Genomic DNA, 256513 nt, shown 5'->3' on the forward strand with positions numbered 1-256513 from the left:
TGTTGGGGGAAGTAGGTCATGTGGCCATGACATTTGGGTCTATATCTGGTTTCTGGTCCCTTCCTCTCTGTACTCTGCTTCCAAGATACTATAAAGTGAGCAGCATTGTTCTGTCATACCCTTCTTCCAGGTTATTTCTGCCTTGGAGCCTGCTAACCATGGACTAAAACCTCTGAAACTATGAACACAAATAAACTTCTCTTCCTTAAGTTGTGGTGTCAGATATTTTGTCCAGCAATAGAAAAGCTGACTAATGTATAAGCTTTAAAAATCATTTGTTTCCCAAGTATAACAGTCTTGTAACACATAATCTTCTAGTCCAATTCATTCTTTATACCACTGCCATAGCAATCTTGAAAGATAATACCCATCAGGCCATTTCCCCAATTAGCGATTTTCAACACTTCTTCATTTCTTTCAAAAACACTAAAGATTCTTAACTTAGCTGTTTAGACTATCTTTGAATTTTCATATTCTGCTATTCCTTCTCATACTCTATGCTCCAGAAAATCAGTTGCTCATTATTCTTTTGAAAAATGTTTTCTATTTCAATTTTTATTTTTGTTAATAAATGTTTATAATACATAAATATTACATTCCCCCAGAGGAGTTGGTACATGTACATAACTCATTTTAATTCTTTCTCATCCCCTGCCCCTGTCCTAGACCCTCCCTCCATCTCTTGGTCCCTTTCCATTTTGCAAAAGATCTATCTCCCTATTTCCTATTATCTGCCTTTTATTTAGTTCTTTATCTATATTTTGCACTTCTCATACAAGAGAAACCATGCAATATTTAAGCTTGAGTACCTGATTTATTTCACTTAACATTATGACCTTAAGGGTTAGGGTGCATCTAATATCCTATAAATGACTCAAATTTATCCTTCTTTATGGCAGATTAGCATACCATGTACTTTGAATATACTTAAAAATTAGTTAGGACTTTTGTAATGTAGACCATTAGGGAAAAAGGATGAGTAACTCATCAGTGGATATAACACATATTTTCTAAAGATCAATTACAAAATTTCTCTCCAAGATGTACCCCCTCCCCACATTTGTATTCACTTTCCACATTGTTTCATCATAATCCAAGTTAGAGAGTGAATGTTAAGGGTTGGTCTACTCTAGGCTACCATAATACAAGAAAAAAGATACAAAGAGCAATTTTTCTTGCTATCTTAAAATAAAACTGCCAAAAATTTCTTTATAATCCAAGCTTATTGACCAAAGATCCCTGGCATCTGACAGTTCCCAGCATTGTTTGGCAGCTTTGGCAGCCTGTAATTGATCATGTTTGGGTGTCTGCTCCATTCTGGATCCACTCTCCCTTTTCTGAGAATACCCTCATCTCTCTTGGCATGTGGAGTAGACTGCATATTTACACCATACCTCTCCCTTCTTGATTTTGAAGAACTGGATAGTGGTTGATTCCTGACTTGCCTTGGTCTATCACACATTTCTTTGGATAACTGGACTTGAAATAGGAAGATCAGGATACAGTCACAACAAGTAGCTGGAACTCTAAAATGTAAAGGCATGGCTGTAACAGGAATAAAGAAAGATATTCTGCAGTCAGAAAGAAGAACAAAGCTGATAAGCTGAAAACATGAAGGAAGAAAAAGGTAAACAAGTGAAAAAGGAGTAGAAATATCCTTAGGTCTTTTTAGTTCCTGATTTTAGACCTTCTAGGCATCTGATGTCTCCTTTTCTGGGATTCTCTTAGAGACATTCCTCCATGGTTATGGATCCATACCATTCCCACTTTTTTATGCTGAAACTAGAGTTAGTATCTCACACTGGCAACAAAAGAGTGCTAACTAGTGTTGTGATCTGATTCCAGACTGGTTGTTCTCTATTCCTCCCTCCCCCCCTTCCTCCCTCCCTCTTTCCCTCCTCTCTCCTACTTTCCTTCCTTTAACATACATCAGCGGATCATTATATGCTAATGCTCTTTTCTTAGCCTCCCTGCAAGAACTTATAAAAAGACTCAAAGGGGTAATCACAACATAAGGTGTCTTCTGTTGGACATGTGAACAAAAGAAATGGACATAGCACATAAATAAAGGGAGGGAACCCAGTCATTTTGAAAGTAAATGATGCCTTAACTAACTTGAGTCAAGGCTTTGTTAAGTGAAATAAGGAAGGATGCCCAGTCTGGAGGAAGAGCATATGCAAAAGTATGGAAAGGAGCAGGGCATGATATGTTCTGGGATCTACAACAGCTTCTTAAGGTGTAAGGATGTTAGATTTCTCATGAAGTGAAGGGTGGAATGAATTTAAAACCTGGGCCAGATGTAGAAAGTATGATCTGCCATTCTATAGACTCTCCCTTTAGGTGACTGAGAAAGTACTGAAAATTTAAGAAGCAGCTTTAAGACCTTATTGACAATAATTTAAACACACCAACTTTGGATAGCATGTTCCAATATTTTATAAATACAATCATATAATATAGTCTTATTATTAAAAACTTTAGCATTCAGGTGAAATTATCCCTATGTCTTTCTGGGGTGATCACTTTTGTTTCTGTTCTGTATTTTTCTAATTGCTTAGATTGTGATTGCCTCTCTCCCTGTCTCTTTGTTTCTCTGTCCTTTCATGCACATACATATCATTTTGGTCATCTTAAAAATAGTTCTGAATTTTAATATCTTTTATAACTTACTTATTAATATAAATCTTTTTCTAATTTATTTTACAGTAATTATTATAATGAAACTTTAATAGTAGCTACATAGAAACTAATCTCATTACAATTAAAATTAATATAGAGCTTGGAGGGATATAAAATATTTTATATGATATGGCAGGACCTGAAAGACATCCATAAAATTGAGTGACTACTGGCTGTCAGAAAAATCCTGACGACTGTGATAATATGTAGTTTCTCATGCCTGTGTCCTAAAAACAATATAGTGTATCCTACAATAATAAAAAACACAGCCCAAGCAGGGAACTTGTAGCTATCCATAAAGTCAATAGAAGTCAGAAGCGTACTGTAGTCTTTCCCCAAAGCAGCTGTGTTCTTGGAGTACAGTAGTGGACATATAACACTCTTAAATTAAGAGCCACTACCCCTACACACACACACACAAACACACACACACCCATTTTTCAGTACTGGCAATTGAACCCAGCTATTACACATTGAGGTACATCCCTGAAAATTTTTATATTTTATTTTGAGACAGGGTGGCACAAAGTCACTAAGTTGGGCAGGCTGGGCTTGAATTTGTGATTCTCCTATCTTAGCCTCCCAGAGCATTGTGGTTACAGGAATGGTCTGTCTTACTCACTAGTCCTACCATTCTTGCTTCTTCTCAGATGATATGAAAAATTTTAGCTCATTTTGATTCACCATACTCTAAGAAAGATATAGCAAAATCTTTACATATTCAGAGAGCTTTGACTAAGAAAAGTAAAAAGAAAGTGGGTATGCAGTATCCCTGTAATATGATTTTAGATACCTAGAAGGGAGATTGCCAGGTAATATATATGCTGATTGGTTTCATTTACACTACTAGCTTATCTTAGTTGGTTGGAAAGAAAAATTTGTGTTATTATCTGCTACTTCTTTGTAAGAATTTTGTTTATGTCTTGTGCTCTGAGTAACTACTTTGAAGATTATGATACACCATGTTATTCTCTACTTATTTGATTATGAAATTTTCTTTTTTTTTATAAAGTAAAAATATAATTTAAACTAAAAAAGTGGGGATTTAAAATATTTAAGTTAGGAAAGATTCAGTTGTTTTAAAATATTCAGAGAACTGTCATGTGGAAGAGCAAAAGGGATAATGCTTCTCCATTTTGGCCCTAAAGAGAAGCGGTATGACTAGTGGGGTGTTGGTGGGAGGATATATGTAGTTGGATTTTGGTTTAGAACACAGAACAATTTCTGAAGTTTCAAGCTGTCTGATGACATTATGAGTTTTCTCAGAGAGGGAATGGTTTCTCTTTTCCAGAAGTATTCAGAATGCATGGCTATCTGTGAGATTCCTAGAGGAAGGATCTGAGCTTTATATTTTGCTTCAATTCTGAAGTTTCTTTAGGGATACTATTTTCACTGAGAAGAATAATCTCTTACATCATCTCCATTTTTAGAAATAGTCTCTATCCTTTAAAATAAAGAAAAAATCCTCCAAGTAACCTTTCTCTCCATGAAATATAAAATCACCCTTTATGTGATTTTATTCATACTGTATTTATTATCCTTTTAACCATGTGAAGAAAAATTGCAAATAGTATTCCTTTTCACCTATAATTTCTCTAATTTATCAAAACCAGGAACAGTCTGGAAATAGTGACATCATACTTCTGTCTAAAACATAGGTTGTATTAAATTTTTCAAACTGTCCCAACAATATTTGGCATATTGTTTTTCTGGTCCAGGATACTATCCAGGAACGCACTGCATTAAATTCTCTTTTCTCTTTTGGCTCTTTCAATCAGGGAACATCTATGCTCTGCATATGACACTATGATATCCCAACAAAGAACAAAAATCATTTGTTGATATCAAATAATTTGTCAGCTGTGAAGCTGTATATAGAAGATACATAACTGTACAAATATATAAACCAAAGCTTTAGCTACAGAGAGATCCATATTAATTCCAATATTGCCATTTTATAAAAGAATGGCCCTGGTCAAATAGTGTGCATGCATCAGTTAGATACTCACAAGTAGGCCACTGCAAGATGTAAGTTTCTTAAAGGCAGAGACCATGACTTTCTTGGTGTCCTGTATAACACCTAAATTAGTTTGGCCATCCAGTAGCAGGGGATTGATATGACAGAAGAATCCATAAAACTGTGCTGATTCAAAGACTATACAAGATTAGCCATAAATGAAGTTTAAAAAGCTGTGTTATCAGCAATTAGATGAGATTAAAAAAATGAAAGGAATAAAGTTAAAAAAGAAGAAGTTAAACTGTCATTATTTGCTGATGATATGATACTTTACACAGAAGACCCCCAAAAATGCTCCAAAGTCTTCTAGACTTAGTTGACAGATTCAGTAGAGTAGCTGGATACAAAGTCAACACTCAAAAATCAATAGCCTTCTTGTACACAAGTAACAGACTCACTGAGAGAGAAATTAGGGAAACGATTCCTTTCACAATAGCATCCAAAAAAAATGAAATATCTAGGAATCAATCTAATGAAAGGAGCAAAAGACCTCTACATTGAAAAATACAGCACTCTGAAAAAAGAGATCAAAGAGGATGTAAGAAAATGGAAAGACATCCCCTGTTCCTGGGTAGGAATAACCAATATAGCAAAAATGACCATACTTCCAAAACTGCTATATAGATTTAATGCAACGCCAATTGAAATCCCAACAGTATGTTTCACAGAACTAGAGAAAACAATCCAAAAATTCATTTGGAACCAGAAGAGACCTAGAATAGCAAAAGCAATTCTAGGCAATAGAGACATGGCAGGGGTATCACAATCCCCAACTTGAAACTATAGTACAAAGCCACTATGATAAAAACAGCATGATATTCGCAAATAAACAGACCTGAAAATCAGTGGAATAGATTAGAAGATGCAGAAACAACTCTAGACATACTCAGCTGCCTCGTCTATGACAAAGGAGCCAACCATCCTCACTAGAGGAAAGATAGCCTCTTTAATAAATGGCATTTGAAAAACTGGATTTCAACCTGCCAAAGATTAAAACTAGACCCTTATCTTTCAACATGCACTAAAATAAAATTGAAATGGATTAAAGATTTAAATATTAAAACAGAAACACTAAACTTGCTGGAAGATAAGTTAGGTAGAACTCTCAAAGACCTTGGCATAGGAAAAGACTTTATGAACAAAAACCTCAGTAGCACGGGAACTACCACAAAGAATTAACAACTGGGATCTCATCTTATTAAAAAGCTTCTGCACTGCAAGAAAAACCACCAACAGAGCTCAGAGATAATCTACAATGTGGGAAACTTTTTTTACCAGTTATTCCTCAGACAAAAGTCTACTATTTAGAATATATAAAGAACTCAAAAAAACCAGATGCCCCAAATATAAAGACCCAATTCAAAAATGGGCATTTGAAATGAACAGACATTTCTGAGACAAAGAAGTAAAAGCAGCAAATAAACATATGAAAAAATGTTCAACAACACCAGTCATTTGAGAGATGCAGATGAAAACAACACTGAGATTCCACCTCACCCCAGAAAGAATGGCTGCTATCATGAAATCAACCAATAATAAATGCTGGCAGGGTTGTGGAGAGAAAGGAACCCTTTTTCATTGTTGGTGGGAGTGCAGACTGGTGCAACCACTGTGGAAATCATAAAATATGGAGATACCTCAAAAAACAAGGACTAGATGTACCATTTGACCCATCTATTCCTCTGCTGGGTATCTTCCCAAAAGAACTGAAAGAGTCACACCACAGGAATACATGGACACCCATGTTTATAGAAGTATAGTGTGTAATATCTAAAACTTGGAAACAGCCCAATTGTCCATCAACTGGAGGCTGGATAAAGAAGACATGGTTTTTGTATAAAATGGGGTACTACTCACCTAAAAAGAACAAGAAACTAGAGACATTTATATTATATATATATTCTTTCCTTCCCCTACCCCTCCCACTTCCCCTTCCCCTTTGCCCCTTTTCTTCCTATTTCACATTATCTACTATACCATTTAGTCCTTATTTACACTTTCAGTTTCTCACACTAGAGAAACTATTGGGTATTTACACATGTGTGTCCTATTTATTTCACTTAAGAGTATATCGCCTCAATGTGCATCCACTTAGCTATAAATGTCTCTAATTTCTCATTTTTTATGGCTGAGTAGTACTCCATTTTATTAAAAAACCACATTATCTTTAACCAGTCTCCAGTTGATGGGCATCTGGGCTGCTTCCAATTTTTAGCTATTACAAATTGTGCTGCTATGATCATGGGTGCACATATATCACTGTGGTATGATTCTTTTAATTCTTCGGGGAAGATACCCAGCAGAGGAATAGCTGGGTCAAATGGGACTTCCAGTCCTATTTCTTTGAGTTATGTCCATACTGATTTCCACAGTGGTTGCACCAGTCGACACTCCCACCAGCAGTGGAACAGGGTTCCTCTTTACTCACAGCCCCGCCAGCATTTGTTATTGGTTGATTTCATGATAGCAGCCATTCTTTCTGAAGTGAGGTGGAATCTCAACATTGTTTTCGTTTGGATCTTTCAAATTACCAGTGATATTGAACATTTTTTTCTCATGTTTATTTTCCATTTCTACTTCTTTGTCTGAGAAATATCTGTTCATTTCAGATGCCCATTTATGGATTGGGTCTTTAAATTTGGGAGGTCTGATTTTTTAAAAGTTATTTGTAAATTCTAGATAGTACACCTTTGTCTCAGGAACAGCAGGTAAAAATTATTTCCCAAATTGTGGGCTGTCTCTTCACATTGCTGGTGGTTTCTCTTGTTGTGGAGAAGCTTTTTAATAAGAAGAGATCCCACTTGTTGATCGTTTGTGCTGGTTCATGGGCAACTGAGGTTTTTTTCATAAAACCTTTTCCTATGCCAATATCTTCAAGAGTTCTACCTAACCTGTGTTCCAGCTGGTTCAACATTTCTATTTTAATATTTAGATCTTTTATCCATTTTGATTTTAGTTTAGTGTATGGTGAGAGAAATAGGTCTTTGGCAAGTTGAAGCCCAATTTTTCCTGCACCATTTATGAAAGAGGTTATCTTTCTTCCAGTGAGGGCATTTGACTCCTTTATTGAAGATGAAATGGCTGAGTGTGTCTGGAGTTTTTTCTGGATCTTCTAATCTGTTCCATTTGTCTTCAAGTCTGTTTCTTTGCCAGTACCATGCTGAGTTTTTTTTTTTTTTTATCACAGTAGCTTTGTAGTATAGTTTCGAGTCAGGGGTTGTGATATCCTCTGCCATGGCTCTGTTGCCTAGAATTGCTTTTGATAGTCTAGGTCTTTTCTAGTTCCAATTGAATTTTTGCATTGTTTTCTCAAGGTCCGTGAAGTATGCTGCTGGGATTTCAATTGGGATTGCATTGAATCTACATAGCATTTTTAGAAGTATGGCCATTTTCACTAGGTTGATCCTTCTTACCCAGGAACAGGGATGTCTTTCCATTTTCTGATATCATTTTCAATTTCCCTTTTCAGAGTGCTATAGCCTTCAGAAAAGAGGTTCTTGATTTCTTTTGTTAGTTTGATTCCTAGGTATTTCAGTTTTTGAATGCTATTGTGAAAGGAATTGTTTGCCCTATTTCTGTCTCAGTGAGTCTGTTGTTCATGTAGAGGAAAGGTAAAGATTTTGGTGTGTTGACCATGTATCCAGCTACTCTACTGAATTTGGTTATTAAATCTAGAAGATTTTTGGTGGGGGTCTTTTGGGGTCTTCTATATAGAGTATCATGTCATCTGCAAATAATGACAATTTCCCTTCTTCATTTCCTATCTTTATTCCTTTTATTTCTTTTTCTTGTCTAATTGCCTTGACTAATGTTTTCAAAACTATATTAAACAGGAGTGGTGATAGTGGACATCCTTGTCTTGTTCCTGATTTTAATGTGAAGGATTTCAGTTTTTGACCATTTAGTATGATATTGGCTGTTGGTTATTCATAGATGGCTTTTATCAGATTGAGGTAGAGACTGTCCATTCCAATTCTTTGTAGAGTTTCCATCATAAATGCATGTTGCATCTGTCAAATGTCCTTTCTGCATCCATTGAGATGATCATATGGCTTTTGTCCTTAGCTCTATTGATATAGTGTATTACATTGATTGATTTGCATCTGTTGAACCATCCCTGCATTCTTGGGATGAATCCCACTTGGTCAGGGTGTATAATTTTCTTGATGAGCCTCTGCATTCTATTTGACAATATCATTTTAAGAATTTTTTGCATCTATGTTCATTAGTGAGATTGGCCCATAGTTCTCTTTTTCAGGTGGGTCTTTCTCTGCTTTTGGGATCAAGATGATGCCTGCTTCCAGGAAAGAATTTGGGAGTATTGCTTTCCCTTCAATTTCATTGAAGAGTTTAAATAGTAGTGGCAGTAGTTCCTCTCTAAATGTCTCATAGAATTCAGCAGTGAAGCCATCAGGACCCAGGCTTTTCTTAGTTGGTAAGTTTTGAATTATGTTTTCAATTTTGTTGATTGATATTGGGTTGTTTAGAATTTTTAGGTCTTCTTTGTTCAACTTTGGTAATTCATAAGTATGTAGGAATCAGCCCATTTGTTCTGTGTTTTCCATCTTACTGGCATATAGGTTCTTGAAGTAGGTATTGATGATCCTCTGGATTTCTCCTGGGCCTGTTGTAATTTCCCCCTTTCATTCCAAATTGCATTAGTTTGGGCCTTTTGTTTCCTTTTTCTATAGGGTTGGCTAAGGATTTGTAAATTTTGTTTATTCTTTCGAAGAACCAACTCTTGGCTTAATTGAATTTTGTATCATTCTCTCAGTCTCCATTGCATTGACTTCTGCTCTGACCTTTATAATTTCCTCCTTTGTATAAGGTTTGAGTTTGTCCTGCTCTTCTTTTTCTAGAAGCTTGAGGTTCAGCATCAGGTTGTTTAATTGGGCTTGCTCTGTTTTCCTAATATGAGTATTAACTGCTATGAATTTCCCTCTTAAGACTGCTTTCATTGTGTCCCATAGATTCTGATACGCTGTTTTGTCATTGTCATTCAATTGTAGGAACTGTATGATTTCTTCTTTAATTTCCTCTGTGACCCATTCATTATTCAGAAGTGTGTTGTTCAATTTCCATGTGTTTATCAAATTTTTGTAGTTTCTTTTGCTATTGATGTACAATTTCATCACACTATGGTCTGATAATATCCAGGGGATAACTTCAATTCCTTTGCACTTACTTAAATACGTTCTACGAGTGAGTATGTACTCTATTTTGGAGAAAGATCTGTGTGAAGTTGAAAAGAATGTGTATTTTGATTTTGTGGGGTGGAACATTCTGTAAATATCTGTCAAGTTCATTTGTTCAAGAGTTTGATTGAGTTCTAGTACTTTGTTACTAATCTTTTGTCTAGTTGATCTATCTATTTGTGAGAATGGGGTATTGAGGTCTCCCATTATTATTGCATTAGTGCATACATGACTTTTCATGTCCATTAGTATTTGTTTTATATAGTTGGGCACACTAGTATTTGGTGCATATATATTAATGATTTTCATCTCTTCCTCTTGGATTGTTCTCTTTCTTTACAAGGATTTAGTGTCCTTCCTTGTCTCTCTTACTCAGTATTGGTTTGAAATCCATTTAATCTGAAAAAAAGGATAGCTACTTCTGCTTTTATTTGGGTTCATGTGTCATGGAGTATTGTTTTCCACCCTTTAACTTTCAGTCTACGAGTTTCTTTTTGAATTAAGTGTGTTTCTTTTATGCAGCATCTTGTTGTATCTTGCTTCTTGACCCATTCTGCCAGTGTATTTCTTTTGATTGGTGAAATTAGACCATAAACATTGACGGTTATAAGTGACACATATTGACTTATCATTGTCATGACTTTTTCTTTTTGTTGGATTCTCCCCCTTTCCATTTAATTTCTTGTCATGCTCGATGGATTCATTCTGCTGGGCTTCCTGGGATTGGGATCCTCATTGTCTTTTCCTAGGATATCATCTAAAATTTTTTGCAGTTCTGGTTTGGTATTCACAAAGTTCCTAAGGTGCTCTTTGGCATGAAAGCATCTTATTTCTCCATGAATTTTGAAAAATAGTTTTTCAGGGTACATCAATCTGGGTTGGAGGCTGTTTTCTTTTAGGGCTTGGAATTCATCACTCCAAGCTCTTCTTGCCTTAAATGTTTGCACTGAGAAGTCTGCTGTGATTCTGATGGGCTTTCCTTTGTATGTGTTTTGTTTCTTTTTTCTAACTGCTTGTAGAATTTTGTTTTTCTGTTGGGTTTCTGCAATCTGAACTATTATATGGCTATGTGTAGATTTTTTTTGATGAAGCCTAGTTGGAGTCCTATATGCCTCACTTATGTCCATGTCAAGTTCTTTTCCCCTGCTTGGGAAGTTTTCTGCCATTACTTCTGTGAAGAGTTTTTTTATGTCATCTGCACTCTCCTATTTCTTCGTTGACTCCAGTCAGTCATATGTTATTCTTCTTTGCATTGTCTAGCAGCTGCTGGATTGATTTCTCATGGTCCCTTTGTTATAAAGCAATTTTTCTTTTCCTGGTCACTAATTGTAATCTTATCTTCTATATCTGAAATTCTGTCCTCACACTGGCTCATTCTGCTGTGTAGACTTTCAATGGAGTTTTTAATCTCCTGCAAATCTGTTTGTATCTGTTTTATGGATTCAATTTTTTCCTATGTTGGGATTCCATCATGTTCCTGAGCTCCTCTCTAGATTTATTAATCATGCCTTGTCCCATGAGCACAATCCCCACTGTTATCTGAGAAATTATTTCTGATTTCATTTTTTCCAGATCCTGTTTTGTTGCCAGTTCAGGGAGTCCAGGTGATTGAGTATCAGAGTGTTCCATCTCATTTCCCTTTGGGGTTTGTGTAGGTGATCTGGAAGTCTGGTTTTGAGGCTTGTTTATGTGTCTTCTCATTTCAACTGTGTGTGTGTGTGTGTGTGTGTGTGTGTGTGTGTGTGCGCTGCTGGCACCCATGTGGCTCCCCTCCTCTCTGCTGGTAGTGGTGTTACAGTGGCCCGGAAGCCTCCTCTGTGCTGGGAGTTGTTTTACAGTGGCCTGGAAGCCTCCTCTGCACTGGGAGCATTGGTAAGGCGGCCTGGAAGCCTCCTTTGTGCTGGTAGAGGTGCTACCACACAATCATCTTTTTAAGACAGCAATTTTGTAGAATTCAAATCAGGATGTGTTTCAAATGCCTAAATCCATAGTCAAACTCACTCTGAACTTGCCCTAGTTTATCAAATCTCTTTATTCTACCATACACGATACAGGGATAGCAATAGTTTCTAAATCATAGGCTTATTGTGAGGGCTGCATTAAAAAATAAACGTCAGGGACTTGTAGGGGAGAGATAATGTTCCCTCTATCCTCTGAGGGTTTGATATTTAAGTTTATGAAGAAATAGGTAATACATAGATTAATAAGAGCAAAGGCATACAAATATACATAAGGCATCACATGAAAGACAAGCAAATAATCTCAAATGCAGCGATCTAGATGCTTACAAATGCTCCTCATAGAGTAGAGGGCCACAAGAGGAATAGAGGGAAGAGTCTGTCTGGGCATGGTGCTGACCTCCAGTCTCCTCTCCTGTGATGAGTTTCTTGGGAAGGAGATCATGACAATTGAGTTCCTTTTGGAATATTCATATTTAGATGAATAATAAAAATTCATAGAATATCCCCCCACACACATTTGCTGTTATCCAAGTGCCCTCCATTTGATGTCCTAAGCGACACATTGTTGAGTTGCATTTCCTGAACTCCTTCAGATCTTTCTTAGTATACTTCCAGGTATCTAGTAAGGGTTTAATACATACTTAATGTTAACTGATAGGCTGCATTTATTTTATGATCTATCATCACTCTGACTCTCTCCTCAATACTCATATTTACATAAATTCATAAAACTGTAGAACCAAGTGTTATTATAAGTCATCTAATTATGTCCTCCCCCTTATTTTTTCAAAGAGTAAGTAGAAATCTGGCTTATTGTTGCATGGGTTAGTTAAATCTGCTTTTCAGGGACAAGGCCAAGGACAGAATCACTTTCTATTACATTTTGCTAACTGAGAACAAAAGCTATATTCTTTGGTGCATGTATTTATCAAGTACTATTATATGCTTAGTACTAGATAAGCCCTGGGGATCAAAAGCAACAACATAAAATGATGTGATAGCTCCTTCTTTGGAAGCCCTCCCAAAGGAGTGAAAGGAAGCATAGTGTGAATCCATTGAAATGCAGGAAGACAAAGTGGCTAATGCAGAGTTATGCAAAGGAAGCAGTGAGACACCTTGACTCCTTTGGAAATTTGGGGTTTTCACAAATCTTCTTTCTCACAGATTGCAGGAATTCAGTCAATTTGCAACTGTATCAGCTAGGGTGTAATACTTCTAATACGATATCCCTGTTATCAGAACTGTTTGTGTTAGAGATCACCAACATGTGTCTGTACACTCTTCATTTTCGACATGGGTAGGGCTTACAATTTAAGAGAGGAAATACATAAATAATAGCTCACAGAACAGGCTGGTTTGCATTAAATCCAGTGGTCTCTTGACAGGTTGTATAATTTGGGATGAATCACTTGTTTTTGCTGCTTTTGCCTATGTTACTCTATCAAAATCTCCTAGCTTCCAGGGTAATTGAGGGAAAGATTTTGCTCAAGTGATAAATGATGCTTGTAATTATCAAAAATTTTGTACATAAAATATTAATTGTTTTTATCTGTCTATTCTGTTTGATACAGTTATGATATTTTCTAATGTGCAAATTTACCAGGAAGGAAAGTAATACAATACTATTTGAAGAAACTCTAGCATCTCTTTTGTGTCTCTGTGAATATGTTTAATCTGTCTAGATTAAGGGTTTCGAGTGTAGTACATTCACCATGCAAACAGCTTAACTATTAAAGCAAGAAAAGTTAGTATTTCTAGAAATTCATGGGAATATGAACAATACTGATTTAAAGGAGCTGTCATCCTGAGTCCTGTAATGAAGTGCTGAATTCATTTCATTCATTCATTCGTTCATCCATTCAAAACTGGTACATTGAATTTTTATATGTCAGTTGCTGGGCCAGTCACCAAACAAACATGGATGAATAAACACCTTTTCTAGCACTTAGTGAATGAAAGAATAAATAAATATATGAATATTTATTCTTGTCCTATAGAGGCCCTCACATTGTTTTAGGGGAAACAGAAATATAAATGGCTAACCACAATTTAATGTAATAAATGCTATAATAAAATGATGTTCAAAGTGCCATGGAAGGAGAGACATCAGTATTGCTTGATGGCTGTGTTTGACAATATGTGAAATAGTAAAAAATTAGCCAATTCAGCTCCAAAGGCAATTATGAAAAATGCATAATAGACATGTTTTATTTTAATATTTTAAAAAATTAGTTACTTATAACATTATGGTTCAAAATGAAAAAATCTAAGGGGGTGTACATGAAACTTCCTTATACCAAACTTGATAACCAGCAATTCACCAATTTATCTATTACCTTTGCTGGAGGATCCAACATTATCATGACCTAGAGTGTTCTCTCACTTCCTCCCTCGCTCCATTTTGGGTCTGGTATGATAAAATGAATGTAGACTTGTTTACCAAATGCTGACCTAGTTTAATTATATTACTAAAATTTTGACACTCAGAATCAGTATATCCTCTAGTAATAACATGGAATTTGTTAACATTTGAGCTGAAACTATTGATATGTGTGTTTTAATGATTTTACAAGTATGCATGTGATGTGCATAATGATTAAATCAGCTACAGAAGTACACTGACCTAAGTTACAGTTTAGTTCTACCTTTTTCTACCTACTTAAACTTTCTGAACAGGGTTCTACATCTGTAAAGTTAAGATGACTATGGTAGCTACTGTATTTAACTGTCATAGTTAAAAGAAAAAATGCACTTACAGAACATTGCACAATGTCTGGTATATAGTAGACACTCAATAAGCATTATATGCTGTTATTGATTGAATGAGTTATTAGGAGGAAACTGAAAATGTTCAGAATACTTTGCCCATTACAATTTGATTACATAGAGAGCTAGTATGTGTTTCTATAGATATCCTGCTCTGACTCTGTGAAACATGAACATTAAACAAAATGGGCCTTTTGTCTGACTTTAGAATAGCATTTCTCATATTCCATAAAACCCTTTTTGTTGCCATCATGGTGAAGAGTTTAAAAAGTTCTTTACCAAACTATGTGACTCAGTTATTCCAGCTAGATACTAATTTAACCTGAAAAAAAGGTAAATGCACAAATAAAGCAAGAAAGATGGACCCAAACAGAAAGAGGCAGTGATGATAGAGGAGGGAAAATAAAGAAAAAACCAAGACCAAGGGAAGTAAATTAGAAGGAATAGCCAGAAAGATCATTGGGTTGAAATGCTGTTTCAGTGAAAATGTGGCAAGTGTCCTTTCTTAGAATATTCTCAGAAACAGTGTCAGTATCTTTAGAGATAAAAATGAAAAAGCTGATATAGATGAAGATGACAAGGCCATTCATGGTGTAGGTAACCAAGCTGGTGATGCATAAACTACTATTAGATGGTAACTTCATGGTGTGTGAGGCAATAGTTTTCCCAGGAAGGCATATTGTTACTACCAAGAAATACTAGTTTTTATGCCTATGGAACATTCACTGTATATTGGCAGATTTTCAACCTTATACTTAAATATTTGTCTAAGATTCTATGGTCCTTGGTACTTTGACTGTCCAACTAGTTATGTGGTTTATTATGTTCTCTCTGAAATATTAACTGAAAGAAAGGGGAGACACAAACCATGGAATGACTTCTAAGTCTTGATTTTTTATGGTGTGTTGTTAACATGATCTTGTCTGATCATCCCTCAAGCCCCTAAAATACTTAGTTTCCACCAGGGTTTATGGGCAAAAGTGATAAACTGGAAATAGACAGAACTATTTTCTAGCCATGTTTTTACCAGCTGCCCTGAGGTTAGTCTCCTAACCTCTCCAAAACTCCACTTCCCATATCTGTAAAATTATTTTATTCATCTAGCTGGATGGTTCTTAGCCATTGGGTCAAATATTCCATAAGAATCTGATAAAAACCACACATTCTTTCCACAGAATTATACATGTTATAATATTATGGAATAGCAAGAAGTGACTAAACCCTCTGAAAAGTTAGATTGGATTTCTAATTTATTTATCCAAAAATACAAAATATTTGATAAGTAGTGTGGCCATGTGCAGAGAAGGTGTGTTCAATTTCAATGCAGTTTCTCTCAGATGTCTGAAAATGGGATGATGTCCCCTTTTGTGCAAATTAGGATCATACCTTATCCAAGAGCGAGAATACTTGCTGTGTCACTTTCCTTTATATTCATTGCTTGTATTAAGTAATGATGAGCTTACTAACAGTCTGTGAACTTCCCCTCAAGGAGATTTTTACAAAGAGTTGGTTCTTTATTCATGAAGTAGATGACATTAGCTCAGCTATGTTCTGATCTAGGGAAAGCAAAGTCAATCCTGATTTCCACTTTTCAGCTTTCTAGTATTTCATTAAGTTATTGATCTTCTTGGGCATATAATTTCATGGGGTTCACAGACATGCCCACCAAATTATCATATGCTCTCCAGTTAAAGCATTCGGGAACTAGATGAAATTTGTGATGTTTCTTACCTCTAATACTATTCTAGACAAAGCATTGCCTAGTCATTACCAGCATTCCCTCAGACCACAGTGGGAAGACTTGGGAGTGGGTGGGTACTATGAGTGATTTTCATCTTTGCAGCTTTCAGACCAGCAACATAACATTTTCTTTTTGATCTATTTTTCCCATTTTAATAGTAAAGTTAACAGAGTCTTGCTGCTATCATGAAAGGTTCAGAACAATTTCACCTCTCCCTCTTATTCACATTAAAGATTATTATGTTCCAGGATAATATTTCTAAAATCTAATGTGAAAGATCTGGGTGGGTGGTGGTTTGGTCATTATATACTAACTGCAATTAAGAGTAAAATAAATGTCTGTAATGTGGTTTATATCTATATCTAATTTTACCTACCACTCTGTCTTGGGAAAAGTGAGATATTCTACCCTTCTAATTTCACCTAAATTTTCATCTCTGCACATTCCTATTTAACCAGAAACTAGTTGCATTTATGGTCAACATCATTAATATTGGTTCCTTTAATACCATCCAACTAGGCATCCAGTCATACTCTTACTGACCTGTTTAGCCATTCATTTCAAAAATAATTTATGGGAAGGGCTAACATTCACTGAGCAACTGTGCACTGTGGTAAGACTTTGCAAATACTGTCTCCTTATAATCCAATTTTGATTGTTTTCTTTTCAAGGATCAGGAAGTCATATTCTATTTACCATGATGTTGAACCAGCAGGTTATAACTGTTTGTGAAAGGGAAAGGCATTTCCTTTCACAGAAGCCTTGTGATCCCTCTGGTTGCCACTGCTCTACTCCTCTGGTTGTAAGAAAGTGGAGCTAAGGATGAAGAGCAACGAGGCAGCAGGGTGTAGGAAGGAGTGTCACTGGTTCCTAAATGATGCCAGGAGGTGATTACTTTAACCTCTGTTTGAGGATCCTTGAAAACCTTAAAAGTAAGAAAAGATCAAGGAAATAACATTTATGAGTGCCTACTAAGTATAATGATGCATAATATGTACCTTATTACATTTCCTGCTCATTTCACCATGTGAAATGGGTGGTTTTATCTCTCTCTGCAGAGATGCAGGAGGCTCAGACAGGTCACATGAGTAGTGCATGTGCAGCTGGGATTCTAGGTAGCTTCTTTATCCTCAAAGCTAGCCTCTTTCCCACTATCTTCTAATGAAGAAGAAAGACGAGAGAAAAGAAAAAATGGAAAGGCAAATCAGGGCTTTATTAAAGCAACAGACATCAGAAGTTGAAAATAGTAGACAGAACACAAACTGTTACTCAGAAGTCCCAACTGCATTTGAGTCCTTTTTTTTTTTTTGTGGCCTTAGGAGACTAATCACATGTATACAAGGGATTATAAAACCCAAGTAAGCATATTTCTGAAAATTCCTTTGCCCTTTGCGAAGGAAGTCTTTTCAGGGAGGGAAACTCTTCCTGCTACAATTTAGAGTCTTTAAGTCAGAAAGATGAGAAATTATTTTAATTAAGGAAAACCCCTAAGTCTTCCCCAACAGCTGGTTTGCTTGCAAGTAGGAAACTAAAAATGAACCAGAGAAAAAGTGTTTGCACAATTTCTAAAATAACTTGATATTTTTAGAAGTGTGACTTTATGTGTTCTCTTGTGCAAATGTAGAAAACAAGAAATCCTGTGTGAGAGAGTTTTAACTCTGCTGCAATTTTCACAATTATCGAACATCAGGTGAAATACAAGACATAGTAGTATAGTTCTACATGTAATATTCTATTATGCCTATTGTGACTCCAAATTGGCATTGCAATGTGCAAAAATAAAGATTTGATATTTTTAAGTCAAGAAATACAACTGCTGTATGTACAGATAGTATAAGGATGTATATGACAGTCTATTAGTTATTTTAGGTACATGACAGTGTGTGGCTGCACTTCATGGAGAAATAATACATTAGGGAAGTACTATTTTAGATAGGTGTATGCTCTCTTTCTTTTCATAATCAGTGATGTTATTTAGAGGTTTGTCTACAGAACAACAGGTTTGCCTAATGTTAAAAGTTGAAAGGCAGTTACTATGGAGACTAGATGCAAATTTAGATCTCTGTGTCCACTCTGTGCTTCCTATAGAAAAAAATGTTATAATAGAAATGAAAGAACTGAATTATGATTCACATTCATGTCTCCTGAGTTTAAAATATCTACCAGTACTGTGAGATGTTGAATAAATGACTACTTCTCACCCTTAGTTTCTAGTAAAATTTACAAAGATGATAGAATTAGAAAATATTTCTAAGATTCTTTACATTTCTTCATTTTTCTAAATTCTCTTTTCCAAGTATATGTCTCAAGTAATGGCAAATCTATTTTTTGGGGGGGGGGAATGTAAAATTTTAAAAATGTATAGTGAAAAAATATTATAATACCGAGTGCTTATTATATATAATTTATGCAATACAGAAAAGTAAAAAGAAAAAATAGTCACTCATGTTCCAAGACACAGAGAAAGTAGCTGTTAATATCTTTGTGTATTTCCTTCCAGTTCCTTTTATCTAATATGAGATTATACTATGTGTACATATACTATAAATACATATCATAAGCTAATATATTAAAATACTTAATGGGAAGAATTTAATGACATAATATATGAATATATAGATAGGACTTAAAATATTTAATCTTTCCTATTTATTTTTCATAACAAAGTAAGGATTTGAGCTTTTTTTAGCATATATAACACTACAATGGCTATATTTGTTTATGAACTTCATTCATCTTTCAGATAAATGCCTGTTGGTACAATATCTAGGTCACAAATACAAATTCTAGGGTATAATTTCTTTTGAGATATTTTATATTTATATAAATAAAATACATACATATGCACTACATGCAGCACACAAAATCATGTATATATACATATATGCATATATATATATAAAGAGAGAGAGAGAGGACATAGAAAAAGAAACTTTCAGTTACAAATGGCAGAATACCAATTAAAATTGAGAGGAGGGATAGAACAATTTTGGCCTAGATAACTGGATAGAGCAAAGATAACCCCTCACTTTCCTCCCTCTCTCTCTCTCTCCTGCTATCCTCTTGTTTCATTCTCAGGAAAATTTTCTCTGTCTAGTTGCTCTAGATTCATTCTCTTAGGCCTAATCCCATAGGACAAATCTTGCTTTTTTTCTGGCTGCTCAGGCAAAGGTTCCAGAATTAATTGGCCTTGACTCCTGGGTTGGCTTTAGCCCCTTATCATTCATCTAACCTAAACTCACCTTCTGTCCACCCTTACCTGAGAATGTGGCAACTAGGTGGGTTCAGAGTGGTGATAGAATAATTCTCTTAAAGTTAAACCAGGTTCTGTTTTCAGTAGCGGAGGAAATAGAACACAGGTAGCCAATTCCACTATAACAGTAAGTTTCACTATGAGGCTAAGAAATTTTTGATTGCATGTAGTGAATGAAATAGTGAAAACAAGCTATGTGTAATAAAAATATATTCCTGGTTCAAGTTTCTGAGTGTTGATTGGTATTTTTTACATTTACAAAACACAGATCCAGCTCTAGTCAGAAAGAACTGTTCAGATGTGAGCCACACCTTCATAAATGTGGTCATTCTACAGGCAAGATTTAAATACACATGTAAAGAAAGAAATCTAAAGTAATTCTTTGGATTCACTGTTTCTAGCTTAAAACACGCACTATTGTTTTCCTAAACCTATGTGGTATGTATAGAAAACTGTTTATATAAAATAAAACGACAAAATATAAGGCTTTTTTGCTGTTCTGACAATGGTTGAGAGTGTGATACAGATTGTGATTATTGTACCATTAGAATAATAAGCCACAACAATGGCTGCAGTTCTACATTACGTTTACCAAGTATCTCTGTTTATAAATCTGATGTTCTGTGCTATGCAATAGGGCTAAGGCAGGATAGGAGAGGAAGGAAAAAATGTCTGAGCTGTACATAGATTGCTATGGAAACAGCAGCTGACCAATCAGTGGAGAATAATAAGAACTTATGGCCCTTCTCTTCTGCAGACTTGATGAATTCATGTCCTGATATTGCAGTCCTTTGGGCACTGATGCCACTTTTAGTGACAGTTTTCCAACAACTAAGTATATGATGCACATCTATTATTTTAAAAAATAAGATCTATAAATTCTTAGTCATTAAAATTTCAGCCTTCATGCACAGGCATTCACAGACTGTTTTTCTCCCTCCAGAATATTCTTTAAATTTTTCACACATCTTCTACTTCTAATTCTCTTACTTACCACTTGCTCCCACCATCCAACTTATTTGTACTCCTTCCCCCCTTACTATCCTAAACTACCTTAATCTAGCTGGCATGTTGTGATTTCTACCACATGAAGACATATATTAGCACAAGTTAATTTAAATCTCTACCCAATTTTATACATAATAAAAAAGGCCAGTTGAAAAATATGTTGTATTCAGAAGAACCAGAAACATGAAGGCAATTTTATATATCTCTATTGAGATATATGAAATATATATATATATATATATATATATATATTGAGTTCAGGGAATAAAAACAGCTCTGTTTCTCAGGAAAGTTTAAGAAAAACTAATGAGTAAAGAAGTTAAAGCCTTTGAAAGTAGTCTAAATTATAAAAATGAAAACATCATATTTTTGCAATAATCTTCTAATTGTCAGATTACTCCTATTGATTGACAAAGGTATAGATTTCTTTCTGGTGATGAAGCCTGGATCTGAAGAAAACTTCAGGCTGTCTTGGTTTGAAATGACCCTCATGGAGTGAATGTTCTCTACAATAAGTTCAGTGAGCAGGAAGGAGTCTGTGCCATGATTGTCTAGACAAAACTGGGCCCTCTGTTCTTCACTACTATTGTTGCATAAAAAAAAAATTAAAGGACTGGCTTTCACTGTATAGATTATACAATAAATAATGGTTACTGACTTTTAAACCTATCTCCATTTTCTTCAGATCACATGGTATATCTGAGAGGATGATGAACACAATATCCAGCTGATTCACTGGGAGAACAATGGGTTGATTTGATAATAAAGTGATGCTCTTATTGTCTTGGCTCACTAAACAATTAAGCACTCTAAAAGATAATTCTTTTGTGATAAACTGAGACTTTAAAAAATCTGATACTCATCTCCATGGCTTTTTCATGTATCATTCTGGGAGCCTGGGATAACAGCAGTGTACATAGAAAAATGACCTGACCTCATAAGGTGTCCATTCTAGCAAGGTAAGTAAATAATAAGAATCAACAGATTAAGCATACTAATTATGTAATATGTTAGGAATTAAATATTCCTGTTAAGATGGCCAGTAACATTTTAATTACAAAAAAACTTTATCTTTCCAGAGCATATAGTTTTCTCCTTATTCTTTCATCTTTCATTCCATATATGGGGACATTTTTTTGAGTATCCATTAAACATTGGACATTGTGCTGGGTACTGGGATCCAACAGAGCATGTGATGTATTTTACTTACCTTCTTGTCTTCTATCAATCTTCTCTCTTTACTAAAGCTACATAGGGCTTTTCTCTCCTTTCTCTTTAGCAGGCTTTTTTATTTTGTCTATACTGTAAACATTAAGGTTGTACATCTACAGTTTTGTCCACAGTCCTCTCCTGGGTCCTTATGCTTTTCTATGATCTCACTGATTTCTGAGGCTTCAACAATTGTTGATATATTAATGACTTGATATCTGCATCTTGTTTTAATAATTCACTCATTAAAAATACCTAGTGAGCATTTACTGTTTTCAAGCACTACATGAGGAGTTGGAATTCAGAAGTACATCCTCATGAAGATTACAGTTACATCAAAAAACATACACACAAAATGAACAAGTGAATAAAAATATACATTGTAGTGATTTCTATGTATGAATAAAGCAAGAGGGTTAGAATGAGTGTAGAGGAAATCTGTTATTGGATAGAATGATCTAGGTGAACTCCTGAGGAGGGGATATTTAGGCAGAAATTGAATGATGAAAATAGCCCCATACAAGTCTTCTAAAGAAAGCTGTTCCATGTGAAGGGCAGAGTATGAGCTAAGGCCCTTAAGTGGAAAAATATTGCTGACCATTGTGACTAGATAAAGGTAAACACAGGAGACAGTGCTATGAGATAAGTTTGGGGAGAAACATAGTAGAATGATGATGTAAGATCTTGAAGTCTTAGATTTTATTCTCAGTAGATTTCGAAGTCATTGAATTATTTTAAAAGATTGCTATAATCAGGTTCATTTTATGGTATTACTCTTGCTGATAAGATGAAAGTGGAATTAAATAACAGGCTGTTGAAGTTCAAATGAGAGATGTTTCTAACTGAGCTAGCTGAGGGAAGTAGATATGAATGCGAGTACATTGATTTGAACTAGATTATGGATGGAAGTGGGGCGAGAGAGAGAGAGAGAGCGAGACCTCACTATCCATGTGAGATTGTCTCCAGAACTCCCTGAAGGTACTAAAATCTGTGGATATTCAATTTCCTCTCAGAAATATTTGCTTAGAATCTATTTTTATCTTCCCATATACTTTAACTCACCTCTAGATTACTTATAATACTATATTATACTTGTACACTATCTTCCACTCCCAATTTTATGAGCTGTACATGAGTTGCTATAGCAACAGCAGCTGACCAATCAGTGGAGAATAGTCAGAACATATGTCTCTTCACCTCTGCAGACTTGATGAATTGATGTCCTGATATTGCAGTCCTTTTGGCACTGATGCAATGTATAGTGACAGTTTTTCAACATCCAAGTATGTGACACACATCCATTACTTTAAAAGATGTAAGTGCAATGTAAATAGTTGTTATACTGTATTCTTTAGGAAATAAAGTCAAGAAAGGTATACATACATTTTTAGTGCATTTGCAATTTTTCCCTGAGTTTTTCCCAGTTGACTGAATTCACAAATGTGAAACCTATAGAAACCAAGGGCTGACTGTATACATTTAAGTAATAGAACTTAATTTTTGATGATGTATAGTGGGTGGGAAAATGGAGGAATCAGAAATGATTTAGACATTTTTGGCTTGAGTAAGGGGTGGATGGGGTGCTATTTCAGGTTGGAAGCTAATACTGAGAAGTCAAGATCTAAGTAACAAATTAACTCCTGTCTGCTAGCATTTCCTCTTGATATCTGAAACTTAGCATATGAAAATGAAATTTATCATTCCTCTCAACTCACCTCATTTTCAATGCCATTATTCTAGACCCAGTAAGTGGTGACACTTGCTTTGCAGGACTAGAATGTTTTATGTCATCTGCAGTAATTCCTTCTCTCACAATTCTTCTCTTACTTTAACAAACTGTAGATTCTACGCTGGATGTCTCTGAAATCCCTAAAGTTCTTTCATCCACACAGCTCCCAGTGTAATCCACTTCATGGATTACTGTCACAGTTTTGTATCTTCTCCCAAATGCCAGATTCTTTTTTCTCCAGTCCATTTTTTACCAGTCAGATATATAAATTTGGCTCCAAAAGTTAATTTGATCATTTCAGACTCCTAATTACAATTCTCTTTTTCTTCCCAATGGATTCAGTTTTAAATATATAAACACTATTGATTGAAATCCAACCAATTTCCAGCTTCATATTGTTGCTGCCCTCTACACACTGAGTTATTCTTTCCATAATGAACTTCATGCTATTCTCTAGATACTACCATCATATTTACATTTTCTTTGCACAAAATCTGAACCGTCTTCCTCCTCTTCACCTGGCAAACTCTGATTCACCTTTTAGGACCCTGATCCAGTGTTTTCTCTTTAAGGAACCCTTCCTGACTTCTTCAGACAGAGAGAATTGATGGGTTTCTATTACCTTCTTTTGGTTACAGCATTTACCACATTTTTTAATTTGCTTGTTCATGTATTTATCTTCTTAGCCTTGAATTTGTCAAAGCTTAGTCACAGGACCAGAACTTTTCTTAGTGGAGCCTGAGAATATCTATTTTAGCTGACCTCCAAGTGATTCCTGTATATATATACTAGTATATATAATATATAGACTATTATATATATACTAGTATATATACTATATATACTAGTATATATATATAATATCTATATATTATATAATAGTATAGCATATATAATAGTATAGTGTGTATATATATGTATACTATAAGAATCTTTGCACAGAGCTATGAGCAACTCAGGGAATTATTTGAACTCAGGGCCTTACCACTGAATTTAGCCCTTTTATATTTTGAGACAGGATCTGGTTAAGTCACTAAGTTTCCGGGGTGGAGTTCAGATTTTCAGTCATCCTTACGTTCCTGGTTCAGCCTCCAAGAGTGCTGAGAACACTTTTGATGTTTCTCTTATCTCTATCACTTAATACAGGGCATGCTCAGCTTTTTGGGAGATGGATACTGATTTCAAACCAATAATTATTTATATAACTCACAATTATTTATTAACTATGATTAGCACTGAATTACTAACCAGTTCCTAAAATTTTGATTTTCATGCATACTGTGTGGAGATTTTTAAACACATGATATAGAAAAATTAGTGGTTTTTTTTCATTTCTTCAAATAATCTTAAAAACACAAAAGTCATCATGATAGTGAACACCTGTAATCCCAGCACTCTAGGAGGCTGGGAGGAGGATTACAAGTATGAGCCCAGCCTGGGAAACTTGGTGATTTAGCAAGATCTGCCTAAGAATAAAACAGTTAGGTCTGGGGATGAAGCTCACTTGTGAAGCCCTAAATGCAATCCATAGTACTGCAATTTAAAAAAACTCCACAAACCTCAAACTCTAGTTAGAAATGATGTTTGCAGTGTTTTCTATAGTGTTGGCTGAGAGGTACAAATAGTTAAAATGTTTGTAGCAAGTACACATGTCCAGAAAACTCACAAGAGGCTAGCCTTCTTTTAGAATCCAACCTTGTAGCGAATTATTATTACATACAAATGAAATTCAGTTTGTCTCTTCTCCCTTTGTTGGTGTTCATGCATGCATTTCTGTGACAATTTTCTCTAAGACCATATTTCCTTTATTCACTGTTTTCTACAAAAACTGATGACATTCTATGGGATTGCTTTCATTTGGTAATTGTGCAACAGGATTCTTGCCCTAGTCATGTCCAGCCCAGTCTCCCATGCATTCTCTACATCTTACCTCCTGCTAGAGGCTATCTTTAGCTAGTCAGTCTTCCACATCTAATTAGCTGAATTTCTGAATGGCACAGAAAGGCCAGTAAAGCTGGAGTTAGATAGAGACTCTAGGAAAAGTCTGAGCTACAGACACTATGGAATAAGAGACCCACATCTAAAGAGGCTTGGGAGGAGACAGCATATGCTCTACCTCAGAGCATTTTGGGACAAGAGTAAGGGAGAGATGGATATCACCTCACTGATGAAAATTTACTTTTAAGGCAGATTTACTGGAATCAGTCAAATCTATGTGAGGTAAGATATACAACAATCACTGAAAATACAAATATGTTCAGTCCTTCAGGTAAAGGTCACCTATGAGCTCATATTCTATTTGCAAAAGAAAATAAATAAGATGAATATACCAACAAAATCTTCAGGTTGACAAAATTGTCCTCCAAGACTCCAGCATACCCCTCATAATATACCCCACATGTTTCTTCATGAGTCCAGATCTTCCTGCTCTTTTCTAACAAGAAGCCTAAAAATAGGAAGAAAATTATCCATTTCCTTGGACAAATCAAGTAAGCAAGCTCTTCCAGGGCAAAACCATAATTCTCCAAGCCTAACATGAATGTAGAGACAAGAAAAAATTCTCACTGAAAACAACATCAACCAAAACTCTCTCCTACCTGATGTTACTGCCTGAAACTTTTAAAAAGAAACACAATTAATTTTGCTCCATTAATAGCATTGAAATAATTGCAAAAACTTAAAAATATTCAAGGAAGGAGGAAAAGTAATCTTCCAAATTTCTAGCAGTAAGTTAGATATGCTCTTAAATTGTCCTTATGTGTTTTTTTTCACAAAAATACAATGTGGAGAGCAGGGGATTTAGCTCAGTGGTTCCACCACCTGCCTTGCAAGCACAAGGTCCTGAGTTTGATCCCCGATACCAAAACAACAACAACAAAAACAAACAAACAAACAAAAAATCAATACAATGTGGGTATTTTATTCCCCAATTTATTTAGAATAAAGTAGTGCACAAATAGATGTTAGGCACATAGGTATTTCTTGTCTTGAAGGACTGAACACATTTGTGTTATTAGTAACCACTCTGAATATTGATTGATATAGAATTGATTGATTACAAATGATTTCAATTTACAGAAAGTGAATTTTCACATTGGATCTAATTTTCCAGGGCTCTGGTTCCTATTTTTTAATAAAAGATTTGTTCTAATGGGTTTTCAGCCTAACTAGTAGAATAATGACATAAATTTGGTCAGCTGGAATCCAGTTATCCAAAAAGCATTCTAGTTACTAAAGGAAGATATTAAAGATGGTAGATTATTTAGGTAGATGACTTTGGGCAATTAAAACATCTGGATACCTGGATGAATAGCTCTTATCTCATTATTATGTTTCAGTGTTGTGTTAGATTAATGATCTCAAAATTTTCTTGCAAAATCGCCTGCAGTTGAAATTTCTTTTATACTATATTCTATTCAAAAGAAAATATCAATACTGGATTTCACATACTCAATAAATACTGATCAGTGATCAAAAATTTTAGCCTTGGTATACAATAGTGAATAAAGGGGGGAATTGCCAGTTCTAACAGAATTTATATTGAAGTGGAGAGATAATAAACAAAAGAATAATAAATTACATCAAATGGTGAGAAATACCATTAAGGAGAAAAGATAGGAGCAGGAAATGGGGAGATCATTGTTTAAATCTGGGTCAGAGATGGCCTAAGAAGGAAATATAGGAAATTAAAACCTCAAAAAAGGTAAAGAAGTAAATCATATTGCTGTATAGAAAAAAGGCTATTCTATAGTCAAACAACCTCAATTGAGATTTGCCTGGAATACATACTAAAAGGAATAGTTGGGTGAAACAATATGGAAAAAAGTAAGAAAGAAATTCAACAAAAAACTAAGGAGCCTTGTAGCCATTGAAAGCTTTTTCTTTTATTTGGAATGAGATGAGAAGAAATTAAGGGTTATGGGCAAGGTGATATGATCTGACTTCCATTTTTAAATGATTACTTGGCTATTGAGAATAGAACATAGAGGGTAAAATGGTGAATCAGGGAGGGCAGAGTTAAGAGATTGTCAATCTGTTGAGGCAGCTATAACAAAATATCATAAACTGGGTGGGTTACAAGTGACAGATATTTATTTCTCCCAGTTCATGATACTGGGATGTCTAAAGGCACTGGCAGACTTGAGGTCTGGTGAGGGCCCACTCTGGCTCAGAGTTAGCCATCTTCTCTCTAAAACTTTACATTGTGGAAGGAACAAGGGAGCTCCCTGGAACTCTTATAGGAGAGCAAATTCTACCTGAAATTGTGAGAACAAAAGTGACTCCATTTTGCTAATGTGAGACCAGAATGACTCCATTTTGTCCAAAATGGAGCAGTCTCCTTGTTCTTTCAAATTAATGATTAAATGTGCTTAATATGGGACCAAAGACATGATCTGTAACTCAAGATTCCTAAGGTCATTACTCAGCCATCTGTTTGCCCTAGAAACAAGTGTCCTGGGCCCACTATCTATAGGACAATCTGTTAACGTGCTGACTATCCACACAAGGTGGTCATGACCATGAGTCAAGATGTCTGCTGACCATCAGTACGTGACAGTAGACCACTAACCTTTGTCCCCATTTTTCTTGTAAAAACCTATATGTAATCCCCTTCAACCCCCAATGAGCCTAGCCAATCAAAATTCTACACTTCATACTTGCTAAATGTTAACCAATCATATGGCTGCTAATGACTGAAGCTTGCTGTAATCTCAATAAAAACCCTGCTAATTTGGAACTCGGGGCTCTCAATCTTGATCTGCTGTGTCGGTGACAATTGAGAGTCCCTGCTTAAGCTTGAATAAATGACCCTCGTGTGCTTACATCAGAAACGGCCTCCTAGTGGTCTTTGGGACTTCGTAATCTGGGCACAACAAAATGAGTTTCAAGAAGGAAGGTAGCTGAAAAGGGAAGGAGGGCCAGAAAACTTTCAATGGCATGTAATAGATGAGTTCATTTTTTATGCTGGAGTTTACCTCAGTACTGATAGTGTCTTTTGATTTTTTGTTTTAAGAAAGGAAGACTAGCATTTTTGTAAAGTAGTTGGATTAACTTAATAGCAAGGATAAATTTGATCCTTCAATAAAGGGAAAAAATGCTTGTCTAGTGTACAAATAGAGAATCAAACAGAATCATAGACTACAGTAACAAAAAGAATGTGAGTTTACTGGTACACACTTTTCATTAGGCTGGTTAAAAAAGGTGGTGGAAACTAGAAATTTCCTTCTGATTACTTCTAAGTTTTATAAATTAAATGGGAAGCATAACCAGGAGATGAGACTGGGAATTTGTGAGGAGGTGGCAGAGATTTTAGTTGATTATTTATTTTTTTTTTGGTACCAAGTATTGAACTCAGGACCTTGTTCTTTCGAGGCAGGCATAGTGCAACTGAGCTAAATCCCCAGCCCCAGGATTTTAGAAATAATAAAGATATGAAATACAGATGGTCCTCAACTTACAATGGTTTGATTTATAGTTTTTTTTTTTGCAAGGGATGGAAGCAAAACATATTTGTAGAAACTGCACTTTGAATTCTAATCTTTTCCCCAAGATAGCAGTATAGATACTCTTCCAATGTAGGGCAGTGGCAGAGAGCCACAGCTTCCATCCAGTCATAAGATCTCTAAGAGAAATGACCAATAGTTCACAGCGTATTCTATGCTTAGTAGGTTAGATGTTTTAAATGCACCTATTTTACTTGCAATATTTTCAATTTATGATGGGTTTCCTGGTATGTAATCGCATTGTAAATTGAGAAATGTCTGTAACCATCTTGGAGAGGAAAGAGAGGGAGAGGAAGAGAGAGAGAGAGAGAGAGAGAGAGAGAGAGAGAGAGAGAGAGGAGAAATAAGGGCTGTTTGAAGAGATGTTGAAACATTCCAGGTGTTTCTCTCCAATTGTATCCAGCTGCAGAAGCACAGATAAGGAATAAATGGAGAGTTAGAATTAACAAAGGATGAAGTTTTGTTAAATTGCTACTATGACACAAAGAGGAAAAGAATTTGAGAATGTATGCAGGTGGATATATTGTAACAATGGAAAATGCCATTTAAGCAGTGTAAGGAGAGAACTAAAGACCCAAGAGAAGTGAAGAACAGATAAAAAGTGACTTGATCTGGTGATGTTCAAGGAATGTTGCAGTCATGATCCACAGGCAATGATCTGCAAAGATAAAGTGATGGTGACAGCAACCTGAGAATGAAATTCTTGAAACTGAAAAGAGGACAAGGGACTGGAGTGGACAAATAGGATTGTCTATGAGAATATTGAAATTATAAAGAATTATGATAGGAGTAAGATCAAAGACACTATTATCTAAGAACTGAAATCTCCAAGATATTTGTTTTGAAAGTTAAAGTAGAGGGAAGAGAGTGAAAGCTGCCATTGTATTTTTTGTTTTTGTCTTACTTATAAGCCTCATCTATTCTGTAATGTTTGAGGCACACTAAAATGTATTTAACGTATCTTCCTTATATGAATCCCTTTCTTTCCTTTTACCCAAAGTCAACACACTCTTTCTTGAATCATTGAATCTGTAGTTTTCTTATGTCTTGTCTCTTCTTGTTCTTTTTCCTTCCTTTCCTTTTGATACCACCTCTCTTAACACTCCAATGCTCTCTTTGTCTCTTTTTCCTGTAATTTTGTATCCATATCTTAACACTCGTTATCAGAAGAGTGAAGATTGGGATAATGAAGACCAGAAAGACAGGGCCAGAAAACAGGAAAATGAAGCTGACATATCTAATTTGTATCATCTTCTGAAATGTTTCTGTATTCAACTATCTCCTGAGCTCTCTTCTGATATAGTCATGGTGTATTTATATCTTGGACAGAGTGGAAAGCTGCATGCATGAGGCTAAATATCAAAGCATTACCTGAATAGATGCAAAATGCTCTGTGATGTGCAAATGGGTAAATTTGATTACACATTCTGAAAATGTACTCAGAGCTTCTAAAATGGACACCTTTCTACAGATTAGCAGCAATAATGATGATTACTATGGCATCTAGTGGAATAACAACAAATGAAAAATCAGTTTCTTTCATGACCAAATGGAGCCCTTAGACTTTTGACTAAAACATAGAACTGCTTGATAATTAGTAAAACCTATTATTATCTACCTTACCCATAGTTTGCAAAGCATGGCGCTTGCCAATTAGCATTTTAAAATATTTAGGGTATAGATAGTGACCCTAATTGCAAAACATTAGTTTGTGAGAAGAGACAGGAGATGATCAAAAGATAGCTAATAACACTTCTCTAAATGCTGGGTATGGTGAGCTGTAGTTCTGTTTTAGTACCTAAAATATCTGCAAAATAAGATATATTTTTAAATTGTTATCTATTCTATAGCATGATCACAGCTAAGCATTTATATTAGACTTTTCTTGGCCCAAGACGTTAACTAAACTTAGTTTGATGTTTTTTGGTATCAGCATTAAGGTATTTTGAGGAAGGAATCCTAAGCTGATCTCTCTCATGTCACTGACAGGGTTTATTTGTTTATCCATTTCTAACAGCTAGAAATCTTCATTCCCATTGACAATCTTCCTGTATAATTTTTCTGGCATTTTTATTTCCCCTTTGTCACACACACACACACACACACACACACACACACACACTTGTGGCAATGTGATTAGTTGGACATTAAATGTCAGCCTTTCTGGGTTCTGCCTTACATTTATGGCTATATTCTGATCAGAGCTAATACTGAGCAGGATTAGTTCTGGTCAATTTTTATTTGCCAGATCTGGATGACTGTATATTGGTGGTGGTGTTTCAATAACTACAAATTCTCATCTTTGTGCATGTAGATTTAGAGCCTAAGGAAATCTTGCCCTAGATCTTGGAAAATGAGGATCTTAAAATACATTTTATGAAAGATATGTGTTAATGTTCAGAAATAGGGTTAAGTTTAATACAGGAAGCTCTATATTTTTCATGCTACTGAAAATGTAATCTGCAGGCTACCTGTGTATCATCTAGGACCTAGTTAGAAATGTCTTGCCTACAATTATGGAAGCTGGCTCCATCCCCAGTGTACTGAAACAAAATCTGCGTATTAATAAGATATCCAGGTGATTTGTACGCACGTACATTATAATTTGAGAAACTTTGCTCTCTATTTATCTGATTTGCTCTACAGATGAGGTGAAATAAAAGGGGGATGCATAGGAACCAGAAAAAACATAACATCCATTCATAACATTCATAACATCCATTCATTTACTCAACATACAGTTATTAAGTACCTTTAATGGGCCATTCGCTGTGTTAGGAGCTAGGGACACAGCAAAGAATAATATGGGATAACCTGTATATATGGGATATATGGGGATCACCATAGGCAAGAACATGCTGACTAGGGCTGGCATTTTTGATTTTTAGTTTTCAAGGCTGATTATCCTCAGGTTAGGTCTTATTTTTGGAGAAGGAGGGTGGAAAAATACGTTCCTATATCTTACAAACCAAGCAAGTCAACAAGATTTATACTCAAAAAACAACCTGAAAGTAATATGAACACAATAGTATGATATGAATTAGAAATCACATTGCAATTAGAAGAGGGAAAAAATGGTACTTTGGGCCGGGGATCTAGCTCAGTGGTTTTGCCGCCTGCAGTGCAAGCACAAGGACCCGAGTTCAATGCCCCGTACCAATATATATATATATATATATATATATATATATATATATATATATATATATATATATATATGGTACTTGAACTTCTTGGGTTCATCTTTAGGATAAAATCTCAATACCTATTGAAAAATATAAGGGATATTGATGGTAGGCTTCAGGAAAGAAGCATTTCCTAATGGTTTGTTTGTTTATTTATTTATTTATCCTTAAATTCTTTTATTGGTACATTTTAGGTATACAATACATTTACATTTATCTTTGGGTGCTTGTACCTGTATATGATGTATCTTGGTTCTCATTTTTTCCCCATTACCTGTGCGCCCTTCATCCCTAAACCCTTCCCTATTTACATACTTCGCTTCCATTTGTTTTTTCTTTTCTCATAATTTTTTCTTTCCATTCTTTCCTTTCCCCTTCCCCTCCCACCACCCCTACTCGTTTGGACCTTTTCCTATTTCAAAGTATCAATTATTAGTTATTAATCCTTTTAGTCCTTATTTACACTCTCAGTTTCTCACACTAGAGAAACTATTCAGTATTTACACGTGTGTCTTATTTATTTCACTTAAGAGTATGGCTTCAATATGCATCCATTTATCTATAAATGACTCTAGTTTCTCATTCTTTATGGCTTAGTAGTACTCCATTTTATTAAAAAACCCCACATCTTCTTTATCCAGTTTCCAGTTGATGGGCACTTGGGCTGTTTCCAAGCTTTAGCTATTACAAACTGTGCCGCAATAAACATAGGTACACATATATCTCTGTGGTATGATACTTTTAATTCTTTTGGGAAAATACCCAGCAGGGAAATAGCTGGGTCAAATGGGACCTCCAGCCCTAGTTCTTTGAGGTATCTCCACACTGATTTCTATAGTGGTTACACCAGTCTGTACTCCCACCAACAATGGAGAAGGGTTCCTTTTCTCCACACCCCTGCCAGCATTTGTTATTGGTTGATTTCTTGATAGCAGCCATTCTTTCTGGGGTGAGGTGGAATCTCAGTGTTGTTTTCATCTGGATCTCTTGAATGACCAGTGATGTTGAACATTTTTTCACATGTTTATTTGCTGCTTTTACTTCTTTGTCTGAGAAATGTCTGTTCATTTCAGATGCCCATGTTTGAATTGGGTCTTTGAATTTGGAGGATCTGATGTTTTTTAGTTTTTTATGTATTCTAGATAGTAGCCCTTTGTCTGAGTTACAGATGCTAAAATTTTTTTCCCACATTGTAGGTTGTCTGTTAGCTTTGTTGGTGGTTTCTCTTTCAGTTCAAAAACTTTTCAATAAGATGAAATCCCAGTTGTTGATTCTTTCTGCTAGTTCCTGTGCTACTGAGGTTTTGTTCATAAAGTCTTTTCCTATGCCAATATCTTCAAGAGTTCTACCTAACTTATTTTTCAGCAAGTTTAGTGTTTCTGTCTTAATATTTAGATCTTTAATCCACGTTGATCTCAGTTTAGTGCATGGTGATAGATATGGGCCAAGTTTTAATCTCTGACATGTTGAAATCCAGTTTTTCCAACACCAATTATTAAAGAGGCTATCTTTCCGCCAATGAGGGTGGTTGGCTCCTTTGTCAAAGATGAGGTGGCTGAGTATGTCTGAAGTTGTTTTTGCATCTTCTAATCTATTCCACTGATCCTCATGTCTGTTTCTTTGCCAGTACCATGCTCTTTTTATCACAGTAGCTTTGTAGTATAGCTTCAAGTTGGGTATTGTGATACCAACAGCCATGTCTCTGTTGCCCAGAATTGCTTTTGCTATTCTAGGCCTCTTCTGGTTCCAAAAGAATTTTTGGATCATTTTCTCTAGCTCTGTGAAGTATATTGTTGGAATTTCAATCAGCATTGCATTAAATATATACAGCAGTTTTGGAAGTATGATAATTTTCACTATATTGATTCTTCCTACCCAGGAATAAAGGTTGTCTTTCCATTTTCTTATATCCTCCTAGAACTCCTTTTTCAGGGTGCTGTAGTTTTCAGTGTAGAGGTCTTTTGCATCCTTTGTTAGATTGATTCCTAGATATTTCATTTTTTGGATGCTATTGAAAAAGGAATTGTTTCCCTAATTTCTCTCTCAATGAGTCTGCTATTTGTGTATAAGAAGGCTATTGTCTTTTGAGTATTGACCTTATATCCTGCTACTCTACTGAATCTGTCAATTAAGTCCAGAAGTCTTTTGGTAGAGTTTTTTGGGTCTTCTATGTAAAGTATCATATCATCAGCAAATAATGACAGTTTAACTTCTTCCTTTCCTATCTTTATTCCTTTTATTTCTTTCTCTTTTCTAATTGCTATGGCTAATGTTTCCAGAACTATATTGAACAGGAGTGGTGATAGTGAGCATCCTTGTCTTGTTCCTGATTTTAGCATGAAAGTTTTCAGTTTTTGACCATTTAGTATGATGTTGGCTGTTGGTTTTTCATAGATAGCCTTAATCAGGTTGAGATAAAGACCTTGTATTCCAATTTTCTGTAGTGTTTTTATCATGAATGGGTGTTGTATTTTGTCAAATGCCTTTTCTGCATCTATTGAGATGATCATATGGTTTTTGTCCTTGAGTCTGTTAATACAGTGTATTACATTTATTGATTTATGGATGTTGAACCATCCTTGCATCCCTGGGATAAATCCGACTTGGTCAGGGTGTATGATCTTCTTGATGACCCTCTGTATTCAGTTTGCCAGTATCTTGTTGAGGATTTTTGCATCTATGTTCATTAGGGAGATTGGCCTGTAGTTCTCTTTTTGGGCTGGGTCTTTCCCTGGTTTTGGAATCAAAGTAACACTTGCTTCCAGGAATGAATTTGGAAGCCTTGCTTCCCTTTCAATTTCCTTGATGAGTTGAAAGAGTAATGACATTAGTTCTTCTTCAGATGTCTTGTAGAATTCAGCAGTGAAGCCGTCAGGACCTGGGCTTTTCTTTGTTGGTAAATTCGTTTTACATTTTCAATTTCACTCATTGTAATTGGGGTGTTTAGAATTTCTATATCTTCTTCATTTAACTTTGGCAATTCATATGTATCTAGGAATCTATCCATTTCTCCTGTGTTTTCCATTTTATTAGAGTACAGGTTCTCGAAGTAGGTATTGATGATCCTCTGGATTTCGGCTGGCTTTGTTGTGACTTCCCCTTTTTCATTCTTAATTGCATGGATTTGAGTCTTTTCTTTCCTTTTTTTGATAAGGTTGGCTAAAGGTTTATTGATTTTATTTATTCTTTCAAAAAACCAACTCTTTGATTCATTAATTTTTTGTATTGTTCTCCCTAATGGTTTATTTAGAAAATAAAATTTTAAAATAAAATAACCAATTTATTAATGGATTATTTAGGAAAATAAAAATTTCAAATTCAGAAAATAAAATCTTATTTACTTAGAAAATAAAATTTCCAGAGCTAAATTTGGAAATTTGGAAGCCATAAAGTTTTTTATAAGAATATTTAAAGTTAAATCTATTAGAAAACATGTTGATGTGCTTCTATTTAGATTATAGTTTCAATGATCAACACAAAATAATATAATAAGTTTAAAGGCATATATTGTAATAGTGCTGATGACTAACTTCTTAGCACAGCCATGAAAAAGTTTGACCTGTATCTGTATGTGCAGGAAGAGCTAGCAGTTCAGTGGAAAAGCAGAGGGTTAGAGGTCAAAGGACCCAAGGTTTTCATTCCTAATACTTTGTTCAATTTATAATGTGATAGTGGCCGTCATAGCCCTCACTTCCTTCCCTGGTAAGGGAATAAATGACTTCATTTCTGTCTGTGTTTCAGCAGGCATATGATGATTCTGAAGCAGTACCCCTTACTCTTTCATTCATCCCAAAAGAATTTCACATGTACAGTATAAAGGGTTTTGCTAGAGGGAGGGAATCACAGCAGTATGTTTCTCTGATATGGTTGCTTATGAAATCTCACAAAGTACCTATAGCAACAAATAGGAAATAGGGAGATAGTTCTTTTGTAAATAGGAAGGAACCAAGAGATTGAGGGAGTGGGGAGAGAGGGGAAAGGAAGAGGATGAGAAATGGAATCAAGATGTGTTATGTACATGTACCAACTTACATAATCAATATGTATTGCAAACATGTACTAATAAAAATTAAAATTGAAAAAATCAACAAGGCACCTACAAGTCCAGAATTTTCCAGGATAATTCTATTTTGAAACATTTTGTTACAATATATCCCTAAGCATATTATTTGCCCTATGTAATGCGGTGGGAACAAATTGAGCCTTGAAGTCAGAAACATGCGAGCTCAAATTATCAGATAATTCAAATATCCTCTCTAAGACTAATTTCTTCATGTTTACAGGAATTGTTGTAAAGATTGTGGATAACATAAAAAGTTCAACAGTACTAGACAAGGAGTAACCCTAACAAAAGATAAATTATATAGCCATATTTACAAACATATGTGTTTCATTTATATATTCATTTCATTTTCCCTTTAACCTCTTTATTTACATTGTAATTTTCCATTGTACTCAGTGCCTATTATTCACCTTCACAGAGCTCTTTACTCACTTTTCACACCTTTTTGTTTGCCCTTATTTTATCCTTTACAATCAAATTTTTCACAGGGATTAAATCTGTCATGAAAAGGTCACACAAACCATAGAAAGTAGGTAAAGGTGATTATGTAGCATGTCCTCCCTCCTCTCCTGCTTTTCACTGTCTGTGTCCTAAAGAAAGATGCTGAAGTCTAAATATAATTAATTCAGCTTTCTTTCTCTAGTTTTTTCTGTTTATTGCACAGGTGGGTAAAATTATATTTAAGGCAGGTGCTCTGTAAGTTAAACATAAAGATGATTAAATAATAGTAGTACTGTCTTTGTATACTAATTCATAAAGCAAACTAAATCTCCTATAGTAGGTAAGTCATTGAAATATACATGAGGTAACCAAATTTTCTTTTTGAATTGTTTGAACTACAATATAAGTTAAGATATGTTGAGTACATACATTCTACTAGTAATGATAGCAGACATTAATTAGAATCTGTTGCTGCCTTCAAGGAATTTATAGTCTAGCATCTTGGACCAGCAACTCTAATCCAATATGGAGGATTACTGCTGAACCAGACCTACTGAATCAGAATTTTCATGATTCATCTGTACATGAAAAATTGAGAAGCACTAATCCCTAGCATTTCACAGATGTTCCTATCAGAGAACATTGTTCTGAGGCCCATGAATTAAAGAGCTTTAAATTCCACAAGGAGGCAAGCCTGAAGGAAGGAGGTTAGAGTGCATCGGACATAAGTGCTAGAGAGATAGGAGCTAAACTGGAAGCCTGGGGTAGATCACTCATGTGACATAGCTTTTGTCCATGGTTCTTGGCTTGTAACTTATATATCCCTCCCCTAAGGCAGGCCATGCAAAACTTGAATTTTTCTTTCCTGAAGTAGACCATAGAAACTCTAACTTTTACCCATCTTTCTGGCTTAGACCTGGCCAAACAATATTCTCTGATTTATCCTTGTCTGATAGTAAGTCAATCCCTAGGGGTCCTACCTACACCCTGGCAGAAGGAATGCTGCACAGAGAGACTAAGAAAAGTTGAAGCAGACAGACCTTGCTGGTTTTCCCCATCTAACCTATTCGCCTTAGCTCACCAGGAAAACTCAAATGATAGGTTTTGGAGAAATTCTGAATAGCAAAACACTTGGAAATTTACAAGAAGTTGAACAAGAACTCACTCACATGCTAGAAGGGTAGCACACTCAACTCCATTAGGACAAAGCCCCCTGCCCTCGAGATGCTTCCAGACTTTCCTTGCCCCATGTATCTCTTCATTGAGCTGCATATTGTTAGGCAGGTTCTTATCTATTCCATCTCCAAAAATGACACATAAATATATATGCAACTGGTCTAAAGTAGGGGGCTATGTTGGGGACTGAGCTCTTAACCAGGTAGATAGTATCAGAACTGAGTTAAATAAGAGGGCACTCAACTGATGTTCATGGCAGAACTGTTTGCTTCCTGGTAGGGAGAAATCTCTGTATTGTTTGAGACCCCAGAAGTCTTCTGTGTGGATTGTGGTTTGAAGGTAGAGGGAGAAAAGCATTCTTCTTTTTCTGGAAGCACAAATTCAGTGGGGGTTTCTGGGCAGGGCATCAATATCTATCTACTAGTTTCCACACTGACAGACTCATCAACTTCCTTATGAACTTACATGTTATGGATCTCTACACTCTTCCACATGGCTACCAATATGTCCCCAGACATATTGGAATAGATAAACTGTTATACACTTGAAAGTTACAAACTAATGAAACTATTAAACATGCTATTTTCTATATACAGGGTTGGGACTCATAAAGCAGTTACTCAGAAGTCTGTCCTGTATATTTTGAATCTGAATTGAAATAAAACTACAAGTATTAGACCAAGTCTCATACTTTACTATATATGTGTGTAGAATTTTTCAATCTGCAACCACTAGCTAGCCCTTATTAGACTAGGAATTAGAACTTCACTTGTCTCAAAAATGTGTTATGCTTTTAAACCACTTTGCTACTATCCATTATCCCCCCAAGATTTCTCTTTCTTTTTTCCTTTCTTCCTCCCTTCTGTAAATCTCTCTTGCTATTCTGATGTCTGGAATATACACTTGGTAAACAGACTGACTGAAAGATTGAGAGCTATGCAGACAGAATACCTGGTCTAACAGGAGATGGCTTAGAATTTATAATTAGAAGCTTATTTCAGCTTCCCTCTTAGGACTGTTTAAATTCCTTTCAAGGGTGTCCTGACTGCCTTGAAATTGAATGTCATTGAGGATTTTTGCCCTCTCTTGTTTCCTTGGCAACAGGTTGGTGATGCAGTAGCATAAATCCACTGTCTCCCTGGAGATGCTGGTGTGGGCAGGTGGCAAACCACTGGTAATGGCTGTGATGGATACTGAACTTGACCAAGTCTTTTCATTTGAGTCCTGCTACATTCATTATACAAAGAGATCAATCCAATAGAAGAAGGACTTTACATAATTATCAGTGAAGGACATATTCATCCTGCTTTTTAAAATAACTTTCATTTGCACATCTAATTTAATAGTCTTAAAATGTTGAACTTTCAAGTAATTGTAAATATCAATTCTATGTCACAGTAGTACATTGAAAAAAATATTCTGTGTTAATATAGTCTGATAAAAGAAGACAAAGGATTTGGGGGTGGATCTCATCTATTAATGTACTCTCCTGTCAGACAAAGGAAAGTGAGCACCTAGAAAAGAAAAGTCAGCTGGGGTAGGAGCACCAGTTAGGGAAAACATATAAGATGGCTAGAGGAACAAACAGACATGGCTGTTGGAATTGCAGATGGACAAGTCTGCTGGGATACAGATGGACCTACTACAGAAGACAGGATGGTTTAGACACCCACAAATAGGTGAATGAAGGCTCTGCATGAACATGACAAATTGAAAGATTTCGGTAACAAAGCATAAGGCTGTCATTGCAACAGGTAAGCAGGAAAGTAAGAATTAGACAAGGTAAAAATGACAGGTGGATTCATTTTAAAAATATTTTTTAGATTGAATTAATTTCTCTTTAAAATAACAGAATCCAAACATTTGCTGAATTTATGTTGAGGACAGATTCAGAGAAAAAGCAATAAAATGAATGTGTTTAACCTGAAGGGTGCACAAGCAATTTTTTTTATAGCAAAACATTTATTGGTACATTTTAGGCATACATAATGATAACACTCTTCGTAGGTAATTTGCACCTGTGCATGATACATCTCATCTCTTTTTCCCCATTCCCTCCTCTCCTCATGCCCCAAACCATGTACAAAAGCTTTGTTTCCATTTTTACCTTCTATTTACTCTTTTTTTGTGCTTCCTTACTTTCTCCCTCCCTCCTCCCTTGTTCCTCTTTCCTTTCAAACATTTTCTTCCCATTTCCCAATATCTATTTTACATTTTGATCCTTATTTCCACTTTCAGTTTCTCACACCAGAGAAATAATGCGGTATTTAAACATGCAGCAATTTTTAAAAGCTTGCTGAGAAAACATAGTGAAAGTAGAGGCTAGGCAGTATCACAGAGATAGATGAGGAAGATTATGTTAAAAAGAAACAAGAAAGGGAAATGTTATATGGACAGGAGTGCTGATAATAAACCATGAAAGGAAAGAGTGCTTATTATGGGCAATTCAGCTGAAAAAAAAATTACACTGATTAGGTACACTACATAATAGGTATCATGAAGCATGCTATGAATCAAAAAAGTATGAATTCTTCATTGTCTTTATTATGGGTTGTAAATATTCTGGCTGTTGTACTCTTTATGGAATCAAAAAAATATTCAGGTAACTTCTTTTTGAGGAATAAACATACTGGGAAAAGACATTTTTGTACAGTATTTCTTTTTTTTCTTTTTCTTTTTTTTAAGAATGCACTCACTGGGCTCCCCAGCCTCCATCCCAGGCTCCTAGGGCAGTGAAGCTCAGCCAGTTCCAGCACCCAGAAGGAAGCTCCCTGCCTGCATCCCAGGTTCCTAGAGCAGTGAAGCTCAGCTGGTCCCAGCACCTGGAAGAAAGCTCCCCACCTCCATCCCAGGCTCCTAGGGCAGAGAAGCTCAGCTGGTCCCAGCACCAGGAAGGAAATTCCTCCGCTGCCATCCCAAGCTCCTAGGGCAGAGAAGGTGAGCCGCGTGGGTGCCAGAAGCACCCCCCACCCCCCCGTGGAAATGAGAAGACACATAAACAAGCCTCAAAAACAGACTTCTGGATCACCTACAGCAACCCCAAAGGGAAACGAGATGGAACAATCTGATACTCAACCACCTAGACTCTCTGAACTGGCAACAAAAGAGGATCTGGGAAAAATGAAATCAGAAACAATTACTCAGATAAAAGCAAAGATTTTGATCATGGTGCAAGACATGATTAATAAATCTAGAGAGGACACAGATAAAAAATATAGAGGATCTGAGGAACATGATGGAATCCCAACAAAGGAAACAAATGGAATCCATAAAACAGATACAAACAGACTTCCAAGAGATTAAAAACTCCACTGAAAGTCTGCGCAGCAGAATGAACCAATGTGAGGATAGAATTTCACATATAGAAGATAAGATTGCAATTAGTGAGGAGGAAAAAAAAATTGCTTTAAAATTGTAAGGGAACATGAGAAATCAATCCAGCAGCTGCTAGACGATACAAAGAAGAATAACATAAGACTGATTGGAGTCAATGAAGAAAGAGGAGAGAGTGCAGATGACATGAAAAAACTGTTCACAGAAGTGATGGCAGAAAGCTTCCCAAGCAGGGGAAAAGGACTTGACATACAGATAAGTGAGGCATATAGGACTCTAGCTAGCCTTAATCAAAAAAAATCTACACATAGTCATATAGTAGTTAGGGTTCCAGAAATCCAACAGAATAATAAAATTCTACAAGCAGTGAGAGAAAAGAAACATACAAAGGAAAGTCCATCAGAATCACAGCAGACTTCTCAATGCAAACCCTCAAGGCAAGAATAGCTTGGAGTGATGTATTTCAAGACCTAAAGGAAAACAGCCTCCAACCCAGATTGATGGACCTTGCAAAACTATCTTTCAAAATTGATGGAGAAATAAGATACTTTCATGATAAAGAGCACCTCAGGAACTTCATGAATACCAAACCGGCACTCCAAAAAATTTTAGACAAGACCCTAGGAAAAGACAATGAGGATCACAACCCCAGGAAACCCAGCAGAATGAATCCATTGGGCGTGACAAATTAAACTCAAAGGGGGAGAAACCAACAAAAAGAAAAAGTCATGACAAGGCTTTTAAAACTTTTAATTTCATCTCCCTAATGAGTGTATAATTCAATCTTATTATTGTACTGATTAGTATTTTTCTGATTCTACAATTGCACACCATTCCTTGTGCTATACTGGCTATTTATCATCTTCTTACATCTACATTTTAATTGGGTTGTCTATTAATGAGCTCTAAGAATTCTTTATATAGTCTGGTCATAGGTTATATGCATTGAAAATATGGTCTGTTTAAGGACTACTTTTCATTTTAATGATGTCATTTAAAGTTCTAAATTTTGATGGAATCTCATTTATCAATTTTTTTTCTTTTATACATCATGTTTTTTGTATCCTAGGTAGTTCTTGCCTACCCTGAATTCATAAATATTTTCCCTTATAATTTCTTCTTAAAGTTTTATAGTTTTAGGCTTTCTTATTTAGGTTCATAGATCCCTTCAAGTTATTTTCATGTATGGAAGAAAAGTGTTGAGGTTAATTTTTTATATACGGATACCAGGTGTTCTAGTGCCATTTGCTGAAGATACTATCTCTTCCTTGGCTCTTGAATCAAGTTTATATTCTATAAAATGCTAATGTTAAATAATCTTTCAAAACTCAGTGGACCACATATATGTGGTTCTATTTCTAGATTCTCTGTTTTATTCCTTTGATCTATATGTCTTTCCTTACACCAACACTGCCTTGATTACTGTAGCTTTAGAAGAAGTCTTAAAATTGGGTGCTAAACATCTTCCAACACTGTTTTTTTTTTTTTTTAACTTTTCTAGGTCCCTTGTACTTCTACATAACTTTTAAATTTCAATATCCAATTCTTCATTTATAGCAAGTATACACAGACCTGAATTTTTATATATACCTTGTGTTTTCTAATCCTGCTAAATTCAAATACAAGTTCTAGGGGCACCTAGAGATTTTTTAGTATTTTCTCTGTAGATGATCATTTCATCTACATATAAAGATTTTGCTTCTACCTTGCCAATCCTACCCTAATTGTGTCATTTTATTGCCAGACTATTTTGGTGGAGCCTATGTTTCAAAGTTTAATGGACAGATGAAGAGTAAGCATATCTGCCCTTCTACCCCACCTCAAGAGAAAGCATTGTATCTTCTCCATTCATATAAGGTGATCTCACTGGAAGTATGGAGTACATGTCTTTAATCTGTTGAGAAGGTTCTGTTCTACTTCTAGTCTCCTGATACCTTTTACCATGAACAGCTGTAGAATTTAGTCCAATACTCTTTCTCCAACTACTGACAGGATCATATGGCTTTTTCCTTTCCTCTGTTAAAATGATGACTTTTGGGGGTGGATCTTCCAATGCTGAACTAACACTGCCATCCCTATAACAAAACCAGTTTCTACATCCTGCCAGATCTGACTTCTAAGAGTTTGTTTTGTTAAACAAATTTCTATCTATGTTCATACATTTTTATTCTATTATCTTTATCCAGTTTTAGGATTAGCACAATGTTGATTTCCTAAAATGAGGGGAGAAGTGTCCCTTCTTTTTTCTGCTTTAAATGTTTGATATAATTTATCAGTTAAAATGTTTATGAGCCTGCTGTTGTCGTATAGGTAGGTTTTCAAGCTAGGAATATACTTTCTTTAATAGGTGCTATTCAAATTTTATATTTCCTCCAGAGTTAGTTTCATTAATTTGTCTTCTAAGTTACTTCTTAGAAGTTGTCAAATTTATTTCAAAAAGATTTTTGCAATATGCTTTCTATATCCTTTTAAATTCTGTAAAATCTGTGGTAATGTCTCCTAGATCCTAATACTGTAATTTAAAAACGTATAACTGATACTGTGTAACAGGAAGAAACGGTCTAAAAGAGCAAGGTAATTGGGAGGGGTAGGGGAAAGGAAAAAATATGAGAAGAGGAAAAAATGGAAACAAAGTCTTTTCAAATATGGAAGGTTGGAGGGGGTGAAGGGAGGGCAAAGGAAGGGGGAAAAAATAAGAAAAAAAAAAAAAGAATGCACTCACTGACCTAAACTTTTGATTCTTCAATCAACATAAGAAACATAGCTCAAATGAATCAAAATGGTAGTTCCCTTTCAAGTTAAGGTGACAAGACATAGTGTAGGAATGTAAAGAATATCAATACTGTCACAGGTGAACTCATTGACTAATTACACTAGATTTGGAGTCAGCCTATTTGGAATCAGTAATCTAGCTTTTACAGAGAGGTGACCCTGAGGGAGCTAATGTATTCAAGTATCAGCGTTTCTGTCTCTAAAATGGAATGACAGTAACTATCTAATTTAACTGAATAGTTTTAGGTTTAAATTGGGAAATACCTATAAAGCTTTCAACACAGTTCTTGGCACATAATGGAAACCTAGCTATTACATTTTATAACACACAACATATTTGACTAATCAATTTAATTTTGAAATCCAAATTTACTAGTTTGAGATCTGATTCAAGCAGCTGTGTTGAACAAAATGTAAGTATCTCATTTTCTATTATTTATCTGATAGTATATCTGATACCAGATAATATGTAAAACTGGATTGCTGATGTGTTCAAAATCACTCAATTTATTAATATTAAAATGTCAGGCAATGGTAGATTTAAATTATTTTTCTTCAATCCTCTCCTGAGTATTTCCTCCATAAAAAATAGTGTTTGAATTTACTTAATTCAGTGAATTTAAGTTATGCTAGATTTACAGCAGCTCTATCTTTTTAATCAAACGATGGTTTTTATACAGATTCACTAACAATTTTCATAGTCATTTTAAAATAATCTCTCTCTTTCTCTCTCTCTTTCTGTCCCAAAGTAACCTATATGAATTTTGCTGAAGTAAAATGGGAATAGAAAAGAGAATAGATTTGAACTCATCTTGTTCAGATATATTTTAATGGAGGGCAGAGGTCAGAAACTTGATATAATAGTAATAAATGTTCCAGTTCATGCTGGAGCTCTAAGCAGCGACAGGTCTGGGACGAAACAGGATTATAGCACCAGGAAAGCAAGGCAGCACCAACAGGATAGTAATGAGTAGTGATGATTCTATAAGGCTACAAAAATGAGTACAATAGCTGGAGGCTGGACTCTCAATTCCAGAAAAGGAAGGACAGACCATAATGTTAGCTTGTGAGTTAAATGGATCCTAAACAGGAACCGAGGCAGATACACAGGTCTGAGGAATCCAGGAAAGGGCAGCCTAAGAGGGCAAAGAGAAGCCAAGTGCACAAAGCAACAACAACCAGGGAACCATTGGTCTCTTCACCCTGCAGCAGTGTTCTGTACTACATAGGAATGTTTTAGTGATTTTGGTTGCAAAAGAAATCTATGGTGAAAAGATCAGAACTGGCAGGTTTGAGAAAGATCAGTCACCTGACTGATGCAACTAAAGCATGTTTGATGAGCTAAATGAGGTAAATCACCAATATCATATAGTATCCATCCAATGATGCATAAGAAATTTGAGGCTGTGTCTTTGGAACTCATATCTAAAATGTATAGTATGTCTCTACAAAACATCTTTGTGAGGAGAATTTTTGTTCATTTTTCTCCTTCAAGAATCTCTCTACCTCCAAGAAAAATGCCTTCAAGTTTCACTGGGCCATTTTCAAATATTTTTCAGTCCTAAGAGAACTCTTCAGGGAAAAAGAGGCTTGTTAGCTAGAATTGCAGGGAATCAATGTGGGCCATGTTTGAAGGTTTCTAGGGCAGCAGTACAAACCTCAGCTTTGTACTGAGGCACTGGGGGCGGAGTACTGGGGCCTCAGAGAAGAGGGGCCTGAGGAATGTGTAAGGACAAAGGGAAATTAAACAGGGCCAGGTGACCTGGGAAACTCACAAGTATAAAGCCAGTTAGGAGGAGGCTCCCAGGCCGTCATAGCACTGCAACCAGTGCAGAGGAGGTGAGCCAATCCCAGCGTCCAGGAGGAGGCTCCCGGGCCACCATAGCACCACTCCCAGTGCAGAGGAGGTGAGCCAGAAGGGTGCCAGCAGCACCCCCGGCCCCCATCGAAATGAGAAGACACATAAACAAGCCTCAAAACCAGATTTCCAGATAACCTACAGCAACCTCAAAGGGAAATGAGATGGAACAATCTGATTCTCAACCACCTGGACTCCCTGAACTGGCAACAAAAGAGGATCTGGAAAAAGTGAAATCAGAAATCATTTCTCAGATAACAACAGAGATTGTGCCCATAGTGCAAGACATAATTAATAAATCTAGAGAGGACACAGATAAAAAATAGAGAAGCTGAGGAACATGATGGAATTCCAACATAGGAAACAAATGGAATCCATAAAACAGATACAAACAGATTTCCAGGAGATTAAAAACTCCATTGAAAGTCTACATGGGAGAATGAGCCAATGTAAGGACAGAATTTCAGATATGGAAGATAAGATTGCATTTAGTGACCAGGAAAAGAAAAATTGCTTCAAAATTGTAAGGGACCACAAGAAATCAATCCAGCAGCTGCTACGCAATGCAAAGAAGAATAACATAAGACTGATTGGAGTCAATGAAGAAACAGGAGAGAGTGCAGATGACATAAAAAACACTGTTCACCAAAGTGATGGCAGAAAACTTCCCAAGCAGGGGAAAAGAACTTGACATACAGATAAGTGAGGCATATAGGAATCGAACTACCCTTGATCAAAAATATCTACACATGGCATATAATAGTTAAGATTCCAGAACACAACAGAAGAACAAAATTCCACAAGCAGTTAGAGAAAAGAAATAAATCACATACAAGGGAAAACCCATCAGAATCACAGCAGACTTCTCAACACAAACCCTCAAGGCAAGAAGAGCTTGGAGTGAGGTATTCTAAGCCCTAAAGGAAAACAGCCTCCAACCCAGACTGATGTACCCTACAAAACTATCTTTCAAAATTGATGGAGAAATAAGATACTTTCATGACAAGGTGTACCTTATGAACTTCATGAATTCCAAATTAGCACTCCAAAAAGTTTTAGACAATATCCTAGGAAAAGACAACAAGGGTCACAACCCCAGGAAACACAGAAGAATGAATCCATTGGGTACAACAAGAAATTAAATGCGAAGGGGGAGAATCCACCAAAAAGAAAGTCATGACAATGATAAGTCAATACATATCAGTTATAACAGTCAATATTAATGGTCTCAATTTACCATTCAAAAGAAATAGACTGGCAGAATGAGTCAACATGCAAGATCCAACAATGTGTTGCATATACAAGAAACACACTTAATTCAAAATGAAACTCATAGACTGAAAATTAAAGGGTGGAAAACAATACTCCATGTGATAGGAACCCCCCCAAAAGCAGGAGTAGCTATCCTCTTTGCAGATCAAAAAACCAAAAATTTCAAACCAAAAGATTTCAAACCAAAATCTGAAGCACTTCTGGTCCCAAGAATTTCAGATAAGGGATAGTCAACTTGTATGTACAAATCTATTGTGAACATGTGTTTTCACTCTTCTTAAGTGAAAACTTAAGAACAGAACTGTTGGTTCTTAACAGTAATACAAGTAATTTCTATATTGTTTTCCAAAATGGTTTTATCATTTTACATTCACATTAGCAATATTCGAAAATTCTAACTGGTTCACACCTAAGCTGACATCTGTTCTTTTAAAACTTTTAACTTCATCTCCTTAAAGAGTGTATAATATAATCTTGTTATTGTACTGATTAGTATTTTTCTGATTCTAGTGTTGCACACCTTTCCTTGTGCTGTACTGACTATCTATCATCTTCTTGTGTCTACTTCGTAATTGGGTTGTCTATTAATGAGCTATAAGAGTTCTTTATATATTCTGGCCATAGGTTATATGTGTTATAAATATGGTCTGTTTAAGGACTACTTTTCATTTTTTTTTTTTTTTTGGTACTGAGGATTGAACTTGGGACCTTGCGCTTGCAAGGCAGGCGCCAGAACCACTGAGCTAAATCCCCAGCCCTACTTTTCATTTTCTTAAAGATGTCATTTAGAGTTCTAAATTTTAATGGAATCTCATTTATCAATTTTTTTCTTTTATACATCATGCTTTTTGTATCCTAGGAAATTCTTGCCTACACTAAATTGATGAACATTTTCCCTTATAATTTCTTCTTAAAGTTTTATAGTTTTAGTCTTTCATATTTAGGTTCATAGATCCTTTCAGGTTACATTTATGTATGAAAATAAAGGGTTGAGATTAAGATACAGATAACAGGTGTTCTACTACCATTTGCTGAAAACACTATCTTTTCCTATGCTGTTGAGTTTATGTTCTATAAAATATTAATGTTAAATAATCTTTCAAAACTCAGTGAAACATACAAGTGGTTCTACTTCTAGATTTTCTGTTTTATTCCAATGATCTATAACTTTCCTTACACCAACACTTCCTTGATTACTCTAGCTTTAGAGGAAGTCTTAAAATTAGGTAATAAGGGCAGGAGATTTAGCTCAGTGGTTCCACTGTCTGCCTCACAAGCGCAAGGTCCTGAGGTAGATCCCCGGTACCAAAAATAAAAGGCTAATAAATGTCTTCCAGCACTGTTTTTTTCTTTTTCTTTTTCTTTTTCTCTTTTTACTTTTCTAGGTCCTTTTTACTCCTACATAACTTTTAAATTTTAATATCCAATTCTTCATTTATACATAGACCTGAATTTTTATATATATCTTGTGTTTTCTAATCCTGCTAAATTCAAATACAAGTTCTAGGGGCTCCTAGAGATTTCTTAGTATTTTCTCTGTAGATGATCATTTCATCTATATATAAAGATTTTACTACCTTGTCAATCCTATCCTAATTGTTTATTTTTATTGCCAGACTATTTTGGTTTGGGCCAATGTTTCAAAGTTTAATGGACAGATGAAGAGTAGGCATATCTGCACCTTGTTCCCCACCTTAGGGAGAAAGCATTGTATCTTTTCCATTCATATAAGGCACTTTTGCTGAAGTATGGAGTACATGTCTTATCCATTGAGAAGGTTCTATTCTACTTCTAGTCTCCTGATAGCTTTGACCATGAACAGCTGTAGAATTTAGCCCAATACTTTTTCTGCAACTACTGACAGGATCATATGGCTTTTTCCTTTCCTCTGTTAAAATGATGACTTATCTTCCAATGCTGAACCAACACTGCCTTCCCTATAATAAAACCACTTTCTACATACTGTCAGATCTGACTTCTAATAGTTTGTTTTGTTAAACAAATTTTTATCTACATTCATACTTTTTCCTCTATTATCTTTATCCAGTTTTAGGATTAGCACAATGTTGATTTCCTAAAATGAGGGGAGAAGTGTTCTTTCTTTTTTCTGCTTTAAATGTTTGATATAATTCATCAGTTAAAATGTATATGAGCCTGTTGTTGTCATATGGGTAGGTTTTCAAGCTAGGAATACACTTTCTTTAATAGGTGCTATTCAAATTTTATATTTCCTCCAGAGTCAGTTTCATTAATTTATCTTCCAAGGTACTTCCTAGAAGTTTTCAAATTTATTTCAAAAATGATTTTTGTAATATGCTTTCTATATTCTTTAAAATTCTATAAAATCTATGGTAATGTCCTATAAATTTTGATATTATAATTTTTTAAATGTATAATTGATATTGTGTAATAGAAAGAAAAGGTCTAAAGAAGTAGGGGAAGTGGGAGGGGTAGGGGAAAGGAAAGAAGGGAAAAGAAAATATATGAGAAAAGAGAAAAAAATGGAAACAAAGTCTTTGCAAATAGAGAAGGGTGGAGGGAGTGAAGGGAGGGCAGGGGAAGGGGAAAAAAATAAGAACCAAGATACATCATATAAAGGTAAAAGATCCCAGTGATGAATGTTAACTGTATTTTATATCTAAAATGTACCAATAATCTTAATGGAAAAAAATAAAGCCCATTAAACACACAACTAGGTAGTTAACCTTCTTCAAGGTCTAGTTATTAACACATACACTTTATACCTCTATTTCCCTTCTATTGAAGTAGAGTTGACTTTGCATTTTAAATAGATGGTTAAGCATGTCTCATGTGAAAGGAGCCAGGAGGAAGAGAAAAGAAGGATCATCTCAGAGGTAAAACCCTGAACCTTCACTTAGTGAGGAAATTGTTGGAGAATGCTCACTTTAGTGATGCCAGAAATGTGAGGTTTTTGTTGTTTTTATAGGCGTCGACTCTTTAATACTTTTAATGTGCTTTTGGTCCTTTGTGGTACTACATTTAACTTCAGCAAAATTTATTTGCTTTGGCATTTTACAATATGTTCAAGCTGAAAAATCAATTCAATTTTAAATTACCTAAGGAAATTGTCATCTTAATGTAAATGTAAATGTTCATCTGAAGAGGTACAGCTTTTTAGAAGCAAGAAACAACTTTATATAGATGATCAACTTTATATAGAGGGTCAAGAAATGATTTTTTTTTTCTGTGTCTTGAAAGAGCCAAAACAGTTTTAGGACAAATTTGCTTCTTGATCAACAAAAACCACCTAAATAATTCTACAGCTACAGAAATGCTAAGCAAATATCTACACATTGTTCTTTTAAAAAATAAATGCTGCAAAGGAAGCATTCATCTAAATGCAGATGCTTTTCAGTGAGAATCCAAGGGTGAATTGTAATGTGATTCTAAGCCAGATAAATATTGCTTCCAAGGGCTTCTCTGGGGCCAGCAGGAGAGGGGATGAGGAAGAGATATTGATTTTCCCCATAGGAATCTGGACTATGTCATGACTACACTGTATATTCTTGCATTATATTACTAGTAAATGTCTATGTGTATAATTGTATGTAACCGTGTGGGTTTGAATGTACATGTGTCCTTGCATTTCCAGGTCATGGAGCTGAGTCCTAGATTCTGGTAGGGACTTTAGGGTGGATTTTTCACTTCCTACACAAAAACCATTTCAAGGAAGTCACAAACTATAGAAAACTGGAAATTCCGTCAAGATCCTGTTATGTTTTAGATACTTTAACACCGATAAACATGGAGTTAACAGAAATTCTTCTATTGGGTATACATACACCATAGAGAAACACAACCCTATAGCTGTACAAAAATCTTGTACATGAATGTTCGTAGCAGTATTAACCATAATATTCAGAAAGGGAAATAATCCAAATATCTATTAGCTGATGAATGGATAAAGAAAATATGATATATCTACAAAGTGAAATATAATTTGACAATAAAAATGATCAAGTTCTGATACATTCTACAACACCAGTGAACCTTGCTAAATGCGTTAAGTTAGTCACAAAGGACAACTTATCATGTGTTTGCATTTATGTGAAAGGTCCAGAAAGGCAAATTTATGGATACAGAGTGGTGGTTGCCAGTGAGTACAAGAAGCAAGGGAAGAATGGGGAATGATTGCTAAAGGATATGAGGTTTTTTTTTTAATTTGGATGACTATGTTGAAAACCCTTGAGCTGTACATTTCAAATGGGTTACTCACAGGGAGTGTGAATGAAATCTTAACTTTAAAAAATGAATAACTGAAGGTTTGGGAGATGAAGTTCTCCTAGATGTGAGTCAGTATGATGTACTGGGTAGCCAGTGTGGACTCTGGAACCAGACTTCCTGGATTCAAAGATCAACTCTATTACTTAATAGCCATGGTATGACTTTGGGCAAGTTAATTCAGTACTTTGTGCCTCGATTTCCTCACTTAAATCTGGAGAAAATAATTGGTATAATTTAAAGATTAAATTAGTCAATAATGTAAGTGCTCAGAAACTACTTGACTGGTTGCCACAATAAAACACATTTGCTATTATCATCCGAAATGTTGCCTTGTTGGAATTCTTGTCACCAAAGAACTTCAGTAAAGTCCTATAAAACACACTTCCCAACTCTGCCATGGGGAATGAAGAGAAGAGTGCATTTTATGTTTCCCATGGAGTGTTCCACAGCAGGGTAGACTCTTCCCTATACCCTCCCTTCCCCAAGGATAGTGAAGTGGTTATAGAATTCACTAGAGAGGCCAGGGATTCTGGGAGCACAAGGGAGAAATCAGCAGAGGTGTAAGGGGTCATTTGATGGAGTTAAGATGGATAAATCTAGAGCAGTAATTACTGACAGAGTCTGATTGGACACTAGCATCCTGGACATTAGGTTGAGAAGGCAAGAGAATCATACCCCACTGCACTTGTAGGTATACTCAGAGCCAGAAAAATTGGGTGCTTGGGTTACTATAATCTCACTCATGCTCTCAGACTAATGAGGCTTAATATTTAAGATATGTGTGCCAAACTTTTAAAGTCCAAGTTTTACTGAGGTTAAAGCTTCCAAAATCAGCTGTAACTCATCTTCTATACAAATAAAATTTCCAGGATCCCTTAGGGTTCTATCTACCCTTACCATCTTACACTTTCCTTTATCCTTGTTTTATTTACTAGTAAGTCCCAAACACTGACTTATGGTCTCCTTGAGTACAAGGACTGTGACATTTTACATTTTTCTTTGCTTTTCTTTAATTTCATTGCTTTTCCTTGTTAATTTCTAGGTCACTTGTCACTGTTTCTTGATTGAACTCCTTATGCTTATGGTAAGCACTCAGAAAGACCTTGCCGAAAGAATGAGTCACCAGGTGGGGATACTTTATGTATGGGAATTTTATTAGTCTCATTGCAACCAGGGCTTTATGTTCTTCCTTTTCTATCTCTGGGAGCTTCTGAGCTTTCTGTTCCAAAACTTCCACTTCCTTTCAGTTCACCCTTTTTCCCTTTGTCTGACCCATTCCCCACTTGTTTTCTATTTCTTTGTATCCTCTGAGGCTCCTTTATGCTACTGTGAACATTTCAGCTGTACTCAGATCTTTCTACAAAGATCCTTCTGTATCATTGCTTAACTAATTCAGCACCTTTTACTTCTTAGGTTTTTCTATCTCAGTTCTGCTGGCTGAGTCCTTTTTTTGTTAACATTTAAATGTTGATGGTACTAGAATTAGCCTGTCTAGTTTCTTCTCATTCTACATCTTCTATCCTCTGATGAACTGGGAATTTTATATGAAGGTGGATGTTGGAGAGAATGAAAGCCTAAGACCAGCACACTTGAGTTGGGAACTGATTGGGGTAGGATGTTAATGCCATGATACACAGTCTTATTGGAGAGGTTGAAGGTAGTAGTGGGCATAGGTTAAAGAAGATTCAAAGATTTCAAAAATTTCTACATTTATCATGGCAGATTGGAGTGGCATAAAAATTGAGAAACTAAATGTCACTTAAAAAGAGGAGTCAATAGACGAGTGTCAGTAGATCTTGCATCAAGGAGATGAGATGATTTGAGCTGATCCTGGGAGCTGGCAGTGATGTAGGTAGGAAAGATGGATTTAAGATATTTCCAAGGGAGAATGTATAAGATTGAGTGACCTATTAGACATGGGAGATATGATCGGAAAAGTTAAAGATTTACTGGAGTTTTGACTTGGGTAATGCACCAGTGGTGCTGATGTGTTAACAAAGATGAGGAAAAGAGGACAAGAATAATTTCCCATGATCAGACTCAGTAGGATTATTGGAGTAATAGCTCTAGGTCTGTTTTGGTCAGTGATGGGTGGGAACTAATTAGTTCAATTAGAATAGATAGACATAGGGCTTCAAGTAAGAGGTGAAAAAGACATTTCAATTTATAGCCTTTTAAAACCAAGTATTAATATCTCTTTCCACATCAACCAGGATCACCACAATGATGTAGCATAAGAGAAGTGATGTGAAAATCAAAGTATTTGTCTGGGCCCTGGCTATGCCATTTATCAGGTGTGAAACACATTATATTATTTCATTTCCTTGAGCTCATTTTTCTAATCTGTAAAATGGAAAAATAATACCTCACAGGTCATAATAATAGTTAAATAAAACACTGTATGAGAAATTGATTTGTGAGCCACCAAACACAATAGCTGGCTGGAAGAAATATAATGTCAGTCTAAGAAATTGTTTAGACTTAGCTTTGATTATACAAGATCCAGAGTGAGAAGTGTATGCTCAACATTCCATAATAATTGCATGTCAATAATTTGGGTGAGATTTAAAAAGAAAATCCATCTAGTAATCCACACAACTCCAAGAGCTGAGATGTTACATTCTTTCATTTCATAAGTAGGTAGAGTGTCTAAGATGGAAGACATCTTTAAGATTTTGTTTTTTAACCAAATGATGAGTGAGAACAGAGGTTATGTAACTTACCCAGGGTCACAATGAACAACAGTAGCCTGGATGAGACCTTGGCTTCTCAAATAACTCCCAGAGCAGGACTTCTCCACTGTATTAGTTTCATTTCCTTTACTATTGAAAACACACTTCGTCTGGCTAAAGAATCATCTTCATTAAGGGCCTACTTTGTTTGTATCTTTTTGTTTGTTTGTTTAGGTTTCAGTTTAATGGAGCCAGCATAATATTTGGTTTAAAACTAATCTTTGCTGTCCTACATATTTTACTCAAAGTGTATTTCTTTTGACCTTCCTTGGAAATTAGTATTTTTTCTTTTATAAATAAAAGATAAAATAATGGAAAACTTCTACTCATACTTCAGTACCTCTAAGAAGCAGCTACTCACTGGGAAGGGAATATTCACCAGAGCTTTCCCCAGTCTTGTGGCAATAGAGAATTTGCATTGTAGGAAGTTTCAAATGAAAATGACAGGAAATTTACTTTCTCCTTTTTTATCATTCTTCTTCAACCTGCCAGGACAAATGTGAAAACTATATTTTAATATTCTGATGCAGAGCATCCTCATCCCTGTAATAACCATTTCCCTAGACAGAGGCCACCCTGACACCAGAGTGCACAAGAAAAGAGTGTGGGGTAGGAAAAGACTTCCGGGTCTTGTGCACAGATCTGCATCTTGCAGGTGAGTCAGACAGGGAGGCCTTGTGTACCTTCTCAGCGGTGACTCACTGGGGTACATTCTGAACCAACTTGAAGTGTGTTCAAGAAGTGTGTGAGATGGAGAGTCACACATGAACTAAGCTCTGATCAGCAGGGACTAGGCTTGATTTGTGGTAAGATCTCTAGTATTTATCTTACTGCCCTGCATGTAGAAGAGCACACAATACAGTTATTTATATGTTTGATTTATTGAAATGTAATTATTATAGTATGTGAAAAATATAAAGATGCAGAATGGAAAAATTTGAAAATAAAAACAAAACAAGAATTTCCTAAGATATCCAGAGGTCAGACTATCAAAAGCTAGCAATAGGGGTCGGGGATTTAGCTCAGTGGCTCTGCCACCTGCCTCCCAAGTGCAAGGACCCAAGTTCGATCCCCCGTACCAAAAGCAAAACAAAACAAAGCTAGCAGTATTCTTGTAGATGAGAACATTTATTGTGTGTCTCACAAATCCTCACTCAGTAGCTTCCTCATGTTCTTAATAGTTTTCTTTCGTTCCCTTAAGGTCCCTGTACTGATGAAAATACAAATGTTCCTAAGACTAATAAATGAGAATAATTGAACCTTTAATTTATGGCTATTATAGTCCCATGCCATGCTGTTCTTCTTTGAGCTTTTTCTCATCTGTTCGTTTGTTTAGAAGAGGAGTTATTAACTCCACTTTATAGCTGAAGAGGCTGAGGTTGAGAGAGGTCAGTCTATCAAAGTAACAAGTTTATAAAAGAAAGGGAAAGGACAGGAGCTGGGTAAAGGTCTATAGACTCCAGAGCCTTTACCTATTACTCTGCTTCAAGAACTTCCTAATTTTCCTAAAGGAAAAAAAATAAGCACCTACATTTTCTTCAGAGTTGAGAATACTGATGCTTGAGTTAGAGTAAATGAATTATTAACAAGAAAATGTCTGCAGTACTGAAAAGAAGAGGAGAAGCTAGAGCCCAGGAGAATACTGGCACTTTTCATCTTTCCTGTGAACCTGTCTTCAAGGTTGAGATTATGTAGACTAGGATACTTAGAGATTTTTTTTTTTACTGTCTCTTTCCAGAATTTTAGGGTTACTGATATGAGTTTGACATTCCCTGCAAGTTGAGTGTTGTGGCACATACCTGTAATCTCAGTTCTTGGGAGGCTGAGACAGGAGGATTCCCTGGAGCTTAAGGCCAGCCTGGGCTACATAGTGCATTCAAGGCCAGCTTGAATTACAGAGCAAGACTCTGTCTCAGAAACAAAACAAAACAAACAACAACAACAAAAACATTTCCCTCACATGGAAGAGAGCCCATAAATAATTTCTTACATTTTCCATGAGAAATTATTTTGATATAAGCATCATATAATAGTGGAAGTTCAAACTGGTGTTGAATGAAAAGATTAAATTGTAGATGTAATTTCCTTTAAAATTTTTGTCGTGTAATAAATATATAGTTATTCCATAAAGACATCTAAGATCATCACACAAGTATATATTACTTAAATATATATATCCTTAAAATTTTCTGTTCTTCCAAATAAACCACCCAACACCAGCATAATTCACATAACAACAGTGAATCCACAGCATAGATAGAAAAAAGGCTGCTCCAAGTAGACAGATAGCATTGTGCCCTGGATATTTTTCCAAGGGGAAATAGAAATAAGAAAAGTTTTGGTGGATAAGATTCCAGAGGAGAATAAGAATAGATATAACCATAGAGTTCAGTGGGTGAAGCCTGAACTGAGTGATGGGATTGGTGGAGGAGACTAGCTCCATCCTCTTCTGTACCATCTACATATTTCTCCCCACCACAGTGGTTCCTAGAAACATCACTATCTGAAAATCTTCGAGAAGTTGCAGATTACTAATCCATCCCATTGGGAAATCAGCTTATGCATCACTGATTAATCAATGTAATCAGTGCTCACAGGAATTTGAGGAAGTCATACTCTCTGACTTGCCTTACTATGTTGTGAAGATGGTGAGTTTTGCTAGAGACCCGAACTTACTACCAACGTGTTTAATGCATGGCAGATCAAGTGATAGATTTTAAGATTTTAATTTCATCTCTAAAATAGAGACACGTAAACCATGAAAAAGGACAGGAAGATGAAAGCATATAAAATAACTTGATTAGGTTGATAAAAATAAATAATACAGATAGTAGGGAACTCCACATTTTATTTGGGATAATATGTGGACCATGTTTTACCTATTGGTTTCCAGAACAGTGCGCTTGAGAAGGGATGATATCATTTGAAATATCATTCTTGCAAATAGTGTTTCTTGAACTATTCACAGAGTCTCTCACATCAATTTTCTTATCAAAAATACAGATTCCCTAGATCTATTCTACACCAATGAATTGTAACCTTTGAGTCACAGAACATTTGTATCTTGTTTTTAATAAGCTCCCTAGGTGATTCTTATGCATAATGAAGTTTAAGAACCATTGCTCTGTATCAGGCAGGAATGAAAATATATACATCACAGTAGTCCTTACAGTGTATTAAATATTATAAGTGGTCAAGTAGCATTGGTTGAGTAAACAAAGGCATGAAGAGAGAAATTATTTATCCTTGATTCTTCTAGTAGCATATTTTATAATCAGGAGCCTGTGAGCTGCATATAGAATGGGTAATGCAAGCTTTTGGCTGTACCTCCTGGAGGGGAAGGAGATTTATATACAGGAAATGCCCCTTTCAAAAAATGATCCAGAAGGATTTTCCAGGGGAACTCTCTTGGGAACTAATTAAGGAGCCAGAGGCAGACAGTCTGTTGAAGTAGATCTTTGGTAAGTCAGTGAACTCAAGGACGAAAACTGCAGACCAGGAGTAGCCATGAAAACCCCCAGGGCAGAGGGATATAAGCTGGTCAAAAGGTCAGATGGAGATCATAGTCAGTAAACTGATGGCTAGAAGGGATAAGGCAACTATATGTCCAGCTTCTAAAAAGTATTGAGCCTCTATTCATACAGAGAGAAAAGGAACTGGGGATATTTCTGAGTCTTCTGAACCTTGGGTGGTGGGACTGGGAGGAATTGGGGGTATTAATGGAGTAGTACTGCCTGAGCAGGAAAATGCAAAAACTCCACACAATTGTCTCCCTTGTTTGAAAAAGATTTTTACAATTTGTGGGTTTGTCTCCTTGGAACAAAAAACACCTGAGGCTTTTGCAGGGCGGGGTGGAAACAAGCCTCCCTGAAGAGTTAATTGTTAGAAATTACTTCTTGTGATGATTCTATAATTATATTTTTTGTTCTAATGTTATTTGTTTAAGCCGCATTGCAGTGTAACACCTAGCGAACTGTGTTCCATGCTGTTATCCCACATGTTCCCATATGCTTTAATATTTCCCAAATTTCTCCAATTTAGATAGGACCTTTGGACAAATCAATTTGGTGGAAGAACTTAAGAGATTCCCCCAAGAGTTAGTCACAGAGCCGTTAAAACTTTATAGGATGAGAGAGTTGTGCAACTGGCAGGGGACCTGGAACTGTCTGATCACACCTTTGCTTCATCCAACAGTGCACGTAACATTCTGGGAGGCGAACAACAGTGAGTGATGTAACTGCTCTGAAATAAATGATGGAGCCAGAATCCTTCTGTGCACTAATGGATCATCCCTGGCCGATCCCTAAACCCTTGAACAAAATGAAAGAAACCCTAGAAAGCAACGGGGAGTCCCCATAGTTTATTTAAGATTCAAACAGTCTGGCCCAGGCTCACAGATACCACAAGATCACAGCCAGCTATTGCCAAAGAAAACAGCAAATTCCTCTAACTAGAAAGGCCAATTAAAGAAAAGGGAAATAGTGAAGCCCTTTTTTGCAGAAGATGAGAGATGTGTTCTCTTTTTTCTTTAAAAATGTTAACTCTGTGTGGCATTGTCTCAGCATTAGTACCCTTAGGATTAGTGTTGCTATTACAGAGATGAGTCATCTGCAAGCAGATACAGAGAGACAGGGCAATCCAAAGCCACTGGGTCTTCTCTCTTTTTCTTTGCTTATGAAGGGATTCAAAATGTTTGCTCGGTCTTCTGAAACAACGGCACCCAGGAACAATGGTTTTCCTATAAATAGGAGGGCAGTCGCTGAGAAAACAGAGGATAGGTTTATCACATTATAATGTGCTTATGGGGAGCTTTGGAGCTATGTAATTCTGTCACTGTAGACGGGTGCATTACATCACTGTGGTGCTACTTCCTTGTTCATATTCCTTAGAGTTGGGAAGAGTCTTCCAGTTGGATCTATTTGAGTTCTTAAACAGGAAAAAAGTACTGAATTGTTTTATGTGGGATGTACAAAGGAAAAATACCCATTTGAGATACTGGCATGATGCTCATGTTTCCCTTTGAGTTACTTTTTATTAGCTAACATTTATTGAACAATTATCTGAGTACCTAGCAGAGTTCTATGCATTTTCACATTTCTCCCAATGACCCTTAGGAGTAGGTCTCCCTTTGGGATGTTATTTTTCTTTTGACAGATAAGAAGACAGGCCTAGAGAGGTTAAGTGATGTCTAAAGGTATGAATCTAGTAAGCAGCAGAGATTGCAGTTTGTTCAAGCATCCCTAGCAGGTGCTTCTTAGTAGGTAAAATATTATGTTACCTATGTGATAAAATTTCCTTTGCAAAGTGTTTAACTGCAAAGTCATAGCCATGCATAAAATATTCTTGTTAAAAATCATTTCATTTCATGAATCATAGAAATTATGATAAACCTATTGAAATTTAGACTTGGGAAAATATGGTAGAAGTGAATATGTTTCTAATAATAACATATTTTCCCTAAGCTCAATCACTTAGGAGTAGAAAACTTGGCTGTGATTTCTTCTCATCTTTATGTATGCAAAACATTTAAAAAGAAGCTAGGGGTGTAGCTCAGTGGTTGAGCACTTGCTCACCATTCAAAAAGCCCCAGGTTCAATCCCCAGCACTGAAAGGGAAATGAGAATAAAAACTGATTTGACTTGTCCCTTAAGGTTTTAATCCAATCTAATTAAAATAAAGGGACATATAGTTTAGGATAATGAGAAAGAATAAAAATAAATAAATCTGTTTATAATATTATTCAATGTTTTCCTTAAATCATTTGAATGATTCTTCATGAAGTTATAATGATATGATCTTCTTTGAGACAAAATTGCTTATTTTTTTTATTTTAAGATGAAAATTTTTTACATCTTGATTTTTTAAAATGAGTGGATGCCCTACAATCAATGTGAGCATTTAATATAGAATTCTTTAGTTTCTTACCATGATATGAGAAGCCATTATTAAAACTATGATATATCTCTTAGGACTCTAAAATATGAGAATGCTATTAAAATATATTACAATAAACCTGCCTGTATAGCTGGATTACTGTCAAAACTGTTAGATTTGCCGAAACTTTCCCTTAGCCATGACAGAAGAAATATTAAATATCTCTTAAAATGTACAGTTTAAATCATAATTTTATGGCTAGATTTGGGTTTCTAAGTACCATTTTTCCCTTTAAAAGAGACCAGAGCTGGTGGAGAAAAAAAATAAAAGATGAGCTTAAAACATATTTATGCTTCAAAGTAAGGAAGAAATAAAAAATAAGATGGGCCCTGTTGGAAGAACACAATGGCCAAATCGAAAGAGCTCTCTTAGATCAAATATGTGACAATTTGTGATTAAAATGTTACCACGATTTATTGTTATCCATTGAATAAAATAACCAATGAGTTCATATTGATAATAGTGAAATACAATAATAAATATTAGGGGAGGATGGAGGAAAGACTATTTCGTTGTCAATGTATAAATAATGATAAAATTTAAAAATCACCATTATGCACTCATCCATAGTAATCAGGTAAGAGTCATCATGGCAAACTATAATGATTGGCGAAAGCGTGATGAGAAAATTTCTCTCTACAGATTTCTCTGTAACACAAGTATTACCTTGTGGGAACATTACAGTAGAGAAATCTAACACATGGTGCTTCAACCAAGTGACCAAAGTTAACATCAGCCATCAATGGGACAGCCTGATACCTTGTGTTTCTTGATGTTATTCAAGTGAAATGATATAACATTTCTTGCATACTATACCTGCTGGGGATGCATAACCTGCCTGGGAACCTAAAGAAATATCAGACTCATTCCAAATACACGGCCTATGTTCTTCCAAAATGTCATTGTAATAAGAGACAATGCAAGAGTAAAAGAGATTAAAATCACATTCCAACTAAATGATGGGAAGAGGAAGGATTGCCACAATAGACAATATTGGGGTAATGGAAAAATTTGACAGTGAACTTTTAATAGGTAATAGTACTGAGTAATTCCATATTTCTCTAATTAAATAATTGCATTATATTTATGTAAGAGTATCTTTGTTCTTAGGAAATATTGAAACTGAAGGAAAAAAGGGTACAATATTTACAACTTAATTTCAAATATTTGGAAATATAATATGTAGTGCAGGGAAAAAGAGATAAAGCAGCTGTGGCAAAATATTAAATCTGTTAAATTTGTATTAAAAGAGTGAAAGAGTCATTTTATTATTCTTAAACATTTTCTATTTTATTATTGAAATTATTTCAAGATAATAATTAAAAATTTTACATTTACTAGTATTCTATTGAATATGCTTTAAAAGCAACCTTTAAGACATTTTGAATTTTTATTTGTTTGTTTGTTTGTTTGTTGTTTTTTTTTGGTACCGGGAATCAAACTCTGGTCTTTGTGCTTGTGCAGCAGGCGGCCAAACCACTGAGCTAAATCCCCGGCCCATGAATGGGTTTTTGATAAAGGATAAGTTGGAAATTTGTAGTAAAAAAGTAATTAATAGAAAAATCTTTATTTGACAATTGATGCATCCCCAGCTTTCAAAAGACATTTTTATGCTAGATGAAAATAAACCTATTTGGAAGTAAGTTGCTATGGCTTGTGTCTAGATATCCCCCCTAATCTTCATGTGGTCATAGAGGGGCTTTTCAGAGGTGGCAGGATCCAGAATGTGTGATACTGGGATTAAGTGTGTGTGATTACTAAATTAGTCCACTGATTGGTTTGGGATAGTTTTGGGTAGTACCAAGGGTGCCTCACCCTGAGTGTGAGTGCTACCTGTTTTAAGGGCAAGTAGCCTGGACACAATACAAAGGGACAGAAAGAATGTGTCACTTGTAGCTTTTCTGCCTTCTACTTGTCCAGCTTTGCCATAAACTGTTTCTTCTCTGCTATGCCACATTGCCTTGGAGCCAGCCTACTGTGAACTGAAACCTCCACAAACTATGTGCTACAATAAACCTTCGCTCCTTCAACTTTGGGTGTTGGGTATTTTGTCTCAGCAATAAGAAAAAATAAATAAGACAGAGGTTTTAGATAGGACTATGAAGCTTTATGTGCCTGTCTTATTACCTGTATTTGGGATTGGAAATGAAAAAAAAATAAACATTTTGAATTTTAAAGAGAAGGCAGAAAAATAAAATATTTGATGGTATGCAATGCTAAGAGAAATAGAGTAAAGTTCTTTGTGAGGGCATTTGTCACTGTAAAGCATGAATGGAGTGTAAATTTTGGAATGCTTTTGTCTCTAAGAAAACTTTCTGGATACTTTGCTTGACTATATTCCCAGACTAGAATCAGAACTACATTCAGCATATATTTATAACAGTTAAAATTTATATATTAATACCTTATTACAGCATATATTTATATTTCATTAACATGGTTTATATTCTTCCAAGTAGCCTATCAATTTGTATACTCCTTTCAGATTAGTTGAGTGTTCAGTGTTGCTTTGATGACAAAGTTCAATTTTAAAGGAAAGGCAAAGACTATAGCATGTGCAGTGATCTAGGGCCTCATTTAGATCAGTCTATGAAGCTACATGGAGACACTATCATTAACTAAGAGAAAGTTACCTGATTTATATGAAAGTTGCAAAATAGTTTTCTTTGGGATCCAAATCCATAAAACAGGAGAGGGGGAAGAATATCATGGTGCTCTAAAGGTGCATAAAGGTACTCTCTATGTCAAGTCCAGTTGATGTACCATGGTTTCTTAGGAATCCATGTCCCAAAGGAACCTGTGGCTATTTGGTGATTGTGCAATAGAGATGAAGGGTGACATGTGTTTCTTTTGAAATTCTTGCTCTCAAGTATACCAGATCACTGTCAGCTACTCACTGATTGAGGATCCTCCTTGGTCCATTCTGTACATCTTTTAGGGTCATATTCACTTTTTTTTTTTAAGCTCTTTTATTGGTACTTTTTAGGTATACAATTCTTTTACATTTATCATTGGGTGTTTGTACCTGTACATGATATATCTTGGTTCTTATTTTTCCCCATTACTTGTGTGGCCTTCACATCCTCCACACTTCCCTATTTATAGACATCATTTCCATTTTTTTTCTTTTCTCATAGTTTTTCCTTTCCCTTTTTCCTTTCCCCTTCCCCTCCCTTCACCCCTTCATCTTTGGACCTTTTTTCCTATTTCAAATTATCAATTATTCATTTTAATCATTTTAACCCTTGTTTACACTATCAGTTTCTCACACTAGAGAAACTATTCGGTATTTACACATGTGTGTCCTATTTATTTCATTTAAGAGTATGGCCTCAATATGCATCCATTTAGCTATAAATGACTCAAGTTTATCATTGTTTATGGCTGAGTAGTACTTTCAGAAAAAACCCCACATTTCTTCATCTAATTTCCAGTTGATGGGCACTTGGGCTGCTTCCAAACTTCAGCTATTACAAACTGTGCAGTTATGAACATGGGTGCATATATTATCACTGTGGTATGATTCTTTTAATTCTTTGGGGAAGAAATCCAACAGGGGAATAGCTGGGTCAAATGAGACTTCCAGTCCTAGTTCTTTGAGGTTTCTCCATACTGATTTCCACAGAGGTTGCATCAGTCTGCACTCCCACCAGCAATGGAGAAGGGTTCCTTTCTCCCCATACCCCTGTCAGCATTTGTTATTTGTTGATTTCTTGATAGCAGCCATTCTTTCTGGGGTGAGGTGGAATCTCAGTGTTGTTTTCATATGCATCTCTTGAATGACCAGTGATGGTGAACATTTTTTCATATATTTGTTTACTGCTTTTACTTCTTTGTCTGAGAAATTTCTGTTCATTTCAGATGCCCATTTTTGAACTGGGTCTTTGAATTTGGGGAGTCTAATTTTCTTCAATTCTTTATATATTCTAGATAGTAGTCCTTTGTCTGAGGTACAGCTGCTAAAAACATTTTCCCATATTGTAGGTTGTCTGTTAGCTCTGTTGGTGGTTTCTTTTGCAGTGCAGAAGCTTTTTAATAAGATGAGATCCCAGTTGTTGATTCTTTCTGCTAGTTCCTGTGCTGCTGAGGTTTTGTTCATGAAGTCTTTTCCCAAGCCAATGTCTTCAAGAGTTCTACCTAACTTATCTTCCAGCAAGTTTAGTGTTTCTGTCTTAATATTTAGATCTTTAATCCACTTTGATCTTAGTTTAGAGCATGGTGATAGGTATGGATCTAGTTTCAATCTTTGGCAGGTTGAAATCCAGTTTTTCCAACACCATTTATTAAAAAAGCTATCTTTCCTCCAATGATGGTGGTTGGCTCCTTTGTCAAAGATGAGGTAGCTGAGTATGTCTGGAGTTGTTTCTGCATCTTCTAATCTATTCCACTGATCCTCAGGTCTGTTCCTTCACCAGTACCATGCTGATTTTATCACAGTAGCTTTGTAGTATAGTTTCTACCTGGGAAATTCATAGCAGTGAATGCCCATATTAGGAAAACAGAGAAAACTCACATAAATAACCTAATGCAGAACGTCAAGCTGCTAGAAAAAGAAGAGCATAACAAATCCAAAGCTCGTACAAGAAAGGGAATTATAAAGATTAGAGAAGAAGCTGGGGATTTAGCTCAGTGGTTTTGCTGCCTGCTGCGCAAGCACAGGAACCCAAGTTCGATCCCCAATACCAAAAAAAAAAAAAGAAAGAAAGAAAGATTAGAGAAGAAATCAATGCAATGGAGACTAAGAGAACAATACAAAACATCAATGAATCAAAGAGTCAGGTTTCTGAAGAAATAAATAAATTCAATAAACCTTTAGCCAACTTTATCCAAAAAAGGAAAGAAGGCACATGCACTACAGAGCTCCTGAGTGCAGGCCAGCAGAAGTAGCCCAATCAGCCCACGACCCACCAAAAATCTACTGGATCCCCACCCCCGCTTCTCTGTACAGCCACCTGATTCCACACTACAAAGACACAGAGGACACCTGACCACCAGACCATGGTACTGAGTCCGCTGCTCCTGGCCCAGAGGTAGGGGCTTCTGAGCTGCCATCATACTGCCCTTGGTCCAGAGGAAGGGGCTTCCAGGCCACCATCCCTCCTGCTGCTCCCAGCCCAGAGGATAGGGCTTTTGGGCCACCTTCTGTCCTATTGCTCCTGGCGCAGAGGAAGGGGCTTCCAGGCCACCATCCCTCCCACCACTCCTGGCCCAGCAGTAGGGGCTGCTAAGCCACCATCCCACTGCTCCTGGACCAGAGGAAGGGGTTTCCCGGCCACCATCCCTCCTGCTGCTCCCAGCTCACAGGAAAGGGCTTGTGGGCCACCATCCCTACCGCAGCTCCTGGTCCCTGTTCCATCTCTCCCAGCTCAGAGGAGGTAATCCGTGCAGGCGCCAACAGCCTCCACCCCAGTTGAAATGAGAAAACATGTAAATAAGTTTCAAAACCAGACTTCCAGATCATCTACAGCAACCCCAAAGGGAAATGAGATGGAACACTCTGATACTCAACCACCTAGACCCACTGAACTGGCAACAAAAGGGGATCTGGAAAAAATGAACTCAGAAATAATTTCTTAGATAACAGGAGAAATTGTACCCCTAGTGCAAGACATGGTTAATCTAGAGAGGAGCTGAGGAACATGATGGCATCCCAATTAGAAAACAAATGGAATCCATAAAACAGATGCAAATAGATTCCCAGGAGATGAAAAACTCCATTGAAAGTCTACACAGCAGAATGAGCCAATGTGAGGACAGAATTTCAGATATAGAAGATAAGATTCAATTAATGACCAGGAAAAGAAAAATCGCTTCAAAATTATAAGGGAACATGAGAAATCAATCCAGCAGCTGCTAGATGAGGCAAAGAAGAATAACATAAGACTGATTTTGCTCAATGAAGAAACAGGGGAGAGAGTGCAGATGACATAAAAAAACCTCTTCACAGAAATAATGGCAGAAAACTTCCCAAGCAGGGGAAAAGAAATTGACATACAGATAAGTGAGGCATATAGGACTCCAAGTAACCTTCATCAAAAAAAATCTACACATAGGCATATAATTGTTAAGATTCCAGAAACTCAACAGAAGAACAAAGTTCTACAAGCAGTTAGAGAAAACAAACAAATCACATATAAAGGAAAGTCCACCAGAATCACAGCAGACTTCACAACACAAACCATCAAGGCAAGAAGAGCTTGGAGTGACATATTCCAAGCGTTAAAAGAAAACAGCCTCCAACCCAGATTGATGTACCCTGCTAAACTATCTTTCAAAATGGATGGAGAAATAAGATACTTTCATGACAAAGAGCACCTTAGGAACTTAGTGAATACCAAACCAGCACTCCAAAAAATTTTACACAATATCCTAGGAACAGACATTGAGGATCACAACCCCAGGAAGCAAAGCAGAATGAACCCATCTGGCATGACAAGAAATTAAATGGAAAGGGGGAGAACCCAACAAAAAGAAAAAACCATGGCAATGACAAGTCAATACGTTTCAGCTATAACCATCAATGTTAATGGTCTCAGTTCACCAATCAAAAGAAATAGACTGGCAGAATGGGTCAAGAAGCAAAATCCAACAATATCCTGCATACAAGAAACACACTTAATTCAAAAGGAAACTTACAGACTGAAAGTTAAAGGGTGGAAAACAATACTTCATGTGACAGGAACCTGAAAAAAAGCAGGAGTGGCTATCCTCTTGGCAGATCAAGTAGATTTCAAATCAACACTGATTAAGAGAGATGAAGAAGTATACTACATCGTTGTAAAGGGAAGAATCCAAGAGGAAGAGATGACAATCATAAATATCTATGCACCAAACACTAGTGCACCCAACTAAATAAAACAAATACTAACGGACATGAAAAGTCATATATGCACTAGTACAATTGAAGTGGGGGACCTCAACACCCTACTGTCACAAATAGATAGATTAACTAGACAAAAAATAAGTAATGAAATACTAGAACTCAATCCAACTCTTGAACAAATGAACTTAACAGATGTTTACAGAGTCTTCCACCCCACAAAATCAGAATACACGTTCTTCTCAGCTGCACATAGGTCATTCTCAAAAATAGACCACATACTCACACATAGAACATGTTTAAGTGCAAAGGAATTAAAGTTATCCCTTGTATATTATCAGACCATAGTGCGATGAAATTGGAGATCCATTGCAAAAGGAACTCAAAAAGTTTCATAAACATGTGGAAATTGAACAACACACTTCTGAATAACCAATAGGTCACAGAGGAAATTAAAGAAGAAATCAGACAGTTCCTTCAATTAAATGACAATGACAATACAACATATCAGAATCTATGGGACAAAACGAAAGCAGTCTTATGAGGGAAATTCATAGCAATGAATATGCATACTAGGAAAACAGAACAAGCCCAATTAAACAACCTGATGCTGAACCTCAAGCTTCTAGAAAAAGAAGAACAGGACAACCCCAGAGCTCATACAAGGGAGAAAATTATAAAGATCAGAGGAGAAATCAATGCAATGGAGACTAAGAGAATGATACAAAAAAAATCAATGAAGCCAAGAGTTGGTTCTTCAAAAGAATCAACAAAATTGACAAACCCTTAGCCAACCTTGTCAGAAAAAGGAAAGAAAAGGCCCAAATCCATGCAATTAGGAATGAAAAGGGTGAAATTACAACAGACCCAGCAGAAATCCAGAGGATCATCAATACCTGCTTCCAGAACCTATACACCAATAAGATGGACAACACAGAAGAAATGGACAGATTCCTAGATACATATGAATTACCAAAGTTGAATGAAGAAGACCTAAAAATTCTAAACAACCCAATATCAACCAATGAAGTTGAAAATGTAATTAAAAACTTATCAACTAAGAAAAGCCTGGGCCCTGATGGCTTCACTGCTGAATTCTACAAGACGTTTAGAGAGGAACTGCTGCCACTACTGTTTAAACTCTTCAATGAAATTGAAAGGGAAGCAATAACCCCAAATTCATTCCTGGAAGCAAGCATCACCTTCATCCCCAAAGCACAGAAAGACCCAACCAAAAAGGAGAACTATAGGCCAATCTCACCAATGAACATAGATGCAAAAATCCTTAATAAGATAATGGCAAACAGAATGCAGAAGATTATCAAGAAGATCATACACCCTGATCAAGTGGGATTCATCCCAGGGATGCAGGGATGGTTCAATATATGAAAATCAATCAATGTAATACACTATATCAATAGAACCAAGGACAAATACCATATGATTATTTTCATAGACACAGAAAAAGCATTTGACAAAATCCATAATGCATTTATGATAAAAACCCTACAAAAAATTGGAATAGATGGTCTGTACCTCAAACTGATAGACGCCATCTATGAAAATCCAACAGCCAGTATCATACTAAATGATTAAAAACTGAAATCCTTCACACTAAAATCAGGAACAAGACAAGGATATCCACTATCACCACTCTTGTTCAATATAGTTCTGGAAACATTAGCCATGGCAATTAGACAAGAGAAAGAAATAAAAAGAATAAAGATAGGAAATGAAGAAGTCAAATTGTCATTATTTGCAGATGACATGATACTGTATATAGAAGACCCCAAGAACTCCACCAAAAGTCTTCTAGACTTAATAACCAAATTCAGTCAAGTAGCTGGTTACAAGGTCAACACACAAAAATCAATAGCTTTCCTCTACACCAATGACAGACTCACTGAGAGAGAAATAGGGCAAATAACTCCTTTCACAATAGAATCCAAAAAACTGAAATACCTAGGAATCAACCTAACAAAAGAAATCAAACACCTCTTCTCTGAAAACTATGGCACTCTGAAACGAGAGATTGAAGATGATATCAGAAAATGGACAGACATCCCCAGCTCCTGGGTAGGAAGGATTAATATAGTGAAAATGGCCATACTTCCAAAACTGCTATATAGATTTAATGCAATTCCAACTGAGATCCCAGCAGCATACTTCATGGATATTGAGAAAACAATCCAAAAATTCATTTGGAACAAGAAGAGACTCAGAATAGCAAAAGCAATTCTAGGTAACAGAGACATGGCAGGGGTATCACAATCCCCAACCTGCAAATATACTACAAAGCTACTGTGATAAAACAGCATGGTACTGGCAAAGAAACAGACCTGAGGACCAGTGGAACAGATTAGAAGATGCAGAAACAACGTCAGCCACCCAGCCACCTCATCTTCGATTAAGGAGCCAAACACCCTCACTGGAGCAAAGATAGCCTCTTTAATAAATGGTGCTGGAAAAATTGGGCTTCAACTTGCCAAAGATTAAAACTAGACCTGGATCTCTCACCATGCACTAAACTAAAATCAAAATGGATTAAAGATCTAAATATTAAAATAGAAACTCTGAACCAGTTGGAACAGAGGTTAGGTAGAACCCTTGAAGACATCAGTGTAGGAAAAGATTTTATGAACAAAACCTCAGTTGCCCATGAACTAGCACAAACAATCAACAAGTGGGATCTCTTCTTATTAAAAGGCTTCTACACAGCAAGAGAAACCACCAGCACTGTGAAGAGACAACCCACAATGCAGGAAAAAATCTTCACCTGCTCTTACTCAGACAAAGGTCTACTATCTCAAATCTACAAAGAACTTAAAAAGATCAGACCTCCCAAATTTAAGACCCAATCCAAAAATGGGCATCTGAAATGAACAGACATGTCTCAGACAGGAAAGTAGAAATAGCAAATAAATACATGAAAAAATGTTCAACATCACTGTTCATTCAAGAGATGCAAATGAAAACAATGCTGAGATTCCACTTCACTCCAGAAAGAATGGTTGCTATCATGAAATCAACCAATAACAAATGCTGGTGGGGCTGTGGGGAAAGAGGAACCCTGGTTCACTGTTGGTGGGAGTGTCAACTTATGCAATCACTGTGGAAATCAGTATGGAGATACCTTAAAGAACTAGGACTGGAAGTCCCGTTTGACCCCACTATTCCACTGCTGGGGATCTTCCCCAAAGAATTAAAAGAATCATACCACAGTGATATATGTGTGCCCATGTTCATAACAGCACAGTTTGTAATAGCTAAAACTTGGAAACAGCCCAAATGCCCATCAACTGGAGACTGGATAAAGAAAATGTGGTTTTTTATAAAATGGAGTACTACTCAGCCATAAAAACTGAGAAATTAGAGACATTTATAGCTAAGTGGATGCACATTTAGGCGTTACTCTTAAGTGAAATAAATAGGACACACATGTGTAAATACCAAATAGTTTCTCTGGTGTGAGAAACTGAAAGTGTAAATAAGGACTAAATGTATAATAGGTAATGTGAAATAGGAAGAAAAGGGACAAAGAGGAAGGAAGTGGGAGGGCTAGGGGAAAGGATAGAAGGGAATGGGATTAATATGAGAAAATGGAAAAATAGGAACAAAATCTTTGTAAATGGGGAAGAATGGAGGGGTTGAAAGGAGGGCTGGGCAAGGGTGAAAAACAAGAACCAAGAGAGACTATGTAAAGGTGCAAATTTCCAATGATGAATGTCATTATATTGTATACCTAAAATGTACCAATGATTAGACTGAATAATGGATAATGTAAAATAGGAAGAAAAGGTCCAAAGGGGTCAGGGTAGTGGGAGGGGCAGGGGAAAGGAAAGAAGGGAAAGGAAAAATGATGAGAAATGGAAAAAATGGAAATAAAGTCTTTGTAAATAGGGAAGGGTGGAGGGCATGAAGGGAGGGCTAGGAATGGGGAAATAATAACAACCAAAATGCATCATGTAAAGGTACAATTCCCAATGAGAAATGTAAATGTGTTATATACCTACAATGTACCAATAAAATAATTTAATTTAAAAAAAAGGAAAGAAAAGGCACAAATACATGCAATTAAGAATGAAAAAGGTGAAGTCACAACAGATCCAACAGAAATCCAGAGGATCATCAATACCTACTTTGAGAACCTGTACTCCAATAAAATGGAAAACACAGAAGAAATGGGCTGATTCCTAGATACATATAAATTGCCAAAGTTAAATGAAGAAGATATAGAAATTCTTTTTTGTTTTGGTACTGGGCATTGAACTCAGGTCCCTGTACTTGTGCAAGGATATAGAAATTCTAAACATCCCAATTACAATGAGTGAAATTGAAAATGTAATAAAAAATTTACCAACAAAGAAAAGCCCAGGTCCTGATGGCTTCACTGCTGAATTCTACAAGACATTTAAAGAACTATTGCCATTACTCTTTAAGCTCATCAATGAAATTGAAAGGGAAGCAATTCTTCAAAATTCTTTCCTGGAAGCAAGTGTTACTTTGATTCCACATTCACTTTTAACCATGTTCTTAAAATATTCGTGCTGCAATTGGCAGGGAGACTTCTCTTTTGGTTCTTCTCACTAACCAGAGATTATGGTGGGTATCTTTGGGGCTTGTGAAGTAGCTTCTTTTTAAAAAATGTGATGTTATAAAAATGTGTTCCTCTTCTTCCCTCTTAGTAAAGCCATTGAAACTTGTAGTTTTATTACTTGACTATCTTGACAAAAGAATGCCAAAGTACTTGCTGTGATAATGAGGCTGTCCTCAATACAGGCGTTAGTTAAGGCCTGAGTTAGAGACCTCAAACAACAAACTCATCAGTCTGCAAGCAGTTATTGAATACAGTACTGATTGTATGAGAAGGATTGTTAGCTGCTCTAGGAGAAACATAACTGAGTAAAATAACTCCCCTGCTTTCCTGGCACAGAACTCTTACCTAGGAAGACAACATATTTACAGAAGCAGATAGCCTTAGTCTAGTTTACGGTTGTGGAAGAGGGAAGAGTGAGGACTAACAAAGAGTGTTAACCGTTTCTTCTTGCTGCATGTCTTTGGACCTAGCCCAAGTATTAAGGGAGAACAAAAGACCACAAATTAGCAGCACTAGAAGAAATTCTCCCACAGCATAAATGCAAAAGGAAGCCATCAGGCAGATGGGGTTTGGTGAAAAGCACAAGTTCTGTTAACTGAGGTCTCCTGTTTTTTCTGATGTAAGTAGGAATTTCTCCCAGTCTGGTTTCTTAAAGCAACTGTGGGGTAGTGGAAATGGTGTGGAACAAGCTTCCAGAATCATTAATTACAGATATGGCACTTAATCCTTTACTAATTCAATTTTCTAATTGTAAAATGAGGCTAATATTACATTCTTTGCATCTTATACCTGATGGGTTGCTTAGGAGAGTTGTGTGAACATTTTTGCAAGTACTATGGAAATACTGTAATTAAGTGCTATAAAAGTGTAGAGGATTATTAATAGCACCATACATTTATTAGACAGTTGTTATGTGCCAAACATTATGCTGGCCCTTTATATTCATTGGCTCAGTTGACCCTTTGGCAACCCATGCTGCTATTCATATTTTACAGAGGAAGAAACAAAGGTTTCCAGAGGTTATGTGCATAAAGGTAAGTGCTTTAGACTTTAGGCTTAAATAACCTGATTCTACACCCCAGCTCTCAGGGGTTACAGGAGATGCCAAGTGGATGAATGGCCATTGTCTAAAACAGGGTAGAAGCAAATCCTGCTCATCTGCCTAATGATGTCCAGGTTTAAGTTTGGGGTCATTATACGCTTTAAACCAGCATCTTGCTAGTGGAAGTGGAAATGCATGAAGAAGGCAAGTCTTGAAGAAAAAAAGCATTTCTTGCTAAATCCCTTTGCTTCACATATGTACATGCATGCACACTCCAGCCCTGAATATTTAACCAAACTAATTTCAAACTCATATTCAAGGCTTGCTACAGTGGCACTGATTAATCTATTATCTGCCCTTAGTAACAAGATGAAGAATTATTACTTCAACTGCTCTTTTCCTGCTTGCAAGCCCAATGAGGCAGTCCTACCTTCTCCTCATTTCCATGGCTTTAATGGAAGCTTCCAAGTCAATGAACCAAGCCTCTTGAGAACAAAAGCTTAAGAATGGAATAAGTAGAAGGTGGAGATGTGGCTGCTGATTCTGGGGAGTTGAGCTTCCATTTATAAAAGTGAGTTGGAATGCAACCCTCACTCCCCAATATTCCCTGGCAAAGGCCAGAGGCTGAGGACAAAAGGTAAAATTACAAATAGAACCCTGGAGGAAATGAGAACGTGCCTGCACATTGTGAAAAAGTCAGAAGGAGAGACTGCAGGCTGACTGTGAAGGAAGGGATCAGTTTGATGGAGTAGCAGTGGCAGCCTGTGCCACCTCTGAGGGAGCCTGGTGGTACCAAAAAAGCTTCTTTCAAAATCCTCTCCTGTTCTCACCTGTAACGTGTCCTCCCATGTAGGGCTCCAACAAGGGCTAGACATCTGCTGAATTGCATGCTGGGTGGAGAAGCAGTAGCTAGAGGTAAAAATCACTGTGCAATAAGATAAATGCCTCAGTATCATCTAGTTTGAAAGAGAAGTCTCTGCAGAATTCTCACTAGGGCAGTGTGAACAGCAAAGGGGTATCACCCATGTTACCATGGCTTTTAAATCCTAATCTTTCAGAGGGATAAGGCAACAGACATGATGAAAGGGATTTGAAATCTTCTGCCTGTTTCTCCACAAGTCTAGAGTCCTCCCAATCATATCCTGAAGCTCCTTTTCATTCATTTGATTAGTTATGGGCTAGACACTGAACCAATTAATCAACATCCATCATCATGTTTATCCTCAGTGTTATTTTCCTTTTTATACAGATAAGGAAATAAGGACTCAGAGGAATTCAAGAACTTGCAATGAATCATACAGATGTAGAGTGATGAAATGCAGTTAGACTCTATTTTGTCCAATTCTAGAGTTTGAGCACTGACCCCTGCAGCTCTTGCTTGAACTTCCAAATGTTGGACATGTTCCAAGCAAGAATAGTGAAAGGAGAGTTTGGCTTTCATGATCTTAGGCTTTGTACTCCTGTGTGTGATATGTGTGTGAACACACACTCATTTTCAGTCCCTTTCAGTTTATTTTTCCCAGTCCCCACCTTTCTGCAGCCTGTATATATATATATCTTTTGCCTACTGTAGCAGTTTTTAAATTCTCAGTTCTATTGTCACCTACTTGAGAAACTACTTTACATACATGTGTTAGGAACTTAGTAATTTAACTCTCCTTTGGACATTTGCATTTTAAAAGGAAATAAAGAGTGGGACACTGGCACAAATGGACCGCTCCTTCAAGCAAGAGTAGATCAATATGTTTCCTAGAATGAGATAAAAGGATATTTCAAGGACCATGAATGCTATTCCCTGTCACAGAATGGGTGAACATAGAAACTCACAGGCATTTAAACTAAGATCAAAGGCACATGTGTTAGGGGAGGGAGGAAAGCTCATGCTAATTCTGTATGAGATTGCCCAAAAGCATATTTGAGGTCTCAAAAAGGAGAATCCTCCTGAGCCCTGAGAAACAAGAAACTTTCTGTGTCACTGAGATCCTAGGGGGGCAGGGCTGGTCCCAGGAGAACAAGCAGGATTAAACACATGATCTTCCCAGGCAGTGTCACCTCTTGCTGCCCACCAGGCTACTTTAAGTATGCACAACCTCTGTCTGCACATGTCACCACCCATTCCATGGCAGCTCCCAATTCATAAGCTCAGGGTTTCTGACCTAAAGCAGCAGAACCTGTTCTCTAAGAGTGACAATAAATGGGAAACATCCTTTCTATCCTTGCATTTTTAGCTTAGAAATTCAGACTGCAAAGGAGTAGGGTATGGGCAGAGAGGAGGGGGTAAACTACATAATATCACTATGGTAACATCTTTCCTGACATCATTTTTCTTCAGACCAAGCCTATTGCTAAAGCAGCCCTTTCTATAGCTATAGTCCAGTGAAAAAAGGACCATTCACTTTGCAACTTCCTCATTTATCACATTCAAGTGATCTCTCCTCTCTCCTGTAACACACGCACCTGTGATATTAGTGTAAGCGTTTCCACTTGTCTCTTCTCTCCTGTTAACTAGACCTGGTCATGGTCTTTATACTACTGCTACCCCACTAAGTAGAATATAATAAACTCCATAACAGCTAAGATTTTTTATTATTCTTGCTATAATTGCTTAGAACTGTGTGTGGTACATAGTAGGTACTCAACAAATGTTTGTTTAATGAGGAAAAGAATGAATATATAAGTTTATTAGAAAGAAGTTAGTTTTAATATCTGTAGACACCCACCAGCATTTGGGCAAATATTCCTAGCAAAGTGAGAATTCCTGTTCCTTAGCCACAGATTGGATTACAACAACAATGGCAGCTCATTCCTAAAGTCAATGTAAAGGACAAAGTTGTCCTAAGAGATCAACTTTCCCTTCCCAGAACTTTTAACCCAGATATTAGCTATCCCATCTTCTTATTTTCTGAGAAAAACCATAAAGATAAAATGGAGCTTGCTCATTTATTTTTTCAACTGTTACTTGGTAGGTCCTGGTAAAGTAAGCAGTCTTATAAAACTGGAGTTCACGCTCTGTGGAGTCATGTATGATCTCTTGTGCTCATATTTTTCCTGGAAGATGTTTAGCTAGTTGTATAACCAAAGATGTTTAATTTTATGTAATAAGTAGCATTTCAAAGAGGGTTGAACTGGGGAGGATATTGGCCATCAGCTCCTAATTCTTTGATACAAAGAATTGAGATAAGTATATACACAAAGGAAACTGGAGAGTGACTTAGAAAGGCAAGAAATAGGTTCTTCTGAGAGATGCTGGCATCAGAAATGAGAGATGGATAAAGGGCAGATGGAGAGAGCAGTTAAGTATCAGAAAACTAACACCTCTAGCATTGCAGTCACAGTTTGTTTCTCATGCAGGTTGCCAGAGAGCATATATAAGTTCAAATACCAGCTCTGCCTTTACTTAGCTCCTGGTCCTGGGTAAATGTCATAACCTCAGTAATGATGACGCTATTAGTTATTCCATTGGATGTCAAAGGCCCAGTGTATAGCTTATAATGGGAGCTGGGCAGATAACAATTACTGTTGATCTTTTGAGAATAAGAGAAAACAGAGATGAAAGGGAGATGAGAAATTCCTCAAAGACAGACCTTAGCTCTGAATTTTACCCAAACTAGATCCTACCCTTTTTCTAAGATGCCAAACATAGCTATTGCTTAATTCTGGTTGGGTCTCATACCCTATTTTTGTCTCTCCCTTCAGGACAGTGTTTCTTGAATTTAGAGTATATGAAAGCAAACACAGACACTTGCTACAAATTCAGATTTCTGGATTCAAACCTGAGGGACTCTGATATAGTCAATCTCAGGTAAAACTCAGGGATCATATTTTACATGGCACTTCAAGTAATTTTTATGAATTGCATAGGTGGACCCTGCTTTGCAAATCTTGCAGATGGCTCCAAGACAGAGGTTAGAGAAATGAATGTGGGACACAGAAGGGGCAATGCATCATAAATAGAGGGAGTAGCAGAGGTTAATGTACATGATGTATGCTTGGAAGAGGCCTGCCTCGAAGCTATATCTGGAATGAGAATTCTGGTGGTTAGAGATCTTGATATTTTTTAACCTTTCAGTAAAGTACCTCCTAGTTTGGCTTGTTCTATGTGCTTTAAAAGCCCAAAGATATACCCAATATCTAAACATTTGATGGTCAGATAGTAGACTGCATATTCCTTTCTTCATTTCACTGATTCACACTTATGCTGATGACCTTAATTGTCTAAGTTTTTACCACAATTCTAAACTTAAGCAAGTTATTTCTGCAATCAAGTGACTATTCACAAATAACCAATTCCACAAAATTAGCAAGACAGGAAACAAGCAAAAGCAGACTGCCTTAAGTAGTACATGTTCCCATGTGGATAATTGCTAAGGACTATCTCTTCTCAGAATGTCAATGTAACCAGAGAAATATATGTAGGAAGAGGGGCCCAGAACAATGACAATGATAAAGAAATTTAAAGCAGAAGGAAAATCTTGTAATTTTAACCATAGTTAGCCACAAAAGTCCTGTTTAATAATGGTGGGGATATCAATTAAGGAAAAGCTTTCTGGCAGTACAATGCAATTTAATTTTAAATTAAGAAATGTTCCAGGAAATGAATGTTTGTATCTTCAGAATGCCAAAATGGCCAGTTGAGCAGTAAAACATCAAGCCTATCATGGCTGTTCTATCTATATTCTTGTTTCTTAGGCCTTTCTTCTCCATTACATCCTTACATGTATATCTTTCCTGTTGTATCCCGCTATTGCCCAACACAAAAAGAAACTTGGCATGGCATGATGCATAATGATATGATAGATTGTAGCAACACTAGTAGGCCCCAAAGACTCATGTTTTGATATTTAGCCCTTGAGAAGTACTCTCCCACGTGGAGTATGAGCTACCCAATGATTTTGTCAATGAGATGTCAGTAATCACCTGCTAGAAGCTTGATATTTGTACGTTGGACTCTTTTGGCACGCTTTTGGAAAGCACTTGCCATGTTATAAAGAAGCACAATTTTGACAATGAAATAATGGGAAGACAAGTAGGGAAAGACCCTTGAGGGCCATCTTGGACACTTCAGCCCCAGCTGACCTCCTAGCTGAATGCAGCCAGTTAAGTGACATTAGCTCTATAACATGGAGTAGAAGAATACTCAACTGAGCCTGTAAACTCAAAGAATAGTGAAGAATAACAATTGTTGATATTTTAAGACATTGGCTTTTGGAGTAACCATTATGTAACAACAAATAATTAACTTAGCGATTGGTACCTAGAAGTACATTGTTGCTGTGATAAACACGTAAAACATATGGCATTGAATTGTTTAAAAATATACCTAAGATTTTGTTTTTATTGAAGTATAATGAAGCAACAGATCAGGAGACAACTGGCATCGAAAAGATAATTTTTTTACCCATGGTTCTTAAAAGCATATGAAATGTCATGCAGTTCAGGGCCACATGGGAAGGCCCAGGGTCTGTCTGTAACAAGGAGGCAAAAAGAGTGAGAGGAAAGCATGGCAATAACCTTTATTGTGGAGGGAGGAATGAGTGAGGCAGGCTAAGCAGGTTTCACTCATTTAGGATTGGCTAGTTTGAATAATTTCAGTATGCTGCCAGAATATAGAGATTGCCTTAGTTAGCCTTCCTGTTGTTGGTACAAAATACTGACACCAACAATTAAAGGAGGAGAGATTTAATTTGCTCACAATTTCAGAGGGTTCAGTCCAGTGGTGCTGGCTTCAAGTTAGTCACATCATGCCAGAAGAACATGGGAGAGGGAAAGTGTTCACTTCATAATTTCAGGGAGCACAGGGGAAGAAAGGCAAAGAGAAACGGGCCGAGGACTAAATATAATACCCAAGATCCTGCCTCTGTGACACATCCAGAAATGTCCTTTATTAATCTCCTAGGAAACTCACAAGCCAACCAAGTTGATAATGCAGCTTAATTGCCACAAGGTCTGTCCTGAGTTGTCTGATGATTACAGTAAGGGGTGACAGGTAAAATCTTGATGGAGGAGGTAGTTAAAGAGTATGGGCTATAGTATAGACTGCTGTTTTAGATTGAATTCATATGTTAAAGCCTTAGTCCACAAGGTGATAATATTAGGAGTTTGGACCTTTGGGAGTTAATTAGATTTCAGTGAGGTCATAAGGATGAAGGCTCTAAGATAGGACAAGCCATTAGTTTTTGTACTAGCCACTCATTCATTGTTTTTCCTCAAAGAAGATGTCAGAGCTCTCTCCTTCTCTGTCATGACAGACATCTGCAACCCAGGAAGAGAGCGCTCACAAAGAACTGGACTAGACTGGCATCCTGATTTTGGACTTCCTAGCTTCCAGAAATATGTGAAATGATTATTGTTTAAGCTACTCAGTCTTGGTATTTTGTCATAGAAGTATGAGCAGCTTTTTTTTTTTTGAGGCAACATAAAATATTCTTTTTGTAAAATTTTACTTTATTGGTACATTTTAGGTATACAATATAATGACATTCATCACCTTTACATAATCTCACTTGGTTCTTATATTTTTTCCCCTTCTCCTACCCTTCCTTCAACCCCTCCATCCCTCCCTATTTACAAAGCTTTGTTTCCATTTTGTCATTTTCTCATATTTCCCATTCCCTTCTTTCCTTTCCCCTACCCCTCCCACTTCTCCTCCCCCTTTACCTCCTTTTCTTCCTATTTCACATTATCTATTATACCTTTTAGTCCTTGTTCACACTTTCGGTTTAAGACAGTTGGTTTTCATATGAAAATTGTGCCCCCAGGGGAGTTTCTTGCTATCTCTAGGAATTAGTTAGCTCTGTAAAGGAGAGTCTCTCCTAGGAAGGCAAGGCTCCAAAATATATAATCATCATAAGGTATAGTATATAGAAAAAAACCCTAATTAACACAGGATTAAGGACCAAATGGAATGTAGATTCTTGAAGAGTGAGGAAACTTTTAGTAGAGACTGGAAGAACAATAGAAGGATCTCAAAATCAAAAAGGGCTGAAGATTTTTCTCAATTCAAAGACTTTTTTTTTTTGGTACCAGGGATCGAACTCAGGTCCTTGCACTTGCCCAGCAGGCGGCAAAACCACTGAGCTAAATCCCTGCCCCTCAAAGGCTCTTAATACAATAACAACAATGAAAGATTCCTGAAAGCTGGAGAAAGCTGTTGTATTATAGAAAAAATATAGGAAATTGTCACTGGTAGTAATTTGGAAGTCAGAAAATATAACCAACAAGGTTATAATTTAGCTAAAGAGATTTCCAAACAGAATACTGAACATGCCAACTGGTGTCTTCAGTCATCTGTGATGAAATATTGCAAAAAAGAGAGAAGCTGAGGAAAGTATTATTTAGTTTTAAAGTAGAAGTTAGAGGAAATCTTTCCAACTCAGGATTTGCTGGGTTAAACAATATTCTCATTGCTAGCAGCTCCAGCTGGTAAAACATTTTAAAGTAAGGTGTGGTCTCATTACAGTATGTGGAAAAATTGCCCTGCTGAGTCAGTCAAATCACAGAATTGTGAGAAATGGTAAATTATTGTTCGAAATTAGAGATTTCAAACTACAGTCCTTGAGTCAAAAGTGGCCTGTGACTGTTTATAAGTAAAGTTTTATTGAAATGCTCCCCTGTTCATTTGTTTATGTATCTTCTGTGGCTTCTTTTGCAATACAAGTTAGAGAACATGTGACCCATAAAGCTGAAAATGTTTTCTATACAGTAAATTTTTTATAAAAATGAGTATGTGGTACAATAGAGAGAAGAGTGGAAGGAGAAAAGTAAGGATAGGAAAGAGAACAAATACTGAGAGGGAGATGGAATGTAGAGAGGAGATTTGATGAAAAGAATGGAAAGAGTAGAAGGCTGGGGAGAGTAGAGAGGCATGGGAAATGTCTCCTGTGGAGTAGGTACTGTAGATGAAGACTATCTGAACTGTGGAAGTTTTTGGTTAGTAGCTGTGACATCATGTATTTGTTTTTTTGTTTGTGTATTTATTTTGAAGTGCTGGGAATTGAACCCAAAGCCTCAGGCATGCTAGACAAGTGCTCTACTACTGAACTACATCCCTGGCTCTTTTTATTTTTTTATTTTGAGACAGGGTCCTGCTAAGTTGCTTAGGGTGGCCTTGAACTCCAGTCCTCCTGCCTCAGGCCCCCAATTAGCTGTAATTAAAAGACCTGTGCCACTGCACACAGCCAGTATTACTTCTTTGTATAGCATCCATTTTCCCTAAATCTGGGCCTCAGAACTATGTTGCAAGTGTGTAATATGCTCAACTAAATACTAATGACTGCAGACTACCTTCTCTTAGGAGTGATCAGGTGACTCAATTCTGACTAGAAATGACAACAGAAGTCATTGTTAGGGTTTTTATGGAAAGTCTTCATAATGAAGACATATAACTTCCCTTTCACTTTCTTTTGGTCTTTGCTTTTGTCATTTTATTTGTTCTCCTGTCTGGAACCTGGGTACAGTTTACATAATTAAGAATCATCTTGTAACCAGAGTGGTGGGAGCCCTATGGCAGGGATGATGAAGGATTAGCATACCTTTTGGTGGTCATGGTAGCCCTAAATTATCTACTTGTTTAATTTTATGTGAAAAAAAAAAAGAGTCATTTGACTGTTTATGTCCATTACTTTGTGATTTTCTGTTATTTATTGCATAACAGAAAATCTGTTATTTATAGCATAAATTTATTTATAGCATAAATTTTCTGTTATTTATAGCATAAATAAGTCATAATTAATATGGATAGGATCTTTACTGTTTCTGAATTTTTCAACCCAATCCTCAAAAAGTTGGCATATTGAAAAAGTGGAGTATAGGGCTAAAACCTGAGTGCTGCTCTCTTTTTATCTCCAGCTATAATTTAGAGTTGATCACTTTATCATTTAATAAATAATAAAGAATAAGCACATTCTACTGATAGTTTGGCTTTTGGGGGTGAGATAGAGAAATTAAACTTAATTACTGGACAATTATAATAGACTTCTTATACTAATGTATCATGAGTTGATTCTAAATTACACATAACTTACAATCCACTCCTAGGGTAGACCAAATATTTTTCAAATTTCTATAAGAAAACATGGATGGTACCATTAAATCAAGAACCCTGTGGCTAGTCTACATTTATTTATGTATTTACTTATTTCTTTGTCCTCTAAATGACTGATTGAATTCTGCAATGATTTTCAACCCAATCATTCCCCCTAGGAGGTTTTTCTCTAACACCAGCCAATTCCCATCTCTGTAACATCAATTGGCATCCAACACTTCAAGTCAATTCTAACACTATTACTTGGAGTTGGCCCAGACCCCACCAGTTAAAGGCTCAGTTCGTCAGTACCTCTCCCACTTCGGACACCAGTTACAATTCTCGAGGACTACCTATATTCCGACTGAGTAGCCTTAAATTGGAGGTATATATCACCTTTTTCTCATGCTTGACAAGTGACTCTCAGAACATGTTTTGCTTATGTTTATATATCATACAAAATACAGTTAAGGAATAGCCAGATGGAACACATGTATATTGCAAAGTTGGGAGCATGAGGATTGGGAGCCTCCATTCCCCTTTGATCAATAAGCAAGCTCACAATAAGTGGCAGTGTTCACAAACTTGGAAGCTGTCACAACCTCCAAGTGCAAGAGTTTTTGTAACAAAATCTTCATCCCTCTTTTTCTTCTCCAGAGTTTGGGATGTAGGGCTGAAGTTCTCATTCTATGATCAATCACAAGTTTGGCATCGCTGGTGAACAATCCTCATTCTGGCACTATCTAGGTTCCCCAACCTAAGTCACCTCATTCAAATAAACTCAGTTTGTGAACACAAGGGCTTGTTAGGCATATCAAAAGACATATCTATCAATCAAGAAATTTCATGGGTTTTAGGAGCTCTGTGCCAGGTGCAGGGGACAGAGACCAAATATATTTCTTATTATACCACATATCCACTCATTTCTCACTTTCTATCTAATCATAACAATGAAAGGTATACACAACCCCTATAGAGTATTTTCCATAGCAGTTAATGAAATGAGTATTAACATCATAAAATTTCCAATTCTAACATCTATAAAAGGAAGCAGTGATAGCCAATTTAAAATTCTGCAAATAATCCTTGAATATTAGCTGATAAAACTTCAGTCATCTGCCCTGACATTTCTACTACACATTCTCCATAAAACCAGGCTTTTCCCAGGAGGATGGGAAACAAAGTGAAAAGGCCTTTAACTGGTGTGGGTCTACCCTTAGAGAGATGGATTCATTGAGAGACAGATTTCTTGAAATATAGCTCATCTTTTTATGCAACTCTCATCTTATCAAATTTTCTAGTCTTATCTAATTCAGGCTAGCAAGACAGCTCTTCCATCTGATATAGAAGTTGACTGCCTATAGATCATAGAAATAATTCTGTAGTTCAATATAGACTAAGTTTCAGAGGAAATTTATACATAGCATGAAGGCTTGAGTCAACTAAGTTAACTGAATTTTTACTACCAAGATGAGACAATTCAGAAATCTGTGACTGAAAATAGAAGTCCACTCGTGGGAATAAAATTTGTAAAAGCTACTTCCAGAAAGCTGACAGATCATGGGTAGATTTTACCCAAAGTGCTCATTTGGGAATCCAGAGCTACCCACTCCTCCGACTGCCTTGCCTGGAACTCTGTCTCTCTGACTTCAAGAACCTCAACAGCTGCCTACCTCGACTCCATCACACCCTCACCTGTTCATTATTAATCTTTATAATCAAGCGGTTGACCATGAACTCATCTGGTCTCAGCTGCCATCAATTCCTGTAACATAGCAGGAAGCAAATTCACGTCTTGCCTCTATTTCACTTGTTAAAGTGAGTCCCGTACAACTGAAGTTCAAATGCCAAGAGGAAACAATGTGCAACCACATGCATGCACTCATACATGTGGATACACATAATATACACCCAAATAGTGTAACACTCAAATGTTATCAAGTTTTTGTAAAGCTAATTAATGGAAAACAAATATAATCCTGATTGTTTTCAGTTTTTAAAAGAAAGGTGCATTCAAATTTTTTTGATTGAACTCAATTATGCTCTACCACTAAGCTATACTACCCAGTTATTTTTAAATGATTAAGTTTATTGGTACATTTTAGGTATACATGGTGATCACATTCATGATAGGGAGGAAAGGAAAGGAAAAAACTAGAAAAGAAGGAAAAAAGGGAAACAAATACCCAATTATTTTTAGTTCTTTATTTTGAGAGAGGGTATCATTAAGTTACCCAGCTGACCTTGAACTTCTAAATGCCCTACCTTAGCCTCCTGAGTAGCTAGGATTGTAGACAGGTGCCTCAATGCCCAGAAAAAATTGCATTTTTAGTATAAAATATTCTCTTCCATCAGAAGTTTTCAGGAAACAAAAATTTAAAAACATTACTTTTGTTCTCACATGTACTAAAGCATTTAATCTATTCAGATCATTTTGTTAATCAGTAAAGAAAAAATTAGTCTTTTTCCAGATGCACACAGAAAACAGCTATTAGTTTGTCAAACACCAAACTGATGGCAGATAAGGTAAAGAATACAAAGCACTGGAATCAGACCACTATAAAAATATATGAAATATTAAAGTTGGACATAGAGATAAGTAGAATTCAAGAGAGAAAATAGATCAATCCATTTGCAAAATATGAACATGGCATATTTAGAATAACTAGTTTAAGTATTTGGCTATAAATTATAAAGAAACCCAAAATACATAAGCAGGTATATATCTAAGCTAAATATGTCTTTAGGTAAATGTAAATTTGCTTTTATGTAAAATATAAATTATACTTGTGCTTCACTAGAATTAATGCTTTCAAAGAGAAGGTGAAGTGAAAGACTCATGTACATGTAGCTGAGAAAACTGAAACAAAAACTAGGTTTTCTAATAAGATAAAATAAATTAAGAGTTAAAGAAATGATGACCAAACAAAAAAGACCAATTGGTTTAAAAATCTGTTGCTAGTCTGATGAATTAAGGAAAAGTAAAGTACATAGAAATTAATGGCAATAAGAAAAGTCAGAAATAAAAACAGAATTGAGCAATAAAAGCAATCAGAATGAAGGAAATGCATCTAAGTCACAAAAGGCATAAAAACTAGGCATGTGCTTGGCAATCTTGTCTGCTGTAGTTTTGCTGAACTGACCCAAACACTGCCCATTTGTTTTATTTCATTTTCTGCCATCATAATGGGCAGTTACTAAGCAATTGATTGTATCATTGAGCAGTTGGTTGGATTTGGCCATTAAGATGGATGAAATGGTTGGACCAAGTGTTTCATGGTCTGGTGAGCTTGGTCACCTCAATAATCCAATTATATTGACTGTGGACTGACTAATCACCATGGATTCCCTTCATCTGCAACTGACATAGTCTTACAATCTGTATGTTGTCCTTATAGCTATTTTCATTTTTTAAAAATCTCAGAGAAATAAGTTGCTGCTAAAAAAAAGATCCAAACTAAATACAAACCAACAACATACAAATTAAGACATACAAATCTGTAAACATATTATAATGAATTCATGAACACCACCTAAAACTGAGATCCCTTTTAAAAACAGCTGCAAAATAAACTTTTCCTATAGAATTATTAAATTAAGTTTTGTGGTTCCTGACATCCCTTCTTTCATTACCACTTCCAATATAATTTTAGGTCAAATTTTAAATGTAAATTGAATTCTAGTAATATGGGGCCTCTTCTGCTTGTATCTGATAGTGTTGCAAATCTACAGGGTTAGCCTGTCTCTTATCCTGAAATGTACTCAGTGAGAGAATAGGGAGGCCTTTAAATAAATCCAGATACTTAGGCCTGAGGCTGGAAAATTTAGCTATGGCTGCTGGGCTTCCTTCCTGTCCTGTCCTGTCCTCTGCTGCCATTCAGACCCAAGCACTAAAATTCCATGGTAAGCCTTAAAATCCTGTGTAGCCTATGTCATAGTACTACTGTGATACTGGCCATGTCCGTGTTAAATTACTTTTGCCCAACTTCCTTTTTCTTCATTAGTGGCCTGTCATCCTGAGAAAGGCATCCTCCCTATGCTCAGAGTTCCAGTCTGTATTGTAGGACATCTGGATAGGGCCTGGATCCCACTGGGAACCTGTCAGCTCTCCACACCAGGAGTCAAAGTCTTGCCCAAACTGAGCCTTCTGGCTGGGATTCTGCAACATATGGGCACATCTCTCAGAATCATGGATACCACCTGCCTGGCCCCCAAGGGCTTACCCACAGCTGTGCCTGGCCCTTCCACATTGAACTCAATGCTCAAGATTGCCTGGCCCATGACTGAGCTTACTCCATATTTTCCATCTTGGCTTTGTCTTTGCGCTTTTTGGGATTCACTCTGTAATCCCATCTCCTTGGCTCTTCCTGCTTGCCTAGTTTGATATTCCCATATCTAACATGAGCTCTAACATGTCTCTCATGTTAGAAATTGGAAGCACATCAATCTAGTGGGAGAAACATTAAACTGGGGGCTGGAAATCTAGTTTCTAATATTGTTTCAAACACCAACTATCATTTTGACTTGGTCCTTCTGTTATCTGAACTATAAAATGAAGGATGTCAGAACATGGCACACAAAACTCCTTTTAGTTTTTATCTTCTTTAACGCTACAAATACCTTAAGCTTTGGTGTAGATATATGAAGGAATTATAAACTAAGCATGTATAAAATTGGTTAGAAATGTTTGCATTAGGATGACTCAAAAGTCAATATTAAACACATTTACTTGGTTATATTTAGTATTATATTTATGATCTAGATGAAAGATTTTATACTAGTGTAATTCATAAGTATATTAAAAATTTGGTTATTTAAGATCAAGTAATATAAATGGACCTAAAGAATACAGAAAGATGAATTGAAAAGTTTAGAATTTTGGCAACAAGAATGTCAATGAATATATCAGGGGAGAGAATCTATTCAAAAACAGATGCTATACAGACAACAAACACAATAGAAGTCATGTCCAAACTAGCAAGCGACAAGATTTGTAAAATTTTCCAATTAAGAAAGCAATGGAATAATATGTCAGTAGCCTATACTAATGAAAAATATAGAGCAGTGATTAAGGAGACCTCTACGGCAAACAGGATTGGTTTTTAACACCCCTTTACTTTTCTCTGCTTCAACTATAGAGAAAAAAGAAAGAAGGAAGGAAAGAAAGAAAGAAAAAGAAAGAAAGAAAGAAAGAAAGAAAGAAAGAAAGAAAGAAAGAAATAATTTTTTCCAATCTCTATGGGATCTATATGTGAAAGCTATCTTTGTTCAACTCTGAATTATCACTGATGTGACACAGGGAAACATCTTCAGGAGAATTCTGGAAAAGTTGTTGCCTTCTTCTAGAAGGAACAGATATTGGCACTGTCCCTCCCCCTCAGACCCTCCTAGAAAGCATCCAGAATACTTGGAGCTGCAGCAGCCATTTTAGCACCACAGGTAGCACTCATAGGATTGGAGTGGGTGGGACAACAGCAACCACAAAATCCAAAAAGCAAAACCACACAGAGAAGACAAAAGAAGAGTCCATATCTCTAATGATGCCATACATGAGATGATGAATGTGAAAAATATCACCTATTACCACACTTATTATTACAGAATGAAGTTAAGTCTCATTTTTTAAATCATCAGGTTTAGTCATTTTTATAACTCTAAAGCCTTCCAGATACATCCCTTTTGTCCCTGGTTTTGTCCACCCATACATATACTCAAAAATTTTTATGTAACAATGATGAGTCTTATATAAATGACAAAATATCAGGGCACAGGAGAGCTAGATTTGGATAAATTTATGTCTCTTTTCAGAAATTAAAATAAGGAGAAAAACTGTTTCTCTCAAACTAATGAGTTTCATATTGGTTCATAATTTTGAGCTGAGTATTGAAATCCTTTTTGAAAAACAGATAGATGAAGATTACTAATCCATCCCACAGATCCCGGATCAAGAATAAATCATGCTGGTTTCTACATTTCATGTTTTGATTTATGCATATAATAATATTAAACAAGGGAAAGGCATTCATTTAGTGAAGATTTGTTGTTTTCCTGTGTGTTCTTGCACCATTAGTGAACTTCTGTTTTCTCTGTCCTGAATGTGTGCTAAACTTTGTCCATATCTTTATCCCCCCAACCACTAGTTTCTGCACAACTTCTCTAGTTCCCAACCATGCATACATCACTAGCTTGATTTACTGATTTGGACTTTGCTCATTAGAGGGCATTGCCAGCAGACTAGATTGAGTTGGTTGGAAGACGAAATTTCAGTGTACACAGCATACAGCTGCCAGTAGTTGGATCTATAAGTTATACTCTATTTAACATTTTAATTTTAACTTTAAGTACATTCAGAAGGATAAGAGAAATGCCCAGACTCTCCCAGCTAATTGAGCTACTTACTAATTAGGTCTGGAGGTTAAGTTATATGTGTATTGTCTTTCCTTTACCAAGGGTTGTTTTGGAGATACTAGTTCAATCAGTTTAAGTTGGAAAAGGATGCCAAATGGAATCTGTGTGGTATTTAACCTAAAGACTTCCTTAATCCACTGCCCTGATTCACCCCCCCCATACTTACAGAAAGAACAAAAATCAGCATTAGATGTCAGAAGGAAGCCTATTTTTACAAAATGAACCTATTCAAGTGGGTTTTTAAAGATATCAGAATAATTGACTTCATGCATTGACTGTGCAGATGCAGATACATTATAGAAATTGTCTTTAAAGCTCCACTTAACACAAAAATAAAACTATATCAAAGAATGTATGATAATTTTAAGACTGTGATAGTAAAGTAATGAAAAGAAAACTTTGAATGCTAAAACATGACTTCTTCAATTTAACCTTAGAATAGTGTGGTAGAATTGTGAGGAGATATAACAGGACACTGTTGGATTGCTTAAGCAATATTTCTTACAATTGTCTGGATTTTACTTATTGTTATGAAAACTAAAGCTGAAATTTTCGTTGTACTACCTGATTGATATTGTTTGGTAGAAAATTCTCATAGTCTATATTCAAAAAGTGCCTGAAATTGATTTGTGTTGGTTTTTAAGTTCATCTAATAAATTATATGTTTTCTAAAAAAATAGAATTGGAGATACAAAGATGTATAAAGTTCAGTTTCTTCTTTTAAGAAATGTGTTAGTGTCTTAATTTCTATCCCTTGGTAGCAATAGGCAGATAATGAAAGAATCTCAATGAGGTGATCTGAGCCAGACAGGGGCCCACACAAGAAAGAACAGTAGCATATAGAACAGAGTGGCATGAGAAGAGTGGCTGTGTTTCATAGTAGAGCGTCTATTCCTGCTGCTACTTGGAAGGAGGAGAATTTGATGATCAAACAATGGGGAAAAGGACAGTATTTGTGAACTGAGGTGAGGGTGTATAAAGAAATAGAGATAATTGAGGCATAGATCACTTTGGAAAATGCAGCCAATGAGATGCCCTGGGATGACACCTGAGACATAGGCAGGCAGGCAGGCAGGCTGTGTTTGATGAGGCACTTGGACATTTTCCTATAGTAAGTGGGAGTCATTGTGGGATATTAAGTTGGGAGGTCCATGATCTACTAGGTTTGTTGTAGAAAAATCATTCAGTTTGGAAATAGAAAAAGATTAAAGAAGTGAAAGGTTTTAGACAGGGAAAATAAATAGGAAATCATCATTTAAAAATCTCATAAGAAACGAGAACTTAAAATAATACATCTAGAAGGCTTTGTGACTTATTTGAAGGTGGGTGAAGAAGAAGAAAAATATTTTCAAGATATTTCTGGCCTAAGCAAGTGGGTGAATAGTGGTCCTAGAAACTAGAACAGGAATAACAGGAAGAAGAGCATATTTTGGTGAGAGGATGCAGGGGGAAGCTAAGTTGTTCATTTTGGGAGAATGAATCATGCATATGGGGATCTGCATTTGAAGGAGGATTCCAATAAGGTCTAAGCTGGAAATAGAGCTGAAAATAGAGAATTGAGAATCACACAAAGATGTGGTGGCGCTGGAAGCTGAGGGCATTGCCCAGGCGAGTGGTGACTGAGAAAGAGAAACTTGACAAGAAAAAGGAGAAGGCATTCAGAGGTGGAGAAGGAAAATTAAGAGATGAGATGTCATTGAGACAAAGACAAAAATAAACTAAAGGAAAATGAAAGCAAACAAGGTTAGTCTAAAAGCTGCAAAGAAACCTTGCAAGGTAAGAAATAAAAAGTGCCTCTGTGTGTGTGTGTGTGTGTGTGTGTGTGTGTGTGTGTGTACGAGTGCATGTGTTAGGAACTACTGTAAAGTTCCTAATGACCTAATTAACCCAAAGAAGTAGTGAATGCAAAAGGTAAATTACTGTGAACTGAACACTGAAAGAGGAGAAGAAGTGAAGACGATAGAAAGAAGGTACAATAAGATAGGGAAGTTGGTTTGAAGGAGAATATTTTGTTAATGAAAAAGTGAAGGAGCTACAATCTTTTAAAGGATAAAGTTAAAGATTTAGCTGAGAGGAAGTGGGTGGTGATATAAAAGAGGGAATAGGAGAATCCAGGTTTCTGAAGAATTAGAATAAGATATGCCAACTATGGAGAAGCTTTCATCTCCACTTGGTCAGATTTTGGTGCTGTGAAGTCTGAAGGTAGCAAATCAGCAAATGGGTGGAGTCTCTGCCTGAATATATCTATTTTGCATGTTGTAGCAAGGTCGTGGCATTAGTAATCTGCTGAGTAAAAAGGAGGCCAGATGGAATAGTAATCCCAAGAAGAAGGGGAAAAGTTAAAATATGAAATAATCAAAGTGGGAGTTTAAGCATAGTGGCCAAACAAAATTTTTCAGGCGCTGCATTTATGTTATATTTATATTGTACTGAGACAGAGGTAGACGAGGCAAGTTGAAAAAGGAAAAAGACAGCAGGCATAACTAATAAATTCTTCAGAAAGTGATCAGGTTTGCAAAGGGGGAAGGTAAACATTTTCCCTGACATGAGAAGGCAGTAGTGAGGGCTTCTGGACTACTCAGAATTTCATTAATAATAGCTCCAGAGTACTATGGACAAAGGTAGAGGAATGGACTGAATGCAAAGACAATACAGTAGACAGTTTCTTCAATCAGTACTGATTAATGGCTTGGTGCTTGTGTGGAGAAAGTACTATTTGCATGACCAAGGATTCTGTTCTTAGGTCCTTCCTGTCAGGCATTTAAAAAATATTCAGTGCCTCAAATAGAGAAAAAGAAGACTTCTTCACCAAATGTGTGGATGACATAAAGCCACTTATATAGAAGGCACTTAGTTTGGCAGTGTCACAGTTGTTTAAAATCCTACTTGGGGTAAGTTAGCATTACTGTAGACATGACTGATAAACTTCTGTAAACCAATTGCTGAGTTTTCAGGAATTTGCAAGTCAGTTGTTAAATACAGCCATTATTAAAAATTGAATTATATAGTCTCAGATATTAAATAATTATATTAAAAACAAATGTAATAAGTACCCAAAATATAACCCTTTCTAATTATTTTTTTGCATTTTACTAGTATCAATGCTGTTGAGATTATGTATATCTGTAGTATCTATATAGTGGGAATATTATATAACGTTTTCCTGTGTATCTCTATCTCTGCATTTGGAGACACAAATTTTTATCTTAAAATGCACTATGGTGGGAGTATGTACATCTTCGAAATAGGAAAATCACATTTCCCTATCCCCTAAGAGTCAGTTGTTAAACATTTACCAGGACATTACTGGATAATTTCACAATTAACTGGTATGAAGATGGGTAGGTGCATGCATATATACACACACACATACACATATAAACACACACACACATACATACACACGGAGCTCTTGCAGTGCTGTATTAACTGATACCTGATATCTATAATTATTGTAGTAGTTTACTCTTCCCCTCAAATCATTTCTCACCTCAAATGCAAGTATTAGTTTGGATGATATATTTTCCAAGATATAGATAAATGGCAGTGTATTGAAAGGAGATAGGGTATTCAAAATTAAGGAACTAAAAATCTTTTATGAACTCAAAAATTGCTTAGCATGCCAAAGACTCAGGGAAGATCATGAATTGTATTGAACCACTTGCTGATATAAGAGGTAAAAGAGTTTATTTTTGATAGCCCCAAGGCATGCAAACAGGATTAACAGGTGAACCAAATAAGGAAATAAATAATTTCTATAGAAAAGAATATGTGTACAACAGTTGTCTGAAGTAAAAAATGAAAAACTTGAGAAATAATACCCTTTCCTTCAGCACAAGATGTTTTAACACTTGGTAACATCAAATGGGAAGCTGCACCCAGGATCTTGTAAGTATTGTCTAACCTGGCATCTTTGAAGTTCAGCAGCTTGCAGGGCAAATCACTGGAGGCATGCAGGAACCAATTTCTGTGAGGCTAATTATTTCTAGGCTTATTAAGAGAAAGCCCACATCCTCATTGTCATTCAGACCCTTAAACACATCCATTTTGATGGAACCCCAGAAGATGAAATTTACTAACTTGAGGGAAAGATTCCTAATATTGCAGATATCAGAAACAAGATAAACAAAACTTTAATGAGACTCCCTAAATTTTAAAATGTTATAAATAAACAAAAGGCAGGACAATAAACAATGATATATTTGAACTCCATCTAACATCTAACCTTCCAGCGCTGTATATTCCAGAGAAATGAAAAAACATAAAGTAATATAAACAATGTCTTCCAATGATTCAATATTTATATATGGATTAGGAAGACTATGTTGTGGATTGAAGAGTACTGGTAGATTACTTGGGAGAACTACTGAATTTCAACTTTGTCTTGGAAGTACAGAGAGTAGTATTTTAATCAATAAAGCATTTTTGAAAAGCTTGAAATGGTTGCATTTTTGTTTGAATTTTAGAGAAGTTTGAAAGGAGATAGGATATTTAGGATTTTGAGATAAAGGAAAAAATAAAGAACCTGGGTAGAGAAGTTGGAAGTAAAGAACTAAAAACCAGCAGAGAAATTTTGAAGGAACTAACAGGTACTAGACACAATTTGAAGAAAAATCAAATAAAAATGATAGGAAATATTTAACCCAAGATTTTAAGTAAAGAGATCTGTCTGCGCTTCAAACTAAGGTAAGCAAATTAATATGAAGATACATATCCAAAATTTCTGTAAAACAGCTAAAAATTATATAGTAAATGAAGCTTCACAACACTGCTCCATTCTATGGAAAACAGTACATTGTAGAAGGAAGTATCAAAGTAAAAGGATACATAAGACTTGAGAGATGATAAAAGGTAACAAGCTTAAGAATACAGTCTTTGGGCAAGAACACTGTCCTGACTCCACTTGTGTGATGACAGCATCTAATGGAACCCAATGGGAAACTTTATATCTGGAGCCCACCAGGAAGGCTGAATTTTATTATTTCTTCAAGACCTGTGCACAAAAGGAAGTTTAAAATGAGATAAGTTCAGAATACAAAAGAAAATGATGAGAAAGATAACCATGGCTGTGTGGAACAAAACAACTATCACTGATTGAAACAGCAGGTAGCTTGAAAATAAATATTTGAAATTTAGTTTAAACATATTGAAATTTTGTTCTACCCCTTCCCCCTTATTTCCTTCTTTATCCATTTTCTCTTCCTCTCTTCATTCTTCCTTTTATTCTTTAGTAATTATATATTGAAGATCCAATGTACTATATACTCCATCCTCCAAAAAAGATGCAGATTTACCAAGAAGCTCATGCAGGTTCCGTTTCAGGGTTCTTCCCTTGGATGAGCCATACAACAAAGGATTACACATTTGTATGAAACTTCAAATAATAAGATATTTTAATAGCAAGTTCATTAAGATTAGTTTCTCTTGCAATGTACTCTTCCCCTTTACTCCATTTCTCCTTATGTTAGCTTGTGCTGAATGGCTGTGGGCAATTTGAGAAACCAGTTAAAATAAGGGATTGTTTTGGTGTTACCTTAGACTGGCTTTACTGGGATATTTTTATGTTGCTGTTACAGACTTCTATATTGTGTTAAGTTATTGCTAGCCACCCAAGTGTAGGAATGGCTTTAAGGAATCCAGTGAGCCACTCATTGGGCATCTCAGCCAAAAGTGCAGGACTTCTGCACATGGTTGAATTATAGGGGGGTTGAATTATAATATAAATATAAAACATATAAATATATTTAAATATTTATATTATAAATTATATAAATATAAAAATTATAATATAAATATGTCCTACATGGCCTGGAATCTGAGCTAGGCGTCCATGATGATAAGTGAGTTTTGAAACTAGCCATTGGGAAATTCTTCCAATTATTAGCTGTGCAAAATTTTAAATGGGATAAACAGTTTTCACTAAAGCTCAATCAAAACCAAAGTTCTTTCTGTCAGAAATTAACTTGATAAAGCCACATATACATTTGCAAGTATGTCATATATACATTCTTCTTTTGATAGTCAATATAAGGAATAGAATTTCTCAGAATTTCTGTTTTGTAGTATTGCTAATGCCCTACACAGCAAAATACATCTGTACATGAAGTTTTATGCTTTAAGTCTCCAAATTCTCAATAATAAAAACAAATCAATCACCTGTGTTAGAGAAAAAGTGACACTATTTTTCCATTCTCCTTTTAAAAAATTATATTACAAAGTCAAACTATGCCATACAAAGAGATGATCAAAGACTATGTTACTAAAAATGTAGGAAAATATAATAGAACTATGTCAGGCCGTTATTATAAAATATTACATTTTAAATGTTGTGATGTTTTTGTAGTTATTAATATTTAAAATGTTTAACTTATAATTTCTTCCTCTATTCCAAATAAATATTCATTTATTTGCTTAACTTGTATTCTTTTTCTTAAAGAAGGCCTTTCAAATCTTATAAATTTGAGAGTTCGTAAAACCCATATAGAGAAATTAGATATTCCAGGAACAAATTTAAAAACTAAGACTCTGTACTTGCCATCCAGAACTGTGCACTCTAGACAAGGTGTAGGCTGGTAAATAAGCTATTACAATACTGAGTGGGGAATAGAAAAGAGGCCTGTGAAAAGTTTTGTGGTTCCTTCAATGACAAAGTCATATGAAATGTTCTGGCTTCAGCCTCTGATGGTGTGTTGGTGGTATTGGTTAGTGTAATGTAGTGGAATTTTTTCTTATCAGCTTCTTAATGCACTTAGTAAGCCAGTGAGCTAGATTTATTCTCTCAGGCAATCATGTACTTCCTCTGGAGCTGAGTAGCAAGTTAAGTCTTAGCTTCTGCATAGGCTACATGCCATTCATCTTCTCTTCCAGTTCCAACAACACATGGTTCCCTGTTTGACATTTCCTTGTTCTGAAATATTGCCTACTCAGAGATTCAGATGGACCCAAAGATGTGCTAGAAGGGGGAACTCTTGAAGGACTGAAGTCAAGTCTGAAAAGATGAACAAAGATTTAATGGATCTTAAAAATCACACAGGTTCTGGCTTCAGACATCTTATCTGCCTGTGGGAAGCATGGTAAATCCTGACAGTAAGATCATACATACTGAAATGCTGTCAGCCTAATTAATATGGTGAGCTTCTCCCTGGAACTAGCTGCAGCCATGTCTGCCTGGAAGTCTTGGCAGGCTTTGTCTGGCAGAATTACCCAGACCAGCAATGCAAATCTGGTCAGAAAATATTTACTGAATACCTGTTATGTGCCAGCCATTGGGCCAGATGCTGGAGACATAAAGAAGAATAAGAGAAGATGCAAACCAAAAGTAAAATATATTAGAGTGGTAAATAGCAATAAAATACTACACTCTTCCTGGGTTCCATGGACCCAGAGGAGGCAGAGCTAGCTTCTTTTAGAGGTTCAAGAAGACTTTTCCGAGAACTTTACTATTTATCTAGCTAAGGTTTATTTCATTGTCAGGGCTCATATAAAGTGGGTACAGATTTTAACTGTATGGAACAGAATGTCCTAATAAATTGAAACAAGATGATGTGCTCATTAGACTATTATTAACTGCTTTCTAAAGAATAAAATGGGGTGAGGTAGAACATACAGCAGGAATAGTAAAAGGGAGCTTTGTGTGTCGGAGCCTGGGTTTAGATACTCAAACAATTCTTTCTCAAAAATATGGATAGTTAGTGTCAAAATTATCTGATTGTCACTATAAGCACTGCACATTTCAAGCCCTACTTAAGTTGGGCTGAAAGAGTCATCCAAAGAATCCATATTTCCAACAAGTTCCTTGGGAAATTCTTATGCGAATGGAAAGTTTGAGACTGACTAATATGGCATGGGGATCCACAGAGAGGTTTTAATAAGAGGAGGCACATTATAGTACTGTCATTTGGATAGATCCATCTGGGTAAAATGCAGAAGGTAGAACTAAGTGGTAAGTAAAAATAAAAAGCAAAACCAATTAGAATGTTAATGGAGTAGTTGTGGTAAGGAATCCTGAAGGTGTGAGCTAAGGGAACGAAATAAGAAAGAGAAGAGAAAGACTTGACAAGTATTTCAGAGATGTGATGATGGCTTGGGTTAATGAAGGATGATGGAACACTTACCTAACACTAGACCTATCCAAAGAACAAAATGGCAGATAGATAATAATTTGAGTTTTAGTTTGAGATTATGGTATCTATCAGCTATCTCTGTATATTACAATTAGATTCATCAGTTGAATTCAGGCAACCGAATACCCAGTTCTAATGTTCCTATTTGAAAGAGATTTCACTCACCATTGTACTCCTCACCATTGTCCAAGCCATGGGTGAGAGCTTACATAAGGGGGTGTTTCATATAATTAGGGGTGGTTTACTGCTGACAAACCTAGAGAAATGTGCCCCATATAATGGTCCTGAATGCTATTAAAAGACATTTTTTAAAATTTATTAGTAGATGTGTGTAGTACATAATGTTTACATTCCTGGTAGAAAGTTAGTATATGTACATAATACATTTTAATTCCTTTTCTCTTCCCCTTTCCCTTCCCTCCCTCTCCCTCCCTATTCTCTTGATCTCCTTCCTATGCTTTGTACTTATTTGTCGTACATAATGTTTACAGTTCTTATGTGTAGTTGGTACATGCACATATCTTAATTCCTTTTTTCATCTGGCCCCTCCCTTCCTTTTCTTCTCTCTTCCTCTCTTAACCTTTTCCCCTCTGAGAAAGAGCTATCTCCTTACTTCCTGTTATGTTTTATTTTGCTCTTTGTTTATACTTTGGTTTCTTATATAAGAGAAGCCACACAATATTTAAACTTGGGTGTCTGATTTACCTCACTTAACATTATGGTCTCAAGGTGCATCCATTTTCCTACAAATGATTCAAGTTTATTTTTCTCTGAAGTTGTAGGTTTGAACAGAACCTCAGTTGCACAGAAAATAGTTTAAAGTATCAACAAATGATATTATATCAAATTAAAAAGCTTCTCCACAGCAAAAGAAACAACCAACAGAGTGAAAATACAGCCTACAGATTGGGAAAAAATTTTGCCAGTTATTCCTCAGACAGAAGACTAATATCTAGATTATATAAGAGCTCAAAAAATTTGATCCCTCAAAAATAAAAGACCCAATAAAAATAGATAAGCAAAATGAAAAGACACTTCTCAGAATAAGAAGTACAAATGGCCAATAAATACATGAAGAAATGCTTAACATCACTGGCCTTTAGAGAAATGCAAATTAAAACAACACTAAAATTCCATCCCACCCCAGAAAGAATGGCCAATATCAAGAGATCAAACAGCAACAAATGCTGGAGAGGCTGAGGTGGGATGGAGGGGAACTTCTACACTGTTGGTGGGAATGTAAACTAATGCAACCACTATGGAAATCAATGTGAAGTTTCCTCAATAAACTGAAACTGGAAATTCCATTTGACCCAGCTATTCCCCTTCTAGGTATCTTCCCAAAAGAGTTAAAGATGTCATATTATAATACATGCATACCTGTGTTTATAGTAGCACAATTTATAGTAGCTAAATCTTGGAAGTGGCCTATATGTTCATCAGCAGATGAATGGATAAGAACATTTTTATGTCCACAGAAGAATTAAAGATTACCCAGTGCACTCTTAGATATTATTATTACAGCTTGAATTATATAGAACAAATGTCTAATTATATGGTTTCTGTTCCTATTGCTTCTTTTCCTTGGAGATGCCTACAAAGCATCCATGTGTGGACCATGTTCTACTGCAGTGCTGAAGGTGCACAAACAAAATGCTATGTTGATTTGACCTCTGAGACATAAGGTTTATCATTTGCATTTTTGCTTTGTTTGGATTTGGTTTTAGTTTTATTCCTCTTTGGGAAAAAGGAGGTTTGTTATTAATTCACCTCTGTGGTGTCCTACTTTAAATCTTGGGTTTTGATAATATATAATTTTCTGATAACATATTGTTATGGATTTTGAGTTTCAATGTTTCCATTTAGGATGTTTGAAAATAACATTTTAAGAAAGCATAGTATAGAATATATCCTTCCTCTGGAAAGAGGTTGTATCATTCTGTGAATAATTTTAGCTGTGGATGCTTATAAAATTGTACTTAGGTTTATTTAGGCATGCAAATATTTAATGCCAAGTCAATTGAATTAAAAAAAAGACTCAAGAGGATACAAATGAGGAAACTTTCTTAAGCATTTTTGAGATCATTGTTACCTCTAGTTCCGCCTGATATTGTTTCATTTTGCCTGAATCTTGAAGGTATTCCTTAATCTGGATTTACCCTCCCCTTCAAAGTTTGCCTTTTGCTAACATCCTTTATAGCTTTCCCCCTTCTGCACATGGACAGTACCTCAATCATGCAGGAATTATTTGTGAATTTAAACTTTTCTAATGGGATCCCTTTTCTCTTCTTTAAAACTCACTATATCTTCCTTCTTCAAATTCTAATCATGAAATTAAAACCCTAACATAGCTTTCTGAAACCTTCTTGCTTCTATTTTGTTTCCCACTCTGAATTTTAATAGCACATATTTAACATTCAATCATGTGTGTTCAAACAGATTTTTTGTTGTTGTTGTTGCTTTTCATATATGTGTGTATCTCCTTGAGGGCAGGATGGTTTTTACAACATAGAAAATTTTGAATAAGTAAATGAAGTCAGCACATACTGACAGAGATGGCAGGTGTTACGGCCTAAATTGTGTTGTCTCCCCACCCACACAACTTATATTTGAAAATTTAACCCACATCACCTCAGAATGTGATTGTATTTGAGGATAGAGATTTTATAAAGATAAGGTTGAGGAGGAAGGGCAGAGGAGCGGTGGTGGAGGAACCTGGGCCAGCAGGACAGGAGGTAGCTGGGGCCACCCAGACTCTGGACCCCAGGGCCACTGGTTGTGGACCTCCAGAAAGCCTTCATGCCCTTCATGCTGTGCTGGGGCTATGGCTGGATGCTAGGGGAGGCTGGTGTCAGGAGCAGACCGGTGGTGTGCTACTCAGTATAGAAGATCGCATATGAATCAGTTTGTTAAGAACATGCAAGCTTTGAAGAGCTGAAAAAAGAACCCAGCAAAAAACCTGTTTTCTCAAACTGGCAGAGAAGATGAGCCAGTCCCAGCACCCGGAAGGAGACTCCCCTGCCACCATTCGATGCTCCTAGGGCAGAGAAGGTGAGCTGCACGGGCACCAGAAGCACCCTGACACCCCCCGCCACGTGGAAATGAGAAGACAAGTAAACAAGCCTCAAAAACAGACTTCCAGATCACCTACAGCAACCCCAAAGGGAAACGAGGTGGAACAATCTGATACTCAACCACTTGGACTCTTTGAACTGGCAACAAAAGAAGATCTGGAAAAAATGAAATCAGAAATAATTACTCAGATAACAGCAAAGATTGTGCTCATAGTGCAAGACATGATTAATAAATCTAGAGAGGACACAGATAAAAAAATAGAGGATCTGAAGAACATGATGGAATCTCAACAAAGGAAACAAATGGAATCCATAAAGCAGATGCAAACAGATTTCCAGGAGATTAAAAACTCCATTGAAAGTCTGCACAACAGAATGAACCAATGTGAGGACAGAATTTCAGATATAGAAGATAAGATTGCAATTAGTGGCCAGGAAAAGAAAAATTCCTTTAAAATTGTAAGGGACCACAAGAAATCAATCCAGCAGCTGCTAGATGATGGAAAGAAGAATAACATAAAACTGATTGGAATCAATGAAGAAAGAGGAGAGAGTGAAGATGACATAAAAAAAATTGTTCTCAGAAGTGATGGCAGAAAACTTCCCAAGCAGGGGAAAAGAACTTGACATACAGATAAGTGAGGCATATAGGACTCCACCTAGCCTTGATCAAAAAAAATCTACACATAGGCATATAATTAAGATCCCAGAAACCCAACAGAAGAACAAAATTCTACAAGCAGTGAGAGAAAAGAAACAAATCACATACAAAGGAAAGCTCATCAGAATCACAGCAGACTTCTCAATGCAAACCCTCAGGGCAAGAAGAGCTTGGAGTGAGGTATTTCAAGCCCTAAAGGAAAACAGCCTCCAACCCAGATTGATGGACCCTGCAAAACTATCTTTCAAAATTGATGGAGAAATAAGATACTTTCATGATAAAGAGCACCTCAGGAACTTCATGAATACCAAACCGGCACTCCAAAAAATTTTAGACAATATCCTAGGAAAAGACAATGAGGATCACAGCCCTAGGAAGTCCAGCAGAATGAATCCATTGGGCGTGACAAATTAAATGCAAAGGGGAAGAATCCAACAAAAAGAAAAAGTCATGACAAGGCTTTTAAAACTTTTGACTTCATCTCCCTAATGAGTGTATAATTCAATCTTGTTATTGTACTGATTAGTATTTTTCTGATTTTAGAGTTGCACACCTTTCATTGTGCTATACTGGCTATTTATCATCTTCTTATGTCTACTTTTAAATTGCGTTGTCTATTAATGAGCTGTAAGAGTTCTTTATATAGTCTGGTCATAGGTTATATACATTGTAAATATGGTCTGTTTAAGGACTACTTTTCATTTGAATGATGTCATTTAAAGTTCTAAATTTGGATGGAATCTCATTTATTAATTTTTTTTTATACATCATGTTTTTTGTATACTAGGTAGTCCTTGCCTACCCTAAATTCATAAACATTTTCCCTTATAATTTCTTCTTAAAGTTTTATACTTTTAAGCTTTCTTATTTAGGTTCATAGATCCCTTCAAGTTATTTTTATGTATGGAAATAAAGGGTTGAGGTTAATTTTTTATATATGGATACCAGGTGTTCTAGTGCCATTTGCTGAAAACACTATCTTTTCCTCAGCTCTTGAATTGAGTTTGTATTCTATAAAATGTTAATGTTAAATAATCTTTCAGAACTCAGTGGACCATATATGTGTGGTTCTATTTCTAGATTCTCTGTTTTATTCCAATGATCTATATGTCTTTCCTTACACCAACACTGCCTTGATTACTGTGGCTTTAGAGGAAGTCTTCAAATTAGGTAATAAATGTCTTCCAACACTGTTTTTTTTTTTTTTCTTTTTACTTTTCTAGGTCCTTTGTACTCCTACATACCTTTCAAATTTCAATATCCAATTCTTCATTTATAGCAAATATACATAGACCTGAATTTTTATATATACCTTGTGTTTTCTAATCCTGCTAAATTCAAATACAAGTTCTAGGGGCTCCTAGAGATTTCTTAGTATTTTCTTTGTAGATGATCATTTCATCTACATATAAAGATTTTACTTCTATCTTGCCAATCATATGCTAATTGTGTCTTTTTATTGCCAGACTATTTTGGTTTGGGCCTATGTTTCAAAGTTTAATGGACAGATGAAGAGTAAGCATATCTGCTCTTGTTCTCCACCTTAAGGAGAAAGCATTGTATCTTCTGCATTCATATAAGGCAGTCTCACTGGAAGTATGGAGTACATATCTTTAATCTGTTGAGAAGGTTCTGTTCTACTTCTAGTCTCCTGATAGCTTTTACTATGAACAGCTGTAGAATTTAGTCCAATACTTTTTCTCCAACTAGTGGCAGGATTGTATGGCTTTTTCCTTTCCTCTGTTAAAATGATGACTTTTGTGGGTGGATCTTCCAATGCTAAACCAACACTGCCATCCCTATAACAAAACCAGTTTCTACATACTGCCAGATCTGACTTCTAATAGTTTGTTTTGTTAAACAAATTTCTATCTATGTTCATACTTTTTTCTTCTATTATCTTTATCCAGTTTTAGGATTAGCACAATGTTGATATCCTAAAATTAGGGGAGAACTGTTCCTTCTTTTTTCTGCTTTAAATGTTTGATATAATTTATCAGTTAAAATGTATATGAGTCTGTTGTTGTCATACAGGTAGGTTTTCAAGCTAGGAATATACTTTCTTTAATAGGTGCTATTCAAATTTTATATTTCCTGCAGAGTTAGTTTCATTAATTTGTCTTCCAAGGTACTTCTTAGAAGTTGTCAAATTTATTTCAAGAAAGAGTTTTGAAATATGCTTTCTATATCCTTTTGAATTCTGTAAAATCTGTAGTAATGTCTCCTAGGTCTTGATATTTTAATTTAAAAATGTATAAATGATATTGTGTAATAGGAAGTAAAGGTCTAAGGGGGCAGGGGAAGTGGGAGGGGTAGGGGAAAGGAAAGAAGGGAAAAGAAAAAATATGAGAAAAGGAAAAAAAGGGAAACAAAATCTTTGCAAATAGGGAAGAATGGAGGGGGTGAAGGGAGGGCAGGGGAAGGGGAAAAAGAAATAAGAACCAAGGGACTCACATAATGGTACAAGATCCCAATGTTGTATGTAAATGTATTTTATACCTAAAATGTACCAATAAACTTAATGGGGAAAAAAATAAAGATAAGGTTGATTGAGGGCTGAGGAGCCTAACCTGATCCCTCTAGTATCCTTGGAAGAAGAGAAGATTAGGACATACAGAGATAGCCACCACACCTGCACATTCAGAGGGATGACTGCACCATTGAAGAAGCAGCAAGAAGGTGACCGTGTGCAAGCCCAGGAAAGACACTTGGAACAAACACTTCCCTCATGGCTTTCAGAGAAAATCAAATCTGGTAGCACCTTGAACTTGAATTTCCAGCCTCTAGAACTGTGAGAAGCTAAGTTTCTGTTGCTTAAACCACCCACTGTGTGGTGCTTTGTTAAGGCATCCCTGATAAACTAATACAGCAGATAGAAACTTAAGAATAAGAGCTTAAAAATAAGAAACAAGAATAATGCATTTTCTACATGCACTGATGACACTGTCTTCCCTCAAGTACTGGCCTCATTTCTAAAGTAGTTGACTGTTTGACTAAGCCCAGTGAACCCTGGGCTTATTATAAAGTCAGTATAACTTTAGTATGAAGTTCAAAGAGATCTGACTGGAACTAGAACTTGGCTTCCACAGCTCTTCTTTTTTTGGGGAATGATCTTGTTGACTATTGGCAGGAAATTAACTGATAGTCTGAGCAATTATTCTTCCAGTCTAAAACTTTATGAAGTTCAGCCATGAGCCTTAAGACTAAGCATTTCTACAACTGATGAAAAAGGCCTAAAAATTAGTGCATATATTAGATAATTCCCTGGTAGGGATGGAGACAACCATGGATGTTTTATTTTCTTTATATATGCATATATATACATTTTATATGCACCGATACATGTAATGTAAAAACCAAATATATAACCATATATGTGTCTATGTATATACATTAAACATATCTATGCATAAAACATGCTTATAAGTACATATATATGTGTATATAAAGAATGTGTATATAACATACCCACACATATATGTATATACATTATACAGTGTGTATATATTATACAAACGTGTTTTTATACATATGTGGGTTTTTGCCTAGGTTGGTTCAGTGTGTACTTTTTGTTCTTTCTCATTCTTTTGCTATTCCATAACCTGCTTAGCCCAGAGAAAAGAAAGTGCATTGAAATCAATTCTATATTATTCAAACTCAGTTTGGAATCTTGAGGTCCCTTCTCGGTAAGTAATTTTTAGAGGCTCATTGACAATATATAGTATGTCAAGAGAAAGGCATTGAAATTGTGAGGAATCTATGCAATGAAGCAACTAAGACTGGCTGAAGAAGCTGGCATTTGATTAAAGATACAAGAATGAAGGTATCTATTTGTTCTCCGTGACTCTCCAGCTAAGGGTTGGGCCAAATAGATGAACCTTACAGAATGCTGATTTCATGTCAACACAAAAACTTTGGCTATGCATTTTAATCTTTTTTTTTTTCATACAGGGGATCGAACTCGGGACCTTGCACTTGTGAGGCAGGCACCGGAACCACTGAGATAAATCCCCGGCCCTCGTTTTAATCTTTTAAGGATCAGAAGAACAAAGTATAAAGGCTTGTTGAGTGGTGATCTATCTTAGTGGTTAAGGGGGTTTCAGAGTCCCAGCTTCACCTCTTATTAGCTTTGTAACTTAGTTTAAGGCACTGAGCTTCTCTCAGTCTTAGTGGCCTCCTCACAATGGAATTAATGCTTTCACCTACTTCACTGAGGAATAGATGAAATAATGCATGTAAACTGATGTGGAACCCTATGCTAAGGTGTGTGGCCTAACTTATTTAGTCACAAAGTTCCTTGGTGTCTGTGACTGGTTTTTGGTCCTAGTTTCTCTGACTTCATTATCCAACCTTTTTTCCAAGGTTCCTTCCAATGAATAAAAGCAGAAAGAAAGCATAAATGGAAGGGCTGAGTACATTAAAGGGAAAGAAGATAGCCCCATTCTTTGCCTTATGTTTGGCCACACATTTAATTAAATGATCTTATCAATCAAGCTATAAGCCTGTTTAAACACCAAAAGAAGTGATTTCTTCCTCACCCTCAGCTCCCAGCCAATATGCTCTTTCCCCTCATCCCTTTTCAGCCACTGGCAGGGTGATTCTGATCCACAACTGCAGTGTCTCTGATAGGAATCATTTCTAATATATTCTTGTCCTCTTCTGTCCAGTTCATGGAAGGCTGGTTTTGAAAGTTCAGCTCTGGTGGGGCTCATTGCAAACTTAAATTAATATCAGACTCAGAATCCAATTTTGTTTTTATTATAAAATATGAAAATTTAAAGGCAAATTGAAAAGAAAAGACCCAGTAGACTGAATTTGAGGCCAATTATTCTCAGGGAGACTCTTAGGGGTAATTTTAACCATCACCCCTGGATACTTTTCTGAGTTCATTCTGAGGGGTGTGCTCTGAATTTTGTTAAAATGTATTGAACACCTGTTGTGCTCAATGATCCTGAAATATGCACCATAACAAGCTGCCTGGTTAGCACTTATTGAATAGGTTTATGTCTGGGAGTAACTGGAAAGAATGTAAGCTGTTTAATTAAAGGTGCTTGGCCTCACTAATGAACAAGAAGAAATAGTTTGAAAAATTCTTTGAGATAATTGCTGAAAGTGTCACCAAAGTGTCAGGAAAGCACAGTCTAGGGGTAAAGTTGAGAGTGGCTCTGATGTAGTTTGCATGCAGCATACTATCTGGTCGTAACATATTAGCAAGGCTGACATTACCATCCCCATTTTCGACATGAGAAAGTGAGGTAGAAAGAGCTTCTCAGGTTCATACAGCACCAAATAGCTAACTCTTGTGTTACAAGCACTTTACAGATCACGGGTTCCTCCATCCTGTATTACGAAAGACCCTAGAAGGGACTGAACATGGCTTCATGATGTATCTCTTTCTCTTATCAATTTGCCTTTTTCCATCTTGCCCAAATTGTAAAATATCACTATCAATATTACACAGACTGATTATTCATATATGTTCAGCTTTCTCAGTAAAATTAGAAGTTGTGATTTTGAAGTATGTGTCTGTACAATAAGAAAAAGCTACCATGTGAGTTTAGATATGGCTGCTAATTCCTAAACATTAGTTATTATTTCCAAATTCAATGTTTAAATGCTACATATTCACATAGAATTCCTTAGAATTTTACAGCATATATGAGTACATTTGTGTGTATCTAAGCTGATTATATATATGTGTGTATATATATATATACACACATATATATTTATTTTAAGTTGTAGGTATACTTAGAATAATATATGTATATTATGTATGGTATATTTTTGAGGGGACTGAACTCCTATAATTATCAAGTGTGCATCAAATCTAAATGGCAGATATGACTTGTATTGCTCCGACTACAGCTCCTCTATAGGAATGGCTGTTCTTTGCTTTTAAGGTGTTGGGGAAAGAAGAGAAGAGTTAGGGAAGAAATCCAAGCATTCCTCAGGCCCCTCTTCCCTTAAACACCTTTCATATAATCTCCTGAACTGGCTGGAATATCCTTCTCTGTCTCCACCCTATCTCCCTCCCAATGCAGTGGGAAAGTAGGTGGGTAATTGGGTCCAGATTGGAGGCAGTTAAATATTCATGAGGCTGGCAGGGGATGGGGAGGGGGTGACAGTCTAGAATGGGGGTAGGGGCTGCAGGAAGTGATTAGTCATTGAGAGCTAGTGAACAATTCTGAGAAAGAGACCCAGAAAGAAAAAGACGGAAAGATTGGTTGGGTGGGGTGGAGAAAAGAGAAGAGAGGTAAGAGGAGAGGAGAGAGAGAGAGAGAGAGAGAGAGAGAGAGAGAGAGAGAGAGAGAGAGAGAGAGAGAGAGAGAGAGAGAGAGAGAGAAGAGAGCATGTGCGATGAGCAATAGCTGTGGACCTTACAGTTGCTGCTAACTGCCCTGGTGTGTGTGAGGGAGAGAGAGAGAGGGAGGGAGGGAGGGAGGGAGGGAGAGAGAGCGCACTAGCGCGAGAGAGCGAGTGAGCAAGCGAGCAGAAAAGAGGTGGAGAGGGGGGGAATAAGAAAGAGAGAGGAGGAAAGGAGAGAAGGCAGGAAGAAGGCAAGGGGACGATACAACCATGCTGTGCTGTATGAGAAGAACCAAACAGGTAGAGCTAAAGATTTTTACTTCTTGCTGTTGTGAAATTATCAGAGTAAAATATTTCCCCGTAAAGGCAGGAAAAAATATTTTAACTGCTTCTGCTCTGGCATGGTGTTCGCATTTCCTTAGCATATGGTAACTGATGATTGCATCCCAGCTTTTATTCTTTTCTGTCTTTCAAGCTCTGGTTTTGGAATGCTGCTACTAATTAGGATGTGGGTAGGGAAAACATGCCCGGACACAATATAATTGCTTTTTTCTCTATTAGTAAATGCTCAGCCTCCTAGGTCTGGTTTTGAGGGTGTGGATGTGAAAAGGGGTGTGGGTAAGATAGGGGATCTACCTACAGATGGGGAGGTGATCCGTCATATTATTTGCAAAAAGCTGGGTTGAAGGAAAAATATTCGGGGTTGGGTATTGCTTGTTCTGTAGCACAATTTTCTCACATGTGCTGCGGAAGACGCCTCATTTCGTACATGCATGCGTTTCAAAGGGGCACAGGTATTTATGGGGAAACATGTGAACGTTTTATTTATTTATTTTTCAATGAATGAATGAAACTGTGCTTCAGGGAAAAAACATTAAAAGACAACCTAAAGACAACTGGGACCAGGGGAGAAATTGGCGGTGTAGAAGAGGAAAAAACCCCTTCTTTAGATTGGCATCCGATTGTGCACTAGCTGGTCGAGGGGACGGTGGACCACGCCCCTAGGAGCTTTGAGCTCCGATGGGATGGGAAAGGCGAGCCCTGTATTACCTGTTGGAAATCAGGTCTTTTTTCTCCTTCTCTTGCTTCTTCCTTGGATTATCAGGGACCAAAGACATGTGAGCATCCTGGATGATAAGCATGGTGACTCATTTTCATCAGGAAAAGGGACACATCCAAGATTCGCAAGAATCTGAATCCCCTCCTTCCCTCCCCCACTGCCTAGGTTTTTCTTCCATTTCAAATGGCTCACTTATTTCGTGAAAGAAATTTTAGAAACTTGACTGGGGTGAGGGTGGGGAGGAATGACGAGTTTGGTATCTGCAGTACTGTCATCGCCAGTGCCCTGACATTCTCCCAAAGAAGCTTTCAAACATTTGTTGGAACACGTTTGAGTGATTTGATCAGGGTTAAGGAGAAAAATGGGTGTGGGCTAGTGAGTGTGTGACTCTGTGTGTGTGTGTGTGTGCCTGACTGATTGTGTTAGAGGTGGGTGCAAGAGATCTGATTTGGGTATTATTTCAGTGCAGGTATTGGAAATTGGGCAATTTGTAATACACTCCCTGAATCTGAAGGGGGTGGAGAAGAGTAGAGAGGAAACATTTGCCTGCCAGCCTTGCACGTTTAGCCAGCGCCCTGGAAGGAGGGGTGGGGAGTGAGGATGAAGGAGAAGGTAGAGGAAGAGAGAGACAGAAGCAGAAAGTCAGAACAGTGGGTAGAGAGGCAAGGCGAATGAATGAATGAATGAATGAACGAATGAATGAATACATGAAGTAGCAGACATCCTTGGCTGTGTGGGGATGGCTGGAGAAAGTCAGTGTTGGGTGGGGTGCTTTTTGCAGCATTTCTCCAAACCACTGTTGGTTCCAAAGACTGATGCTTCCACTGGACCATTTTTAAACTAGGACATTTCCCCTCCTTGTCTTCCTTCACTATAATACATAAATGTAATAGATACAGGTGTCTGGGTTAAGCACGCTGTCAAAGAATGTTACTTCTTTGGTGAGTCGGGGAAATAAAATTTAGGAAGGCAGAGCCCTAAGAAAGCCAATGCTATTCATTAAAAAAGCTTTAATTTTGGAAAGAAAAATATGCCGGTTTACAGCTTGTTTCTACCCTAGTCTTAGACATGGAAGTGTACATACACGTCCTTTGATAAAGGACTCTATATATGCTTTTTACAAAAGGAATTAGCTGAAGGAATTCCCTTTCCTAAATGAGGACATCTGCCTTCACTGGGATTCCATCTCCCCAGCAGCATGGAGCTTTCCCTGTGATGTGCAAAGTGATAAAGATGAAAATGTGTTTAGAAAATCGTACATTCTCATGTTAATGTATAGCTGGCCCATTTTTCATATGCAAGAGTCATGCATGTACTGTATATGGTTATCACATGCCTTCCAGCATTTTAACATCATCCATATGCAAAGGAGATGAAACATACAGAAATGGTCCTTTGACCCCATATATCCCATAAATGTGTGCTTATGTGTGAAATGGTCACGTCTCCTACATAACAGTATTATATATTATTCACATTCATCAGTGTTTAAGATATCATTAAATCAGACAGAAGGAAATGGTGTATTTAGGGCGTGGGCTCACACTACTGACTGGCATTTATAGAGTGTGAATATTTAAGTCTCCCACAGTTTTCCTGCTTGTGGGTGAAATGATGCTCTCCCATTCCTGGCAGAATCTGATGGTGTCCATCCTTCTGGCATTTATTTATCGTCTTAGTTCTTAGCAGGGAATAAAACAAGGGCAGAAATCTGCAAAGGTCTAAACTCTGCCACACCCATGAAATCCAGCAGAAACGTGGGAGGGGGCTGGAGGACTTGCACTTCCTTCCTCTTCCACTTGAGCAACATAAAGAAGCTATCTTGGATTTCTAAGTTGTAATACATTGCCAATGGGTGAGAAGAATGCATAAATGGTCTATATTAGCCATTAGTTACTACTACAGATTATTATGACAGGAAGAAGAAAATGAAAGTAGTATTGAGATAAGAAGATGGTAAAGGAGTGGGCAGAGGAGGAATATAACAAAAGAATCACAGATTTTACTGGTTTAAGATTTTCAAATATCTTGGGACTTAACTTTAAATAGTTCAGTTTCTGCATGGATTGCAGATGATTAAAAACTCTCACGGTGTGAAGTATGTCTACAAAACAAGAAAACTGAGATATGTTTCCTTTGTTTAAAAATAGTTTAGTTTGTATTTGAAGTGTGAAGAATACCCTAACCCTGCTAACATCTGCCTATTTCTTCATACAACAAATAATTTTTCTTTTAAAGAGTGTGACCTGTGGTTTGTTATTGCACCTTGCTGCACCTTCCCCTTGCAGCCTGCCCAAGATGTGGAGGACACAGTCTTGGTGCTTGGTGCAGGCCATTCTTCCTGGTGATAAATTGCATTCCTACTAAATCTCTCTGAGCCACACCCAGTGTCACCCAGGGACTTCTTGAATTAATTAAATGGAGAGATTTTACTGAATAGAATTGAAGTTGCCCATTTTTAAAATACTGGCTTTCACCACATATTTCCAAATTTAAACAGAAAGAATTACTTAAGGGGCATGTTTATTTTTTTTTTCTGCCCTATTATCTGAACTTACAGAGAATCTTAGAAAATTCATAGTGAATCCAGAAACGTGTTGATCTCTGGTGACTCTAATTCTTTCTAACCTGTGCCAGGATGCAAACAAAATAAGCCCTGAGCTCTCCCACTGAGAATCTGTGAAACTCTGGTCCCATCCCACCCCCACCCCTGGCTGAGGCCACTGGAATAAGAAACCACAGGGTTAATTTTCTTTCTTGCTGAGCTGGCAAAACTACAGAAACCTCCTTTGATGTTTCCTGCTAAAAGGCAGTGCTCCTGTTCACCAAGAGGGAGCATCAGACAGGGTCTTCTCTGCCTCCATCATGGTGAAATTGTCAGTAATGTGCCTGGGGCTGAATTAATCCACAGACTTCAGAGTTTTCCTTGGCTGGCCCCATCAGGAAAGAGTGGGTATCTTTTAGGAAAGAGTAAAGGATACATATTAACCCAATGTTCCCCTTGTTCATATTGATAAAATAAAACATGTCTAAAATCTACCTGTATTAATAGTTGAAAGAATGCGCAGTACAAGTTCATCTCAAGTGAAGGTTTAACATTTAACTCTTTGCCTCCCTATTAGTTGTAATTGAGGCATTAGGACAAACAAGCACTGTCTGTCATAAACCAAAGAAGCTGATTGTGTGCAAGAATTCTCCCTTTTGCATTTCTTAAGCATGGTCAGATTGCCTCTATATTGCTGTAATTAAATCTGCATTATGTTCTCTGATTGGGAAGAGCACTGTGGTGTGAGTCCTTAATTGATGCCACTTACTGATTCTGTGGTCTTGAATGAATTATATCATCTTGGGCTTCAGTTTCCTCCTGCCAAATATAACTAAAAAAAAAAAACCCCAAACCTCAAAATGAACAACAAACCCCACACTGCTTGCCATAAAGGATTTTTATGATGTGAAAATAGTCAATACAATTATAAGAAAATTTTCTCCAAGTTTTGCAATGTGAGGCTTGATGGAATCACCAGTTTTTTACCACTGATACATGCCTACCTTGTCTGTAGTTTTCTGTTAGACATTAACTCATTCTGGCCATAGCTGAGCACTTGTAAACTCCTCTGGGTTTTCTCCAGAACTTCACTCTCGTGCCCTGCTCTCTATTGACATTTCTTCATCTTGTATGATATAAGCTTCTTATCCCCAGACTTATAAATACATCTCTTCTATCTTGAAGCATCTCCTGACTCTACCCTGTCATCTCTATAGTGTTCTGGTTCACCTTCCTTTTAGAGCAAAATTCCTAAAAGCGCTCCACGTTCATTTTTTCCTCTTCACCACTCTCCATTCACTATTGCATCCACTTATTCCATCCCCACAATTCCTTTGAAATCAGTTTAGAAAAGGGCATGGCATGGCAGCCAGTTGCTCTTCAGCCTCCATCTTGTTTGATATTTCTTTGGTGTTTGCCAGTGTTTTCCATTCCCCTTTCTAAAACTCTCTCCTCACTGGGCTCCTTTCACAGTTCTCATTTTCCTCCCTCTCAGACAAGACCTTTCAGTCTTCCTTGTCTGTCTCCTTTCACACTCTTCCTTCCAAACATCAATAATCCCTTGGTCCACAATCTTAATCCATTCTTCCTGTCATTAATTCTAGATGATCTCATTCATGTCCAGAACTTTAATCACTCATGCGATTTCCAAATCTGTGGACCAGACATCCATTGGTGAATCTTTTGATCCATAAATGCCTTGAAATATATCAAAGATATTCAAATTCATCATTTACAAAACCAAACTTAGTGTCTCCTCTTTTGTACCCCTCTTGGTCTTCCTTATTTATGACACTTACTGCTATAGCTTCAGAGCTCTAGGAACCTGGTAAGGATCCCAAATGTAATCTTTTTTTCCCCAACTTCCATATCTAGTTACTAAATCTTGGAACTCGAGTTAAAAAGATTTTAAATATATCCTTGATTTTCAGCTCTATTATTTTTATAAATAAGGTGGTTAAGTCTTCTCATTATCTTTCATCTGGATAAAGGCATAGCTACCTATCTGGACTTCCTATCTCCACATTTTTCTCCTTCCATTCTCCTTGCAAATAATGCTGTAGCTATCGTTATTTAATGCAAACATGATCACATTATTTTCCTCATTAATGCCCTAAAATGGTCCCTTGTTAACTATAAGCTAACATGTAAATTCTTCAACATGGATACATGATTTAGTCTTGCCTACCTTTCCAGGATCATCCTCAAATACATCCTGCCTCACTCTGTGACACCACATTTCTTTCCATATTACATTCCCCTTTCAAATTGGAAAACTTCCATTTCCCCTGCAAGAGTTAGCTCTTTGAAACTATTCTTAACCTCCCTCACTGAGCTTTTTCCTGCTTTGTGTGTGTCCATGCTATGCTTCATGCCATCTCTATTGGCACTCATTTTATTATACACATGTCATTTTGGTTCTTTTCACACGTTAGTGTCCATACTGTTAACCATTGGAGGAAAAAGAAAAAGTCTTAATTCTTTATGAATCCCTAGTACCTATCATAATCTCAGTACATACAGTAAATGGTTTTAACTATGTATAATATTTGCTGAGTATGGTACCAGGTTTATAGTTTTTCTACAAGATGTGAAATATTTAAATGGGTAGAATCATTAGTGGATTTAAAAATCTATTGGCATGAAATTTTGAAGTGGAGCTGATCTCACCGAGTGCTGTTATTGACTTATGGACATGACTAGCATCCTTTTTTTTTTGTACCTGGGATCGAACTCAGGATCTTGCACTTGCGAGGCAGGTGGTGGTACCACTGAGCTAAATCCCCGGCCCTACCATCCATTTTTCAAGAATGCAGATACAAAAATGACCTATTTATAGACTGGATTTCTCCAAACTACCATAGCTGGTATTCTCTGGAAACCTCCTTTCCATATCCTTCCATCAGTCATTGTGCCAGCTCCACCCTCCCAAGTTAACAGAGTCCCAGTTGGATGCATAGTTGCTGCAATCTTGGATTTTTATGTGCCCTTCTTTTGGGGCCCCAGGTACTTGTGCTTCTGCTTACTCCACCACTATTGCAAATAGACCTTGAACCAACCATTTGGTTTGTTGTTCTTAGTTGATTTATTTCAGTGACCACATCAACTTCAAAAATGTGGGTGATATTAACTTATGCTTAAAGCTATGTACTAAAGAATTAATTCACTTTCACTTGAATTTCTTTCCTTCCCACTGAAGTATCCACATAATAATATTCACAAATAGACATCTAGCAAGGAGATAAAGAGAGGGTAAAGGGTAAGTAGTCCCTCATGTGTGTTAAATATATGAGAATTAGATCAGTGTGGCTTTCTAGGGTTTGAATGGACTGAAGAGATTTAGATTCTGAACTAGGCCTACTGTGCCCAGTGTTGAACACATTGAAACCACAGCTTTCCATGAAAATACTATTTGGCAGGCTTTAAGCAGGATATTTTCTCTGGCGGAACTGACTTGTCTGTGAGAAGAACAGTAGGACAAATCAATTTGTAGGTAAAGTTTTTGTTTTTAATGCTAAAGTTGGGTAGTTTTTCTCAACCACTGTATCCTTATTCTATATCTTGCTCAATGCTTCCAGTTTCTTTGGCATTGAGTTTTCTTATCTTCTTCTCTTTTCCTCAGATTCAAGTAAAGTTTTCCTGGTAAACTAGTATCAGTTCATACTAGTGTTTAGAATGTGAGGCTATGGAAAAAAAGAACTTTAAGAAAAAATGTTACATCAAACTTTCTCAATCAGCATTTCAGGCAATTTTAAGCTACTTCAATTATGTCTAGCACATAGTAGGTCCTCAAAACATTTGAGGGAATACATTTAGAAAGGAGGGATCATCATGATGGACCATTAGGGAAAATGTTTGGGAGCGGAAGACCATTTCTGTGTACCTATTCAGAGTAGGCTTTGTGTAAATGCTCACACCACTCCATTGGTCCTTCTCACAAAGTGATGGTCATTCAAGTTACAATTCTGTCTCTTGTCCACTTAGATCAGAGTGGCATAACTGCAGCCATTTCGGTTTAGTATGAGAACATAAACTTTCAGATTTCCTATTAATTATTTACAGATCTTATTCTCTTAGATGTTGTTTGTTTAATGTCATATTTCATGTCTTTGTAGTGGAATAAACCCTTCCCCTGGGTTCTAGACCTGTCTCTGCCATTTGCTTGTCATGTGATTTTAGGTAAGTAACTTACTCTTTATGAGCTCAGTTAATTAATCTGTGCAGTGGACACACACACACAACCTTCCAAACATCAGCTTACCTTTTTTGCTAAGTTGATGTGAGGTCCAACTAAAGTGCTAAAAAAGGTTTTTTTGCAAACAATGTGTTTTTAAAATATAAGATATTATTAATTGAGAAATTTCACGTATTGATTCCTAAAGTATTCATGACTCTATTCAAACAAGAAGTACCTTTATTCTCTGTATAAAAAATATACCTCAACCATATCAACTCCTCTCCTATTCACTATGAAGTGATATTAATTAATGGTGTGATCTTAGTATCTTTGCCATTTCCTTCATAAACTTCAGTGACACAATCTAGATATGCAAATATTTAATTTGTCAGGAGCCCCAGATGTCATGAGCACTAGAAATATCCACTGTTTTCCTTTTTATTGTTTCTCATTTTAACTTTTGTTTAGATTCTCATCTCTTCTTTTCTCTTTTTGCTAAATCTGTAGCTTGTCCCCACACCCACCCCCACTTTACCTCCAAACTGGGTTCTCAGCCCTAAGATTACCATGCATGCTGTGCTCACATCCATCACATGAGGGCCCAATCAGGCAGAAGAGAGGAGAGGGAGATAGGGCTGGTTAAGAGATTGAAAATGGAGATGCAGAGTGGGTGGAAGCATACTTCAAAAATTACCATCAGGGCACTATTTCAGCAACAACTTCAGGGTTCCTCAAGGCAACAGGAATAAACTGATTAAAAGAGGATACAATGCTGAACTTTGTAAATCTAGCTTTAAATACTGTAAATAATCTTTCAAGACATCAGGATCTCCACAAAAGATAGTTCAGTTCTTCTATGTCCCTGGTTATAATTGGAATAAATTACTAATTTATCATAACATAAATTATTAATTTTTCATATGAGGAATAGAATTCTGCAAACTAAAATTTAAATACATTGATAATATTTGGAAGTATTTTAAAGTATGATAATTGGATCAAATTAGTGCAAAGAGATTCTGGTTTTTTTCCTAGAAGCTAAATGTCTAACATTAAAAAAATAGTATCATACATATTTTGTAAAATTACTATTATATAGGACAATTATGTAGCCTGCAATAATAAAGTATGGTAAATAAAAATTTCAAAATAAACTGGTACCCAGGAGAAAATAATAATTTAATTTTATTTTAGTTGAGTATTGGTCAGTGCCACCTTTAATCCTTCATTCTAGCTGTTCCCCCTCCATACACTCCTATTAGTTATGTGCTCTTTTATTCAGCATAAAGAACAGAAACAGACTTTAAAGGATGACAAGAAGAACAATCAGCTGAAAGGAAACTAGAGAAATTAAGAAATTGAAGAAATTAAGATGTTGAGAAACTGAACAGCCAATCTATGGAAACCAGAGTAGATCCAAAAATTTCAACAAAAGCAATTCATAAATTTTCTGAGACCTTGCATTTAAAATATTTAGTTACTAACAACTCCAGATTCTGTTTCTAAATTCAGCATTGAGAGAGAGAGAGAGAGAGAGAGAGAGAGAGAGAGAGAGAGAGAGAGAGAGAATATGGTTAGATCTGCAGACCTGCTTGGGTCAGCTACTACTGCTGGAAAAAGTAATAACTTCTTCCTTTCTGACTGGAAGAAGAAGTAGGTCATAGTTTCTGAAAGCCGACACCTATAAATCTAGTGATAAAGTAAATTGGCTGAGAGAGTCCCTGTATATATTATAATTAGGTACCTATCCAGATCAGGAGGGACTTACCTCATATGTGGACTTACTTCAAAATTTTCCCTTTAGTTGTCTCAGGATTGGCTATACTACTTATTTTTATTATTAGTCAATGTTTCTAAAGGAAATAATAATCACACAGATAACTCAGCTTATATATGCGAAAGAAAGAAAGAAAGAAAGAAAGAAAGAAAGAAAGAAAGAAAGAAAGAAAGAAAGAAAGAAAGAAAAGAAAGGTAGGTTAGGGCAAATCTCTATACCTGGAGGTGACAAACACTAGCTTCTCATTGTCTTCCAGAAGACTGTGGCAGGTACCATCTGTCTAAGAGAAATTCTAGCTGTCATATATTCTTGCTAATTTGTCATAATGAAGCTTTGTTCTAATTTTTCTTTTTTTAGTTTGTAGGATCACCTTCTACAAAAGGATTGGGAAATGATGAGTGTAAAGCAGCTCCACTCAATTTTTATCAGAGAAATGCTACTCCTTGACATTAGTCATCTCATTTTGAATGTTCTTGAATTAATTCCAGGAATCATCACCATATTTATCTATTTTTAGCAAATTGGCACTTTCTAAAATATTGAGCTGTTGTCTCCATATGCACTAGTTTGCTCTAAATGTAGAACATTGGTAATTAGCCTTACTTCCATTATTTGTAATCTCAGTTCCAATAACTAACTATTCAAAATGTTGTTTTTAAACGAAAATTGGAAAAATCCTAATATCTTCCCATTACTGACTGCATAAAAGAGCTAGATGAGGCAAAGAAAAAAATAAATGGGATGATCTGCAAAGGTTAAGCAAACTTAGGAATTGATTGCTTTTCAAAATAGCTTTAGATTGCTCACTTCGGCACCACATATACTAAAATTGGAACGATACAGAGAAGATTAACATGGCCCCTGCGCAAGGATGACACACAAAATAGCTTTAGAACTACATAGTTAGCATAACTAGCCTAGAAACTAGGTTTGTCTCAAATCTGTCAGAATGCACAGCCTTGGCCCATTTTTACTTTTCTTTGATTTGGAAGCCAATTTACCTTCTTTGAGTATAAGCTAAGAATTAAACTTTCCTCTTAAAGTACAAACTAGATATTACAGCAGCTGTTTCCAAAGGATGTATTTTACAGTCCTATTGAAATTTCTTCATTAATTACAAGAAAAAGGGAGAGAAGAAAGAGATTTCTTTTTAAAAGTTTCAGTTTTAAGTAGTTGGCTTGCAGTTAGATTCATAAGCACATATGTTAGGGTAGCTTACTTTGGTTATCAAGACTCTTACCAGGGTTCTACTAGAGGAAAAAGAATAAGCATTGAGTATATTTTGGGTGGACATTACATTTCAAAATCCTTTCTCTTTAAATTAATGGAACAGTAATATTTTATTTAAGAGAGGGGAAAGAATACTGATCCACTGCAAACTCTCCTATTCATTGTCATAGGACATTTGTAGAATTTTTCTTCCAAAATCAAGTTTTATTGGACTAGTACTTCTAAAAAGTATGTGAGATTTTATAAAAAATAAAGATTGATATCATCTCATTTTACAAGTACCTTCTTTCTTTGGTAAAACTTGAGTTGGGGGTTTGATTTATTCAAATGCGTTTTTTTTTTTTTGAAGAGTACAATTTGCAATGTTTTCTTAATCGTTAAGGAATGTATAACCCTAATGAAAGAAAAGGGGATTGTTTTGTATTATCTAGAAAATCTACTCTGGAGAACTCAGGTGAGTATCATAAATTAATTTGGATGTCTTTCAGAGTAATCGGCATAATCCAACATTCCTTAGAGCTTTAATTGCCTTTAACTGAAAGATACAAGGTGATAGCCTTTTGATAACTTAGCTAGATTTGTGCTTCCAAACTGATGGACAGTGAACTGGAGAGCTGTAGAGAAAATCTAAGGACAAGCCTTAGTTTCTAGTAAATTCTTTCTTCCATCTTGAACTTTGTATTCTTAGGTGAAACCAGTAGAGAGGAGAAATTGAGAATTTTTGTAATTGAAAGGGGAGGAGAAGGCCACATTTATAAAATAGAATCACTCAGTTTGGAGCATTAATGACCAGGAGTAGCTCAGACTTCCCTTCAGAACATCATCTGGAAAACACAATATACCCAAGAGAAATAGGAGTTAGAAAATAACCCAAGAAGTTTGGGTGCTAGTATACTTAAAATTACTTAACCATACTTAAGGCTAAATTCAGTTGTTTTCCTCAGTTAGTAGGAAGAAACTTGATTCTTGGTTAAAAGAAGGAATGCCAATTTTGTCTTCATAGTTGTTATCTCATCTTAGGCTATACCACATCTTTTAATAACTAAGAGTTTTCCTGCAAGCTCCTATTGTTTTCCCACATTATCAGTCCAGTGTCACTGGAAACTGACTTGTTTGTGTACATATTGGAGTTTAATTTATTAAATGTATCTAACCAAAATTTTCACTTTTATCAACTTTGATAAATAGTAAAAATCCATCTGTAAAGAACTAAAGGAAAACCAGTAGCAAAATCTACTTTTCTATAATACAAAATTTTGTGATATTAAAAATAATACTTTTCCTTTTATTCTTTGTTATCTCAAAAAACTTCATATTAAACTATCTTCTTCCCAGATTCCACCTCTGACTTCCCTACTCTTGACAGTACCTTTTAGTTATGTCAACACATTCTCAGTTTCCTAGCTCTTACTATAGAAGTAACTAAGTTTTTTCTTCCTTTTTGAAGCCATACTATCAGTTAACAAGTGTCTTTCCACACCTGTCCTTTCTAAAATCTATAAGCCTTTCTCAGTCAGTATTTTAGATTGAGGTCCCAAGGCCCTAATGCCTATAATTGTCTAAAATGAATTAATCCATCTAGATGGGTAATAGTTATATACCACCCTTGGAAGAAGAGAAAACAGTTTTTCAATTTTTGTGTTCTGGTGGTTCTTCAGATAAGAAACTCCAGGTGAAAAACGAAAATGTCCTCTTTTCGGCACCACTTTCTGCTGGTTATTCTTACATTTATTTCCCCTTTCCCTAAAATTTCAGTAGTTTTACTTTGTTTATGGAGTTAACTCTAATGTATTTATTCATGATTGTTTGCAATGCTCCTCAGAATCCTTCACCAGTTTCCTAGTCTTGGCTTCTCTCTTCCGCTGTGTCTGGTATTGATTAAGCTTGTGAATTTAAACAAATTTAGTCCCTATTGGTTGTCATTTCCTTTTCCAGAGATCAAAAGTATGGAACAAAGTCATCTTTAAAGCTTTGAATTTGTAACATAACATGTTTTATAACAATATTCGTCTTTCTCTTAAACATTTTGTCCAGTCAGACTTAATATGAAGTTAAGTATATTTTTGTTCAGTCATTCCCACTAATTAAAAGTCCCTTTTTTTCCTTAGCTCAGTCTTACCCAACCACTGTGTCTTGAATAAAGAGTCTTCTCATTTGTGAAGACCTCTCATTTGTGAAGGGTTCTTTGTGACCTCTTTGCCTCCTAGATCTTCTGTAGCATATACAGTTTGTCCCCTTCACTTGCCATTCATCCAGCAAAGCCTTATCTAATCACCATTCATGTTTATTTGCACTTGATTCCCACAGCTAGTTTGCAGTCTTTGAAGATGAGGTATCCAGTTCCCTGCCTGGCTCAAGAAATATTGATTGATATTTACTCTGTGAGGAGCTCTGTATCAGTCTCTGAGAGGGATTCCACAAGACAAATAGAAGGCTCAATAAACTCTCAGAAAGTCCAATGGAGCTACCTTTCATGACTTCTCTGGGACATTTGATATCATGACCAATGTCTTCTCTACTAAAACTATTTTCTTGGCTGCCATATCATTCATTTCTGCAGGGCCTCTACTCCAATAGTTTTGGTTGTATATTCCCCTGCCAAATCCCAATTTGGATTATTTTCTTCCACTAGTCTCTGAAAAACTGGTGTGCTCAGGCTCTTGTCCTTATTTTCACAAATTCTTACTTAATGCAAGTTTCATGAATAATCTAATCCCTGGCCACAATATTCACATGGACTAGTGAGTCTCGATTCTCCAGGTTCTCCAGTCAAACCTGTTTACTGGGGTCTAGAACTTTATATTATAAACTGTCCACTAAAAATCTTTTTTGGATGACACTAAGGGACCCCAGTTTCAAAATGTCTTGGTTTCTTTTTTATGAATCCTCCCTGATCCTCCAGTCAGGTCTGATGGTCCTTTTTGTGCCATCACTGTATGGAGTATGTAATTGTACTACAGAATCCAGGAACTGTTTTAGGGTAAGAGCTATGTTTCATTACTGTCTCTGTATAGTGTTAGCTCAGTGTGTGGCATGTTTGAGCTGTCACTAAATAGGAGTGGAGTAAATGGAGACTATACAAATGAACAAATACCAGTGTCCAGTAGGTAGTATGTGATGGCAAAATTTGGTTAGGACTGAGACAGATGTTGTTCAATTCCCATTGTTCAATCATGGAAACTGTACACTCTGGCACAGTCCATAATTGGGCACTTCATAGATAACTCACAGAGGAAGACCATACAGCCTTTGGTTTCACCCAAGTAGTGGCAGCTGGTTGCTTCAGCAAATAACAGTCGCCATTTTGTGGACAAACACTTTATCGTGGTTCAGAAATATAGGCATACTTGATACCATAACTACCAACTGTCTGGCCTAAGGATAACTAGTCACTTTAAAATATACAGCTTTGTCTTCTTAGCCAATTATTCTGCCTGGCAAGCCAGGTACTGAACATTCAGCCTTTTCCTCACATCTAAAATTTCTATTTTTTGGTACTATTCTCACAGGAATCTTCATGAAGTGTTCTCTTTGTTAATAATGTGACTTGCATGTACATTCCCTCTTGACTTTTACTCTTTAATTTCTAATTATAATACATATGCAAAAAATGGTCAGTTGTTATTGCTTTACCTGGCCCTCCTGTACTGTAGCAACATTCCTCTGCTTGATGTTGTCCTTTCCCCCGACATGATAAAAAAATGAAAGATAACTAGTAAATTTTCCTAGAGGGGATGCAAAAAACAATTGGCTGGGAAATCAATGGCTTGCCAACAGTTAACTTATATCCCTTACAAATAATGTGATAGGAATTCCTGGGAAATGGAGCTGAGAAGAATTAGTCTCTCTCTTGGAATTCTGGTGGTAAAAAAATATAGCAATTTAATTTTTTTCCTTATAAGAATAGTTGTGAGATTCAAAAGGGGAAAAGAAAAGTTTATGATTATTAGGTATTTAGGTCTTTTTCAGCTCAAACTAAACAATGTAGAGATTAAATATGGGGTGGGTTTTTTTGTTTTTTTTTTTGGTTTGTTTTGTTTTGGGCCTGAATGGAAAACAAGCATTTTTAAAGATTTATTTATTCAGGAAATGGTAGTGTAAGTTTCAAAAAGGTAACTTGTAAGACACATTTTAGAAACATTTACTGAGTGGGATAGTATTCAGTCCAAAATCAAATTTGGGAAGGACCTAAAGAATATATATTCCTCTTACTCTTGTTTAGGGAATTGATGATCATAAGAAAAGCAAAATGAAGCAGACTTTAGCTGAAAATATGAGTCATATTTTTCAATTGTACCTTTTTTATTTTGGCAATTACGTGGGAGGTAGAGAAGATGTGCAAGTACTGTAGTTTGGACTGCTGAGAGGGTAGATAAGAGAGGCAGGTACTCAACACTGGAGAAATTGATTTGTTAGGATATGGCGGAACTTTGAGAGACCCACTAGTCATGAGTAAAACCACTTGAAGCTATTTCTAGAAGAGAATTCATTCTGTGTCTGCTGATCTTGACATACACTGCTCTGCTTCCAGTTTTCACAGACTTTCCCATGAGGCTATTTTATCAACAGAACCCTTCTGTAAGGCTGCAAAAACAAATCCACATCAAGACTCTGGATTCCTCCATTGATGTACACCTAGAGACATTGCAAGGTCAAGCCACTGTAAATTTTAAGTTGTCAATAATGATGTGGTCTTCCAGGAATAGCCAAAAATCTGAGTTACTCTGTTTAAATGACATTTAAACCAAGTTCTCTGGAACTAAGAAGGGAGTTTTCTTTGATTCTAGTATAATGTCAACAGGTGAGACCTATATTTGGATAAGAAGAACAGAGATTAGATTAGGGGATGACAGAGTTTTCTTAATCTTCTTACATATGAGCTATTACATCCTCCTTACATTAAAACTAGTACTCTTCTCTATCTGAAATGCTGAAATATTCTGCTCCTCAAAATTCCATTGATGTATCACCTCTTTCATTAAAAAAATCATTTCAGATATCTCCCCATTCCTTATTGTTCCACACTATATTCACTGTAGTAGTTGTCCCAGAAATTTCCCCTCTTCATATTGTTCCTCTCTCTTTCTTATTCCCTCCCTGTGTATATATATACTGATTTATCTATTCTTCATAGTTGGAAAGTTCTGTGCTTAAGATCACTGAACTTGGAAAGGGCAAAAGGTGGAATTCTAGCCTGCATCAGTGCTATTCCTTTGAGAGTGATAAAAGAGGATCCAAATCTTAATGAATATACACATATCCTTGAATTTTCTAAATTTAAGATGACATTTATGTGGTTCATTAATGAGAAGAGTTCTTTTGCAAATGAAGACTAAAAGTTATTTTTCTCTTGTTCTCCTTTTGGGCTCTTATTTCATATTAGTCTTTTCATCAAAACTAATTTCCCAAGACAGTATTTTTCTGAAATATTGTATAGAAATCATTTATTAATTCAACAAGCATTTATTAGTCATCTGTTATAACCCAAAGACTATGGCAAGTACTGGAAATTTAGAAATAATATTTTTAAAATTAGGTTTTACCCTACAGCCTGGTAGGCTGTGTGTCAATTTAAAAGAGTATGCTCTAGATAATTTTATTAATCTCAGGTGTTATTTTCTTAATTGTTCAGTGATGCTTCCCAGTATAGGTTAGTGTTTCTTCTTGTACAGATGGATTATTCAACCAGCCTTGGCAGTTTGGAGGGTGAGTTTTGTAAATAAAAAGAAATTCATAAGTACAGAGACTTAAACATCAGAACCCCAAAGGATTTTAAGGATTGAATGTGTTAATACATATACAGTGCTTAACTCTATACCTGGCATGTACTGAGCACTTAATATTAGCTCTTGTTTATCATTATTGATGCTGTTGATGAAATGAGGTTGTATCTATTTTAAATGAATCATACATCAAATATCTTTTTTATAGGGGTTCTTAAAAGACTAGTTTCTGGATTTAGAGTAGTAGGAGTGTGTGTGTGTGTGTGTGCGCACGCGTGCACATGAGTGCATACATCCCTGAAGTTCAATAAATATAAAATTGTTTAACTGAGAAGTGAGATAGTAATAATACTGACTTAAACTTTTCACATTCTGTGCTCATCAACGTAGATAATGTACACTGGGAGTTGGAGCCTGCAATGCAGGTATAATTGGCATTCCTTACAGATGCAGCTAATACAGGAGAAGTGGAAACTTGATCCTGCTTCAGCTTAGAGCTAGAGAGGCTCATCATTCTGCACAGCTGGAATATGGGCATCTCAAGGCCTAGATTTAGCCATTTTGAATCTTCAAGGAATGATGCAAAGATGCAATGGTTATTGCAAATGATCCTCAATGGTAGGGGGGTCCAGGGACCATGGACACATCCCCTCATGAGTTGGTAGTCTCTCCTTGGTTGTGTTTCCTGGGCCCATCTTTCTTTTTGGTTCCTGCCTGTTTTCTGTACCTGGTTATCTGAGCTTTCCATCAATAATGTTAACTCAGATATTATCCTAATACAAGCTAGGTCTGTTGTCCGCACTCAAGAACCTTACTGATACAACCCTGTGCAGGCCCAATGTACTGGAGAAGTCAGGTCCAAAGTGCTGGATTATTGCAGTAGCCTCAGGGCTTTTGCACTTGCTCTTCCCTCTACGTGAAATGCTTTCTTTGTGACAGATTCTCATGAATCACTCATGTACCTTCTCAGGGATCTACTCAAATCTCATCTGGTCAAATCTCATCAAGGAACTTTTTTCTCATTACCCTGTAGAAAACAATGCCCTGCCTTTACAACCCTATCTGTCTCCTTTTATTATCTTTCTAACCCTTGTATCCCTACATACTTATCATAATCTGTTCATTGTTCATACCTACCAGAGATATGTAATCTCCAAGAGGACCTAATAATGTTGGTGAGTTTATTTCCTGGAACCTACCTAGTACACTGCTTGTCACATATCAGGTGCTCAATAAATATTTATTGAATGATTGCCTGCATTTAAATTCTGCTCAGAGGTAATAAGAAAAAGCTAGCAATTTGGTATAGATAGTGAATCCATCTGACCTCCCCCCATGCCCTTCCTGATTTCTGTCCACACATGCTGACCTGCAGCATCTCATATATTGCATTCAGTCCATCAGTCTAAGCTACGTGATGCAGTGGCTTTCCAAAGAGTAATGAAAGAGGGGCTTGGTCCTGCCTACTACTATAAAATGCTTATTTATTTCTCCTTTTACATTTTAATTGTTTAAATATTTGGGGAGGATTTCCCTGCTGTGGTAAATTTATACTCATTAAATTGTCAAATGTGACTTTCTTATTTATTTATTTATTTACTTACTTATTTATTTATTTATTTATTGCAGGCACTGCAGGGAAAATGCTTGCTTTTGCCACTGGCACCAGCTGGCTTTGACTGATTATCGTTTTTTACCTGATAGTCTTTGGACACGACAGGAGTATCAGGGTGATAAATGGGTGAGAGTGGGAGGAGTTCAAACACTGGTTGAGAAAGGATAACAAACCTGAAGCAATAAGTCAGACAGGATGAGACATTCTAAACACTAAATTAGATGGAACATCCATTCCAGGTCCTATTTGCATTTCAGGTTAATCTTCAAAGAGTCAACATGGCAAAAACATTCCAAGATAAAACTAGCAAGATTTTCTAGAAAGGATTTAAGTATCAAAGCAAAAAGAAAAATCCCTGTGATTATTGAGTATGCCATGATTCTATTCAGTTGTCTTCACACCTAGAAGTTTGCATATTTCTTAGCATCTGTGACTTATAAAAGGAGATTTTATAAAGTGACTCAGTACATTTTGAGATATTTTGAAAGAAAGTTTGGGTTGTGGGAATTGAAAGATAAAATGTATGACACAACTGGCACAATGTGAGGCAGGCACTGAGCCCTGTGGCTACAACCTAATCACACATCAAAATCCAGTCTCCACCTGGAGATGTAGCTTAGTGGCACCATGCCTTCCTGGCAAGCATAAGATCCTGAGTTCAATCCCAGGTACCAAGAAAAAAAAAAAGAAAAAATATGCAGTCTCATAGGGATTCTCAAGCCCAATCTCCTTCAGAGACTTTCTTCCAGAAAGGAGTCAGGTGATAGCTCTGCTGATGTAGGGTTTCCTTGGCATATCTGAATCCATTTAACAGTCTTGTTGAAGCAAAAGAGCTAAAGATATTCATTCAGTCTTTCGTCTTTCCCCAGAGAGAGAGAGAGAGAGAGAGAGAGAGAAAGAGAGAGAGAGAGAAAGAGAGAGACATATTTTTAAAGTGTAGGTATTGTTGACCCTGATATTATCTTGTTTTATCATAGATCACCTAACACGTTCATGGCACCTCTGGTTTAGAAAAAATTTTACAAGTCACCTTGTCTATGAATCATTCATTTATTCATTAGGAAATATTTACCAAGTGTCTTATTATAAAGATATAGACTAAAATACCTGAACCAGATGTGGTGGTCTTCCCTCTGCAGGTTTAATTCATCTTCATGATATCTTTATTTATTAGGTTGGAGTTTAGCCTTTGATGCAGTGTCTCTATCATTTTGTGTTGTTGCTATTTATTTACTGCAGTACCCCACAAATCAGGTAAAGCATGAAGGATAGGTGAACCCCCAGACAAGTTTTGCTTATCCCTCATAATTCAAAAAGTCAGATACAGGGATCAAATAGGAATGCTAAATAGTTAATTTAGTAAACTCTTTCACTATTATTCTTGCCTTGACTCCTCTCAGACTTCACTGTATCTGGCCATTCTCCATGAAGCTTATCCAGAGACAGAAGTTATAAACCAAATTTGGATGTGTGTAGCCAAATCAGTATCAGTTTCCTGAAAAATATATACTAAAGTCACTTAATATATTTCAAAACACTTTTCCTTGTTGTTGAATGAAGTCTTAGTTTCATTTGCATAGAAATATCCAAGCTTTGAAATACATCTAAATTATTAAAATGAAATTCCTACATTTGTAAAATGCTTAGAAATTTCTCAAGAAAAATATTTCTTGAAGCTTTTCAGCACTGGTCATAGTTATACTTAAAGCATTATGAAGTCTCACAAAACAGAAGCAAAGTGGCATGCAAACATATGCACATACAGAATGTGGGCTATGGAATTTTAGAGAATTTTTGAGATTTCTACCTTGGGTTTTAAATGATCAATTGTTATTTATCAGAATTTTGGTTACTAATAATTGAAAAAAATTAAATATTAGACTCTTGTAATTGTAAATATGCTATTATAAACCAAAGTTTATTGAATTATGCCTCTTAATAACATTATTCTTAAGGTACGATCTAAGAGTGTCCTATTATTTACTCACTGTCAGGATCCAGAAACTTATTGCCAATGGTAAGTCAGCCTTAGATAAACAGATTGTCTGGCTTAGGCCACCAATCTGTCCAAAATTTGTGACCTATAAAGATTTTTTCTGCAAGCAGCTTTGCTTGTGTCAACTGTTTATATCCACAATGGAAACTTCCAAAGCTGTCATTTCCCAGGTCTGTTTTGCTTATACAACAAATTCAACAAATTACTACTACTGTGTTAGGAATCTCTCTCTCTCTCTCTCTCTCTCTCTCTCTCTCTCTCTCTCTCTCTCTCTCTCTCCCCCTTCCCTTTCTTCTCCCCACTCCTCCTCCCTCCTCTTCTTTCTTCTCCTTTTCCTCCTCCTCCTCTTTTGTCTTCTTCTTCAGCTATTTACTGGATTCAATAAATACTCAGTGAACCAGGACTTTTTTTAATATCAAGTACAAAAGCTAAAGGAGACCCCAAGATTATAACATTCAAGCTTTTCACAGTGTGCCTTGGTAATGTCAAAAGGACTTAGTCATGATTGTTTTAAATGGAAAAATTAGGGGAACCACACAGTATCCTGAATTAAATATAAGTCCTCAAAAATATGCACAGTGGCCCAAATTAGTATATTGCCAACTCCTTTAGATAATATACATTGAGGATAAACCTAAACAACAAGAGAGCTTTTCTTTTTTTTATGTTAAATGTTTTATTTAAAAGCTGTAAATGTGAAAAAAGAAGAACACAACACAGATTACATTAAGATGACCAAGGCAGTGTTCTACATGACAGAAATCAAAACAAAGCAAATTTATACAGTAAATATACCAGCGCGGAACACAGTACTTGAAATTTAACCCAAGCTGCATATCCATAACTGATCCGACCACAGGATTATGCAAAATAAAATTTTTTAGAACACCAGAATTCCAACCTTTCTGACTATAAACTGACTTAGTCCTCTAAAGAGTACTTTGAGACAATTTCTATATGACATGAAAAGAACTGACATAACACTTAAATATTACAAAAATAGTTTAAAACATATTTGTAATGCAGTTCTCTATAAAATATACAGTTAATCTTATTACTTAAAAAGTTGAAAAACAAAAGACCACTATGAATAATGGTGAAAACCTCATCAAAGAAAAATGCTCATCATTTGGATAACATTGGCAGAAAACTGATGAGATTTTGTTGAGGGGAGCAAGGAAGGTATCTAATGAAGTCATTCATGTAAAATTTGTTCAAAACCATTGATAAAGTTGTAAATTTATGCTTGCACCATCTTAAAATATTATGTCATGAACACACTTTCTACTATTTAACTGGAGGACAAAAGAATATCTTGAAGAAAGTGTTTCTCAAAATGAGGTTAAAAGTCCAAAAGAATTCTAATGTGGGCTCAGTAATAAACATGTTAAACACCCTGGGTAATTATTTTACATTCTGAATTCCCTATGGAAAAGAGCAACACTTAAAAGCAAGATCATAAACATATTTCTGACATGTTAGAATTCTCTATAAATTTATGTTGTGAATACTGCTTTTTGATTTAAAACAAGTTCCAGGCATTAAGAGAAATATACATGCCTAGGAAATGAATATGTAAATGTCCATAAACCTTTTCCTTTGATATCTTCATTAGATTCAAACTAAATTATATGAAGAAAAGACAATGCATGACTACAAGCTTTGGAAAAGTAATATTTCTCATGAAATGGGGCATCAGAAAAAGACCAAAAGATAATTTATTAAATGTTTACAAATTTTAAATTGTTCTAAATTCAAAAACAGATCGTTAACTAAAATTAAGTTAAACTAAGATTGTACCATTATAACTTATTTACATTTAGATGATGATGGCTACCTTTCAAATCCTTGGCATAAAAATGATACTAAAATAGAAGGATGCTATGTAGCGTCTTAATTTTAGTTAATGATTAAGTGCTAAATTCAGAAAGATCCAAAATTTGTAAACATTTAAGAAATCATCCTTCAACCATTGTCAGATGCCCCATTTCATGAGAACCATTACCTTTCCAAAGCTTGTAGTTGTACACTGTACCTTCTTCATATAAAAAAGATACAAGTATATGTATTTTTATTCAAAATTGTTGCTATTTTTTGGATTTTCCTGAAGACTACATAAACTGAGCCCAAAAGGTGCAGGTAAGGTGGTTAGAGAGGAACTAGCATAGGTAAGATATTTTACTGAAAAGACAAATTGTTTTCTTGTATCATAACTAAAAAGAAAAAATATTAGGCATTATGTCTCACTCAACAAATGGAATGCATATACAAATGTGGTTAACAAGTGATTGCCTCATTGTTATTCAGTTCATAAAAATCTAATCTATGAACAAAAAATTCCATATTCTCTACTATAGATATAAGAATTAAGTATTACATCTAAATATAACTTCAAAACAATAAATTAAAATTAGTTTCCATACAATTCTGAAATGGTTAATTCTATCCAGGCTGGTAACAAGTTTTTCCAAGCATTAAATGGCAACATAAGCAAAATGAATAGTTGAAAAATGAGGATCAGACCCCTTCTTCTTCATACATCGTAAGATGATTGATATACTCAAAACCTGCAAATTCATATGAAGCTCCCACATGATGTCATTATCATCTGGGGTGAGCCAGACAGGTTCATTAGTAAATTCAAGATCAAAGTTGTCCAAACCAAATCCCTCAGAGATATTTGGTTTAAAGGGAGGCACCACCTGCTTTCGCTCCATCATGTCTCAGTCCACATTTTGAAAGAATGGATGCTCCTGAACATCAGCAAAGCCCCTGTGAGGATGACAACCCAGTTGTTCTTTTGGGTCCCTGTTCAGAAAAGTCTCCAGGACACTTGTGGCTTTTACAGACAGACAATGAGGTATGAAAATGTCTCTTTCCAAAATTACTTGCAAGAGATTCTTGACTGAGTCTTCATGATGGTTATCAGAACTCTCATCAAGATGGAATAGAGACTCTCTGATCATCATCTCATATATCAGTACTCCAAGAGTCCACCAGTCCACACTGAAACTGTAATCTTCCACTCTTATAATCTCTGGAGCCATGAAATGAGGAGTGCCACAGACAATGCTGGTCATATCTCTTGGCTGTAAACCTTCCTTACACAAGCAATAATCTGTGAGTTTAATGTGCCCTTCTGAGTCCAGTAATGCATTTTCCAATTTTAAATTTCTGTGAAGTATTCCTTGCTGATGAAGATAGTTGACTGTTAAACTGATTTCTGTAGAGTAAAACCTGGCATGTTCTTCAGGAAGCATTATTTGTTGCTGCATATGAAACATCAGATCTCCACCATTTACATAGTCTAGAACAAGGAACAATCTGCTTTCTGTCTGGAAGCAAGAATGCAGTCCAACAAGAAAAGGACAATTGGATTCCTGCTGTAAAACGCACTTCTCTGTACCCAATCAGTGTAGACACACTCTTTTTTCACTGTTTTCATTGCATACATATGATTTTATTTTTTCAGTTGGACTAACAGAACTTTCCCATAACTTCCTCTGCCAATCACTTGGAGCAAATCAAAGTTCTCAAGACCTAAACCAGATGAAGCTTTTCTACTTGCCACAGTGTTCCCTGCCTCATTCTCTTCATCAACTTGTTCTAAAGCCTCATGAGTTGAAAGGTTATGTGGGATTGCTCACTGTGCAGGGTCTGAAGCCATGGATGATGGATTGACTGGCACCATGGTCTCTGGAGCCATGGTAAAGAATGCTGCCCATATTCAATTGTGACAAGTTTGTGGCACTTCTTGTGAACTGAGAGTTTACAGTTGGTGCACTTATATACCTGGCAGCCAACTCCCCCTACATTGTCTGTGCAGACAACATAGTGAGCACACCTGCTGAAGTGTTTGGCCTGAAAAGCATGGCCATTCACACAATACAGCTTTATTCAGCAGCCTGCAGCTCTGTGGTGGATGGATTTCTCTCCTCCTGGACAAGGCACTTTAGGATGTTCTGGTATACAAGGTGATGAATGAATTAACTCAGAATCCCCCTTTAGCTCAGAAAGCCTAAAGGCCTCTTCTAACTCCAACTGAGGTGACACAGTGTCTGGGTCTCCTTCCTCCTCTACCCAGTGTGTGGTGAAAAGCTGTTTATTGTCCAAACACCACACATCTCGATCTTTATCACACAGGCCCTCAAAGGGGATGGAATTCTCAAGTGACTTTGTCATGATGTCCCTTCCCCAAATCAGGGCTGATTGGGTAGAGGTGTGGGTGGTGGAGGTGCCTGGGAAGAAGGGACCATAGATAGGTTGGCTGCCCAGGGAAACAGGCAGGCAGGGCTCAGAGAATGAGAGTGGCCTGACTGCCTGCAGGGACTACACTGGCCAGAATTCTGCAAGGCTCTTTGTGAAGTTGTTTCCAATAGTGCCAGCCAGGCCTGGGTGGAAGGACACCAGGCTTCTCAGTGTCTCTTGGGGGCCAGTGGATATGACTTCAGTCTCCCTCCCTGGACTTTGATTCTCTAGGTTTTTTGTGCCCGGCTATGGGGAGACCTGCCCAGAGCTACTGGGTGTTTCTGGGCCTGGTGATACTTGCCCTGTGCTCTTCCCAGCTTCTGTGCCATTGGTATTTGGGCTTAGGGAGACTTCACTGGGGTACCTTGATTTTGGTAGGTCATTGTTGGTCACTCCCAGGAAGACCATCCCTGGGGTGTCTGTGACAGTCTTGCGGTTGGTACAGCATGGCCTGTGGTGTCTGGATGGAGTCAGCAGTCTTCTTAATCTTTCACAGATACTTTCCCTGCCTGGGGTCCTGAGGCTGCAGCCTCTCGAAGTGGAGAAGCAGCTCAGCATGTTCGCTGTTGACTGTCTCCAGCCAAGTGAGCTCAGCAGATGGCTGTTACTAGATTGTGATGCCTGTTAGCAAAGGTTCCAAGTTCTGTTTGGAGATGTTGCCAAGGAAGTGAGCTTGTGTCTTGGGGTTCCACAACCTGAGTCTCCATGTGATAGAAAACCCTATGGCCCATTTTTTTCTTCATAGTAAATAAGTCAGTGGCCAAATATTTTATTATTTTTAAGTATTTATGAATATTTTTATCTATCATCTATCTGTTAGTTTTTCACATTTGAAATCCTGGGGCTTGTACCTTGGATCTCCACAGTGTACTGTCAGTATATCCTCAGACATTTTTTTTTTTTTCAGATAAACAGCAAGAGTCTCTCTAAGTCACCAAATTGGTCAAGTAGGACTCTATCTTGTGATCTTACCTGAGATGCCCAGAGTCCTGGGACTACAGTCACACACCATCCTGCCTGATCCAGTGTGTTATTTAGAAACATCAATGCTAGGAAATCATTTGGTGATATTAGGTGTAGAGAACAGGGAAAGGGGACGTTACTAGAACCTCTGCAGTAAGTCCTAATCTCCTGGAGCCACAGCAGCACAAGGTGAATTACAGGAAAGGCAGAAAAAAGAGACTGAGAAGAAGCTGAGCTTTGGGTCTGATCAGTGCTGCTCTGGGCTGCAAAGACGAAAGCTCCCAGCTTACTGCACCTTTTATTCAGAACATCAGGAGAAGCAAATGTAACAAATGACTTGCAGAGAGTTCAGTACATCCATGTAAACAAGATGTAACAGAGCAAAAACAAGGAGGAACTGAGTAGATGTTTGCTCCTCCCAGGATGTTTTCAGCTCCCAAGATGTTTCTCGTCCTGGAGAATCACAGCATCACTGGATCATTGAGGTCTCAGTTGTGACCGGAGGCCAAAATGGAGTTATGTCTCGGAATTCCATTGCTGGTCTGTAGGCAGGAGAACTAGGTTAACCAAATAATTTTTCCCTAAAATTATAGAGCATTGCTCCTGACATATCTCCCTTTCTTTTTGTTTTATGTGGAGCTGTTTTTAGGAAAAGGAAGCACACCCAACAATGGCTTGTCCCATGTATTTTGAGGATCTATAGTGTGTTTGATTGGCTTAGCTGTCTATAATAAGCATAATTTCTCTTAATTGGGGGTGTAGAAGGATTAAAAATCTAATAACTTTTTTTAAACATTGTTGGATAAAAAACTTAAAACATTTGTTGAACTCAAATAAATATTGTCTTCAGTTATACTTTTCTACTGGGTGTTTGAGACCAAGTTACAGTGAGACCTATATTAAATAAAATCAACCTCTTGCTCTCTAACAAGGTCAATTGAATCTCCTCAGGCACTGTCTTGGAACCATGCATAGAGCCTCTTAGCTCCTCTGTCAGTGTCAGCCATCAGGATATGTTGCGGCCTTGCTTGACCATGTTATGTTGCCTTCTGAGAAAGCATGGGAGATTTTTTTCCTCCAGGTGGCATTCCTTCGGCACACTTTTTGTTGTATCTTTACTGTTTTGGTGTTTAGCAACCTCCCTGCTCAGGAGGTTGGGTGATTCACCAAAAATGCAGGATCTTGGAGATGGTTCCCTCATGACCTGGATCTTTTTGCTATTGTTGTTGACCTTGGAGGGCCAGGGCCAAAATATTGGCTGCCTTCTTACCCCAGATACCTCTTCAGTTTTGGTCTCTAAATTTTAGTTGTTGAACACCCAGAAGAGAAGATCAATAACATTAGCATTGTAAGAGGAGTAGTGAACTCAACTATTATAATTTTACCTGGATATTAAGCATTTTGGAATAAAAATATAGTTAAACTGTTGTTATTGCCAATTATGGTTGTTCTTGTGGTTGGATCCTTAAATAGCTACCTTTTTATAGGACGTCACCTAAGGAAAATAAATCAGCCTACAAGTGTGCTTATTATCAAAGGTGGCTGGAGAGTAAGAGAAAGGCAAATATCTGAATCAAAAGGTTATTACCATAAACAATATGTTGGAAGACCCATACAATTAGAGGGCATGAATACATTTTGTACACCAGAAAAGGAGCAGTATTAAATATTACAATTACAGAAAACCTGATGTTCTTCAATGTAGTTTGGTACCAAAAGCATCCTTCTAATAACACTCTCTTATTTATGCCACAGAAATTAATCTTTTGAAGATGACCAATGTAGACATATCACAATAACATTTTTAGAACTTAACCAATATAAACATTTTATAATAACATATTTAGAACTTAAACTTTAATGATAACCAAAGTAATCAATTTATAATAATATAGATAATATTTATTGCGGTGTGTCTCCCATAAGATTATGAAAATTACTAGGGGGTCCCTTTAGTGAATTAAGACCAGAATAATTATTACCTGGGTGGCCGCTTCTTTATTCATGAAAGGGAGTACCCACAGTCTCTATGTACTTTGACAAATAAATCTTGATGGCACTTTGATCAGTTAGCAACCTGGGGGGAAAAGGGCATGCCTTTAATTTAATAACATTTATCTCTAAGCCAATCCAATAATAGGTGCTTATCTTTTAAGGAAAAAAATTTTTTTTTCAAAAGGTCAAAAGGAAAAGAGAAAAAAAAATTTGAACTCAACTGTACAAAACAGACAACAGACAAACATATAAGACAATTTATGAAACTAGAGTGCACTCAAATATATTTGGCCAAATCTAATTATAATATCCCTTTTATGACTTTTAGGCTTATAATTGTATATAAGACTGGTCAAAAGCTTTTGTCATCAATTAACAGAGATCTCTTGAGATTAGAATCAGAAGGAATGCATGCGCTTTTATACCTATAAATGTAAAAAGAACATTTTCAAGTTGTGCCCTCCACCTTTTTTTTAAAATCTATATTTATTCTTCCTCTGGGGGCATCATCTCAATCCTGGACCCTGCTGTGGATGTGTTGGTCGTTGCTGGTGAGGTGGGTCGCTCAGGTGCAGCTGGCTCATTGCTCTCAGCCGAGGTGCTATCACCAATTCTCCAAGATGTTGGTGGTTCCACCAGTGTGACCCAGGGTCTCACATTCTGGGAGGGCAGCCACAAGGTTTTATCATTATCTGTTAGGACACAGGCAAAACCTCTCCCCCAAGTTATTAAGGTAGGAGCAAGTTTTTGACATATGGCTTTTTGTAATCTTAAAAACAAGTTTAATAATTTAGGTTCTAAGATAGAGCAGACCATAGCTCCTTCCAGTCTTTGAGTCAACCAAACTGCATAAGAGGAATCACTCAAAATATTAAGAGATTGGGGAGGGAAGTTTTCAATCACAAATAAAATGGCTAGCAACTCTGACCTCTGAGCAGAGTGGACTAAGGCCCAAGTGGGGAGCGTTCAGGGGGAGAGATGATCACCCCTTCACCAGGCCTCATGGTACCTACACGTTATTTAGTTGTCCCTTCCTGGGGAAAAGATGGGTCGTACATTTGTATGTCTTTTAACAAATCTATCACAGCATCCTTAGGTATTGAGTACATAGCTTGCTTTAACAGCAACTTAAGTAATTTGACAAAGTTACGCTGCTTTGATGACAGAGACTGACCCATAGTTGTAACTCAACAAAGACAGAAAATTACCCCCAGCTGGACACACCACCAGTGTCCCTCGTCCGAGTCCGGAAATCATCCTGGGAGATCCGTGTGCTGTCTCTTTTACTCTGAGTTTGTCTCACAGGTGAGTTCACCTCTGGGTCTGATTCACATCCAAGTTCGGCGCCAAATGTAGGGAACAGGGAAAGGGGATGTTACTAGAACCTCTGCAGTAAGTCCTAGTCTCCTGGAGCCACAGCAGCACAAGGTGAATTACAGGAAAGGCAGAAAAACGAGACTGAGAAGAAGCTGAGCTTTGGGTCTGATCAGTGCTGCTCTGGGCTGCAAAGACGAAAGCCCCCAGTTTACTGCACCTTTTATTCAGTACATCAGGAGAAATAAATGTAACAAATGACTTGCAGAGAGTTCAGTACATCCATGTAAACAAGATGTAACAGAGCAAGAACAAGGAGGAACTGAGTAGATGTTTGTTCCACCCAGGATGTTTTCAGCTCCCAGGATGTTTCTTGTCCTGGAGAATCACAGCTTCACTGGATCATTGAGGTCTCAGTTGTGACCGGAGGCCAAAATGGAGTTATGTCTCGGAATTCCATTGCTGGTCTGTAGGCAGGAGAACTCAGTTAACCAAATGATTTTTCCCTCAAATTATGGAGAATTGCTCCCGACAATTAGGCATTGGTGATATCTTCACTTTTAGAACAACATGCTTGCACTGATGCTTTGCATGTGGTGGGGACAGTGCTGAGGGTCTTTTCCATATAAAGGAGACATTTTTGTGAAAATACAGTGGTAGGGATTTACACTTACAGAGCCATGAAATTTTAGAATGGCTGTCTTTCTTAGCATCATTTCCACTTAATTAGGTCATACTGTGACTTTCTACAAATTTCCAGAATGATTTTCCTTCAGAGATACATATGTTTATTTCAAAGTGTAACTTGGGGGTGTTGGATTAATAGTAGGCTGTAGCTTTGAGGTGCAAACAAATGAGTAATTATTCATTCTTTGCTAATGATCTAAATACCAAAGTGTAGTATTCAGTATAGTAAGATACTGTGCTGCCCAGAAAATAAGACCTAAGTGAAAATATCTAGCTGGAACCAGCTCTAGCTGTTTGTTACTGTGGTGATGGCCAGTGTTATGCAGAAAATTGTACCTCACTATTGTCTTGCTCTATGGCTACTCTGTAATGGCAGGTAAAGCAAGATAGGCTGTCTGGGGTTGTCATTTTTTCTAGTTAGGTCTTATTTTTGGGAAAAGACAGCAGAGAGAGATAGGAGAGTATGTGGTGACTGCATGGCAGAGTCTTTGTACAGGGCTAGAAACCATCACTCCAGGGGTGGTGATGAACACATACATATAGCATTTGAAGCTTTCCTTTTGGCCACTTGCAATCACTTCCTATCCCCCTATCTCAATCAGCCCACGTATCTTGTGTCCCAAGTGGGTAATTCGCATTTTCTAGATCCAAGGAAGCTGTAACCATTCAGCATGTAGTTTTTTGGGTTTTTTTTTTTTTTTCTGCTACTGGGGGATCGAACTCAGATTCTTGTGCTTGCAAGGCAGGTGGCAGAATCACTGAGCTAAATACCTGGTCCTAGATTTTTGGTTTCTGATGAGCTTATAAAATCAGTATAACCATGTGGATGAGAGAGAATTGATCCAAAGTGGTGCTCCACCCCTCAACATAGGAAAGCTGACTTGTGAAATAGGAGCAGCATCTTCCCCAATGAGAGAGTCATTCTGTGATCAAGTAGTGTGCCCCAAAAAGATCATGAATGGGGCAGCAGAGACAAAGGCTAATCAATGGACCAGAGTCTGGCTGAAGACAGCACCTGGGACAAAAATGGCAAACTAGAACCCAGGGCTGTGGACATTAATTCCAAACACCTAATTGATGCCCCAACTTGTGGTCTACAGCCAGCAGAGAAAAAAGGGCTGAACATGTTTCCCATCTACCAAAGGAGCAGGACACACTTTGGCATGAATTGGAACCACAGTCTGGGGAAGAATAAACAGCCAGGCCTCCAGTGCCAGGGGAGCACCTCAAAGCCCCATAGACCCTAAAGCTAGGCATATGAAATCATGTCTGTCTGGATCCCCAAACTGCAATTCATGGAAAGAAACCACTCATGCAATAACACAGTAATGTTTTCCTCAACTCAATTCTTTTTGTTTTTCCTATTTTGTATTATTTTTATTTTTCCTTTTTTTTAAGGATTTGGGTTTTTTTTTCTCACTTTCTTTCTCTTCTTTTTATCTATTATTTTTGCCTTTCATCTTTTCCATCTTTTTTCTCTTCCTTTTTCTTTATTTCTGTTCTTGCTTTTTTCTTCTTTTTCTTGTTTCTTGTTTTCAATGACTGTTCTCTATCACTATTAACTTTCTTTTACTCCTTAATAGGACTTCCTATCATACTTTCTTTCCTCCTTCATATACTACCAATTAACTTTTCAAATGTTACTTTTAAAACTTTTTCCACTCCCTCTATTCTTACTAGAGTAACTACTAAGCTTTATGAATTTCTAGATAAATAGTTAACTTTACACTATTGCTGTTGTGTAATACTATACTATTGTTAGTAGAGGTAAAGTTGATTCATTTAGTAGATATCTACTGCAGGTCAGTAGTAGGACAATATTTGGTTTATCTGAGTGCTCATACTATAATTATACATTTCTTCTCTATAGACAAGTCTGTTACTTTATTAGTCATTAGATTTCCCAATATTCAGTTTGTATTTAATGCTATATTGATGCTGATTTTAATATTATGCCCAAAGTGTCATAGCTGTGTGATTAATTGACTTTCTTATGGGGCCAACATGTAGTTTGTTGAGGGTCCATTAACAATACTGTGTCCCATTCTGGAAGAGCTGGGTCCTGGGCCAAAATGCTGCAACCTTTCATCTCATGTAAATGGAAGTGGTTGGACCCTTTTCATCAGGAGAATCTCCATCAAGTGCAACATGATGTTTCTGAACAATGCCCTCAAGGCAACAGGAGCAAAAATTCACTCTAGGTCTCAGCAAATGCTAACTCAACAAATATCATCACCATGATACAGGATGTAATGTAGATACAGAGGATACATTGTGTTGTCATGGCATCTTAAGTTCCTTTAAACCAAAAGGGTTGCTCCGTTGATCTTTGCCTTTCATAACCCTCACATTTTTGAAGCACACTTTCCCCCACAGTATACAAGCTATCTTCTTCAGGTTCTCCTCTTTGCAGATCCTGTCATCCCCGAACTTGTGGTTTGTTGCCAAAGTCAAAATGACCTGACAGTCCCCTTCGGAGCACTGTTTGTTTACCCTTCATGACTGCGTCAGGCTGGGAGCAGTAGCGTTTATCAGGAAGAGTACCAGGTCATGTGTTGCCAGCAGTTTGTAGAGGTTTCAGTCCATAATTGGCTGGCTCCAAGGCAGGGAAGGGAAACAGGCATGGCAGAGGAAAGACAATATGACACGCACAAGGCAGCAAAGGCAACAAGAGCAAGAGAGCTTTCCATTGAGACTCTTTTACATGCTGGGGCCATACTATGTGTTGGAAAATGTCTCTCCCTGTTTTATCTATTAGGTATCTCTTTCCAGAGAAATAAACAACTCCCTTGTACTACCTGAAGCCTTAAGATAGGCCCCAAAGTCTCTGAGATGCTATGGTATAGGACATGGTGTGATGGGGAGAGTGAGAGAAAATCTCCATCACCAAGGAGAGTACTATGCTCTTAATGTTTATGTTCCCTGAACATTCCTCTGTTGAAATACTAGCCAACTTCCCCAAGGTGATGGTATTAAGAGGTAAGGGCTTTTAGAGGTGATTAGCTCATGAAGGGGGATTAGTACTCACATAAAAAGATCTCATAAATCTGCCCTGCCTCATATGAGAACACAATGAGAAGGTTCAGTGATCCAAAAATCAGACCCTCATTAGATACAAAATCTACCAGCCCTATTATCTGGGATATCCTAGCCTCAATAATCGCAAGAAATAAATTCCTGCTGTTTATAATCCACACAGTATATTGCTACAGCTGCACAAACTAAGAAGGAAAACAAGGCTGATATTCACAAAATATGTACAAACTGAGAAATAACATTCAAGAAAATAACAAAAGGAGGCTTGTAAATAAAGAATACAGAGGCTGTGAGGACTCAGTAATGAAGTTACTGGAGGAGGCAGAAAAACCTGAAGGCTCTAAAGATGAAGAAACAGGGAGATTGAGTGCACAATATGAGGGGGAGAAGAGAAGGTGCTTTGGTGAGTAGGCAATGACTGGGAAGGTGCTCATGGAGACAGAAGAGACCACCCTGAAACAAGTGAAGAGTGACTGGTGGTAAGATCTGGGAGAGGAAATGGGTATGTAGGATAAGGCTTAGGCAAAAAATTTTGCCTGAAGTGGCAAGAAATTTCTGCCACTACCAGCTTTTGGTTAAGGGAGCAATGTGATGAAAAAAGTATTTATGGTGGTTATTTGTCCAGGATTGCATGGAAAGACAGGAAGGCAAGTTAAGAGGCTATTATTTTAAATGTATATGGATGAGTATATATTATTTATAATCTGTATATGGATGAGGAAGTGAAGCCTTAGACTAGAATGTTCACAATTAAAATTTAAATATAAAGCTAATTGCAGATCCTTTGAAGAAAAAATGGGCCACTTTCAGTGCTTACAAGATATGAAGAAAAGACTGCCCATACATGCAGCCTATGGCTATTTCAATTTGGTTTACCAGTTGGCATATGATATAGGGTAGGACAAGGTAACTCATGAAAACAGTCTTTGTGTTAGGCAATTATTTTGGGCCCTTGTGCAGATCTGCTTGTTTTTTTGTTTTCATTTTCCTAGTTCTTATATGACTAGTTCTCCATCCTAATCTTATTTTCTGCTTCTGACTCTTCCATGTGTGCCCTATCAGACAGTCCCACTTAGTTTGAGATTGGGAATTCCCCGCCTCTAGACTCTGCTCTGCTTCCACCCTTGGACACTATCTCTAGCATTGACTCCATTACCCCATTTCAAACCTGCTAAACACTATAAACCATTTCAATTCCCCCAATTTGCCCTGTGATGGGAAGGAAATCAATATGATCACAAGATTTCTAGCTTACATTTTGTAGCATATAAGTATTATTGACAGAATTGATAATCTTGAAAGGAAAAGCTGATTTGATAAGGAAAATGATTGTTTTGATTTCCAGCATGGCAAGTATGAATGGAACATCCAGACAGAAATGTTTGCTTGGAGATTTAGAAGAGAAGACAGGGACGATAAGGTGCAAATGACTCAAAGAGTGATGGAGAACACCTTCATGGCTTCAGTTTAGGAAGACTTAGAGGAAGCCTGAGAGAATGATTTACTCTCCTTTCAAGGGCATAAAACACTGCATTAAAAAGATAGAAAAGTAGTTAACAAAGCCACTAGAATATGGAATCAGAGGAGCCAGTAATGAGAAACTTCAAATTAGAGTGGTCAACACTGTTAAATCAGAGTGGTTGAGAATAATGGGTATGGAGAACAAGACTGGGAATAGGAACAAGGAGACCATTGTTAGCCTCTGGGTGGGCAATTTAAGGATAAAAGCTAGATTTTAGGGGTTTGGAAAGAAATTAAATGGAAGAAATAGAAGCATCATGGTGGAGATCTGGAATGTCTTCCCAGAGCCTCACGTGTTCAGAGGTGGCTTTTGGAAGATGACTGGATCATGGGAACCCCGTGTCCATTGGTGAACTGATCCATGGATGAATTCCTGGTTAAGCATGCTATTAGGAGGTGGGGCAGGGTCAGAAGCAGTGAGTCACTGGAGTGTGACCTGGGTGTAATCTCTCTCCCTGCTTTGCCTTTCTTTCTCTGCTTCCTGGCTACCATGACATGAGCAGCTGTCCTCCACTTGGGCCCTTTGCGGAGTCCTCTAAGAACTGTAAGCAAAAATAAATCTCTCCTCCTCTGAGTTGCAGGTGCCAGGTATTGTGTCTAGTGATGGGAGAGTGATAAAGTCAAAATACAACTGGCATAAGCCACACATGTAGAAATTTGGTGTTTGTCTGTATGCTGCTGCTGTCACAAAATATCACATATTGAGCACTGAGAAATAATAAAAATTTATTTCTTACAATTCTTGAAGCTGAGAATTCCAAGACAATGACACGAGTAGATTTGGTATCTAGCAAGGGCCTAGTCTCTGACCTCAAGTTGGCACCTTGTTGCTGTATCTTCACACACAGGGCAGAAGGGTGAAAAGACACAAAGTTACCCCCTTCAAACTTTTTGAGTAGGATATGAACTTCTCCATGAGACCTGAACCATTGTGACCTAATCCTCTCCTAAAGCCCCAATCTCTTAAGCCTATTCCACTGGGGATTAAGTTTTGACATGAATTTGCAGAAACACAAACATTCAGTGTTGAATGTGGGAAGAGAAACAAAAATTTACAAAAAGGGTTGTGCCGGAACCTGTTCTGTCCTTGAAAACTGACCCCAAGTTATCGCAGAACTCAAGAAAAAGGTAGATCCAAAATTGCAGAGTACAATTTATTGGAAAGTTAGTGATCAAAACTATGGTCCTGGAAGGCAGCAAGACTGGTGGAGCCCCATGATTTGAGTCAGAAATAAGGGACTTATGAGGGGGTCGGGAAAGAGGGATTCCAAGATGGAATATACTAGTTTATCTTAAACTAATATAAAGGACTTCAGGTATATCATTGGCATCGATGGCACCAGGTACGGGGTTGTAACATTCCTCTTGGCACTCTAAAGATTTTGTTTATTTATAGTATCCTAGGAATGTGTATATGGTGGGAGCAACCTGTCAAACTGAATCCCTACAGGGGTGCTATTTTTCAAGCTAGGGAGAGATTTATGTTAAAGCAGACAGCAGAATAAAGAAGTAAAGCCTGAAAGTCAAAAAAGGGATAGATTCTATGCTTAGACATCAAAGAAGGGATAGGTTCAAATGCTTGGATTTCAAGAAGCTACTTACGGAGAAATCATGTAAGTTTGAGACATAAGGGAAAAAGAGAAGGATGAGAAATGTGTTGAATTGGAATGGTGTATATTTGGGGGGCCCTATCAAAACCTCAAATTCCCATTTTTTTCTCCAGGGAATTTTGGTCCGCTGTTCAGAGTGAAAATGAAAAAAGAAAAACCTTCAGTTTATTAAGTGACAAGAGTGACTTAAGCAACATTTACTTGAGTGTTGTTTAGATCACTTGGCTACATCATCTGAAGATATTTTCAGAAATGATTTCTGAAGGAGAGATTTTATTTATGAGCACCTCAGATGTTTCTTATGCATGAAAGGTCCAGAAGTCACTACCTTGGTGAGAGGTAGAGTCATCTGAAACCACTGATTAATTCATTTACTTTATTTTTTTCTTTTGGTAGCAGGGATCGAACTTGGGACCTTGCACTTTCGAGGCAGGAGGTGGAGCTACTGAGCTAAATCGCCAGCCCACCACTGATTAATCTGAGAGTATAATAGAAAGCGTCACGTCCTTACATTTTGTGGTCCCTTTAACCATCACATCCCTCGCAATATTCCCTTTCCTGGGAATATTTCCAAGGGAAAGAATAAAATCCATCCCAGTATGTGCTGGCATGGGTTTTTGGTTAGGTCTACTGTATTTGAGAAAGCACTAGAATATATCTTCAACCAAAAATAAAAGTTCAATACTGATCATGTATATACATGAAATTTAGATATGATGTAAACCACATATTTTTTGTACTGAAATACTTTCAGTTTATAAAGAGTTTACTTTAGGTAGCACCTGAAATTCCCTTCCTTTCTGCGCTCCATTTTCCCCTTTCCTTCATATCCCTATTTTCTATCCCTCTGTCCCTCCTCTGTTCCTTCTGTAGTTCCATATTAGACTTGGGATGGAACGTTTGACTATTATGGTTCTATCCTTTGCCCTGAATTCTACTTTAAGAAGTCAGCATTAGAACCTTTAAGTATTTGGTTCCTAGAACCTGCAAAGGTACACATGGAGAAGATATCCAGACACTTGTTAACCTGACTGTCTCCCCAAGCATAACTCTCATACACAGTATTGTGATTTTTTTTTTTTGTACCAGAGATCCAACTCAGGACCTTGCACTTGTGAGGTACAGTATTGTGATTTTTAAAAAGTCACTGTTTTTAATCTAGTCTTACTCCTTCATAAAGAGTAAAGGCAAAAGAAAAATGTATGAAAAGAGATAAAATCCAGTTTTGTCACACTGAGGCATCTTTTAATATTTGGAATCTATGTTCTAGGATGTCCTCACTCTGATAAAAGTATAGACTTTGATAGCAGAGTTCTGGAAATCCCCAATGTCCTCCTCTCTGTCTCCGTGTCTCTGTCTCTCTCTGACTCTCTCTCTCTCTCTCACACACACATATACAATCACACATGAACAACAACAAAAAGAGTTGTTTTATTTTGTTTGAAATCTCTCTAGTTTCTACTTTGATTGGTTGATTGGTTAATCATTTGCTTGAGTACTTTTTAATTTGTTTGGCAAGAAAAAACAGTACCAGTTACCCAAGGTAAGATAGAGTCAGAGATCAACGCCAAAATGTTAAGTTGAACTCTGTCACGATAAACATTTCCCAAACTCATTTCATATTTCATTTTTAAAATGTTTTTCTGGTTTATGCATTCCTTTTTATGAACACACAAACAACCAGGTTTTTAAAAAATTTTCTTCCCCTAATAAACATCTGGAAGGATTATTGTAATCTCTTCCATTTTTGTTCAGGCTGTGCTTTCTCATGCAAATGAAGTCTGTCCTACCCTCCCTCCTATTCTAAATTGCTCTCCCTTGGGTCCCCAGTGGCCCCTTCATTTCCATTTCCAATGACACTTTCTCAGCCTGCACTCCACATATTCACTACACTTGACTTGGTGGACAGCATTTCTTATGATTCTCTATCCTCTTGGGTCCTGTTATGCCCCCTTTTAATTCTCTGGTCTGACTTTCATTGGATCAGTTTTGTTCTTTTGGCTTTTAAATATAAATATTTTTCAGAAATAGATCTTAGTCTTTCTGTCCTCTAATTTCTAATTATCTTCATTACAAATCACAACTTTAACAATCACACTTTCATAATATTCTCAAGTTTCTATTTTTGGTGCCAACATACTTCTAATTGTTTACTAATTGTGTGTACTTATAGACACCCTGCCAGATGTGTAGTCTTCCAAGCTTTCATAAATGAAACAGCCTATTGCTGTTTTCTTCAAAACCTAGCGTTTACTTTGAATTTCCTGATTTTCTCTCATTTTTCCAATCTCAGTGATGAATCTCTCTTAAATCACTAAACCACATATTAACTGTACCACTCATTTAATTCTGAGTACATGTGACTTTGTGTTACTTATTTCTTTCAATTTATTTGTTGTTTCATGTCTAAATGGTTACTATTTTGTGTTTTACACTCCCATTAACAATTTTATCATGTTATATAAATAAATACTTGTTAAGATATTTGAACTGAGTCGCTAATATTTTGCATCTATTTCTCTCACTGTAGTAATTTTGGAAAGGATTGACAGATTTTGTTGAAAATTTGTAGATATGAGCATTTAATTTGGGTTCAGGTCACCATCTTGAGACAAAATGGTAGCTAATAAGTTTACTGATAGGAGAGTTTCTGTAACACCATTAACAGAGGATTCTGTACAATTTTATACACTTTATATTGAATGCCTTCTGCTACTCAAAAGCTCTGAAAAGAAACTGCCAAACAAAAAAATTATGAGGCAAATTGTAGGACCTAGATGTTGTTTGGGTCACGTGGACCACCAAAAGAGTGATAGAGCTAAGCTGAAAATCTGAGCATGGATTTTTACACCTCATTTTGGGAAATATTGAATATTAGCAAGCTTCTTTCTTTACTTTCTCTTTCTTTCTCCTTCCTTCCTTCCTTCCTTCCTTCTTTCCTTTTCTTTGACTAAAGTATAAGGCAGCTTTTCCAATGTCAAAGAAGGCTAGAAAAAGTTTTGAGGACTGGTTTCTGCTCCCACTTTGTGTCATACACAATTATTTTACAAAGGGTAACTTCTGATTCCTAAACTCCTATTGTTCCCTGAATTGGGTTTCCAGATTCCTGAATTTAAAAGTTGTGAAGAACTTGAGTGTCTAGTTTAAACATCTTATGCTACTTCCATTATGCTACTAATTTTGGTTGTATGTTAGGTTTTCCAACCTTGCCTCTGGGTTTTATATCTGAATCACCACTCTACTAGTTCCAAAGTTTTCATAACTTCATCTAAATGTAAATACTGCTGTTATATTAAAATAACATTTTCCTTGTTTATGTTTAATGGATTTGCTCATAAAAAATCACTCAATTCCAACTTTTCAAATACTTAGTACCTGAAATTTTAAAAGTTATTACCAGTTTATATTCTTACCAACAATGTAGAAAGGCTCCTTTTTTCCTGCACAACTCATATATCAAAATCTTGAAAGTGGCCTATATGTCCATCAACAGAAGAATGGATAAAAAACATTGTGACATTTAAACACAAGGCAGTACTACTCTGCCATAAAGGATAAACTTGAGTCTTTTGTAGGAAAATTGATGTCCCTTGAGACCATGATGTTAAGCAAAAAAAAAAAAAAAAAAAAAAAATCAGACACACAAACTTAAGTATTGGATGATCTATCTTATTTGAGAAACCCAAAATATAACTAAAAATGGATAATATAGATAATAGGAAACCGGGAGACAGATAGTTTCCAAAAGGGAAGGTGACTGAGATATGGAGGGAGGAGGGAGAAGGGATGAAAAATGAATTAAGACGTGTTATATATATGTACCAACTCCCCGCAAGGAATATAACCATCATGTACTGCAAATATGCACTAATAAAAAATAATTACTGAAGAATATTAAATATATGAAACAACAATAGGGTGGAAGTACTGGTTTTCTTCTTCTCCTGTCCATTCTTCTTATAATCAAATCTGCAGTATCAAGGCATTTATGTATTACTTTTGTGATCAGATAATTCTGCCTTTTGTTAAAGCAGGGAATCTCAGTTTAATTTACCATCAAAGGTCTGAAATTTGCTGCTTTGGTATAAAATAGTATTTAAAGTATTTGGTTTTCTTTAGCAATTGGCTACTATATGTAAAAACTGAATTGGTTGGTGCTCAGAATGAAGTACCAAGTGATTCAAATACTACAATGTTGCTATTATATTCATTTTTATTGTGACTTTACCACATTTACCCACCTGTTCACCTATGGTAGATGAAAGAGCAAAAACAAGAGTTTACCTTAAAAGGTGTTCTCCAGAGAAAGACACTTAAGAAATACAAACTATCCTTACTGAAGAGCTCAGCTCTTTCCAGGAAGATCCAAAGAAATGATGAGTAAACCCAATACTCCAGCAGCACATTTCTTTTACAGTCTGTTTGTTAAAAGCCTGTTCTACTTGAACACTATGTTCCTGAGTCAAAAGAGTGTGTCAGCAAAATCTGCCTCCCTGGGGGCAAAACCAATCTCACACAGTTACACTTTCAGAAAGGCAGATACTGCTAAACATTGACTGGACAAAAGAATTTTTCCCCTCCAGTAAAAATTGGTCAAATTGCTTCAGAAAGAGATGCAACATGATGTTTATCCCTGTTTACAGATGTTTAACCAGTGCCCCTTCAGAGGGTCATATGACTATAAACAGCATCATGGTAATTATATCCATTGCAGCAAAGAACAGATGTGTAAATTGGTGGTTTCTTGGGGGAAAATAATACCAAGTCCACTTTTCAGAAATGTACACAGCGCAGTGCAGCTGTAACATTCAGAGCAGAGGTTTCTTTAACGTCTGTAACTAAATGTGATTACACTTAAAAGAACATAGAATTCAGTGGTACATCTAGTAGGAAAGTAAAGGGGCATCCAGAAAATGATTCAGATGGTTTCATGGGTGTCCCGGCCCGCGGGTAAGTCAACGGAGACCCTAGAGGGGGAGCGAGGATGAGAGGGGACAGGGGACACGAGAGATGGAGACAAGACAGGTTTCTGATCAAGTCTTGTTTATTGCAGAAGCTGTTACAACATATATACCGTAGGGCTAGAGGGGAGGAGCAAGAGGAGGGTACTGGGGCTACTTCCTTGTTGCCGGGTAGATTTGCAGCAGGCCCGGATATGTCCGTAAAAGGCACTCAAGAGTTCTAGCGGGGGGGCAAGGCCCCCCACAGGTCCTCCCTTTAAAATTATAATTTTAGAAAGGCGTCAGGAGAGCCAAGCCTGCGGGGGCTGAGCCTGTCTTGGGTCAGAGCAACACACGTGTCTGCACCGTGCACCTTACCCGTCATCGGTTAACCAGAGAATCAAGGCTCTGGCACCTGTCTTAGGCGGCACACGAGGGCTCTCTCATTGCATGGCACGCTTGCTCAGTTGCCCGTCATTGGCTTGCCAGCCCACTCACCAGGTGGGGCGAGAACACTTCGCCACAGCAAGGACCTAATCGATGGTCCGACATTCGTCCTGGTCAGCCATTGCCAATCTATTATAGTAGACCTGTATGGGCGCTGTTTTTATTGCCTCTATCTGGGCTCTAAGAAAGGCCATGATTTTGTTATAAAGTACGGGCCCTAAAGAAATGAGCAAGAGTAGACCCAATAAGGGTCCCAGCAAAGGGAGGAGATAAGGGAGGAAACCATTGAGGCCAGTCCAGAGGGGATTTTGAGTGAATTTTTGTCGTCATCTGTTTAAATCTTCCTGAAGTTCGCGAATTTTTCCCCTGACGATCCCAGATTTGTTGGCATAAAAACAGCAATGTTCATTTAAGGCTAGACTGTGAATAAGAGAGTTAAGCTACCCTGATTAAGCTTTTGAAGATAACCAATGTGGACATGCTACAATAACATATTCAGAACTTAACCAATATGAACGTTTTGTAACAACATATTTAGTGCTTAAATATCAAGGACAACCAATACAATCAATTTATAACATATTTAGATAATATTCATTGTGATATGTCTCCCATAAGATTATATAATATAAAATTTACTAGGGGGTCCCTTTAATGAATTAAGACCAGAATAATCATTTTCTGGGTGGCCACTTCTATATTCATCAAAGGGAGTTCCCATCTATAATCGTTTTGACAAACAATTAAGAATATATATCTTTTTATTTTATAACTGTTAATTGTAATTTGATTGTTGCGTGTGGGTAACAATGCACGTCACTTTCATAAAATAAATTTCAGTGGTACTTTGATCAATTAACAACCTGGGAAGAAAAGCATGTCTTTAGTTTAATAATATTATCTATAAGTCAATTTAACAATAGGCGAATATCCTTTGAAGAGGAAGGAACATATTGAGCTCAACTGTACAAACACAAACAACAGACAATAGACAAACATATAAGACAGTGTGTAAAATTAGGGTGCACCCAAATATAACTAGCCAAATTGAATTATACTATACTCTTGATGATTATTAGATTGTAATTGTAGGTGCCATTGTTAACTGGTTAAGATTGGACAACGTCAGGTCATCGGCATCATCAGCACACCTATCAACTTGTTTTACTAGGCGTTCTGGGAGCCACCTGGCTGACTTCATTTCCTTGGAGTAAATACACACCGATCCTCAGCCCCAGATAAGTACAGGATCCGGCCCGTGCCATGAGTGGTCCAGGGGGTCTTTCCACATCACCGAGGCAAATTGTCGTTGCGTCTCTGGTTGCCAGAAACGATTGGCTGCAGATAAACCTTTGGCATCCAAATTTAAGAAGTTAAGAATAAATAGTGCATGTGATATCAGATTTCTAGGAGACCCCTTAGTAGGATACCATTCCCCCTTTTTTATTTTGTCTAAAGTAATTTTAAGTGTGAGATTAGCCCTTTCTATAATGCCTTGTCCCTGTGGATTATATGGGATTCCCGTTATATGTGTTATTGTAAATTGTTTGTAAAATTTGGAGAAGCCAGAGCTGATATAGCCAGGACCATTATCTGTTTTAATTTGTTGTGGGCAGCCAAGCACTGAGAAGGCAGTGAGGAGATGAGCAATGACGTGTTTAGTAGCTTCCCCAGATTGCAGGGTGGCAAATATGAATCCACTATATGTATTAATGTTGACATGTATATATTTAAGATTTCCAAATTTAGGGTAATGTGTGATGTCCATTTGCCATAGGGCATTTGGAATCAAGCCACGAGGATTAACTCCCAGATGAGGTGTAGGAAGGTGCAGAGTGCACGTAGGGCAGGCCTTAACAATTTGTCTAGCTTGTTCTCTAGTAAGCTTATACATAAGGCGAAGCGTGTGAGCATTAAGATGATGGAATTGGTGTGCCTTCTGTGCTTGGTCAATCGGACTGGGGGCATCAGTATTTATTGAATAGGCAAAAGCCTGAGGTCTTGTGGCTAGGTCTGCTAAGCGGTTGCCCTCTGCAAGTGGGCCGGGTAGGTTAGAGTGGGCGCGAAGGTGCCCAATGAAAAAGGATTTGGATCGTTTTCTGATTAGATCTTGTAATTGGAGGAAAAGACCACCAGTCTGAGAGGCAAGTTTGATCAGTCCACATGTTTCTAATAAGGGAACAGATTGGGCAATGTAAGCACTGTCAGTAAAGAGATTAAAAGCTCGGGCAGGAAATGCGGTAAAGACCGCTATGACTGCCTGGAGCTCGGTTAACTGGGCCGAAGAGTGGGCGGTTTGGAACTGGACAATGTTATCATCCCACACATAGGCAGCCATTCCAGTGGAAGAACCGTCTGTAAAAACGGGTAGAGCCTCTGGCAGAGGAAAGTAAGAAGTGATCTTCGGGAAAATGAAGTCATGTCTGTTGGCAAAGTCAATAAGTTTGCTGGGAGGATAGTGGTTGTCCAATAACCCTGAATAAGAAGCAAGAGCAATTGGGCAGGAATCGGTGGTTTGTATAAGCCAATCGACCTGGTCCTTAGGGTAGGGTTGGATAATGACATCAGGTTCTTTTCCAAAGTACATCTTTCCATGGTCTCTGCCCAAGATAACTAGGTCTGCAACTGCAACATAATAGGGGTAAAAGACCCGCTTAGGGGAAACTGGGAGATGAACCCACAAAAGGGGAGCGGTTTGCCAAAAGACAGCAGTGGGAGAGAGGGAGGTTTTGCAGATGATATACTGTAAAGGAGAGTTATAATCCATAAAATTAATTGTTTGATTTTGAATGGCTTGTTTCACTGTACTGATGGCTTTGCGCCCCTCGGCAGTGAGCTGTCGAGGTGAAGTAGGGTGGTTATCACCTTGTAGGGTATCATAGAGAGGCTTCAGGTCATGTTTAGTGAGCTTTAAATAGGGCATAAGCCAATTAATGTCTCCTAGCAATTTTTGGAAGTCATTTAAAGTCTTAAGACCGTCCAGCCGCAAGGTAAGCTTTTGGGAGGAAATGTGACGTCCCTTCATCTGAAATCCAAGGTAGTTATAAGGGTCTTTTAGTTGAACCTTATCAGGGGCAATCTGGAGGCCATGAGATTCAAGTGCCCGTCGAAGGTCAGCATAACAAGCTAAAACCTCACTTCCTAATTGCCCCGCTACAAGGATATCATCCATGTAATGGATAATATACATTTGAGGCCAATTGTCTCGGGTGGATTGGAGTGCCGCGGCTACAAATGACTGGCACAGGGTGGGACTATTGGCCATGCCTTGGGGCAGAACCAGCCACTGAAAGCGCTGCATTGGGGTACAGAAATTGGTCGCTGGAAGGCTAAATGCGAAGCGTTTTTGATCAGCAGGATGTAAGGGAATGGTGAAAAAGCAATCCTTTAAATCAATAATAATCTTGTAATACTCAAGGGGAATGGCTACCGGTGAAGGGAGACCAGGTTGTAAAGCTCCCATGAGTACCATGGTTTTATTAACTGCTCTAAGATCTTGTAAGAGTCTCCATTTTTCCGACCGTTTTTTAATGACAAAAATGGGAGTATTCCAAGGGGAGTGGCTAGGAATAATATGGCCAGCATGAAGCTGTTCCTGCACCAACTGTTGAGCTGCTGACAATTTCTCCTTAGAGAGGGGCCACTGATCGACCCACACTGGATCATCTGAGAGCCAGGTAATCTTTTCAGCATGGGCCGCAGGAGTGTCAATGGCCCCTATGGAAAATGGCCTAGCCCTGCCCGAGGGGGCCGAGGGACAGGCTCAATGGGGTGAGTAAGGTTTGTAGGGTGTTTCCCCAGTCCCGTTCCTGGAATGTACCCATTTTTAAACATCTGCATAGTGACAATTTCATTGGGGCTGGAAATAATTATCCCCATTTGTGATAGTAAGTCTCTTCCCCATAGATTAATAGGTAACCCTGAAATGATATAAGGTTGAATGGTGCCCTGATTACCATCTTGGTCTCTCCAGGTCAGATCTTTGGCACTTTGTTTAGGATTTTCACTCTGACCTATACCCCCGAGATGGGTGAGGGTGTCTTTTAATGGCCATGCCTGAGGCCAATCCTCTCCCTTTATGATAGTTACATCGGCACCAGTGTCAACCAGCCCAGAAAATTGTCTCCCATCTAACCACAAGGTCACGAGAGGCTTTTGTGCTGAAAGTATCTCTGACCAGTAAACATCAGATGAGCCGAATCCCTGGCTGCCTCGGGCGTTGTTTAGAGCCTTATTAGAGGTAGAGAGAAGGGGAAGGAGTAGCAATTGAGCAAATCTTTGGCCTGATTGAATGGTATTAATAACTTTGGGAGAAGAAACCATAACTTTAATTTCCCCAGAGTAGTCATTATCTATCACTCCTGGGTAAACCAACAGCCCATTTATGGTACTACTGCTTCGGCCTATTACGAGGCCAAAAGTCTCTCTAGGTAAGGGTCCAAAGACTCCTGTGGCGAGGGCCTGGACTCCCATTTCTGGGGTCAATACTGTGTGGGTGGTGGCACTGAGGTCCAATCCGGCACTTCCTTTTGTGGCTCTGATGAGGTCTGAAATGGATTGCTGTTTATTGGAGCAAAATTGAGCGCCCCGTAAATTTGTTTGGAGTTGGGGGCCTGGGGCTGGCCCCCTTTCCCGTTTCCCGAATTCGAATCCTTAAGAGGGGGAAGGGGTCGGCCCTGGGCATCAGTTTTGGATCGGCACTCACTCGCCCAATGCCTCCCCCGATTACATCGGGGGCAGGGCCCGGGGGGCGGAGCATTGGGGCCCTGCATTTTAGTGGTCGGGCATTCTCTAGCAAAATGGCCGGTGGCCCCACACCGGAAACACTTATTGCCGACGTGGCGTTGCAAAAATTGTTTGACTGTGAAGCCTTGCATGGCGGCCGCCATGGCAAGGCCCTGTTGGTAGGCGGCCCCAATCTCAGAACAAAGGCGAATGTAGCCGGAAAGGTCAGTTTTCTTTTTATAGGGGCGGATAGCGGCCTGACAGGCGGCATTGGCGTTCTCAAAAGCAAGCTGTTTAACAAAATCTGTCCCTGTCTCCGCGCTCCCAAAAATCCGGCCTGCCGCCGTGAGAAGGCGGTGGACAAAGTCCGCAAATGGCTCGTCTGGGCTCTGCCGAATGTTAGTGAGGGAGGCACTCACGTCTTCTTTGGAGGGGAGCTTTTTCCAGGCCCTAGTGGCGGCGGTCTGAATCTGGGCATATAACCCCGCATCAAATTGTATTTGTTGGTCGTTGGCGGCGTAGGCCCCCTCCCCAAGGAGCATGTCAAGCACCCATCCATTCCCCGCCTGAGCATTGCGCCTAGCAGTTTCTCGGCAATTTTTAACATATTTAGATTTCCATAATAAATAATCACCTCCTGTAAGGGTGGCGCAGGCCAGAGTCTGCCAATCAATTGGGGTGAGCCAATTTTCTGCCACCGATTCTAAAATAGCCATGGTGTAAGGTGCAGTGGCCCCATATTGAGCTGCAGCCGTTTTAAATTTTTTAATGACCTTAAAATCAAAACCACTGTGGTGTCTTCACGCCTGTCTCTGTGCGTCAGTAGTTTTAGTTACGGGAAAGGCTTCCGCATTTTTAAGTTTCAGGGATACTCCCGACCCGGATGGCACCCTAGGGGCCGCCCCTCTAACGGGGGGTCGTGGCTTAAGTTTGTCTTCTCTACGGACATTTTTATGGGCTTTGCCTGTTTTTAAGCCTTCAAGCTGGGTAATAAGTTCTTGGTGTTCCTTTTCTAACCTTATCTGTTCTTTTAGAAATGCTATTTTGTCCCGGAGTTCCTTTTGGGGATCAACAACAGGACATGCCAGAGTGGGAGTGTCGGGGCCTGAAGAGATATAAGGAGGGGGATATCCGGAGTCGCCCCACAATGCTCCCCCCGCGGGCTCCTCCGACCCGGAGCCCTCTTGGGGCGGATCTGGGGGCGGAGGCGGGCCACGATAGGCTTGAAGGGAGGGATATAGGGGCGGAACCTTCCGCGAGGGTGGGGCTGTCCTAGAGGCGGTGGCGGAAAGCAAGGAAGCAGGGGTTCGGCGAGGCCCTGCCCTACAGGGCTTGGCAGGGTTCGTGGCCGTTTGGGGTTGGTCCGAAGGGACGTCATGTCCGTCGGGGGCAGGATCGTCGTCACTGTCAAAGGACATCAAGTCCTCTTCTTTGTCTGACAAAGAAGTCGTGGTCTCAACGGGCCTGGGCCCCGGCGCCATATTGGCCCGGGAGACTGCGTCAGAATCACTGGCGGGTGTCAGCCCCTTACCATCTCGGAGAGCTACCTCCCCAGCCTGTATAGCCTGCGCCACCAGTGGATCCCTCGCTTTATGAGAAATAATATCATTAATCAAATTCCAATATGAGAACGCCGCAATAGGGACCTTCCCGGGTCCGCAAGTGGCATAATAATCCTGGAGAGCTTCCCCCACCTTTTTCCATCTCTGTTCGTCAATGGTTCCCTCAGCAGGGAACCAGGGACAGAGATCTTTAATATAATCAAAAAATCTTAACAACTGTTTGACTGTAACCTTTACCCCTCGTGCCTGTAATGTCTTCTTGAGACCTTGCACAAACAATTCGTGCTGACTAATGCCCTGTCCCATAATCGCTGCTCAACTTACCGAGGTGCAAAAAGACGGCAGGTCCACGTCAATTGCAAGCCTCTCCCGTGTCGAGTGTGCTCTTTGTTCCTCAATCTTAATCTTAGGGCCCCTGAGCAGCGTCCTTCACTGGATCCCCCGTTCTCTGGCCGCACGTTGGGCGCCACTTGTCCCGGCCCGCGGGTAAGTCAACGGAGACCCTAGAGGGGGAGCGAGGATGAGAGGGGACAGGGGACACGAGAGATGGAGACAAGACAGGTTTCTGATCAAGTCTCGTTTATTGCAGAAGCTGTTACAACATATATACCGTAGGGCTAGAGGGGAGGAGCAAGAGGAGGGTACTGGGGCTACTTCCTTGTTGCCGGGTAGATTTGCAGCAGGCCCGGATATGTCCGTAAAAGGCACTCAAGAGTTCTAGCGGGGGGGCAAGGCCCCCCACACATGGGTTTAAAATTTTCTCATGATATTGGACAAATTTCTACATCCAAAGAAAGTGGTAACAAAGTTTTGATTCTACGGTTTTCCAGGCAAGAGGATGAAATTAGGGGCCTTTGATTCCCCATATGGCTCTGAGTTCACTACATCTAAAATATAAACAAGACTTCAATAAGGACAGATTGTATCAAGATGATAATACATCTGATCTGTGAACACCAGAATATTTCTAACCTCAATACTGAAAGGGATGGCAGAGATCAGAGTTCCCAAAAACTTCAATCCAATGGCTTCACATTTTTAAAGCCTGTGTTACCTTGGAAACAAAAATAATTAGATAAAATAACTTCTAATGAATGTATTGTGTTGTAGATACTTGTTTTCCTCAGGATGTATGTTCATATGTTCGTATAACTATCCGGTAATCAGTATTACCCCTGAGAGTCAAAACAACACCAACCAGCTTATTGTATTAGCATAGCTTATTAAACAGGTCTGTTATCACTAATAAGCACATCACCATAAATTTCACTATCTTCTCTCTGTATAAATTCTTTTGTTCCTAAAGTATGTCAAATAGTATATGCAAAATGTTATACAGTATTCTAGTATATGCCTAAAGGATGGGATTTCTTCTGGATCGAGGCTATCAGTATGTTACATATACTGAAACTTTGCGGAAGACTAATATGTATCCTACAATTTAATAAGTGTGATAAACACTGAAAGTTAATTTGCATTTACATTGCATATTACAATATTCCATGACATTATGCAAAACTTGGGAGTTTTGCTTCTGGGACAGAAAAGCACAATCTGTTTTTTTCAGGCTTACTTTCAGTTTTTATAATCCCACATTAGCTAACCACACAGAAGCATCAAACCATGTCTCTATGATTGAAATGTAGCAGAGGAACAATCTAGTCTGCTAATCTGGGTCTTTCAGGCCCAGAATGGAAGGATAATAAATTGAGACCTGCCAAATGCCTTAAGCTAAAGCATGCCTTTTGACACTAATGATATAATTCAGTTATCTACTTTGTTCCAAACTCAGCCTTCTGATTTTCTGTGGCCCTGGGCACTTAAGGGAAAACAGAGGAGGTGATGAGAGGTAGTGGCAGCTTTATCACCGATCAGTTCACTCTCTAGGTCTGTTTTCATGGGTGTGAAATAACAGGATGTGATGGTCTCTTGTAGGCCTCATGTCTCATGTTCAGCGGGTTTGTGCATGCTGGAATTTAGAATAGGGTTCTTGGTTATTTGTGTGGGATGTCTGCCACTGGGTAGCCATTGACTCTAAAGTTGGGAGGCAGTGGGGTGGGAACTGAAAAATCTGACTTGCTCAATACAGACATTCTCAATAAAATCAAAGAAGTTATTTCCAAACAGAAATGTGGAACATGGCAAGCAACACATTCCTGTTGTCTCTGCGGTCTACAGAGCACTTAGAGGACCCCACTGGCCAACAATCACAGTGCACCTTGAACACTTTATATCAGTTTCCCTCCATCCTCATCACTGGACTTGAGGCCATGAACCTGTTCTAAACCAGTACCGCGGGAGTAAATACTTACATGAAGGATTGCACCACTGATGCAGATGAAAGAGCAGCTTCCTGCTAATCTGAAATTTAGTTGAGAAAAAAAAAAATCATTTAATCTACCTAAACCTCAAATTTATAACAATGGAAATGGTATCTGTCTTCCTCCATTTCCCAGAAAGTAGGTGTTGATACTTTAGTGGAACAGCCTCTTTGCAAACAGTTTCTTAGAAAAGCAGGCCATTTCAGAGTTACACATTTATTGTATTTCAAAATAAATGGTTAAACTTTAAACTTAGAATGCATTTCCCACAGAAGCCACATAAGAGTACTAAATTTCCAGAACTGTCTATAAAACTCAAATTGACTCAAGCTGTGGTTGAAATTCTGTACGTTTGCCATAGAAATATGGGAGGAAATAATGTTACTGCTTTTTGGAAAGTAATAGAGCCATTTCTTTATTTCAATTTAACTTGGAAAAAATATATAAAATCACATGCACTCATTTCCCTTTCCTGATCTACAGGTGTAATGCTAGCCAGGTGTAATTCTCACAGTAGTGAGAATGAAAATTATAACAAAACTCTTTGTTTATTAGGTACCTTTGTCATAAGGAAATTCTCAACAGGAATGAAAACAGGAATGGATAAAAAGGAAATTTCCCGTATTAACTGGGCAATAATTAGAGGAAATATTATTAGGTAGGGGCAGAGGGCAAGGAGAAAACAGAAAAAAAAAAAAAAGGAGGGTAAAAAAGGAAATTAGTGGTTTATTTGAGCAGGCGATGAGCTGAAGTGGACGTGTAGGAGGGTAGGTTGCTCAGGTCTAAGCAGAAAGATGCCCAGGGAGCAGAAAGCGAAGAGATTTTTTCCATTATGCATAGTCACCGCCAGATGGTGAAACCGATCAGAGCCTCTTTGGTACTGGTCAGTCTATGGGGAGGAGAGGAGAATATGTGAATCATTTGGTAGTTCACTTATTTCTTCCACAAATATTTATTGAGTGCCCACTAAGTCCATGAACTATGGTAGGAACTAATGTTAAAACACTAAGCAGCTGGGCATGGCAGTGGGTACCTGTAATTACTTTTCTTTTCCATAATGCTGAAGCCTAGTAACACATAAACCTTTTTTGGGGGGAGTAGGGGGTAATGTATACCTCTGACATTCTCAGCAATGCCATGGATGCTCAGCAGAAATTAATCATCAACTAAATATATTGCTTGCTTCTTCAGACTCAGGGGCACTCAGCGTTACAAAGCATTTGTATACGAAGAACTGACACAAAGCGTAGGAGTTTGGGAGAACAACTTGACGGGAAGAAGGAGTGACGATTTAAGCAAACTTTCTTTGCCCTCTAAGTAGGGCTGGTTTTGAGCTCCCGCCCCCGTTTCCGCTCTTGCGCACAAACTGACTCCAAGCCGGTCCTTAGGCTTCTCGGCCGCAGTTTCCGCGCCCTGCCCCTTGCATTTTGACCCGGGTCTCTACGTCAGCCCCTATTCTAGCTACCTCTCGGTCCCTTTCGCACTTTTGCTCCTGCCTCTTGCCGGTGATCTCATCCCTTTGTTTCCACCGCCCTGCGCCCCCAACTGCTTCTTCCGGGCCGGGCTGAGGGGCGTGGTCTGGGCTGCGGGGACCCGGGGAGCGCAGGGCGTGGTGCGGGCTGCCAGGGCTGGCTCTCCCTTCCCGCGTCACCCGGAGGCGGCGACTCCACGCCTGCATCCCGCAGAGCCCTTCCTCCAACTTCCCAAGCTAACAGCGGTTCCTTGCTCTCGCAGAGAGAGCACTGGGAAGTCTTTTTTTCGATTTTTATTTTTAATTAGTATATGTTTGCAGAACATAATGATTACATTCTTCGTGTGTAGTTGGTACATGTACATAACACATCTCGATTCTTTTTTCTTCCCCTTCCCCCCACCTCATCTCTTGGACCCCTTCTCTTTTGCAAAAGATCTATATCTCCCTATTTCCTACTATCTATCTTTAATTTTGCTCTTTATTTATATTTTGGGTTTCTCATATAAGAGAAACCATGCGATATTTAAACTTGTTTGTTTGATTTTATTTTAAAGAACCTCCACAAACTTGTTTGGGAGATAATTGCTTCTTTCAATGGCTTGAAGAACAAAAGCAGCAGTCTACCCCAGGGGCCCTCTGCGTGGTGGAAAAGCAGCGAGGGCCAAGCTCAGGGCTCCCTCCTCCGCCCTTCGTTAGTCATTCGGCTTGCAAGCACCTCCCACCTGCAGCAACCTTCTTGGGGACTGAGACCTGTGTCCTTACACAGCCAGTGGGAAGGGAGGAAAGAAGAGAGAAAGCTGGGTCATTTGGGAGTCGTCTTGTCCCTGGAACTTTTCCTTGCCTGGAGGCTGCAAAACACATTATACTTCCTCGGGCCCGTTTGCATCCTTTTCTCCAGCAGAGTAAAGGGTGGAAAGAGAGGCTGGAGCAGCAGGCAGAAGGTTGTCAGCGGGAGAGATCTTTGAAAACTATAGGAACACCTGGTCATTCATTAAAGGAGAGGAAGGACCAGCCCTGTAAGGACTCAAAGCCAGAGATTTCCTATGGGAAACAATGGCTCTTCATTATTATTACTACAGTATTTTAAGATTCCCAGACGTCTTCATTTTCCACTATGAAATGCAGGCTGCAAAGACAATTACAAGCATGTTTCTATTTTCCAGGAAGGACAGTACCCGAAGCAGGTGGGGGGGGGGCAGTGAAATGATTATAGATGGATGTAGCCAAATTTAGATTTGGTGTGAGATTTTCTCCTAGCTTGAAAAAGTGCGACACCAGTATGTATTTGCTAATTCATTCAGAATTATAAGTGAGCATGGGACAGTCATGATGTTACAGGATGGGCTTTGTCACTGATTAGAAATGGCTTAAGGTCCACACAAGGCAGGACATCAGCCAGTGTGCTTTTATAGACCCCTGCCCTGGAAGCTGATGCTATGAACAAGCAGACATAGTGTGAAGCTTAAAGAAAGACAATACTGACTGAGTTTGCTTGTGAAGAATGTAGAAAGCTGATGGGAGTTAGACTTTTTTCTCCCTGTTTTCTGACCCCATCTTGTTGGTTAAATAGGTTGAAACTAATTGTGGCAGAGGGTAGCAGTGATATGCATATCTTATTTATTTATTTTTAGCAGACTCCCTCTCCTCCTCCAACTAGAGCAGTAGATTTCATTCAGATTTTCCACACAGAATGATGATGTGGCTTTAAAAATTGTCAAATAAGGTGTTCATTTAGAATCTTTCACTCTTTCATCATAGAGGTATACTTTTTGCTAACTAGTGAATGATGTGATCCTACATTCAGAGACAGTTGGAATTTGTTGCTTAATGGAGGCTAGTGTCTGCCTTCATATGAGATGTGTCATTTATGAGTTCACAGGAGCTTGTGAGTAAGGGCATCCCAAGCTATATAGAGTCAAGCATCTCACTGCATAGGAGGCAGGCCCAACAGACAAGTTTTCACTCTCAATTTGGTGATCCATTTTGGACTGTCTATCATCTATCTATCTATCTATCTATCTGTCTATCAGAAAGCAAGTGACAGTAGAGACCAAAGTCTATGAAGGAGACTGTCCACTCCAGATGCAGGGATTAGACCATAGATAAGTTCTTGGATTTCTTTTCTGGGGAAATAGGAAATCAGAACACATATATGTATACTTGTACACAGTTAGAACTATGATAACTTTGAACATTTGGGCCTTCAACATCCTAGCCAACTTTCTTCATGTACAGACAAATAAACTGGGGCCGAGGAAAGTAAAGAGACTTCCATAGTTTTCAGTCAGGTGGGTGTGTTAGGTCTACAGCCCTGGTCTTCTGATTATTGATCCAGAACTTTTTCTAATTATCTGCTACTTCTTATTTCTCTGAAGAGGAATTGTGGATTTCCTAGAACAGATGCGCTTATTCTGAGTGATGCAGTCAGTACATTTCACACATGGTGTGCAAAGAAGATGTTAAAATGCAGGTTCTGACTCACTCAGCTGGGACTGGGTGAAAGTCTGCCTTGCCAGCATGACCTGCTCTTGGTGGTGCAGATGCTTTGGGTCTGCATGGGAAGCAGGAAGTCTGGGGGGAGCACCTTTTCTCCTTGATGTTCCCTTCTCACTGACACAAGAGCCCTGGGATTTAAGAACATTTTGTTCCTCTTGCCAGATCACTGTGCTGCCTTTCTTACTCTGGATGCCTTTCATTGCCTTGAAATCACTGACTTGAAATTGTTAGAAATAGTCTCTAGAGATTTGAGCTGGAGGGTGTGATCTTTTGTCTAGTGACTTAGCATCACTTAACTTGGTTTCAGAAAACCTTTCACACATAAGCAATTTGCTCAACTCTGATGGTTAAAAAAAGTCTTTTTTTTTTAATTGCACAAGTGTCCTCCCAGCTGCAGCTCCTCTCTCTCCTTCTGGGAGTACAGCTGGCAAGCTGCTAGCTCACAGGCCTGGCTCTTCCACTGGGGCTCAGCAAGTCTTTTGTGCATTTCACCACCGCTCACTCTTGTCTGCTCTTCTGCATGTGACATCTAGATTCAGGTCTGAGTGTCTTTCCACATCATCTGAGCTGAGTAGTTTTCTAAGAGATAACAGGCAAAGGCGCCCATAAGGCAGGAAAACTTCTGTGTCACACATTTCTCAGTTTGCTGATGTTTCCCACTTGAAAGTGCCTCTGCCATGGTGGTAAGTTGTTCTGTGAGTTAATTTTCAGTCTTTCTTATTCTTAAGGAGAAAAAAAGCAGTTTAGTCCAAAGTATAATGTACATTTTCCAGGTATTTATTAAGGTGTTAATATGTGAAACAGAGATAGAAAATTTGGGCTGTGGAGTCAGGCTTCTGTAGTAGCCAAATCCTAGCTCTACCACATATTAAATACAGAACCTCCCCAAGCAGTTCCTCATCAGCAATAATAATACCAGTACAAACCTCATACATTTTAATTATAATAATACCTACCTCATACATTTGTCATGAGATTTTCTGTGCAAAACAGTTCAGTGCCTGGCACAAAGTGATGAGTAAATATTAGCTTCTGTTATTGTTATTGATAAGACAATATTCCTCCCTTCAAAGAACTTATAGAAAATCAGAGTGTTTGGGAGATAGCCACATGAATAACTATAACACAAAAACACATACAACTAAGAGTGAAGTGAAAATTTAACAAAAAGTTATGCTCTGTTCCAGAGGTTGCCAAACTATGATGTGCAAGCCAAGGATTTTAAAAAAAATTTTAATAGTTGAAAGCAAAAGAAAAGAACATATTTTTATGGCACCTTAAAATTATCTGAAATTAAAATTTCAATATTCACAAATAAAATTCTATCAACACACTGTCATGTTCATTCATTAAGTATTGTCTATACCTTTTTCACACTATCCTATCATGTTGAGTAGTTGTGATAGAGACCATAGGCTTAAAAAAAACAAAAAATGTTTACAATTTGGTTCTTTGCAGAAAAATGTTGCTGACACCTGCTCTACCCAATCCAGGCAAAGTAAGAAAACTGTCTAACCCAGGAGGAGATGGGCCTGGGGTGAGGCAGGATTGATGTGTGAGTCTTCAGTAGACACATAAGACAGAGATGTTTGAGTAAGGCTGCTTCCAGTGAGATCACAGACCCACAGCTGTAGAGCATGAGCAGTGTGTAGCTTCACTTGGCTAACACTCCAGACACACTCATGAGAGAAGTGGGAAGGGCAGATTGTATCTAACCCATGAGCTTCTCAGATGCCTAAGCTATACTTCCTAGCTTGACTAGCAATGGGCATATTGAAAGTCTTTTTTGAGGAAGGGGTATGTTATGACCCACAACTCTATTTTAGCTTAATCTGATAAAATAAGTAGCATAGAGGACAAGCCAAGTAAAAATGTTTCTCAAATTAAGTATTATCATCTCAATTGTCAGTGTCAGTTGAATTGAACATTAAAATACAGGGAAAATGCTCCATGTTAGAAGTACAAGCTTTTGGTAAAAGGAGACTCTTTTATTAAGTCCTCCCTGCACATCCTTTTTAGTATGGTCATGAACCACATTGACTATTGTCATGGTGATTTAAACCTTGTATGGTATGTTTCTGGGTACTTCTATATTGTGGCACAGTCAAATTTTTGCACCTGCTTATCAGAGGCTGCAGAAGTATTAGGCAGCTTTGGTTTTTTCAGCTCACTGGACTCTAAATTACTTCTAATTTAAGTTTGGCTTGGGAAGAAACTAAGGAATTATTCTAGCTAGGAGCTCTTGTGTTGTCTCACCCACAGGGAGGGGTAGCTATTGGAGTCCCCAGCAATCTTCTTCCTAGTCTTGGGTCTAGTCCTGAGCTGACCCAAGAATATGAGGAATTAGCCATTCCTGATGATTAAATCTGAATTGAGGAAAGAGTGGTGGCTCAAACCTAACTTCTTGGAGCTCTAGAGCTCAGCAGAGCCTCCAGATTTTCCATGTATGACACACTTGTGAAGCTACCCATTTTCTGGAGGTACACTGTGCCAGGCACAGACTCTGTACATTGTACATCTCTTTGGTTCATGTGACATCACTTATAAGAAGGTTATGGCTTGTCTCATCATTTTCTATACATCAAGTAGAATGGAAAATAACTCTAATTTGACTTCAAGACTCCAAAATCAGGCAATATGTCCCTATTTTATCCAATTCAGCCTAATTGTTCTGCTCAAAGACTGGATTATCACAAATCCACAGAAGTTAGGTTCATGTGAATTAATTCAGAAGCTGTAAAATTAACTTATATAATTTCAAAGATAGACAAGAAGGAATTTCCTATCATTGATGGTATCATAAACTGCAGTGTTTCTCCCTGAAGAATGACAGAGCGGGTGGTATCCTAGCACTTTGTGCCATATGGAACAGTCACAAAACAAGTAGTGCATTGCACCAAGGAAGTACATGGCAGCAGTGGTGTGACACCTTTGGGGAATGTATCAGGGCTGGTATGGCATCCAGAAAATACTTTTAGGTGGATTTCCCTATCTGCCTCATGAAAATTGTGAGAAAACAAATAGTTAACTCAAGGAAAGGACAATGTTTAATTCAAGATCGCAGGCTGCATTTAAATTCTCACATTCAGGATTAAATCACAGAACCTACTCTACCATCTGCTCAATACTTTTCTTCTGAGAAGAATGCATGAGTGACTCTAGTTCATCTATTTGCCATTCTCATTTGAATGAATACCTGATCAGAGACCCCCCTCCACTCTTCTCTCAGTATTGCTTTCTCTGCCCTCTGATAATTTCTCTCTCCTGCTTTCAGAATTAATAGGAAAGCTAGTTTCTGAGCTGTTCTCAACTTCTCAAGTATGCACTGTCCCCATCAAAATTTTCACAAAGAAAATGAGTCATGGCACCGCCTGGGTGATGAGGTCATAATGTCATAGCCTCTGCTTTGAAAATTTCTTTCTACTTTTGTAAAGAGATTTTGTAAGAGAAAGGTGAAATTAGAGTGATAACTCAGATGTCTGGTCCTTTGCAGTGGCAGGTGCTGGCAGTGACAAAGTCCTGCTCTGAATGATCCCATCTTTTTTTCTGCTTTTTACCTTCCCTGGAAGTGTGATAAGAACTTGCAGAGGTTAGATCTGTCCTGGTTTCTTGACTGCCTATAAGACTTGGTTTATTACAGTCATTCTACCTTGTACATAACCTATGGAAATGTTCTGAGTTCAAACTCTCACTGCAACTTACTAGCTATGTGATTTTTAGCAAGTTCATTAATGTCCCTGTGTCTTAGTCCCTTCTTCTGTAAAATAACAGTATCTAACACATAACATTACTATTAGTATTAAATTAGTTATTATATAAAATATATTTAATTAAATGCTTTGGCATATATACATATATATAAAACACAATTAAGCGCTTAGAAGAGTGCTTGATATATAAACCTATAGATTTTTTCATTTTGTTATTAGTATTGTTATATTTTCCAAAGATATTTTATAATCTTTATCTTTAACATTCTTTTGGAGTGACACTTTTTTTTAGTGTGTATACCCATGGAACATCCCTCCATGTACAAAGACAGAAAACTATAAAATATTTGTGAAAAATTCACCCCTCCCCAGTCTCTAGATAGTAGCGATTTTCACTTCATTTGTGCTGTCTTGTTCCAGGTATTTTACAAATGCTAAAGAAAATTCTGCATGCTATGTGTTAGTATCCAATTAGGAGAGATGAAGAAACTGAATTATAAAGAAATTAAGTATTTTAACTCTGGACATACATTTCAGCAGTGACTGAGCCAGGTTTTTAATTCAAATTGTTTGACTTCAAAGTCATGCCAGAGGCCATTTAATCAATGAGTACTAATGACTTACGACCAAGAGGACATAGAATTCCAGAAATTCCAGAATGGAATTCCTGGGAAGAAGGGAAGAATAGTAAGCACAATAACAACATGAGCAACTATAATAAACTTAGATTCATAGCTGTGATTTACTTACTCACCTAGGATCTCTGTGTTTGCCCTTAAATAGTCCAGCTACTTGGGGAAAGCAATCCAGGGTGGGAGCCTATTCATACTCAGAACCTGACAACATCCACCACCCACCACCACCACCACCATTGCCTCGGCTTCACAACAAAACATTCATAGAACAATATAATGTATCTCCTAGAATCATAGAACATACTCATTTTTTTTGAGATTTTTCAAGTATTGTTCTAAAAAGACAATCACTTACCTGGTGATTAGAATATCAAGGCATGTATGAAATTATTGCTGATGAAGAGCAGTTTCTCTGTAAAATTATCCTACCAGCCACCTCAAGTACATAGGCACACTTTAAAAACCCGTGAATTTTCAAGGAATATAATAATCAATGTCTTCCTTCCAAACATGTTCTTGTCCCTAATCCTTGCTACATAGAGACTCTGGAGCATTCTTTTTTGTAAGGTCTGAAATACAGACCAATTCTGATAGTTAAAATGTACTTCCAGTCTTAGGACTGATATTAGGGTTACTACTCAATGATACTTTCTGTATTAGTCAGCTTTTTCTTTGCTGAGGCACAATACCTGACTCCCACTATTTAAAGGAGAAGATATTTAATTTGGCTCATGGTTTCTGGGGACTCAGTCCCTAGTCAGCTAGCTTCAAGGCAGACAGCCATGGCAGGCAAAGATGCTTAGTTCTTGGCAGCCAGGCAGCAGAGCAGGAGAAGAGTGCCAGCCCAGAAACGGGCATGAAATCATACACAATACCCAAAGTCATACTTCCATGACCCACCCAGCAGCACTCAGAAGTGTGTGCCACCAATCCCTGGGTAGATCCCAAGGTCAATCAATTGACACTCCACTCTAACCACCATAATTTCTGAATGGGTAATTTTAGATTCTTGGGTTGATTTTCTGTTAGGTTCTTTAAAATGTAAGAGATTAGAAGCCTAGTGTTAAGACCTATCTTAACTATTAAGGGGGCCCAGGGATTTACCTCAGTGGTTCCACTGGCTGCCTCACAAGTGCAAGAACCCAAGTTCGATCCCTGGTACCAAAAAAATAAACAAACAAACAAACAATTAAGGGACTTTCTAACAGTTTATTTAGTCATTTTGTAAAGGGGATAATACATTTACTTAATCTACTTCACTGTAATTCCTTGAAGAAAAAATTTTAAGTTGAAAGTATTTTCATGGTATGCAATACACAAGTTCTAGCCATTATCTTTTTTTTTTTTTTTTTTTTTTTGGTACTGGGGATCGAACTTGGGTCCTTCTGCTTGCAAGGCAGGTGGTGGAACCACTGAGCTAAATCCCAGGCTCTAGCCATTATCTTTTTCACTTTTGCTGTTTTTGCAAAGGAAATCTCAAGTTCTTTTCCACCTTTCACCAACTAGACTTAATAATAACATGCACTTTGATATCAGATGATACGTAGCCTTCCTAGATACTAGGTTACTGATATTTGGGTATCATTAAATATCCTGTGGGTCTGGATTAGACAGAGCTGGAAATCTGAAATTATAATTATCTTTTCTTCTCAGGAACAGATACTACTAAGCTAGTCCTTTACAAAATGTCTGGAATCAGCTCATAACTTTTACCAGATATAAATACATATAGTAGCTCTTAAAACCAGCATGGGCAATTGTTTGGGTGTGTGAGAGAATATAGCTGGATCAGTGTGATAGATAAGTGGAGTAGTAGTTAAATGAGTTTTTCTTGGGATGAAGGTATGTCAGGTAAAGGTCATATATTTTGAAAATTAATAGACTTCATCACTAAGCTGCACATATGGAGTTTGGGGGGGGGTGGATAAAGTTAGAAAACACTGAGAGAAAAGTAGTTGGTGTGTGTCAATTGGTAGACAAGTGGAATTTTGACAATGCAAACAGATCTCCTCCCTAAGGATAGGAAAGACTTCAATTGTATATAGTGGCTCACTTTAGACAGTTTTCTGCTTACTTTTATGAGAATAGATGGCTAAGTAGAACTGTAGAGTTAAGCAATGGCTTCTCCCTTCCCTGGGAAAGCAATAATGGGGATGAAAAAGATAAAATGCCCAATCCTCTGTTGGTATTTATCTTAAGTTCACATGTCTTAACTTAGTCTCATGATGATGGAGGCTTTACTAGAGAGGATATTGATGATAACAGTGATTATGATGAGAAGCATAATGAGCACATACAATGTGTCAGAAACTGTGGTAAGGACTTTATGTACATTAACTCATTTTATCTTCACAACAACCCAGTGGGATTGTTCTCTTATTCCTCTGGCTTACAGATGAGGAACATGAAGCTGACTTACTCAAGGGCAAGAGCTGATAAGTGGCAGAGGTTGATTCAAACCCATACCTATCTAACTCCACAGACTGCTCTTATACACTAAGAAATATGGGTTATTTACATTCTATTTTTAAAAGCACTGGACAAAGACAATGATGAAGACCAAGGTTGGGCTCTGACATTTAGAAGCTGGATAATAATGGATCCTTTCCTAGTCTTTCATTGCCTTCATTACAAAGCAGGTCCAGTGATGTGTTCTTTACATGGTTGTAATGAGGATTAAATTGAAATACTAAATATGTTGGGCCAGGGATTTAGCTCAGTGGTTCTGCTGCCTGCCTCACAAGCACAAGGTCCTGAGTTCAATTCCTGATACAAAAAAAAAAAAAGAAATACTATACTGTCCATTCATTATAAGTGTAAGAGGATAGAAAGAAATGATGCAGAGAGTGGTCTGATGATGGTCCCCAGCATTTGTGACCAGGAGCTTCCCACAACAGAGCAAGGATCTCCTGCCAGTTAGCTGAGCTCTGCCTATTTATACGTTCTGTGGTTCCTAGCACAGTGCAACACATAAATATTTTTCATAAAGATACCTATAAATACTTTTCAAAGATCAATTGTGCTGGCCACCTTTTAACTATTGGGGCTTTAAAGGTTATACAAAACTGACAAGGTTCTTTCTTCAAAGAGTTTATAATTTAAGGGAAAATTTAATAATATGATGAAAATATATGTCAGGTGATTATAAGCATTAGAAGGAAAAGAAAAGTAAGTAGACAGAATGGCAGTATTTGGGGAAGGATATATGTTACAGTAGGTCAGAAAGGTGTCTGTCATTTATTTATTGGACCAATTGCATCAAGTGCAGCTGACTCAGAATATAATGTATGAAGAGGGTTTAATTAACAAAAAATTCACTAGTTGATATAGTAGGAAGACCATAGTAATTTAAATAAATATCAATCTCATTGTGCCTTGATTTCCTGAGTGTCCAACAAGAGACATTCTGCAGTGTCTTACCTGGAAAGATGTTTGTTTTATGTTAATTTCTGTGGGCTTTGAGTTTACTTCCTGCTGGTCAGCTCCCACCATCTTCTACATTAGCTCAGGGTACAGTTTGCTTTCAAGGCCCCTCACTCTGGGGAGGATTCACTTCTGGTAGTGGTGCAGGTGCCTGTCTGCTGGTAGGCTATTTGTCTGGTTTTCCCCAGATGCTTGGCTCCCCACTGTTCTCCCTCTCAGTCCAGCTGTGAGCAGAAGAAGCCTCACCATTACTCTCATGGTCTGGTCTGTGATGTCCAGGTTTTCAGCAGCCTGATGGCAAGTTCTTCACTTCCGTTTCCAGCTCAGTGGCCACTGCAGGCATAGAGACCTCTCTGAGAGCAGAGTTTAGTGTCTCCCTCACCTTCCCTGCCCTTCTTGTCTTTGAGTATGGCCCTTCCGTAAGTCATCAACACAAACTTCAGCCACAGGCTGTGTTCATCAGAGGGCTGCTCCCACTGCTCAGATGGAGCCCCTTTCTCCCAGGGCTGACTTTGACCCTTGATTGAGTTAGGAAACTTAGGTCCATGTCTGACATACCCAAAGTTTTCAGTACAAATAACTAAGTTTTTTTTCAGTTAGTCAATAATTGTCCTGTCAACTTATTATGACCAGAAATGTAGCAATCTGCTATATCTTCAATTAAAGGTGAAAAGAGGCTCCCTTACTACCACTCTGCCAGGATTTTAAGATCATTCTTCATGTCGCACATTACCTTGGAGAATTGCTCAGTCATCATGGTATATGTTCTCCTACCTGTTCAGTAACTAAAAATGGACTTTTTACTGCACTTAAAACCAAAGTTTGAACAAGTTATAACAATTGTTAGCAAAGGCCTAAAAGTTTCATTGCTTCTACCTACATCCTGCTCTCCATTGCCCTCATGCTCTTAGACCTTCAAGTCAGACTTAGCATTGATGGAACCCTGTATATCCCTGCTGTGAGTAAATATGTTTTAATAACACATGTTTTAAATAACACATTTTCCCTTCATCTGCCCAGAAACATGCAAAGGCATTTTATCTGAAGAACTGGAGGGGCCTATTCATCCCACTTCCTCTCATTTATAAGAGGCATTTCACTATATTCTTGATCTTTGAGTACATTCAAAGGAAGTACCAAAGCTCCAGTGTAAGCTATTTTAATACTTAGATATTTTCACTGAAGTATATTAACAAAATATTAATAATATAAAAATGTTAATAATGTAAAATACAGTAGAAATTTATTACATGAATTTCAACTCAATAAATTATTAGTAAAAAACAGAATAGGCCATAAGTAGGTATTTGCCAGATTTCATATATATATATATATATATATATATATATATTATTTATTTATATTTCTCATATATACATATACAGCAATACTTTATTCTGGTATTTTGGAAGTTAAACAGGATTTTGGAAAGCATAAAACCTATAGTGCATAAAGAAAACATTGCTCAGGGTATCGCCTACCCTTCAATTTTGCTTCTCAAAAATATCTTTTGCTCAATAAATAGGCTCAATAAATTTTGGTTTACTAAAGAGGTCCTCAGAATGAAGAACTAGTACATCAATAATTTTTAAATTACTTAAAAATCAATCATTCACAGAAGATGTGAAGTATTATAAAGTACTATTTATAGCCAGCACAAGTAGATACTAGGCTTAGTATTTATTTTTTTGCTCTGAAAGTTGAGATAACCCTATGATAATTGAAAATGTTGAATGCATTGAACTGTTCTGTAAAAATGCATGGTGTTATTTTTAGTTCTGAAAGCTAGGCATTCATGGAAATTTATGTAGCCATCCCCTCACTAATGTAAGTGTGTGTAGTGCTTAGCACAGAAATTCAGTATTGTTAGTGATTAAGTGAATGAGAATGCTGTCATGATGCTTTACGGATTATCTGCTATGAGAAACTCCAAGCTGTTCTAGGTCAATGAAACAAAAACACTGGACTTGGGGTTAGGCGGACTTGGAGGAAGGGACTTAAATTCAAATATAAGCCAGACCACTGACTCACTCACTCAATTAATTTGTGCAAATATCTTAATTTTTCAGAGCCATGGCTTTCCCTTTTAGAAATTGAAAGGATTTTGCTGAATATGCTGAGTGATTCTTAATTCCTCTGGGCTCAAATATCCTTTGTCTTAGGTAAATTAACTTATTTCATCTTGAAAAAGTTCTAAGCAGCCTGACACCTTGGGCTACAGCAGCATTCATTTGGTTCTTTTCTCCTCCCTCAACAAAATACTCTTAGTCCAGTTATTCTAAATAGGAAAAGGGACTTTTACAGGAAAATAACCTGTAGCTTGAGCCAGTTTAAAGCCAGTTACAAAACTAAACAACGACATATACACCCAATTCAGCACTGTCTAGTTTATTTTATTTTATTTTTAAGTAGGGAGACATTTATTGATAGGAAAGCTCCTGAGGGGCAGGAGGGGTCCCAAGTGGGTAGCCCAAGGACCCCACTTTACAGAGAAGTTTTATAGGGTGAAACCCATGTGGGTACAATGTGGGCCACAACCGTGAACATCCAGTAAGGTTACAAATATAGTCACTTAGGTAATGGTGGTCCAATTGGGAAGCGAGTCACATAGCAAGAGTTGATGGAAAGAACAAGGATTCTCCTAGGAAGGCAGTGGGTCCAAAAGTCTCTGGTCACCCCCAGGGTGGTTGATGCCTATCTATACCTCACTAAGCCCAGTTCTTTGGAGAAGTATGTGGATCTGGTCATCTTGTTTCCATCCTGAGGCCTGGTTTTCAGCCAATGTGCAGCTGTGGTATGTTCCACCTTTGTCCTGGCCCTCTCAAGGACTTAGCCCTATCTGACTGCCTATATAGTATTTTTACCTAGCTCATCTATCTATACTATTCCCCCTTCTGAAGAACTATCCTGAACTGCCATGAGGGGGCAAGGGGTGATGATCGCTCTAGCTACTTCAGGCTGAAGGGGGTCGTAGTTGTGGTTGCCAGTCAAGGATACCCTTCAGAAGACCTATCTAAAGGCATCAGTAGGCATCAATAGGCATCAGGTGTTTCCATCATGGGTAGGCTTATAGCTTTGAGTCTGGAGGAGACAAGGCCAGAAAGACAGTTAAGTATACATGGGCCAAACAATAAGATCAACAGGAATATTGTGAGTATAGGCAACAGATGTTTCCACCAGGAAGAGCTAGTAATAGCCTTCCACAGGGAGGATAAGGAGAAGTCCCAGGAAATCTCAGAATCTGACATGGCCTTAAACTGTTGTTTAATATCTTGAACAGCCATCGAGATATTACCAGAAGTATCAGGAATGTATACACAACATTCAGCTTTTACAATTGCACAGGTACCTCCTGCACTGTTGTTAAGATATCTAGTGCCATTCGATTCTGGAGAACCAGCATTGTCTAGTTTAAAATCCAAGCTTTACACCTATCTTCTACCCTCCCCTCTCCATTTCCTTCTTTTCCTCCCTTGTCCACCCCCTGCTTTTCTATTTTTCCCTTTATTTGGAAAGTTTTTATAATACTGGTTGTGTTTCTTCCAAAAAACCCCCAATATCCAGTTTCCCTAAATCTCTGTGGTGTTAAGAGGTCCAGCAATTTCTCCAGGACCAGGTCCATGCCTATGAAGTTCTTTGACTATAACTTTGAGTTCCTCTACTGGGTGAAATATCTGGTTCTTGTGTCATTAATTTTATTTCTTTCTCTTAACTCTGGTCTTTACTTGTTCTCTTGCCTCTTGCCCACATATTCCCCTCTTGCATCCCTTTACTCCTGGATTGTTCATGTGAGGTTAGTCCCACAATCTAGGCACCTGAGTCTAGTCTGAGGCTTTCTAGATAATCTATTTAACATAGATGTTGTGTAGCGAAGTTTAAATCCTGGTCATCTGAAATGTCAAAGTAGTAGATGCTCTGTGAAATGAGAGAGAGAGAGAGAGAGAGAGAGAGAGAGTAGAAAATTCTTTATTCTTGTAATCTTTATAATCTATAAACCTTCAGTTTTCTAATTTTTGTTTTCCAACTTTTTAAAGAGTTTTATCCACTATGCTTTGTTTTCTAAAAGGGAAAACAGGGCTCTAAAGTGGTAGTTTTCTTGAGTCACTAGGGGGTCTTTCTTGCACACCTGCCCACTCTGATCAGTTTTTTTTCTTTCATAAGGAGCAACATTCATATTAAAGATCTACTTGGCATCGGTGCCCAAGTACAGCTGTTCTATCATATAAGAAAAATGTCTCATTCAGAAAATCAAGATTGAGTAAAATAAGTAACATCTTGGCTTTGTGCTCCCTTTGCAACTGTTAATTTTACAGGGTTATGATTCCATCTCTGAGGGGAGAGCTCCTGGCAGGGACAGCTGCTCCCATGCCCCAGATTGTGGTTGGAGTCATCAAGAACAGCAGGGTGGTGGGAAGATGGGATGGGTGGGGGAGGGTGGGAGGGAGAGAGAGAAAGAAATAGAAAGCAGTTGCATCACGGCACTGGGAGGCTGAAACAGATGGGCCCTCGCCAAAGTGCTTTTCAGTTATTCCTTCCTTCTTTGTATGGATACATGCATGGCAAACTGAGGAAAAAGAAAGACTTGTCTTGAAGTTTGGTGAGAAAATTGTCAGTGCTGCTTTTACTCTCTTGTATATCTTGCTTTAAAAAATATATTTGTGTATCCATTGGCATGGTGATGGGCGTAAGCAATGGCAGGTCTGTGTGCTTGTCCGAAGAATGTCAAATAGTACTATGTCATGATTAGCAGAATCTGGGTCACTGGGACAGGGCTGGTATGACAGGTGCAAAACATACTGGCTGCTGGCTGCTGTGGCTTACCTCTTAAACTGGAGCAAGGCCAAGGTCAAGGACATGGGCAGATTTGGACCAAGCATGGGACATGGTACATGACAAATACTCTTTTATTAGTGGGCTTTTCAACAAAGTTGTTGCATTGCTCCCTGTTCACTGTTATGTATTTCCCAGGTCTAGAACCGTACTCACAAATGTGAACAAAAGTTAAATGCTCAAAAGTTGAAGCAAGGAAGGAATGGGGACCATCAGTAGCCAGTTGGAGCACCCTACTGAACAATAGAGCTGTCTAGAATTTTCTCTACTTGCCTATTTCTTATAGTTCTATCTTGTAATTTAATTTCCAAGCAAATAAATGTTACTTTCAGCACATATGAAGCTGTAAATATTGCCTTCAAAAACTAAAAATTTTGTCTTCTCATCTCTTTTTTTTAGTACCAGGACTACTTTATTGATGATACTAGAAAACTAATTTTAGGTTTAAATTGCTTTGGAAATAAGAAATTTAATTTACTAACTATATATCACTTGAAAAAATGGAAATAGTATTTTTCACTTTTTATAGAAGATTCTATTTCTATGGAAATAGAATAATGAGTATTTTTAATGCCTGAAATGTACAGACCTAGTATGCTTCATATTGATGTTGGCCCACACTTAGGAGGAAGTTAGACATAATTTTGTGACCAGCATTCTGAGTTGTCAATTTCTGTACAAATTCCTCAAAGCAGTGGAATTCATTTAGATTTTGTCTACACTTTTACCATATTGTTTTTCTTGAACATATTAATTTCTTTACTAATTTTGAAATATTAGTGGAGAATGTAGACTTTTACATAATGTTTTTTTAAATTATAAAGTTTTACAGAGTTTCCACAAATCCTGAAAACACAGTATCATTCAGAATGCTCTGACTAAAACCTAGAACATATTGAATTGTAATGATACATTTTTTTTTAAATTGGTACATTTAGATATACATAATGATCACATTCATCTTAGGGAATTTATACCTGTACACGATATGCCTTGCTTCTTCTTTTTTTTTCATTCCCCTCCCCTCCCTTCAACCCCTCTTCCTCTCCTTATTTACAAAAGTTTGTTTCCATTTTTTCTTCTATTCTCTTTTCTTTTTCTTGTTCCTTCATCTTTTAAAAAGGATGGCTAAAATCTGGCAGTAGAGCAACTGAGCTAGGGAATGGAAATACATGTGAAATAGCAGTACTTCGGAATGTCAGAAAGACCATAGTTTTCTCTATAGAATACCATGGGAGAGATAGCAGGCTTGATTTGAACTTCCAGGGTATTGTGGATTCCTAACTCCAATTAAGGTGCTTTGCACCTCATAAATTGCTCAATAGGTAAGGTTAAATGCTGTGATTTGAAGGAAAAGAACACCAAGAGAGCTTTCCTTTGTGTCCCTCTTTTCTCCACGAAGGTTGAAAAAAATGACGAGGACCAAAAGATTGAACAAGATGGCATCAAACCCGAAGACAAAGCTCATAAAGCCGCGACCAAAATTCAGGCGAGCTTCCGTGGACACATAACGAGGAAAAAGCTCAAAGGAGAGAAGAAGGGCGAGGCCCAGGCTGCCGAGGCTGAGGAGCAGGAGAAGAAGGAAGACGCCCCTGTAGCTGATGGAGTGGCCAAGAAGGAGGGAGAAGGCCCGGCGACCGCCGAGGTCACCAAGGGCGTCGGCCCCAAGTCCGAGCAGCCAGGCAAGGCCGGGGACGCCGCCTCGGAGGAGAAGGGCAAGGGCGAGGGCGCCCCAGACGCGGCCCCGGGGCAGGCGGCCCCCCAGGCTGCCGAGGAGAAGGCCGGTTCCGTGGAGACAGAAAGTGCCGCGAAAGCTTCCCCCGACAACTTGCCGTCCTCCAAGGCCGAAGACGGCCCCGCCAAGGAGGAGCCTAAACAAGCCGATGTGCCTGCTGCTGTCACTGCTGCTGCTGCTGCCACCACCCCTGCTGCAGAGGATGCTGCCGCCAAGGCGACCGCCCAGCCTCCCACGGATACTGCGGAGAGCAGCCAAGCCGAAGAGAAGCTAGGTGAGCGCCCGAGGCAGGGCGGGGTGCAGGGGCAGAGGGGCCAAGCGGGCCAGGCCACCGGGGCAACCTGAGAGCAATTCTGAATGGTATTTTCTGGAAATGGAAGGGACTTGTGCTTCATTGTCCAGACATCCCCATGCTTAAGAAAGGCCTGTAGCAGCCAGTACTAGAGGGACCTGGCAATCATCTTTATTGGATTGCTATCAACACTCAAACTAGGTAATCCTGGTTCAGAGAAAATATTCTTATGCCATAGACTTAGTTTAATAAGCAATTACTTAGGTTACATATATTTTATGGATCAGAACTGGCTCATGTGATTATTTGGCTCTGAGAAGAACTTAGTATAAATATAGCCAACTCTTTATTGATTCAGATAATCTAGTGTGTGAATTGCTGGCAGCCAAAATCCAATCTCAGATCACCTTCCCCTAGTCTACAATATGTTTCTGGGCATTCCACCCACCATCATTTGGTGAGTAGTATGTGTTTGTGTGTGTATGCTTAGCGAATGTTAATTGTGACACTAAGTAAGGTCAAGCATAATTAGGAAAGTAAGTCTGTTGATGTTGCCAAAAACAAAAGAAAAACTCCAAATATGCATATTAAAGTTAAACATAAATAGTCATTTTATTATTGAAGACACTATTTTCTTTCATATGCATAAATAATTAAGGGCTGGCTATAATTACATAAAGGTCCTGGATTCTCTTTGGTTTGGAGCTCTAACTCAAGTTAGAGTATTTTCACTATTATTGGCGAAAATGCCTGTGCAGAATTGGGATAGAACATGCTGAGAGCAAGAAAAAGTTAACAAACTTTCAGCTCTAGAGACTAGGTTTGTCTCTCAGCCTGGTATACGCAGAGTGATGAAGGAGCCCAACAGCTTCGAGGTCTTTCTCTGATGTGGTATGTCTCATGGATATCTTCTAACTCCAAAGATCCTTAAAGTTGCTTCTGTGCCAACTTAAAAGTTGGGGTTTACTTATACCTTCAGAATCCCATAGATTTAACCCACACTATGCATACAGGTCCGAATAGAGACTGAGTCACACCATGAGCTTGGGAGAGGACCTACTCCATGAAAGTGGTCTGGGATGTACTCCAACATCTCCCCATCAGGCCGAGAAGATAATCATGGAACACTTCCCTCAATACACAGTTCTCCAAATTAGATACTACAGGAGGGCAGATGATTATCCTAGACATGTTCAGGTGTACTGCTTCATCTTGCCCCTAAAATTCTAAGTAAGAATTTACACTACACTATCATTGTTATACACTCCAGCTGCACATAAATCATGTTTCTTTCTATCCGTGACTTATTTTAAATATTTATTGAAACTACAAACCTACCCCAGGGGGCTGACCTTGATGTCCAGAAGCTGGGAATTTTCCCCAGGAAAAGTAAGGTATATGATAAAGACTGAGGTGTTAATTATAATTTTCTTAGCAAAACAAATCATGCTAACTCCTTTTCTTTGGGTTTACTGTTCAAACCTCAGATAAGATGTTTGGAAATGACTTTGGGTAGGGACAAACTATCATGGCATTCTCTAAATCTTGAAATTAATCATGCTTTTAAATGCAGAACATAATTAATATTGTTCATACCATAATTTTTTAACTGGGATTTCTAAAATTTTCAGTATAGACACAAAGACATGATATGATTTTAACTATAGACTCATTATTTAGATTAACAGAAAAATAGAACTTATTGAATTCATGTAAAGCTTAAAGAAAATTCCATTTTGTTATTTTTGAAATTATGTTTAGTAAATAAATTATTAAAATATTTTATGTGGTAAGTGCTTAACAAATATCAAATGTTAAGTGAACCATAATTGGCTAGGCTTAATTTATAGATAATAATTTATTCACCCATTCATGTGTTTTTCCTGCAACTTTTCTAACTCCATTTATTTAATTAAAAATGTGTCTAGTCACTCAAAGTAAATAGAGGTTATACTCTGACCTAAATTTCACAAATTCCATCTGAAAAATGTCTCAACTAAAAAGACTGTACACCGTGCATTGAAAGGTGATTAGAAGTGGAGGTGACGTCCTGCCTGAAATTTATAACTAGGGGCGATTTACTTTCTACTTTTTTTCAGCTTTGGATAGCTTCCTACTTTTCTCAGTTTTCTCAGTTTTGTCCTCTTGATTCAGTTTTGACATGCTGGCTGTAGTTATTTTGTTTTTTGTTTTTAGTTTTAACCGGGGATCCAGCTTGAGTCCTTGCGCTTGTGCAGCAGGCAGCGAAACCACTGAGCTAAATCCCCGGCCCTTTGTAGTTTGTTTCTGAACCTAGTTGTCTATTAGCTTCACTTGCTGTATGTTACAAGCACAAATTATTGAGTTGTGGTGAATCTCATGGAATCACAGAAACCAAAGATGACAAGGAAATCTATCACATCCTATCAGTCCCAAATTCCCAGAGGCTCTATCTATATACTGCATTTCCTCCATCTCCCGGTGGGTTTCATTCTAATCCAGGTTAAAATAGCAGAATTTTCAATTGTGCTGTTCTCTTTGGAAATTGTTGGTTACCATGGCCTTGATTTAGGATTTTGTGGCTGCCTAGAGGGGATAGGAGATGAGCTGAGATTCAGGCTGGGGTGCAGATATAAAATAAGTGAAAGGAGAGAATCCAGAAAAATAGGTTTTTTGAAAAAGAGGGTCAAAACATTTGGCCTTAATATGATCACTGATTTAATACTCATGGAAATGATTTATAAATATAAAGTATCTTATTCTTTTCCTTTTTAAATTTATTATTATTATTATTATTATTATTATTATATGGGTTTGTTGCTGGTAGACATCACTTGCATTAGGACCTTAGAAGTTAATTTTCTTTCTTTTTTTAATTCTCTGACTTTATATCCTTGTCCCTGTTTCTCCACTCTGCCTGCCTAGCTCTCAATGTGCTGATGACCACAAATTTTTCATCATATTTCTGATGTAAATTTCTTTATAGAAAGAGGAATGTTTAAAACAGCTATAGAATGCTGCCCCCTTCATCCATTAGGAGAGAATTTTCAAGCTCCCTTTAATGACTATGTCCTTGAGTCTCCTGCTGAGCAGTGTGCTCATTTGCTCTCATAGAAGGAATTCTCTGCTATTCTTCTCCCACTCCAGGGTAGCCCACTGACTTTCACTCATAAAGACATCAAACATTCTGCTATAGCCATGTTCAGTGATGTAGCATCACTACAGTTACCCATCCAGGTGGCTGTCGACCACTGACATTGACTGGGTGGCTGCCACAGGGTATGTGACAGTGCCAATAAGAAGTGGAATTCTGAGTCACCCTAGATCTGTGTATTGACTGTGGCTGAATTTTATTCTCATGGTTTCATTATAACTTTCAAATTGGGGTCATTGTGTTAGTTACTTTTTTGTTGTTGAGACAAAATACCCAACACTCAAAGTTAAAGGGGAAAAGGTTTATTTGATTTACAGTTCACAGAGTTCTCAGTCCATAGTTGGCTGTATCCAAGGCACAGGCACATGGCAGAAGGGCAACAGTTCATGGCAGGGGAAGACAGCAAAAGCAACAAGGGAGCAAGGGACCTGACAAACCTTTTCCAGTCCCTTCTATTGCATCCAGGCTACCAGGATTAGGGCAATGCCCAACCTATCAGTGGGCTGATTCAATAATCACCCACCCTTAATCCTAGCATTGCACCAGGAATCAATCACACACTCTAGATTCAGCCACCTCTAAAAAAGCCCCACCTAAGACTGCATGAGGCTTTGGGGGGACATCTAGACACAACCATAACAGTCATTAACAGTGATCTGGAGAAGAGAAGTTTCTATTTGCCATTCTCTGAACAGAAAATTTAACTGCACTCCCCCATCTCTCCCCTTCTTTCCTTTTTATTTCCCTCTTGTTCCCTCTCCCTTTATTGTTTCCTTCCATTCTTCTTTCCTTTTTCTTTCCATTTACAGTAACTGTGTTATGGTAGGTATCAGGATCACAAAGATGAATAAGACACAGTCCTTTGATCTTAGGAAGTTTACACTTGGAAATGGGGTGAGATGAAATTCAGGTAGTAGCATTTAAAATTATTACATTAATGAAATAATATAATATTTCAGTGAAATTCTGCAACTGAGTGTGGAATACATTGATATGCCAAAATACTTTGAGACAAAATATGAATGAGACAGTCCTTTAGTGGCCAAGATGAAGTTTGATCCATGCTCTAGAATAAGTTTTATATAATATATATTCAGTAGCCAAATTATTAGCAAAAAGAACAGATACAACACATAATTTCCAGAATGATAATTATGTATAAGAAAATAAAATACCCAGCCTAAATTTCTGGATTTACAGAAATTCTTTATGTTTCCCAGAACAATGTTTACTTAAATCCCAAGGAAAACATCCAATTTTTAGCTATTCAAAAGATGGATCCATTTCCACAGAGCTGTGAGATTTCCCAAGGATATTTACACTTATTTGGCAGGGTGCCTCATGAGGGGTTTAGATGTGAAATGTGGTTTCAACCACTTCCCAAATTTATACACAGCTCATAAAGAGTGAAAATTTGAGTTGTGAAAGTCCATAAATGCTGTTTATATAACATGGGCACCTTGTCAGATACTCTGTGGTATGCTGTTTAATACCGTTGATTATTACACTTTTGTGGAGCACTTTTATATTGCTAAAGTAATCATTTTTGTTGGTTTTCCTTGACAACAATCCAGTGGCATTTGATAATATTTTTCTTTCTATTTTTGCATTCTGAGAAAAAAATATATGAGTATTCTGCCCAGGCGTAATCAAACCGATAGATCTCTAAATCTTTTCCTTAATTTTAGCCCTACAGTTTTTAGACTTTTAAAGTTTTATTTTATTTATTTTAATTCTTGCATTTTATTCATTAGCTTAGCAGTTGCAACAATTTCTAATTGTTTTGGGGGAAATATCAACTAGGACATTTCTAGGGCATTCACTCTTTCATATGTTCTATAACATATGTAGGAAAAATAATATTGGACTGGAATAAAAAGACCAGGATTCTAATCTCAGTAATTCTGCTGACCAGGTATGAAAGCTTAATCAAGTTATTGCTTCTCTGGGCTGCAGTTGTCTTGTCTTTGAAAGAATAGGCCAAGATAACGATTGTTAAGGTTTTTCTTTTTTTGAAGGTTAAAATATAAACCTCCTACAAGTATCATTTAATGAGCATTTATTAAGTGGCCCTATATGAAGGGTCATGTGGGAATTATCCCATCTAATCATTGTAACAATCTGTGGTATAAGTAATTTCCCCTTCCCCTTTTGCAGATAAGGAATCTGGGTTTTAGCCATTATAGCATTTAATCCTTGTCAACTGCTAGCAAGTATTGAACCAGAACCTGAATTCTGACAGTCTCATTGTAGAGGTCAATTGCTGAATCCAGACTCTCATTCAAGGATTACACTGGAACAAACAAAGAGAAGAATGATGTTTAAGGACCCTCAACATGGTATTTTAACCTAAGAATTCATCTTATTTTTATAATTGGATGCTCTAGACTATTGTCTGGGATTATTAGTGGTCACATTTAAAGATGAGTATCCAATAGCTACCATAATTCCTGATCATAATTCCCTCATTATTCCATCACCCCAGAATTTAAAGGAATATGAAAGTAGCTTGGAGCCTTAGGTTCTCATTTCAAAAATGCTTCAAGGTGCCATTTCACTGGACATGAGAGAGCTATAAAGATCAGTTGAAAATGATTGTTCTTAATAGGAGTAAGTATTAACTGAATCCATCAAAGACTGTAAATTAAAAATTGAAAACTTCAGATCTTAACTGGATGAAAGTTGTTGTATTTTTTTGTAGAAAATTTCTACCCTAATTGTGGCTCATCAAAATTAGTATCATTTTTACACTCTTATGTAGATCCCCTCACCACTTAGGCAAGTGAATTTTAAAAGGAACTGGTAGTTTATTGTATCTATAACTAAAAGAGTAAAGAACATATCAAGAAAGATAAACTGAAGAGCAATCTCTATTTTTCAGTTTTAAAAGAAGCAAGCAAAAGATTAGAGGGAGAAAAGGGTTAAACAAAAAAGTCAATTGCTGATGCCTTTTTTATTCATTTCTTCACTATTTATATAAAATTATTATTTTCACTTTATAAAAGAAGGTAATAAACAGAAATTCATTCTCTATTTTAAAATTGTAAAATTTTATTTGGCACAAAATATCAAACAGTATTTCTAAAACAAGAGAATACTTTTCAGATATTAATATATATTCATAAAGTACTTTTCCTTTTTTCTCTACACACATTTGCACACACACAATCCCAGAAATATTAAAAAGAGAAAGGAGAAATGAGCAGCAAGTGTTACACAGTGAGTCCATTTGGCTAACCATGGAGACAGAGCATCCCACTCAATCTAATGGACTAGAAAGCTTTGAGTGGTCCTCACACCCATTTTGTCTTCACAATCATAGCTTCATTAAATAAGGAGAGCTTCCTAGAACCACACATGAGTGGAAAAGAGGAAGGAAACAAACCAGTGATGCTTCTTAAAGCTACAAGAGCTCTGCCTTTAAGGATTTTTCAAGGTTATGTGGCTTATAGCATAAAGAGGTGAAGAAGGTTGGAAAGGACATGAAATGTTTGCCATCTTTCTTAATTACACTCTAATTTTATGTTAAAAATAAATAAATTAGGTGCTAAGCTTCTTTCCAATTCATAATCAAGAAATTTTGAACTGTTATCTTTCTCAAAAGAAGTTTAACCAGTTATTGATCTCACAGCAATAAATCTTGGCTCTCTAGGCAAACATTTATTTTTGGATTTAATGAACTGCCACAGATTGTTTTCAGAAGGATGATGAATAGTATTATATTTGTAATGGGTCCAATAAATTACAAGTTGTATATGTATAAAGTTCTGTATTTTTAGCATAATAGGTTAAACACCAACTAAAATCAAGACAGATGAGTTCTTGTCCAGTGTGTATGAATGGTTTTAGGCCAGCCTGTCTATTCTTTGGATTTAGTTCAGATATCTGGAAAGTAAATGTGTTTGAGTAGGTCTTCTCTCCCATCCAGGTCCGAAACACAAGTTCACAGTGGTAGACCAGAAAGGCATCTTTGAAATGTGGACCATATGGCCTCAGACACACAGCCATCTTGACTTTCCTGTACTCCCTAATTTTCTTATCTATTAGATAGTAGGTTTGGAGGGGCTGAAGAAGCTGCCAGTAGAGAGGTTTGAGTAGAGGGGAAAGGAATGTAGGGTAAGTCCGTCCTAAGAAAGTTTATGATTACACTAGAGGCCAAGCAGACAATGAAGTTTTCTAGCCTCATATGTACTTGAGGTTGAAAATGTTTTCACATATGATCAAACTCCTGCTTTATAGGCTTCCTAACCTTCTGAGATAGAAAGCTATAGCTATGTTGACCATAATTTGCTGTCAATAGTTTCACTTTCCTCCTAGACTTAATTTAGTATTACCTTACTTTAATACCACTTTATTTCCCTAAGTAGCTAAAACATTAAGTAATTAAAGCAGCTTTGAGAGTTCATAAAAGCTTGGATTTTTGTGTAGAGCGCAGGACACATCCCATAAGCTTGTTAAAATTTTGTCAGTAGACTCATTATAACACTAGATACATTAATACAACGATCTTTTAATCTTTTTAAAACTTCTATTCACAGTAGTGGAATCTTTGATCATAGGAGAATTGGCAAACAGGCCTAAGTGTTTGGAAATGTGCTACCAAACATCCTGAGAAAACATAGCTTAGATCAGTGGTGGTGAACCTATGGCATGCATGGCTCAGCAGGCTGTGGCATTGAAAAACTCTAAAAGGTTTACCAGCACTGGCTTAAATGATATACAAGTTAGGTGTGATTCTCACACTTACTTTCAATCTTCAGATGACAAATGCAGATGTTTTGGAAGATAAAATATTTCAGTTTGATCATCTCACATTGTTCTGTTAGCGAAGAAGGGAAATTCTAGCTCTTAATGTATATTTAGGGAAAAGAGATACACTAGGGAGGCCAGGGAGGCTATTTTTCTTTCATATAAATCATGCAATATATAAAAGTTCTTTCCTGGAGGCATATGTACAGTAAAGTAGTTAATGAAGTTTATTTTTTCTTTTGCCCCAGTGTGAGTTAGGTAGACTCTCTGGGAAATTCTCCTAAAATGGTCTCTTCTTACCGGTGCATGTTGAGTATGTGTGACTTTTAGAGAAAGTAGAGGTGAACCCAACAAAACAAATCTACAAAAAAGTCCTTTTTTACCCCGGGGTATGAGAAAATGAAGACTACAACTTGAAGATGCTTAAGCATTGTATTCGTGTCTGTGGTGTACTCTTCTACCAGTCCAGATACATATGGACACTCACGCACACATAAGCATGGACACACACACATATTTAATATGTAGGGAAAGGTCTTCTCAAGAACTTAGGCTGTCAGAGCATATGTAAAAGAATAATGAATTATACATTTTCTTCACCCTTTAGACAAAAAGAAGTGGGATTGGCTCTAGAAACATCTCTCCATCTCTTTCAGGGTGTGTGGAGAGTAACGATCCTTTTCCTGTCACTTGCCTCTATAATAGCATGCGAGAATTAATAGTTGGGATGAAATTCATAGTGTCTAAAAATTACAGTTGTGTTTAATCTAATTAAAATGTTACTTCTTGATGTAGAAGCACCCTCATCTAAGTTCTGAAGGACAAAAATGTATCTAATAAAAAGGGATAAAGCCACCTTTAATTTAAATAAACACAAATATTTTTTAAATTTTTTTATTAGAATGTGTTTGCACTACATGATGTATTAATACAACTAATTAAATCGTATTTCATCAACAACTACTTAAAAATTAACCCTCAGTAGAAAAGTAGCTCCACAATCTGTTTCATTGATTGCATCTATGACAATGATTTAGAGATAGGAAAGCTGTTAACAAGTATTTGATGAATGAGTTAAAAATGAGTGAATAGTATTATGCACTAGCAAAAGTCTTTAAGTGACCTAGAAGACCAATTTTAACCTCAAAGCTTTGGGCAGGCAAATTCTTTAGGTACTTCGGATGTGAGTTTACTCTGATAAAACAACAATGCAGGACAAAGGATCTCAAAATCACTATTTCTAGAGGAGTTTGGCAATGCAGATTCTAATAAGAAAGGGAGGTACACTTGCTCATACTAAAAGCTGTGGTGCCATTAACCTTCCTGCTAATTTGGAAACCGAATACAGAAGCTTACTGGAAAGTATTGTTGTTGCTCGGGGTCATAAGTCTTCCCTGTGCTTGCCAGAATTCAAATCATTCAGGATTTTGTAGACCAATGTGAGCATTTTGCATTAAGCTTAGAAACATATTGAGAACTAGAGGAAGGCAAGGCTGCTCTCTTTTGAAAGAAGGTGATTAATTTCATTCTAGCCCCATGAGTAACCTGGGGTTGGCTCTTGCCAGTGTGTGACAGGTACACCCAGGGAAAGCATAATCTGCCAGATCTTTTGGCTCCTTTCCTTCATCTGACACATTTAAGTAATCTTTTCAAAGTGTGTCTGAATCTACTGAACCTGCTGCTGGCCCACTATAGGATGCGGTGTTAGTGCCTTCCCAAGCTAAGAGTGCTGGGACAGAGACCAGAACACAGCCTTTCCCACTTGTGTTGCTTATTATGCACAGCCTGTGAGCCGTTCAGGATATAGACCACAAGGGAATGGCAAATTAAGCAGATTATTCCCCAAACATAAACTTCAATTTAAAGTAATTCTCATGTATTTGATAAAAAGAGCCTCACTTTGTAAAACTCTACATTTTAATTTAAAGAGTTAAGAAAGCCCAAACTTTTGGTAATGTGGATGCAGTATGTTCCTCATTTATGTAATTTTATATTTTTCAAGAAAAGTGGCAGTAGAAGATTTTTTTCTTCCTTTCTCTTCTTTTAACTTATGATTTAAATAGCACCAAGTTCATAGAAGAACCTGACATCTCTTTACTCTTGTCTTGTACTCATTTTAGTTATGACCTGGCCATTTTCTCTGATGTGTATGATGATCACATATATAATGTAGAAAACAAGCCACCAAAACAAAAATTATTCATGAAGATTTTATCACACATCTGCAGTGGCATACTGGTAAACTGGGCCTCCAAATCACAAAACTCAAAAAGCCTGTTATTTGCAGAGTTCACCAATTCCTATAATGTAAACACTCATCACAATTGATTTCAGGCCATTGGTGTATTGCCACAGAGCAAGCAGTTGGGAAGATAGGTTAACCACTTTCTCTCAGTAGCCAATGTCAGCCAGAACCAGCATATCTCAAATCAATACATTTAAACAATTTAATTTATTTTACTTTGGGTAACTCTAGGATACTAGAACAGTGTCAACTCTCAAAGAATGTTTCAGTATAGAAGCAGACAAATATCATTTATAAAAACACATAACAGTGTATATCCGTATATGATGTTGTGAGAACTAGTTTCCACATTTGGATTTCATTTCTGTAAGGTAAAAGTTAGAGTTGTAGCTGGTATTCAGCTAGAAATATAATAGCTCCTGGAGGGATGGGTACCTTGTCCTCAAAAGTGTGACCTGAGCTACATCTTTTGAATGAACTGAAAAGCTTTTTGCTTTTCAGAGATAAATTCAGGGTTCAGATGAATTGCAGCCCCTACTAGCTTTTCTGACCTCTAATGTATAGAGTTACCTCTTTTCACCTCTCATACTAATTTTAGTGCTACAAGGAAGATTGTAAAATAATGTATTCACAGAGTATAGGGTAGGATTAATGAGTAATTATTAAAGGCAGAAGTTATATTCTAAATTGTTAGCCTGGGTACCATTTATTACAATGAGTTTAAAAAATACACACTAAACCCCAAAGTAGAGCTGTTAGAGTTGGGGATGGTGGGAGCGGGAGTGGAATTGGCTAAAGATAGACAGAGCCTTCTTCCCTTTTCCTCTGCTTTTACCCCTTTCCTCCAAGTGAATCATCTGTAGTTTCTGAAGTACATTTTGAAAAATGCAAATTGAAGAACTTTCTCTGCTACTGTCTACATGTGGCCAGAAAAACAGTCAGTTTCACTCAGTCCTATAAGTGGTCTTCAAAATGAGTATGGGTAACTGCAGTCATGCTGGTTATAGAGTGGATTGTGTGTATTATTTAGAGGGTCAACAAAAATTGACCCATAATATATTCGTTTTGTTTAGTCTCAGAAAGGATTGGTCATAGTCATCTCTAAGGATTGTATTAAGTAATGAGGCAATGTTCTATTTTAGTTTAGTTCCAAAATTTTTAAAGCCATGCAACATTTATCTTCTAAATGATACTTTACAAATAATATATCCATGAGTAATTTAGTTTCTAAACCCTATTTTGAAATGCCACAATTTGAAACAGGTTTCTGGAGCCTCAGGTTCAGTGGATAGCACCTCAGAGTGGCTTCTGGAAACTGGGCAGTTTTATAAAGCTTTATAAAGGTCTGGTTAGCAGGGATCTGTATCTCCACCATCTCACAACCCCCTATCCCCCCACTAAACTATTTCTCGATCTTGATAAAACTTTGAAATTTTAACCAATAATAGTTAAAAATTGCTATATTTAAGTCTAATTTCAAAAGATCTTTAATTTTGGAATGACTAAATTCCATTAGACATAATTCCAAACACCTCTTTTCATACATCCATCCACTCTGTACTTAAGTTGAATTGTTTGTTTTAAAAACAGTATCAATATCTTCCAAGATATTGTATAAAAATTATTCAGGTTCTAAGAATTTGCTTATAGTGCAAATCAGGAATAATTGGAATGTAGGTGACCCATCAGGGTTACTAACCGCACTAAGGAAAATTATTATATCTGTGGTTTCTAGGTCTTTTAAATAAAGAAATAGCATAATGATGCAATAATATTTTTAATTATCTTCCAATCTGCAACATAATTTATAAACAAAGCATTCTTCTGATGAGAATTACTTAAGAAATTCTAGATAATTTTGAAATAGCCATAAAAATTTTTTTTGGAAAGTTAAAACCATAAATCTGTCTTAAATTTTAAAAAAAAATCTATCACCTTTCTTTCTCTCTCTCCTCAGTCCCAGTGGAAGATAGCTGTTTATGTCTCTGTCTAAAAGGATGTCCCAAAGGGAAACACTCCAGATAATGGGGCCAATTGCATTTAACTCCAAGGATTGATATCCTATGTCACTTCAGTGACTCAAAACAGGACAGCACCTATCTGGGTAAAAGGAGTAGGTCCAATTTCAGGTTTAGAATTTGAGGGCCTTTGGTTTCTTATAATTTTTAATAGACTCCTCTGGAAACAACTCAACCAAAGCTACAAATCAATACCTGTCTCTACTAAAAACCAATATAAAGCCTCCAGTGCCAAACTTTGCAACCTGAATAAAATCAGAATTATTACCATGGCCTACAAGGCCTCTTATGATCTGACTTCTGCTTGTGTTTCTGACCTTATATCCTTCTACTCTGCCTTTCTTCACTCTTCTCTAGCTTTACGAGCTTTCTTAATGTCTAACTTATTCTGTCACAGGGTGTTTACATGTGCTTTCTCTCTTGATCTTCTCATGTCTACCTCTTAGCACTTAGAGCTCCATTTGAGTGCCAAATACTATAGGAAGACTTCCCTGACCTTTGGGTTAGAGTAGCACCATGCCTGTTGGCCTAATCAGTTCTGTTAACCAATTCATTTTCTCTATGACATTCTTGGTGCCTAAAGTGACTATGTTCATCCTTCTGTGTTGTATTTATTATCACTTCCTGTCACTAGACTTTACATTCCTTGAAGGCAGGGACTTGGCATCCTTTAACACAATATCCCCGTATGTAGGCTTTATCATGTAGAAGGTGGGTATCCACTGGTTAAAGAGTCATATGAATTTTGCCCATGGAGATACTTCTCTTTGTAAATAGCTTGAAATAGAAAAAAATTATTTTTAGTTTTTCAGATTTAAAGTTCCATCAAAATAACAATAACAACCATAATAATAAGCTAAGAACTTTTTAGGCAAATGTCCATTTTTATTGTTTGCAGCCTAACCTCTTTAAAAATTATAAATCAGCAACATCCTTTTCATGGCCTGTTTTTGAATATTTCCCAGGCACCCAGACATTCTGGGTCTGGAAGAGGGCATTTGACTCAAAAGAAATCAGCCAGAATGTACAAATAAGGGTGGGTCTGCAGAAGTAAGTAGGAGGAGGTGTGGGAGAAAACTCTAATTAATAATGAGAAAAAGGAAAGAAAAGAGAGTAGAATACAGCATAGGAGAAGAAAAGTAAAAGAGGACTAGAAATGGAAGGATTAGAGGAAGTAAGCAAAACAAGAAAGTGAGATATAGAGAACAAAGCATAGAAGAGGAAGTGGGGACAAGAGGAAGAAAGCAGGAGGCTTGGGAGAAGCAGGACCCAAGGGGCAGTGCGGAGCAGAAAGAAGGCACTGAGCCAAGTACCAAGATACACATGGAAAGCACCACTGCTACAAAACTCCCTGGCCATGGTCAGGGCAAGTTACCTTCCTTGCTGATTCGAGAGATGATTTTTAAAGCATCATCCATCCCCAGTACTCACTTTGCTTTACAAACAGAAGGCTTTAAAGGGCTCCCCGGCAAACGGATTTTCTGTCTCTGAGCAAATCTAAGTGGCAGATGGGCCCTGGCTCCCCAAGGAGAACAGCCCCCCCCCCCACTATTGTCTGAGCCCTTCTGCAGTGTGAGTGCTCAGCCATTGCCTCTGCTCGGTCAGGCAGGAAGGAAGGCTTTGAACTTGATCGACCTCCTATTTTAAATGGAGGCCTATTCTCACATTCATCCATTACAGATTCCAAGGTGTGTTTCAGAGACTTTTTTCACTGGAATATTTCCTGGAAAAACAGTCTTGGAAGTGGACATTCTTAAGGTCAATTCCAGGTTTCTCACTTCATGGCTTTAATGGTTTGTCTGTAAGATGGAAATAGAGACTCTACCCTCATCCTGTTGTTGTGAGGGTTAAATAATGTAACATGTCTAAAGAATTACATACAGAGTAGGCCCTCAATTAATACCCTCTGCCTTCTCTTCTGATAATCAGAAATCTTATCTTCTCCTGTCATACTCTCCTTTCCCAATATGGGATCCCCTGGCAGATTTTCACATTGGAGATGGTTAAAGCAAGGATCATCTATCATTTTCTTACAGGTAAAATAGGGGAAGGTATTCTTTCACCCAGTAAAGAGTTTCTTTTTTATTTTTTGGTGTATCAAAATAAAGTACTTTCCAAACCGTACAAAATAGTCATTTTCTGCAAAATAACAGCATATCATTCAATGCATACTACAGCAACACATAGAGCATTGCAACAGCTGCGGATTTAGCCAAATCCTTCTTTGGCTGCAGTGCAAAAGGAAGATCACAGGTCTTGGAACTGGAACAATGTATGTTTGAAGCAAAGGCACAACTCCTCACCAGCAGTGTGCCAGCTCTGCACCAGTTCTATGTCAGCTCAGTGTCAGTTCCATCAGTGTGAAATGATATCATATCTTTTGTTGCTGATTTGGTGGTTGTTGGCATTAAGTCGACTACATGAAAGTGCCTACTGTGGCATTATATTGAACACATAGTGAGTACCTAATAGAAAGTTACACTGGTTTCTGTTTCTTTCAGTGGAAGCTATTGGAAAACTTTATGCTTCTTCTTCCTTGGAACTACACCTTTAATTTTATAAAGAAAAGTAATGTGCAAATATGACTTGATTTATGGCCAATAAGAGAGACACATAATGATTTGCAGTCTCTTCTGGGAGAAAGGGACTATTCTGTTTAGGAACATCACCAAGTCCTTACATTATCAGTAATGATTGAGCCTGGAAATTAGCCAAGGATACCAGGTAGTGATGTTAGGATTAATTTAGGCTTCATGTAATTGGTCCCTGAGAAACTGCAATCTAGAGATTTGATAGAAAATGTTGGGAATCCTTAAGGGAAATAACCAGTATACTTTCTAGGTAAATATTGGTCACATCTTGGACTTCAATCTTAGAGTCTTAGACCTAAAGGGGAAGTTTGAAATTGCCTAGACTGGGAATTAGAGGGCTTGGGAAGGTTTCTTTCATCTCCTGAAATTATTTGCAACATGTTATATTGTATGTACATATCAACGATATTCTCAGGAGAACATCATCTTTCATCACATGCTCAGCTGGGAACATTATTCAAAAAGGTTAAATCCACTGTATTTGAATAACCTCCAGAAAAGTGATAGAAACCTTTTAGAGCTTTCAATTCAGGCAGCCCGCTGTGGCATGCATGGCATAAGTTCGCCACCTCTGCTCTAGAAGTTATGTGTATATATTTTCAAAGAAAGATAAAACATGTTCCAGGATTCATGTTGCATGTTCTGTCCACAGTCACAGTGAGTTAGTATCAGCACAGAGGAGATAAATCAAGTTGTCCCAGTGACTATTTCTCTGTCATTCAAATGATTTGTATTTATTAATGTGTATAATTTCCATAGTGCATTAGGCATTATGAAGGCTGTAGATGTATAAAAGTATCTGTTGTAATGGAAGTTTTAATCTGGTTGGAGAATTTTTTGTAAAGTCCTTAGAAAAAGACTAGGGTTAGTCAAGAACAATGTAAGCAAGTACCTGCTTGCAAGGTACAGCCTGTAATTGCAGAGAAGGGGTTCAGAGGCCAGGCTGGTGGGTGGTGTCTGAAGAAAAGAAATGGATGTCATTATGGAACATTGGTGAGGAGACTGGCCTCAGTAGCTTATGTTGGACCTTGAAGTGGCTGGAGGCTTCACAACGAGGGTGGTTGAAGTTTTTATTCTATTACATTATTTTTATTCCAAAATGACTCTCATATTTCTACAAAGTCTACACAAAGCACAACCTACATTTATTTATTTTTTATTTTTTTATTTTTTTTGGTACCAGGGATTGAACTCGGGTCCTTGCACTTGTGTAGCAGACGGCAAAACCACTGAGCTAAATCCCCGGCCCTCAACCTACATTTATTAATTCAGTTCAAAGGTTAATAATCTTATTCACTCTGGTGGCTTGAGTAAATACTATTTCTAGAGTTAGTTTTGATACATTTCCACACTGAAAATAAAAGTTAACTTCAGATCAGCTTAAGAATGACATAATAAGTTGTTCTTACCCTGTCATATCACTGTATCTTTTGCCTGGCATTCTCTGTGTGTGTGTGTGGTGCTTTGTTTTAAAATTTGACTTTATTTTTTCTTTCAATTATTAATTTTTATTAGCATATGTTAGCAGTACGCGATGCTAGCTAGCATTTATTGTGGAGAATTCGTACATGTGCCTAACACATCTTAATTCTTTGTACATCCCCCTCTCTCCCTCCCTCCATCTCTTGGTCTGTTCTCTTGCCATTTGCAAAAGATCTGGAGAGTCCTGCTGAAGGCGCCACAGCTGGAAACGGAATTACACTGGTGCCCTCTGCTGGTAAGAGATGGGAAGTTCAGCAGGAAACAATGGTACCCTAGTCTTTTCAATGTAGGGACTGAATCTGTGATTCTCAGCCCTCAGGGGCCTTCAGGCAGGATTTATTTAGTACAGTGTGCAGGCCTCCCAATCAGGTATGCTCTGACATCATGCCTGAATTCATTAACTGGAAGGAGTAATTGGGTTTTTATTGTAAGAAGCTTGTCAGCTAATTTTTAAAAGTAATTCAGAAAACGACCCCCCACCTTTACTTTGGCAGTTTGAGAGACGGACACTCCTTTCATAGCACACTGTACTGTGACTCATCGTGGGTGGTGGCTGTATTGCTACAATCCCTCTTGGGAGGCCAGGGGGAGACACTGAGGCTATTTTTAATCCTGTTCATTTTTTTTTTTAATGGTGAAGAAAGCACATTGATATTCATTGCTGATTTTCTTGGCTCAAATAATCAGAATTAATGCCACTGTGTTAAATTAGATTTAGAGTGTTCCTTTAGTTCCCTGCTCAGCTGCTTTTTCTGCTAGAGGTGAAAAAACATTCAGCTGTAATTAAGAAAGAGGAGTGTGCTGAGAAGGGAACCAAAAGAGAGAGGAGTTGTGAAATTTCATTTGTTCAAATTGGTGATAAACTTCTAAAATAAAATGATGGGAGCTGGAGTAGGGTAGAGAGAGGTTGGAATGAAGTGATCTTTTTCAACTCTCTACTTTTATTTTGTTTATTGTTTTAAAGATCAATAATAGGGACATGGAGGTCTGCCTTTGGTTTCCATAACAACCTGGCTTATTGAAAGCCTGCAGTCACCACAGATCCCCAATTATCAGCCTTCCAGGGCTTATTAGTGGAGCTGAGGATCCCAGTGAGCGGGCAGCTCATTGTTGGCACGTGCCTGGTGGGCTAGCGGGAGGGTGCAGGCAGGCAGAAGTGGAGCTGTTAGGTGAGACAGCAGCCATTTGTCCCCCTGTCACTTCAGGGCAGTGTAGTCACTCAGGAGGCTTCCGAGCACCTCCTGAAGCTCAAGAAGCTGCCGCTGCCACTGCAAGCAGCTCAGAAATCAGACATCGAAGTGGAGATTGCTTTTTCAGCTTCACCTCAAAGCCACCCATCTGGAATAAAGCCATATGAATATATCACAAGCCCTGTATGTTTGTTGAGCTCCTATAATTAATCGGCACTTCTTCCTCACAAAAAACAATGGTGACTCTACACTTCTAATATTAACTCAAGGCTTAATTAAAATGTGAAGCCAACCTAATGCATATTTGATAGCTTTGAATCACCCAGTCTTTGGTCTGGTGTTCGCTTATTAGATCCTAGCATTGAGTAATCATAATTGCAACAATAATACTGATGATAATAAGAATACAGGTAACATTTATTTTTGCCAGGCTTTCTGCTGAACGCTCTAGATGTGATTTCTTATTGCAATCCAATGGGCCTATAACAAGAGGTGTCACTGTTCCTTTTTTACAGATGAGAAAACAAAAACAAGAAAATTTAAATGACTTAAACATAGGCCAAATGGCTGGGGAGTGTAACTATGACATTGTCTCATGTCTGCTTCCTCCATGTCGTTGCTTTTAATCTTCCCTAATTATTTAACTTGAATGCTCTCAAAATAGAAAAGAAACATATTTACAATAAATCCTTTGTTGTCTAAAGTGACTGGGGAAGTGGAATGTCCTGCCTAATCAAATGTTTTGATTAAAAATTACCATCTATGTCATTATTGGATTTCCAATTGGGAAAGGTTTGGGATATAATAAAACAAATACAACATTAGAGGTATAGTAATCACTGTTGAACAAAGTCATAAAATGCTTTGGAATCATTATGTAAATGTCAGTTTTTGTTGTAAAGGAGAAGTGTTAGTTGATAAAGACTTCTGTTTGACAGACTATCAGATAAACTGTTTTTATAACATGGAAATATCTGCCTTAAAATTTTGAACTTTCTTTATTTTGAGTTACTTTATGTACCACTGAAGTTCAATGTGATCAGAAAAAACTATTTTGAAGTCTTCTGGAAATAAGAATTATTAGTGCAAGGAAAACCTGAAATTCATTAAGTATTCTGGATCACTGGACTGTGCTTTTTAAAACTTGGTCTTCATACTGTGTAGGAAATTAATATGACAATCCCTTGAGGTGGTTCTATCTGAAACTGTTGTAAAGCACCAAGAGAGTGGATCAACATTGGTAGAATTTTCATTATAGTTACTCAAACTATGATTTGAACTATGATATGAAACTTTTATGATTTTTAGTTTCCAGTATTCTTGCAGGCCTTGTTTACAAGGACCTCATCTTGCTAAGGATTAAGAGAAAATATAATAAGAATAATACATACTAAGCATATATATTTAAGCATCTTACAAATGCCATATTTTATAACAGCCATGAGATGGGCACTATACCTTTAATTTATAGATGGAGAAATCAAAATACAGAGAGGTTGCATAAAGTGCCTAAGGTATCACGTTGGGAAGTGACAGGTTTCAGATTCACACTCAGGTGACCTAGCTCTGGAATCTGTGTTCTCAACTAGTGTTGTTTATACTATCTCTGGCTTCTTTCTATTATCTCTTACACCTCAAACAATCACATCTAGATTCCCACCCTCATCTGAAAGAACTTTAGCTGAAGTCACAAATAACCTCCACATTACTACAATTCAGTGGTCAATTTTAAGGGCTCATTTTCTTTACCCAGCATTACTTCTATCCTTTGAGCCATTTTCATTGCTGTTTCTTTATCTCCCTAATTACTAAATATTGGAGTAACTACAGCTCAGTTCTTGGTTCTCCTCTTCTCTTTTCTGTCCACATTCTTTGGTGAACCCTTAGTTCATGGCTTTAAGTGTTTTCTACAATGTGATCAATCCCAGTATTCCACCTGTAGCCTAGACTTCTGTCCAACTACAAACAACTGTTTACTCTGCAAGTCACCTTCTGTATGCAATAGACATCTGAAACTAAATGTTTTCAAAACCAGACTCTGGTCTTTTCCCCTTGAACCTGCTCTTCCTCCAGTCTTCTTCATCTCAGAAATAAACAAATCCATCTCTTCCTGAGACTTAGGCCATAGATATTTGAATTTTCCTTGATTCTTTTTTCTTTGACAATATTCCATCTATAAGCAAATCAAAATATCTAGAATCTCAGCATCTGCATTATCTACTATCCATCTCGCTTCAATAAAAGCCACGTTTTTAACATGTCCTCAACGTTTCATATGATTAACATCCCACCTAGTCACTACTCAGATTTTGTGTACTTTGATCCTCTCTCAGTCCACTCCAGAAATACTGATTTTCTTTTTCTTCTTATCAACAAGGCACGCTTACATTCTAGAGCATTTGCATCTACTGTTTGTTCTGCCTCAAACCTTCCTTCTCAAGGTGCTCCTGTACTTCACTCTCTAACCTTCTTCAGCTCTATGTTCAAATGACCAAATGCCTTTCTCCCACACTGAACTATCAAATTGAAGTCAGAGAAACTTTAATGTCTAATAAAGAATCTTCGGTGGGTTAAAATTATAGTTAACTCAGAATTTACCTATCAATAGTCCTTTTATAGCAGGTTCAATTTGCTTATGTATTGATTCAATGTAATTGGAACATTTTTCATATAAGAATTTCTTCAAAGGAGTACTGTATAAAATCTTAGGTATTATATATTGTATTTATATATTATACATTATATACACATATGGGCAGCTCTGTTAATGATCAGAGTTCAAGGATTAAGTCTTTTGTCAGCTATTAGCTTGATCCACTTGGAAAACTGTTAGTGACCCAGAAAACACCACTAAAAACCAGTGCATCTTCTCTTATATTCTAATTGTGATTGGTAAGTTTGCCTGAATAAAGGCAAAATACTGTGAGCCAAACAATAAATCTCATGTGTGTAACTAGACAGACTTTGATGAGAAAGGGCTATTATTCATTACCTAAGAGCCTGGAGGTCCATGAGGGGAATGTGTATGTGTGTTGGCATTTAGGGAGTGGCCAGAAGGATGTGGTAAGAGTGGTAATCGACATAAAACCTTGTGATGAGAAAAGTAAGGAGATGGAGGTGTCAGTGCTACCTACAAATCCCATCCAAAAGGAAGATGTGGTCAGAGAGAACCAAGACAACAATGAACAACTGTGAAGCTTTAAAATCTGTTGACTAGAAACCTTTAATGATAAGAATCTGTATATGAATAAGAGTATGTACGTATGCTTCATGATCCGTACCTAAACTGGTAACCCTTCGTCGCTTACTCAATATTCTCATCATTCTGCTTATTTGAATAGCTGCCCAACATAGTAGGAAGAAAAGGGAGGATCAACAAAAGGAGGAAAGAGCTGTGATTTTTCTCCATTGCCAAATGCTTGGAACAGTGGCAGGCATTCTCTGGGATTAGAATTTCCTGCTCCTGAAGTGGTGCTTGTTTACCACGGAAAGCCTTGGTTTATGGAGGAGTACTTTGACACTGGCAGGAGAGAGATGGGAATATAATCATTCCAGCTCTGCTATTTATCCTTAGCAACCTGTGTGCTGACACCTGCTGGGTATGGCAGATCTGTACCTTGTCACCACATGTGTAATGTGTGTGAGAGAACAGTAATAGGGTTAATGTCACTCCTTCACGAAGAGAATTTTGTTTATTCCTATTGCTTCCCGTATTACTCCAACACCCTCTGTGCCATCACTCCCAACCTTCTTTCCTTATCCGCCATCACCATGCTCCCACCCAGATCTCCTGAGAGTCATTACTACTGAGCCCATCAGCCAAAGTTAGTGGGTTTCCATGGTAACCAGGCAGCTGGTGTCTAGACACTCTGAGAGATGCTTTGCAATTGAGCTGCTGCAAATCTAGCTTCTATCACACACTCCCTTCTCTTCCCTCCTCCTTTTTTTCTCCCATTTCCTTTTTATTTACAGCAGACATTAATGCCAACACTGGATAGAGTTTTCTTTTGACAGACCGTTAAAGGAAGGGGGAGAGAGAGAGGATGCAAACCCCGAACTGACTGTCTCACCATATCAGTGCAGTGAGAAGACAACTGAGGTGACAGACTCCGATCTGGTTTGCCCTTTCCTCCTCACGAAGGATTTTATTTAATTAAAATATTTTAAATTAGAAAACAGTGCCACTAGTCCACTGGGAGGCATAAGCATCTTTAAGAGCCTATAAAAGCATTTTCAGTATAGGGCTCCAGCTGATGGCACTGACTTGGGGTAGAATTTCTTCAGTCTTCAATCGATGTGATTTCTCTTTCTGTGTTGCTCAGGGGAATCACATGTCTTTGGTATCTATAAGGAGGTGTATAGGCAAATATAAAACAGAGCCTTAAGTGACATCTGTGATCTGAAGAAGTAAATTTTAAACTTCCTTCATTTCTCCTGAAAAAGAGAAAAGGGGCCCCTAACACTTGGGACCTGGCATGGTGCTTACAAGTCTGCCTTAAGAGTTCTCCTATGAACATACAAAGTTCCACAGAACATCAGCACCAGAGAATGGCATCGTGACAGCAATAATACCACCACAATCATATGTGAGCACAGGCTAAATAAGAACACTGCCCAAACCACACAATCATCAGATATTGTCTCAGACTGGATAATATGAATAATGATTCCTCCTTATTTCTAGATGATATTTATTGAGATGCCCAATCATAAAATTACCCTATTTCTTCAAGCCACCTAACACAAACTCAAATAAGTCCTTTCCAGTTCCTTCTGATATATTTCATGGTTCTCCATAGAATATGCCCTCCCTGGAAAATGAATGTTGATAAACTCAACTATGTTCTACCCTGTATGTGTTCCAGACATGTGTTGTATATGTGTTTGGCTATATTGACACCCCATAGAATTTATGCATTATTACGTATTCTCAAATTAACTTTAATGAAAATTTTTTTTCTCATTTTCTCCTACATCTGAATATTTTCTGTATTATCTTTACCCCCAATTTATTACCATGCTTTCCTGAATTCACTGATTTCTCTTCTAAAAACACATAAAACCTCACTTAGAAAATAAAATTACCTCATTTATTTTTATGTCTACTATTTTTCCATTTTTAGTCTCAATAATTAGATGTGATGGCTTAAGGCATTGGATGAGTTTGAAAACCTCCTATTGCTCTTTTTTGAGCCAAGTCAGCAGTGACCATCAGAACATGGGAATTAGATAGATAGCAGGCCTCAAAACCCCAAACATACCCCCAAGTAAAATTATATGGGGGACTATGACTTTATTTGAATTTGGTATCCTTTTATTTAAATCAGGAGGAAAATTACGCCTCTTTTTTCAGACTCAATGTTGTGAGAAAATTATTGGGACAACAACCATCTCCTCTCTTTCGCTTTATTATCTGTCAGTTTTAAATGACTAGTTTAGCTACCACTATCCACAACAGAGAAAAACTTTTGAGGAAGACCACCTTGAGAGAAGAAAGACAAGTTGAGAAGTGACTGCACCGTTTGGTTATTAGTGTCTTCTCAAGCATGACCTGAAGTTCCAACTTGGGGCAATATGGTCATGTATCCCTCCAGGCCAATAGCTGAAGTCCATTGTCATCTCTCTTTGAAGTCAGTTATCATTTTGATAATTTAAAGAGCCCTACTCACAATTGATTTAGATCAAATCAGCTCATTGGTCTCTTACTTGGGAACAATTCTACTAATCAGACTTTTGCATAGTTTGTATTACCTAAGTCCCTGTTTCACTTATTTCTTTCTTAACTGGGTTCTCTGAGACTGAAGTCCAGACTTAGTTTCACCCGTCTTCTTAGAAATGGAAATCTTTTTTTTTTTTTCTTAAATTTTTTTATTGGTACATTTTAGGTATACAACACATTTACATTTCTCTTTGGGAACTTGTACCTTTACATGATGCATCTTGGTTCTTTTTTTTCCCCCCATTCCTAGCCCTCCCTTCACCCTCTCCACCCTTCCCTATATACAAAGACTTTATTTCCATTTTTTCGATTTCTCAGCATTTTTCCTTTCCCTTCTTTCCTTTCCCCTGACCCTCCCACTACCACTACCCTTTGGATCTTTTCTTCTTATTTTGCATTTTCAATTCTTCATTCTAATCATTGATACATTTTAGGTATAAAATATAATGACATTCATCATTGGAAATTTGCACCTTTACATAATCTCTCTTGGTTCTTATTTTTCACCCTTGCCCAGCCCTCCCTTCAACCCCTGCAGTCCTCCCTATTTACAAAGATTTTGTTCTTATTTTTCCATTTTCTCATATTAATTCCATTCCCTTCTTTCCTTTCTCCTGCCCCTCCCACTTCCTTTCCCTTTGCCCCTTTTCTTCCTATTTCACATTACTTATTATATGTTTTAGTCCTTATTTACACTTTCAGTTTCTCACACCAGAGAAACTATTTGGTATTTATACATGTGTGTCCTATTTATTTCACTTAAGAGTATCACCTCAATGTGCATCCACTTAGCTATAAATGTCTCTAATTTCTCAAGAAATGGAAATCTTGTTCTTAGACCTTACTGCTTAGGCCTTACTGCTCCCTGGTAGATTTCCCTAGAGTGCATGATCTATCTGAATTGGCCTCTTCCTAGTTTCTGAACTCTACAGCCTCCAGGGCTTATTAACCACCTTTGCTGTGTACCTCTTATCAGAATATTTCCCTTAACCACATACTTCAGATTTTGTGTCACTCCACATCAACCTTCGCCTCCTCTCATTGCCTACTACTGCCCTCATGCCCAAGAATTAGTTGCATGGATAATCTCCATTCTCTTTGAATCTGGCATATTATTTTATTGACTGTATCAGTATAGTTATTTTTTTCTCTTTCCATTTCATGGCCTCAATTCAAGAGAGATGTATCTCTGAGAAAGAAGAATCAATAAATATAGGTGCACTTGGTGAGAGGATTTTAAACTTGGATCACTGAAAAGTAAGGCCAATCAGGTTATAGCTGAAGTGATAGTCATCAGCTGTTTAGAATAAAATATAGGATGGAAGCTAGGCATAAAGTCAAAGATACACTGAAATATTTGACTGTAGTATCTAGAATTTGGTGGATCAGATACAAGAAGTCATTGAAGTTTGTGGTATAAAAAATAAACAGTACGCTTAGGGTGATATTTAAGGATTAAGAATATGACAGTGCTAAAATAAATCTGGTGATTGATTACCTGGGTAAGTTCAGGATTGAAGGCATTAGATGCAAAGACTACAAAATTGATGTAGAAATGCATCCTAGGTTGTTCTCATGTTAGGAACTAGGAGAGAAAAACTAGTTCCAGAATGGCAAAACAGACTCTAACACAAGGCAGCGATAAATCTAGAGCATTGTCCTCACTGAAGTCAAGAAAAGAAAATATTAAGATTTCAAGGCAGGGGTGGGGGAAGAGGGAGGGAAAAAGGATGATAAAAATATCAAGATGTGTTATGTACATGAATCTCCACAAGGAATGTAATCATTGTCTAATAAAAATATGTACTAATAAAAAATGAAAACTGAAAAGAAAGAAGCTTTCAAAGTCTAAATGTACCAATAATTAAGGAGATAATTTTCTTTCAGGCTTTACAAGAGAAACCCAGGTCTTGTGTCTTGGCTGGGTAGTTTCTATTTGGCATATTTAAGGAAGGGAAAGAAAAGAATGAGAAAAGAAGAAGAAAATGGAAACAAAGCTTTTGTAAATAAGGAGGGGTGGAGGAGTTGAAGGGAGGGAAAGGAATGGGGGAAAAATAAGAACCAAGATATATCACATACATGTGCAAATTCCTTATGATTAATGTGATCATTAGTATACCTAAAATATACCAATAAACTTAATTAATTAACAAAGGAGGAGTAGACAAATTATAGTTAGGGTGATTTACAGCTGAGGTTGTTTGCAATAAGAAGAAGTTTATTCAACTAAATAGGATTTGTTTTTCTGCATGTCTAGCTTATTTGAAAGGTACAAATCTAATGTCAGCTAAACATTTTAGAGACAAAGAAAGGGAATTTGGAGGATCTATATCTGGTTTTGTCAGCAATTCGGGGGGGAGGAAGGGGGAAAGGTCAATGTTTGGCTTTGTTATAGGTAAAAATGGGTGTCAGCCTTGAGTCTTAGGAAGGTCCTAATTAGAGTGGACAGCAGATTTTGTGGAGAAGAGTATTCTTTGGGGTAAATGCACTTCAGGGAATACAAAATGATGGGGGAATTTCAGAAAGTAACAAGATTGGGTGAATTTTTTTTTTAACAGTTGTTACTTTCTGGAGTGTAACCTAAGTAAAGGTCATTATTCAACAAAAGCAATCAGGAAAGATCCAGGACAATGGCAAATGAGCTAACCTTAAAGTTTGGAGTATAATTTTATTTTATTTATGTTAATTCAAGGATAGCATGGTTAGAAAAATGGTATATTGAAAGTCAAATCAGAGAAATAAGGAGAGTGAGATGAAGAAAAGATGGTGCAATTAATAGTGATTCTTTCATGAAATTTGTTGATGAAAGAGGAAAAGAACGGGCTTGTAAACTTCAAGAAGTCTATCTTTGCATTTTTGAAAGGCTATCTTGTACAAGAAAGAATATATGGATACCTTTGTTCTATGTTATTCTAGACAACAGAACTTCATAAATTTTAGGGGAAGTAGATTCCAGTTGGAATTAGAGTTGGTGTCAAGAGGGATTCCTGTATTAGACTGGTGGTTCCTGAAGGGTCTCCTAGCCCCTTTTCTACTCTACAGTTTCTGCTACATCTGATTTCTTTCAAATAGGGTTTTGAAAGAAGGTAAGTAATAGGAAGTCTAACACCTAGACATATGATACATTTTGGAAATGGTTTTATTAGAAAAAGAGACATTGGGTGGAGCAAAAAAGGGATGATTTTTCAAATGGCAGTTTTATAACATGGTCATTTATAAATCTATAGTTCCATCCCAAATAAGATGCATATTCATCTTTATGAATCTTTATTCTTTCAGTTATTGTCCCAATGTCCCCAAATAACCAAATCTGTAATATTCTTTGTTATAAAATATAAGTAAAGAGCTTGGAGAGCTTGACTGAAAAGAGAACAATCAGTACAAATACTAATATTACTTTTCCAATATAGTTCTGATTGTATCCCAGTGAGTGCTATTGATTTTTAAAGTAATTTTTTTACTCAAAGGCAGCACCATAATTTGACAGGCTCCAGGAAGCCAACACATACAATGAATGTATATAATGAATTTTCCTGGTAAGAGATGGAGATTGCATTTATTTATCCATGTGCAAGTATGTAATACAACCACCTTTTATGGGGCTTTTTTGTTACAATGTTATTTTTTAAATTAACTTAAAATCTGAGTTAAACCTTCACAGTTGGCTTTTTAACATTCTGTTAGCACTGGGACATGGAAGGGGGTGGTTAATGGGGGAATGATGTATATTTTTATCTCCTTTTCTTTAGGACATGGAAATTATCTCTTGTGGATTCCTAGATATGACAGCATTTGTAGTGCATTTAGATATTTCTAAACTTTTATTATCCAGTAATTCTTTTATAATTTAATTTATGAAATCTACCATAATCAATGATAACTATTAAGGATCAAGTTACTGATTTTATTTTTCTTTAATGTAGGAAAATTTATTGGGGAATAGGAATGGGGACTAGGAATAGCTCCTAAGAAATGGGGAGGGTCTCAAATGGTTTGACCCAAGTTACTGATTTTAGAGGTCCTGTGTAGAATATCCACTTCACCTACCATAATCTGAACATAACACATTGATATCTGAAAAAACAATGTTCTTCAACCCTGATTCTGCAAGTCTCCAGAGTAAGTAAAATTATTTCTGGTAACCCTTAAAGTAAAATTATATTGAATTACCTTGTATTTCAGAAAAGAAAATAGGAATAGAGAGAGAGAGAGAAAGGAAGGGAAGAAGAGAGGAAGTAATTCTACAGTACGTGTAGGACCACTGGTGAGAGACAAGGGCTAAAATCAAACAGTGGAAACCATTCATCCCTGAAGGCTGTGAAAGTCTAGTATGCTGTGTGACTCTGGGCAGGTCACAGAATCTCTGTCTTCAGTTTTTCTCAAAGGGAATGAGAGACTGAAATCAAATCATCTCAAAGGTCTTCTTCAACCTCCACTAATTACATCAACAATTTTATGAACAATTGCAAGCCAAGTCTGTAACAAACATACAAATTTAGAAATTTTGTACATTTGAATTCTGGAGTTTACCCATTTGCATCGATAAAATTAGCAAGACAACTGCCAAGTCTCTAGTTTTCTTTGTGCTGTGTAGAAAAAGCCATAAGGGAAAATTAAACAACAAAGATAAATAATTGCCTAATCTCAACTTCTACCCAAATACATCTTGGCGAGTCATGGAAAGACATGAGTTGAATATGACTCATGAATGCAGTGCTTTTATTTTAAAAATTTAAATGTTACCCAAACAATAGAGATTTACAAGTAGGAAATATTTTTAGGCAGCTATAGCCACTATTGGAAAGACTTTTAAAAAGCTGGAATTATGTCTAGCTTTTGTTTGCGAATTTTTTATCTGAAATTCAATAATCAAAATCATTTAATCCAATATTAGATTGGAGAATTTAGTAATCCCAGATTTGCTTTTTCTTTTAAAGATGTGGTATAAATAATGACTGTAGAGACGCTGAATCAGCCTGCTGCAGACAGACAGGTCAGCGCACTCCCTACCGAGGTCCCGAGTCCCACGGAACATGACGAATCAGCACGCACCCTGGCAACAATCCACTGGATCCCCCCCATGCTCCTCTATACAGCCACTTGGTTCCACACTACAAAGATGCAGAGGACACCAGACCACCGGAGCACTGTACTGAGTCCCGCTGCTCCTGGCCCAGAGGTAGGGGCTTCTGAGCCACCATCCCACTGCTCCTGGTCCAGAGGAAGGGGCTTCCCGGTCACCATCCCTCCCGCTGTTCCCAGCCCACAGGAAAGGGCTTTTGGGCCACCATGCCTACTACTGCTCCCAGCCCCTGCCCCACCTCTCCCAGCTCAGAGGAGGTAATCCCTGCAGACGCTAACAGAACCCCCCACCCCCGTCAAAATGAGAAAACAAGTAAATAAGTCTTAAAACCAGACTTCCAGATCACCTACAACCACCCCAAAGGAAAATGAGATGGAACACTCTGATACTCAACCACCTGGACCCACTGAACTGGAAACAAAAGGGGATCTGGAAAAAATGAAATCAGAAATAATTTCTCAGATAACAGGAGAAATTGTGCCCCTAGTGCAAGACATGATTAATAAATCTAGAGAGGAGCTCAGGAACATGATGGAATCCCAACATAGGAAACAAATGGAATCCATAAAACACATGCAAATAGGTTTCCAGGACATGAAAAACTCCATTGAAAGTCTACACAGCAGAAAGAGCCAATACGAGGACAGAATTTCAGATATAGAAGATAAAATTGCAATTAGTGACCAGGAAAAGAAAAATCGCTTCAAAATTATAAGGGAATATGAGAAATCAATCCAGCAGCTGCTAGATGATGCAAAGAAGAATAACATAAGACTGACTGGGCTCAATGAAGAATCAGGAGAGAGTGGAGATGACATAAAAAACCTCTTCACAGAAATAATGGCAGAAAACTTCCCCAGCAGGGGAAAAGAGCTTGACATACAGATAAGTGAGCCATATAGGACTCCAAATAGCCTTGATCAAAAAAAATCTACACATAGGCATATAATTGTTAAGATTCCAGAAACTCAACAGAAGAACAAAGTTCTACAAGCAGTTAGAGAAAAGAAACAAATCACATACAAAGGAAAGCCCATCAGAATCACAGCAGACTTCTCAACACAAACCATCAAGGCAAGAAGAGCTTGGAGTGACATATTTCAAGCCCTAAAAGAAAACAGCCTCCAACCCAGATTGATGTGCCCTGCTAAACTATCTTTCAAAATTCATGGAGAAATAAGATACTTTCATGACAAAGAGCACCTTAGGAACTTTGTGAATACCAAACCAGCACTCCAGAGAATTTTACACAATATCCTAGGAACAGATATTGAGGAACACAACCTGAGGAAGCAAAGCAGAATGAACCCATTTGGCATGACAAGAAATTAAATGGAAAGGGGGAGAACCCAACAAAAAGAAAAAGTCATGGCAATGACAAGTCAATATGTTTCAGTTATAACCATCAATGTCAATGGTATCAATTCACCAATCAAAAGGAATAGACTGGCAGAATGGGTCACAAAGCAAAATCCAACAATATGCTGCATACAAGAAACACACTTAATTCAAAAGGAAACTCATAGACTGAAAGTTAAAGGGTGGAAAACAATACTCCATGAGACAGGAACCCCCAAAAAAGCAGGAGTAGTTATCCTCTTTGCAGATCAAGTAGATTACAAACCAACACTGATTAAGAGAGATGAAGAAGGGCACTACATCCTTGTAAAGGGAACAATCATAGGGGAAGAGATGACAATCATAAATATCTATGCACCAAACACTAGTGCAGCCAACTATATAAAACAAATACTAACAGACATGAAAAGTTATATATGCACTAATGCAATTGTAGTGGGGGACCTCAACACCCCACCGTCACAAATAGAAAGATCAACTAGACAAAAAATAAGTAATGAAATACTAGAACTCAATCCAACTCTTGAACACTTGAACTTAACAGATGTTTACAGAGTCTTCCACCACACAAAATCAGAATACACATTCTTCTCAGCTACACATGGGTCATTCTCAAAAATAGACCACATACTCACACATAGAACATGTTTAAGTAAGTACAAAGGAATTGAAGTTATCCCCTGCATATTATCAGACCATAGTGCGATGAAATTGGAGATCCACAGCAAAAGAAACTCAAAGAATTTCGTAAACATGTGGAAATCGAACAACACATTTCTGAATAACCAATGGATCCCAGGGGAAATTAAAGAAGAAATCAGACAGTTTCTTCAATTAAATGACAATGACAATACAACATATCAGAATCTATGGGACACAACGAAAGCAGTCATACAAGGGAAATTCATAGCCGTGAATATGCATATTAGGAAAACAGAAGGAGCCCAATTAAACACCCTGATGCTGAACCTCAAGCTTCTACAAAAAGAAGAGCAGGACAACCCCAAAGCTCATACAAGGGAGGAAATTATAAAGATCAGAGGAGAAATCAATGCAATGGAGACTAAGTGAACAATACAAAAAATCAATGAAGCCAAGAGTTGGTCCTTCTAAAGAATCAACAAAATTGACAAACCTTTGGCCAACCTTGTCAGAAAAATGAAAGAAAAGGCCCAAATCCATGCAATTAGGAATGAAAAGGGTGAAATGACAACAGACCCAGCAGAAATCCAGAGGATCATCAATACCTGTTTCCAGAACTTATACGCCAATAAGATGGACAACACAGAAGAAATGGACAGATTCCTAGATACATATGAATTACCAAAGTTGAACAAAAAAGACATAAAAATTCTGAACAACCCAATATCAACCAATGAAATTGAAAATGTAATTAAAAACTTATCAACTAAGAAAAGCCCAGGTCCTGATGGCTTCACTGCTGAATTCTACAAGACATTAGGGAGGAACTGCTGCCACTACTGTTTAAACTCTTCAATGAAATTGAAAGGGAAGCAATAACCCCAAATTCATTCCTGGAAGCAAGCATCACCTTGATCCCCAAAGCAGAGAAAGACCCAACCAAACGGAGAACTATAGGCCAATCTCACTAATGAACATAGATGCAAAAATCCTTAATAAGATACTGGCAAACAGAATGCAGAAGATCATCAAGAAGATCATACACCCTGATCAGGTAGGATTCATCCCAGGGATGCAGGGATGGTTCAATACACGAAAATCAATCAATGTAATACACTATATCAATAGAACCAAGGACAAAAACCATATGATTATCTCCATAGATGCAGAAAAAGTATTTGACAAAATCCAACATGCATTTATGATAAAAACCCTACAAAAAATTGGAATAGATGGTCTCTACCTCAAACTGGTAGAAGCCATCTATGAAAAACCAACACCCAATATCATACTTAATGGTCAAAAACTGAAATCCTTCACACTAAAATCAGGAACAAGACAAGGATGTCCACTATCACCACTCTTGTTCAATATAGTTCTGGAAACATTAGCCACAGCAATTAGACAAGAGAAAGAAATAAAAGGAATAAAGATAGGAAATGAAGAAGTCAAATTGTCATTATTTTCAGATGACATGATACTCTATATAGAAGACACCAAGAATTCCACCAAAAGTCTTCTAGACTTAACCAAATTCAGTCAAGTAGCTGGTTACAAAGTCAACACACAAAAATCAATAGCTTTCCTCTACACAAATGACAGGCTCACTGAGAGAGAAATAGGGCAAATAATTCCTTTCACAATAGCATCCAAAAACCTGAAATACCTAGGAATCAACCTAATGAAAGAAATCAAAGACCTCTTCTCTGAAAACTATGGCACTCTGAAAAGAGAGATTGAAGATGATATCAGAAAATGGACAGACATCCCCTGCTCCTGGGTAGGAAGGATTAATATAGTGAAAATGGCCATACATCCAAAACTGCTATATAGAATTAATGCAATTCCAATTGAGATCCCAGCAGCATACTTCATGGATTTGAGAAAACAATCCAAAAATTCATTTGGAACAAGAAGAGACCCAGAATAGCAAAAGCAATTCTAGGTAACAGAGACATGGCAGGGGGCATCACAATCCCCAACCTGCAGCTATACTACAAAGCTACTGTGATAAAAACAGCATGACACTGGCAAAGAAACAGATCTGAGGACCAGTGGAACAGATTAGAAGATGCAGAAACAACTCCAGACACACTCAGCCGTCTTATCTTCGATAAAGTAACCAAACACCCTCACTGGAGGAAAGATAGCCTCTTTAATAAATGGTGCTGGAAAAATTGGGCTTCAACTTGCCAAAGATTAAAACTGGACCTATATCTCTCACCATGCACTAAACTAAAATCAAAATGGATTAAAGATCTAAATATTAAAATAGAAATTCTGAACCAGTTGAAACAGAGGTTAGGTAGAACCCTTGAAGACATCAGTGTAGGAAAAGATTTTATGAACAAAACCTCAGTTGCCCGTGAACTAGCACAAAAAAATCAACAAGTGGGATCTCTTCTTATCAAAAGGCTTCTGCACAGCAAGAGAAACCACCAGCAGTGTGAAGAGACAACCCACAAAGCAGGAAAAAAATCTTCACCTGCTCTTCCTCAGACAAAGGTCTACTATCTCGAATCTATAAAGAACTTAAAAAGATCAGATCTCCTAAATTTAAAGATCCAGTCTGAAAATGGGCATCTGAAATGAACAGACATTTCTCAGACAAAGTAGAAATAGCAAATAAATACATGAAAAAATGTTCAACATCACTGGTCATTCGAGAGATGCAAATGAAAACAATGCTGAGATTCCACTTCACTCCAGAAAGAATGGCTGCTATCATGAAATCAACCAATAACAAATGGTGGCAGGGCTGTGGGGAAAGAGGAACCCTGCTCCACTGCTGGTGGGACTGTAGACTGGTGCAAGCGCTGTGGAAATCAGTATGGAGATACCTCAAAGAACTAGGACTGGAACTCCCATTTGACCCCAGTATTCCACTGCTGGGGATCTTCCCCAAAGAATTAAAAGAATCATATCACAGTGATATATGTGTGCTCATGTTCATAGCAGCACAGTTTATAATAGCTAAAACTTGGAAACAGCCCAAATGCCCATCAATTGGAGACTGGATAAAGAAAATGTGGGTTTTTTAAATAAAATGGAGTACTACTCAGCCATAAAAAATGAGAACTCAGAGACATTTATAGCTAAGTGGATGCACATTGAGGCAATACTCTTAAGTGAAATAAATAGAACACACGTGTAAATACCGAATAGTTCCTCTGGTGTGAGAAACTGAAAGTGTAAATAAGGATTAAATGTATAATAGGTAATGTGAAATAGGAAGAAAAGGGGCAAAGGGGAAGGAAGTGGGAGGGCTAGGGGAAAGGATAGAAGGGAATGGGACTAATATGAGAAAATGGAAAAATAGGAACAAAATCTTTGTAAATAGGGAGGACTGGAGGGGTTGAAGGGAGGGCTGGGCAAGGGTGAAAAATAAGAACCAAGAGAGACTATGTAAAGGTGCAAATTTCCAATGATGAATGTCATTATATTGTATACCTAAAATGTGCCAATTATTAGAATGAATAATTGATAATGTAAAATAGGAAGAAAAGGTCCAAAGAGGTAGGGGGAGGAGGAGGGTCAGGGGAAAGGAAAGAAGGGAAAGGAAAAATGCTGAGAAATGAAAAAAATGGAAATAAAGTCTTTGTAAATAGGGAAGGGTGGAGGGCGTGAAGGGAGGGCTAGGAATGGGGAAAAAATAAGAACCAAGATGCATTATGTAAAGGTACAATTCCCAATGAGATATGTAAATGTGTTGTATACCTACAATGTACCAATAAAATAATTTAATTTTTAAAAATGACTGTAATTGGATACTGAATCAATGTATAATAAAAAACAAATGATTAATTGAATTTTAAAATGAAAATCAGTATAACCTAGAAGATAGTTCATTAACTTTCTCAAAGTCTGACATACATACATAAATACATAATACATATATATATTTACACTTTTGTAACTGGTCACTAGATAAGGTCTAGGCTGATACAGTGGAATGGCTAGATAATACTTAAACAATCTAGTTCAATAAATTTAAAAAATTGTGAGGAAGAAGAACTAAGAGAGTAGCTCCAATGAAAACTAACTGACAGACACAAGTAGCCTGTTTAACTTTTTCTCTTCTCCTAAGTACAAAACTAAATAATGAATATCATATACATAATGTCTGATTTTTTGTAAATTATTAACTTTCTCCAAAATGCAGCACTAAGAATTATAGAGAAACCTTTGGCGGGGTGGGGGATGAGGTAGAGAGAGCAAGATGCTACCTTCAAAGAAAAATAACAAGACTGCACAAGTATGACATTTCTTTGCCTGGAAATATTTTAAGAGGATAGCCACTTTGCTACCTTGTCCTGACTGTTCTTCAAAATCTGCTGAGATTCTTTGCTTGAGAAAACCTGGAAATGATGGAGTGTTGTGTATATGTAGAAAAAATAACACCTAGAAATCTGTCCCTCATCATATGCCCTGTCTCCAGATGACTGCAAGATATCATGGAAATGAAAAAGTCCTTCTTACAATAAATACACTTGAGCTTGGGGTGGTGCACTCCTATAGTCCCAGCACTGAGGAGGCTGAAGGCAGAGCGATTGCCATGAGTTCAAGGCCAGCCTGAACTACATAGTGAGAACTTGTCCAAAAAATAAATAAATAAAATAAAATAAAAACACCTGAAAAATCTCAAAGTCTATGATGTTTTAAAAGCTTATGAAATTCATTATTTTTCAAATTCATATACCAGAAGCCTTAAGTCATTTCCAAGTGTAGACTTCTATAGGTATAATCAAATAAAATAATTTTTCTTGAGATTGTATGTAATATCTGAAGCCTGGAGAGTTATCATTGTCTATGTAATTTGACTGGATTCAAGGTTTACTGCACAGCTAGGGGTGGGAGTGACGTGGCTCTTGATCATTCAGTATGGTAAGCACACTTTTCCTCACGTTGAGCTAAGCCTGAGGATAAGGGGTTTTTTTTGTGTTTTTTTTTAAAGAAATAACTATTGTTTGGGTGTGAAATAGATTGTTCTCTCTTTAAGTGGAGGCACCAGTAAGAAATGTTTTTGCCTCTTATACATTGCTGTGTGGCAGCCCTGTTTCTTGTACCATAAGAACCCTAACTTTCTTTCTTTTGTTGTCCCTCAAGGGTGGTCCACCTTTTCCTTTGAAATCATTTCTGGACTTTGGAACCTGACTTCAAAGCCTCTCTCAAAGAACTACTTTTTGTTTTTTCATTCTGCAAGGCAAAACTTCATAAGTCACAGCTTTTTCTCACCTTTTGTTGGATATGTGGAAAAAATTTCTTTTGCTGTGGAATGAGATTGGATAAGCAGAAACTTGGGGAGGAGAAAGAAGATAATACTCATCTTTTAGGCACTCATAGGAGCAAGGACGTGACATTGTTTTAGGTTTCTCAGTTTTGTTTTTCATTTAATGTGCATTTTTCTTCATTAATTACAAATTTGTGAAATAGGTATTATTATTCCTATATATGAAAATTAGAAAAACAGAGCAGATATATGTCCAATACCAGTGTGTGAAACTCTTCAGCACAATCTGGCAAACAATAAATATTAAATCAACATCAGTGTTATTCTAGTCATAAAAAGCAACACATGAGCCTTTACCTAAACATGTCTGTTGTCGGTAAGGGCTTTAAATCAACACATTTAATTATCACAACAACTCCATGAGGTGGGAACCAATAAAAAGATGAAAAAAGAAAAAAAAAAGTGAGTTTAAAAAGTGAGTTAATAACAGGTTATATAACTCACTCATAGTAAGTGTCAGGGACAGAATTTAAATGTAAATAGTCTGGTTGTAGAATCAGCTCTTTTAACCACTCATTACTCTATGATTTCTAAAAATAATTATGCTTAAACTAAAATATCAGTTTTACCTTCTTTAATACCTTTATAGTTTGTTATAAAGTTAGTAGTTATAAAATTAAAATTAGCAATCAGATAAAGATATTGGGATAATGTTTCCCATGGCCATGAACTGGAAGAACATTAGGGTTCATTTTCTAACTCAGTCTTTTGAAATTCAGATCAACCTTTGACCTTGCCTTTCCTCATAGTAATATTATAGGTCTACACTCTGCCTGAAGTTATTGAAGTGTTATTTACATGTCAAAAGCATTCTTGAGATTTTCCTAGTTTTCACTATTTCAGTATTTTTATGGGCCTAAACATTAAATGTCCATTTTATGATAAATATGATACCAGGAGTGGAAGCTAATATAATTGCAGTGATACATGTGTATTTTTTCCAGGCATATTTTAGGCATTTGTGATGCATCAGTAGACAAAATTTAAAACTCTCTGCCTTTGTGTGGTTTAAATTCTAGTAAATGTACTGTTTTCCTTAGAGGCATTGGTTCAGAGTGAACTGAAGAAAACTAGGATGGGCACCACAAGCTAGCACCTAATTCCACAATGCAAGGCATATAATTTCCATATAAAGAAAAAGATGTGATTATTCTCCCTAGGGTAGGTCTGGCGGTTGGAAATAAGCTAGGTCACGAGGGATAGGCGTGAAGATTTACTGTATACATTGACTAAAGTAATGAGCTGATCTGCCCCCTCAGTCCAAATCCTTAATTTTTGGTTAAAGGAGTGAGTATCTTTGGCCCAGATCACTAGAATGAGCCCGTGAAAAGGGAAGTCTTGTGCAAATAATGTATTGGATGAAATCATTCAGGGAGTCAGAAAAAGGATGGGGTAGAGAAAGTAAAGCCAGGCAAAGATGAGAGTTCAGAAATAGACTCATCTCATCCCATAGAGATCTCAGAAACATAAATTGTACCACAGAGGTTGATTTGTCCAAAAGCAAATAGGACATGATTTGACTGATCCTGGGTTGTAGTGGCTACCCTGTCCAAAGGGTCCAGGGTAGGTTGTCAGACCTCCAGCAGTGAGGGAAAGAGTGCTTAGGCTTAGTAAAGATCCAACTGAATTGTCAATAACATCTCCCGGGGGAATGGATGTGTGGAAGGTATAGGTGGGGATATAGAAATGCAGAGAATATTTGAATGGCAGGTGAAGAAAAAGAATATTGAAAATTGACTTCTTGAAAATTGAATATTGCCTTCAATATTCTTTCAATATTGAAAATTGATCTCTTTTTGCTTTGGGAGGTTGTTTATGAAATCTGAGATTGTATTTATTTTTTTTTCATTCACTCAAAAATCTTAAAGGTAGATAATTTAAATTTAGCAAAATATAAAACTTAGCGCTGTACTTTAAAGACTATTCTGAGTTCTTAAAGGAAAAAATTACTATCTTTAACTGATTTAATTTAATTTAATTTAATAAGGAAATCTCTTATATTTTGAAGTCAGAATATACAGATTTTCCTCGCAGGTATAATTTAAGTATCTTATCCCAAACACTCTGACTCCTTTTATTTTTCTAGCAAGAGTACTTATTTGTTTCCTACCCTTAGGCAAAATCTGCAATGTCAAGTTTCCCCATAAACTTCACCAGTAATTTTACTCATGGCCATATTTTCGCATTAATGTTTTCTGGATAGCCTCTTAGAAAGTAGAATTGGTAAAGGTGGAGGAGATATTACTAAGATTTTCTCCTAGCTAGGATTATCCCTTGGGACCCTATAAAGTGTAAAAGAGAGACAGAGAGTTGAAATGGCTGAAGTGTTTATTTTCAATTTGTTTTCTGAATGTTAACCATATGTGTTTATAGAATTGACATTGAACTTCTAAAATTAAATGTTAGTAATTTGTAATGTTCTAAAACACATATGTGATAAAATTTTATTATTTTACCCTAAGGTTTATGTCAAAGAGTATTGGCTAATGAATCAAATCACAACAAGCTTTTGCATGTTCAAAATGGTGTACAGATGTTAACTGGTATCAGTGGAGTGCTACCCAGATATAAAAAAGGATACATTTGAGTCATTTGTAGGGAAATGGATGCATCTTGAGACGATAATGCTAAATAAAATAAGTCAGACACAGAAGGTTAAGTATCGTATAATTCCTCTTATATGAAAAACCCAAAGTATAATTTAAAGAGCAAAATAAAACATAGATGTTAGCAAACAGGAAAGAAGACCTTTTAGAGATGGGAAGGAGATCTAGGGAAGGGGGAAGGGAGGAGGAAGGGGAAGTAAAGGTTCAGGTGTGATATGTGTGTACCAACTCCCCACAACGACTGTAATTCATTATCTATCTCAAATACATATTAATAAGAAAGAAAAAGATATTAACTAATTAGCCTTTTATAATGTTAATATTAAGAAAGATGTTACTGGATAATCTGTTACTGTATATTGTAATTGTCTTACTAACAAACTAAAGTCTCAGAATTCTCAATTTTAGTGTATATGTGAACATATATATCACAGCAGTGATATATAACATATATTAGTAATATATATATATATATATATATATAAATTTTAAATGAGGTTTCCAAACTTTCTCAATTAATGGCTAAGCAATTTATTTTTGACGCCCTTAGGGCGAAAGAAATACTTACCCACTCTGTTTATTAGGTATTTAGGTCCAAAGAGCTTACTAATAGTAGATTGCATAGTATCAATAAATACTGTTATTTTCTTCAAAATTAAAAATATTATTTAGATAAAACATATTACTTGGAACTCCTATAAGTTCACTGTGTTACCTAAGGATGCATCAGTACAAGGTATGGGAGCCATGATTTAAAATGCTAATTTCCCATGAGATGTCATGAACAATGTAGATAACTTACAGTTACTGTGTAAAATGAAAGTCCTCTAAAATTTTTCTTCCTAGGAAATCCCATTCTAAGTCAAATAAAAAATTATTTATCTTCTTCCTTTTTCCTTATACAGTATCGATCGTAGGCTCTATCTTGACTTAATTTTTTTCTGTTACAATTATAAAGTTTGAATTCAGTGAAAGCATATTTAGTTTCTACTTCAAAGGTAATTTAGATATTTTTATTCAAATATTTAAAATCCATTTGTTGATTAAATCTGTGGAGGATTTAGAGAGGGAAAACAACAAAATATTTTCTGATTCATTAATCCATAAAAAAAATACCCTAATGTTGAGTTTCAGTCAAATAGTTTGGCTGTAGTTTAATTTGCTGTCGTTAAAATTCGTTGTTTTTTTTTTTTTTTTGGTACCAGGCATCGTACTCTGTACCTTGCGCTTGCAAGGCAGGGGCAGCACCACTGAGCAAATCGCCGGCCCTATAGTTAAAATTCTTAATAAAATTAGTCAAATATTGTTCTGAACTAAATTTCCAGGCTTCATAATCTCTTTTTGCTGAGCCAAATCAACCTCTTCAGCCTCTCATTTTTTCCAATTGTTATAGTTCATAGTAAATAATGTTTATTATCATTAGTCCCTGATAATAAAAACTGAGTATAAAATATAGTTAGTAATAAAATTCTGTCAAGAAAGAACTCTACCTGAATGAACCCAAATTTTTATGATTTATGTGCACTCAAATATTTAAGAAGACAACCCAGGTCCTTTGTTTTATATGTCTTTTCCATCTATATCATTTTCGTTTGGGAAGGCAATGAAACCAAACTATAAGCTTCACTTTCCTAGCCAAAACTGTTTGTCAAGATATAAAGATGAAACTTACTTGTACTTTTCTTTCTTTCTTTCTTTCTTTCTTTCTTTCTTTCTTTCTTTCTTTCTTTCTTTCTTCCTTCCTTCCTTCCTTCCTTCCTTTCCTTCCTTCCTTCCTCCCTCCCTCCCTCCCTCCCTCCCTTCCTTCCTTCCTTCCTTTTTGGTACCAGGGATCAAACTCTGGACCTTGCACTTGCAAGGTAGGCGGTGAAACCACTGAGCTAAGTCCTCTGCCCGAATACTTGTGCTTTCAATGTCATCTGCTCTAGTATCCTTCCGGGGCAGTATTATATAGCAAAGGAAAGATTACTGGGCTAGAGGGGTCAAAAGTCCTGGGATTCAGGGCTGCCTTTCCTGTTTTGTGACCCTAGCTGAATCACCTAATTTGTTATAGATTCAATTTCTTCATCAATAAATTTGGGGACAGGTAGGATAGCTCTTAACATGTTTTCAAGCTCTAGTATTATATGATTTTACTGCATCTCAGAGTGCACAAATAAAACTATAACCTATATACAATCGTGTGTATGTACATGTATGCATGGATTTAAAATTCTCCCATCACTTCAAAAGAAATTTTAAAGCTGTTGAAAGGCAAATGCTATGCCATCATTGCAACGGTGGCACTGAATACCTACAACCAACTTATGTCAAGCTCACGAGAATTTGGAAATGATAAGGGAGTAGATCCTTTGGAACTTAGGTCTCTAGAAGTTCATGGTGAAGTTTGAACATACACTCCCATCCTGTCAGAAAGGATTTTGAACTTTAAAAAATATTCATAGATAAGTCTACAGAAAAGAGGAAAACAGAAATTCCTAGGCACACACCAGGCCCTAGATTTTATCCCCTGCACTATAAAAAAGAAAGTTAACATCATTTAATTTTACACATTTACTTCAATTATTTCAAAAATTATTGAATGCTACTATACCAACCACATAAATTGTAATTATTGATCTTTCTGCATGTCACTAATGAGGGAAGAAGAACACTAATGTTTAATTATTGTGTTTAAGTTTGCACAAGGATAGTCAACCTGCATCTTCCTCAGCTTTTGTTTTTATGTTTTTAAAAATCTCTGATCTCTTCTTTCAAATAAGAGCACTAACTTTTGTTCTGTATCTTGTTTTATCTTCTATAAAAATAGGTCTCTTTAATAACAATTAAAAATATCTATGTACTGAATGTCAGGACACCAAAATTCATAAAACAAAAAGTACTGAACTTAGAGGCCAGGGATTTAGCTCAGTGGTTTTGCCGCCTGCTGTACAAGCGCAAGGTCCCAAGTTCGATCCCTGGTACCAAAAAAAAACCCCCCAAAATAAAAAAAATTAAAAAGTACTGAACTTCAAAGGACAGAGAGATGCCAACACATTCATAGTGGGGAACTTCAACACCTCACTCACACAATTTGACAGGTCAACTAGACAAAAAAATCAACAAAGAAAAACACTGTTGAACAAATGGACTCAACAGAAATCTACTGAATATTTCATCCAACAACAGAATACACATTTTGCTCAGCAGCACATTTTCCAAAATAGGCCATATTTTAGGCCACAAGCCATGCTTAAATAAATCCAAAAAATAAAATAAAATAATCCCCTGCATACCATCAGATTGTAGCAAAATGAAGCTAGAAATGAACAGCAAAAGAAGCTTCAGAAACTATGCAAATACATGGAGCTTAAATAACACATTGTTGAGCAATCAATTTATCAGGGAAGAAATAAAAGTGTTCTTATAATCAAATGGCAATAGAAGCACAATATACCAACACCTATGGGACACAATAAAAGTATTTGTAAAAAGAAAGTTTATAGCTGTGAATGCATACATAAAAATAATAGAATGAGCCGAAATAAATAACCTAATGATGCAATTTAAGGTCCTCGACAGACAAGAAAAATCCAAATCTAAAATTGACAGTAGGAAAGAAATTATAAAGAGCAGAAATTAATGAAATTGAGGCTAAAAAATTTTAAAGAATCAGTGAATCAAAGAGCTGGTTCCTTGAAAGAATGGGAAAAGGTTCTGGGGATGGGGAAGATGAGAGGGAAAAAGGAAGTAAAGAGGAGCAAAATGCAATATGTATGTGTACCTATTCCCCAAAGATGAATGTATTTACTATGTTCTGCAAAGATATACTAATTTAAGGGCCGGGGATTTAGCTTAGTGGTGCCGCTGCCTGCCTCGCAAGTGCAAGGACCCAAGTTCGATCCCTGGTACCAAAAAAAAAAAAACATACACTAATTTAAGGGGTAGAGAATAGCTCTCTTTAATTAATTAGGTTGTACCCATATATTCTGAGCCAGAGACTTTACAGAAGCATTGTTGGGGATCTCTTTATCATATATTAATGATCTCTTAATCATTTATTTGTCAAAGAAATGTTTCATTTGTTTATTCTCTTTTTCAAAAATTTCTTTTTCTCTCCTAGAATGAGAATGTTAGATGTGATAAGGAAATTCGATTGAGTGAATTTCCCAAATCCATAGATTGGATTAAAATCTAACAAATTCCAAATTCCTGAGATTAAATTAAAATCTCAACATACTACATCCTACAATTTCAATTTTTTTTAAAGAGACGTGAGAAGGGTTTATTAGAGATTTTTAGGACATACTCAAGAGCAGAGTGTCGGTGCTCAGAGAAAGTGAAAACTCTATGGTTTAAATTTTTCAAATGTATTTCTAAATACCTTCCTACCACTTCCAAATAAATTGCGATAAGGTGAGGGGAGCATTAGCATCCATATTATTCGTAGATTAAGAAACAGAAACAAGAAAACTAACTTATCTGAGTTCCTATGACTACAAAGGCTGCAATATAAATTAGCTTAGCTCTCAGCCTCAGCATTTGAGGAAGAAGTGGAATGTATACAATCCGCTTCAAATATCATTTGGACCTCATGGTGCTACTTCTGAGGTTTTTTTAATTAAAATTCTTGTTTGTTACTCCTTGAAAATTTTAAACATATGGTGTTATAACTTATAAGATTCCCTTCTCTTTCAAAACAGCAGAAGCAAACCTCAAAATCTCAGATTAGGGGCATAGGTGTGATTTGAACCATTATTTTGATGTCAAAATGATATATATAGGTGGATCATTTTGAATATAATTTAAAATATGAAACATAGTGTACAATGTTGATCCCAGTGACCAGCAAAAGTCATGATCCAGGCTCCAGATTGACATCTGGTGCAGAGCTCAAGAGAAAGACCATGTAAACAACAAAAGGGCCATATGTGAAAGAGTTTCCAAATTTTTTATTGCTCTCTTTTGAGCTTTGAGATGATGATGCTTAATATTCAAGAAAGATGAAAATAAAAAGAGAAAGGAAGCAAAACACCCTAGCTCAATGGTGATTGGTAGAGTAATTGTGGGCATGCCCCCAGGATGATAGCAGCTTCTATGTAATCAATGTTGGCAAGGCTGGGGAGAACTGGGCAGGTCCCAAGAGATAATGTTTTACTCAGAAATCCACTCAACCTAATTTCAGTAATGTACGGCTGTGGAGGGGCCTGGACCACAGCCAGAAAATAGGGCCATTAGAGCTCAGTGTGGGCGATGGCAGCTGGGAACACCGCCATCCTTCCAGCAGCATTGCAAGCAGGATGCCTGGCTGAGCAGGCGGGCAGCCGCTGCTGCATATGCTCCTGGTATTTGCTCACCAACAGAATGCACAGTCCTGCTATTCTCACCCTTTCGAGGAAATGAACAAGATGCATAAAGGCAAGAGCTGCTTCCGGAATCTATTTCAACAAGGATCAGAAAGCAAGTTTAGCATACATCTTTCCAAAGACCCCTGTGAAATTGACCACTGGAATCCCTTTTGTTTTTTAAAACTGCCATTTCACTGTTTCAAAGGACATAGTTATACCCCTCTACATCTTACATTTTTATTTTTGCCTTAAGAAAGGCAGAAGCTGTGGATCAAGAGTGTGAAAACTACTAGGGTTTTCTATTTTTCAAAATCTATGAGACTCATTAAAAATAAATAACTTTGTAAACTCGAGAGAAGTGATCCAGCAGAAATTATGCCCCTTTTTGCTGACTACTTCTTGTCTGATTTCTCTCCTTTACCACTCTCCAAAAAACAACACCTCATTATAGGAACCACTAGCATATAAAGGCCAAGACCATATGGATTTTTGCTTTGTGTTTTCATTATTACCATTGTTATATTTACAGTTGATACAATTATATGTGGCACACAGTAAGGGTCAGTTTCTTGCATTGGGTGAATAAATGAATGAACAAACATATTTGGCCTTCCATTTTTAAGCACCTTTTGAGCATGGAGTATTAATAATACATGATTTTGGGGCTGGGGATTTAGCTCAGTGGCACGGCACCTGCCTGCAAGCACAAGGTCCTGAGTTCAATCCCCAGTACCAAAAAAAAAAAAATGCAAGATTTACTCTCTCCGATGTTAATTTTTTCTATCTAAGTTAACACATAAATAATAAAATTCATGGAGTCAGCCAGTGAACATGGTGAATTCTAAGAGGTTTTGGGATTTGGAAGAGCATAGCTAGGTTACAGCTATTTGTTAGATACTAATATAATTTGTCCAAATTGATTGGATATACTTTCTGATACTAAGTAGTAGTCATACCATTAAAAATATATATAAAATATATACATAAATATATTATATATATATGTGTGTATAAATATGTGTGTGTGTGTGTGTGTGTGTGTGTGTGTGTGTGTTTTAACCTGGCTACTATAACAAAGTACTAAAAACTGGTGGCTTTTTAACACCAATTTATTTCTCATAGTTAGGAAGGCTGGGAAATTCAAGGACAAGGTAGCCTTTCATTCATTTTGTCTGGTTGAGGCCTACTGTCTCATAGATGGCATCTTCTGTGACCTCATATGGTCAAAAGAACTAGCTAGCTCTCCCTGGTCTCTTTCATAAGGACACTAATCCTAATCATGGGTGCTCCACCTCCTAAAGGCCCCACTTGCTAATACTATTAACTTGGAAATTAGGATTTCAACATACGAATTGGGGAGAGAGAGGGCACAAAACATTCAGACTATAGCACTGTGACTCAAACGCTTTTCCTGTAATATGTTAACCGAAAGAACATTAATATTAAATTTTCATATTTAATTTGAGTAAAAGTACTATTCAGTGCTAAACTGAGAAGGGAAATGCATGTTCTACTCTTTATCTTGCTGGATTCTGCTGTTATCTCAGTAACTTCAGGTCTCACTCCTCGGCCAGATTCACACCTAGTTACTTCTACTGCCTTGTTCAATACTAACTGGCACTGAAAATCTCATTTCAGTCTTTTAGATTCTACACCCTCTTAAGCATCAACTGCACAGGTGGAGGTTGATCCTTAGATGAGGAATGTGGTTATTTACCCTAATTGGATTGTGGTAATTGGAGTGACCAACTGGCCTCAGCTGTTTGCCTGTCTTTGACACTCACCAGGATGATCAAAGTTTTGTGCAAAATACTGAAAATTACATGTTAAGTCATCTCTAGCATTTACAAATTATATAATTACTGCCAGAAAGTGCCAAGATTAGATTTCATATTATGAAAGATTAATCAGGATTTTTCCCTCCATTTGAGCTGCTTTTAATGAGACAAATTTTTAGATTTTGTAAGCTACATAGTTGTGAACTCCCTCTCTTAGTTTCCAGTCTGAGTCTATTATGCTTTCTTGAGCTAAGGTAGGAGGAGAGAAGTAATCAACAATAGAAACTTCCTGAATGCCTCTGTCCTAGGTTGGAATTTGCTGCCATTTATTCTTAGTGTGACTTAATCTCCTTGTGCCTCAGTTTTCCCCAGTTGTAAAATAAAGTGATTAAGGTAATCATGAGAATGATTTGAAGTGATACAAGTATGCTTACAAATGTTCTCAGCACATTGTAACAGCATAACATTAATGTATTGAAATATTTTATACAAAGGGACAGGAATGTCATAATTTTATAGTTCTTTCAAACAGGTAAATAGAATAGGCTAGAGATATAGATAGATAATTACATCGGCAACATGATTCCTTTCCTATCATGACTTCCTCAGGGCTGGTATGTACCTGGACTTCAATTTTCATATCAATAAAATGAGAATGTTTACTTGTTCTTTCATTCAACAGGTATTTACTGAGGACTTTCCCCCTATTTTGTCTGTGCTAGACACAGGAGATTCAAAGTTGAACAGAAGTAGATACTGCTGTATCCTTTAGAGAGGCTGTAGTGTGGAAGATCTTAAATGTCCTTCTCATTCTAACATCCTATGGCTATGAATTTTATTGTCTGTTTAGGGTACTTGTTTTGGTGCACTGTTCTTCAAGAGTTAATAATTGTCTCATATGAGGGCTGGGGATTTAGCTCAGTAGTTCCGCTGCTTGCCCTGAAAGCACAAGGACCGGAGTTCATTCCCTGGTACCAAAATAAATAAATAAAATAAAATAAAATAAAATAAAATAAAATTGTCTTGTATGAATGGAAAAGATACAATGCTTTCTCCCTAAGGTGGGAAACAAGGGCAGATATACCTACTCTTTATCTGTCCATTAAACTTTGAAATATAGGCCAAACTAAAATAGTCTGGCAATAAAAAGACACAATTAGGATAGGATTGGCAAGGTAGAAGTAAAATCTTTATATGTAGATGAAATGATTATCTACAGAGAAAATACTAAGGAATCTCTAGGAGCCCCTAGAACTTGTATTTGAATTTAGCAGGATTAGAAAACACAAGGTATATATAAAATTTCAGGTCTATGTATACTTGCTATAAATGAAGAATTGGACATTGAAATTTAAAAGTTATGTAGGAGTACAAAGGACCTAGAAAAGTAAAAAGAAAAACAAAAAAAACAGTGTTGGAAGACATTTATCACCTAATTTTAAGACTTCCTTTAAAGCTACAGTAATCAAGCCAGTGTGGGCGTAAGGAAAGACATATAGATCAAGGGAATAAAAGATATATATATATATATATATATATATATGGCATTTTTGCTGAAGTATGGAGTACATGGCTTATCTGTTGAGAAGCTTCTGTTCTACTTCTAGTCTCCTGATAGCTTTTACCATGAACAGCTGTAGAATTTAGTCCAATACTTTTTCTACAACTAGTGACAGGATCATATATGGCTTTTTCCTTTCCTCTGTTAAAATGATGACTTTTTGGGGGTGGATCTTCCAATGCTAAACCAATACTGCCATCCCTGTAATAAAACCACTTTCTACATACTGCCAGATCTGACTTCTAATAGTTTGTTTTATTAAACAAATTTTTATCTATGTTCATACTTTTTTCTTCTATTATCTTTATCCAGTTTTAGGATTAGCACAATGTTGATTTCCTAAAATTAGGGGAGAACTGTTCCTTCTTTTTTCTGCTTTAAATTTTTGATATAATTTATCAGTTAAAATGCATATGAGCCTGCTATTGTCATATAGGTAGGTTTTCAAGCTAGGAATATACCTTCTTTAATAGGTGCTATTCAAATTTTATATTTCCTCCAGAGTTAGTTTCATTAATTTGTCTTCCAAGGTGCTTCTTAGAAGTTGTCAAATTTATTTCAAAAAAGATTTTTTGTAATATGCTTTGTATGCCCTTTTAAATTCTGTAAAAATCTGTGGTAATGTCTTCTAGATCTTGATATTATAATTTTAAAAATGTATACTTGATATTGTGTAATAGGAAGAAAAGGTCTAAAGGAGTAAGGGAAGTGGGAGGGGTAGGGGAAAGAAAGAAGGGAAAAGAAAAAAACATGAGAAAAGGAAAAAAAAGGAAACAAGGTCTTTGCAAATAAGAAAGGGTGGAGGGGGTGAAGGGAGTACAGGGGAAGGGGAAAAAAATAAGAACCAAGATACTCATGTAAAGGTACAAGATCCCAATGATGAATGTAACTGTACTGTATACCTAAAATGTACCAATAAACTTAATGGAAAAAAATAAGAAGAGTTAATAATTGTCAGTTTAAAAAGCTACAGCCTTAAGAATTCTTTATAAATGGAGTAGGTAGCATCACTCAAATCACTACATTTTTAGGATGGATTATAGTTAAGTTATGAACCCTAGAAAATAAATAAGATTTAAAAACTTTAGTTAAAAATGAGTCATGCAAGATAAAATTATCCTTCAGGGCTTTTACTTTTATTTACCAGACTAGCCTGATTTGTTTCTATAAACCAAATATATTTTTAAGAAAATAACATTTTCTGCCACAGAGAATTTTTGAAACAGTGTTGTTAGATAGATGTTCCAAAGAAAGAATTCCAAAAATGTATTTGAAGTGGTGGTAGATATAAATATTAAGTTTTTTTCTGAATATAAATAAATAACTGACTGATTTGAAGGATACTGCATTTTTATGAGCTCTTCTAATGATCTCCTTAATAGGCCCCATTTCTCTAATCTCAGCATCTTCTCCTAACACCCAATCCATTTTATTTAACATTGCTAGTTTAATCTCTTTAAAGCATTGCTGTATTATTCTTCTGTGTTTGAGGGTTTTTTTGGTTTTTTTGGTACCGGGGATCGAACTCGGGTCCTTGTGCTTGCAAGGCAGGTGGCAGAACCACTAAGCTAAATCCCTGGCCCTGTGTTTGAGTTTTTAAAAGACTATCCATTACCTTTAAATATAAATTTTTTAGCCTAAGAAGATTCCATTGAGTCCAGTTTATCTTTATAAGAAACACTAGCAGCTAGTAGGCATTAAGAGGAGAAAAAGCAATAGCAAGAGATTTATTTTTAAAGGACACAGATTATTTTAAATAACAGGACATGTTCAGAAAAGAGTCTGGAACTATTGTCACCAGAAAGACCTACCCATAAAACTGACCCTTGGCTGGAATCAATGAACTTTATTTTCAGATGGTTCTAAAAATTCCCTCATTGATAAAAGTGGTTCCCTGTGTCTAAAATCTGTGAGCATACAATGTAGTTTAAGCTGAACATCTGTTTTCCCTCTGGGAGTCTAGACTTGTTGTGTACTGGGCAAAGGGTGACCACACGACCAGCCTCCAACACAGATTCTGGACTTGGAGGCTCAAGTGAGTGTCTATAATAAATGATATTTCACCTGTGTCATCACAATTTATTGATGAAAGAATTGAGTATATTCTTTAACCTCACAGAGAGAAGACTCTTAGAAGCTTGTGCCTGTTTTCTTCCAGTTTGCCCCATGCAACTTTCCCTTTGCTTTTTGCTTTGTGTCCATTCACTATAATAAATTATAGCCAGGGATAGGACTGTTAGCTGGGTCCTGAGTCCTGCTAACAAATCACTGAACCCTACTAGTGGTGGTCTTGGAGGGGTGAGGATGACTGGGGTGTTATTTGTTGGTATCACAGGTAATTTCAGGCTGATTGAATTCTCTTTAGATAGGCTGACATATTAATACACTATCTTATAGCATAAGTCAATTAACTGAGTTGTGTAGGGAAACTTTCAAAGGGGGAAATCAACATTCAAAAAGATGGAAAGTCTTATTTATTAAGCAAGGCAATATTTGCCCTATAAATATTCACTTGAAATGTGTTGGTTGAAAGAAACTGAAAACTACAAAAGTGCTTTAAAAAAGAGTTTAGTGATTTATCTCACAACTAAGAGGTAGGAAGAAAGATGTCCAGGGATGGTACAGTCACTCAGTAATTGATCTTTTCTTGCTGTTTTGCCATATTTAAAGTATACATTTTTGTCTTCATTGTCGCAACACAGCTGCTACATAACCAGGTATTATTTGATATCCTAGTCATTAGGATAAGAGAATCCAAAGGTCAAAACCAACTCTGCTATCTTTGGAAAATGCTGACTGGCCCATACTGTTATGTAGCCATCCCTGCCTCCAATAGGAGCTGAAAATTAAAGTATTTCACTTTGTAGTTATACTACTAGAAATTAGGATGAATGCTCATTAACTCACATAAATTATTACCATTATTCTGACACTAATTGAATGGAAAAACAAGATGATTACTGATTCCCTATGTGAATGTCCCGTGTATTGGTACCTTGTAGCAAGGCTAAGGGTAAAGACCATAGCAATGTCTGCTGAGTGGACAACATTCCCTTATTATTACACCTTTGTTCTTAGGGTTCTCCATATGTGCTACTGAAAAGTTTCCCAAATGCCAACTCCTGAACTCGGACATTGTATTACTGGGGTAGATATAATCTTTTTATCTTAAAGTTCTTACACAATGGTATGAAAAGGAGAAATGTGTTGTAGCATCACATGATCAGATGAAACAAAATATTAACTCTCATTTTTTTCCTCTACCCTATCTTGTTGTGTTTTCTTCCTCAGAAGCTGTAGATGAAACCAAACCTAAGGAAAGTGCCCGGCAGGATGAGGGTAAAGAAGAAGAACGTGAGGCTGACCAAGAACATGCCTGAACTTTAAGAAATGGCTTTCCACATCCCTCTCCTCCCCTCTCCTGAACCCAGTCTCTCCTGCCCTCTCTCAGCTCCACTCTGAAGTTCCCCTTCCTGTCCTGCTCACGTCTGTGAGTCTGTCTTCTCCTACCCACCAGCCCTCTTTCTCTCTGTGTGGCAAACATTTAAAAAAAAAAAAGCAGGAAAGATCCCAAGTCAAACAGTGTGGCTTAAACATTTTTGTTTCTTGGTGTTGTTATGATGAGTTTTGGTAATGATGATCCAATCATTTTGGGAAATTCTTGCACTGTATCCCAGTTTTTTGATCTGGTGCGTGTGGCCCTGTGGGAGTCCACTTTCCTCTCTATCTCTCTCTGTTCCAAGTGTGTGTGCAATGTTCCGTTCATCTGAGGAGTCCAAAATATTGAGTGAATTCAAAACCATTTTTGTTTTCCTTCTTTTCAATGTGATGGAATGAACAAAAAGGAAAAAAATCAAAAACCCGGTTTGTTTTAAAAATAAATAACTAAATAAATAATAAAGCAGATGTGCCAATTAGCGTAACTTGCAGCTCTATGGCTCCTTTTTCAATCTGAATATTAATAAATCATGAGAGTAATCAGATTACAGTGGTCCTGTGTTTCTGTTCCATCTTTCTGATAGGTAGTTGGACACATTGGGATCTTATATTTCATCTTTCTCCTGGCCTCACAGCTTGACACAAGCCACTCTACTAAATAGAGATGAAGCCTAAGACCCTGGGCAGGACCAGTGGTTCTGGTTCTTGATGGGATAATTGGGCACCAGTTTGCTAAGGCTGCTATGACAAAGTGCCACAGATTGGATGGCTGTAGTGGATATTTATTTTCTCACAATTCTGAAGGCTGAAAGTCTGAAATCAAGATGGTGCTAGCCTTGATTCCTTCCAAGGGCTGTATGAAAATGATCTCCCACAATCCTCACTCCAGGGCTTATCAACGTGCCCTTCATATGCACAGAGCAAAGCCTCTATGCATGTCTTTGTGTCCAAATGTCCTCTTTTTCTAAGGAACCATTCACAGTGCATTAGGGGCTACCCTACTGACCTCACTTGAACTTGGTTACCTCCCTCAACACTGTCTCCAAATAAGATCATTCTGAGTTTCTAGGCATAAGGGCTTCATAAGAGAGAGGTTCATGAAGTTCAGCCCGTAGTAGTCACTAAAAATTGCTTTTACTGAGATGTTCAGAGTATTTTCATGATTCAAGAAATGTATCATTTATCTAGTGAAAAGTTATCACAGGTTTTACTAGGTTAAATATTATAGAAACATACATAATTCTGAAAACTTCCCCGGCTTTTACTCAGCTTATTTATTTTAACCAAAATATTGATCTAGTTCATTCTATTGTTTTCTTCTTATGAACTTCTGTTACACATCCATCCCCATACAGGACAAGTGTCATATACTTGATTAATTATTATTGTACTAGCTACTGATGATAGAATACAGAGGAAAGGTATACATTTAGTATTCACCATTAGTCTTTTTCAAATTTTCTCCCAGTGTGAGTTTTTTAAGTGCCTTCTATTAGAAGGTAAATAGGTCTCTTGGGAAAAAAGCAATGTTCTTAAGTCCTGAAGTATCCATTCTGTTTATTCCTGCTTAACCTTCCTGGTGCAAATTCATAAGAAGCCATATGCTGCCCTGGCCTTAGGTTTTCTCTCATAGAAAAGGGGGACTTCCTTCAGTTTCCTGCAATCCTCTGCATTTCTAAACTGGGAAGAAAATCTAAGAGTTTCTGTTTGGAAAAACTTCTGTGTAAAAAAGAAAACCCCCAAAGTAATGAAGATCGAGGAAATAAATTATTTTAGGAGGTACAATCTGTAACTTTGTAACTGATCATTTCTCTGTTGAGCTAGTGCCTGCTTAGTGCTTCAAAGAAAGCTGATGTTATATGAAGAACAAAGGACAAGTCCTCCTCGGACCAAGAAAGTTTTTTCTAGTTACTGACACTAAATGAAATTTCATTGGGAGAAGCTACCACATACAAAAAAGTCAGAAAGCATCAGTACCATATACGGACACGATTAAAGAGTTTGACTTTATTCTGAGTCAGTAGCCTTTCAGTGGGAGACTTTGGAGCAAGTAAGTGTCTGGGGTTCAATCATGATCTGATTAGGGTCTCATCAGGCATGGGATAAAGTGATAGAAAAGGCTATCCATGGCTTAGAGCCAATTCATATAGAGTGGCTGGCAAGTAACTGGTTTCTTTAAGAGTTCTCCTTTACCTTAACATATTTTTGTAGAATAAATGCTTTAATTTCTCCAAAATCTGCAACTAAAAGCAGGATTACTATGACTTAGAACAATTCAACTTCTTCAAAGCACAATTCTAAATGTCCTCCACTAAATTCATATTCTTACTAAAAGCAATACCATAGGATTTTAAAAACATCTACTAACATAGACTGTTTAATGATCTTAGCCCTCATGTCAGAGTTGGAATTCTATTTTTACTAATTAGTTTCTATTTTTTGTTGTTGTTTTTTGTTTTTTGAGACAAGCTCTCACTATGTAGTTCAGGTTGCTCTTGAACTTACTATGTAGTCCAGGCTGGTCTTGAACTATTTTTATTTAATTTATAAAATCTTATTTCTTAATTGAATTTTAAAGGTAGGGAAGACCCATAAGTGGGGCTTACAATGATCCTGAAAGGCATAACATGGAGGATCGCAGCCTTTACTTTGATACAAAAACTATACATAGCATACATAAAGTCAGAGCAAAACTAAAAAGCATGCCCAATTGAAATCCCAGAAACATAGGATCTAAATTCTGTTCAGAAAGCAAAACAAGTTATTGACCTTAAAACATTTACATCTGGATTACTTTGAAAAACTGAAACTAGGTTGAGGACAAGTACAAAAAGGCCTCGATTAGACAGGTGATTCTTTCAAATGAAAATAACATCATATTCTGGGCATCAGATCCAATATATCCCATTGGCAGCCAAACCATGGCCTTACCTATAGGAAATAAGATCTTTGAAGTTAACTGCATTATTTGAGTCTAAAGTATTCAGGCATGATGTAAAAAAATTTGGGTTTCTTTGAAGATAAAGGAATTTCTAAAATAGTCTTTATTGCTATCACCCTATCCACACTGTGCTAGTCCTCCAATCATTTCCATCATACTCTATTCAGTGGTATAGAGCAGAAATTTAGAAAGCAGCCTGATTTTTACTTTTTTAGATAACATTTAATTCATGAGAAAACCTGCTGCTGTAGATTCCAAAAGAATGAATAAAATGTGTGCCTAATGCTGTAGCCAACCCTGCACTTTCCTTGGTCAGTTTGAAGTGATCCGAGGGTTCTTTTTTTTACAGTAGTTCCTTCCTATACTCAGCTTCTAAGAGAAATGAAGGAGGGGTTACTAAACTCCTCTAAATAAACCAAGTTATTGAGAGGTATTAAAAATGCACTATTCTCAACATGGGCCACTTCCATGACAGTCAGTACTACAGTTGAGTTTGAAGCCTGAACAATGGAAAAATCAACTTCATGAACAATTTCCATGCATCAGTATTAAGATCATCAAAGGTTCCATTAACTTTTTCTTAATTTTCCTATAATTGTCTGCTGTCACGGAAACATAGCTTCTGTTCATCTGGCTGTAAAAATAACTTGGTAACCCTTCTAGATAAATGTCAGCTAATAAACATAGTAATAGAAATATTGGCTTCTTTATTTCAAACAGAACTCCTGTATCTCTTTTTGCTTAGGAGGTTAAAACCTAGGTCTGCTTATCATGCACACAAGGCCTGCATTCATGTCCATCACCACTCTCCATCAGATTTTATCCCTATATGATTACTATTATACCCTTCCTGGTAAACAAGACAGGTACCAAGAATGTGGCCAAGTTCATATCTATGAGGATGATGAGTCATTAAATGCTCTTGGAGAGTACTATTAAAATGACAAGGACATTTTGAATGTGTGTTTTCCAGAGAATTGGTTACTTGTTTGGTTTTCTTACAGGTATATGTCATTGTTGTTAATTGCAGTATGTTTAGTGTTACAGAGCTATCTTTCTGAGGACAATTCCAATAAAGTGAGATGCTTCTATACAGCAGAAAATTATTACTGGTTAATCTCATGTCACCAGGTTTTGGAAGTACATGTAATTGTCAAAAGAATTTTAAAATAATTCTAATGTTTACTGAAATAATGCTATTTTGTTGGAGAAACAGAAAGTCTAAGTAATGTGAACAAAGATAAAAACAATCTATGATTTACCACTGAAAATTAAGAGAAGTTAATATTTAGTGATACAGCCATATAGTCTGCTTACTTATCTGCCTTCATCCATTGTCATATGTCATCCATTTATGTTTATTTATATTCATATGTGTATAGACATCTGCCTAAATATGTAGATATTTAAAACAAAAATGGGTTCATGCTGTGTGTATTATTTTGTAAACTGTTTTAGATATTCAATAGCAAACTGCAGGAATTTTTCACATCAATAGATAGACATATACAACATTGTACTTGAATAGGTACACTATGTTTTATGATTTTATAAGAGAATTTACTTAACCAGATCCATAAAAAAAGAACAACTGTGTCAAAGGACATAAGTACTTTAAAGGCTTTTGATGCAGCTTGCCATATTAGAGACAGAAGACTTTAAAATTCATGGTTGCCACTGCTACTTCCCAGTGCCGTGCCAAGCCCTATTGAAGCCTGAGACAAAAGGAAAAATGAACAGCCCAATATACCCTTATGAAAGTATTGTCTGATATTTTGAATCAAGTGGGAAGGTTATAAAAGCTCTACAATCAAAACTAAAATTCTATATAAAGGCTTATGTTGCTCAACATGTGGACAACCCCCATAAATCTGTCTGCTACTGGACATGGGCTGTATTTCCTAGCGAGGCCTAGGAAAGGAGGGCTGATTGGAAGGACTGATGCCATTGCACAATAATGCACAATGATAAAATGGACAAATCCATTTTTATTTAAGAATATTGCTTTGGTTTTTTCATAAATATTTTTGTATTAATTTTGATTTTGAAATATTGCAGTCAAATAATATTTTGATTACTAACTTTTTGGTATAACTTTAAGTTTCACACAGGTAAGTGCCCCTCTTGCTTATGTTAAACCTGGCCCTGCTGCTTCTAAAAGAAATGCTAGACTCAGTGATTTCCAAATGATATGACTTGTTTCTAGTTTGTGTCCTGGGAGGGGTCATTGTGCTTACACTTGATCTTAGGTAAAAGGCCCAGAAGCGATACAGGGGTCATTGTGCTTAAAGACTGGGTCTGCAAGTTGGCATTGTTGAGAGGTGTGGGAGTCTTTGGGAGTTGGGTCCTAGTGAGAAGTTTTTGTTTCACTGGGGGCATGAGGTAGTTCCCGTGGGCCCCCTTGGAAGTTCTTGTTTGAGCCTTTGAGTTCTGACAAATGTGTTGTTATAAAGGATCTAGAGAAAAGCCAGGCATGGGGGTACTTGCCTGTAATTCCAGCTATTAAGGAGGCTGAGGCAGAAGGATCTTAAGTTTGAGTCCAGCCTATGCAATTTAGTGAGATACTATCTCAAAATAAAATGTTTTAAAAGGGCTATAGATATAACTGAGTGGCAGAACATTTGCTCAACATGCACAAGGCTCTGAGTTCAAACATTATAGTGTACACATACACACACACACAGAGCCAGCCTTGCCCCACCCAGCTCTCTCCAGTCCTGGTTTAAGAGGCAATCACTGGCGCATTCCCACATGTACTTTCTTTCACCAATGCTATCTATGTTGTGAAGTAATGTAGCCAAGTGACCTGTGCCATGGAGCCTATGCTATATAATTTGGGCATCCAGCCTCCAAAAGTGTTACCTCATAGTAACCTGCTTCAGGTAATTTATGATAGGCTTGGAAAGCTGATGAATACATCTCAAAAATATTTTCTGATAGTTAATAGGCAGCTGTGGCTATATGAGGTCTTAATGATACCCAGAAACTGTAAAGCTTAAGGATGAGTGAGAATATCAGAGCCTGAGAGTTAAGGGTCTAACATTGCTAGAAAGTTCATAGGATGATGTTGAGAAGTCTTTCTGCTTTTTAGAGAAAGTATTGCTGTGGAGTAAATGTTTGTGTTCCCCGTAATTCATATGCTGAAACCTAACACCTAGTGTGATGGTACTTGGAGGTAAGGCCTTTTGAGGTAATCAGGCCATGAAGGCGGAGCCTTCCTGATGGCATTTGTACCTTTATTAAAAGCTGAAAAGATACTGGCCCTTTCTCTCTGCCTCTTTCCTATGTGAGAAGTTAGACTTTTATAGTCTGGAGAAAGGTCCTCACTAGACCTGACCATGCTCACACCCTGATCTCAGCCCTTCCAGTGTTCGAACTGTGAGAAATAACATTTCTGTTTCTAAGACACCCAGTCTGTTGTGCTTTTGTTGTAGCTGCCAAAACTGACAATGATCATATGACTATGAAACAGCTGGATATAGGTTAGAAACTGGTTTGGACTGTGGAGAAAGAAAGAATTTGTGACCTATCTAAACACTGAAAATAAATTGAACTCTAAACAAGAATAACAGTACCAAAACCAAATCACCAATTTGTGATGCCTAACAATCAGTCTCCACTCCTTGGGGCTATATTTATCTAAGAAGAATATAGTGATGAAACTGGACTTGATCACTTGAAAAATCATATTCCTGAAAACCTAATTAACTAGTGACTCTGATAAATTAGAATACTAATAAGTTTTGTGGCGACTAAGTACTTATTAATTAACTAACTTTGGATGCAAAATTATGTTTAAAGTATAAGTGAGAAGATGAATATTTAATTTTATACTTAGGAGTAAAAAACAGAAGTCTGTTGGAATTTTTTTAAAAAGCAAGGGAGAAAGAATAATGGTTTAAAAGTTTTTTTCTTTTCAAAAAGACCCAGGAGTGTGAGAACCACAGTGGACTAAACGCAAGCAGCATGAACAAGCTGCTCTGTAATATTTATCCTAATCAACAGATATGCAGTTGCATGTGGAAATAGGGAGACCAGAGGAAATTGCTAAAATGCAACTTAAATGAGACAGCAACCAGGTGAAACCCAGAAATTTTGGTATTTAGAATAAGTAGAGTAACAGAAGTAGTACACATCAACTCTAAATGCACAAAAGCTCAATGGGGGCAGATCCTCCTCCTTCTCAAGACTGAAAGAGAAAATGCCAGCATATTCTTAAGAATGCAGACTTTGCTACTCAGCAGATACGCAGTCCGAGCAAAGGGTGAGGTAAATTCTGTGAACTGGCTAAGTGCAGAAGATGTAATTCCCAACATTTCCCAGCTGATTTAGACAGTGGCTTGATGGGGAAGCAAATTAAGAAGACCCCATTGTCTGCATGGGCTGCACAGAACAGAAACTCCCATACTTTTTATATCTCTAAGACAAAACAGCCACTACTCACCAGGGAGGCAGAAGGCACCCTGCCTAAGAATCAGCTTGGGGCCAGGAGAATGGTGACTGGCACATATGAGCTAAGTTCACAAGGAAGGAAAATATATTACAGTGCTTGGGCTGCAGAAGCCTAATTCCAGACTCCTGGAAAGACACAGTTGGTTGCCAAGCAATATGAAACCACCTTGGCTGGGAGCTGTTTGGACATGTGAAGAGAGACATTCCCATACCCCATCAAAGAAAGAAAAAGAGTTTGAACATTGTGACAGGAAGAGTCCAACCTCAAGAGGCTTTGTGGGTGGTAGGTCAAGGACCAGGAGGTCCTTGCTGAAAGCTGAGTGCCAAAGACTTCTAATCCCATCACAGACACTGTGCATCCAATTGTCTCTGCTCTGCTTGGTGGCATTCAGAGTATTTGGTGCAGGACAGACAAATACCAGCCACCAGCCATAACTCCAAGAGCACAGAGCAGTGATCTCCGGAACTGGAGCACACAATCCAGACCAGTCCACAGAGTAGGTAAGTGAGTGTCACTGAAATTCTTCCTGAAGCCTCATTACCAGGTTTCACCTACCACTGACCATTTTGCCTTAGCAGTGATCTGTGACTACAGCGGGACAGAGTTCAGCCTATCATCTACCCTAAACAGTTCCTCTTACTTGAACAGAGGTCAGGAAGATACCTAGACTACAAAAGATTTCACAATGCTTCTTATATTAAATGGGCTCCAGAAATAGAAGTCTGGGGAAAAAAATGTCTTCATTATAAATGTCTTTACAAGGAGGTCCTGGTGTGTATGTGTGTGTGTGTGTGTGTGTGTGTGTGTGTGTGTTTGTGTGGGTGTGTTTCTTGTTTTTTAGATTATTTTTTGTTAATTTTTCCTTTTATTTCTATATTGTTCTCTGTTGTTCTGTCACATTTTCCCACAACAGTAGTTGTTTGATAGGGTTATCTAATTTTATTTTTTTGTTAGTTTAGTTCAAGTTAATCTATATATCTCTTCTCTCACTTCCCAAGTATGCTTCATTCTTTTTTCTTTTCTTGTCTCTCATTTTCATTTCTTCTGTCTCTCTTTCCTATCCCTTTTTTTCTTTTACACACACACACACACACACACACACATATAATTCATATTAATCAGAATATACTCAATGCTTATTTTTCCTAGCCTAGTTTATATTATTAGTCTACCTTTCTTTCTTGGATTTGCAAAACAGCAGAAAACTTTTAAAACAAGTGTTTAGTTATATGTTGATATATGGTCACCTTTTTAGTTTTTGATGTTACTGGTAGTTATTCTCTCCTCCCAAAGCAAGGCTTGGGATTGAACCTAGAATACTGAATAGACTGAGTGGTTGCTTTCACACTAAGATATACCCACAGCCCAGGGTACATACCAAAGAAAAAGCTACTTATTAAGAAGAGACCATACAGTAATGGAAGAGATCTCTATCCCAAGCGATCTGAAAATCTAAACACAAAAACAACAATGATACAAGACATCTCCAAAATTTCATAACTCTCTGAAAACAGGTAATGAAATAGATTAAATGCCAAAGAATTTTAAAAGTTAATTGTTGGGACCAGACAGACCTGTGCCCCACGGAATGGAGAGACCCACACATTGCTCCCTCAATCAACTCCTCACCAGTGGATTCTGTGCCCTGACCACAGATGCCTGCCACTTCCTAGTCAGCTCTTTATTTTGTTTCCCATTAGCATGGATCAAGAGAAACACCAACTAGGTTATTGACCTGATTGTGGATGAGGCCAATGCATGAAGAGAAAAGGTAAGGCAGCAGTGCTAGTCCCTGTAAAATCCTACAGTTGTTGTAAACTACAAAATGGCATGGGGTTTTCCTATGAAAATGACTCCTTCCTGGAAAGCTGGAGTTGGAGAAGAAAGCCAGTATAGAACCCTCCATATTACTAGAGTGTTTAATCAGACACCATTTGGGGAAAAGGTCAGTTGTTTAAAACTGAGCCACAGAACAAATAGAGAATTGCTCCACTTTAAGGATTCCAGTGTTACCCTCCCACAGTGACTGGGTGAGAGAGATAGCTACAAGAGACAGCTATAGAGAAAGTTCAGGCTAGATGTAGACTCCTGGAAAAGTTTAAGCTCAGGAAAGGACCTAGGCCATGCCTTCTGATGTGAGAAACCAGGCCAGGAGAGTGTGACTTTCAGAGGTAGATAGATGTAAAAGTGCTGGTATTAAATCCAGCAGTCTGCTTGAACACCTGCTTTGCTGCCTACATCCAGGATAGTTCAGTGATCTGATTACTTTTCCCATCTACCAACATGAGCAAGGAGATGGGGCTGCCATACTTTCAGATATATGGACAGAGGGGGTCACTGGAATGGGTGGGCACCTCATAAACCCACAGACCATAAAGTTAGAAAATTATGATTTACTAGATTCCAAGACTGCAGATTTTGAAAAGAAATTACTTCTTCAAAAATACAGAGGAATTTTGCTTTTGGACTCCAGTTTTTCTTTCTTTTTCCTCATTGGTATTTTGGATTTGGGGATTTTTTTTTTAACCTTTTTTCCCCTCTTTTCTGAAACCTATTAGCTTTTTTCCTTCTCATTTTCTTTTCTTCATTCATGTTGCTCTATTTTTGCTTATTATTTCTTTTTCTTCTGTATTTTTCCTTTTGCTTCTTTGTTCTTTTCTGTTCTCCTTTATCTAATGCTATTAATTTCCCTTATTCAATAGGAACCTTTAACTCATCTCTCTTTTCTTCCTATCTTCAATTGATCAAGTTTTCAAATTTTACTTTCTCATTCTCCAGTTCCCCAGAGCCTCTATCTTTGCTAGTATTAGCGCTAAGCTTTACAAATCTTTCAACAGTTAACTCTATGCTACTACTCTTTAACACTGTTCGATTGTTATCACAGTTAAAATTATTTCATTTAGTACATATTTACTGTATGTCAATATTTGGTTGGTCTTGGTATTTACACTGTAATTATAAACCTCTTTTCTGTGGTCAAGAGTGATACATTATTGGTTCTTGGGGTATGTTAATATCTAACATGTCTTTGATGTTATTTTTGCTGCTGATTTTATTGCTATTGTCAAGGTGGCATAGTTATTGCTATTAATTAGTTTTCTCTGTATTCCAATATCAGATTGCCTTTGTCTTTAACAACATTGTAGCCCTTTACCAGAGAATTGGATGTTAGGCCAATTACACTGCAAACACAGCCATCTTCTCTACCAAATAAACAAAAGTGGTCAGATCATGGAAGAGAGGCAAAGGCCTATAGTTAGCCACACTGAGAATGCATCATTGATAAGTAGACACTAACTAAAGAGGTCTCCATACTAATAAAGTCTTCCACTATAATTGACCTGCAAACTTCAGGAAAAAACAAAAACAAAACAATAGAAACATGAGACTGCAAGGCAAAAAGTATCCCCCCAAACTCCTAACTCCCTCAAAACTGTTCAAAAATGTATGAAGAAAGAGGAAATCAAAAGCCATACAGAATTATTTGAAAAGATATCAGAGGATATAAACAATCAATAAGGTTACTGGTGAGCTCAAAGAAGGCATAACTAAACAGATAATAGACTTAATAAACAAAATGATCAGTAAATTTGTAGAAAACAATATTAAGCTAGCTGAGCTAAACAAAGTGATACAAAACATGAGAGACAATTTTAATAAAGATGAGAGTCCATGAAAATGTACTAAAGAAAAATTCAGGAAATTAAATATTGTATTGGAAGTATGGGCAGCAGAAACAACCAATGTGACTACAGAGTGTCAAAACTGGAAGATAGAGTTGATATTGGTGACCCATTTTTCAGAGACACTTTAGAAAAACAAGAAATATATTTATAAAATGATCCAACAGGTACTAAGTGACGCAAAGAAGACTAATCTAAGATTAATTGGAATTAGTGAAAAATTAGAAGACAGAGAAAATGGCATAAACTCATTTGCAAAAATAATAGCAGAAAACTTTCCAAAGGGGGATAGAATTTGACATACAGATAAATTAGGCACACAGAACTCCCAATAGGCATGATTACAAAAGAAACTCTCTACAACAAATCATAGTTAAAATTCTAGAAATCCAGCACAAGGACAGAATCTTAAAAATTGTTAGAGAAAAGTGATGAATCACTTATAAACTTAAACCCACTAGAATTATAGCAGACCTCAATTCAAACTTCAAAGGCCAAGAGAACTTGGATTGAAGTGCTTCAAGTCCCAAAAGAAAATATCTTCCAACACAGACTGCTATATGCTGCAAAATAATCTTTCAAAATTGATGGAGAAATATGATATTTCTATGATAAGGACCACCTAAAGAAATTCATGACCACCAAACCAGCACTTCAAAGAATTCTGAAGGACTTTGTAAAAAGAGACAATGAAGCTTGCAATGCCAAAAAGCCTCATAGAATGAAAATAACAAGCAGGATGAGCAGTTAAGAAGAAAAGGGGAAAAAGGGAAATAGTGACAAGAATAAGTCAATAACTTTTGGTAATAACTCTCAATGTAAATGATCTCAATTCCCCAGTGAAAAGGCACAGATTGGCAGAATGAATCAAGAAGCAAAAGCTAATAGTATGTTGTACACAAGAAATACTTTTATTCCCCCCAACAGAACTTCATAGGTTAAAAATCAAAGGATAGAAAACAATATTCCATGTAATGGAAACCTGAAAACAAACAGGAATAACTATTTTCAGACAAAGTAGATTTTAAGTCAAAACTGAACACAAGAGGCAAAAGAATTTGCTTCATATTGCTTAAGAGAACAATTCAACAGGAAGAGATAACATTTATAAACATATATTCATCAAACACTAGCGTGCCCAAGAAATCAAAGAGGAAATTAGGAAGTTCCTGGAATCAAATGATAATGCCATTACAGTATATCAGAAAAGCAAAGCAAGCCCAAATAAATAAGACTTCACCTCAAGATCCTAGAGAAACAAGAACAATCCAAATCCAAAGCCAGAACAAGGAAGGAAATTAGAGAGATCATGGCAGAAGCTGATGAAATTGAGACCAAAATAATATGAAGAATCAATAAACTGAAAAACTGGTTCTTTGAAAAAATAAACAAACTAGACAAACCTTTAGTCAATCTTATCTAAAAAATGAAAGACTGAAATCAATGCACTAGAAATAGAAAAGGTGAAATCACAACTGACACCACCAAGATCCAGAAAATTATTAGCAACTATTTTGAAACCATGTACTCTAATGATCAGGAGAATTCAAAAGAAAAGCACCGATTCTTAGATACACATGAATTACCAAAACAACCAAGAAAATGTAAAATTCATGAATAATCCAATAATAAGCATTGAAATTGAAGCAGTAGTAAAAAAAAAAAATCTACCAATTAAGAAAAGCCTAGGTTCCTGTGGATTCACTGATAAATTCTACAAAAACTTCAGGGATATCCTAATGCTAATACTCCTCAAATTCTTCAATGGAATGGAAAGAAAAACAGTACTCCCTAAGTACTTCCTGGAAGCCAGCATTATACTGATTTCAAAACCAGACAAGAATCGAACCAAAAAAGAAAACTACAGGCCAATCTCTTTATGAACATGCACACTAAAATCTTCAACAAGATACTGGAAAACAGAATGTAATAAATTATCAAAAAGATATACACCATGACCATCCCAGGGATGCAGGGATGGCTCAAAATACGCAAATCAACAGATGTAATGTATCACATAAACAGAAGCAAGGGTCACATGATCATCTTAATAGATGCAGAAAAGCCTTTGACAAAATCCAATATCCATTCATGATAAAAAAGAAAACCTGAAGAAAATAGGTATGGAAGGATCTTATGTCAGTCTGATAAAAACCGTTTGTGAGAAAACTACCACCAACATCATATTAAAAAGGGAAAAACTAAAACTTTCTCTCTAAAATCAGAAACAAGACAATCTTCACTTTCACTTCTTGTTAAATGTAGTATTCAAAACACTATCAGAGTGGTCAGGCAAGAGAAAGAAAGAAAAAGCATATGTATAGGAAAGAAAGAAATCAAATGATCATTATTTGCAGATGATATGATTTTCTACATAGAAGAACCTCAAAATTCCATCAATAGACTCCTAGAATTAACAGTATTTCTGCAATATAGCAGATACACAATCAACCCCCCAAAATTGATAGCATTTCTCTAAAATAATAATGAACTCACTGAGAAAGAATTTAAGAGAATAATAGCATCCAGAAAAAATGAAATACTTAGGAATTAGCCTAACCAATGAAGTGAAAGCCAAAACTTGGGGATGAGATAGACATCCAAGAACTGGAGGCATTTAGAATCCCCAATAAACTTGAGCAGAAAAGAACCTCTCCATGACAATCAAATTGCCAAAAATTCAGAACAAAGGAAGGATTTTTTTTACTTAAATTCTTTTATTGGTACATTTTAGGTATACAATATGTTTATATTTATCATTGGGTGCTTGTACCTGTACATGATGTACCTTGGTTCTTATTTTTTCCCCATTACCTGTGTGCCCTTCCCTATTTACACCAATTTTTGTTTCCATTTTTTTCTTTTCTCATAATTTTTCCTTTCCCTTCTTTCCTTTACCCTTCCCCTCCCACTTTCCCTACCACTTTGGACCTTTTCTTCCTATTTCAAATTATCAATTATTCATTTTAAATGTTTTAATCCTTATTTACACTTTCAGTTCCTCACACTAAAGATACTACCTAAAAGCTGTGAGAGTGAATCTCCAGTTGACAGAAAACTCACAAGAATAACAGCAAATTTCTCAGCAGAAACTCTAAAGGCTGGGAGGGATTGGAATGATGTATTTTAAACCTAGAAAGAAAATAATAACCAAACTAGATTCTTATATGTTTAGAATTGAAGGAAAAATAGTTTTAAAGATAAGCATAAACTGAAGAAATCCAAGACCACTAAGCTAGCATTGCTAGCTAAACATAAAAGAAGTCAATCACAACCACAAGATCACAGGAGAGAATGAATCTCATTAGAAAAGTAGGTTAAAAAATGAGAATCAAGAATGAATTTAACACTAGAGAAATAACAAAATGATGGGGTTGGTGTTTTCCTCTCAATCATTACCCTCAATGTAAATGCTCCTAATTCTCCAATTAAAAGACACAGACTTGTAAAGCCTATGAAAAATCAATATTCATCAGTATATTGCCTGCAAGAAACATACTTCCTCTGCAAATAAATATACAGACTGACGGTCAAATAATGGAAAATGATACTCCAAACATCTGGAATCTGAAATCAAAGAGGAGTATAACTAAATATAACATATCTGAGAGAGCAGACTTCAATCCAAAATTAGTCAGAAGAGACAAAGAAGGTCACCATATACTGGAAAAAGAAACAATCCATCAAGAAAAGATAACAATTGTAAATATATGTGCACTGATCATTGGGACACTTAATTTCATAAAACTCAATACAATTAGAGTGAGTGACTTCAAAACCCTACTTAAAAATATGTAGGTCACTCAGACTAAAATTCAACAAAAATAAAAATAACTACACTATAAATTAAATGTATTTAATAGACATTGGCAGAATGTTCCATTCAACAATAGCAGAGAACATATTCTTTCCAGCATTCACATAACTTTCTCCAAAGTAGGCTATAAAGTAAGTTTTAATGAGACAAAAAAAGAAATAATCTTATGCATCCAAAAGATCACAGTGGAATAAAAGTACAAATTAGCAGCAAAAGAAACCACAGAAACTATACAAACAGATGAAGATTGAATAGTACTCTTTTAATCAGTGGTTCATTAAAGAAATAAGAAGAAAAAACTTTCCTAGAATCAAATGATAATGAAAACACAATATACCAGAATCTATGAGATGCAATGTAAGAAGTTCTAAGAGGGAAGTTGATAGACATGAGGCCCTATATTAGAAACAGGGTGCTTTCAACTAAATAACCTAATGATGGATCTCAAGCTCCTAAAAAACCAAGAATAATTCTAGTCCAAACCCAGTAGAAAGAAAAAAATAATAAAGATCAGGTCTGAAACTAATGAAGTAGAGAGTAAAATAAAACTCAGATTATATATATATATATATATATATTCAATGAATTAAAGAATTTTCTTGAAAAGATAAACAAGATTTATAGATCTTTAATCAAATTAACAAAAGAGAGAAGACTCAGAACTATAAAATTCAAAATGAAAAAGGTGATATTACAACAGATGCCAGTGAAATTCAGATAATTTTAAAAAACTTTTTAAAACATATTCCAATGAATTTGAAAATACAGAAGTGGATAAATTTCTAGACACATATGACCTATAAAAATTGAACCAAGAAAATACAAAAAATCCTAAACAAATCCATTACAGACAATGGATTGAAGCAGTAATAAAGGGTTAATATTTAGAATATAGGAAGACCTCAAAGAAAGTAACACCAAAAACTTCAAAGAATTGGCAAAAGAATTGACTAAATACTTCTCAACAGAAGTATATGAAAAAAATGTTCTACATTTTAGCTATTTCAAAAATAAAATCAAAACTAATTTGAGATTACATCTCATTTCAGTCAGAATGGTTACCATTAACAATATGAAAAACACAAATGCTATCCAGGATGAGGGGCAAATGGAAGCATTCTACACTGTTGGTGAGAACGTAAACTAGTACAACCACTATGAAAATCAGATGGAGTTTCCTCAAAAAACTAAAAATAGAAACACAATTTTGTCAAGCCCCCAGGTTTATTACTGAAAGAAATTAAAGACAGCATATTACAATGGTAACTGCACATTCATTTTTTTATACTGCACTTAGTCAAACTATAGAAACAGCCTAGATGCTGTCAGTAGATAAATGGATTAAGAATATATATATATGAAAACTATTCAGCCATAAAAAAGAACATAATAATATTATTTGTAGGAAAATGGAAGGAATTGGTGATTATTGTGTTAAATACTTGGTTAAATATCACATATTTTCTCTTATATGAGGAATCTAAGAAAAAAGAGGTGACTACAAAGACGAAGGAAGTAGAATGTAGACTATTAGAAAAGAGGAAGGGGATCAGAGGAACAAAGAGGAGGGTAATGGGAATGAAAATAATCAAAGTATATTACATACATATATCAATATGTCAACACAATACCTAATATTCATTATTACTAATATATGCTAATAAATGTTTAAAAATTTAAAAATTTAAAAGATTCAGGATGGAAACAAAAGCAGAATTATTCATGTCTGACTTTCTCTGATTCTCTATATTCCTCTACTTTGTTCTTTTTCCTTTAACATATTCTTTTAATATATTTTCTTCAATATATTAGGGGACAACAGAAACACTGGAATGCTCACTATGTGTCTCAGTTACTTTTCTCATTGCTGAGACAAAATATCTGACACCAAAATTTAAAAGAGGAAAGGTTTATTTAGCTGACTGTAGAGATTTCAGTTCATAATCATCTAGCTTCAAGGCAGGGTGGCACGGCAGACAGGCATTGTAGGGGAGGAATAGTTCATGACAGGCAGAAGGCAGCAAAGCAAGCAAGCAAGGGAGGACCACAGCTCTTTCTATCCCTTCTAATCCAGGCTACTTAAGGTGAGTAGCACTCAGACATTTAATCCTAGTGAGGTTGGTTCTAGCATTGTACCTTGAATTAATCCCAGCATCACACACTCTAGATCCAGCCACCACTGAAAAAGCCTCACCTAGGACCCCAAGAAGCTTTAGAGAGACATGTAGACACAAACCATAACACTATGCAAAGGACAAATGTGGATATCCTACAAGAGGAAGGTACACCTGCATCCAACTTTAATAGCAGCAAGATTCAGTGAAGTTTGGAACTATCAGTTCTCTTGTGGAGGGTTCAGCAGCCTCTGCATTAGCATAAGTGGTTACCAATCAAAATGACCATGCAGTACATCAAGGTAGCTGCAACAGCACAACTAATGACACTCATGAAAGGGGACTTCCAGAGCTGCTTCAGAGTGGAAAGAATGATGGGATAAGTGTATTTGAAGCAAGGTGCAATAGCAAGGGAATACGAAAATTTGTCCTTTACTGTAATAATTTAAAATTTAAAAATTAAAAAATTTAAGCATTTATTGTATTTTAAAATTATACCTCATATATGTTAATACCCTTTTTTATCTTAGCTTGCTCAAATTGTACTTCTGTCATGCACAATTTAAAAGATACCTGATATATGATAAGCCCTGTCATATTTGTCCCAGCAACAGTACAATATCCATGGCCTAAATGTACCTTCATTCCCCCCCACTGATTAACAGGATTTTTAAAATACTTCATCCACAAAGCAGAAATTCTGAGGGACATCATGTTCACAGAGGAAGTAGCACATGATAATATATAGCTAAAGTTAAAACTGAGGTTAAGTGTTACCAATGACAATTTTTTTCATCTACAAACCGAATGCATGTCACAAAGCACATTTTATGTTCAGAAGAACAGGATATTGGATATAATCTATTCTTGAAATCATAGGTGTCTTCTAAAAAACCTAACTTTACATCAGAGCAGCATATGGTATGAATGTAATTATACATTTTAATGAACATGAATCTTTTCCTATTAGCAAACTATAGTGAGCAAATATTTTTAAATATTTACTTTGGATATAGTACTGTTATAATAAAACAGAGTGGGTGTTTAACAAATAGAAAATTAGTGTAAAGGGCCAGGGATTTAGCTCAGTAGTTCCGCCGCCTACCTCACAAGTGCAAGGACCCAAGTTCAATCCCTGGTACAAAAAAAAAAGAAAAGAAAATTAGTGTAGTTTTATTTCCTATCATACAAAATACTATATATCTGTGTGCATATATATTCAGGTATATGTATGGATAAGCATGTATATGTACTATATGCATGCATATAATAATTTGATAAGATGAAAATGAAATAAATATAAAATTTTTAAAAATAAAACAAAACATACTGGGGCTTTACTTTAACAACAATAACACAGAATCAAGTGTCATTTGTACCCACTCTGGATCCAAAGGAAGTAGGAGTCAGGAAGATCTCATTTTACCAGAATACTTCTTAAAATAGGGACCATTAGCCAGTACCAAAGCCTGCCCTGAAAAGGAGCTTTCAGGAAAAGTTACACTGTTGTGTTCTCCAACTAGGCTTTGTGAACTATGTATTGGGATTACTGCATCATGCTGTGTCTATCAAGTCCAAGTCCTCATCTGTTACTTTCAAGTCACGACCAGGGCAACTCAGATGGGCTCACTTCTCTTATTTATACCTGTTCAAGTTTTCTTTTATGGCTACTTTGCTGAATATTAGAAGGTACTACAAGTCCAAGACATCATCAATTGATTCCAAATAAATTCATTAAACACTTGTACTGCACTCTACATAAGAGACAACAAAAGAATTATGACGTGGAAAAAAAGGAGAGGAAAATGTACAGGAATAAACAGGTGGGAGAAATAAGTAAAGTTGCACCTAAACTGTTCAACCAATTAGAAAGAGAAAAAAATCAGAAAGGCTTAGTTTCATGTGATGTGGAAAAGCATGACAGGTAAAGAGGTAAGAAAAAAGACATACAAGTTAGAGACCTAAAGATATAAAATAGTTTGATTTAATTGGAAGTGGCAGGACCTCTGAATATCAAGATTGTAGAGTAAGGGGATGCTTTACCTTATACGCAGAGGAATAAGGGAGGGGGTAGATGTTAAATCTGGCATGATGGCATACCTGTAATCCAAGAACTAGGAGGGTTGAGGCAGGAAGATTGATGAAAGTTCTAGGTTAGGTGGAGATATGTTGTGAGTTCAAGGCCAGCCTGGACTACAAAGTGAAACTGGTCTCAAAAAACAAAATAGAACAAAAAACCCCCAATGTTGTCTTAGTTACTTTTCTCTCCTTTCTGAGACAAAATACCTGGCATCCAAAGTTAAAAGCGAAAGGTTTATTTGGCTTACAGTTCATAGAGGTTTCCGTCCATAATCGGCTGACTCCCAAGCAGGGTGGCCTGGCAGAGAGGCCTTCCAGAGGAGAAATTGTTCATAGTGGTCAGAAGGTAGCAAAAGCAACAAGAGATCTTAATAGTGTCTTTCTGCCCTTTTTATCTCATTCAGACTGTTAGGATTAGGGCAGTGCCAAACCAATCACTCACATGTAGTGGTTTACTAATCACATACCCTTAATCCTAGCATCATACACTCAAGATTCAGCTACCTATGACCACATGAGGCTTTGGGGGGACATCTAGACACAAACCATAACATTCCACCCTTGGGCCCTCAAAAACTCATGTACATCACTTTACACAAAAGGCATTTATTCTATCTCTAAGAGTTGCCAAAGTCCCAACAGTTTCAGTATTGCTGAAAAGTCCAAAGTCTCCTCTGAGATTTAAGGCAAATTCCTTAGCTGTACAGATGAAAAGAAAGTTAAACATTTCCAACATTCATGGCACAAGATAGACATTACCATTCCAAAAGGTACAATGAGGTATACAAAATGGGACCAAAGCAAGTCCAAAATTCAGCAAGGCGAACATTAAATCCCATAGTTCCACTTGTAGCATCTCTGGAAATCCGTGGCAAATTGTGAACTCCAAAGGGATTGGGTAGCTCCCAATCACTGCTGGTTTTTGTAGCTCCCATTGCTTCTCTCTGGGCCTGGCTCTGTTCCCTCCTGGCAGTTTTCTTCTGACAATCCATGTTCCTGTTTTTTCCAAACTTCTGGGATCTCTACCTCATATTCAGCTTCATACTCACAGCTTCACACACTGCCCTCTCAGGGGCACACTTCTTGGCCTTCCAGGCCTTCTTCTGAAATCTGGGTGGAAACCTTTCTGACCCCACAACTCTTGCATTCTGCATGCATCTAAAACCAGGATCACATGGATGATCCCAAGGTCTGCTGCCAACTGGAGCAGTAGTAGACAGGCTTCCCTCTCTCTTGGCTGTACGGATGGAGAGCCTGGGTCACTGAGCACTCTGAATCCAATTCCAAGGAGTAAATTCTCTAGGCTGCCGCCATTCTGGAACATGGTGCTCTGGAGCTCTCTTTTCAAAGCAAAGTCTTTCTTTTCACTTTTGCAACTTGGAGGCTGCAAAGGGTGGAGTCCTGTTGCTTCTTGTGATGCCCTTAGGCCATCTTTCCTATTCTCCTGTTCCTCCTCTACTCTGTATTTGCAGTTCACAGCTTTACTGGAACTTCCTTTCTGACCAAACTCAAAACATTTTACATCATTCTGCTGGTATCTTTGCTCTTGAGTCTCAACATAAATCTGGCTTAAATCCCTCAACAGCAGTCATACCATGGCCTCAACCTTAGAATGCCTTGAAATTTCTTCTGCCAGATCAATTAGTCCACCACCCTTAATCTCAGTCTCAGGCAAAGTCTGGACACTAGCAAAATGCAGATAAACTTTCTGCCATAACACACATCATCCAGAGTCCATCAGCCAGTGCAGTTCTTCTTCCCAGTAGAAACCTCCTAAGTCTAGTCTTTAGACTTTCTGGCCTTCTGAGCTCTAACCAGAATCTCCCATGCAGAATAGCCTAAGGTGTTCCAGCTCGACTTCTTTAGCCAGCATCTCCAAATCTTTTCTAACTCTTCGCTTTCCCACAAGCCAGTTCCGAAGGCTCTTGATCCACACAGCCAGGTAATGTCATAACAATGACCCTACTCTCAGTACCAAATTTCTGTCTTAGTTACTTTTCTCTCCTTGCTGAGACAAAATACTTGACATCCAAAGTTAAAGGGGAAAGGTTTATTTGGTGTAGAGTTTGTAGAAGTTTCAGTCCATAATTAGTTGGCTTCAAGGCAGGGTAGCATGACAGACAGGCCTTCCAGAAAAGAAACTGCTCATGGTAGCCAGAAGATAGTAAAAGCAAAAAGAGACCTTAACAGTGTCTTTTAGTCTCTTATCTTATTCAGGCTGCCTTCAGATTAGGGCAGTTGCCAAACCAATCACTCATATGTAGTGGTTTACTAATCACATACCCTTAATCCTAGCATCACACATTCTAGATTTGGTCACCTATGACCACATGAGGCTTTGGGGGACATCTAGACACAAACCATAACAAATGACAATATCTGTAAAGAATTTAGAAGAATAAGGCTTTTGGACCAATGTCTTCCCAGTGTTATTTAGGGACTCAACTACTCAGATATATCTGGGATAGAATTCAAAAGGCTTGCAAACTTAGATGAAAAATAAAATACATTTTCATTTTTACCAATTACAATGTGAAATTTAACTTTTCCTAAAATTATAGTGGTACCAGCAGTACCTATGACTTTCTCAACAGAAGAAACCAGGTATTTTCATTTTATATTATAGGTGTCACAGATACTTTGGAATCATTTGTATATTATTCAGTTCTTCAAAATACTGGTAGTTTTAAGACCTGCTGCTATATCTCATTGTTTATTTGGTTAATACAAAAGCATATTGATAACTATAATTTCAATATGATAACTATATTTCACAAAAGTTTGTGTCATAGTTATATTTATATTACTCTATGATTTTAAAGTAATATTCTGAAAAGGATTCATATGTATCCTTTCTCAATTGTAAAAGACTCTATAGGTGAAAAAAGGGTTAAGAACCTCACATTGGAGTTATTTTAGATTCGTGCTTTAGAAAAGAAATTGGTCAGCACTGCAGAGTACAAAGAAGTTTTGAAGATAAAGGCTTTAGTTAGGAAGATAAAGTCATTGTTTAGATGAGAGATGATGGAAATGAAAAGAAGCACTAAAATAAGAGTTCAAAAGGAGAAAGCTATTGGGGAAAAAGGAGAAGTAGAACAGAGGAAAGAGCAGGTATCAAGCCCTAAACTCGGTCCATATGTTCTAAGAAACAGAAGCAAGGCAGCATGACTAGAAGGTGGTGAGGATGGGAAGTATGTGGCCCTATGAGAGTGTAGGGAAGATGGGGTAGATTTTCTGGTCAATGTAGCCTGGACACTGAGATGTTATCTTCACCTTCAGAGAACAGGAAGTCATTTAAGAAGTTTAAGCAGGGCAAGCAAAGTATTTTATCTTATTTAAGAGTAACTGATTGTTGTGTAAAGAGAGGATCCAGGGAACAAAAGAATAGAAGTGGGAAGCCAAATGGGAATGGTGGTGGTGGATGAGCAAAGGTGGTGTAGCAGGAAAGAGGTTAAATATGGTATGATAGTTAGTTTTAGATATCAATTTGACTAGGCTACAGTGTGGAAATAATTGGTAAAATGTTATTCTTGGTGTTCCAGTGAGAGTATTTTTTTTAGAGTATTTTGGATGAGACTACTATTTTGGATGAGTTCAAATCAGTGGACTTTGAATAAAGGATATTGCCCTTTGCTATGGTTTCGATGGTGTTGTACTGCAAGTGTTCACGTATTGGAGGCTAGGTCTTCAGCATGGCAGTTTTGAAGTCCAAGATCAAGTCCCATGAGATTTGGTATCCAGTCAGGGCTTGTCTCTCTTCAATGGGAACTTGTTCTATTTCATGAAGAAGAAGAAGAAGGAGGAGGAGGAGGAGGAGGAGGAGGAGGAGGAGGAGGAGGAGGAGGAGGAGAAGCAGAAGGAGAAGGAGAAGGAGAAGGAGAGGAGGGGAAGGGGAAGGGGAAGAAGATGAAGGAGAAGAAGGAGAAGAAGAAGAAGAAGAAGAAGAAGAAGAAGAAGAAGAAGAAGAAGAAGAAGAGGAGGAAGAGGAGGAAGAAGAAGAAATGCTCCTTTGTTCCTCTTTGTAAGAGCACCAATCCTATTTGTGTGAGTAGAATCCTCCTGACCTTGTCTTCTCCTAAAAGTCCCACCTGTTCATACCAACGCATTGGACATTTGGCTTCAACATGTGAATTTTGGGAATACAAAAACATTTAGACCACACAAATATGTTGATTTGGAGATTTCTGTGTTATATTTTCCTGGATATGTCAGGAAGGAAGATAATTTTATGGATCTCTAACATAGAAGAAAGATATTAACTGGAGGTAGAAAAGTTGAGAGACATTGATACATACATAGTATTTAAATTGACCTGAAGGGAGTAGAGAGGAGAGGGCTCAGGACTAAATTCTAGGGCATTCCTGGTTAGGAGTTACTGCAGAAAACATAGAAACAGTAATCATAAAAGAGGAAGAATGACCATGAAAGTATTACATTTTTTAGAAAGAAGAGCTTTGCCAGAAGGAAATAACAGTCAACTGTTATGATTTAGATCTAGAATGTTCCCCAAAATTCTTATGTGTGTGGAAGTGACAGGATCATGAGGTTGTTATAGCTGACCTGCTGTAGCAAGTGGCCCACATCGTTGGATGTTGTCCACTGGGTGTATGACTGGAAGGGTATACTCTTATCCTTAGCTCCTCCCTTCACTCTGCATTCTGGCTGCCATGATGTAAGCAGTTTTCCTCTGCAGCAGGTTTTTCTACCATGCTATTTCTGCCTTGGAGACAACTGACTATGGAATGAACCCACTGAAACTGTGAGCCTAAATAAACCTCTTCTATAAGTAGTGGGCTTGAGTATTTTGTCTCAGCAATAAGAATGACTGAGACAGATATTAGAACCTGGAGTATGGTTGTTGTGACTAAACCTGATCCTGTGGTTTAGAAACCTTTGAAACTGGCTTGTAGGAGGTGTTTAGGGAAGTTTGGAGATGCTAGTTAGAGAAGTAAGAGAATACTATAAGCCAAGTTAGATGGGAAATTCTGGTCAGAGCTCAGAAGACTAGGACGCTCTAAAAATGTAAATAGTAGTACAAGGACCCAAGTTCAATCCCCGGTACCAAAAAAAAAAAATGTAAATAGTAAAGGTCAGGTTAGGAGGTTTTAGTTGGTAACAAGTACTGGCAGTTGGAGTCAAGACTGTGTGTTGTGGAAGAAAATTTTCCTAAATTTTAAGACTGTGGAAAACTGGGATTCAAGATGTCAGACTAATTAATCTGGTGGAGGAAATTTCAAGGCAACCTGATATTCAGGCTGTAGTATAGGTACTGCAGGCTATTTTTAGCAAGATCTACAGTGATACTTGGGAACAAATAACAGTCAAATTATTTAACAAATGTGCAGTTTCATCAGAAAGCAAGCACCTGCAAAGGAGGCTGTAAAGAGCTTGGTTGCTGAAAATATTAGCATTGAAAAGAAGCTGGTACTTTGTATCAGGACAATAGAAAAGATGCCTTGAAGGCATCTCAGGAATCAGCAAGACATCACTTTTTGCAAGTTCAAAGGAGCAAAAGTGAAGGACTTTGAGAATGTAGTCCCTGGGACCCCTGTTTGAGAATGGCAGCCTGGAGAATAGGTTCTCCAAGACTCCTTTCAGTGTGGTAAGCCATCCATGAAGAGTCATCTCCAACTATGATCCAAAGAGGCCTGGCTACTAATTGAGCTGTCAGCAGACTTTGGCATTGTCCACATGAAGTTAATTTTACAGGTGTGCAAAATACAAGAGCTCTGGGGTCTGTGAGGCTTCCACCATGGCTTTAAAGGAAGAACTGGGAGGCCAGCCGAGCATGAAACTGTGAGAGCAATGGTGAAAGTGCAGTAGAGAACGTAGGAAATTGGAAATACCAGAAATATGGATTGTCTGCCTAGAAATTCTATAAAACTTCTAAAAATTAGTTGCAATGTTGGAAAATGAAACTATTTCTTAAGAAGTACAGAAAAATAGGATTTATAAGGGAAAATTTGATAAAATGGACAACATAGAAATCTAAAACTTCTGATTTATGATAGACACTAGAAGGAAATGAATAGTTAAGCCATAGATTGAGAGAAAAGTGCTACCTATTTTTTTTATCTTTTTTAAATGAATTATAAGAATTCTTTATAAATTCTGGATATATGCACACACACAAGCACAAAGTCTGATAAAATATTTTAGCCAGAATATATGAAATAATTTGTATAATTCAAAGCTAATAAGGTAAAGATAAAGAGCTGAATTAAACAATAGCCAAAAATTTTGATATTTCACATTAATGGTCAATAATATAACTCTAAATAATAGCTTATTTTAGAAAATGAAAGGCATATTTTAACATTATATATACATATCTTTATACATGAATTCTATTATAGAATTATTAGCATATTAAGAATCACATTTTAGGAATCCAGGAAACATATGTAGATTTTTCCATGTATAATACAAGGGAAGAATATAAATGCATAATATACATAGGCAATGGGCTATCTCCCCATTCTCCAAATTGTCACTGTCCTATCACTTAGCAACCCCTGGTACTCATGTCCTCCACAAATCTTTCTCGGTTAAATTAGAGAAGACCTGTTTTTCTTTATCCTCTATGTGGATTCAGAGTTGATACTCTTCATCTCATTGTTCAAGACTCTCACAAATCTCTTGTATTAATCACTGAAAAATACCTGAACTTAAAGGAAGAAAGAACTTAAAGGAAGAAAGGTTTATCTTTGCTTAGGGTTTCAGAGGTATTTGTCCATATTTGTTTGACTCCATTGCTTTTAGGTCTGTGATGAAACAGAAACATTGGGATTAGAAGTGCATGGTAGAGTAAAGCTGCTCACCTCATGGCAGCCAGAAATCAAAGAGAGAGAAAAGGAAGGGGCAGGGATCCCAATATCCCCTTCAAAGGCCATGGTACCAATGACCTAAATTTCTTCCACTGGCCCCACCTCCTTACAGTTTCACCACTACCACCCAATAGCTCCACAGGCTGGCAACCAAGCCTGGGACTTCAGAGGACATTCAGACCCAAACTATAGCATCTTTAAAAAATATTTCAAACATCCCCAACCTAGTTTAGATGTTATCATCCAAATTTATTATAACTATTTAACATACAGTTAAAATACAGTTGCTTAGAAAACAAATATAATCTTACTTGCAAAATGATACTACTGCCACCTGGGTCTTTGGCATCCTGCCTGCTAAGTCTTCCTTAACATGGGTCAGTCCTTCACAGAGAATATTTCCTAGCTGTACAAGGTAATAGCAGCCTAAATCCTGTATCACTGACAAATTTCCAGATCATTTCAACTGCTTGGTCTTTATTTCATACTTCATCATAAGTAAAAGAAAGGATATCTAGATTTCCCATCAACAGATAAAATTTACAATGTTTTTCACTGAAGAAAATGTGTTCTGATTCATATGATCATGTTGAGTACTTAATAGAATGAACAGAGAGTAAACTCAGTATGATCAATATTGATTTCTTATATTTATTCTTTTAAAATCAACTTTAAGTCAAATTTGCCCATTTAGAAAATGATAAGGTTTTTTAAAGGCAAAAATCTTTTTATACATCTCTTAAGGAGCTAAAAGAGGGAAACATCTGTAGGAATATGTTAAAGTATCATTAATATAAATAGATCCCCTCCTCCTTCAAAAGTCACCAACTTGCCCTCTTCCTTCTTCCATTGCCAGCACCAAGCACTGCTAAGGTTCCCAGTTGTGGAAGTTGTGTGAGAAAAATAGTTTTGCCCTACTCGTTGATAGTGACATCAGCTGTTTACTGATGGGAAAACACAAGCAGTTAGAAGGCTCCTGGTTACAACAGGCAACATTCCTCTCCTCCAGCCAGCCACCCTCTTTGGGATTTGGTCATATGGTGGAGTCCTGAGAAATAATGCAGAAAGACTTTGTCAGAATTTAGTGATAGATTGGTGAGAGATGCAGAGGGTGAGAGAGAGGAAATGGCTGTGGGGCTATAAGTCTGAGACGTTAGATGGACACAGGGCAAGGAAGACAGATGGAAATGTGTGATTGCGAGGATATTTGACATAAGATAAACAACTCGTCTGTTTGCCTCTTTAAACCCCATTTATTACTACTTAGACTGAACTGATTTTTTCATGGCAAATATTGACTCATCTTTCAAAAAGCCCCAGCTAAAATGTCACCTCCCTGGAGAAGCCTTTCAGACACTCCCCAGGCACAAAGGCCTTTCCAGTGCTCACAGAGTACACAGTGCATACACTGTTCATGCTGCTATGATAATATTTCTACGCTGCTTATAGATTCTCTCTCTCTGACCACTGGATCAGAGTGGTGAAAAGAACACTGCTTCTGAAGTAGACAGGTCTGATTCTGTTTCCAGCTCTGACACTATCACTCCATGACCTTAGAAATAAATGACTAGGTTACATGAAACATGAAAACAATGATGCCAGTCTTTTAGGATTGTGGGGATTTAACCAGAAATACACCCCAGAGTCTGGCACATAGGTGCCATTCAATTTGTGCTCTTCTCTCTTTGTCTTGTTAAGATCATGTCTTCCTTGAAGGCAAGAGATTAGGTTCTTAGAATCCTTGTCTCCTAGCACTGCATAGAAACTCAAGAAATGTCTCATAAATGAATGAACTGGTCCACTATCGGTGTTCCTTAGCTCCATGAAGTCACTTCTTATTATCATCATTGTGTGGTTTTTATTTGCCTTTACTGCTACAGGCTGCTCACATGCAGTGAACCATTCATACACTGTACCACTAGGACATTCTTACTGTTCGAAATCCTTTGCTGACCATGGTGACACACACCTGTAATTTCAGCACTCTGGAAGGCTGAGACATGATGATTGCAAATTCAAGTCCAGCCTGGGAAACATTTTTTAAAAAATATATATATTTATTGGTACATTTTAGGTATAAAATACATTTACATTTATCATTGGGTGTTTGTACCAGAACAAGATGCATCTTAGTTTTTATTTTTTCTCCCATTACCTGTGCATTCTTCACCCCCTCCACCCTTCCCTATCTACACATAGTTTGATTCCATTTTTTTTTCTCATAATTTTTTTCTTTCCCTTCTTCCCTTTCTCCTTTCCCTTCCACCATCCCCAAACCCTTGGAGCTTTTCTTATTTCAAATTATCAATTATTCATTTTAATCATTTTCATCCTTATTTACACTTTGAATTTCTCACACTAGAGAAACTATTCGGTATTTACACATGTGTGTCCTATTTATTTCACTTAAGAGTATGGCCTCAATATGCATCCATTTAGCTATAAATGTCTCTAGTTTCTCATTCTTTATGGCTGAGTATACTCCGTTTTATAAAAAAACCACATCTTCTTTATCCAGTTTCCAGTCAATGGGCATTTGGGCTGTTTCCAAACTTTAGCTACTACAAATTGTGCCACTATAAACATAGGTGCACATATATCACTGTGGTATGATTCTTTTAATTCTTTGGGGAAGATTCCCAGCAGTGGAATAGCTGGGTCAAATGGTACCTGTAGTCCTAGTTCTTTGAGGTATCGCCATACTAATTTTCACAGTGGTTGCACCAAACTACATTCCCACCAACAATGGAGAAGGGTTCCTTTCTCTCCACACCTCCGCCAGCATTTGTTATTGGTTGATTTCTTGATAGCAGCCATTCTTTGTAGGGTGAGGTGGAATCTCAGTGTTGTTTTCATCTGCATCTCTCGAATGACCAGTGATATTGAACATTTTTTCATATATTTACTTGCTGTTTTTACTTCTTTGTCTGAGAAATGTCTGTTCATTTTGGATGCCCATTTTTGAATTGGGTCTTTGAATTTGGGAGGTCTGATTTTTTTCAGTTCTTCATATATTCTTGATAGTAGACCTTTGTCTGAGCTACAGCTGCTAAATATTTCTTGCCACATTGTAGGTTGTCTTTTAGTTGTGTTGGTAGTTTCTCCTGCAGTGCAGAAGCTTTTTAATACGATGAGATACCAGTTGTTGATTCTTTGTCCTAGCTCCTGTGCTATTGAAGATTTGTTCATAAAGTCTTTTCCTATGCCAATGCCATCAAGAGTTCTACCTAACTTATCTTCCAGCAAGTTTAGTGTTTCTGACTTTATATTTAGATCTTTAATCCACTTCGATCTTATTTAGTGCGCAGTGATAGGTATGGGTCTAGTTTTAATTTCTGACAGGTTGGAATCCAGTTTTTCCAACACCATTTATTAAATAGGCTATTTTTCCTCCAATGAGGTTGGTTGGCTCCTTTGTCAAAGATGAGGTGACTGAGTATGTCTGGAGTTGTTTCTGCATCTTCTAATCTATTCCACTGATCTTCGGGTCTGTTTTTTTGCCAGTGCCATGCTGTTTTTATCACAGTAGCTTTGTAGTATAGTTTCAAGTTGGGGATTGTGATGCCCCCAGCCATATCTCTGTTACCTAGAATTGCTTTTGCTATTCTAGGTTTCTTCTGTTTTCAAATGAATTTTTGGATTGTTTTCTCTAGTTCTGTGAAATATACTGTTGGAATTTCAATTGACATTGCATTGAATCTATATAGTAGTTTTGGAAGTATCCTGGGAAACTTAGAAGCTCAGCAAGACCTGGTTTTAAATAAATAAGTAAATTGAATAAATACATTGAATAAATAAATAAATAAAATGACTGGTGATGTAGGTCAGTGTGAAGGTCCTGGGTTCAATCCTTAGTACCTCAAAAAAAGGGAAAAAAAAGGAAAAAGAAGAAAAATGCCTATAGTTGCCTATCATCTGGGCACGTGGTTAGACAGTACTTGGTCTCCTTGTCGTGTGTGAGGGGTTATGTCCTTTGTTCTTGCAACTCAATTACAGTGGTACTTAGGTTCACAAACTTAATTCTTTTTTTTTCACAAAATTAATTCTTTCCTTGCTTCTGGATGCAGAATTCCTTCCATGATTCTGGTTGCATTGACTGCAACCAGTAGTATTGAGGATGGGAGTTTCCCACAGTTTGTGTCCGTGAATGACTACAGTGAGCAAAGTGCTCATTTTCTACCCCTAGTCTAGCAGGGACAAGTTAAACAACCAAGAATAATACTTAGCTGACTTAAGTCATTGAGACTGGGGTGATGTTTATTATCACAGCCCACTCTCTCTTACTGTGACTGGAATAGGCAGCAACGAACAGAATATCTAGAATTACATTCAACAAAGGACAATTACTAAAGGAATATTCAATAAATCAATTTTATAATAATTAACTATTTAAGAAGTATACAGTATTATAAACATTACATGTCTCATATAGTGGCAGGAAAAGTATCCATTTTATAGATCAGTCAAGTGAAATTGGCAATTGCTTTTCATGAGAATTTTTTAAAATCATGTAAATACATTCAGGTCATAAACATTGATTTTGCCTTCCTGATGGGCAAACTTTTGTCATATTTACATAGGAAATATTGGGAATATAAACTTCCCATAAATAAAATCTCTGCTCTTAGGAAGTCTACAATTTATCTGGGAGTGAAAAGGCTTCAAATAATTGTGAAATAACAATTCAAGGGTTGGTTTGTTTAGGTTCTAAATTACAAGGGTAAGCTAATGAGCTATAGAAGATGAAAAACAAATGACATTAATTTATTGTAGAATAGTTGAATGGCAGCCTTCATAAAAAAGAAATATGAGAGCAAGTGTATAGCCTTATATTTGAAATTTTTTCCATGATGAAGCTAGAAATTTTGTATTGAAAGAAACAATTGATTAATTTTAACCCATATTTCCCAGCACTGAGTTCTGATGTCATCATCTCTGAGACATATTTCCCTCTTCTCCACCTGCTTTAGGGATGTTCCTACATGTATCTTGCCCTGACATTTAACTTCTATGTTAGCACTCCCCTGTATTAGAACCATCCATGCCATTTTCTGTTTCCTCCATTAGACACTAAGGATAGGGACCATGTCTTCGTTCCTCAGCTAGCATCCAGTACAGTAGCTGACAATTAAGTAGACATGGAATAATATTTGTTAGTAGAAATTATAGTATCATTCAATGGCTCAAAAAATTCTATAATATTGAGAATACAGATGAACTTATTGAAAAACACCTTGGTCATTATCTACATTATATCTGACTTTAAGGATTTTATAGAGATAAAATTCTCCAGGAAAAGTATTTTTCACTTTTCGTACTCTACAGATGGCAAGTTCAAAACAGATGCTCAGTTGGGTTTTGAATGGATAATGAAAAACATGGAAGATATGAAGCTCCAAAGTGATTTTTATATTTTTGTGGAGATAGAAAAAGAAAGGAGAAGAGACATATTTTCCTGCCTGTCTAGAGGGCAGAAGGTTTCATGTGTTATACACCAGCTGACTTAACTGGTCCTGACAGCACACAGGCCATTAATAATGGATTCTAGCCTGTCACATCCATGTGCAGGCTTAAAAGCCTTATTCCCATGGGGCCATTAGAAGAGGGAGTGGATCTGCCATAACATATGTCCCTGTTGGGCAGACTTTGGCTGAATACCAAGGGAAATGCCAGGGATGGCTACTGACTTGACTGACACAACAGACACCTCACAGAGCTGTAATCTAGAAAGAAGCTGAGAGAAGAACACTTCTATGAAGGTAGAAAAAAATGTGGAAAAGAAATATGCAATAACAAGAAAAATCATTTAATTTGTGGTTAGTCTATGCTCTGAGATTTATGTGTTTTGCCATATTTAATTCTCATCTAAAATGAGGATCACAAATTAAGATAATCAGTGCAAGAAACCAGATCTCACCCAGAATTCTTGGACTAGAAAGGCCTTGCATCTGATCTCAGTACTATTTGTTCTCCTCTACCTTCTGTATTGATAGGCACAAGGAGCTGGAGGTGTGGAAAGAACTGCCTGTGAAAGAATGGTGAGGAGAAAATTTAAGATTTTTTTTTTGCAGTGAGAACCATTTTATTTTATATCTGCCTATTTTGTTCTGAAACACCTCAGTACCTCTGAGCATTTTATTATTCAGCCTTTTTCTCCATTTACAGAAGAGTG

General features: G+C 37.1%; 1 protein-coding gene and 1 non-coding gene across 5 annotated transcripts; both read left to right on the forward strand.

Moving 5' to 3' along the window:
* The first annotated feature begins 89557 nt into the window (after window positions 1-89557).
* Window positions 89558-224972, forward strand: Gap43 (growth associated protein 43). Of its 4 annotated transcripts, none has more exons than XM_087215800.1 (4): window positions 89602-89738; window positions 173592-174198; window positions 190607-190669; window positions 224281-224972. In XM_087215800.1, exons 1-4 carry the CDS (start codon window positions 89691-89693, stop codon window positions 224367-224369), a joined length of 807 nt encoding a protein of 268 aa, XP_087071926.1. In that variant the 5' UTR covers window positions 89602-89690; the 3' UTR covers window positions 224370-224972. The 4 variants fall into 4 exon arrangements, with proteins under 4 accessions (XP_087071938.1, XP_087071926.1, XP_004835737.1 ...); XM_004835680.4 differs by lacking the exon at window positions 89602-89738 and adding an exon at window positions 106260-106429; XM_087215812.1 differs by lacking the exon at window positions 190607-190669 and having other exon boundaries at window positions 89558-89738.
* On the forward strand, window positions 116488-116595 carry LOC147830463 (U6 spliceosomal RNA). The gene has a single exon (XR_015439442.1). It is a non-coding gene; the product is annotated as a U6 spliceosomal RNA (small nuclear RNA).
* Window positions 224973-256513: the final 31541 nt, after the last annotated feature.

This window comes from Heterocephalus glaber, unplaced genomic scaffold (genome assembly GCF_053883595.1).
Source record: "Heterocephalus glaber isolate CG9 unplaced genomic scaffold, H.glaber_assembly_v1.0 deba00000122, whole genome shotgun sequence".
Lineage (NCBI taxonomy): Eukaryota > Metazoa > Chordata > Mammalia > Rodentia > Bathyergidae > Heterocephalus > Heterocephalus glaber.

Coding starts and splice junctions, on each gene's coding strand:
- Gap43 (XM_087215800.1), top strand. CDS start 89,691: ATGAAAGCAAACAAGGTTAGTCTAAAAGCTGCAAAGAAACCTTGCAAG. Junction 174,199..190,606: donor CCAAGCCGAAGAGAAGCTAG/GTGAGCGCCCGA, acceptor CATTTGCAAAAG/ATCTGGAGAGTCCTGCTGAA. Junction 190,670..224,280: donor TACACTGGTGCCCTCTGCTG/GTAAGAGATGGG, acceptor TTTCTTCCTCAG/AAGCTGTAGATGAAACCAAA.